This window comes from Haemaphysalis longicornis, unplaced genomic scaffold (genome assembly GCF_048455015.1).
Source record: "Haemaphysalis longicornis isolate Haplotype H1 unplaced genomic scaffold, Haemaphysalis longicornis Haplotype H1 scaffold_4, whole genome shotgun sequence".
NCBI lineage: Eukaryota > Metazoa > Arthropoda > Arachnida > Ixodida > Ixodidae > Haemaphysalis > Haemaphysalis longicornis.
In genome coordinates this window covers 158647943-158936300 of record NW_027526361.1, presented here as the reverse complement: position 1 = coordinate 158936300, position 288358 = coordinate 158647943, and the positions used below count along the sequence as shown (strand labels likewise).

At 48.0% G+C, this 288358-nt stretch overlaps 1 protein-coding gene and 4 long non-coding RNA genes across 7 annotated transcripts; 2 read left to right on the top strand and 3 right to left on the bottom strand.

Moving 5' to 3' along the window:
- Nucleotides 1-24705: 24705 nt before the first annotated feature.
- On the top strand, nucleotides 24706-26623 carry LOC144180641 (uncharacterized). Of its 2 annotated transcripts, XR_013324488.1 has the most exons (4): nucleotides 24766-24814; nucleotides 25905-26073; nucleotides 26260-26405; nucleotides 26498-26623. It is a non-coding gene; the product is annotated as an uncharacterized LOC144180641 (long non-coding RNA). The 2 variants fall into 2 exon arrangements; XR_013324487.1 differs by lacking the exon at nucleotides 25905-26073 and having other exon boundaries at nucleotides 24706-24814.
- Nucleotides 26624-92711: 66088 nt separating this feature from the next.
- On the bottom strand, nucleotides 92712-95646 carry LOC144180640 (uncharacterized). The gene is made up of 4 exons (XR_013324486.1): nucleotides 95337-95646; nucleotides 94219-94300; nucleotides 93660-93746; nucleotides 92712-93053 (listed from the first exon to the last, which is right to left on the bottom strand). It is a non-coding gene; the product is annotated as an uncharacterized LOC144180640 (long non-coding RNA).
- A 22271-nt stretch (nucleotides 95647-117917) lies between these two features.
- Nucleotides 117918-120787, top strand: LOC144180639 (uncharacterized). Its single transcript, XR_013324485.1, has 4 exons — nucleotides 117918-118180; nucleotides 119219-119300; nucleotides 119773-119859; nucleotides 120520-120787. It is a non-coding gene; the product is annotated as an uncharacterized LOC144180639 (long non-coding RNA).
- Nucleotides 120788-123071: 2284 nt separating this feature from the next.
- On the bottom strand, nucleotides 123072-283060 carry LOC144179471 (homeobox protein engrailed-2-A-like). Of its 2 annotated transcripts, XM_077707840.1 has the most exons (3): nucleotides 282630-283060; nucleotides 153981-154016; nucleotides 123072-125423 (listed from the first exon to the last, which is right to left on the bottom strand). In XM_077707840.1, exons 1-3 carry the CDS (start codon nucleotides 283024-283026, stop codon nucleotides 125095-125097), a joined length of 762 nt encoding a protein of 253 aa, XP_077563966.1. In that variant the 5' UTR covers nucleotides 283027-283060; the 3' UTR covers nucleotides 123072-125094. The 2 variants fall into 2 exon arrangements, with proteins under 2 accessions (XP_077563966.1, XP_077563967.1); XM_077707841.1 differs by lacking the exon at nucleotides 153981-154016.
- Nucleotides 227812-229798, bottom strand: LOC144179472 (uncharacterized). Its single transcript, XR_013324245.1, has 3 exons — nucleotides 229508-229798; nucleotides 228950-229036; nucleotides 227812-228286 (listed from the first exon to the last, which is right to left on the bottom strand). It is a non-coding gene; the product is annotated as an uncharacterized LOC144179472 (long non-coding RNA).
- Nucleotides 283061-288358: the final 5298 nt, after the last annotated feature.

Below are 288358 nucleotides of genomic sequence, written 5' to 3'. Positions count from 1 at the left end.
CAGTCATAAAATCCCATGAAGAAGGGCACGAAGTTGAGCCTACCAGTGCACGAGCTTAGCCTCTTTACGTTTGTCACCAACAATATAGTGCAACATTGTTTTTCGCAGTATTATTGTAAGAATAGACGCAAACGTGCGCTTTTTCGCGCCCTTGCCTTTCTTTGGTGGGGAGTCCTTGACATGGCGCCGGTTGAGCTCCTGCGTGGCGGCCGCTTGCTCGACGCCCTTTGAGGCCACTTATTTTGGTGAACTACCCGCACCTCGGGTCGAACATCTCTGCCGGGTCGATGTCTCCAATGGTCTCCATTTCTTGAGGGGACGAATAGCCTCGACCTAATGCGTCGACGAAGCCGGCGGGCGAGGCGTGTTAGCGGCTATCACTGCGAGGCTTCTCACCCGTCGGTGTAGCACAGTTTTCTTGTGGCAATAAATGGCATTCCGATGGCCTAGAAGGTTCCCTGGTAATGTCTAGTGAGTCCTTGCACCTTGCCCGTTCACCAGAACACTTATTACTATTTGAAAAATTTCGTTCATTTTAAACGTAGAAACACCGAGCGGATAAAAAACGCGTCTGCGTCATTCGGCTCCCCAACGGCTCTTTCTTCACCCAGTTAAAAACTGGCCCTACACCGGCGGGTCTCCTTGCAAACACGCCTGTGCATGAATTCTCGGCGCCCAGACCCGTGCTGTTGTTCGGCTGTACGCCGCTTACCGAAAGAATGACGTATAACCTGAGACCTTACATAGGCTGTTCTCCTCTTGAACACCGGTTGCCAAAAATTCTGCGGCCGTTCCCTTGCCGTAATTCGGCTGAGGACCGCTAACCGAATGGAAAATGTACATTCTGGGGCTGTGCGTCGGCCCGTCTCCTGTATAATATCGACTGCCCGAAGAAATCGAATATTCTGCCACCGGACGCGCGGTTCATCGTTTAAAGAGCGAATGCGAGGCAGCCGCGGTCCCGCCGATCTCCTTTCGAAGACCAACTGCCACAAGAATACGGATATTCTGTGGCCGGTCGCTTGCCGTGCTTCGGCTGAACAGCGCTTCCCGAAGGATAAACGGATGCCCTAAAGCCGTATTTCGGCCGTTCTCTTTCTCAACATCAGCAGCCGAAAGTGAACAGAATATCTGGCAGCCGGGCAGCTGCCGTTGTGTGTGTGAACACGAGCAACCGGAGAAATACCGGAGCCCTGGTTGCCGAATGTTGGCTGTTCAACGTATGATCAGTGGCTGCCCGAACCTGGATGCTGGCCGGACATGTGAGAAAGCGGCCATAGACGGGCCGGTCTTGGGAAACACTTTGTGTGCCGCCTGCAGCTGGTGTCCTTATAGGCGTTCCCTCAGTGCCACCGAGTTCTCATACCAATAGAGCTCCCTCCACGCAGCTGCAATTTCCCGACCTGTGGTTCCCGCTCGATGGAGGCAGCGGCAGCGTACTCATCACCTATAACCCATTTCTGTCGTTTCCTATTGCTTCAATATTTTTGAGATTGAACATACGAAAAGAGGACCAGGCATTTGCGAGTAAAAAAAAAGCTGTCTCATTTATCGCGCGCAAGCTACACCCGGGCTATGAGGCACGCCGTATTGGGGAGAGGCTCCGGATTAATTTCCACCACTTGGGGGTGCTAAAGTGCACCGAAATCTCGACACGCCGGCGTTTTCGCTCTTCGAGTCCACGGATTTTCAAAGCAATCACCACTATTGTGACCAAACCCCGTCCTTGAACTCAGCAGCCCAACGCCTTAGCCACTGAGAATTTTACAGTCACTGTAAGAGTTCTAGTGTCATTTGCTTCAATAACTCAAGGCAGCGCTCAATAACAGCGCCTCCATCGTCAGTAGGCACATGTGCGAGAGTCGCGTTGTAGAATTCCATATTTAACAACTCGATCCACAAGCATGTTGCTGGGTTATTGAGGGATGCATAAGCCACAAACGCCCCGAACCATAGCGAAAAAAATACTCTTAGGGCACAGACGCCGACTCATTAGTAAGAAAAGCTTGGAAATGCCGAGTGGTGTGCTGTAATATCTGTTGCCGTGCTTGCAATGGACAGCAAGGATGGCTACCAAGACGATCAACTATATGTGAAAAGTATCCCGGAGGGAACACCATACAAGTGTCGTAAACTATTCTGTTCGGCGCAAAGCTGCCCAATGGCTACCCATGCGCCGACCACGTCTCTCCTTCAGCACTCGCGTGTGCAGAGGGAGTGCGACAGACGCTCCCAAGTGTGTGTCCGCTATCAGTGCCACCGTTGTGTTAGCGCGCATCGTAAAGAAATGGGTTTAGACTTGTGGATGGTCTCCGCGGGTCCATGCGCGCGTGCGCGCTCCAGTCCTTTCTGTGCCCAGCGGTGCCGATGCGGTGGGCTTCGGCCACAATTCCCGCGGGTCCCAATTACTTCTGAGAGCCCTTGTGCCTGTAGGTATATGCAGAGTCTTTGTCAAAATTTTCTAGTCCAAGGCGGAGGCCCCAAAACTGCAATGCACAAGCTCACGTTCCGAGCGACGCTGAGACGTTTTATGCGGGAAAGCTAGAGAAAACACGTTTCTTACCTGATGTCACAAAATATTTTGTCACATTTAGAGTAAGATTATTTTTTGAATTATTTGTGGCCGAAAAGGCATAGGATTCGGTTTGACAAATGGTGTACAGGAACGGACAAGTGACATGAGAACATGAAAATATGAACCACAACGCGCAAAATCAGAGTGTGGGTGGTGGAAATAAAGTAACGGCTCGCTAGTGGTATGTTTGGAAAGAAATCTTTGTTAGTGTAATAAAGGTGCGCAATTATATACCTTGGACGGGAAGAGATGGCGATAATTGTGTGTTCCGATTGATGTTTTCGCGTTGTCCAAGACTGTACGTTGCGACACGCGGGCATCGTCTTCGCTTGCCGAAGGTGCATCCGCTCCCCGGTAACGCGAGCGTGCGGAATGACGAGATGGCATCACGGCGTTCGTCATTCTGAAAAGGCGCCCCGCGTCCCTCTTCACTGAAGCGCGAAAGGGACAAGGGAAGGAAGCGAGGCTTGACACTGACTGATGCGCGGACAGAGGGGGAAAATTGCGGTCTCTCGTGAGCTGTGCTGTGTGGTGTCGTGACACAACATCATCACGCTATTGTCTGTGGGTTTGTTTGCTTGTTTATGGATATACTTCTGTCACCCCACTCTATGTCCGTACCAATTCTCCTGAAAGAATAACTTGGCCAGATATTTTACACAGAAGCACCTAATTCCTCCCCCGCAATTTTTCGTGTCGTCTGTGTCCGTCATCTCTACCGCCCTTTGGTGTGAAAATGGACGCCCTATTTTCACATGTGGGCCTAGTGATTCTTTCCACGAAAACGATATTTATAATTTGACACACAAAACTCTGGCCAGCTAAAGCCTGGCGGCTTCATAGACCGAATGTATCTCTTTCTTCAGAGAATTGTTGTCTTTGTGATGGGCAGCAGTTACCCTCGCACCGGGCCCCGGGGTGCCCCGGCAATGCAGACGCGGATGCATGTTGCTTACGATGCCCTGTTGACGGTGAGCCAACTTTCTGCCCCTATCAGCATTGTTTGTGAACATGTGTGCCGCCGCAAGACGGACGTGCATGTGGTTGTCGGAAACCCCATAACGCCACGTTATTTCCTGCAATTCCTCGACGTTTTCATAGCTGGATTTAGTGCTTCTTCCAATTGCGCAAGTATTTTGCCTCAATTTTCATACCTTGACATCCATACCCTCAACTCCCATACATCCTTTTGATCCATACCATCAACTTCCATACTCTTTTGAGCAAACCGGATGGGCGAGAACCCGTGGAGCATACTGACCTTCTGCGTTTGTACGATCTCCTTCGAGAACTTTCAACGCTTTGGGTTTTATCGTTCTACCGCTTTCTACAGCTTTGAACGTCCACTTTGAAGTTTGTCGTGGCTTTCCTGCGCTACACTCGCCCAGCGCCCTTCACCCCCCATTACCACTCCTAGTTCTCCTTTTTTAATAGACGAGAGCGAGAGCGAGAGAGAGAGGGGGCGAGAGAGAGAGCATTTAACGGTAGAGGCGAGGGGATCCGGGCCATTTCGCTCAGCTTGCTACGCCAAATGAGAAAAAACATGAATGTGTGTGTATTACGAAAACCTAAGTGCCCTTCAATTCTGCCCAGAATTAAGGATCACCAGCCAAGCTAGGCGTAGTCCGAGGAGCGCACGAAACAAAACACGTTCGCTTGTAGTTTCCCATTGAGCATAATTCATAGCGAATTATCTGAATGAAACATGCCCGCTTTTTTTTACTTCTTCTCTTCTCTTTCTTTTTTACTCTCTTTTACTTTTTTACTCTCTTTTTTACTTTAGGGTCTTTTTTACTCTCCCCTACCCATTCCCCGCCGAGTAGCATAAGATTCCGGCCAAACTCTCGGCTTCCTTCTCTAATAAAGAGCTTTCTCTCTCTCTCTCTTTCTCTCTCTGAATGAAACTTGGAGGGCAGCGAGTCTGACGAACACACACGGGGCCGCCTTGTCGTAGGCTCTTGCTGCGCGTGCACCTCCTTCCCCCACCCCCTGCCATATCTGCGCACGCATAAACCGGCAACGGGAGATGTGCGCGTGCTTAGACATGAAAGACACTATCGAAAAACCCCCTGTACAGATGCCACGCTTAGGGGGTTCACGTTGCAGCGTTGGACAGCGGAGGAACGGCGCTGGAACGCGATGGAGCTGAGCGGCGCAGGCACCGCGTTTTATAGCGCGCAGAACGGTGAGGGGACGTGCCGGCGCCAGTGCGTCTGCCGCGGCTATGACGAAACACAATCCAACACAATCCACTTTAATCCAACCCAATCCAAATCCAATCCAAGCCAAGCCAAGCCAAGCCAAGCCAAGCCAAGCCAAGCTAAGCCAAGCCAAGCCAAGCCAATCCATTCGAATCCAATCCAATGCCCCTCGCGAGAGAGTGTTCGCTATCGGAGAGGAGAGGGGGTGAGCAGCGGAGAGAGGCGGAGAGCGCAGCTCACGCGGCGAGGAGAATGGGGGAGGGGCGGACGCCAACAACAACGCCGACAACGCAGGATGCAGGGACAAGGCGAGCGAATGAGATGCAGTCGCATCTAAAATATCGCTCCGAAAGCCCTTTTGGATGAAGAAGAATTATAGGCTCACGTCGGCGTTCCACGCGGGCAAGCTGCTTTTCACGCTGGAGGGATTCGGAGCTTTAGCTTGAAAACTCAGAGCTGAAACTTGAAACTGAAACAAGGTGGAACTTGAGGCGGCAACGGCGATGGCGGCACGTTCCGTGGCAGCGGATTTCTGGCAAGATTTTTTGACGGGCTAGTTGTTGTGACACTTAAAAAGCCATGAGAATTACGACATGAGAAGGACGGCATGTTTTCCAGGGCCATGTTTTCGAGGCGTGTTGTATTTGTATGTTCGGCGCACGCGCCAACTTTGTATGATGTTTGGGTGATTAGCCCTTGAAAAAAACAGTTGTGAGCTGCGCTCGCCCTTTCGTCTTCTTTCTGTGCGTCGTCCTTTTTTGCGCAATTCTCATGGCTTTTAAAGCGGATTTCTGTGTTGTTTCAAAAGCGGAAAAAGAAAGAAAAGTCAAACGCAACCCACCAAAGACTTCTTTGCAAGGCCTGCGTCCGAATGTTGAAAGTGCGACGGGACCGGGCAAAACGGCCCCGCACTGTCAAAGGATTTCTCATAAGTTTCAAGATTGTTCGTTTTATTACCCTTTCTTTCTTCTTATTCTATACCTGTCTTCCTTCTTGTTCTGCAATTCCGACCCGTTTTGTCCTAAAATTCACACCGTGGAAAATTCGTCTTTTAGGATATGTGTTGTAATACCTCGCATATCTCGAGAAACCGCCTAAGGCACCAAACCATTTCCTATAAGTCCCAAGTATTTGTTGCCCTTTATTTCGAAGTATTCTCGGGTTAAACTGCCGATGTCTGGAAATCTTGACTGAGAGTGGAACAAAAATTTCGCTTCCGCAGATTGTTTCACAAGATTCTCGCGATGTGCTGCCGCGCCTATCTCCCTCAATTTTTTGTCGTTTAGCGAGGCCTAACCCACAGCCGATGTTTTCCCAGAACGTGAAGTCTGAGCCTAGACGCATATCAACTACGTCAAGCAAACCTGTGGCACATCATGTGACGGTAGAGACATGCGCAGTTGTACAGTGCACTACAAGATAAAGGCGTGTCATGCAAGGAAAACCCCATGAAGAGCGAGGGTACCTTTTGCGATGAGATAAATTGTGTGGAGCGCAGGCGAAATAAGGTTGAATGCAGCCATGGTGTTCCACGCGAAGAATTTTAACTTTTTCGGGGAAGTTTCCGCTGCAATTTTTCCAAAAGGTATTTATTTATTTATTTATTTATTTATTTATTTATTGTACCCTCAGGGGTACAGCGTTATGAGAGGTGAGTGGGTTTAGGAGACAAGTAAGATACAACAAGTAAAATACAAAACCGCACATGAAAAGCAAACCACATTCAGTACATGCATACAACACTCAAAAAGAGCGTATAAACGACAATGTTTACAAAATATAGAAAATATCAAGAAAGAATCAAACAAGGGAGCACCGCGACAAAAAATACCATTATGACAATCTAATGCACAAGAAAGCACTGGTGAAAAAATTAAAAAAAAGTTGGCATAAAATTTCTGCGATACACAAGTGAACGGTAAACAAAGAACAAAAACAAAAACTAAGAAAGAAAAAAATGCGTTTGAGCAAATCAACGCATACAATTTTCGAGTTCATGGTAGTAATGGTTAGTAAAGCGTTCATGGTCAGTATGGTGACTAATGACGCAGGCAGGTTGTTCCAATCATGGCATGTTTGTGGTAAAAAATAATGCGAGCATGTTACGGTGTTTTGGCGCGGAATATGAACCTTGTAATGATGGTCGAGGTGTTCAGATAGGAAAAAGGGAGGTTTTAGCCAACGTGATTTGAAGTACCGGGTTATGGTGATACGCTTCATGCAGCACACAAAGGCGAGCCAGTTTCCGGCGAGTGGCAAGAGTTGCAAGGTCAAGGCTGGATTTCATGATAGTAACACTGGAAGTGCGCTGATAGTTAGGAAGTATGAACCCTTGCGGGGCGGTTTTGCAGAGCTTCAATTTTATTATATAGTGTTACGTAGCCAGGGTCCCAAACTGATGAAGGGCATTCAAGCCTATACGGTGAACGTAGGTTATATATAGCTGCTTTTTTAAGAAAGACGGGACAGAGAAACATTTCATTTGAGGTAACCTAGCATGCGGTGTGTATTAGATTTTACATATTCAATGTGGCGCGCCCAGGATAGGTTACTGCTTATGTGCACACCGAGATATTTGTAAGATTCAACTGAATCTAGTGAGGTATCTTTAAGAAAGTAATCAGGGCTAGGTAGTTTGTTACGCGAAATTCTCATTGATTTAGATTTAGAAACGTTAAGATCTATGTGCCAGAGGTTGCACAAGGAAATAATGTTGATAAGGTCGGATTGTAGGTACACAATATCAGTATCGTTAGTAATTTTACGGTAAAGCACACAGATATGAGCAAAAAGGAAAACTGGACAACAAATTTTATAAGGCAGGTCGTTAATGTATATTAGAAACAGTAAAGGGCCAGCACAGAACCCTGAGGTACGCCTGAATGTATACCGCTACCTCGAGAATCAGTTTCATTAACGGATACAAACTGCGCGCGGTTAGCAAGAAAGATTCGAATGAACTGTAGCACTTGTGGATCTATTTTCAATTGGACCAATTTATGTAATAGCAGCTGGTGATTTACTTTATCAAATGCTTCGGTAAAATCTAAGAATATATAGTCAGTCGCAAAACCTGAATCAAGATATACACGCAGATCGTTTGTAAACGTGACTAGTTGTGTTTCACAGGAAAATAATTTGCGGAAACCGTGCTTCGAGTAATGGAAGAAATTATGTGATTGTAAATGCTTAACAAGGTTGTAAAAAATTATGTGCTCAAGAATTTTGCTAGGTACCGAAGTAAGAAAGATTGTAAGATAATTAGATGGGTTATCTGCGGCGCCTGATTTGTGGAGGGGGTACGAACCGGCCTGTTTACCAATCTTTCGGTAAATAACCGCCATCGAAACATTTAGTGTAAAGACAATGTAATATAATCGACATATACTCCCTCAGACATATACTTCTTCAGAAATTTGGAATTAATGCCGTCAGGGCCACGTGAAGAAGACAGTTTCAGGTCGCTGGTGACGCCAGCAATTCCAGTACGATCGAAAACTATAGGGTCCATTGGGGAAAAATTTACACACTGCAGATCTGGAAAATTACCTACAACCGGATGACAGGAAGACCTAGCGAAGTCATTATTTAACAGCGAGGCGCACAAATGGCTAGAAACAGATACACCATGATTATCTACCAGGCTTATCGTGTTGTCGCTTTTAGGCTTCATTATGCTCCAGAAACGCTTAGGATTTGTCTTTAATAATAAAGGTAGAGTTGACTGAAAAAAGGTACTGAATTGGAGGCTTAGCGCAAAATAGACGAGGACGATGGCAAACGTGACAGGTGCTTGTCACGTGATCGCCTTTCACGTTTGCCATTGTCCTCTTCTTTTTTGTGCTAATCCTCCGATTCAGTATGTACCAACTAGCCCAACAGCACGTTCCGAAAAAAGGTACGTTTTGCAGTTTGGAGGGACTTAGTGTAAGATGCGGCTGCTAATTTGTAGGCTTATTAGCGCTGCTGGCCAGTAGTTTTTTTTTGCAGTACGATAGAGCCTGGCTTTTTTGTTAGACAATTGTTTCAAATAACGGGTAAACCAGGGAGCATTAGTATTACAATAAACGCGCCGTAATGGTGTATGTTCGTTGATTAATTGATAGACCTATTCTTTGAAGGAATTCCTTATCTAATCAACGCTTAGTTCTCTATAACGTGGTAGCAAACTATCAGAAACTATACAAAGCCCTGTATTAATAGCTTCGAAGTTGGCTCTATTGTAGCATCTCATGCTTTTTATGCGCTTCTGTTTTCTTGCAGCAGGAAGGGAAAGAACGAACTGGGGTACGTCATGGTCGCTCAAGGCGGGGATGTGTGTGATTGACGAAATAATATCTGGGCAGATGTTAGGACGAGATCAAGCAATGAAGATGTTTTCGGTGTTACACGGGTTGGCTGATAGACAAGCTGGGATAAGTTAAAAATGGAGTAAACTTCGAGAAAACATGACGTTTCAGCAGATGCAGGTGCTACTAAAGGAGTGGATTGCAAGTTCTACTAAAGGAGTGGTATGCAGCCATTGAATATTGGGATAATTGAAGTCACCAACCAAAAAATTTCTACTTCTAGATATCGTACCACAATTTGATATAAATTATCATGTAGACTTTCACAAAAACCGGTAGCAGAGGATGGAGACCGATAAGCGGCGCCAAGAATAACCTTCTTATAATTGAACGTTAAGCAGCACCACATACTTTCAAGGTCAGTAGTTACAGAGAAAGCAAAAGATTTTAGCTGGTCGTTGATTGCAATAATACACCACCACCTGTCCTGTCACTGCGATAACGTCGATATAACACAAAGTTTTTGTGACGCTGAAATAACTCATCCGCCGATATTTTGCTCGTGAGCCAAGTCTCCGTCAGTACGACTATATCGGCTTCAGAATCATCGATTAATAAGTCTATCCTTCTTTTGATACATGCTGATGCGCTAAGTCTATCCATCTTTTGATACAGGCTACGGATGTTAGTATACAGAACAGATACATTGCGCGTACGGCCACTACCCCTCGAATTATCCTTGCTACCGCTGGGCTGGCCATACACATGTCCCGAACGCGTCTACCTCGGTGATGTAGACGCACCATCCGGAGAGGCAACCGCGGGAAGAGAGAAAACAACTGCACTAACTTCAAGGACAGAATCTGCATCTGCACAGTACATGTAGTGTTTCCCGTTGGCAATAAGCTTGTTTTAGCGCAGTTTGTATGAAGTTTTCAAACACTTGCCGAAGTCGAGCGCCTTTTTACGTGCAATGCGCGTAGAAAGAGAGAAAGCTTCTCCTATATTAAAATCCGTGTCGGTTAGCAAAGATCTTTTTGACTGAATCAGTTCTTTAGTTTTGAAAGCAGAAACTTTAACCACAATGGGACGGTTTTTGTCCGCAGAATACTGGCCTATGCGATGCACACGCGCAATGACGGTTGCAGGGATCTGCAGCTGCAGTATCTCAGAAGCAAACGAGATAATCTTGTCTTCAGATTCCTGCAAGCTTTCTTTAGGACTGTCTTTAACTCCGAAAAACAGCAAGTTACCACGCCTCGACCGATCTTCGGAATCATCAAGCCTTGCGCGTAGCGTGGCTATTTCTTCACGGCATCAGCACCGGCCTGATGCAGCTGACAGCGCTCAAGACTGGCAGCCTGCTTTTTAACGGCTTCTAGGCGGGTGCTGATATTCGTAAAAGTGGATACCATCGATTCATGGCCACGTTTTAGTTCGTCAATTGCCCTTGGCACGCTGGATTGATTAGCCACAATCCTTATACAGCGCTCGTTGGTTTCCTTAACTAAGTTCAGTATTTCATCTTGCATCCCAGGATTTTGCTCAATGTCCCCACATATCACCAAAAACAAAGCACAAAAACGTTCGAGAACGGCTCCTGGGCATGGAACCACGACAATAAAGCCGTGGTCAGACTTGAATGATTTACAGGGTAGACAGGAAGCGTGATTGACCTGCTCAACAAACAAGAGGCGTAAGAACATCGCTCCGTCCATGCTTCCATGCCCGCAGTCTCTAATCGATGCAGGGAATTTTAGGAGTCGTGCAGTAAGAAAGAAAATAATGTAGGTAACCTGACTTCGCATCATTTATTACTTTGTTTCCTTTTAAGAACTTTCCTGAACACTTCGTCGTATTTATGTTCGAATATCCGTAGTCGTGTTGCCGCAAGCCACAAACATCCGAGTCCGCTTCCAATACAGGTCATAAAACAAAGGTGAGCATACAGGTAAGAACATTCCATGAGGAAAAGCAGCTAAAGCGTGAAGTGGCGGCGGCTGAAGTGCTGAAGCCTGTTCGCATGTATTCCTGCGCATCGTACAAACCGGGTACGCCTTAGTTCGCGTGCTTGCAGTCAACAAGAGATGGCGCCAGAGTCGCAGCGCTGAGCTAAAATTACCTCGATTACCCAACAATGTCTTTTTTTTCATACGGGCAGTTTTTACGTAGAACGTTAGCATGAAAAAGAAGCATGCTGTTTTGTGATGGTCGGGATTCTTAACGTGACCCTGAGTCACGTTTGGCATGAAGAGATGGAGGCACAGACACATGGAAGTTTTTACATGGAATTTCATAGGATCAACTGACTCGATCTCGCTTACGGCTGGGCGTCGCTGGGTTGCTTCAGAGTGATGCGGCACGGGCTTGTACGAAAGGCTTGACGTTCATCGCGGTCACGCCGCAGTGGCTCGGGCTCGAGCGAAGAGGTGGCTTCGGAGCCGAGTGTTGTGAAGTGGATTTGATGCATTTACCATTTATTCTTTCCCAGAAATACAGTTCAGCGAGGACAGCCGGAGTAGCTGCAACGAGTTTTAATCACATCGGCAGAGGGAAGGCAGAGGGGGCCATTGACGCTTTTGTGTCTTAAAATGTGGGCGTGAAAGGTTGTGGGTCTGAGTTCTTGGTGCGTTTGAGCGAGTAGGTGGCAGTGTGAGTGTTTCAAAGTGTTTATTCTCTAGCGTCGTCTCCCCACTGAACGTTTTTTTTTTTTTTCATTAAGGCACATTTTATTTCGGTTCTGGCTCTTATCTAGATTTTCCTCGGTATTAGAGAGCTTGGCTTTTGCACCCTTTTTTTACGTAGGTGACACACAATGTTAGCTAGTTCAGGCATTAGTGTCGTTAAGACAGGTTTAGTGGTGGCGTAAGTTGAGGGCACGGCTGGCAATCGTGTCTGCCGAGCATGCGACTTCCCATACGGCCTAGGACGAACTTCACTGCGCACGCGCGGCACCTACTTAAATAGCACATCTTTTCTTTCGTCTCGGCCGTAGTATCCAACTTTGCTAGTTTCTAGTAACGTTGGTAGTATCATTATTCTCTTTTCCACAGTGTAGTTGTTGCAGTTGTCTAGTCCAGATTCTGGCGGGCCTTCGTATCTGACTGCCTCAGTTGTGGTTTCCTTTTAACATCGATGACGTATACTTCCACGGACGCTTGATGAGCACGGCTGACAGCGGACGGCTTGCAGGGGCGCGAAAACCGGTAAATGAGCCAAACGCTATCGCGTTAAAAAGGACCATGGTTGCTCATTGCTCAGTGCAGTTCATTCTAACATTCTTTAAATAGCAGGAGCTTTGGAGCCATAATAATTGCCGACACAACAAAAAAGAAACTTCAATTTCACTTACTTTTAGAATCCCTTTTGACTTGATTCGTTGCCTACAAAAGCTTGAGTGAACGCGACTAACCCTCGTGAATGCTTGTGAAGGATTGCCAAGCCACAAGTACAATCGCGAGAGTAAATAAGTTAGCACCCTCACACTAATCGCCAGGAAATTCCACACAAACTGCGTTGTTCTTTTACAAATTTAGGAGTACCTCAGCTGTAACATTGCTAAGGCGACAACTCTTCTTCATTGCCTGGGACGTAATGCGTGTTCGAAAAGGAGTGCCCTCGAGACTGCCGATTCCTCGGTGGGTGTAAATTTTGTGCATTTCAAAGCACCCCACCGCTGCTTATGCATTAATAAAACAAAACCTGAATGCTCAGTAACAGCAATAAAGTTGCCGTTTCTCCCTGGTTTGCAGCGTTAAAAACAGCGCAACATATCTGTTGCACGGACCATGGTAGACGAGGCGATGATTTGTATACGACCGCGCGCAATCCATTACATCGGATCCTTCGCAATGCATTACTTATAAAAGGGAGCCAGTTTGGAACATGCAGAAAGGTGATGAAACATCGCGAACGTGTGTGCCTTACTCCGCTGCGTCCCGTTAGTTCCTGCCCTTTCCCCACGAATTCATCACGTTTCATCGCGCATTCCGTACTTGGCCGTCTGCGTGTAGTCCGGAGGCCATATAGTAGCGTGCCGCAGCCCGCTCTTCCTTGCCTTCTGCAAATGTATCCTCTTCCGAATTTAAAAACATTATAAATTCCAAAGAGTAGGACACCTTATCTAGCAACAGCAGGATTGTGGCACAATCTGGAGGCCGGAAGGTCGCATACCTGCCTTCGCGCCTACAGATCGGAGCGTATTGCTTTCCCGAGAAAGATATCTGCCAGAGAGCAGCGTTCATAGAAAACGGCACGCTGTGCTTACACAGAATGGTTCTTTCTGGGAACAGCTTTAAACGGTCCTAAAACATTACTCTCGCACTGGTGCTGTTTCCATGCACTCGACATGCAAGCTAGCAAGGACTGCTAGACCTTGCACGGCAAACAGCACAAGCAAAGAAACCGTCTGGCTTGGAAGCAGAGCAACAGCTGCTTTGTCTCCCGCGCATATATGAAGGAACAATGAAGAGCTTCCAAAGCAGCACGCCTCCCTCCGAGGCCTCGCCGCGATGCCCCGAGAGACACGGGAGAGGACGCTGCTGCTGCTCCCCGCCCCTTCAGCGCGCGCCCGTTGAAACAGCTTGCAGGCTCAAGGCTCGCTCGAAGTGGCGCACTGTACCGAGACTTTCTGTTGAGCACCACCTAGTGGTTGTTCTCATTTTGTCGCCTAATGTAAGTATGCGTGCATGGGCTGGCATGGAGGAGCATCATTGGGCATAGTGGACTTATCTCTCTGATGGCACTGCACACCCGAAGCCGTTCGCGCCGACAACTCATTTCACGCTGAGCACACTAGGGAATGCGCGCGCCGCTTGAAGCATGCCTGAATGCTTGCGTACGCCCCTGCGCTCCTCATCCCGCATGGAGAGCCGCCTTAGGATTGTCCCGTCGGTGTCACCAACCCTTATAATGCAAAAGCACCGAGTCCGAAAAAAGACAGCCATTGACTCGAGGTTTTAGGAGAGCTGGTTAGACCATTTACTTCCTACGCCGGAACGAATGTGGCGTGCCGGGAGACGCTCGCGCGGCCGGAGGTGCTTTCCATTCCCGCTCATTTTTCTCGGGGGAGCAGCGTACGCACGTTTTCGATGGGCGTCCTTCGGCCTGTCGGCGAACCCCCCTCCGACCAGCGGGCGCGGGTCGAAGCGGAGGAGCGTGCGCGTCGGTCTCCCCCGACTGCTTCCTCTCCCGGCCGGTGGTGGCGCAACGCCGGCGGAGTGGGTGGCGGCGGGAGCTCGTTTATGGCGGCCCTTGTCCGTCCTCGCGCGGGGCCAGCTGGCCGGCCAGGTAGGAGGTGGGCCCGCCGTGCTCAGGGGGGCCGGGCCGCTCGGGCTGCAGCGGCGGCGGCGGCAGCAGCGCAGGCCCGTAATTACAGAGCGCTGGGTGCCCCGGCAATCACGCGCGCCCATCGCTGCTGCCTCTCCCTGGGTGGGCCAGGTGAAAGCTGCTGGGGGCCCCGCTGCTGAGACCGGGGGGCCGCCGGGCAGGCAGGCTCCTCGTGCTCGCGCTGAAAGAGACGTCGCTGGATAAGAGGCGCGCAATCCACTCGCATTCCGCGGGAGAAAATAAAACGCGCAGGCAGAAGAGAGTGAGAGATCCTGGGGCGCTATCACATTTATTAGCACTTGAGAGCCTCTCGGCGGCGTGAACTCGAAGACATGCCGAGGAGCTGGCCGCCGCCGGATTAGAGGCGCGTGCAATCGAGGCCCCTCGGCGCTCAGCTGCAGACTCCGGCGTGTGAACGCACCCCGTTTAAGGCCTTCCAAAGCTAAATCCGCGCTCACCCTTGGACGGACTAATTACCCTGTGACAACTCCACTGGTGATCGTGGGCCGCTCACGCCGGCTGAGTCAGCCGCTGATCTAGCTATGCGCGGCGCCAGCCAGGGGCAACCGTGCGGAAGGAGAACGAATTGCCCGAGCGCGCACGTGTGGTCGGGAAGGTACAGGTGTGCATTCACGTGCTCGAAGTCGCATGTGGCCTGTACGGAAGAGCCGAAATCAAATGGAAGCGACGCGGAGAGGGTACAGAGGGAGCGAAAACTGCATGGACGCGAAAACGAAAGAAAAGGGACGGGCGGAGGCAGGCGAGCTCTTATTTCTCCGGCACTCTACAAAGGAAGCGTGCAGGCAGCGAAGTAAAAGACGCGCACAAGTAACTGAAACATGGCCTCGCTAATTTAAAGGAACAATTCTTCCTGAAACTGCCCAGCTGTAGTGGTGTGCGTTTAAAGGAGTCCACCCTAATTGAAAAAGCCTCCTTGTAACCCGCTAATGGCTGTCATGAGCCAGTAAGACAAATATTTTGTGATATTGACAAATCATCGGTCCATTTACTTATGACGGCACCTGAACAAATACGGACCTCTTCGGAACTACAATTTCGCAAAATACGGACAGAGAATTTCTGAATTTTTAGGCTTCAGCCTGCTGTGCTTTCTGTCACCGGCGACTAAAGGTGAGAGAACATGCTTTCAGAACCTGGCTTTAGGACTTCCCGCACCCTTCAAGCACTGACGAGATGCATTCAACTGCGGAGGAGAGCTACCGAAGAAACTTGTCCGCGTACCGCTTGGCGGAAAATGTGGTCCCCTGCCCGGGTGCAGCTGAGCACTTAGGGAGCTCGTCTTGCCGTCGCCCACCCGCCGCGGTGGCTCAGTGGCTAAGGCGTTGCGCTGCTCAGCACGAGGTCGCGGTGGCCGCTTTTATGATGGAGGTGAAAAGCAAAAACACCCATGTGTACGAGATTTCGGGGCACGTTAAACATCCCCAGGCGGTCAAAATTAATCCGGAGCCCTCCACTACGGCACGCCTCATCGCCTGCGTTGCGTCGATGCGTTAAACACTACAATCAATCAATCCTTGCCGTCGCCCCACGGCGTCCCGCGCAAGCTCCGAAAAACAAGTGGTTTATATAGTAACAACCGCTCGAAACTCGGCAATCGTTGGCGCTCGTCATACACCTCCCCGCTATTTAGCGCAAAGAAAGCTGCAGGTACAATTGAGGCAGAATACATGTAATTAACCGGCAGCCCCCCCCCCCCCCCCCCCCCCGTTCATTTATTTAAGAATTCTCGTTGCGTTGGTTTTTACGATAGTAAGCGGGGGAAAGTGGCAGTGCAAGAAGAAATGTCGCGTTCCGACGGGCGCAGTAAAGCCCGTTCTACATGGGGTGAATTTAGCTTGCGAATTCGCAGCTGCGGCGCCGCTCGTGCACCAACACGATCTATTCTCGTTGCTGTGGCGAATTTCCAAATGTTTGTAAGAGTCTAACTTCTCTTGTGAACGCCGCTTAGCGTTTGGCAATACGTCGCAGCAGTGAAAATAGGAAAATAAATCGTTTTGCCGCACGGGCGGCGCCGCAACAGCGAATTCCCAGGCGAAATTCGCCCCATGTAGAACGGGCTTTAAGGCGCGGCACGTGGGGAATGAAAAGCAAGCACACAAAAAAACTTCCGTTCGCGCTGTTTCATGCAAGGGGGCGCCTAAGCACTGCAAAGGCGGGAAATTTGAACTGTGCTGGAGAAACCTTCGTCCAATTCATCCGAAGAGGAGAGAGACAGGGTGGCGAAGAGCGTGATGGGTGGTAGCAGTGAGCGGATAACGGCGCCACAGAATCGCGAACAATGCTCTGCACTTCCGACAGCTTTCGCTCCCTCCCGTCTCACCCCGCGTATATACAGGGCTGCGGTTTGGCCCAACTCGATTTAATCTTGACGCACTCCACCGCTCGCGTGCCATCTACCTTCTGTTTCTGTGGGACTTTTTGCAATTCTGTCTCGAGAATGCGCCGCGAACGTTTTTGTATTTCTCTTTCAAATCATTTTTTAAAGGCGTATTGTTTATTTTTTATCGCAAAAATCTATCAGCCATGTATTTTAATTGGAAGAACACTGCAAATTTTACTTATGTATCTATGCCTTGTCTTCAATATGCCTAAAGTTTTCTTTTTTTGCGCAAATATGTACATTTTCGCCAAATTTCGTACTTTGTGAATGTTTTGGCTGTCTCTTTCGAGAATTCTTTTAGCTTTTGGTTAGCCGGATGAATCGAGGGACAGATAGACAGACAGGCAGACAGACAGACAGACAGATAGACAGACAGACAGACAGACAGACATAGACAGACAGACAGACAGGCAGACAGACAGACAGACAGACAGGCAGACGGACAGACAGACAGACAGACAGACAGACAGACAGACAGACAGACAGACAGACAGACAGACAGACAGACAGACAGACAGACAGACAGACCAAACGTTTCGCATTAAGCAGCCCAAGAAATACTATCCTCTTTAATACACGAAGTGTTGCAGAAAACACATATGTATGTGTATTTGTAGGCCGTGAAAAGTGTTCTACAACGGCCCAATAGAAGCCGACATTAGATTATTAAACAGGACGTCGTCCTACTATTAATATGATTATCCCCGAAGTCAAGAAGTTGTAATTTACGCGTTTTATGCTGCGGCTGATGCTACCCCTCCAGTGTTCAAATGTGTCCTTTCCTCCATCGAGCAAGCACCTACACTTAAAAATAATCCCAAGCTGCTTATTATGGATGTCGTCAACACAGCAGGCGTTCAATGAGATAACCTTACTTGAGATAACCATGGGATAACCTCCCTATAATTATAACACTGAGCAAAAGTGCAGCATGGCTCTTCATTTCTTAGCCTTTACTTGTTTACAGCAGTTGAATCGTATACAAAAAAACTGCTGTGCTAGCATTTTAGACTTTCATTTCACGGACATACAAAATGCGCAAGTTTTTCATTCGGACATTTATGTTGTCCACCCTGATAAGTTTCACCATTCACTTCTCATTTCCACTCCAGACCATACATGGTTGAACAGCTCCATTCTCATAATCTACTCTATGCCGTTATTGCTTTAGACAAAGTGATTACACAGGTTTGTACCAAAATCTTTTATCCGCAGATTGATCTACTGTTTTTATACACTTTGACGTTCATGCTCAAGTCAACATGCAGCAGCTGAAGAATACGTGTCCGCAATTAAAAGCGCGAAAACGAACTTCCTTACTAACACTTTACAGGACATGCTGCGTAATAACCCTAGAAAATTTTGGAGCTTAATAAACCCACACGAGAGAACAACGATAGCCCTGACAATTTCAAACAGTGAGCCGATACCGGAATGTGAGTGTGCTAGTGTACTAAAGAATGCATTTTCCAGTAGTTTTTCACGCACATAACCTTTGATACGCCAGAATTTCACTTTTATGATTATATCCCGATGTACCCTGTGCTCATAGATACCAATGGAATTCGTAAAATCATTGACAGTATAAAAAAATCGTCCGCTTTCGCTATTGACTGTATTAATCCATAGTTCCATAAAGTACTGAACAATGTTGTTCCGTTATGTTATCCAAAATTTTTCAACAATCATTAGACGTCGGTGAACTGCCATCGGGCTGGAAAATAGGGAAGGTGGTTGCAGCATTTAAATCAGGGGACAGACATTCACCTTTCAACTATAGACCCATATCAATCACCAGCGTTCCGTGCAAGATCCTTGAACACATACTTTTTTCTAACATAGCAAATTTTTTGGAATCTAATTCATTTTTTCATCCAGCACAACATGCTTTTCGTAAGACTTTTCCATGCGAGACGCCACTACTGCTATTCACTCACAAACTGCATAGTGTTCTTGACCGTAGTTGTTTTGCAGATCCATCTTTTTTAGATTTTGCGAAAGCATTTGATAAAGTTTCGCACCGATTACTCCTACTCAATTTAAGAAATTTGGGTCTTGCTACTAATACACTAAAATGGATTGAAAATTTTCTCACTAACCACCGACAATTTGTAGTGGCTAACGAGACAAGCTCTTCATTTGAGCCTGTGCTGTCCGGTGTCCCCCAAGGAACAGTATTAGGGCCACTACTTTTTCTCATCTATATTAATGATTTGCCAAACTGTATTTCTTCCCCAGTCCATTTATTCGATGACGACTGCGTCCTTTTCCGTGAAATAACCACAATTAATGATGCGCATGCGCTACAGGATGACTTTAATGCTATCTCTTCCTGATGTGGTAAGTGGCAGACGACCATAAACGTTGACAATTGCAAATACATGCGAATCTGTCGTGCCGCTACTAACCCGTTTTCATATCACTTAAACGGCACCCCTCCGCAATCTGTTTCATCTTACAAATATTTAGGCCTTCAGGATACATCGGACCTTTCATGGAAAGTTCACATCGAATTTATCGTCAACAAAGCTAACCTCATGCTTGGCTATTTAAAACGCAACTTTCATTCCGCCCCGTCATCCGTAAAACTACATTTTTACAAAAGCATCGTACGCTCGCAACTTGAATACGCATCATCCATATGGGATCCTTTCCCGGAAACTCTTACTCATTTGCTGGAAATGGTTCAGAACAACTCGGCACGTTTTATTAACTCAAACTACCACCGAACAACCAGCGTAACCACAATGAAAAACAATTTGGGCCTTCCACTACTAAGTTCACGCGTCGCAAAATCGCACGTCTCTTCCTCTTTCATAAAGTTTTTTCCACAGCAGTTTATTTGCGAGATTGTTTAATCACTTCGCCATCATATGTACACTCTTAATCGGGTTCCACATAGGTTCCAGTTAAAAGGGTGATCCACATATTTTATGTGGATCCGAACGAAAAAATAACTGGAACGAGGGATAAAGTTGGATCTTATCTGGAACCATCAACTTGTTTTCTTTAGGTTTGTGGTTTTTATCTGGAACCGAAAAAATGGGGTCATGCGATGTCGGCGGTTCCGGTTACTGTTCCTCTTATGTTCCAGTAAACGGTTGTGGAGAGTGCGTTTGTATATCTTTTGATCGTGTCTTGTTCCGCATAACTCGTGCACGGCAGTGAAGCATGCACTCTTTCATGAATCAACTGGAACAATGAACCGCATATATATATTTGGTGCTTCTTGACTGAGGATGCACTTGCGTGTTTAATATACAAAAGCACACCGCATAGTATGTCGGACTTCGCATAGTATGTGTGACACCGCATAGTATGTCGGACTTCGCCGACATCTATGAAACTGCCTTGCAGCAGTAAACTTTCATAATACGGCTAAGCTGTAGTTTTATCGATGACCTCTGACAGAAAACGAAATCGCAATTCTTTGCCAACGCTGTACAAAGCATTAAAAATGTCGAGAGAAGGCTATCTTAGGGAAAAGAAGAAATTGCAGGAACCCATTTTCAGGTGTTCTGTGGCACTCAAACCGCTTTCGTGAACATCTTATTTTTCTAATTGGAGGCGTGAAGTACAAAATTACCAGTGACTTGAATTTGAGAAGGACTAAACGCCTTCCTTTTCCTCATTTGCCCTTCGGGCGAAGCCATAACTGCTATAGTGCTGAATAATTCATGGTGCTTTTGTGAGCACCTTCATAACGAAATACTTGTTGAGGCTATTACATGTTATGCATTTGGTTTACAAAGCTTCGCAGAAACAGCAGTTTTTGTTCAACGCTCCGTCATCATATCGCTCTGGTGTAGTACGCGCTCAAAGGTACTTAGTCCACGTTACTTTGTTGTGATGGGGTGCATACATAATGGTAACCGACTGCGTCACTTTTACACCGCACACATCATGGTACGCATGAAGTTATATGCTTAGAAGTTCGTTTTTGTATTTTGTCTCGTCTCGGCTGTTAATTTTCACAAGCAAAAACAAAAGCCTCTTTGCAGAAGGAGAACGACTCAAAACCTGGAGAACTAAATCTACCCCGCGGCATCTGCCTTACATTCTATATATTTATACTTAAATGACATTCTTATTTCAAATTATTCATTGTAGTATCGGGAAATCCGCAGTGTTACCCTAATGTTGTTACTTGCCATAGTAATGCAAGTTCACCGAATGACCTGCCTTCTCCTGCTGGTCCCCCCGTTGCTGTTTTCCTGCACTATTGGTGTTCCTGAAGAAAAACTGCTGGAAAACGGGCAGATGTATTATTACTCGCTAATTAGCTCTGTCACACTGGATTCACTATACGGAAGTAGTTTTCTATAACGTGGGTACAAAGAGCGTCGCAGTATATATTATTGGTATTGGAAAGGCTTGTTGTCAGGAGAACGCAGTCAATAAAGAAGCGTCGTTTTGTTTTCCCTGCGAACAACGAAGTATAAGCTCTCATCAAAGTTTATGCACATATACCGCACGCGCTCACGGCCGGCGGCGAGAAACAACTTTAGCCCAACTAACGTGTTAAATTGGCTAATATCTGAGCTCTTTGTTCCAGCCTCAGAGCCGCGTAGACGTCCGCTTAGAGGCCTACTCTCATTTCCCGAAGCAAATAAAAGCGATCAAGGGTGCCGAGTTTGTGATCTCTTCCGCGGACTGGTCACTGGCCACGGCGTGCATCGCCCAAGCCACGGAGGAAGAAAAAGTTGGCCGAAACCATTACGAAACGACCGCCACTTCAGTGCAGCATGCCGTGCGCATGCGTCGGCAGCCGCAAGGCCACGCCGTTTGCGTTGATACATGGTATAGTGGGACGGCAACGGGTACAACGACGATGAGTGAAAAACAGGACAGCGTGAACCATTTAAACGACAGCAGCGCCCCTATCTCTCGGCGTTTACTGCGCTAGTTTTACGTTCTTCTGCATGCAGCGCCACAAGTGGCGTTCTACAGCGGTTTTCTCGATGGCTCGCGTTATGCGCCTGATGTACTAGAGGCATTGTCAATCAGAGTGGCGGGAACCGTTATGGCAGTTTGGTTGTGGCGTGAAACTGCGGATTTCTTCATATCCTCGGGCTGTATTTACTGTTCGACGAAATGTAGTTTTGCCAGGAGGCTCAAAAAAGGTCAGTGCTGCTTATTTATGTTCTGGTAACGGTTATTATTGACTCGTTCATCACTGCGTCCGATAAACAGGCCGCTCCGCTGCCTGTTGTTCGTGTTCAAGAAACGTTTGCTGCCGTTATTTACTTAAGCTTGCGTGTTTGTGGGTGCGAGTCGGCTTGACATTTCTGACTGCGTACGTTGGCTAGTGCTATTTAGAAAGTTGCTGCTGCGCGAATTTCTCGAGTCTGCATGTCCCCTTACGGTGTGGTGTCGCTTAGTTGTATATTGACGGTTGCTGTACCTGTCAGCGGTACTGAATCTTCTCGGGTTAGTCGCTCGCTATTTTCTCGCCCGCACGCACTGAAGAACTTGTAGCGTCTGTCTTTAGACTTATCGGCATTTTCAAACTTTCGTGTTAATTGCGTTGTGTTGGTCTGCTGAGAGCCATAAATTTACTGTGCTAATCACGCTATTCCGCCTAATGTTATTGTGCGTTCAAAGCGTTAGCGGCAGCACTGCTTACGTTTATCTGTGCTGTGTGTGTAGTAGTTGTTCCCGGTTTCTTCAAATGCCTTCGATGAATTCAGATGTTCTATTTACACTAGTCAACTTTAGTTGGCTCCCTGACGTGTAGTGAAATGCAAGGGAAAGTGGTTTTCTGAGCAGTAGCGTAGTGACAAAACGATCCTTTCGTGCACTCTTAATCTGGTTCCATATATGTTCCAGTTAAAAAGGGTGATCCATATATTTTATGTGAATCCAAACGAAAGAATAACTGGAACGAAGCATATAGGTGGATCTTATCTGGAACCGTCAGCTTGTTTTCTTTATGTTCGTGGTTTTTATCTGGAACCGAAGAAATGGGGTCATGCGATGTCGGCGGTTCCGGTTACTGTTCCACTTATGTCCTAGTAAACGGCTGGGGAGAGTGCGTTTGTGTATTTTTTGCTCGTGTCTTGTTCCACATAACTCGTGCATGGCAGTGAAGTATGCACTCTTTCATGCATCAACTGGAACAATGACCCGCATATATATTAGGTGCTTCTTGACCCAAGATACACGTGCGCGTGCGTTTAATATACACGCGCACACCGCACATAAAATTTAATGAACTTCGCCGACATCTATGAAACTGCCTTGCAGCAGTTAACTTTCATAATACGGCTAAGCAGTAGTTTTAGTGATGTCCTTTGACAGAAAACGAAATCCCACTTTTTAGTCAACGCCGTACAAAGCATTAAAAATGTCGAGAGGAGGATATCTTAGGCAAAAGAAGAAATTGCAGGAACCCATTTCCAGATGTTCTGCGGCACCCAAACCGCTTTCGTGAACATCGTATCTTTCTAATTTGAGGCGTCAAGTACAAAATCACCAGTGACTTCAATTTGAGAAGGACTAAACGTCTTCCCTTTCCCCGTCTGCCGTTCGGGCAAAGCCATAGCTGCTATAGCGCTGAAGAATTCGTGGTGCTTTTGTGAGCACCTTCATAACGAAATACTTGTTGAGGCTATTACATGTTATGCATCTGGTTTACAAAGCTTCGCAGAAACGGCAGTTTTTGTTCAACGCTCAGTCATCATATCGCTGTGGTGTAGTACGCGCTCAATGGTACTCAGTCCACGTTACTTATGTTGTGATGGGGTGCATACATAATGGTAACCGACTGCGTCACATTTTACACCGCACACATCATGCTACGCATGCAGTTATATGCTTAGAAGTTCGTTTTTGTATTTTTTCTCGTCTCGGCTGTTAATTTTCACAAGCAAAAACGAAAGCCTCTTTGCAGAAGGAGAACGACTCAAAACCTGGAGAACTAAATCTACCCCGCGGCATCTGCCTTACATTCTATATATTTATACTTAAATGGCACTCTTATTTCAAATTATTCATTGCAGTATCGGGAAATCCGCAGTGTTACCCTAATGTTGTTACTTGCCATAGTAATTCAAGTTCACCGAATGACCTGCCGTCTCCTGCTGGTCCCCCCGTTGCTGTTTTCCTGCACTATTGGTGTTCATGAAGAAAAACTGCTGGAAAACGGGCAGATGTATTAATACTCGCTAATTAGCTATGTCACACTGAATTCACTATACGGAAGTAGTTTTCTATAACGTGGGTACAAAGAGCGTCGCAGTATATATTATTGGTATTGGAAAGGCTTGTTGTCAGGAGAACGCAGTCAATAAAGAAGCGTCGTTTTGTTTTCACTGCAAACAACGAAGTAATGCTGTCATCAAAGTTTATGCACACATACCGCACGCACTCACGGCCCGCGGCGAGAAACAACTTCAGCCCAACTAACGTGTTAAATTGGCTAATATCTGAGCTCTTTGTTCCAGCCTCAGAGCCGCGTAGACGTCCGCTTAGAGTCCTGCTCCCATTTTCCTAAGCAAATAAAAGCGATCAAGGGTGCCGAGTTTGTGATCTCTTCCGCGGACTGGTCACTGGCCAGGGCGTGCATCGCCCAAGCCACGGAGGAAGGAAAAGTTGGCCGAAACCATTACGAAACGACCGCCACTTCAGTGCGGCATGCCGTGCGCATGCGTCGGCAGCCGCAAGGCCACGCCGCCACGCCGTTTGCGTTGATGCATGGTATAATGGGAAGGCAACGGGTACAACGACGATGAGTGAAAAACAGGACTGCGTCAACCATTTAAACGACAGCAGCGCCCCTATCGCTCAGCCTTTACTGCGCCAGTTTTACGTTCTTATGCATGCAGCGCCACAAGTGGCGTTCTACAACGGTTTTTTCGATCGCTCGCGTTATGCGCCTGATGTACTAGAGGCATTGCAATCACAGTGGCGGGAACCGTTATGGCAGTTTGGTTGTGGCGTGAAACTGCGGACTTCTTCATATTCTCGGGCTGTATTTACTGTTCGACGAAATGTAGTTTTGCCAGGAGGCTCAAAAAAGGTCAGTGCTGCTTATTTATGTTCTGGTAACGGTTGTTGTTCATTGACTTGTTCATCACTGCGTCCGATAAACATGCCGCTCCGCTGTCTGTTGTTCGTGTTCAAGAAACGTTTGCTGCGTGTTTGTGGGTCCGAGTCGGCTTGCATTTCTGACTGCGTACGTTGGCTAGTGCTATTTAGAAAGTTGCTGCTGCGCGCATTTCTCGAGTCTGCATGTCCCCTTACGGTGTGGTGTTGCTTAGTTGTATATTGACTGTTGCTCGCTATTGTCTCGCGCGCACGCACTGAACAACTTGTAGCGTCTGTCTTTAGACTTATCGGCATTTTCAAACTTTCGTGTTAATTGGGTTGTGTTGGTCTTCTGAGAGCCATAAATTTATTGTGCTAATCGCGCTACTCCGCCTAATGTTAATATGCGTTCAAGGCGTTAGCGGCAGCACTGCTTACGTTATCTGTGCTGTGTGTAGTTGTTCCCGGTTTCTTCCAATGCCTTCGATGAATTCAGATGTTCTATTTACACTAGTCAACTTTAGTTGGCTCCCTGACGTGTAGTGAAATGCAAGGGAAAGTGGTTGTCTGAGCAGTAGCGTAGTGACAAAACGTTCCTTTTGTGGAGGGGGAGGCAGGTGGGAACACGCAGAAAGTGTGGTGCCGTTTCTATGGTGTCAATGTCAGTGGTAACCTGAGACCTCAGAATAATTAGCCATAAAGCTCACGTGTGGAATATTAGAAGTATTAACGTCACAAAGTAAGTTTAAAAATAATTCATTCCTGCCATTTTATGCTATCAATGTCAGTGGCAGCTAGAGAGTTGGAATAATTTTCGAAACGCTCAGGTGCAAAGTTGTTGAATCATGATGTGCACCAAACATTAATCCATTTTTGTTCTCCTTTGAACGTAGAAATTATACTGAAAAACCAGATTGCTACATTCTGTATTCATACTCATATTCATGACCTGTTCAGAAAGAGTCTGTGGCTGACTGTGGAGACATTTGGCCCTCCACTGATAGGTTGTGACAAATGTTTTTGTTCCTCTGCAAAAAAAAATGAAAACAAATTATTTCCATTCTTTACATGCTCCTGCGAAGTCATGGCTGTGGCATTTACTGGCTGAAGACATCTTCGGCATGCTGAAGGGTTGTCGGGGAGAGAGTGGCGGATTATGAATGCCCTGTGGAGCTCATAAGCCACAAAAGAGTACATTTTGAGTCGTGCATATTGTGCAGATATTCACCAGTTCGCATGGACCAAGGACAGGTGAGCTCAAAGTATGTTCAAATATTTTTATATCTCAAATTGTTTAGCAAGAAAAGATTGCCAGGGCTTCCGCTGTAAAAAAGACATTCGACTTTCGTGGAACGAATCAGACATTGTTCAATATTATCTCGTGCTCCCTGGGTAAAGCAAATATTCTCTGATATTTTTGTACTGTTTATTTTCTAGGCAATAGGGCGAAGATAGACCTAAAACAGCTGTACAAGGAATGCATATGGCCATTTTAATTGTATTTGGACCCCTTCTTGGAAGTGTATGATCAGAAGGCAACACATTAAAGCTCTTGCACGGGATGAAATCATTGCATTCTACAAGTAAGTACGCACTCCCATTTTTTGGTATTTCATGGCGCGTTTTTAGGTAGTTTCTTTGTAACTAATGGTTTGAAACTTGAACTTCTTTTCAGTGACAGCTTGGCCTGTGGCTCAAGGTGACAGTAGGAGCTTTTCGGAACACGTTAGCGAAACTTTCCTGGAAGTGCACTTTGAGACGTCCCTGGCAGAAACACCCGGGTCCTAGTTTTGGTTGGGTAAGCTGGCATTTTGTTTTTGCGGGACTCAATTTCTGGGGCTGTTCATCCTAATAAAATCTCACTGTTAACAAGTTATCGTGAACGCCAATATTGGCCATTGTGGTCACATTCCGTTTATTACGGACGCTCCAACACTGGCAAAAAAACCACTATTTTGTATTTACGTTTTGTGAATATTCAGCTTTTACGCCTTGAGAGTTGTTGCTGTGATTTGCCAGCACCACGGACACGCCCAACGTGGTTGCTGCTACAACAATATGGTGGCAACTGACGATTTAAATTTCCCGCTTTTAATACGCCCGTAGCACCAATAATACTCCCAAATACAGCCGTAGCATGAGTAATGCTTGCATTGGATTTTGACAGGTGGTTAAATAAGGGGTAATTGTTTTTTAAGGGAATTGTTTAGAGCACAGAAAGTGTCGTCTGCAAGAAAATGTGCTATAGTTGTGATTTATAAGAAAATTGTGCAACAGCCTATTTCAGCATTAGTCAGCTCAACTTCTGCCTCATACCACTACGAACCATGGAGGTAATACATATCGAGAGGCAAATATTTTAGGTAGAATTAATTCCCCAAAAAATTTCTGCCACAGTGCGATATTTATGATTTCCTGTGACTGGCCATTTATTTCTTTGCGGTAGACACATCGTTTAGCTTTAAGTTATATTAAGCCAGCCTCACTACAGCATTCTAGGGAGCACATTATACAGTACAGAGAACATTTTTTGCAGAGAGAAGGTGTGTAAAATATAATGCCAAAAGGTGATTATAGTAATTATTATTTGATTAATAAACGAAATCTCTCAAGGATAAAAAACCTTATATTCAGAATACCGAGGCAGCAAGGTGGTATACTTTCCAGAATCAGGGCAATTTCATTGATTGTCTGTGGTGATATTGTTTAGCGCACTTTCACCTTTAGCAGCACTTCCAGAAAAAACCCAAGAAATCACTGATTTTAAATCAATTACTGTGTTATAAAAGGGCCCAAGCAACTCACGCATTTAAAGCAACCATGTAACAAAATATTCTTGTTTCCTTGAAGGTACATGGGGTGAGCAGTAAGTCTTCTCGAAGCCCGTTTATTCTGAGAGAAGGGACTGGCGCCATCAATATTGCTCGCAAGAAACACATCACGGATTCGCCGTCTGCATTGTCACTTCAGGATGTGGTCATCCTCTTCGCCGCATATGTCATCTTTTTCATCGTGTCATCATGTTCTTATGGTTGTGTGCCTTTGAAGAGTTCTTGGGACTTTTTCAGGGAGTTCTTGGAAAGCATGAGAAATTTGACAGTGGCCTGGTGTCATTTAAGTTGGAGTCTCTGTTGAAATACTTGAAGTGTTCAGCTCTACTTGGGATTTTAAATTATTGGTAGAGGTTAAAGTATCTCTTGAAAGGCATGAAGGAGGTCAGATGAAAGGCATGAAGGGGGTGAAATCAGATGAAGAGGTTTAAGTTACTGGAACATGCAAGTTTCATGTCAACTGAACACTGAAGTCGTGCCTTATTTTTCATCATTGGCACAATGCGCAGGCTGTCTTTGAATCTATAGTGGGTGTTAATGTAGTTCATGGCACCGCATTGTAACGTCCTATTATTCAAGTGTAGCTCATGAGGTTTTTTTTCGTGGCAGTGCTGCTGGTGATGCAAAAGTGACAGTGCTTATTTACGGAGATGGCTTCCGGCTTCATTGATAAATTTTAGTACTGTAAGTGAGCTGACACCCGTGCCGTAGAAGAATTTAAAATGTGCGTATTTGGCTTGAACAAGTCTTCTCCTTTGAACAAAGTTGCATTTCTTGCTTGGCAGAAGCAGGGCTTTGGTCACAATTACACTGACAGCAAGACGGGAGGGTTTTTATAGCACGCAACTGTGAATTTTACCTAAGGTAAAACGTTGGAGCTGGAACAAATGCTTTCAAGTCTGCTTTGTAAAACTGGTCCCCTGTATGATTCAACGCTGGCTTGTTTGCTTCTTAAGGATGTCTGACTTGGTCCCGCTTGAATTCATTACGTGTATCAAATTAGTCTACGTGTTAAATTTTAATATGTGTAAAATGCTCCCAGCTGCTGGTTTGCAAATTATATAAGATTCACGCTGGCTTTTATGAGATTTCTTTGGATGAATTATGTTAACTACAAATTGTTTGGGCAAGTAACGTGCCTTAAGTCAAAGGCCTTTTCAGGACGCTCATAAATTCTGTTTTGGCTACAAATAACTTGTTGTTACACTTACGTCTGGTGTCAGGAAACTGTACTATCTTTAATATTCATGTTTTAATTTGTGGCATACTGCCGCATGTGACCTCTCGTGTCGAAATGTTTTATCGTTGATGTTGGCTCGAGCGTTGTTTGTAGGTTTGTGATAATACAACCGTGTATGGCTTGTTTTTAGGCCTTTCCCTACAATTTAATAGCAAACTGCATTTTCCCAAACAGTTATGCGTAAACATACTATGACAAGCACAATGAGTAATTCCGCCTTTGAATTACCTTGGTTTATCTGATAAGAAAGCATATTTGATGCTCACTGTTGTATAATGTCTGTGTCAGTGCCGCGGTAGACGCACACGTCTATTTATTTGTGAAGCAGTTGACCTTAATACCGTCTTTATTAACCATGTTTTTGAGTACAAGTGAATATGTGAAAATGCCACTTGGAGCCTAGTGTAATCGTTATGGTATTTATTGCTTGTACGTTGGTCATTTTCTGTGCAATTTAAAATAGACAGCTATTCAAATCTGAAATGTATGAATACTAATACCCAATAAAGTTGTATAGTATGTTGAAAAGCAGTGTATGAGTCATAATAGTTTGTTTCGTGCGGATTTTAATGCAAGTATATTGTTTCTTTTACATGCAGCTGAAACCCAGAACAGGATTCTGCGGGTGAAGCCAAAGACTGTGCCGCTCTAGGTGCCTCAGACCAACTTTTATATAGAACTGTGCTTCGATAGGCAACTGTTGGGAACTGTCAGGGAGCACACTGCTGCGATGGTTTCTGCTTTCCAATTGTTGGTATCACTGCGGGTCATATATCAAGGCTGTGTTAAAATGGTGCTTGCGGTTTCCTGCTGATACCAATGCATCGGCCAGCCTGGCATATGACCTCGGTGTATACCGACAGGAAAGCAGAAATATTGGAAAAGTGGAGTCTCATAGACAGCTTCCCAATGCCTATAGGACCACCGTTTTATATAAACAGCTGGTCTGAAGGTACCTGGAACGGTGCACCGGATAAATTCCATAATTATTTTACATGGATCAATGTTTCAGTAACTTAAACTACCCTTTTATTTGGAACAGTGATCCGCATACTTTTATTTGGAACACCGATCCACATAATTTAGTTGCAAAAATATGTGGTGCACTGTTCCACTTAATTTTCAGGATATGTGGAACACGGTTCCAATTATATAACTGGAACTTTTTTGCAAAAAAGTTCCAGTTACTAAGTGGATCTTACGTGGAACCAGATTAAGAGTGGAGGGGAAGGCAGGTGGGAACACGCAGAAAGTGTGGTGCCGTTTCTATGCTGGCAATGTCAGTGGTAACCTGAGACCTCAGAATAATTACCCATAAAGCTCACGTGTGGACTGTTAAAAGATTTAACATCACCAAGTAAGTTTAAAAATAATCCATTCCTGCAATTTTATGCTATCAGTGTCAGTGGCAGCTCGAGAGTTGGAATAATTTTCAAAACGCTTAGGGTCAAAGTTGTTGCATCATGATGTGCACCAAACGTTAATCCATTTCTGTTCTCCTTTGAACGTAGAAATTATACTGCAAAAGCAGATTGCTACATTTTGCGCTGCTGAGCACGAGGTCGCGGGTTCGATTCCCGGCCGCGGCGGCCGCTTTTCTGATGGAGGCGAAAAGCAAAAACGCCCGTGTGTACGAGATTTCGGCGCACGATAAAGATCCCCAGGTGGTCAAAATTAATCCGGAGCCCTCCACTACGGCGCGCCTCATCGCCTGGGTTGCGTCGGCGCCTTAAACCCTACAATCAATCAATCAAATCAGATTGCTACATTCTGTATTCTTACTCTATGACGTGTTCAGAAACCGTCTATGGCTCACTGTGGAGACATTTGGCCTTGCACTGATAGGTTGTGACAGATGTTTTTGTTCCTCTGCAAAAGAACAATGAAAACAAATTATTTCCATTCCTTACATGCTCCTGCGAGGTCATTGCTGTGGAATTCACTATGACTGAAGACATCTTCTGCATGCTGAAGGGTCGTTGGGGAGAATGTGGCGAATTATGAATGCCCTGTGGAGCTCATAAGCCACAAAAGAGTACGTTTTGAGTCGAGCATATTGTGCAGCTATTCACCAGTTCGCATAGACGAAGGACCGGTGAGCTTAAAGTATGTTCAGATATTTTAAATCTTAAATTGTTTAGCAAGAAAAGATTACCAGGGCTTCCGCTGTAAAAAAAAAAAAAAACATTCGAGTTTCGTGGAACGACTCAGACATTGTTCAATATTTTCTCGTGCTCTCTGGGTAAATCAAGGCATAAATTTATTCTCTGATATTTTTGTTTTGTTTATTTTCTAGGCAACAGGCTGAACGTAGACCTAAAACAGCGGAAAAAGGAATGCATATGCCCATTTTAATTGTATTTGGACCCCTTCTTGGAAGTGTATGATCACAAGGCAACACATTAAAGCTCTTGCACGGGATGAAATCCTTGCATTCTACAAGTAAGTACGCACTGCCATTTCTGGGTCTTTTATGGCGCATTTTTAGGTAGTTGCTTTATAAATAATGGTTTGAAACTTCTTTTCAGTGACAGCTTGGCCTGTGGTTCAAGGTGACACTAGGAGCTTTTCGGAACACGTTAGCAAAACGTTTCTGGAAGTGCACTTTCAAGCGGCCCTGGCAGAAACACCCGGATCTTAATTTTGGTTGGGTAAGCTGGCATTTTGTTTTAGCGGGACTCAATTTCTGGGACTGTTCATCCTAATAAAATCTCACTGTTAAGAAGTTATCGTGAGCGCCACTATTATCGTGAACGCCAATTCACATTCCGCCTATTACATATTCTCCAACAGTGGCCAAAAAGTCCACTATTTTGTATTTAGTTTTGTAAATATTTAGCTTTTACACCTTGAGAGTTGTTTCGGTGATTTGCCAGCACCACGGACATGCCCAAAGTGGTTGCTGCTACAACAATACGCTTGCAACTGAAGATTTAAATTTCCCTCTTTTAATACGGCCGTAGTACCAATAATACTCCCAAATACAGGTGTAGCATGAGTAATGCTTGCATTGGATTTTGATAGGTGGCTAAATAAGGGTAATCATTTTTTGAAGGGAATTGGTTAGTGTACAGAAAGTGACGTCTGCAATAAAATGTGCTAGAGTTATGATTTATAAGAAAATTGTGCAACAGCCTAGTTCAGCATTAGTAAGCTCAACTTCTGGCTCATAGCACTCCGCATGGAGAAATATACATCGAAAGGGAAATATTTTAGGTGGAAATAATTCCCGAAAAAATTTCTGCCACAGTGCGATATTTATGATTTCCTATAACTCGCCATTTATTTCTTTGCGGTAGAAACATCGTTTATCTGTAAGTTATATTAAGCCAGCCTCGCTACAGCATTCTAGGGAGCACATTATACAGTACAGAGAACATTTTTTGCCGAGAGAAGGTGTGTAAACTATAATGCCGAAAGGTGATTATAGTAATTATTATTTTATTAAACGAAACCTCTCAAGGATAAAAAAGACAATATTCAGGATGCCGAGGCAGCAAAGTGGGATACTTTCCAGAATCAGGGCAATTTCATTGATTATCTGTGGTGATATTGTTTAGCGCACTTTCACCTTTAGCAGCACTCCCAGAAAAACCCAAGAAATCACTGATTTTAAATCAATTACTGTGTTATGAAAGGGCCTAAGCAACTCATTCAATTAAAGCAACCATGTCACAAAATTTTCTTGTCTCCTTCAAGGTACATGAGGTGAGCAGTAAGTTTTCTCGAGGCCCGGTTATTCTAGGAAGGTACTGGCGGCATCAATATTGCCCGCAAGAAACACATCGCGGGTGCGCCGCCTGCATTGTCACTTCGGGATGTGGTCATCCTCTTCGCCGCATATACTATCTTTTTCATCGTGTCATCATGTTCTTATGGTTATGTGCCTTTGGAGAGTTCTTGTGACTTTTGCAGCGAGTTCTTGGAAATCATGAGAAATATGACAGTGGCCTGGTGTCATTTAAGTTGGCGTCTCTTGAAATTCTTGATGTGTTCAGCTCTACTTGGGATTTTAAATTATTGGTAGAGGTTAAAGTATCTCTTGAAAGGCATGAAGGAGGTCACATAGAAGGCATGAAGGGGGTGAGATCATATGAAGAGGTTTAAGTTACTGGCACATGCAAGTTTCATGTCAACTGAACACTGAAGTCGTGCCTTGCTTTACGATTTTTCATCATTGGTACAATGCACAGGCTGCCTTTTAATCTATAGTGGGTGTTAATGTCGTTCATGGCACCGCATTGTAACGTCCTTATTATTCAAGTGTAGCTCGTGAGATTTTTTTTTCGTGGCAGTGCTGCTGCTGATGCAAAAGTTGCTTATTTACGCAGATGGCTTCCGCCTTCATTGACAAATTTTAGTACTGTATGTGAGCTTACACCCATGCCGTAGAAGAATTTAAAATGTGCGTATTTGGCTTGAACAAGCCTTCTCCTTTGAACAAAGTTGCATTTCTTTCTGGGCAGAAGCAGAGCTTTGGTCACAATTAGACTGACAGCAAGACGGGAGGGTTTTTATAGCACGCAACTGCGAATTTTACCTAAGCTAAAACGTTGAGGCTGTAAAAAATGCTTTCAAGTCTGCTCTGTAAAACTGGTCCCCTGTATTATTCAACGCTGGCTTGTTTGCTTCTTAAGAATGTCTGACTTGTTTCCGCTTGAATTGATGACGTATATAATTAGTCTGCTTGTTAAATTTTAATATGTGTAACATGCTTCCAGCTACCTGGTTTGCAAAATTATATAAGATTCGCGCTGGCTTTTGTGAGATTTCTTGGGATGAATTATTTGAAACTACAAATTGTTTCTTCAAGTAACGTGCCTTAAGTCAAAGGCCTTTTCAGGACGCTCATAAAGTCTATTTTGCCTACAAATAGCTTGATTTTACACTTACGTCTGTTGTCAGGAAACTACTATCTTTAATAATCATGTTTTAATTGTGGCATACTGCCGCATGTGACCTCTCGTGTCAAAATGTTTTATCGTTAATCTTGGCTCGAGCGTTGTTTTCCTAAACTCTTGCACTGCACTGTTGTAGGTTTGTGATAATACAACCGTGTATGGCTTGTTTTTAGGCCTTTCCCTACAATTTAATAGCAAACTGCATTTTCCCAAACAGTTTTGCGTAAATATATTATGGCAAGCACAATGAGTAATTCCGCCTTTGAATTATCTTGGTTTGTCTGATAAGACAGCATATTTGATGCTCACTGTTGTATAATGTCTGTGTGAGTGCCGCGTTATTTGTGAAGCAGTTGCCCGTAATACCGTCTTTATTAACCATGTTTTTGAGTAAAGGTGAATGTGTGCAAATGCCACTTGGAGCCTAGTGCAATCGTTATGGTATTTATTCCTTGTACGTTGGTCATTTTCTGTGCAATTTAAAATAGACAGCTATTCATATCTGAAATGTATGCATACTAACACCCAATAAAGTTGTATAGTATATTGAAAAGCAGTGTATGAGTCATAATAGCTGGTTTCCTGCGTATTTTAATGCAAGTATATTGTTTCTTTTACATGCAGCTAAAACCCAGCACAGGCCTCTGCGGGTGAAGCCAAAGACTGTGTGCCGCTCTAGGTGCCTCAGACCAACTATTATATAGAACTGTGCTCCGATAGGCAACTGTTGGAAACTGTCAGGGACCACACTGCTGCGGTGGTTTCTGCTTTCCAATTGTTGGTATCACTGCGGGTTATATATCAAGGCTATGTTAAAACGGTGCTTGCGGTTTCCTGCTGATACCAAAGCATCCACCAGCCTGGATTATGACCTCGGTGTATACCGACAGGAAAGCAGAAATATTGGAAAAGTGGAGTCCCATAGACAGCTTCCCAATGTCTATAGGAACACCGTTTTATATAAACAGCTGGTCTGAAGGTACCTGGAACGGCGCACCGGATAAATTCTATAATCATTTTACATGGATCACTGTCCCAGTAACTTAAACTACCCTTTTATTTGGAACAGTGATCCGCATACTTTTATTTGGAACACCGATCCACATAATTTAGTTGCAAAAATATGTGGTGCACTGTTCCACTTAATTTTCAGAGTTTGTGGAACACGGTTTCAAATATATAACTGGAACTTTTTTGCTAAAAAGTTCCAGTTACTAAGTGGATCTTACGTGGAAACAGATTAAGAGTGTATCATCGCGTCTGGGGGACACGCGCAAAGTCGGCGTCATCAATTGTATTACTAAGGCTTTTTTAATCCATTCATCCGTCGTACGTCCAATGACAAAGAACCACCTTCCACGAGACATTGTAGAAATTAACGATGTCAATTTGTTTTGCTCTCCATTGTGTAGTGTTACTTGAATAAGTCTTGTTTTGTGCACGCGCAATTTCTAACGCGTGAAATGTATTTAAATTACTCTATTACTCCCGAAATGTATGTATGTGTACAAAGCTGTGTGTCCGTAGAAATGTGTTAAGTATTTTATTCTACATTGCTCGAGCCAGCCTGGTAATTTGTTTTAAATACCTGCCTGTTTTCATGCTTTTCCCCTCTTAAAACCACTCTCCTCTGTAATGTATTACACTGAAGGTACCAATAAATAAATTAATAAACTGCTCAATCAAGGTGGTCTCGCTGTCTCTCTCTCTCTCTCTCTCTCTCTCTATCTCTCTCTCTCTCTCTCTGAAATTATAAGGACTGGTATGGCCGGTGGAGCCTGAAGTACACAATCTCGCCGAATTTACTGTTTTTGGTTTTCTAATGGTTTCGGACCAGTTCATAAGCGGAAATAGCGCGCACATAAAATGAACGTGACCCTGGCATCGACAAGTGGAGGACAGAGTTTCGAATTAACCGTTTCACGTATAAAAAGCTATGAATAAGAGGCAACGGTTCCTACCTTAAGTCACTAGAGATTAGTGTAACGCGTGAGCCATCAAACTTCATTCATTCATTCGTTCATTCGTTCCCACTCAAATAACTGAAATGATCGCATTCATGTGTTTGAGTCTTCCGGAAATGAGTTACTGATATAGCCAATTCCTTCACGCGTCACTTTGGCAGCCCTTTCGCACCTCCCAGAGACAAAGATACATCTCGATTAATCAACAGCGTGTATGGGGCAAGTACAGTTCTTGATGAGAAGCTTTGGAAAACCTCACGCCCATGAAACCCTCTTCGTCTTCTGGCCCAGATGGTATTCCTGTGGCATAAATCCTATAAAAGATATTGAAGTTGCTGTTCTAACATTTATATTTATTAACTGCTTAACTACAAATAGATTTCCTAGTATATGAAAAACATCCAGCCATCTTTGAGTCACGCATCAGAACAGAGGACAGATTGACGCAATTTACTGCGATCTTAGTAAGACTTTCGATGTCGTTGTTCACAGAGTGTTGTTTGAAAAAACTGTGGTGTCATTGGAATCGGTAAAACACGAAAGTGAAATGTGCAGCGGAATCTGCTGCTGAGCATGATTTGGAAGTCCGCGGCTGTTTTGTGGGTGTGCCTGGCGGGAGACGTCATGCTGGCGGGTCGCTTCGGCAAAGGCGTACTGGCGTCATTTCCGTGACGGATATGACCACACGGAAATCTTTGTATATCCCGGAATAAAACACTTTCGTGTTAAAACTTGCTGTGTGGCGGTGATACTCCTTTATTAGCCTTACTTGCCAGCTATGTGATTTGTGGGAGTCTAGGCTCGAGGGACAATGACCTCCATGTCGAGAGGGGCGACAGTCGATATCGCAAGCTTTAATGGCGACTATGAGAAGGGTGAAGCAGCTCGAGCGAACGGCCTCCGTGAAGATCGGCACCGATGATGATGATACTGTCATCGGTGCAGCAACGATGATTATACGAAAGTTTGTACACCTTCTCCGGCCACTAAGACGATCGGGCAGCCCTCTCCCTGTGGTAAGAGACGCTGCACTTTTCAGTCTATTATCGCTCCGCTCGGAAACCCACGGAGTGCAATAGGAACTTAAAGGTGTTGTGCCACCAAATTTGTTGCTTGTGCATTCTTTGTTGCAAACGTTTTATATTTCGTTAGAAAGCATGATACATGCTCTCACATGCACATATTCTGAGTAAAACAATTATTATCGCACGATTCATGTGAACAGGATTCGGTTTCGGTTTCTGGGCCTCGATTCAAGCAGTGACGTCACAGTGTTCGAGGGCGCTCTGCCACGCTTGTCTACCATGCGGCGCTGCGGTACGTTGCGGCTTTACTGCGGCGTATGCTCCCCCACATACGTGCTTCACCACGGAAGTAAACACGCCGACTCGTCACGTCAAGCCGCGACAGCTTCGACACGGATTCTTTGTCTGTATCCTCGGATGCAGACAAATGAAAACCATGGATATGCAAACCATGAAAACGCTAAAAAAAACCGCTAAAAAAAAAGTTGCCCCGCCGCGAATCGAACCAGCAGCGTTGACCGGGAAGCGCAACGCGCGAGACCACTGAGCCACCAAAGAAACGGTTGCATACGGCGATATAGCTGGGGTACTAGATGGAGGCCCATCCTTGGAGTCGTACGTCGGTGTTTACGAGCTAGTTTACAGAATTCCTGACTTGAAAACTCAAATTTCTTAAATAGCGCTTACGCAGCAAGGTTCCGCGAAGCCCCCGCAACAGCTTATTGCCATCAACTCTGCTCTTTTGCGAAAGCGCTCGCAAAAATAAGTGTGCCCGGCTGCGACTGCGATTTTGCACTGAAGGGATAGTGCTTGCCGTACTTTGGTTTTACGTTTTACGTTAAAAACCTTTGCCGATACTGATCTCTTATTACCCAAATTACCCTACGTAACTCTTCTGCACGAAACTGACCTTATATTTTCTACAGGCGAGCCGATCGCACACGCATTCCGGGGTAGCGGCGTCGCCGAAGAGCACGGCCGAAGCGTCGAACGCCAAAATACGGATCGCATTAGCGCTAGTGTTGAGTTGTATGGGCTTCATGGAACTTACTGAGTTTATTACACTCCAGAAACTAACAAAATAGAGCCGCGTTCATTGCGGCACAAATGTTGTCGGGGCGCAGTTTTCGCTTCTCGGTCGATTCCCGACGACGCGTCGGGCGACCAGTCAGGCGACCGGTTTCGTTGGCGTCTTTGGGCGGCGCGTCAGTCACACTACGGCGACTTTCCATCAGCCGACGTGTTTGTGTCGCCGTCGGCGTAGTGTGACAACGCGGTCTGGCAATTCGGCAGTTGGCCGATGGTTCGGCGACTCGTCGGCGTCGCGTCATCGTCGCCGTCATGTCGGCATACTGTGTCTGATACGACCAAGCGACCAAACAAACTGTGGTAACTGGAGTTCACGTTGCCGTAGCTCGAGTCGCTAACGTTGTAGACGTCACAAACTTTGTTATGCTGGCAATTCACTGACGTCATGGTTAGTGGCGCTAGCGATGGGTCCCGATTTCCAGAAAAGCATTTAGATAATTTTAGAAGCGAATTAAAATATATATTAAGCGCTTCCTGTACCGAGCACTTCGTGTTGAAGGTCGTTGCATGCAGAGGAAGCTTACAGCCGGCTTTTTACAGAGTTAAAATTTGGTGGCACAACACCTTTAATTGGTTTCCGCGGCCTATCGTCGCGATCCGGATTGCAAAACACATGTGGATTCCCATTGCTGCTGCCTAGCCCAATAGATCCTGTTTTTAGCTCGCCCGATGCCTTTTAATGATCTCTATTTGAGGAGAAGTTCATGCGAGTATTTGGTCTATAGCCTTATAGACCAAATTTCCTGTAAAGTTCCCCTTTGCGGTCTCCGCTATTTCGTCGGTCCCTTAACGTCGACCCGCTTGTATGGTCGCAAAGATGGTCGAGCCTTCCTTCAGAAACTGGAAGATTATCCGTAAGTTCTGCACCCTTTTATCCAGGGATGGGTGTCGGCCTTCTTGGTTCGATGTGGGCTCATCAAGTTCAGACATCACGGAGTCATGTCGATGAGTCGGTGTTTGGTCCTTGGTTTCAAAACTTTTCGCCTCCAAAACTTGTTCAATGGACGGCTTGACATCTGGCTGCTTGGTGCACCTATGGAGTTCAACGATGTTGGAGCAATGCACTCTCTTTGCGGGTTTCTTCTATAGTCCTTGCATGCTCCAACCAAGCCGGGTCTCGATTGCTCTGAGATTAGGTCCTAAAATTTCAATGCTTCCTGTCACCACATTATAATGAAAGTTCGATCAAATGAGAACGGTGATGCCATCCTAAACAGCACGCTGACACAGGAGGCTTTGTGGCGGAGAGCACATATCACTATCTTTTCTTGGAACAGAATCTTTTTTTGCGAGAGATTTCCCTACGGCATAAGAAGCACTGCACCAGTAACGCACAAAAATTCGAGAAGAGACCTGTGTTGGGGCCCCCATATCCAGTGCTTGAGAACTGGAAATCTCCCAGGATGAAGCCCTGTGTCTCGTAGGTGTTTCGTTCGGGCGTCTCTAAGTCCAGGACAAGTCCACAGGAACTGTTCAACACCAGCTTCTGACACAGGAAGCACACAGAAATGGCAAGTGTCCGCAAACGTCGCGTGATAACGGGCAGGCCAAGCGGGGGTAACTGGTGGGGATAACACCACACCACCCGAAGTCTCCGCAGCACGACCTCCTCCCAACGGGTGAGCCCACTAGGGAGGTCGGTTCTACGCGGTGGAAGTAAAGCACGCGTGGTGCGAAGGAAGGTTTCATTTTCCACCAGCAATTCTTCTGCGGTAGATACTGAAAGAATGGTGGTGGCCGTGGAAGGTCTCTGTGGCAGGCGCGATCCGTAGCTGTGTGGGCAGGAAGCATGTCCCTGCGAATCCACGAAACGCGGACAGGGCATGGATGAGTGTTCATAATCTCATGAATGCGGCGCGGGCGGGCTTGTACAAAGCGCGACGCAAATTCGGAATCGCTGTCGTTGAATCCGTATAAAGTTCCAGCTTGTCCCCAGTAGTGAATGTGGGTGCAAGCGCCTGCAGACCACAAATAGCAGTAAGTTCTACTAGCAGGATTAGGAGTGCATGGGGTGTCTCGTACGCGCAGCTTTGGTTTAGGGCAGGGTAAGAGCGACACGTCAAGGCCGTGGTGACGAAGCACTCGCACGACCCGGCGTCCACAAAAGCCTGGACAACCAGCGGTTGCGTCTCAGGCGCCCAGTCAGGGTCATGAAGGACGGCGTCTGGAGGCTGGTGAAGGCCCGGGGTATGAAGGCCCGACACGTGTAGCCTTGTCAGGGGCTTATTGTCCGTCAGCTGACGGTACAGCCAGGGTGCCCTCACGGTGGAAAAGGCTGATATCGTTTTGGGCGGCTGGCCCATGTACGCGGCGAGAGCTGCTGCCTCTGTAACCAGCCCACGTTTCAGCAGGCGTGCGGAACGACGCTGATGAACTAGTTCATCTAGCGTGTTTGGCTGGGCTTCTGATTGGAGCTGTGGGATTGGTCTTAGCCGGAAGAGGCCAGTAACGGTGAGCATGGCGGCCTTGTTAAGAGCCTCCAACCGGTCCCACTCCGCTCACGTCATGTGCTGGAACTGTGCCTGGTACAGGAGCCTTGGCTGTAGTACGGAATGCACTAGGAGACCGGCAATTGTCCAGCAGGTCCCACCAGACTTCTGAGAGATGCGTCAAACAAGGTGGAGCATTTGTCCGGCTTTCTATCGAGCAGATCAGAGCCACTGAGCCACTGACCCTGAATCGCGCCGTTGGAAATTGATTTTACTTCGATTGCTTCAACGAAAACAGTAGTGCTGGTTGTGAAGCGGTGAAGGTATACCTGCACTCTACTGAATGTCCCTCGTATCTCTTTTCCCACGAGAACTCCCTCTGCGAGTGTATCTTGTCTGGCCAGATCGCAACCTAGCTACGTGGAAATCTCAGTCTAGATCCATCGACCTCAGTACCATCGACCATCACCTGCTGTGGAATTTCTGTACTTGCTCCCCCCTTACGTAATACCCCACAAGGGGCCCTTAAGGGTATAATAAATGATGGTGATGATGAAGCTGCGTTGACTGCCGCCGTCGAAAAGAATACTGCAGTTCAACGCTCTTGTCGACCCGGACACGTTCGTCGTCAGCATTTGAAGGAATACCGCGGGGCATTCTCGTCTGAACAACAGTTGTACCGGAGTTGTAGTGACTTGCTGGTAGCTTCCTTCCTCAGCTGTTGGTTACCCATTGAAGAGGCATGCCGCCGCGAGCAGTGCTGACAGGCGATTTTTCTCTTACATTGTCTAGCAAGATGGCCTTCAGTCAAGAAACGAAAGCAGCATTCCTCACGAGGAAGACTCGCTTTCTTCTCATCTAAAGAGAAGCAAAATCCCGATTCATGAGTAGATGAACAAAACATGGCTTTTCTCATCCTGGACGTAGTACTGTGCAAGGATGATACGAACAACAGTTTGGGACCCGCATGCTTGTGATGCGAAATTGTATCCCGGAACTCGCGATTTAACGTAGTCGATATCATTGCTGCATTATATTCAAGTTCTTGCCTCCCAAAAGTCATATGCTACTCAAAGTTCATCTCGTGGATATGAATTCGTTGCGATATCTAAGCGCCAGATCTGGAGGTAGCCTCCGGAGCAGAATTACTCACAGAAATAGAGCAGTGCGTAGCAGGGGTCATTCCGAGGGCCCTTAGGCTTCGGCAATGAACTTGAATCTCGTCATAGAGTTTTCGCAATCTATCTACATCAGAGGATGAAGCAACCGGTTTTAATTCGATGAAGCCTTTCCCGTGATCTTGAACAAGAAGCGCCTGATCTCCGAGCCGTTCTGTCAATAACCCAGTAAAGTTTGGTTCGTCCGGCGCGCTTCACATCGGCTCCGTTTCTAATGGCAAATTAGCAATGCCCATTAGTTCTAAGCCTCCATTCGTGCTCACCAATGTGTTCGTGAAAGCACACGGCATCGATTGGTACCAGCATCATCCAAGGCAAGTCGATTTATCAGACTATTCGACTTTTCACCGGCGTGAGGCCACTCAGCTTAGGCGTGGTCGCCGAGGGTAGGCCCAGCGCTACATCAGCTGAGGCCACCTCGAACCTGCAAGATGGCAAGTTTAGACGCCGAGATGGAGCCGTCCACTCCGTCCATCAGGTATTTTGGAAAAATGAGTGTGCAAGTGGAGGGCGAGGACATTTCACCCGAAGAAATGCAAGAAGCAGGATGGAAAATGGCGAGTGTCCGTCTCGCTCGAAGTCGCCAACAAGAAACCCCGTCGCGGACGAGCAAAGACGCAGCCGCAGCTAAGCAGGCAGCGGCACGCGCCCGGAAAACAAGATCTTCGGCGATCAAGGCTGCGAGAATGCCAGCGCTGCCAAGGGATACCATCAAGATCGCCTTGAGACCTCGAGGAGGCATCAACTTGGCCAAGCTAGGCATAGTGGACTTGACTGCGGCCGTACATGCAGCGGCCGGTACCACCAAGGAAGCTGAGTACGAGGACATCCTCTGTGTAAATGCTCAGCAAAACATCGTTGTGATCTGCACCTCAGAGGAGGAACGAGCCACCCGGTACAGCCAGATCAAAGAAATCGCCATACGGGAAAAGAAGCATGAAGTGTGGGCCTACAGAACTGCGCCACACGATACGGTCAATGGAGTCATCAGAGGAATCCCGATCAGCGAGACCTCCAGAAACATTGACGAGCGCGTGGTCAACAAGCGTAATCCGCTAGCCCTAGGAGCCAAGAGAATCGGCGAAACGACAACGGTCATCGTCGTTTTCAAGGGCGCGAAGGTTCCGAATTACGTGAGGTACGGGTCGGCATTGCTAAGATGCTCTCTCTATCGCAAGCAGGTGGATGTCTGACACCAGAGCGGACGCGTTGGTCATCGAAAAGACGTGTGTCCCACCCCAAATGAAAGAAGATGCCGGGGATGTGGCAAACTCAACCCGGAGGAACAGCATCCATGCTCACCAAGGCAAGCTATGCGGCGGCGGCCACGTTACGGGTGATAAGGCCTGCAAGGCGCGCTACAAGACGCTATATGTCGTCAGGAAAAGACAATGGGAGCGGCGTTACGCTTCGGTAGAAGAGAGCCAGCTGCCATCCGAAAGCGACTTCCCAGTACTGGGCTCCGCACGCAAACCAAGATCCCATTCGAGGAACCGCTCGACTTCTAAGAGCCGGTCGCCATCCAACAGCGGCATCTTGCGCCGTCAGAGTCGGAGTCCCAGCACCTCCCGGAAAGGAAGATCCCCGTCAAAGGACCGCGTAAGCTGGGCGGATGCGGCCAAGAGCACCAGAAAGGCCAGCGGCAACGCAACCAAAAAACAGCACACTCAAAGCAAGGAGCACGAAATGATAGAGGCTCTTCGTGAGGAAAACAAGGAATTGAGAAGAATGGTAGATGAATTGAAGAAGAGCCTACAATGTCTGGCGGAGGCTAGGGGCAACGACACCGCCCTGGGCCCTTCGACCAACACGTCTGAGTCTCTGCCTAAGGGGCAGCCAATGGAAACTGTCGATGATGCCCAGGAACTCAAAGAACCGGCACTAAAGAAGAGGATCACGGAAAAACGTGGCACCAAAGAAATTAGCAGCAACGAAACTCGAATAGAGGACAGGTTGAGCAAGCTTGAAAAGAGGATGGAGCGAATGTTCGAATCGAGGACGGAAAAGAGCCGACTCGCTCAAGTCGCCCATCGCCGAAAAAAAGCAGGAAAGATCACGAACGGTTCTTGAAGATCGACGGAGCCATCCAACACACTCTAAGCTATGAGGCCTTATCCCAACACCAGGCCCCACGCACGACGGCGCAGGGCGGCATTACCGGTGCAGACTAGTCATGGCCCCAGAAACAACAATAGTCGTTTGGCAGTGGAATTGCCGCGGCCTGGACAGGAAGTGGGCAGTTCTACTGCAACACATCGAGAGCAGCGACCGGAAACCAGACATAATCCTACTCCAAGAACCTTTAACAGTGCCTCGCCCCCTACATGGCCACAGAGCGCTATGGTCTACCGACGACAACAGCCGGGGACTATGCGTCATGGCCAGGAAGGAGCACACAATGCTGGAACTTAATCTCACGAACGTTACAATTGATCACGTCTTTGCGGAAGTGGTGGTAGGCAAGAAAAGAAAGGAAAGTATTTATATCCACAACGTTTACAGCAACCCCAGTAAACGCAGGCAGCGCTTCAGGGCGATTCTACACAAGGCCAGTGCACAGGCAGGCTGCTCCAAGCTACTGGTATGCGGCGATTTCAACTCCATGGACCAGTCCTGGGGTTACGTTAAGAACAATTACGCCAAAGGCAGAAACCTGGCACAGGATGCGCTCGACAATGGGCACGTCCTCGTCACGGATCCTGCCAACCCGACGAGAACGGGCAACTCGGTGTCCAAAGACACCACCCCCGACCTCACCTTTGTCAAGAACATCGTGGCGGAGGACGTAGAGTGAACGAACACTGGACTGGACCTTGGAAGTGATCACATGATTGTGGAAACTACAGTGCGACTGAGTGGAGCCAGCGCACCTCAGGCACGAAAGCACAAATGGGTCTACTGGGAAGCCTTCAGAAGGCAAAGAAACGAGACCGCAGACGAAAACGAACACATCCAAGACATCGCCGCCTGGATGAAAAACGTTACCAGGGACGTGAAGATGGCCACGAGAGAAATCGAGACGGATGTTCAAGTCGACAGCATGGACAGCAGGCTCGTCCATCTAATCCAGGCGAAGCGATCTCTACAAGAGCCATGGAAGAAGCAAAGATCGCCAGTCTGAATCGAAAGATTTAGGAGCACTGCCACGCGCTCAACAACCAGAAATGGAACGAGCTTTGCAACGCTGCTGACGGCCAACTCCACAACGGCAGGACCTGGAACCTGTTCCGGCACCTACTGGATGAGACGAAGACCAAGTTTCATAAGAGGGATAGGCTTGCAAAGATCCTACACGCGGAAATCAAGGAAAGAGGCGAGGATGCGGTGAAGAAGAAACTTCTGGAGAAATACATCCCCTCCACGCAGAAACTCACCCACAGAGATTACTTTGGAAGCCCAAACGACAGGTTGGACAGAGACATCGACGTCGAGGAAGTGCGGACGCCTCTGCAAGAGCTTAACAGCAGATCGGCTTCGGGTTCCTACCGCGTGCCGAACGGAGCACTCAAGAACCTCGATGACCGCTCGATTGTAGCCCTCACGAAATACTTCAACGAGTGCTGGAGGTCGGAAGTCGTACCGAAGGAGTGGAAACATTCTAAGATGATTCTGATACCCAAGCCTGGAAAGCCGCTGAACACGGACAACCTCCTTCCAATATCGCTCACATCCTGCGTGGGCAAGGTACTGGAGCGCGTCCTACTAGCGCGCTTGCAAGAATATCTCGAAAACAACGACCTTTACCCCGACAGTATGATCGGATTCCGGTAGCACTTGTGTACGCAGGACGCCATGATACAACTGAAGCACCTCATTGTCGACAGGGACACCCGTGACTCAAGGGCCGCGATGGGCCTGGATCTACAGGGGGCCTTCGACAATGTCAACCACTCGGCGATCCCGAGCCAAGTCTCTAAGTTGAACATGGGCAAGCAGACCCATGAGTACATAGGGAGCTTTCTCACGGGCCGAACGGCAGAAATCGTTGCGGGGGATCTCGCAACGGACGCCAAAGAGAACGGCAGCCGAGGCACCCCTCAAGGGTCGATGATCTCGCCGCTCCTATTCAACCTAGTCATGATCGAGGTCGCCAGAAGACTAGCAGAGGTGGAGCACGTCGGGCACACCATATATGCCGACGACATCACGCTGGGGGTCGAGGGCGGCAGCGACGCTCCAGTAGAAGAGGCGCTTCAACGGGCGGTACGGCCGGTCGAGGAAAGCCTCGAGGGCACCGGCCTCAGATGCTCACCGAGTAAGTCCGAGGTGCTGCTATACAGGCCCAGGGAAGGTCCCCGCACTGAAAAGAGAAGCGACCGCGAGGAAATCTCCGTCTACACCAAAGACGCTACCGTCATACTCAGAGTCACAGATATCCGTATTCTGGGAATGCTTATTAACGAGCACGGAGGCAACGGGAAAACAGTGACACGGGTTGTTGGCAAGGCGGCCAACGCCATCAGACTAATGAGAAGAGTGTCGAACAGACGGAGGGGACTTCGCGAGGAGAACCTCACGAGCCTCGTGCACTCTTTCGTCCTCAGCCACATCACATACGTGGCCGCCTTCCACAAATGGAAGAGGGACGAAACGAACAAGCTCGACGTAGTCATCCGAAGGGCATACAAGACGGCCATCGGAGTTCGCGAATCCACCAGCACGGAGAGGTTATACACTCTGCGCATCCACAACACCCTCGATGAAACAGCCGAAGCTCATAGGATTGACCAGCTGGAGAGGCTTTCCATGACCAAGCCCGGTAGGAGAATCCTGGAGAAGCTTGGAATACGATTCGCGAACAACAAGGAGCCAAGACGCCCGTCCCGGAGGAGATCAGGAGCAAAATTCGCGTGGACACTATCTCGCGCAACGTGCACCCCGAATACAATGAAGGCAGACGCAAGGCGAGGGCCAAGGCGCTGGCGGACCTGCACGCCGGCGACGCGCGCGCCCGTTACGTGGATGCTGCCGAATATGCGAGCAGAAGAGGATTCGCCGTTGTTGTCATCGATGCTGGGGGCAGCATCAGAGTGGCGGACAGCACGGCGAGCAGTACATCCGAAGAGGCCGAAGAGGTGGCCATCGCACTGGCCATCAAAGACCCGGGCTGCCGCACTGTCCTCAGCGATTCGCGGCAGGCAATCAGGAACTTTGCCCGAGGCAGGGTCTCTGCTGCTGCGACGAAGATTTTAAACGAGATACCGAGACACCGGGAAAGGGCAAGAATAAAGTGGTTTCCGGCACACGCAGGGGAAGTGTCGGACACCAACGCCAACAATAACGAAACTGCACACGCCCGCGCGCGCGAACTAACGGACCGCGCCGGGTCAGGCGGTGATGACTTGTTCAGTACAAGAGACCGAATGACCAGCTTCAACGAGATAACCAAGGCCTATCGGCTCGCCAGACGCGCGCTCCCGCCGCCCTGTAAAGGGCTGAGCAGGGAGCAGGCAGTCATATATAGGCAGCTCCAAACACGAACGGTCATGAGCCCGGCTTTCATGCACAAGATTTTCCCGGAGGCACACCCCGACGGTACGTGCAGGGTGTGTCGCAACGCCCCCGCGACTCTTGAGCACATCGTCTGGGACTGTCTGAACTTCCCAGAAATTCTACATCAGGAAGACGCCCGCCCGCCTTTGAAGAGGCTAAGCGATCTGGCAACCAAGACCTCCAACTCGAGGCCGTCCAGCGGGTGATCGTGGCGTTGGCCAGGCAGGAGACTTCACAGCCCGGTAACGGGCGGGGGGCCTCTAACCCTGGTGGCGACAGCGAGGACGACACTGGTCAAGTCTGAAGTCTTAACTTGGACTTCAACCGCAGGCACAATAAATGTTTTTTCAATCCAATTGGTTCGTCCGTGATGTTTGTTGTGTCGTCACGTGGAGAGGTTGTGAGGCACCCGATGACAAGACGAAGGAGGTAGATGAGGAAGAAAGGTCTATACACGTATACACAAGTATTTACAGCGGACGATGAAGTACGAACACAAGACAAAATGCAAACTGGGTTAAAATTAAAAGGCGCCGCCGCGCACTAGGCATCGTGCCACCACAGCGGACAGTCGCGTTGCGCTGAACAGTGCATTACGACTGAGCGTCGCAACACGGCGGAGTCTCACTACGGCGAAAAGTGCGTTACGGCTGACCGCCACATTACGGCGGAGAGGCTCACTTCGGCAAAAAGTACGTTACGGCTGACCGTCGCAACACGGCAGAGAGGCTCACTACGGCGAAAATTACGTTACGGCTGACCGTCGCAACACGGCGGAGAGGCTCACTACGGCGAAAAGTACGTTACGGCTGACCGTCGTAACACGGCGCAGAGTCTCACTACGGCGAAAAGTGCGTTACGACTGAACGTGGCAACACGGCGGGAGAGGGACAGTCTCAACCGTTCAGCCATTCCAATGATAGACAGCAGCGAGTTTCATTTGGCATGCTCGCAGCTGGGCGTTACGTGCAAGAGCGTGCATATATATTTTGGCGCATCTTTCAAGCCTTTTCATTAGTTTCGGGCACTTGTTTTACGTTTTGCGTGTTTTGTGTGTTTATTTTTACGGATGAAGTTGGTGGTACGGCTAAATTTGCGTTATGGCTGAAAGTCGCAGTAACAAATCACCAAGAGCCGACTGCAAAAGTAAAAGAACCAAGAACAGCAAAGCGAACCTCTAAGAGAAACCCGAAACCCAAACCAAACCAAGGAGCACCACCGGGGGAATTAATCATGGGATCGATGTACAGTAACAAGGCCGAATCATGGAGGGCAACAAGAGGCAAGCAGAAAATAAATGCCGCACAGCCGCATTCCTAATCCCCATCAATCATGAAGCTGTACATCGCATCTTACTCGTGAACAAATGAGTTTATTAAAAAATACTGCAGTGTTTGGCACTTTGAAACACTACAGCATTAATGTACTGCAGTGGAAGCGACACATTTTTAACCAAGCAGAAAGTTGGTTATGCAGTTGTGTTATGTATCTGATGACATTTATAACAAAACACAAATAAGATCAGTTGATGCTAGAAAAGATAAGTGTCGGCAAATGACATCATGAAGGCTAAAAGGCACATTTTTATTTGCCAGATGAATATGGCAAACTGACCAAAAATGGAGTGTTTAATACTTACAGCTGTCTGCCGCATCATGCATTTTTGCCCTCTTGCGGCTGTCGAATGCCAGGCTCAATATGCGGCTCCCATACTTTTCAATGGCTGCTGGAAGATCTACTTCAACATTTATGCCCGGCAGCCTCTGGAACTCGCTGTACACCTGTTAGGTAAAACACCATAGTGTTAATATCTCATGTGGCCTTTCTATAATGCTTGAAATCCACAAATCAGACTTCCTGTCTTTCCAGCCGTTCTAACAGGGATGGCGAACTTTTGCCGTTCAATCAACCCTGTGCCCACTTCGAACAGCATTAGAAAATTCATGCTTACGATAGTTATGCTATGTATGATCATGATTCCCGTGGCCACTCACTAACCATAAAAATTTGACAATGATTATCATGTTTTTCGTGACAAAAGGTACAACTTTTAAGTGAATGCATGCAAGGCTGTCTCTTCATATAAGGTCGAGATATAGGTCGAGATATTTTACGGAAAAATTTGCCAAAAAGTCACCCCTCAACCTATGTAGCGGTCACTGGCGTAATTCTAGTTGTCATCTGGCAACGAAGCAGCCCATCGAGCCCATCCAAACTACAAGGCACCATCGCCCCCATCATCAATCGGATGCATCGCCACTTTTTGTTTTGTTGCTTCTATCACTGTCAGTGAATGTATGCGTGGTATTGTCTTCTTGCTAAAAAAGAGTTAAGGAACTTGGCAGCCATGCACAACAACATTTAAAAGAAAAGTTAGGGGTTTTCAAAGCCAACAACATGTCCGCCTTGCACCAGTTCGGTGTCTCCAAGAGAAGGGTACGGCACTGGCGTTCGCTGAAGGGGGAGCGAGAGAGAGAAAATTCTTCAATGAGACCGAAGAGGTCAGCCCTGCATAATGCTGGGCTTGCTACTTCAGATGGTTGGTGAACATGTAATAAGGGGTTGTGGTAATCCGGCAATAGTGGCGGGGGACAATCCCACGGGATGGACATGTGCCGGCTGAGGATGAAGAGGTGGCGCGGGACGAGCTAGGGCGGAACATGGCGGACTCGGCTGGGCGACGTGTGTGCAGCCGGATCGGCTGAGCAGTGTACCTTGGCGGAGGGGGACTCCCAGTAAAGGTGTGATCGAGGGGGCAAAGTGTCTTTCTGGGGAACCGCGGCCGGGTGCAAGAACCCCGGTACCACAGGGTATATGCTTACATGAATAATACAAATAAGAAAATGAAAAAAAAACGAAAGAAACTCCACCAGACAGACACATGAACACACATACAAAAACAAAAAAAAGTCACAGGCAGTCACAGGCTGGAGTCGAGTCCAGAGTCTCTGAGGAAACGCGCAAGAGCTTTATAACCCCGCACCGCCCTGTCTTCGCTGTTCCAGGTGCCGAAAAAGTCCTCCATGCTGACAGTTCTCGCCCGTAATAAACTTCGCGCTGTCGCCCGCGCCGGGTTAAAACGTGGACAAACGCGGAACAGGTGTTCAGTGTCTTCTCGTACACCGAAAAGCGTACACAGACGTGATGCCATCAGACCGATTTTGTTAAGAAAGGTTTTTGTATAGGCTACTTTAAGGCGCAGGCGATGTATAGCACACTCTGTTTGCCTCGATAAACCGTGAGGTATACGAAACGTACACTGCGGGTCGATAGCGTAAAGGGGTGCGTACTGCAGGTCCGGGTTCCGCCAGTGCTGCAATTGCATGCGCCCTCCAAGAGTTGTGGCCTTTCTGTTGATGTCCTTCTTGGATAAAGGGAGTTGTACTGGTGAGCTCGTGGAATGGCCCTCACGTGCGAGCCGATCCGATATAACATTGCCCGTGATGCCGCAGTGTCCTGGAAGCCACTGCAAAGAAATTGTGTGCCCGTTGCGGAGTACCTCAGTGTGTATGACGTTGATTTCTTGTATCAATTGGCCTTGCTGACTTCCACGCTTGAGAAGCGTTTGTAGCGCAGAGCGGGAGTCCAGCAAAATTACCCAAGGTTTTGGAGGGCAGTCCCTGACAATCTGCAGCGCAGCTCTTACTGCTGCCAGCTCCTGAGCTTTTGGCTCACAGAGACCCCCGAATATGGCACCCATACACCTATGGCGGAAGATTCAGAAGTCACGGACCCATCAGCATATACGTGGGTATACACGCCATAGCAGCGAGATATATGCTGAAGTGTGTAGTAGGTCAAGGCCGGTGGAGGCATCGCTGACTTTTTCCCGATTCCAGGCACTGTTGTTGTTATTGACCACGTAGAAAATTGCCAAGGTGGTAACTCGGGTCTAATAGGACGTTGATAGTAAACCGGCAGGAATTCCTGCACATGACTTCTGGAGCTATCTGCCAAAGTATGGGCAAATGAACCGCTAACATGGCGGAGGCAGACACGGAAATTTTCTTGTCTTAATAGTACCCTGGCTGAGAGGCATCTCGCTTCACAAAGTGTCCCGGACGTTGAAGTGCACTTAAGGAGTCCCAGGAAAATACGCAGAGCTTGCGCCTGTAGTGCCTCTAGCTGATTGACGTTGCTCTTGGACAGTGAACCGAGGGTAGGCAGGCTGTTGCGAAGCAGACCAATAAAGAGTGCCCTGTAGAGTCATAGCAGCGAAGCAACCGAGCAACCCCATGCAGTGCCCGCGAGCATCCGTAGGATGTGCACGAAAGACGGTAGTTTGTCTTTGAGGCACCGAATATGATAAGTCCATGACATTGACCTGTGAAATACAATGAATAAGAATAGATGACATCGCACATATGATATGGTGCAGCCTGCTACAGTCAGGGCATTACGAAACATGTCGGGTCTTGTAAATGCCATCGCAGAGCATTTTTCAGGAGAAAGAACCAGTCCATCATTTTTCAGGTATCGCGCCAATTGTCGGATCGCCAGTTGCAGCTTCGCTCGTATGCTTCGGCGGTTTCTCCCTGAGCACCACACACATATATCGTCAGCATACAATGATACATTCACGCCAGAGGGTAATACTTTTGGAAGACCAACAAGGCAGATGTTAAAGAGAGTGGGGCTAAGGACACCGCCTTGCGGAACACCTTGTCTTATAGTGTGACGGGTGGTATCTCCGCTAGTAGTGGTCATATATACAGTCCTGTCTTGAAGGTAGTCCCTTAGCCACGTAAACATCTGCCCCCTGATAGCTGCAGCCGTCATTTCTCGGCAAATACCATCATGGGCGACACTGTCAAAGGCAGCTTTGATGTCCAGAAAGACAGCTACGACAATGTTCTTTAACGCCATCTGCTGGGTTATGTCCCGTGATAACATAAAACATTATCCATGCTACTCCTTGCACGCATGAAACCCGACATTTGTGGTGGATATACTGTGCTGTTTTCAAAGTCCCAGACCAGGCGCTCCAAAATCATCGTCTCCATAACCTTGCCAACGCAGCTCAAAAGTGTTATTGGTGCGTAGGAGTTCATGTCCGCTGGTGACTTGCCCGGTTTGAGAACTGGTCTCACAAGCCCGATCTTCCAGCTGGCCACGAGGCGCCCTGTGCTCCAGGAAGAATTGTAGATGGAGAGTAACTGCTGAAGGGCCTTCTCACCAAGATGGGCTAACGTGGAATAGGTAATCTTGTCAGAGCCTGGTGCTGACGATCGGTTCACAGACGCTAAGGCATTAAGGAGCTCCCGCATGGTGAAAGGACAGTCCAAATTCACAGCATTTGACGTAGAGAGTCCGGATGTCGTGAAAAGAGACACTACAGTGGAGGTCGAAGGGAAAGTGATCTTCTTGCTGTACGCTTCCGCCACTTCAATCTCACTGAGTCCGCCACGTAGAGCCACTGATTGAAATGGGCGCATCTGACACGGCTCCGACTTCAAGCTTCTGACTACGCGCCAGATGTGCGAGAGAGGCTTGCGTGGGTCCAGCCGTGAGCAGAACAGCCTCCATTGTTCCTTGCCAAGCTTGTCGATGTGTTTTCTCACGTGCTTTTGTGCACGCCGGGCGGCACGGATATCATCTGGTGATAACGTCCTTCGCGCACGGCGTTCGGCTCGGCGCCGGATGGCTCGAAGCCGTTCGTATTCAGCGTCCGCCTCAGAGCGTGACTTCAATTGTTGAACTCGAACTGTGCTTGTGGCAGCGGTTTTTGTTACAATCTCGACGAGCTCGTCGTGAGTTGTGATTCTGTCGCTGGAAGCCTCTATGAACCCTGTAGCGGTAGCCATTCCAATCTACCCTAGCAACTTTGGATTGGAATGATCCCCCGCGCAGACCCTTGATAAGGAGAATAGGTTGGCACATGGTCACTTCCAAGGGTTTCAATGTCGGCGTGCCAGGTTACAGAGTTAATCAACGGGGAAGAGACCATTGTGACGTCCAACGCACTAGCCATCGAGCCACGAATGAATGTCGGGGTTCCTGTGTTTACCACCACCAGTCCTGCCTGACTGACCATGTCCAGCAGGTGACGACCCCTCACGGTGAGTTTGTCACTTCCCCAAGCAGGGTGATGGGCATTGAAGTCGCCTGTTAGCACATGTGGTGGCTGGGTAGCCGTGAGCAGGGAACTAAGCCGTTTTGCGTCAAACATGGCACCGGGTGGTACATATGCTGCGATTACAGTGAACGTAATATTTTATTGTTGCACCGTAGCTGCTACATACTCATTCAACGAGTCCTTGGACACAGTGTGCGATGTGAAGGTGAAGTCATTCCGAATCGCAAGTAGAACCCCGCTTTGGTCTGCGCCTGTGGCAGACTGGAAAATCGAGTATCCAGAAAGGCGAATTTGAGAAGGCAGCCGGGACTCTGAAACAGCTATAATTGGGAAGCGGAGATTTTGGATGAGTTGCCGGAGGTCTGATAGGTGGCTGCGGAGACCACGCGCGTTCCATTGAAAGACAGTAGCCTTGTTACGAATTTCATTTAGTACAGGTACTGGAGATGTAGACATTGTTGTTACCGCCATGGTGAGAATATCGGCGAGACTAAATCAATGAGAGTAAGTATGGCGTGAGCCACTGGGGAGGAAGGAGGAGTGAGGAAGTTGCGAAGGGTGCCCAGTATCATTCCCACCAAATGGAAGGCGTTTGTCGACTTAGGGTGCATGCTTTGATCGCGCGACTGTTTGGATCGAGTGCGAGGTGCAGGTTTCGGCGGTTCCGTACCGCGGCCCTGCGTAGGCATAGTCGCCACTTGCTCTGCAGGTGCTTGACCGACCAGGCTGAGGTGGTGATAGTGGAGGGAAATTTTGAATATCTTGCTTTGGATGCGTGGTGTTCACTCTAGTCAGCTTAGTTGCATTTCTAGCAGAAGCTGACCCATCCTTGCGGAGATAATGACGCGGCTTCTGCAATGCGGCTTTTGCCGCCATGTAGTCCATGTTTTCTGAGGTTTTCAGCTTGTAGATGGCCTTCTCTTTTCGCCGCACAGAGCAATGAGAATGTGTCGATTCATGCGTCCGTCCACAATTCGCGCAACGGAGGTTTTCAGTGACACAAGCAGAGCGCTCGTAATCCCTACCGCAACGAGGACATCGCTGCGAAAGCTTTCAGGCACCTCTCAGTATGCAACGCTCGGAAGACCTTGTTTCATGGGCGCTGCTCTGTGCACCTGTGCTGCTTACAAAGTGGTCACTTCTATCCACGAGCGTCATGCGACGTCTCCACGAATGGATTCCCCAACATGTTTCTGGCCACCTGCACTGACTGGCTCTCGCTATGGTGTGCACACGAGTGTCCCATGCTTTGCGCTTACTTCCCAATGACATGGTTTTGTTAGGAGGAGGAGGAGGAGGAAAAACTTTATTGTGAGCCTGGTGATGTGGGAGCGGCTTGCCTAAGAAGAGCTGCAGAAGCAATTCCCTGGACTGTACTGAGGACAACTTGCTGTGTGGGCAACAGCCAGCCAGAAGCAGTGATCTGGCGATATTTCAGACAGTTTTAAACAAATAATCTGCGACGAAACAAGTTATAGTCTCAATAAATCGACGTTTTGTACCTAATTATTTTTTCACATTTTGCGGCTAAAGGTATAAGGGGGTCGACCCATACTCCGTCTTAACCTAAAGTCCGCGTTATACGGTAATAACATCCAACGCTTAATTGGACAGCATTTGTGATGAAGAGCACCACAAGTGTAATTTTTAATGTATAAAAGAGCAAAATACTAAGTAAGGAATTACCTCACGTTCCCCCCTCAAAACAGGGTACACATGGAAAAGTTCTTCGAGTGATGGCTTCTCTCCTTCCATTAGCTTCCTCCTTGCGAAGAATGTCAACTCCATTGATTGTGCCACCTTTTCGGTGTCTCCTCCTCCTGCTTTTCTGACTTCCCTGCTCATCAAGCCAATGTGGCTACTGACACTCCTCTCATCTTCCCCTTCACCAAGACTTCCTCTTGGAAGTGGCCTAGAAAAAATATTACACTTATTATACCACTTCGTTAATAAGCAACAGTTTTAAAAGTTTCAGAACTTGAACGGTTATTCATTTGCAGTGTTGTACACGTTCCTCTAAAATAGGAACGAAAGCTCGTTCCTCGTTCCTTCCTAATTTTGAAACGAGTTCCTGTTACAAGTTTCTTTATTGCGAAAGGAACGTGTTCCAGTTCCACTTCGAAAATTGGAACGTGTCGTTACATTAACGTTACAATTAGGTTTTTAAATTAAAATATAGTGTCGGATAATCCTGGGGCGAAATTAAGTGAGAAATGTAAAACTCACATCGAACTACGTATATTATACGAATATTAACACCGCCGGCAGCAGATTATCTGTATATAAAAATAATCAAAAGAAAATCTCCTAGGCAAATTTTTTCAGGGAGCACCGGACAAACTCCAGACGGCTCTAGGACATTCGGTGCAGGATGTTTCGGTGCGCAAATTTCGGTGTACGGACATATCGGTGTATGGGCGTCTCGGTGCATGGACATTTCGGTGTACGGACATTTCGGTGCGCAAACTTTTCGGTGACCAAATTATCCGGTGCTTGCCTGCTTGCGACAGCCTTTATATTTTTATTTCCGCTTAACGGGGGTTATGGACAACAATCTGGAGCAGTGAATTTATTTTTTATTTTTTTAGAAATTCTACATTTTTATATTTTTGTTTAATACCTCTTCCTGGGGACACCTGTTATGCAGCCGATTGAATTCTTTAGCACGCGTTTGTTTTTTATTTACGACAGGTTGTGAATTTATATTCGCTCTTTTTTAGCTGCGACAATTAACCGGTGTTTACGATGGTCCGACGCCTTTATTGTATTTTTTAAAATTACACAACCTCAAATTACATGAATTACATGCACAGTCCCAATATCCAAAACGTAACAAACATTAGCTAGCGCCCCATAATGCAGAAAACCTCATGACGGGTATTACGTAGGCTAGGCTGCCTTGCTAATGGACCCTATGCGAAATTGCTTGGTGATCTAGCAACACTGATGTAAACAAGACCGTCCGCCATATTGGTACGGGCGACGATCGCGAAGTCTCGCATTGTTTACTGTGGAAGAGTAGGTGACGGTAACGCGGTATGGCTCAAACTGGACTGCGTTTTTCGGGTCCCGACCACGGATTGCGGACGAAGGACTCGTCTGCGCTGCCGACTGTGTCTGAGGACTCACACCACTCGTGGTGCCGCGCCGAAGACCCATCCGAGCCCAGCGCAGCAGGGCATGCCGCCTAGCCACCGAGCCGCATTGCTCGCCTTCATCGGTGCGGACAAACACGTGCGACTCGCAGTAAGTAAATCTTTGTTTTTTCCTTGACGCGAGTTAACCGGTATGAGCATTTGTACAGCACTTTGTTCACCGTTGTTTACCATGTAAATGCGTAGCGGGGACCCTGTTGCAGTAACCCTGAAAGAGGAAAGCGACAATCGCCAGACCGTACCGCTAGTGGGTGGATTAGGTATTTTCAAATGCTGTACATCGAATTTTCGGGACGATTTTTGGCGAAGATGTTTACGGAAAGGTTGCGGCCGTTTTCCGTGACGGTCGTCCGCCCGCGCGTTTGCCGCAAAGCATTCGTGCTTTGCGGCGAAGTCAACTACAAAAGTGATCATGCGCCTTGAATTTTCGTTTTTGTGTGTGTTTTCATTATTTATTGCGCATGTCCTGCCGCAAAAATCTGTTTGTGCGTCTGGCTTGTCCTTTTTTGGCAGTGGGGTGGTTGTGATAGCTTCTAAAGCGCATGTTTTGAGTGTGCCCGAACAGATAATACCGTAAAACCTCGTTAGCTCGAACTCACTGAACTAATTTTTTTTTTTTTAAATTCGATGGGTCATCGGTATAGCCAGAATGTTTATCTGGAAAGGTTTTGGAAGTGAGTTCCAGGTAATCATAATATTGCTTGCTTAAGTTATGACGAACACGAATGTGCGGGTACTGGTATCATTACTCACGGTGAGGTTCTCTTGAAAGTACATTAACAAATCATGCAGCGATACTTGCACGCTCGAACTTGAAAAACAATTTTGACATCATTGCTGTTTGAGGTGTAGATTATTGCCCTTGCAGCAGTGTTAAGCAAGACACAAAATCTGGTCATTTTGAGTCGAGATGTTCCTTGCGGCCACTGCTTTCTGCTCTGTCCCTTTAGCATAAACTGTAGCGGACTAGTCCTGTTCTTCCCTGAGTGCTATTTACTGTTACTCTCTCTGTTCTTGCAGGTTGGGCCTCATCCATGTGGTCAGCAGCTGCTTTCGCTCCCAGAGAAAAATTGACCGGCCCTATGTTGTGTGCCTCACCTCTGAGACGGACAGTGGGGCGATTGTGGAGGCAGCGTGCGAGTGCCCGGCGGGTTGCAGTGGAGCATGCAGTCACATCCTGGCAGCTGTACTCGTCCTCTTGCAAGCCCAAGGTTTTAAAGAGGCGCCACCGGAGCTTGCGTGCACAACTGCCACAACAGTGGGGACGTCTGAGACAGCAGGGCATCAAGCCAGCGAGTGTCCAAGACATTGACTGGAGAAGCCCGCAAGAAAATGGCCCCTCCCTTCCCTTGCCAATGCGTCTGTTCGGCGCACGTCGAGTGCAGGAGCAATGCGAGCAGCAATAAAGTGCCTTGCAAGCGCTCGGGAGAAAACTTGGTAGCCTTTGGAATGGGTTTTTTGCCTCAGTTTTGCTGGCCTCACCCCCCCCCTCCCCCCCCCCCCACACACACACACACAGTAACAGGAACGAGGACTGGCATGTCACTTGGAGGGTCACCTATGAGCTACCAGCTAGCATTCAAGCAACATCACGCCGTGATCATCTCGCGAGCACGCAGAGGCTGGGCAATGTCGTGTTTACTAGACCGCTGCATGCAGGGGTGCGCGAATGCTGTTCCATTTATATCCACAGTTTGCTATATTGCACGCGCTATAAATCAGCGAAGTATTTTAATTTACTTGGATTTTCACTGTGGATACAAAAAAAGCAAAACCACTCAAGCTGATGCGCGGTGAACTGATGCAACTCAGGCCGTTTTTTTTTTTTTTTTGATGAAAACTTGAAAATTGCCTCACCTACCTACATCAATGGCCACTATCATTACGTCGGAGGCATGCATGCAGTATGTGACAAACTAGAGGAGTGAGTGTGTATTTTAGTCGCAAAATATTCGACAGTAAATACATCGCGGCTGAAATGACAATGGGCAACAAGTTAACTTGACGTAAACAAACCTGTCAGCCCGGCAAATCGGGAACCAAGTGCAGAAACTCGAATTTTCCAACGTCAGATCATCATAAAACAGTGTACGCCACTTCCGCAACGACAGGCGGCTAAATGCACCGAAAAGAAACTAACAACATACTCCGATACCGTGCGCGCCCGCCACAGAGGAAATTTTCAACCGCGCCGTGACGGCGTAGAGCGGCAAGAAAAGTTTACAGCCCTAGGTAAGATAAAGGCTCGTGTAGGGGCTAAGCGGTACCATTTAACAATGAAATGAAGCGGGCGTAGAGCCACAGGGACGAGTGAAGAAATAAAGCCTAATTTTGACAACGTGTGGTACTGTTTCCCCGCTCGAGCGCCGCTGTCAGTCATAAATAGGTGACGCACGCTCAGGCTTCATTTATAATACAAAGGCTGAACCACGGAACTCCAACGCAGCTGTATTTTTCATCCGGACAGCGACTACGAAATCCCGCGCTTAGCGAACCAATGACAAATACTCGCTCCCAGCGCAACGCGCTCAGCGTGTCGCAAAAGTTGCTCGCGCCGGCGTAGTTCGCGTCAGAAAGTTCGTTCAAGAGCGTGGAACTTCACGTGCCTTTTCTCCATCTGGACCGGTATTTCCTCGTTGCGTGCACTGCGGCACGCAGCAATGCTACGGCATTGTAGTCCATCAACAAGTGCGGTCAATGCCCGCTTTCTATGTTTTGCTACTTGGTTTCGGTTTCAAACGACCGTACCAAAATGGCGGACCTAGTTACCGGAGTCGACGTGAGATGGCGGGGCGCATTTTGCATAGGGTCTATTGCGAACACTGGTCTAGGATATTGTCGGGCCTTTTTGAAAACAGCCGCACCTTCTAATGTCTTAAATGTTGATTAAGCGCGTACGGGTTGTGCATACAAATTGCACCCATCCTGTTCGGGAAAACCAACCTTCGTTTTATGTTTACATGCCCAGATTCACCATATTTTAATTCGTTGTCCTAGCGATCCCCGCCCTCCCCGCCTGCACGCTCGAATCTCGACCAGATTTCTTTTTCAGACATATTATTTTCGGTTTCCCCTGAAAATCCTACAGACGTGGCGGAGTTCACGGTCTCCGAAGCCTCACCGCAGTGATACAGGAAAAAGCTTTACATTCACCTGGAGCTCACGAAACCTCTATAATGTGCAACAAAAAGCCACCCAAAAAGCCGCTAAGAACACAATGGCCACTATCATTTGCTGGCTACGCCCTTCCGCGCGTCGCGGTCATACCAATGGCGCCCCCCCCCCCCCTCCAGGAATCGCTCTTTCTTCGCCTTCAGTCTCCCCACTGAGAAATAACTCTTCAAGTCGCACATATCACGGACACCCCAGGCATACATGGCTTTCTCCCATTATAAGGAGAAAAAAATTGAATAGACTAGTGTGACGAGAGCGGCAACAGTCGTCTTCAAGTTTTTGAAGTCCAGTTGACGCAAGTGACACCCCTCTCTCTCTGCCAAGGGAGCTGGTAGCCGACGGGGCTCAGCCTTCCCCTCCCCTCAGTAACGCCACCGTAACAGCGATCGTTGGTTGGTTAGTTTTAAGAAGAACCGACACCGAATGCAACGAATACGAGATTGATTGAGAAAATAATTAAAACGGAATGCACACGCGCCTAATCTACCTCGTTTCCTGTTCTTTTTTTCGCGGATGTTTTGCTGTGGGGGATGGTAGGATGGACTAAAAGCAGCAGCGTCTTGCACCGTTGGGTGAAGTGAAAGCAAAGCGCTTTGGTAACCCTTAAAGTAATAGGGTTGTTCACATGAATGTTAAAATAAAAAAAAAGGTTGAACGGATGCAAATTAACAACGTTAATTTTTACCATCTACTACAGAAATTGGGTTTTACGTGGCACTGCTCCGCCAGGGTTTACCGTTCGTTTCCACACACGGCGGCGCAAGCACAAGTCTCAAACGTTAAATCGTATCAAGTCACGAAATTACAATGTTAAAACTAAAATATTCAAAGAATTCCTGGGACATCCGTGACTCAGAATGTCTGGGCCAAGACGTCGTGCACCAAAATGTCCGGGCACAGAAATGTCCGCACGGAAACGTCCTGCACCTAAATGTCCGACACCGAAGTCTCTGGAACCCGTATTAGACAATCTTTCCCCGCCAGGGACCAATTCTATCAGCCAGACGCGCGTCCTGGCCTCCCCAGGCAAACGATGAAAGGTTAAAAGCATTCTCGCGGCCACGCTATTCACCCGTTGAACGCCGCGTAAGTTCAACCAGCATGAAAGTAAGCACAAGCTGCGGCCTGCTGCGTGGTTATTCTTCTGCCTTTGACCTTCGACGAAGCACTTACGGCTGAAGGACGGGCAAATTGACCAGCTTATAGGAAGAGAAACGCAGTAGCGACTTGTGCATTTTTGAACTCGAGCCTTGGCATCAAAAACAGCCAAATCCTAGCGATGTAACGGCAGGAACGCCGTTCCTGCCGTTCCTTCAAAAACGTAACGAGTTACCGTTACAGTTCCACCGACCCTTAATGGAACGGTGGCGTTCCTCCGTTCCTCCAAAAAGGAACTAGTTCCAGGAACGCCGTTCCTTGTAACGCCGTTCCGTACAACACTGTTTATTTTGCATATAGAGCTCTGTGTACTAATTTAGGAAACACTACAATGCCTGACATAAGAAACAGGTGACACCCTTCCACAGTACACCTTTTTCTGCTACACCGAAAAAATCAGACACATATCTGTTGCAAGCTATACTCGGTTACAACTTAAGAACGGCAACGATGATGATGATGATGATGATGATTTCTATTGGTTTCCCCTTTGTATCGGGGTGATGACACGTCATCTTACCAAGAAGGCCTAATATACATATGTTTTACACTTTTGGTTCAATACTAGCGCTGCTTAGGGCAGGCACAAAAAGCCCATTAGGCACAAAATACTTTTTTTTTTCCGTTACAGGTGGTAACTGTCCTAGGCAATATTCCCCTCTCTGCTTTTCGTCCACCAGCATTCTAATCTTCTTTTCGTCCCCTCGACAGCCTTGAAGGTAACTTCCTCTGTGATACCCTTAAATCCTAGGGCTTCTGAAAGCCGAATATTCCCTTCATGTAGATTTGGATGGATACCCTCACATTCTAACACGATGTGCCGCATAGTCTCTGTTTCTTTTCCGCAGACCACGCATACCCCATCATTTTGTGAATACTTCCCTACAAAACTCTTAGTTCGCAGGCAACCTGCTCTAGCCTCAAAAAGCAAAGCACTGCCCTGGGAATTATCGTAGAAATTTTCTATTCTGATGTTCATCTTCTCAGCCCTGTACATCTCTAACGACGTTTTAGCTTCCATTTTTTCCCTCCATTTATTCGTTTCAATCTGCCTTGCCTCTTTTTTGGTTACCTTGGCTGTTTTGGATTCCCCACTGTTATTTCCGTATTTCATCGTTAGCCTTCTAGTCTTTCTTAACCACTGCGTGTCCACGCTTTTCAAGTATAAGTACCTAAAAACCTTAGCTGCCCACCTTCGTTGATCCATTGCCCTCAACCTCATCTCAAAGAATATTTTACTCTGAGCTTCTCTAACTTCAAACGACGCCCAGCCCATATCTCCCTGAACTGTTTCATTAGTTGTTTTTCCATGCGCGCCTAAGGCCAAACGACCTACCGTTCTCTGGTTTACTTCAAGGCCTGATAAAACGTCTGATTTTAAGCAGAGTACAGCATTCACAAACGTGAGACCCGGAACCATTACCCCTTTCCACAATCCTCTTACTACTTCATATTTGTTATACCCCCACAGAGCTCTATGCTTCATTATAGCTGCGTTTCGATTTCCCTTAACCTTAAGTTGCTCCTCGTGAGTACTTAAGTAGTTATCCCCTTCGTTTATCCACACTCCCAAATATTTATATTCCTTCACTCTAGGTAATTCGCCTTGCTGGACAGACACTACGTCGGTGGTAGCGTCATTGAAAACCATTATTCCTGATTTTTCTGCACTGAAATTTAATCCGAGATCAGTGGCTTCCTCGCCACAAATATTTATTAGCCGCTGCATATCGGTTTGGTTATCAGCTAAAAGAACAATGTCGTCTGCGTATAACATTCCCGGAATATGCTGTTGTACCACTTCGCCTTGCAGCATATGGGTTAGGGTAAACCCTACTTGACTTTCTTCCATTTTCTTTTCTTTTCTAACGGAAGTTGCCCCTGTGCCTCATCACCACAGCCAGATGTTGCTCCGCGCGGCGCAAGTAGTGCGTTACAGGGAATATTTTGAGTATGGTACGAGCCGTTTCCCTGATTTGACATGCTTTTGAGCAACTGCAGTGACGACAAATAAACTACTTAACATAGCAATCTCCTTTCAAAACAAAACGCGCACGCCCGTTGATATCCAGGTCCGTCGCTTAGGCGGAGTGACACCCTACATGAGCTATAGGCCTCCTGAGCTGCCCAGGGGGCGCTGCGCAAGCGGCTTCCGGGAAGTACTTCCGGGTAGTACAAAGCTGCGCGGGTCCCATGGGATCGCGTGTTGACGGAAGCAAAATAAGATCGATGTTTTCGATTGTTTTGCGACATTGTAACCAACCCATCCCCGACGAGTCCGGTCTCTTCCGCCGATGAACTTGGCATTAGGGGAAAAAGCTTTGCAGCACTAAATACGTTTACAGCGCCGACGAAAGTGCCGGGACGGTGACGGCGCTCTCCCACTTGTAGGCTCACTGACCATTTGAAGTGAAACTTATTGTTTAAACTAATACTCTATGTAACAAGGACTTTTCAACAACAGCCGTTCAAAAAATGAGAGGGACGCAATCGGTGATGATCGCGCTTTTTAGCCAGCGAGTCCGGCGGACTGCTGGCTAGCCCGCTGCGGTGCGCCGTTCTTTTGCGTACCTGCGGACTATGCGTGCACTTTCATTAAACAGTGCTCGTTCGCGTCACCGTTACGAATACATGCTGCAGCGTTAGCTTGCCGTTTTGTTGCGTGTCTCAGTGACAAAATGCAGCGACCGTCAGAAGCGTGAAATCTGTTTTGCGATTCCGAAATTAGTAGCCGCAAAACAAAGTGGTCGCGTGAACAGAGTGGCCGTTGTGTTTCCTTGTTTGGTCTTACTATATTTGATTAAGCCCTTGCATCATCTATTCCCAGTTCGCACTTAAGAGGCTAGAATGAGGGTCAGCAGCGTTTTTAGTGTAGGGCCGAGTTGCATGCAGCCGACACGGCGGAGGGCATTGACGGCAAATCGGGTGGGAAGGGCAGGAGGGCTTTAAATGCAAAGAGAAAAAATCCAGCGAATTTCCAATAATATTTGACCTGGCAAAGTGTGAAGATGGGGGCAATTCAACTGGAAGCCACCAATTCTCTGTTCTTATCTGGCTGTCTAACTCCATTTGAGGTCAAAACTGGCGTGTCGGCGTTCAGATTGTTAGCGATGACCCCTGCAATTATAAGATAACCAACAGAGTCAGTGAGGATCGTATGTAAATATTCGGGGCCCCGCGCCGTGTATGCGGCTGTTTTATGTTCTGCAAATAAAGAAGTACACATCTCTGCAGGGACTGGGCGTGCAATTCGGTTCTTGTTTTGCGTCCTTCATAGCGCTTAATTTGTTTATTTGACGCTATTGCCTCACCTACTCGCTAGTATACTTGTACCCTGCCGTTCGTAAATCGTGCAGCGAAACAAAATACGAAACAAAATTTCCACTCGTTTTCAAGGCCGTGCCGGGCCAGCAGTGTCAGCTGAGTCGGCTGCGCAATTCTTGGGTTCGCTTGCATGCTCCCGCTGACGCAACCTTTTGCAGTTACCAGCAGCGTTCCGTGTTTATGCTACTCGTGAACTTTCCTTTGTCGACTGCACGCAAGTAGACATAACGGTAATGGCCGTCAGGAAGTTAGACCACCCGACCTGGCGATACTGTGCCGTGCACACCGCGACGCCCGCGTCAGCTCGCTCAAACAGAAGCCCATAAATCGGCTTGTTTGAGGGGTTATTATTTTGTTTTGCCTCTACAACTACTTCAAGGGCTATTTCATACAGTATGCAGTCATTTAAACGCGCCACAAAGCGACTAAACTAAGTACAACCAACTTCCACTCTGGCTTGTAATTGAAAACACATGGAGGGCGGCGAGGGTCGTCTGCTTTTGTACTACCCAGAGGCGTCGGCCACTAGGGGCGCTGCATGTCGCCAAAACTCCAGCGCAGGAGGCCTATTGCCGTGCTTAACTTGTTGCCGCGTATAGAACAGGCTGCCTCATCTTTCGTGATCAATGATACACACCCAACGAACCTCAGCCCATTACACTAGAGAGCAAAATTCTCCGAATTAATCCCATGGCCCTTGTTCCCTACCAAAGGGACAACCATATAACCACCTGTGCTGCTTATTGAATGAAGAAAACCTCTCAAAACACTCGTGTATTCTGTGAAGCAGCCTTTAAGTGCATTTTTGGTGTGCTAGCTTTTACAACTTCAGAAGGCACTTACCACTCCATAACTCAACTCTACTCACCATCACCTTTTCTACCCCTGACAACTCTGCACCTGTGCCCTCAGACAACTACGCAAACTCAAAGTCAGCATGTTATAACCTGTCAAGGTCTCACCTCTCCTTTCTGAACAACGTTAAGCAGCCTAAACATGAACAGCGGATACCTGCTGATGCCGGCATTGCAATGGGAAAAAATGAAGTGTTCTGTTGCGCTCTCAGAAAAATCCAAGGCCATCTCCACTAACATGAAACCTGGGGAGGGGCGAAGCATACTGTGTCTAAATGTATTCTTGGCGCCTTGTCGTCTTTGCCCACGTCGGTGAAACCATTGGGGGTAGAGGTACACAGCTTCTTGAAGCACAAAGCGTTATAGCGCGAGGCATTGGAAAACGAGTGTCCCGGTGAGTTATTTAGTACGCGTTATGTTCTAGCGCGAGGCGTCAACACGTGTCCCAGTGTTTTAGTAGCGTGACTACATCGATGGCAACATAAAATGCTGGCAGCCCGAGCCCCTACGGGGCATAGCCCCTATAACACGCTAATCAGCTTGCCTGCAATATGCTCCCCATCCTCCTGTTGACGCCTGTGATGTAGACCCTCCTCCTTCTCCCCTCCTCACATAGCTGACCTTGCTTCCTTCTGTACTTTTCCACCTACCCTACCCCAGCTTGCCCATTGTGAGCAAACACATTCAAGAGGCACAAACATGTCCCTACCCACTCAACCGACCATTTGTACCTCAGCCCCGACCCCTTCACGTCCCGCATGGTTTTCCCTTTCTCATGAGGAAGGGCAATAAATTGCCAGAAACAGCATGAACTCGCGATGTACTTCATCAGGGCTCCTGGCGGTTGCTCAGACTATTGATTGTAAGGTTTAACGCACCGACGCAACGTAAGCGATGAGGCGCGCCGTAGTGGAAGACTCCGGATCAATTTTGACCACCTGGGGAGCTTTAACCTGTGCCGAAATCTTGTACGTGAGGGCATTTTTGCTTCTTTTTTTTGGTTGCTCAGATTAAGCCAGCCAATTTTCAATCCGTCCCCACCATCTTTCCTTCAGTCAATAAAAGTTCTACTAGTTGTTTAATTAGTACTAAAAGAAAACTTCTGGCAAATCCTTACCTGTCGCGAGCAAAACTTCGGTTTTGCTCCAGTGTCCACAGGTCGGCCTGCTTTTTTTGCTTAGATAATTGAGCCTTTGCCCTGTTTGCATCCACTTTGGCATGGGTGCCTGGAGGAATTGTTTTTCTTGGGTTCTTTGCCTTGAATTTGAGGCTGGATTTCCACGTGAACTGCTAAAAAAATACAGGAAACATAAAGTACTTAGAGCACGTATGCCGTTACTGCAATACCTACAAAAGTTGTGCAAAGATAAAGATGGAGGAAAGGTGATAGCTTAGATGGCAAGGTTCAATTTCAGAAAACAAATAAAAAATAAGCTAATTGCTCATTTTATACATGAACCTTGTCATTGCGCAAAATACTTCAAAATTGTGCAAACGTAACACTTCAGTTTTACTCTGCTCTTGCTGTTAGCTGAGTGGTAATGTACCCAACTCTTGTTCTGAAGGTCAGCAGTTTGAAACTAGCAGGAGCATTTCTTTTTTTGTTTTGTGTGAGCATTTAACAAGTTTTCGTTTCAACCCAGAATATGCAACTTTTTCTTGCCTTTCTATCAACCCACAAGCGGCATTCCCATCAAGCCTCAGCAGAAAGGCAGTAATGAGCCTAGGTTCCCACGCAGAATTAAAGAAGCACTTCGTGCATGGATTCCAAGTAGGCCTATACTGCCCCATTAACCTAAAATAGCTTAGAGGGGCCATGCAGACAACACAAGTTCACTTCATTAGAAAGATTGCGTTGTCAGAATTGTACTGACACCACTTTTAATGCACACTTCACTTAAATAAGCTATATAATTACGAAAAAAAGCAATGCCCATGCGACCCACTACCCCATTTCCCACAACACAGCCTAAGATGTCATATGCCCAGCTGTGCTATTGGCTGACGCCGCGAAATTTAAATTACGCAGGGCTTATGAACTTGCCAAACGAGCAATTTCCACTTAAATGTAATGCATATACATCTTACAATAGTACGAATGGTGGCGTAAGCAATGAAAGTTACGAAAATACACATAAACATAGAAGTGCCAATGCGCGCTACTGTTGGTACTAAGCGCGCTACGATGGTTTAGCTGCACAGCAGTCCGCCGCTTTGGAGTTTACTTAACCAACACTGGCCGATTGGCGTAAGCGACGCTTCCTTACATGATCCCATTTGTAGAGCAAACCCCATATTTCACGAAACAAGCCAGGTGCAAATACGGTCAAAATAAAGCAGCGGCTGACAACAGTCCGCGGCTCTGTAGGTAGCGCCGTCTGGGAGGACTGACGGTAAGCAAGGCGGAACAGCCTAATGACGCACTGGTAGTTCGCTTGAATACCCACCCCTGTGCCATCATGGCAGTCGTCACGAAAAACACGATTTGGTGGGAGAATCAAAGTTTTAACCCAAACTGATTAATTTCTCAGTGAATACGGCATCGTTTGCTTCTGGACAAGTGCTGGGGGCACTACAAAACATGAAATCTTTCCAATAAAACAAACTTATATTTCACCTGCGTGGCCCCTTTGCGTGGCTCACCTGCGTGGCCATGAAGGCAAAATACAAGTAAACGATGCCGTATTACCATCAAAACACCAAAACATAAAACAATGATGCAGTACATGAAATGTCATTAAAATTACAGTACAGTGACTATCAGACCTAACAAAACACGTTTTTAAAACAATGTGTACAACTAACGTCAAGAAGCGCGTAAAAGTAAACTCGGAATATTCATTTTTATGCTCTTTTCTACACTTCACGTCGAAACTATTAACGGCCGGACCTATGAATTCAAGCCCAAGCCCGGCCCGGGCCCAAGGCGTCGAGCCCGAGCCCGGCCAAGGCCCGCTGCACTAAACCCGGGCGCGGCCCGCGCCCACCGATAATCGACTTTGGGCCCGGGCTTTCGGGCCGGCCCGGGCCCGTGCAGTGCTCTAGCTCCGATAGCAAGCGGCAGCGCCATTGCGCACGCGTGGCGCGCCTGGCCGCGAATGGCATTGGCTCCGGTTGCGCTACGCGGGCCGCCGGTACCGGAGCGCACCGTCGACGACGGTTAACTAATGGCGTATTGGGTTGGGCGTTTACGAGCGCTCTGGAGTGCTCTGAAAAGCGGCCGCACCTTCGGTTGGTAGAATTCGAACGCTCGAACTACCTTCGGTTGGTTCTTTCGGAGCGCTCCCGACCTCTCTGACTTCGAAGTGAGAGCGTGGCGTGATCTGGCCGGGAGGACGGGTCACGTGACACAAAACGCCGCGGTTTACCACGGCCGGACTGGAGGAGCTTCGAGCCCGCATGCGCGCCTGCCACTCCTCCATCCCAGCCGTGAGTTTACCCGGCGGCTTACCGTGCTGGCGCTGCAGGCGCGCTGCTCCTAAGGCCCCTAAAATTACTAAGGTAGCGCCATTCTATGATCTCGCCGTCTTTCGCCCTCACCCGCGCTCCTTTCCTCCTCCGTGCTTTGCTATTTTCTTTTTCTCCGGCCAGCGCCTCCCGCCAGTGGCCAACAGAAAGTCACGTGGTATTTTTTCCGTGTCGCCTCGCCAATGCCTCGCCGGCTATGACATTGGGCAACGCCGCCGCTGCGGCGCCATTTCTGGCTGTCGAGCCACGGAGTTTCAGCGCCGGCTTTATCGCAGGCGCCAGCTAATAGCAAAGTAAGAATTAACTGCTCGTTCCAAACAAATGTAGCGTCAGTGTCGCTTTATGCTGCTTCTCTGTGCCGATGTGTTCTGCCTTAGGCAGCGCGAATATCGTCAGGGAGGGCAAAAGACTTCGTTATTCCTTCCCGGAAACGCGACGCAGAAGGAGAAAAGTTTGGGTGCATAGATTTGAACGGGCATACTTAAGGCCGACGCTGCCATCACTTTTGGCGAGGTAAGTTTCTCAATGCTTGTTCTTGCTCTGTTAAATTTTGCGCTAGCTTGAGCGGTCACTTACGGAGAAAGGCGTATTCCCTGCGCGATCGTCTTCCACCCTTTGTTCTGAGTAGGCATTGCGCGCAGCGGCGAGTTCGTCCCGTCGTAAGCTTGCTTGGATAAGAGCCCGTGTATTTGTCATGTGCGCGCTTAACTTCCAGCATAATTATCAGCGGCGTGGCATGTTTATCGGTTGTCGTAATGTTTTTGTGACACGAGAATTGTACACTTGAATTCGCGCTTGGCTTGTTTAGGCCGACGGCAGCTTGCGTCTGACCATGTACCGTGTGCGTTCCGAGTGCGTGTAAGCTCTTTGTGGCGTGAAGTCATGTTTTGTGTGTTAGCGACCCGGGAGCTATTATAATCCCGTAGTTATGACATTGGAGTGATTTGCTGCCTAATATGTGCTTGGTCTCTGCGGCGCAAATTCAGGCTGTTACGAGAAAAAAATGCGGCTAGGTAAAACAATTTAAGGCCAACTAATCTAGTCCCCGCGCCGTTGACGTACGTTTGATTCACAATTTCTGTTATTGCTTTGTTAAATTCGTGCACGTTTTAATGGGCACTTGAAATGCATATTCGCACCGCAACAGCTGTACGCCCTTTCTTCCGTGTATGCACAGAGGAATGTTAATTACATCTTACGTTTGCATTACACGTGATGCCGTACATTTGCAGTGTGCGCGCTTACTTAATCTTAGTAGACAACGGCGCAGCGCATCCAGTCATTGCGATTTGAACCGAAACCCACTGGGCGACTATATTATTTTCAGCAGACCTATTTTTGTCCAGCAAAGCGCTTGTTGAACGGGTTTAGTGTAAGCGAGTTGAGCGTGGACCCGGCACTGAGCAGATGCGGGAACACGAATTTGACCATGCTACGGTAGAACGGTCACTAACTCTCTTCTGCAGTGCATTATTGCCTATATTTGCGGAGTGTTTGCGGCGCATTTCAAACTCGGTGGTGACATTTTTTTCCCTTCTCAGTAGGATTATTTCATGTATCAATTTGAGAAACGGATACTGGAGAAGCTTGGCAATAAAAAACTAAACCCAAATGCCAGCCACTCCCTGCATTTTTTTCTCACAGGAAGCCACGTCACAGCACAAGCCAGCTGCACGACGTCATTACGGATGTTTCTTCCAATAAAATATCTATTTGGTGACATCAATTCATTTTTGTGATATACCTTATTGTTTTCTCTTGATAATCATCGTGACATTGGTTCTCTTTCGAATTTCTTTCGGGTGTATTTCTCTGTTAGTGCAATGTACAAATATGCCAGAATATATCCCAGCACAGAACAATTCTGTCCAGGCGCCTCTATTCATAACGGCTGTAAACGACCGCGCCCGGTAAAAAAACGTATTGCATGATTAATTTACTGTAGTAATTAGTTACATAATTTGTACCTAGAGGGACTCGATCTCTGGTTCGAATGAGAAATAAGAGACACAACTCTGTAATTCCAGTTTACCCGATCGATTGATCGCAGTCTTCTCTGGCGCCTATTCCCAGAATTGGAAGCCTGCGTTTTTCACTCGGTTCGCACATGAACGTACCGCCGCAAGTGCAGTTTAGTGTATTCGGCTGCGAAGTCGGGGAAGCATAGACTTTTCACGTCGCTGTACATGCACCCCTCACAAAAAATCCTGTCGTGTTTTTGATGTATTTCTGTAGAGTTTTGCCTTCCTCTTGTATAGAAATTTTGTAGAGTTTGTGAAGAATTTTTTACGAGCTCTTGGCGTGTTTCAACAAGTATTTGGCCACGGAGTTTCTGTAGAGTTTGACGAGCAATTTTCTGTAGAACTTATGATGTATTTTTGCAGCCTTTTTAAGTAGATTTATGCGTACTTCTCATAGAGTTTCTGTAGAGAGTTTGACGAGTGATTTTCTGTAGAACTTCTGATGTATTTTTGCAGCCTTTTTAAGTAGATTTATGTGTACTTCTTGATGCACCTCTATGGCTTTCATGATGACATCTTATGTACTTTATGACGTATTCTTACGGAGCTTCTTCATTGTTTCTGCGTACTTCCTGACGTGTTCTTGCCATTTTTGTAATGCGATTCTTGAACTATGTAAATAGTTTAGGCCAGCAAATTGATGCATAATTACAAATTTTACGCTTTGCTGCAACTGTTATTGGGCAAAATAGGGACATTTTTGGCAGTGTCACAAGATGTAAATCGGCCGCAGTAATAGTCACATAAATTTAGTGAGACAGCGACAGCTAGCTGAAAGGCCTGCCAGTCAAAGCTGCTGAAATATATACCCAGGGGGCACAGAAAGTGTGGCCCAAGACCGGCCCGTCGATGGCCGCTTTCTGGCATGTCCGGCCAGCATCCAGGTTCTGGCAGCCACTGATCATGCGTTGAACGACCAACATTCGGCAACCAGCGCTTCGGTATTTTTCCGTCCGCCCGTGTCCGGCCGCATAACGGCAGCTAACCGGCTGCCAGATATTCAGTTCTCTTACGGCTGCCGATGTTGAGAAAGAGAACGGCCGAAGTACGGCCTTAGGCCATCCGTTTTTTCTTCGGGAAGCGGTAATCGGCCGAAGCACGGCAAGCGACCGGCCACAGAATATGCGTATTCTTGCGGTAGTTGGTGTTCGAAAGGAGACCGGCCGGAGCGCGGCTGCCGTGCATTCGTTGTTTCAACGCTGAACCGCGCGTCAGGCGGTAGAATATTCGTTTTCATCGGGCAACCAGTGTTATGAAGGATACCGGCCGACGTACGGCCCCAGAATATACGTTTTTCATTCGGTTAGCTGTCCTCGGCCGAATTACGGCAAGCGAATGGCCCCAGAATATTTGGCAACCGGTGTTCAAGAGGAGACCGGCCTACGTAAGGTATCTGGTTATACGTCATTTTTTCGGCACACGGCATACAGCCGAACAACGGCACTTGCCTGGGCGCCGAGAATTCATGCACAGACGTGTTTGGAAGGAGACTGACCCGTTTTTTCCTGGGGAGAGAAAAAGCCGTTAGGGAGCCGAACGACATGGACGCGTTTTTCATCCGCTCCGTGTTTCTACGTTTTAAATGAACGAACATCGTTTGTCAAACAGTAATGAGTGTTCTCGGTGAACGGGCAAGGTGCAAGGACTCACTGGACATTAGCAGAGAACCTTTTAGGCCATCGAAATGTCATTTATTGCCACAAGAAGACTGTGCCACACCGACGGGTGAGCTAAGCCTCGCCAGTCATCGCCGCTGAAAGGCCTGCCAGTCAAAGCTGCTGAAATATATACCCAGGGGGCACAGAAAGTGTGGCCCAAGACCGGCCCGTCGATGGCCGCTTTCTGGCATGTCCGGCCAGCATCCAGGTTCTGGCAGCCACTGATCATGCGTTGAACGACCAACATTCGGCAACCAGCGCTTCGGTATTTTTCCGTCCGCCCGTGTCCGGCCGCATAACGGCAGCGGCCCGGCTGCCAGATATTCAGTTGCCTTTAGGCTGCCGATGTTGAGAAAGAAATCGGCCGGAGTACGACTTTAGGGCATCCGTTTTTCCTTCGGGAAGCAGCGTTCACCCGAAGCACGGCAAGCGACCGGTCACAGGATATCCGTATTCTTCTGGCAGTTGGTCTTCGATAGGAGACCGGCCGTAGCGCGGCTGCCGTGCATCCGCTCTTTCAACGGTAAACCGCGCATCCGGTGGCAGAATATTCGTTTTCTTAGGGCAGCCGGTGTTATAAAGGAGACCGGACGACTTACGGCCTCAGAATGTACGTTTTTCATTTGGTTAGCGGTCCTCGGCCGAATTACGGCAAGCGAACGGCCGCAGAATTTTCGGCAACCGGTGTTCAAAAGGAGACCGACCTTCGTAAGGTATCAGGTTATACGTCATTATGCGAATAACGGCGCGCGTCTGGGATCCGAGAATTCATGCACAGACGTGCTTGGAAGAAGACCCGCCGATGTAGGACCGATTTTTCCCAGGTTAAAATAAGAGCCGTTAGGGAGTTGACTGGCGCAGACACGTTTTTCATCCGCTCGGTGTTTCTGCGTGTTAAATGAACGAACTACGTTTGTCAAACAGTAATGAGTGTTCTAGGTGAACGGGCAAGGTGCAAGGACTCACTGGACATTACCACGGAAACGTGTAGGCCATCGAAATGCCATTTATTGCCACAAGAAGACTGTGCCACACCGACGGGTGAGCTAAGCCAAGCCAGTCATAGCCGCTACAACGCCTCGCCCGTCGGCTTCGTCGACGCATCAGCTCGAGGCTATTCGCCCCCTCAAGAAATGGAGAGCATTGGAGACATCGACCCGGCAGAGATGTCCGATCCGAGATGGAGATGGTACACCAAAATAACTGGCCTTCAAGGGCGTCGAGCAAGCGGCCACCACGCAGGAGCTAAACCGCCACTATGTCAAGGACTCCCCACCAAAGAAAGGTAAGTGCGACCAAAAGCGCAAGTTATTCTGCTTACAATTAAACTGCGACAAGCAATGTTGCACTATGTTGTTGGTGATAAACGTAGAAGAGACTCGCTCGTGCATTGGTAGGATCAACTTCATGCCCTGCATTATGTTACTTCATGGGATTTTACGACTGTCTATTTAGAAAAAAAAATATTTTAAATTTGCGATAACAACAGAGCCTTGTCACTGACGAAGCCTAGCTGTTAATTTAGTTCCGATGTTTGAAGGTGAGCTTAGATACTCTTGGGATATGACTCATTTGGTTAAACATAATCGCCAGCATCCTAGCAAACACGGATTTTGTCAGGATTTTCTTGCTCAACGCAGATTGTTGAGTTCACGCACGATTTGGCTCTTGCAATAGATAAGCTTAAAGTGGTTGACTGTATATTCTTGGACTGCAAAAAAGCAAATGATGGTGTTCCATATCACCTTCTGCGTAGTAAATTTCATCCTATGAACTGAATGAATCGGTTTTTGCATTGTTATTACTATTGGCCCTATAGATTTGTTCAAAAGTACTGTGTAGTTTACCGGACTATAGCGAATGAATGTGATTCCGTATACCTGCAGCTTTATTCGAATTTAATAACATCCTGGTGTGCTGATTCAGAAAAGTTTTTGGATGTTAAACAGTGTGTTAACGACACCTTTACAAGAAAACCTTCATTCCAATTGAATACGTATACCGTAAACTATGCTGCTGTGACAACGGCCGAGGAATATAAATACCTAGGAGTTTATTTAGGGAGTGGTTAGAGGTTAAATAGGCAGGTTCACACCATAAAAGTTACGGCTGCATATGTTTTTGGCTTTCTGAGACGAAATTTCAGTGAACATCCATTTAACTGAAAAGAACAACCGCATTTCATTCATGTGCGCTCAATCTTGGAGTACGCATGTGTTTTCGTGGATCCCTACACCAAAGAGCTGGTTGATACGCTCGAAAACATACAGAATATGTCAGTGCGATTCGTATTAGGTAATTGGCACGCAACTTAGCATGAGAGAAAGTAAAAGTGAACTGAAATGGCAGGACGTGAAAGATCACAGACGAAACCACAGGTTGAACTTTTTTCGTAATATCTATCATTCGAAAACTGGAGTAGAAGGGAAGTATGTCCAAGCGCCATTCTACATATCGCAAAGTGGGACCGCTAGCTTAAAGCAAATTATTAACTTTCCTTTAAAGGTGACGCCTTGCGCGATTCATTTTATTTTACATCAATACTGCAGTGTAATTATCTTCCACGTATGATTGCAGTAACTGTTTATATTGACGATTTTCAGCGCGCTTTGTAGAATTATTTTGTTATTTTGTCTCATATTTAATGCTTAGTGTTATGTATCTCCCTTCAGTAATGCATCCAAGGCAAGCAGGCATCAAATAAATAAATAAATAAATAAACTTCCAGAGGCGCAAGTTTGCCTCCGACGGGTTGAGAACCCTACGCATTCAACCTTGACCAATAAAATATTTATTGCCCTATTCGTTGCAGTATGCAAGGTTTCCTGTATGCATGCTACCATTGCTATGGAATTGGTTTAAAACAAATTATGTAACTCTAATTTTACGCCTTTCCTTGCGTGAACATAGAGGGATACAACTCACCTGAAGCAGGGCGTCATTCGCAACGCGTCTAGAATTTTTTGAACGTAGAATGATATTAGCAGAAAATTTATTCTTTTGGACTATTACGTGGTGTGGACGTATACTCATGAAAACAACATTAAAATAGATTGAAAATGAAAGTACTGTTCGCTCCTTCTTAGGATCAGCCCTGAGCAAGGTCATCAGAAAAGTTGATCGAGTAGAAAATGTCTTTGCAAGAAAAATGGGCAAAAACTGGACATACTTTTTTGTGAAGGAGTTATATTAAATGCTCCTGAGTGTTTTGTTGAGAACCAAAACGCTTCGTAAAGGCATTCACGCCAGTTTTATATACATCAAAATTGGTCAAGCAACTGTTATAAAAATATTTTATGTAGTCTTAGCATGAAAGTGTTCCAGAATATTGCCCTAAAAAAATTGGTTAAAAGCGGCGCAATCTATCTCTCTGAAATGAAATTCAACCCACTAAAGTATGCGCGCTCCGCCCCCCCCCCCCTCCTCTTTCGCCGTTTATAACAGGTAAGCCGCCCCACAGAGGATATCAGGACCTGGACAATACATCTATTCAAACTCTACAAAGAACTGAATATTTTCTGTGTTCGGCAGTAAAAGAGGCACAGCAATTAAAGGAACGACAATTTGTGAGTACTGTTTAATAAATGAATTTTGCTGTCAACTGAGGCTGGTAATTAAGCAAGGCTGCGCTGAAAGCTTGACGGCTGGTGGTTTCGCGCGAGCTCACTTTGATGTGGCTGCATTGGACCCAAAATGCTGGGTTTGTGCTGCTTCTGCACTGCGCGAATGAGTCATCTGCTTGCGCGACATGCAGTGACCGGCCTCAGTACAGTTAACGTACTGTGGCTGAACTCCAATGCCCGTAGCACGGCCGTATTTCCGGTAGCTGTAGTCCGGCTGGAGTCCGACGACCGCATCTCGGCTGTCCTCCGGCTGCCGTACTTCGGCCGTACACGGGTGGCTTTAGAATGGCCGGAGCCCTACGGCTGGAATCTGGCCGCATGACCGTAAGCCGGTCGACTGGCCGACGGACACTGGCCGTTGGACAGCCATGGGAGTACGGCCGTATACGGCCAAAAGGCCCACATTTGGACATGGGCCGAACATGGCTGCCGGAAAACGGCCGGACAGAAAATCACCGGCCAAAGTACACCGGCCTGTTTTAGGCCGAACAGTCCTGTGCTGCCTGGGTAAGCAGACAAAACTCAGCGACTCACGACTGGTTTAATTTTGAGACAGAACTATGCGGCTGACTGATTGAGCCTTGATTTCCCATGACACTACAGACAAGAGGGTAGCCTTGATTAGCTGCTGTGGCCCAGCAAACTTGGCACATGTGCAGGCTGGAAAGAAAGAAAAAGCAAGCTGATATCAGGACACAACATATCAAATGTAACATTTTAAAAAAAGTATCATTTTTTTGCTTATGTTCTGTTTTTCGTTCGACTCTCCTCGATGCTGATGTTTAGCCCATTTTTTATTTTCTTAAATGCTAATCTTATGATAAATTCTTAGTAAGAATACACTAATTCTCATTTGAATACTTGTGTCATTGCTTGAATTTTTTAAGCCTGCATGTGTGCTAAATTATTTTTGCATGAACCGTACCAGCAGTGGCAGTGATTCAAAAGATTTTGCTCACATATATATGATATTCTCTCAGTATAAAAAGCCACCTCATGTCACTAGACGTTCTGCACCAGCAAAAATGACTGAAGGCTAAGAAAGTTTCATCTGAATCCCCAGAAGGCCAGGTTACCAGCCAAAAAAGCTGTACAATAAAAGCACCAATGACGTAAGTTCACTTACGAATAATGTTTGGACACCTAAATAGCTTGTGTGCCTGTATACACAGGACACCTATGCAGTTGTTTTTCTCATTCTCTGCCTATGTCCGTTGTCATGTTATGTGCAGTTGTAAGTAGCTGGCACACATGAGAAGCCCAACAATGTCTTAGGCAATATAGATGTCCACAGGACCACTGCTGTACGAGGGAGGCTCACTAACTCTAAAAAGTACTGATTATTATTTTGTTGTGAGCACCTATTATGCAGCTTCGATTTCTGCTCTCTATCAATTACCATCAGCTATTTTGGAATGCCTTTTCAATGCCTCGAAGTTTTTTTAGCCTTCAAATTCATTCATTGCCGAGACGTGCGAAGGAAAGTTTGATCCCCCGCTTAAGCGGGGGAACATGTGAATCCCCCGCTTATTCCGTTGATAGACGAGAAAAATAAAAAATTCTATCCACATTAAAAAACACTGTTCTGAACGATGTGCAGGAAACAAGTTGAAGTAATTGATGGACAATTTAGGCTCAGATGTCAGCTATTTTGAACGCATAGTATTCTACGGCTAGCAACACTACGGCTTCGAACAAATCTTCGTTCATAGTTTTTTACCCCAGCAGCTTTTTCCAGTACAAAAAACCACTAATGCCATTATGGACATTCCATAATAGTTAGCCCGAAGACGAAATACATATCAGCAAAACTTCTACTCTACTACCATTGGTTGCGTGGTTCATGTCAACACTGCTTAGTATGCTGGCAAGGCGGCCTTGGGCAGACATATGGAAAAACAAAAATGCACAAGGAAAAGTTACAGAGCTTCCTTAATTATGTTTGGGTCGTTTCAAGGAAAAAAAATAATGCAGGTTAAAAAACTGTTGAAAGGAGGAGAGACTAAGCGGCACAGAAAAAGACCCTGCCTTGTGCTGCCGTAAAGGGTGCCAAATACAACGAAAATAAAACAGAAAGGATGCTGTCCGTGTGGGGAGACGTGAGCCAAAGCAGAGGAAAAATAAGCCATGGGGTCATGAACAGCGCCAACATGTTTTGTCATAAACAGCGCCAACAAACCAAAATGTACTAGTAATGTTCGTAGATAATCAGCTCCACAGTGCAAAACATACAGCACAAAGGGACAAGAAAACACAGGACAGGCTCTGAAGTTACACAAAAATATGCAGCCAACAGATGCACAAAAACAAAATTTAATCCGATGAAAGCCTCGGGCATTATTGGCTTAAGTTTATCCTGTTTTTTGTATGCATGCTGGGTATACATTTTTGCGCAACTCCAATAAGTTTATTTTAGTTGGCATTAAGAGCTTGTCCCATGTTTTCTTTTGCCTCTGTCCTGTCGGTTTTGTGCTGGGGATATAGACATGCACAACTGAAAAAAGCGCAATCAATGCGAGTAAACTATGATTGCTACACACTACGTGAAAGTCCCTAACAAGAAGTTCTGTCCAAAAATTTTTAAATAAGCATTGAACCAAATATTTTAAAGCTGGAGCTATAATAACAGCTTACTGCGTAAGCTGAAAGGAAGTTTGAACAGCAACAGGTATGGATAATGCACGTTGTCATATTTACAGCTTTAATAGCAGCAAAAAAGACAAAAATTTTTTAGCAATTTTTTAGGTTTCAAATGCCCCTATCAACGTGCACAACTACGGATAAGTCGTCATCTGACAATTACAACCAACCAAACTTCGCACCCCCACAGAACAGTCATCAGCCACAAATATGTATGTAAAATATTTCCTTTTCCTTACTGTTCATGCTCTTATTGGAGCAGCCAAACGTACACTGGCACAAAAGATTGAGTAGAAAGTGTTCACAATTGACAGTAAATACAGTAGACAAATCCCGTCAACCCTAATAAACAGAGCAATAAATCCTTCAAGTAAATTTTAGAAAAAGCCACAACTTGCTTGAAAAAGTTTTCCAGCAAAAGAATGTGTTACCAGGCAAATTGCCGCTTGTAAAACATGAAAAAAACAGCATGAAAATTGGACCTAAGCTCGCAATTGCAAAAACACAGGACAAGAACAAGTGCTAATTCTCAGCTGTTCATCAACACAAAGAATGTATATATGCACCGAAATATCGCACTGGTGCCCAAATCCTTCAATAATGCCAGGCATTTCGAACAGGCAACGCCTCTTCCCGACATCCCTATGTGCATACAAAAGAAAAAATTGTGTTTAAGGTGTTGAACCAAGGTTTATTTTTCTTTCTTTGCGTCACACAATGCACTATTGATATAGCCATCGAAATGGGCACTGACCACTTGCGACCGTTAAAATTGTGATTTGGCCCACTTGCCCCCCCTTTCCTCCCCTTTACGGGGCGTGCAATCGTGACCAGCAATTCAGTGGGGCTAGCATTTTAGGGCAAAGCAGATACCAACCAGCCCACAAGGTCATTAAAGCTTTTATGAAGGGATGCGCAGCAGGGCACTACTGTTTAGTTGAAGCGGTCTGAAGTTTTTTCATGCATATTTAAGTTCTTTTATCATTACGCACACTGCTTCGGTTGACGAGAGGGATGGTCTGCCTTTATAAATTTAACTTGGGGGTTCTACACGCTGAAGCTATAGCTGGTCTTGAGGGGTGCAGTAGTGAAGTACTGGCACTTTGGCTTTTTTTTCTTTCATTCCAAAATTGGCTGCCGTGGCCGAAAGAACCTCTCGAAATGGTTGGCATCATTCGAGGTTCAGCACCACATCTGCGTCTCCACAAAAGTTCAGTATATAAAAACGATTAGTGTGCAATAAACAAACGAGAGTCAGCTCGTACCTTGTGTTGTTTAGATTGTAAATCTACATCAAGCATTCGCAGTGCTACGTTGTGTCGGAAAAAATCTAATATGCACAAATAGTCACCAAAAACGGCACTGGTGTAAGTCTGCTTAAGCACCTTCTAAAGAGTCCCTAGCGAAAAAATTATGACTTCAGATTACTGAAATTCCGTTGTGCATGTACTAGCAAGACGAGGTCCGTAAAAACCATAAAACAAACGCGTTCACCCACTTTTGCATAGACTGCCAAACAGTCGGCGATGCCCGATGAGGAAACAGCCTCGGTCCTTGAAATAGGCCGCACCAATAAGTCATTTTGAATGCAAGTTGCACCAGTCAGCAGACTGCAACATGTAAGTTATTAACAAACGACAGACCAGACACCAGAATCATACTCTGCCTTAAACCTGCGAAATCCCAAATGCTGCGTTACTCTGATCACCAAGGTGTGTTGCACACTAAAATTTATTAAGCTGCAAATTCCGTAAGTGAAAGAAATTTAACAGCCATTCTTGAATATTTTTACTTGGTTCTGAATGGTTAATTTACGTTTGCGATGCTGCCGTAAGAGTACGAAGCGAAAGCATCGCTACTCATACTACTGTACCAGTTACGACATGCGTGTAGTTCTGACGCTACAAATAAATTCGGGTTCCAGACCCCTTTGTTCATTCCAACATGTCACGACCAAACTGAGCGTTCAAAAAGATTAATCGTTCAATCGAAACGCGAAAAATGATGGCATTTTAATCTAATGCTGTACGCTGGGAAATCACTCGATTTATTATTTTATTCTAATGCTACACGCACGGCAATCATTCAATTTATTGTGCACGTTTTTTAACCGAAAACTATTATGACGGGAAAAAACAGCATCTGCAAAACGAAACAAAAACCCAAGAGCAGATAATATCACCCTAAAAGTACACGATGTGCGTGTAATGCACACACGCACTTATATTCGCACACACACATATAGTCGCACTCTCCAGCTTTCCTTATTTCATTTCATATCAAAACTTTCGGCTAGCAAAACAGGACAGGACACACACACTTCACCAAACACAGGGCTAGAAATTGCGCGAGAATTGGTTCTGTTTAAGGCCGATCCACACGACGGACCAAAACGATTATTTGGACCGTGGTCCGCGCATCACTGCATTGGACCGCGGCGGGCCGTGACGTGGCATCACATCACCGATCGGACCGCGGACTCGGTCCGTCGTGTGGATCGGCCTTAAGGAACCAGCCGACCTTGAGCAGGTTCCCCTAGGCAGCCCCCTAGGCAGCCCCCCCCCCCCCCCCCAAAAAAAAAAAAAAAAGATTCCACATGAGCACCCCGCCCCCATGCCGTCTGTCTAGACAGAGGAAAGGGGAGGGCAGAGTTCGCTTTTTTGAAAATGTGAAGGAGACCTAGTTTAACTATGCGATGGCTCTTCGCGTTTTATTTCGACACCCTATATTTCCCTAGTTTTGTACTAGCCATATGAATGAAGAAGGTTAAAGGCAAAACACGACAGTTTTATGCATTTCTCCTTGGACTGCATGTGAGAGTGCTTGGCAGCTAAACGCCTACATCCTTTAGTGGTGACTAGCCTTTTAAAGGCTGCAAATTAAGGTCAAAAAATGGCTGCGGCTTTGCTCGGCTAGGCCCGGTTATGCTGACATAACAAGCTCGGTAGAGTCGGCACAGATGGACCAGCGCCCTCACTCCTTCCTTCCATCGCACAACGGCTGAACTGAAGCACGGGCCCTGCTACAGTGAGAAACTGCGAGGTGGCACAAAGAGTGGCGCCGTCTCTTATAACGCACGTTCTTGCAACGTTATAGAGGACCGTGAAGGACAGCTCCACACAAGAGATTGCGCCTTCAGAATGACACTCGTGCCGGCGCGAACAAAAGTCAAATAATTGATTTAGACTACTGATGCAAGCCTTCTTTGCGTGATTAAGTAGTGCTGAGAAATAAGCAAATAAAAATACAGATAACTGTGTTTTTGTGGGCTTGCAACTCAAGCTCGTTGTGCGCAAAATAAAAAATGCGTTGTTTTGGAGGTGATAGTAGAAATAAGATATCACCACAGGGCAAAAATGCAGGAAAAACAGCATGGGTCGGCGACAACCACTATAAGGGGTGAGGGTACTGCACTATCTCTTAATGGCTCCTATAACGGCGACGCAGCTGCTGAAATGGCCACATTGGGCCTTTTCCTTTTCTCCGAATTCGCTCAAGTGAGCTCGAGTCATTTGAATAGGTCGTTTAACAGGTGAGCTCAAGTCATTCAACATTATCCAGTTTCACTGTCTGAAGCCAGACAAACCCCATAATTACGCCATTTTGTTGCATAAATGTTATTACATGGTAAAATGCCCTGCGGCCGGTTTTATGAAGCTTAATGGGGATTTCAAAGTTCCTGTTCTTTCTTGACAGCGCTGAGCCAGTGTACTTGCTGACAGTTCTTCTGGAGGAGCCGATAATACCCACTCAATTTTCAAGCATGGTGGCTGATAGCCTAACAGGTCACATAGCTGGTTGTAGCAGCTAATCTCAGCTAATCGACAACTCATAGTGTCGCTAGGGCTGGGTCAGCGGGTGTCAATTAAAAACTTTATTTCGATTAGTCGGCTTCCTTTTATTGATGAGTTACCCATTAATTGGGTGTGTTCATTTCGAGGCATAGGGCCTGAAAAGATTAAGGGTTAAGTTTTTCTTTGATTTTTCTTTTCATTGTCATGCTGTCGATGCTTCTGAATACAGATCATTTTAGACTATCAATAATAATTCATCCAGTTGCCGAGGCAAACAAGCTTGTTGACATTTTCTGGCCGCAAAGAGGTTCTTTGCTTGTTATAGCTACCCTTGGAAGTACTTTCACTTCTGAGTCAGCGCTGTATTTGTGTCCTTCTTACTCTCAGTGTGTTTGCGTCTTTTCGCGCTGTTTTCCCGCCCAACTTCGCCCAAGCTTCTGACCATCGACAGACAATTAATTAGGTGCAAAAACACGCGACACGGAAAGCTCCAAAGAAGCTCACAGTGACGCTTAAACATATGTGCATCCCCACTGTCCAGCGCTGTTATCGGAAAGCGTATCTCAGCTTTTCGGTTGGAGCCGAGATTCGACGCAGGATGTCTTTTTTGAGAAACATCTTGGGGGCGAGGGTTCGGTCAGCACACAATGGGGCCGAACAATCTGCTTACGGACCTTGAGAGTGCGCAAACAGCCGCCGGCAAAAACCGCTTTTTCGGGTGTGGGCTGTGCAATGCGGGAGAATGTGGTTTCTCTATGGAGGACGAACCCCCGAAAAGCAAAGAATGGCATATTTCTATTCAGTCTACTGTGTTCTGTGATCTACCGGAACATGCCCACTTGCGTTCGCACTTTGGTGACTCGTCTGTCAGCTGCGGTAGAGATTGTCATGGTTTGCCGTTTCCTAATTAGATCTTTCGTCTCCTGTGAAAGTTTGCCAGTATCCTGTCTAGCCATAGTTCCCCCGACTTCTACTGCACACTCCGTGATAATACGTGTAAGGTTGTCGCTGACTTCCTGTACCGTAAGCTCGGCTTCCTCGTTAAGAGCTGAATATCGGTTCTGCAGCGCGATCCAGAATTCTTCTACTTTACGTCTTACTGTTAGCTCATTTATCGGCTTCTTTCGTACTAGCTTGTTGCGGTCCCTCCTCAGATGTAGCCTAATTCGAGATCTTACCACACACTAAACTTTTTAACATCCTTTAAGGTGCTAAAATGGTGCACTCAACATTTTGCACCCTTTTTGCACCTTTTAGGGACCAAAACATTGCTCCGGCACCCAATCATGAGGGTGCCACAAATTAAGGGGTGTAACTCTTAACATTTTTACACCCTTTAAGGTGCTAAGAGGGTGTACTGAACATTTTGCACCCTTTTTGCACCTTTCAAGCGCCCACATATTGCTCGGGCACCCCATCTCGAGGGTGCCAAAATTCAGGGGTTTAATCAGCAGTTTCAAAGGGTGCTACGATCGTTAAAGGCGTAATAAAAAGTATTCTCGATTGGGGTGTGGAGGCACGGGCCGTTCCAGAGCGGAGTGGTCGATCCTCACATCGGCTCTGTGTTTTCAAGAACAAGCGTCGGATCCGTACAAAACATCGTTTGCCAGATTATCGTATGACCTTCCTGATGGCTTCGTGCACCCAGGGAGGCCAAACAGCACCAAGTAGGACCCTTTGAAGCCTTTACAGCACCACCGAAAGCACGGCTTTTACACTGCAGCTTCGCTAAGCCTCGGCGAGGCGGCAGGGAGGCCGCACGTGCTATGGCAGAAAAACTGGCGGTGGCGCGAGCAGGCCAAGCGGCTGCAAGCGTGGTTGCAGCTAGCGCTCCTTCTACGTCGCAACAAATAGTCGATGGAGCTTTACGGATGGTGACTACAGTGGACGGCGAAGTCATCACCACCGAGGAGTATGAAGACTCCACTGGCTGGCTTCAATGCCACCGGCGCACGCGTGGTCTAGACCTACACCACCTGCAGCAAAATACTACCGGACCAGCTAATTCCACACCAGCAAGGAACAACACTACAGCGCAAGCTACCACGCAGAGAGTCCACCCCACCAAATCCCGACGCCCTCGGTGCCCCAAACTACCCAGGGATCACATCAAAGTCGTCATCCGTCCACGGGACGGCTTGAACGTGGCACGAGTTAGTGACGCCACGCTAAGAGACAGCATCTTGCTAGCTGCCGGTCTGGAGCCAGAAACAGCCACTGAAGATCTCCTCCGGGCTAATCCCGAGCAGAACATGTGGTGAGCACCCCACTCCTTGCCAGAGCCGAGCGATATGCGCGCATAGAGAAACTCAAGATAGGCGAAGCCTCATACTCTACGCGGGCTTACGTCACGACACCCGATGACTCGGTCAAAGGAGTAATCCATAACAACCCCGAATATGACTCGGCGGAGGACATCGTCAAGAGCGTCGTTTACTCGAGAAACCCTACCGCCCTGCATGCACGGCGCATGGGCCGCACCAACTCTGCCATTATTGCATTTTCCGGTAACAGAGTTCCTTATTTTCTGTACTACCGGGGAGCGGAATATCGCTGCTATATTCACAAGAGGAAGCACGAAGTCTGCTCGTCATACGGAAGGCTTGGGCATCGAATGGACGTTTGCCCCTGGCCCGATCGAGCCTTTTGCAGTTCCTGCGGACTTGCGAACCCCATGGACGAGCATGTGTGCACAGTCAAGTGCGCCCTATGTGGAAAGGACCATGTTACCGGGGACAAACAGTGCAAGAAACGTCACCGCCCTGCGTTCATTGTAAAACAACACCACTGGCAAAGAGAACGAGAGCACAGCCGCGATGCGGGGGACGCCAGGCTGCAACGAGATCGCTCCGCCTCCTTCCCAAGACTGTCCCGCGCTGAGACACCTTCAAACACAGTACCAAGGTGAGACGACAACCGTGCTCAAGCCCAACGACAGTCTCGCTCCCAGTCAAAGAAACGAAGCTACGACAAGGGCCGGGCGGCTCAACTAAGAGACCAGAGCAGCACCAGGACCCCAACGGCAACCTCACAGGTGAGCTGGGCAGCTAAGACCTCCCACATAAGAAATTCAGGAGCACATACATTCGCACTTCCCTCACAAACACCCCCCGACACCACCTCTGCTGAACTAAATACCATACGAGCCACATTAGAGCAGGTTATGGCGGAGAACAGGCAGCTTCGAGCTGAACTCGCACAACTTAAAAGTAGCTGCACCCCCACGACGACTACCGTAAGGCTGCCCACAACACAGCATTCACAATCCTCGGAATCCAACCCTTCCCCCCCGAAAAGACGTGCACAGGAAACCGCTGACCAGCAGCCAACAGGACAACAGGCCTTATATGCTCTTAAATCTAAATTAGAAAAGAAACGCAACCAGCGTTTCGACAAGCTGAATCACTGCATTACCACCCTGGCGGGAGCCCTCGCTAATTTCAGAGAAATGATCAGCGGAAAGGTTACCGCCCTGGAATATACCTTGGCGCAAGCGCAGAACAACCCAACTGGGCTCGTACATCCGTCCATCTTTACCAGCACCGAAGGGCCATATACTAGTGCCACCATCCAAGAAGTTGTTTCAGGTCAAAACATTGGATAATATGCACCTGAACAGAGATAAGCATCCATACTACATATGGCAATAGAACTGTCGGGGGTACAGATCTAAGCGGGGAGCATTTCAACAACAGATTAACCACTTGGTTCAAAACTCCCAATCGGCACCCGATGTCATAGCGTTGCAAGAGACAGCAATACCGGCCAAGTTATCGGGATACAAAGCGTACCATGCATCCGTATCCAACATGAATGCTCCACAAGCTAGAGGAGTAACCACCTTGTTGCATAGGAATATTCCGGCTAATCAATTGCATGTTTCCAGCACAGGACCAGAATATGTTTTCTTGGAAATCCTTCCCACATCAGCAAGGCAAAAGCGGAGGCTATACACACTGAATGTATACAGTGCGCCCCGACATTCTCGTAACCTTACACAGCTCCTCCAACAAGCCCTCCACACATCCCATGGTCATCCATTAGCCATAGTGGGGGATTTCAATGCACCACATCCCGCCTGGGGATATGCAAGGCCCACAAAAAAGGGCCAGACATTATGGGACACCATACAGCAACTCAACCTGACAATTCTGACGGACCCCGCCCATCCCACGAGAAGATGTAACAGTGTCCAACGCGACACCACCCCTGACCTTACCATCGTGAAAAATGTCTCAGATGCGTGGTGGACAAATACTCTTCAAGACTTAGGCAGTGACCACTATATAGTGGAAACCGCACTCATTGCGGGGCCGCCAAAGTACAGCGGCCGGGAACAAAAAATTATCGACTGGGTTGTTTTCCGTAATATACGGAGGGCCGAGATTTCAAAAGTAGAAAACTCCGGCATTGAAGATCTGTAAAAATGGGTCGAATGCTTACAGGAACACGCCACGATGGCTACTCGAATCGTACCAGAGGAAGCGAACCTAGACAAGGTCGACTCTCGCCTCCTTCACATGTGGGAAGCGAAGAGCAGCCTTCAGAAACGGCTGCATGGGCAGCGGCACAACCGGTCCTTACGCCGCCGGATAGCGCGCCTAAACAAGGAGATCGAGAAGCACGCGGCATATCTTACTAAACAACAGTGGAATGCACTGTGCGAAAGAATGGACGTACAAATGAATATGTCTAAAACATGGCACACCATCCGCAGCCTTCTGAACCCGGACGGAAGGCGGGTAACCCAGCGTAGCAACCTTCTGACCATCCTACATGCACATCAAGGACAGGGATCTACTTTACTGAAGAAACTGCAGGAGCTTTACATACAAGAAGCCCCTCAGGAGTCAGCAGACCCATATGCTGGAAACCCCAATCCCGAAATGGACAGGCCTATTACCAAAGCTGAAATCTGTGAAGCCATTACTAAACTGAACACTCGCTCTGCGCCAGGGCCTGATGGCATCACTAACAAGATACTTACCAATCTGGACGACTCATCCATAGAAGACCTGACAGCTTACATGAACAAAGTATGGGACAACGGCCGTCTTCCTCCTACGTGGAAAAGCGCCCTCATTACGTTTATTCCCAAACCCGGAAAGCAACTGAAGCTTGAGAACCTTAGGCCCATTTCTTTGACCTCGTGTTTGGGAAAACTGCTCGAACACGTAGTGTTGAACCGCCTGCATCGGTACATGGAAGAACACCAACTCTTCCCCCATTCCATGGTGGGCTTCCGGCCATCACTATCAACGCAAGACGTCATGCTCCAGTTACAGCATCAAATCATCGATAACTCCGCTGTATCCCCACTAGACACTCGAGCAATCTTGGCCTTAGATCTGACCAAAGCTTTTGACTGCGTGCAACATAGCGCTATGCTCCACAACCTGAGCGACCTCCACGTGGGCAAGAAGGCCTATAACTATATCGCGGATTTCTTAGCGCAACGAACCGCACAACTAACCGTACCAGGCCTCCAGTCGGACCCCATACGCTTGGGCAGCCGCGGAACACCACAGGGCTCGGTCTTATCGCCCTTTCTTTTCAATGTGGCAATGATTAAGCTACCTGTTTTACTACGACAAATTCCGGATGTAAGTCACATCATTTATGCTCATGACATCACGATTTGGACCGTAGGAGGAAGCGATGGGGGCATACAAGAACGCCTGCAAGCAGCCGCTGACGCGGTTCAAGAATACGTAACCCAAAGAGGCCTCGAATGTTCACCACAAAAATCGGAAGTCCTCTTCTACAACCCAGCTAGGACCAGCCGGAGACAAAGACATGACCCCAACATAGAAATCCTGCTGCAGGGCAGCCCAATACCCAGAACTGAATGCATACAAATTCTAGGGCTTAGAATACATGGGAAAGGAACCAACACGGTTACCATACAGGCCCTCCACAATGCAGCCGTACAAATTGGCAGACTCATCGCCCGGATAGCCAATAAACACCATGGCCTCAACGAACATAATCTCCTTCGGTTAGTTCAAGCCTTTATCATCAGCAAAATAACTTACGTTACTCCGTACCTGAAACTCAAGAAAGCAGAAAAAGAGAAAAAAGACCGAATAATTCGCAAAGCCACCAAGGCGGCTGTAGGCATTCCAATGGCTGCCTCCACAGAAAAATTACTGGAGATGGGCATTCACAACACGTTGGATGAACTTATAGAAGCACAACGCATTGCCCAATACAACAGGCTGGCGGGGACCCCAACTGGGCGGGCCATTCTGGAGTCGCTGCATATACCTTTCGCCGACCAGAATGGAACCAAAGGCGTCATTGAAGCGGACCTACGAGACAAAATAAGTGTGGCCCCACTGCCTAGAAATATGCATCCGGAGTACCATCAAGACCGACGGCTTGCCCGTGCGAAGGCGCTCCACAAGCAGTACAGTGCCAACCCAGCGGTATGCTATGTCGACACGGCGGGCTACCCTGGCCAACGTGCGGTAGTGGCCGTGGTGGTAGATCAGCAGGGAAATGCAACCTCATCTTGTTCAATCCCTACGTCCAACCCAGAAACGGGTGAAGAGGTGGCCATAGCTCTTGCAATTACGGGCACGCAGGCTACTACCATCATCTCGGACTCGAAGGCCGCCCTGCGGAACTATGCGCGCGGTAGGATCTCCACCACAGCCCCCAAAATCCTTACGAACAGCGCGACCCCAGTTTCAAGGCACATCCGCCTGGTATGGACGCCAGCTCACTCGTCTCTTTCGGGGAACGAGATGGCACATGAAGCAGCCCGAGGATACACGAACCAGGCTGACTTCGAATCCGGCAACGTGCCGTGTGTGACGGGGGTGAGGGAGAGACTGGCAACTTACCGAGAGATTACTCAACACTATAGGCTGAGCCGACTGAAATTTCCGGCTGCCCACACTGCTCTAAACAAATGGCAGACAGTTGCTTGGTCAGGTTACAATCAAATACGTTCCCTCACCCCGCCCTGTGCCACCGCAGCTATCCGGATAGGTACACGGACAGATGCAAGTGGTGCAACATTGCAGCAGCCACACTACAACATATGGTCTGGCAATGTCCCAATAAACCACGGGCCTTTGAACAAGTAATACATATAAGAATTAGTGAGCAGTGGGAGGCCGCACTGCTCAGCTCTCTTCCCGGGATACAAGCTGCTGTCATCCAACTGGCAGAGGACGCCGCCAGGGACCACGGGTTCCTGACCGCCGTCTAATGGGACGAAGATACCGGACTTTTCCGCACGGTACATTCGTCTTAAAAGGGATGACAATAAAGTCTGTTCTCACTCTCTCTCTCTCTCTCTCTCTCTCTCGATTGGGGTGTTACCACGGCACCCTATCATTAGGGTGCCTAAAAGAACGGTGTGTGAATGCAAGCATGCAAAATTGCACAAAAAAACGGTGCATCGCGGCGAAGAAAACATGGAGGAAGAAATGACTGACTGCAACGGCTTACTTGCACGAATGCTTTGCTCTGTGGACAGCCAATGCACTCGTCATTTGTACAAGTGCGGCACGCACACACACAGCTGGCTGGCGCCGCACCTTTTCAAAGTGCTACGAGTTGTGCCGCGCCTCCGCCAGATGGCGCCACGGGTCCCGCGACCGAGAGAAGACGCAGTGAAACATCCCTCTCGCGAGGGGCATGATCAAATTCAGAGCATTTCCGGGGGCGCACGACGTTAAGTAGTTTGCGTTACGTTAATGTTGTTGCACTTGTGGCAACTGCTGACGAGAGAGCGCTCGTCAGCAGTAATTTGAATGAGTCAACGATATAAGGCGCGTTCGTAGCGTCCCATTCTGTGTCGGCTTTGTGGCGCAGTGGGTAGAGCACCATGTACATTGCGTTCCGCCCGCAGGGTCGAGGGATCGAAACCGGGCGCCAGATAGTATTTTTTTTACATATATAGTAGGGAGGGGTGCGGACAACGACGGTGCGGACTACGGACGTCAACGCGGGTGACATCGCGAGTTACTGAAATTCTCTGCGTTTAAAACAGGCTGAATGTTTTAACCGCACATTGCACTATTTCACCTCCCGTTGAGAGGTTTAAATATGAACTCTCCCCATAGACCAGGCGAAATGCTCTAAAATTGCTGTTCGTAAATTGCACAAAACGTGCTGAATGTTTAAATACCACGCTGCACTAATCTACTTCTTCGAGTGTATCACAAGGTTCGTTTCGATGTCTGGTTGCACAGGAAGGGAAGGCTACAAAATGCCTCTTGTAGTCCTATAAATAAAACTTTTATGCGAGGCATCGGTGTCCTCAAAGAAATCGAATTTACCTAAGAATTTGTTCCCGTATTATTATGCGATAACACTGATGACGCGAATCTGCGGAGCGTTCGAATGAGGGTTTCGCATTTTATGAGAAACAAACAAGCGTCGAATTGTTTTTTTACTGTTGATCAAAATCTTGTCGCACGAATGGAAAATAAAAAATAAATGAAACAGTTTAAAACCGAAAATGAAGACGCTTACGATGGTATCTCTCTTCGCCAAATCCAATATAATGCAGCAGGGTTAAACAGGAAACGTTAAACAGGGAAAAAAATCAGCCCTTGCTTATTACGAACTTCGACACAATAGCCCTCCTCTTCCCACTCTTTTTCTACAGCATTTCACCGACCACAGGCACAACCTTGAACTGTGAACATTTGAAAATTCCGTCGCTCTCTGTTCTTCTTCTGTCCCAACAGCGCAATCATGCCCCCCCCCCCCTTCTGACAACAGTCATTCTCTTCGCTCAGTGGAGTTATAAGTTCGTACTAGCAATCACAATTTTAATACAGTATTATTGTTAGCGACCGTCAATAATTTGCACAAATGCAAGAAACAGACCACCTCGGTCTCTCCTGCACAAACAACGCTGGAGAACAAGTCAGAGAACAAGTCAGAGAACAAGTCAGATGCCCAAATACTGCCGTGTAACTTGCTTTCCACAAAGATGATACGATGACGACCACGTAAATAGCCTAAACGTATTTTTTTTTATTTCTCAACGGAAGCATGACTCGAGCCTTGCGTGAAGTCGCTTTCAGGTGTCGACTTCCCTTCGCGCAGTAATATTATAGCTAGATCGCATGCATAGCCACGAAACGAATAATATGTTCAGGACTACAAAGGTCCCAAAGTGAACTATTTTCTAGCCCTGTATTTGCCGCGGAGCAGTCTTCCCTGCTGGTAGTTAAGGCGCACTGAATCGGTCAGCTCGTACTTTATCGTGCGGGTAGAGTTTTGAGTCGGCCATTCGTGCTTTGCGAGCCCGCGTTCTCTTTTTATTCTGGACATTCGGTAGGCTTTGGTGGAAGTACTACGCATACTTTCGTTTGCCAAACGTTACAGGAAATAAAGGATCCGCGAGAGTCGCAACCTTCACGTAGCGCCATGAGTAGCGCAAGTAACGTATACACTCTAAGCTGGGTAACCCTTAATAGAGGTATACATTTTCGAATTTTTGTAACCTATAATTTATAAGGTACAAATGTGACCTATATCTTCGTAACCTTTATATACGTATACACGTAAGGGTTACGCAGTTATGGGTTACTTTGCAGCTTTCAGCATGTATACCTTTATATAAGTTACATCTACCGCCGTCCAAGGCCACACAAATTGGAAGGTGTGATGTTGCGCGCCAGGCGCGCTTTCGCCGGCGCCGCTGTGGCGACACCCCCAAGGTGCCTTTCCCGCGTGGTAAACAAACATTGCGTTAGTGGAAGATATGTGCGACCATGCTGTCCATTGCGCCGTCTAAACTTTTGTGTCGGGTGTCTTTTCTTTGCCCCTTGAATAAACTGCCGGCCACACGGCTGGGGCTAAAAGAGAAATTACTTTTATAATTCCTAAAACAGCAGTGCCAAAAAGCTTGAAAATGTTCTCTTAATATATATGCATTGCATTACCTGTTCGATAATCGTTACCCAGGTTGTCACTAAATTTGATGTTTGCATGAGCTTTGTGCCGTTTAAGAAACCGGTATCAAACATGCATGATAGGTCTTTTGCTAAATTGAGCTTTAGTTAAACAACATTAGGCTTTAGTGAAACAAAGCTTGAGTGGAAAGATGCACTTGATAGCATACTTCAAAAGGACGCCAAAGTTATGATAACATAGCCTTAAGCCAAAAATTCTTGTCTGACAACCTAGGCCATGATTATCAAAAGAGAATTGCAGTACATGCACACATATTTGCGCATTTAACAGGAGCACATTTCCAGAAGTTTCGCATCGGTAGTTTTGAACATTCACATTTATTATTACGAAACACCTGTGGGCTATTTATTAAAAAGCAAAGCTGCGAACCACCCCAACGTTATTATCGTTCCTTAATGAGTATTGGACGAGTGCGGATTCCTGGGCGAATTGGTGTTTCCTATATTGCTTTAGACTTCCAGGTAAAATTTGGTTTATTCATATATCCTTATTAAACCTATTTAATAAATGTTGCGTGAACAGCTTCACAAACATGGCCAAATATACAAATTCTTTACCTCAATATTTGCACGGATGTATGCAAAGCATTCCGAATTGTTTGGATACTGCCATTGAACAATTTCAGACGAATTTGAGTTTGAGCTACATTTATAAGATGGTTCTCAGGGGTGCACTTTCCCAGTACAGTGTTGTTGTCATGGTTCCCCACAGAAAAAACGCAGAATGTGGGAAAGTACAAAGAACATTTATTACAAATTCACTTTTTCATAGAAAGCAGTGTTTATGGCTATGTTCCCTAGATTATCCGTTTCACTCAGTCTAATATTACACTTGGAATTCACTCGCCTTTACGAATCCATCTTTACACTTCCCTTTTAGGTTCCTCTTTACAGTTCCACCTGAGTTGTGATTCCCACGCCAAGTTATCGTTTTTTATGCAGCACTAACAAGTTTCTAGGCCGATTGCAATCTGTCTTTTGGACAAACTTTAAATGGTATCTATAATTTCCTGCACGAAAAAAGGCGCTTGGAAAAATTGAGAGATAAGCTTCGCAATTTACGTAGTACACAAGCAGGCACGAAATCAGGGCACGCTGAAGATTTCCCGCGGTCATCTTGTTCCCTGCTGCCGCAGATGGGGGTATATATGTGAGGGGCCGTCACTTGGATTTCCCCACCTTGAAGAGCCATCTACAGAAAATTTCAGAAAAAGAACAAAATCCAGTGCAACCATAAGCCCCTCACACCAAACCACAGGCATGTGAAGTACGAAAAATATATTGCACGAAAATGAAGACGGAGATCAGAGAACGAAATGAAAGGCCACACCAGAGGAGTGATTTACGGCCTTTCGTAATAATTTCACATCATTTCAGTAATCGTTACACAGAGCAATTTGGCCGCATTGTTCAGAACAACGCGAAGCCACTATAGTCATACCGGCCAACATTCCCGAATTTTAATCATGCCGTGTTCCAGTTTATCTCGCGAAATGTTTCTGCATGCTCACCCAGAACAGGAAGAAACTTTGGGCTACGAGATAAACTGACATACATTTGCAAAAGAGAAAACAAAAACGTTTCCGCGCCTTCATGTGGAATCACTAGTACACGCAACAGAGCGAACGTCGCACTAAACCCAGGAAACGTGCTTAAACATCCCCCCCCCCTCCGTGTACTGGCAGTTTCATTTTGAACAAGGATCCCACGTGGAAGCCGAAACGTTTTTCATTTAAGTAAAGTGTTCTTATCGGTGGTTTCTTCCTCGGCTATCAGTAAAAAGGAATCGCCAACTTACATTTTTTCTTCGTCCAGATGTGTTGTGGGAGAGGATACATCTAGAACTTGCACCGATCTTCAAGTGGCATTCCCAGGAGGTCTGTACCTGTAATGACTCGAAGGGTTATTTGGGTTAAAATGTAATAGGCTTTAGAGCTGGCCAGTTGGTATACATTCATAATGAAAGAACACTTCAAACTTGACAAGTCGAAAAAAAGAACACAGCACAAGCACTCACTAACAACTGGAGATTTCTTACAGAGCTATTTTAGAAAAAGAGTTGTTCTTGTTGGCTCTGCAAAACCATGCATCTTATAGAATAGCAATAGTTGCTGAAAAACTACAAAGCTCAATGCTGGGGAAATCGTTATGTGAATTCATAACGTTCATGTAGTAACAAACTGATAGAAAGAGTCACTAAACATGAGGCAAAATAAGATACGAAATATAACATCATAACACTTGAAGAAAGGCCTCGCATTTTTACAAGTGAATCATACTTTTGTCTGTGCAGGCCTGGGTGCCATCTTTACAAAGAATATTTGAATGAATGTGTTTTAGTTATTGCATTTTCATACCGTTGTTTCCGCTGAAATCAGCCATCATTTCAACTTGTGTCATACGCAGGGGAGTACTGGTTGTCAGCTCAAGGAACACTGCCTGCAAGAAAAAACAGTAGTGCTGATAAGTCATAGCATAGGTAGCCAGATGTAACCACACTTTTTGAACAGCCAGGATCCGATGGGGGTGCAGAACCCATTTTTACACCTGCACCTGTCTCTGTGTAATTCGTCACAATTTCTGTATCAAAAAACAACAATCAAGCAGCCTGCATGCTGGCTCATACATACCACCATTCTGTAAAGTCGCTTTACTGCACTACACTAGGATCACGCGAGACAATCATTTGCCCTGCAATACCACGCGAATAAATAAACGACTGATTTGTGCGAATGAGAATAATAAACCACTTAACATGGTGGAAATGGCCCGCTGTCTCAAAATGTCTAACACCAAATTTACCCACTCAAGGAAAAGAATGAAAAAAATGAGGAGTGTTGTATATACGAAAACGTTTTATTGTGCCGTAAGGCAAACTTTCACAAAAACGAGGCTTGTGCTGGACAAAAGTGAGTTTAGAAATTTTGGGCAGCATTAAGTGGACTACTTTTCTGTAGCACACACCTTGTGTTTATCCGGATATATTACTACAAGACCAATAAACTAGACACCATTCCGAATATATGCAGCGAGAAAAATGAGCATTTCCCGACGGCTGAAACAAAATGATAATACCCAGAGAATAGCGCGATAATATGACTTTAATGTGAAAAAATTCAATTATTCAAACAGAGCTACCTGACAATTACATGGGCCAATAATTCGTCAAGTGCACCCGATGCAGCGAACAGCGTAAACAAAACGCTCAACACATGACGAAGGCGCGCAAACAGAGCAGAAAGCAGGTCACGGGCGCCGTTATCTGTGATTTCCCGATCGTCCGCTCTAGTCTGACGCAACGAACGCAAGCCTGTGAGTTCATTCAATTGCCGTCGCGGACAACAAAAAACGTCCAGCGAAGCAAACAGTCAGGTAACGAAAATCCCTCTCGAATGCTGCAATTTCAAATTGAAAAGTCCCCAGCGAAAAGATACATCCAATGAAAGCACGGCAACCGTTAAGGTAATACACTCACCGAGTTCGCTTTCACTGGCGCCGGGGCATTGGTCCAACATGCGAACTTGATGCTGGTCGTAGAAGAACGGGCCGTGAAGCGCTGCCAGTCACAAATGGGCTCGCCGCAGCCTCCGCGACTCACGCCGACAAATGAGTCTTGTAACAGCAATCCTGGCTTCATCGTAGGGGTATCACAGCGGTTAAAAGGCTCGAGTGGCGCGAAAACGCGGCCACCGGGCCTGCCGGCGCCGCCATTTCTCTATATCCCGTCATGCAACGGAGAAATCAACGGCCGCCGGGAGAGAAGGCGCGACGAGCATCTCTTAGAGGTTACAGGGCGTTTTATAGGTTACAACGTAGAGGTTACATGTCAGATTTTGTTGGTGTAACCTATAAATCATTATTGTAACCTATAAATCGCTTTTAACCCCACGCTTGTAACCCTTAGAACTGACTGGGATAAAGAAAACATCAAAATGAATCCATTGTAGCCTTTATTTTATAGGTTACTTCCGTTTAGAAGTTACATTATGGGTTACCAGGATTAGAGTGTACGTAGTAATTCCGTGTATCGGTCATTTACTGCTCGTCGCCTGCTTCTCGACCGTAGCCTATTTTCCCAAGATCAAATTTTTCGCGCGGAATTTTCTAAGCGGTAGTGTACAGCCAGTTTTGTTGTCCACGGCGTGAGCAAAGGACTCTCAGCGGTCGCCGCGAGGAGCGCACTCACGAGCGCTCGGCATTTTCTCGCTTTTTAAGTTTTCACAGTTTTTTTTTTTTCTAGAACCTTGGCGTGTGCTGGGAACGCTCGGTGGTCGCCGCGAGGCACGCGCTCACCAGCGCTCGGCAATTTAGTGGTACTTTAATTATTCATTGCTAATTTATTGGTAATTTATTGACAATGTTTAACGCGTTACACGCCCCACACGTTACGCGCTACACATTACGGCCAGCTGCAGCAGCTCTGCTGTTAAAAAATGCCAGGTATGCAATTTATTTTGTGAAGTGTTTTTTTTTACAGGTTTCCTCTGCGTCCCAAAGGATCATTAGCGTATAGCTATATCGCGAGTGCCCCCCCCCCTCTCCCCCATTCCAACCTGAGGGCAGCCCGGAAGTTTCGAAGCGTTTCAGGAATGACCTCCTGAGAAACCCGCAAGATGCGAACCAACACGGATGTACTTTTGTACTTTCAATGTTTGCGTTCTCAAAGCCAAAAAAAAAAGGAGAAGAAACGCGACAGCCTCCAACAGCTTCCCTGCCGGTGCCTCCTGGCTGCTTTTTCGATGTATAACGCGTAATTACGAAGTCGCCCGCAAATGTGGGCAACACAGAAAGGTCCACAGATCACTCGTCGCTCATTTTGCTGCGCTTAAATCTGAATATAAAAGGATCGCCGAAAGCCCCTCACACGGAGCGCTCCGTACCAAGCAATCCGGCGACCGCCATTCCCCAACATGGCGTCGCGGGCTCGTTTCGTTTTTCTTCCGGTAGATGGCGGCACTTTTGCATAAGGTCTATAGGACTCGCCCGCAGCACTCGACCAAGATAGATTGGAAAAATTGTAAAAAAATTGGCTCTAATCCACGCTGTGAAGGAGGTTGGAAAGTAAAGCTTTAAACGACGTCACTTGAATTCACACACGAGGATCTACAAAGAGTGAAACCAGACATTCTGCCAGCCTTAGCTGGAATTCGTGAGGATGGCGTTCCGAACACAGCAGCAGTGTCGGCCACGGCGGGGCTAGAGCGGCGGACGCTGCCGCTGTAGCCCGGCCGTGAGTCGGGAGAACGAAAACGGAGAGTAGCGTCTTTCGATAGGTGAGACGGCGGAACAGTGCCGGATTAAGGTGGGGGCTATGGGGGCTGCAGCCCCGGGCCCACAGCTTCCAGGGTCCCCTTGCATCCGGGCCTCGCTCAACCATTTGTAAAAAAGGAATGTCGATGAGAATGCTTTCGTTGAGGGGATTGGTAGAGATCCCGGCCATCAAATAAAAATCCGACGGCCAGGGCCTGAACCTCAACTTCATAGAAAATTCTGACTAATCCGTGAAATGTAGGGAAGAGCCGGCGCAGCCCCGAACATTATGGTTGACAGCACGGACGTTTATTTCAATGCATTTTCTTTATTTTGCTCAGACGTTTCTGAGAAAGCTTCCCGGAATAAAACAAAATGAAGGGAGCTCACACTAATGCGTAAGACTTGAAGGTAGCGAAGCTGTACGCAACCTTCACGACCATCACGATGGTTTAAGTTCAGGATTGCAGCCAATTTGGTTGTTCTTCACTTCCACAACAACCTTTACTATATCTTAGTTGCTATAATGGCGGAGAAGAAGCAAATGGAAGAAGCACAAGGAACTAACGGAACGCGCTCCCTTAAACTAGGCGCCCGCAGGTGCAACGTGTACCCTATCACGTTTTCTCTATCAAATCAGGTGGCGTGATTCCTCTCCCAACAGTTGCAGCCGAGTGAGTAAGGCATTTGACCCTCCGGTACTAATTCGCCTTCATAGCCGAGTGAATATGACGACGACTGAAATTCCGTTGGCTTTTTGTCACACGAACGTTTCTGTGCACGGATGTTTGGGCCAAGAAGGGGTTTGGCTGTGAGCATTTTTGAGCTATTTTCGTAGAACATTCGGGGCTCTTTAAACCCAAGGCACATTCAATATAATACTTGACAGCTTGAGCACAGGCTTACTGGCTCCGAATTCTGAGAACACTAGTATTTGGAAGAAATTTCAGGGTATAGTACTTGACAAGGACGTTCATAGTGATGCCGACCTTGTCAATCAAGGTAACCTGTTTGTGAAAGCCCATAAGTGCGACCTCGACGAGGTTTTTCACTACGTGGACAATTGCACTTTCCATGACAGGAGCGCGGACGGACTGCTCAAATTTTTACAGCAACCAAAATGGGTTTATCGTAATGTGTCTACTCATCTAACGTGATTGTGTAACTTTTTATAAAGAACTGCGAGATGGCACACTAATTTTTAATACTGTTTTAATTAAAAACTAGTTACGCTATATACTATCTACACGAAGAATCGAAGTTTTTAGCCATTATGTCAATTGTAAGGGAACTGCTCAAAGATATTTCTTTTGATAAACCGATGTTTGAATTTGCGAGTGTGAAAAGGTATAACGTGCCGTTTTCAATTTTCAACTTTTTGTGTTTTATCTTTGTGCTAGTTTGTCCCGTTTGCTTTTTTTTTTTCCAGTGTACAGATTGAAGGAAATCGTTCTTTGTTCCCCTTTTGTCACCAGTGATTGAGTCAGACGTAACTGGTATTCCTAATGTAATGAATGTATTTGTTTAGATGCGAAGTCATTGTACATAATTCGGATGGCTATTTCGATGTTCAAAGACAGCGACTCATGCGTTTTGTTAAATTATTTGCATTTATAAGAATGCTTAAAATGCTTATTCCGAAGAAAATGCTCCCGCGTTCTTTGGCCTGTCATGTGTGCCAATGCGGCATTTCGAATATTGTGAATTTGTGATCGACTGGCGAATAAACCATACTGACATGCATATCAGGTAATAACCTTTAAGCAATATTACGAAGGAAACCAATGAATCAGTTTCCGGAAACCATTAAAATTATGTATTTTTTTTTTCAATGATCAGTGAACGTAACATTTGCAATTCGAGGGTTTCAGGATCTTAATCCAGTCATCATTATCGTCATCATCGTCATTAGGCCCCCACGATTATCTGAATGGGCCCCAAGAAAATAGGTAGCCCCGGGCCCCAAAATTTCCTAACCCGGCACCGCAGCGGAACCTAGCCATTCTTATGTGCCCGCTTGGGGATACAGCACCACGCGATACAAGCGCAGACACCGAAACAATTCGGCGTGCGAGCTTAGCGACTCCCATTTGCACTGATTAAAACTAGTTAGTTTAGAAAGTCTGGGAACTGCGAGAAAGGTGAGAGAACTTGTATAATCGCTATCTGTCAGAACCAGTAGCACCTTTCGGCCTTTTTCTAATACCTGTTCAACACAACCGCATTGGTATTCACCAATTTAGAAAACGGAGTCCCATTCGTGGCAGGCAGGGCGTTTCCCTTGCGTTTCTCCAGCGGCCACGTATCTGTATGGGGTCTCTATATTTCGTTTTCCCGCCCTGGAAACTTATCCTTAAAGTATCTTTGCCGAACTACCACTTAAATCCGTCCGGTCCGGGTTACCCAGGAGGTGCTGTCGAACTAGTTAATCAATCCGTGCAAAGGAAGTGCGCAATGGACACGAAGCTGCGCCAAAACAGGCCCATAACAATCGTCGCTAAAGCAGACGACCAACCTGATGGAATGGTTCCTTCGACGCGGCCGCCGACGTGAGCAGTTCCGGCGCGCGGGGAACGTTGAGTAAATTCCCCGCGCCATCTACAGTGTGCTCCATGAGTGAGTGAAACCCTCCGCCCCCTTCTCCTTCTCCCCCCCTCTCGCCGCCGCTGACTCCGCCGCGTTGAGTTTGTTGTCCCGCACGCCACGAAAGAACCGTTGGCTGGTAGAGGTAGAAAGCTGTGCTTTAAATATTCGCGCAGCTCGCACTAGTGGTGCAGGCTGGAGAAACAGCAGAGCCCCCTCTCCCTTCGTCGGAGACCCAGGTAGCACAGGACTGTTCGGCCTAAAACAGACCGGTTTACTTTGGCCGGTGATTTTCTGTCCGGCCGTTTTCCGGCAGCCATGTTCGGCCCATGTCCAAATGTGGGCCTTTTGGCCGTATACGGCCGTACTCCCATGGCTGTCCAACGGCCAGTGTCCGTCGGCCAGTCGACCGGCTTACGGTCATACGGCCAGATTCCAGCCGTAGGGCTCCGGCCATTCCAAAGCCACCCGTGTACGGCCGAAGTACGGCCGCCGGATTACAGCCGAGATGCGGTCGTCGGACTCCAGCCGGACTACAGCTACCGGAAATACGGCCGTGCTACGGGCATTGGAGTTCAGCCACAGGACGTTAGCTGTACTCAGGCCGGTCACTGTATGTCGCGCAAGCAGATGACTCATTCGCGCAGTGCAGAAGCAGCACAAACACAGCATTTTGGGTCCAATGCAGCCACATCAAAGTGAGCTCGCGCGCAACCACCAGTAGTCAAGCTTTCATCGCAGCCTTGCTTAATTACCAGCCTCAGTTGACAGCAAAATTCATTTATTAAACAGTGCTCACAAATTGTCGTTCCTTTAATTGCTGTGCCTCATTCACTGCCGAACACAGAAAATATTCAGTTCTTTGTAGAGCTTGAATAGATGTATTATCCAGGTCCTGATATCCTCTGTGGGGCGGCTTACCTGTAATAAACGGGGAAAGAGGAGGGGGGGGGGCGACGGAGGAGGGCGCATACTTTAGTGGGTTGAATTTCAGAGAGATAAATTGCGCCGCTTTTAGCCAATTTCTTTTAGGGCAATATTCCGGAACACTTTCATGCTATGACTACATAAACTATTTTTATAACAGTTGCTTGACCAATTTTGATGTATATAAAACCGGTGTGAATGCCTTTACGAAGCGTTTTGGTTCTCAACAAAACACTCAGGAGCATTTAATATAACTCCTTCAGAAAAAAGTATGTCCAGTTTTTGCCCATTTTTCTTGCAAAGACATTTTCTACTCGATCAACTTTTCTGATGATCTTGCGCAGGGCTGAGCCTAAGAAGGAGCGAACAGGTACTTTCATTTTCAATCTATTTTAATGTTGTTTTCATGAGTATACGTCCACACCACTTAGTCGAAAAGATATTAATTTTCTTCTAATGTCATACTACGTTCAAAAACTTCTAGACGCGTCGCGAATGACGCCCTGCTTCAGGTGGCTGCAGTTGTATCCCTTTGTGTTCACGCAAGGAAAGGCGTAAAATTAGAGTTACATAATTTGTTTCAAACCAATAACATAGCAATGGTAGCATACATACAGGAAACCTTGCATACTGCAACGAATAGGGCAATAAATATTTTATTGGTCAAGGTTGAATGCGTAGGGTTCTCAACCCGTCGGAGGCAAACTTGCGCCTCTGGAAGTTTATTTATTTATTTATTTATTTATTTATTTATTTATTTATTTTCATTTATTTATTCATTGTTTTATTTATTTATTTATTTATTTATGTATTTATTTTTTATTTATTTATTTATTTATTTATTTATTTATTTATTTATTTATTTATTTATTTATTTATTTATTTATTTATTTATTTATTTATGTGATGCCTGCTTGCCTTTGCATGCCTTACAGAAGGGAGATACATAACACTAAGCATTAAATATGAGACAGAATAATAAAATAATTCTACAAAGCGCGCTGAAAAGCGTCAATATAAACAGTTAACGCAATCATGCGTCGAAGATAATTACACTGCAGTATTGATGTGAAATAAAATGAATCACCCAAGGCGTCACCTTTAAAGGAAAGTTAATAATTTGCTTTAAGCTAGCGGTCCCACTTTGCGATATGTAGAATGGCGCTTGGACATACCTCTCCCCTTCTACAACAGTTTTCTAATGATAGATATTACGAAAAAAGTTCAACCTGTGGTTTCGTCTGTGATCTTTCACGTCCTGCCATTTCAGTTCACTTTTACTTTCTCTCATGCTAAGTTGCGTGCCAATTACCTAATACGAATCGCACTGACATATTCTGTATGTTTTCGAGCGTATCAACCAGCTCTTTGGTGTAGGGATCCACGAAAACACATGCGTACTCCAAGATTGAGCGCACATGAATGAAATGCGGTTGTTCTTTTCAGTTAAATGGATGTTCACTGAAATTTCGTCTCAGAAAGCCAAAAACATATGCAGCCGTAACTTTTATGGTGTGAACCTGCCTATTTAACCTCTAACCACTCCCTAAATAAACTCCTAGGTATTTATATTCCTCGGCCGTTGTCACAGCAGCATAATTTACGGTATACGTATCCAATTGGAATGAAGGTTTTCTTCTGAAGGTGGCGTTAACACACTGTTTAACATCCAAAAACGTTTTTGAATCAGCACACCAGGATGTTATTAAATTCGAATAAAGCTGCAGGTATACGGAATCACGTTCATTCGCTATAGTCCGGTTAACTACACAGTACTTTTGAACAAAGCTATAGGGCCAATAGTAATAACAATGCAAAAACCGATTCATTCAGTACATAGGATGAAATGTACTACGCAGAAGGTGATATGCAAACTATCATTTGCGTTTTTGCAGTCCAAGAATATACAGTCAACCACTTTAAGATTATCTATTGCAAGAGCCAAATCGTGCGTGAACTCAACAATCTGCGTTGAGCAAGAAAATCCTGACAAAATCCGTGTTTGCTAGGATGCTGGCGATTATGTTTACCCAAATGAGTCATATCCCAAGAGTAGCTAAGCTCACCTTCAAACATCGGAACTAAATTAACAGCTAGGCTTCGTCAGTGACAAGGCTCTGTTATTATCGCAAATTTAAAATAGTTTGTTTTCTAAATAGGCAGTCGTAAAATCCCATGAAGTAACATAGTGCAGGGCATGAAGTTGATCCTACCAATGCACGAGCGAGTCTCTTCTAAGTTTATCAACAACAACATAGTGCAACATTGCTTGTCGCAGTTTAATTGTAAGCAGAATAACTTGCGCTTTTGCTCGCACTTGCCTTTTTATGGTGGGGAGTCCTTGACATGGTGGCGGTTTAGCTCCTGCGTGGTGGCCGCTTGCTCGACACCCTTGAAGGCCAGTTATTTTGGTGAACCATCTCCATCTCAGATCGGACATCTCTGGCGGGTCGATGTCTCCAATGCTCTCCATTTCTTGAGCGGGCGAATAGCCTCGAGCTGATACGTCGACGAAGCCGGCGGGAGAGGCGTGGTAGCGGCGATGACTGGCGAGGCTTAGCTCACCCGTCGGTGTGACACAATCTTCTTGTGGCAATAAATGACATTTCGATGGCCTAAAAGGTTCCCTGCTAATGTTCAGTGAGTCCTTGCACCTTGCCCGTTCACCGAGAACACTCATTATTGTTTGACAAACGATGTTCGTTCATTTAAAACGTAGAAACACGGAGCGGATGAAAAACGCGTCCCCGTCGTTCGGCTCCGTAACGGCTTTTTCTCCCCCCAGGAAAAAACCGGTCGGTCTCCTTCCAAACACGTCTGTGCATGAATTCTCGGCGCCCAGGCGCGAGCCGTTGTTCGGCTGTATGCCGTTTGCCGAAAAAATGACGTATAACCAGATACCTTACGTAGGCCGGTCTCCTCTTGAACACCGGTTGCCAAATATTCTGTGGCCATTCGCTTGCCGTAATTCGGCCGAGGACAGCTAACCGAACGAAAAACGTATATTCTGGGGCCGTACGTCCGCCGGACGTGCGGTTCACCGTTGAAACAACGAATGCACGGCAGCCGCGCTCCGGCCGGTCTCCTTTCGAACACCAACTGCCGCAAGAATACGCATATTCTGTGGCCGGTCGCTTGCCGTGCTTCGGCCGATTACCGCTTCCCGAAGAAAAAACGTATGCCCTAAGGCCGTAGTTCGGCCGTTCTCTTTCTCAACATTGGCAGCCGTAAGAGAACTGAATATCTGGCAGCCGGTTAGCTGCCGTTGTGCGTCCGGACACGGGCGGACGGAAAAATGCCGAAGCGCTGGTTGCCGAATGTTGGCCGTTCCACGCATGATCAGTGGCTGCCAGAACCTGGATTCTGGCCGTACATGCCAGAAAGCGGCCATAGACGGGCTGGTCTTGGGGCACACTTTCTGTGCCGCCTGGGGACCTAGCTGTTGCCCCCTAACATCATGGTTTTCCGAACTTGCCCCTGGCAGGCCCGGATTCTTTTGCCCGCAGCCATTCACATCTCTCCCAAAGCCTGGGAAACATGTCCTGGGAAACATTGTTAGCAGTCACAACTTCAGCATGGCGCTCTGCAAGCAAAGTTTGAAATTCCTGAAATGGAAACAGTTGGTGACACGGCGAGCTAAGCAGCGCCTGAACCTCTTCCATGATATTTACTTATCTTGAACCTGTATTCCTCGTCACACTCACGTTTGTCCACTACACTACGCATCTGGACGGGTCGATGGCATTCACAAAGTGCCAATGTAACACCGCATCGTTCCGAAATTCATTCTCTACCAAAACAGTTTCCACAATCGTTCGCCTTCAACAATTGTTGCTGTTGTTGGTAGTGCTTCGTTGTTTTCCTGTGTGAGAGTCAGCTGAATTGATAACGAATCTTATTTTTGTTTAAGTCGTGCATAAAAGACTAAGGCTTGATTTTTTTAAACCTGTTAGCCTAACCTTCTTGCTGTCAACCTGAGTTTCTGTGACCAGCGTTCTGTCGACTTTGGTTTCTATGATCAACTTGTATTGTCAATTTGAGTTCCTTGCTGTATTGAGTATACATGATACTGTTGGCTTCGGCTGCATTGCACTTGCAGCAATTTCCGTTTCTATTGCATTACAGGGGGGGGGGGGTGTGACGCCTCGAGTTAGCCGAAAAGACTTCGGCAGGTGGCTGGCACTCAAGAAACTTTGCATGGCGCCATAGTGGTACGGTGTCATCCGGCGGCACCACCAATCCCGCGAAACGGCGCTAAAAGAGACTACCGCTGGTTCTAATCTTGTACAGGACCAGTTTCTGCATCGGCGACGCGACCCTTCCGAAAAACCTTCGCGCGATCTACACGGGGACGGCCTCATCAGCCTAGCGATGGGAATTTCGAGAATGTGAGTGTATTGGGAAGTGCCAATGACTCACAGTGCAAAGGGCACCTTGGTGCCGTCTTGAAGACGTCGCCCCGATAAGAACTCCTTTTGTGAACCCTAAGTGGCTCATTATGCCCACGCAGGACACGAGGGGACAGCGGTCATTGAGGGCGTGGGAGGTGGAGTGGTAGAACGACGAATGATATTAAAAGAGGAGGCCGACCGGAGGGCGAGAGCAGGCAGAGCCGGACCGTCAAATCCATGCAGTCAGATCCGAAGAGATCGAGGGACAGCGATCCGGGGCAGACTCGACGATTCGCGAGATTCGTTAAGCCGAAGATAGGGGGGAGCAGCCTCATCACGGCGGACCCTTCATTCTCGCCACCGCGGCGAACGTCAGGCCCTTCGTACAAGCCCGTGCCGCATCACGCCGAAGCAGCACAGCGACGCCGAGCCGTGAGCGAGATCGAGCCAGTTCATCCTATTAAATATTATGTAAAATCTCCATGTGTCTCTGCCTTCATCTCCTTATGCCGAACATCGTCCTCGTCGATGCAGTAGGCAGCAGCGGCAGCACATCGGCGTGACCTAATCAACACACTAAACTTTTTTACACCCTTTTAGCCAAAAAGGGCGTAGCATAGGTGGAAAAAGGGTGTTGGGAGGCCTTTACACCCTTTTTCTTGAGTCTCAACACCCTTTTTCTAGCTCTACGCCTTTTTTGTTTGAAAATAAGGGTGTTGATCAACTTCAACACCCTTGGTTTTTCTTAGGGTGTTGAAAGGGTGTGGAAAAGGTGTTCAGCTGTTCATTGAATAAGGCCATGTTCGGATGCATAATAGCACTGTAAAGAAGAAGACATCCCCTCATATACTCCTCTACTCGCAAGAAATTTCCAAACGCAACAAAAAAAAATAATTGCTCTTATGCAATGATCGCTCGTTTCCTTATTGGGTGCACCTCATGCCCCAAGTTTAGCTTTGGCACGTGAAACACCAATTTGAACCTTCAAAATTAAGAAGACTGTAGTCGTGTGGCGAAAAAGATGTTTACGAACTGCAACACGCTTGGCTTTCTGTAGGTTGTTGAAACGGTGTGAAATAGGTGTTCAGTTGCAAAAAAAGAACAGCGGAGCTGGGGGTCGACCTAGTTTCTTCCGGTGTTGCTAGGTTTTGTTATGTTTGCTAAGGTTTACAATGTTCTTGCTAAGCCAGGATGACCGCTCAGGGATGGGGCCAAATTTAACCAGATTTTACAAGGCTGTTCCAGTGTGCCCGCCTCCCGCCCCCCCTCCCCATTTCCAGGAGATCCAAGAGGGAAACAAGGTAGGTCGGCCCCCAGCGTTGCTGTTTCTCCAGTCTTGCACCACTATTGCAAGCTGCCCGAATTTTTTTACCTTTTAGAATCCAAAAAAGACTAGTACCTTTGAAATGGTACAGTAAGAGGTGCGGATACGCATACGCCCCTTGTGCTCACACTCTAACAAGCTCGAAAGCCGACTTCACTGTCATAATACCCTATCTGCGGTGGTGCACCCTTTACAGGCGCCCCAGTTTTTTCTTTGTATGTTTTTGCTAATGTTGCCGAAACTACCTCCTGAAGCTTAAAGAGCTTCACTGGTAATAAATTATGCCAATTCATATTGCTGTAAACATCGTGAGGCACAACCCCCCCCCACCCCGCCCGCTTGTAGAGAATGTTCAGTCCACCCGTGTAAACAGGTACAAAATGCCTCCAAAATTGGAGGTCTCTCCACCTTTTTTCTTCGTTGGCGGTCTTTTCTCACACCCTTTTTTTCTTTACGCCCTGTTTCTTAGTTTCGAACACCCTAATTTGTAGCTTTACACCCTTCTGGGAAAAAGGGTGTTGAAATAATGAACACCCTTTTTGAAGGGTGTTGAGGTGGCAGGGAAGATTTGTATGATATTTAATAAAATTCTTTAAGTTACGGATCAGAAAAACTACCGCGTAATTAAAAAGTTTTTGCAGATCCACGTGTTGATTTGTATATTCTCGTAGTAAAATTCATACTTCCAAAATTAGCGCTAAAATATCAGTTTTTTGCGACAAGCCCACCGACTCCATCTGGGGGCTTTCCTCTGCTGGGTATAAAAGCAAGAACAGCACATGTATTGCTAAGTAAGTATGCACTCCCTGTACCGCTTGCATCCCGTGTTCCAACTGTAACTTGTACGTATTGGCTGTTTGTGTTGAATGCTGCGCGCTCCGTCGTTTGACATTGCCTCTGCGCATGCCATCACCTCAAAAAAAGGGTGTGAGACTCCACACCCTATTTTTAGGGTGTTGAGCATCCTCAACACCCTTTTTTAAAGGTGTTGAGCTCATCACCCTTTTTTCATCCATACACCCTTTTTTTGCCAAAACACCTTTTAAGGGTGTTAGCCATGGGACAAGATTTTTACACCCTTTTCGGCCCAAAAGGGTGTAAAAAAGTTTAGTGTGAACGACACTGCACTGTTGCAGGCATGGATCCAGCCGCCCATACTTCCAGGATGGAGGCACGCTGAATTTCTTCGAAAGATCATCGGACTCTTCTGCGCATACTTGGTCAACAGCAACAGCCGCACATCGACTGTGGCGGTACCTATTCCTGTGAAACCACTACAAAAAGCCGAACATCGTCCTCATCGATGCAGTAGGCAGCAGCGGCAGCACATCGGCGTGACCTAATCAACGACACTGCACTGTTGCAGGTTTATTTTTGAAGACTTGTTTGGCCTGCACTTTGCAATATACTAGCCGCTGCTGCTGATGCTGCCATTACTGTTGCACCTGTTCTGTTGTTCATGTGCACATTGATCGTTTTTTGTTTTTTGTATAATTTACTGCAGCCATGTTGTCCGAAGAGGGGGATAATTGCCCGTGCTGTAGTGAAATGGGCGCCAAAGATGAGGGCTTGAGGTGCGGGGGTTGTTGCGATTGGTACCCCTTCGGCAGCTGCTCTGGCGTTTCCAAAAAAGCGTTTAGATCCAAAGTAGAGTCGTGGCGCAAAGCATGGCGCTGCCCTTCTTCCAAGCGCGTGAACTCTAACGGTAGGAAAAACGAAGAGCCCATTGATTTTGCTGCCTCATTTGCGGCCTTGCACTTGAAGCTGGACGGCCTTATGACGCTCAAATTTACAGTGTAAAAAATCGAGCAGTCGGTGCAAGTGATGTCAGACAAGCATGACCAAATTCTCGAACAGCTGAGCAATCAGGATAAAGAAATAGCTCCACTCAAAAAGAGGGTGTCAGGAATTGAAATGCGAGAGCACGCATGTGAGGCTGAACAGATTGCGCAAGACGTTGATGACCTGGAATGGCAAAGTAGGAAGTTAAACTTGGAATTTCATGGAATTCCTGTTGCAGAGGATGAGGACTTGTTGGCAAAAGTGAATGAAGTCGCTACAAAAATCAACGTTCCTCATCTTACTTCTAGTGACGTTGTATCTGTGCATAGGCTACCGGCAAGTACAGATAAGATTCCAGGCGTTATCGTTCGATTTTCAAATCACGCTGTGAAGGACTCATTTCTGAAAAAAAAAACTGAACTGAATCGATCAAAATTCAATTTCTTCATTTTAGAAAACTTGACAAAGAGAAGCCGGCATTTGCTTGCAGTGGCAAAGGCCTGGGCTCAGAACAACGGCTACCGATATGCCTGGCACAGGAACAACAAAATACTTGTGAAACGTGGTGACGGTGATAATGCTTTCATTGTACGCAATGAACGGAATCTAGATTCGCTAGCCTACGACTTCGCGCATGCGTCTTTGGCAGTGATTTCCAGTAAAATGGACAGTGAATACATACTGCCAAGGGATTTTCAAAATGCTTGTCGCAAGGAACTAGCAAATTCATTAACTTTCTTTCACTTGAACACCCGATCGGCCGAAAATAAAACCGCAGAACTTCAAGTGCTCTTCAATGAATTTCAAGTAGTATTTGATATAATCTTGTTAACTGAAACTTGGTACGTTGACAGTACCAATGTGTTTAGTTTGCCAACGCACGACAATTTCATACAGAATGGGGGGGAGGTGTATCATTGATGGTGCCGCGGGGGAGGTGTATCATTGATGGTGCGGAAACATATCTCGTGCGAAATACTATATATCGCAATACTGTTGTCAGAATCAAGACTATGAAGTACTAACCCTAGTATCAAATCACATTATCATTTCCGTCGTGTATCGGGTTCCTGATGGCAACCTGCGTAATTTTTACATTTTTGTCGAATCCTTGCTAGCATATGCAAACAAAATGATATGTGATGTTGTTTTAGGGGGTGATTTTAATATCAATATGCTTGCTGATACTCCAATGAAAAATGAGTTCGAACAACTTATACAGTCGCTTGGATGCAGAAACGTAATTGTGGCTCCTACACATGTAACCGGCACAACCGCTACCTTACTTGACTTGTTCGTTACAAATGTGAATACAACAAAACTAAAATCGGGTGTGATTATCAGCGACATAAGTGATCACAATGGCATCTACTTATACTTTTATAAAACCAGTTTAAAAAAGAAACAGTTTGTGCCACCAATATTGTATCAAGCAGTAACGGATACTAATCTGTGCGCTTTTCGAGATAAGGTGCGCACTTGTGACTGGCGACAAGTGTTTAATATAGGGGACGCGGAACGCGCCTACACTTCCTTCTTTGATACTTTTTTAGCTCTGTACAAGGAGTGTTTTCCATTCAAAACAATTCGGCAATCTGGTAAGATCCGCAAACTCTGGATCACTCCTGAGCTGCTTAATAAAATTAAAACGAAAGATAAACTGTATAAAAAGTTTATTAAATCTCGCAATCCCAAAGAGTTTAAGATGTACAAGTCTTTCCGTAACAAAGTCACGAAAGAACTGAAAACCGCAGAAACTATTACTTTTGCTAATACTTTAACGCTACTTCAAAAAGGACGGATGTTAGTTGGAAAAAACTTAACGCAGTTTTAAACCGTGCTCCAAATTTCAATTCGGTAACAAAGATTAATAAAGATGGAAACGAACTGTCAGGTGGTTGTCTGGCCAACGCTTTCAATGAATATTTTGTTAATTTAGTAAAAGGAGGTATTAGTAGCAATGCACTGAATACTTTTAAATTCAGGAGTGATGAAACATTTTTTTTGCGCCCGGTAGCCGATAACGAGGTGAAACCAGTTTTTCTAGAATTGAACAACAGCGGAAGCTGCGATGCCTATGGAATTAAAGTAAAACCCGTAAAGTTTGTGTTAGATCTTATACTACCGATCCTAACACATATATTTAACCTTTGCCTATCCCAAGGTGTTTTCCCGCAACATATTCAACTCGCCAGGGTCAGTGTTTTCTTCAACAAAGGCGACAGGAATGATATCGGAAACTACAGGCCAGCGTCAATACTGCCTGTATTTTCAAAAGGACTGGAAAAGGTAATTTTATCTAGAATGTCTCACTTCTGCGATAAGCTGAAGTTGCTGGCCGACGCTCAATTCGGTTTCAGGAAGCACCGCTCAACAGAGCTTGCGCTCTTAAAGCAAATAGAATTTATTTTGAACGCTTTTGAAGAAAGAAAGTTGGCTGTTGGTATATACGCGGATTTTACCAAAGCTTTCGACTATCTGGATCACTCACTCTTACTGAAAAAGCTAGAATACTACGGCTTCCGGGGAACGCCTTTGATGCTTCTACAATCCTATTTAAGCAGCCGAATGCAGTTCGTTCAGATAAATGAGCACACGTCCGCAGTGAAACCTATCCTATCAGGTGTGCCACAAGGCAGCATATTAGGCCCATTTTTATTTAATATTTTTGTTAATGATATCCCACAGATTGATAACCAAGCGAAATTTGTCATTTATGCAGATGACACCACTTTGCTATTTTCCGCTTCATCGCAAATGAACTAGAATTGAAAGCAAATAAAAGTCTTGTAGACCTAGGAAAATGGGCAGATTTCAATGGACTGAAAATAAATACTAATAAAACTAAAGCTATTGTGTTTCGCACTAAGAATACGCAACTTAACCGCGTTATGAATTTTGAGCTATGTGGCGCGAACATAGAAATAGTCAGAGCATTTAAAACACTGGGTGTAATTTTCTCAGAGAGCATGAAATGGAACGAGCACGTAGAGTATGTCGCATCGAAGTTATCTCGCATTACTGGCCTTACTTTCGCTAACAAACAGATCCTCCCTACTCGAGTGAAGCTTCTTATTTATAACTCCCTGTTTGCTTCGCACCTAAATTACTGCTGCTTAATTTGGGGACATACGGGAGCTGTCAATCTACACAAATTACATGTCTTACAGAAAAAAAATGCAAAGAAACGTAACAAACGTCTCGTATGATTATCCTTGGCATTTGTTATTTCGAAAATACGAAATAATGACTGTCTATAATATTTATGCCTACCGTATGTGCATGGGCTATAAAATGGCAATAAAAATCCCAAGTAATTTCTTTCACAGTTTAGCCGCTTTACAGAAACGACCCGCGATACCCGCAACACGCAGCCGTGGTGTTTGGAACATTCCCTCGTTTAGAACTAACTACGGACAAGAAATGTTGAGGCATAAAATTCCGGAGATGTTAACCTTTTACATAAATTCAAATATAAATTTGAATACTGTGAAGAAAAGGGATTTACGAGTGTTTATTTGCAGCCGTAACGAAAGCCAATCATGGCTGTTCTCTATTTCTGTTTTTGTTGTATTGAGTGCAATCGATGGTTTGTTCCTTTTCGCTATCTCACTGCCAAAAGTGGTTTTCTGTGTAAGAAGCGTTTTAAATGTTGCAAATGTTGTTTGTATATTTCTGAACCGTGCTCTGGTCTACTATCAACGCTGCGTTGCCAAGCAAAAAGTGTTTTCTTGTTTATGTTTAGTTCTAGTTTTGAACTGTTCGTGTCAGCCCTACGTTGCGGTGTGAAATGGAGAAGTTTTTTTTCTGAAGGTGTTTTTTGTTGTTTGTTTCTTTTTATATTTTGCTTTGCTGTTTTACTAGCCTGCTAGTTCTCCAGTGTTAAAGAAAGCGTTTGTGAATTTTGCGGCCGATTTCCATTTTCCTTTTCTTTTCTGTTTCTTTTTTTTTTCGGAACACCTGTAAATACAGCGACATTGCTTTTTTTTTGTTACTTCTTTTTTTTTGAGCTTTGTGCTGCGGTGCGTGCCTCTTGAATTATCTATGTATTATTCGAGGACGAGGGAGCGCCGTCAAGCTAACCAGATTAGCTTTTTTTTCCTCTCTTCCTACATCACTGTGGATGGAAAATAAAGGCATTATTACGCCCAGTGTGGACCAAGGGTCACGTTGAGAATCCCGACCATCACAGTTGAGTTTATTGGGTGTATTGTTGAGTTGAGTGTATTGTTATTATTCAGCAGTCCGCTACCCTGTTCGCCATGGTGCAAGTTTTGTGTAGTACTCCTGTGCTTTACGGCAAAGCCCGCCATCCTCGAGCATGTTGTTACGTGCGCCAGCCACGCAGAGACCGCTGGTGATGACTCAAGCCGTTGCAGTTACAAAATACAAAAACAAACTTTTCATGCAAAGACATGCGCCTGCGAAGCGAACGCCGCTCACCGAGATCTCCTCTACCGCTCCCTCAGGCTCACGTACGCCGCTACTGCCAGCCCTCATGAACTCTGAAAAGAGTGTTTACGTTTTTCCGTGCTATTTTCGTGCCGCGTGCAAAAACACTGAGCGTTAGCGCCTCGGGGATAAGTACGCGGTTCCTCCGAGCGCCGAACGACATTCGATGGACAGCGACCGATCCCGCGGTCACTCTGTTCGAGTCCCGCAGTGAGCTCGCCCGAAATCGTCGCAGTATCGTCGCCGATCATCTCTGGCCACGCCATAGACCAGCAGATTTGCCTTCGGCTTCATGTCGTCATCATCAAGGCTGCAACTTTTGCTGGCTCCTCGACCACCACGCTACCACACATGACGGAAGCGACGGAGCCCGGTTCGGGGACGCCTTCCCGAATGTAACAATAGCTGTTGAAAAAGATCGCCTCCCTCGTGGCCATTATCATCATCATCATAAGCATTTTCCATTGTAGCCTGCCCAAGAAACCCGGGACCAAGGGACCTCCAGCAGAAAGCCACAGCAAGCGGATTTTTGCGTACCTTTGACGCCTTCGCACCTCTGGGGAACAAGAACGAAGCCGCCGTTTAAGCCAACCCATGGAGAAAGTTTGCGAACATCCCGATGCCTATGAGACACTCCTTCACGGCTGCGTACCTCCTGGATTGATCCCGCCGAACTTTGCCCTGTGAGTCCTATCCTTAACCGGAAGAACCTGTGATCGGCAAGCATCAAGACATTTTCCGCATGGAGCAACCACCTATACGGGAGTTGACTCATCTGTTGAAACAGTGAGTGACCAAAACGATTGTCTGATTCAGATTAACAGAGATGCAGAAAATACCGTGGCAATTGAGAACCTGGAATCAGATTTGACTCCGAAGGCACAATGATATCGGCAAAGGAAGAATTACAAATGAAGATAGCCATTGCCAGAACTGATCGGCCAGCTCTCATTACATCCATTAAGACTCTAATTAGATCAGATCTCACACAGTGACTACACAGGAAACAAAGTACAGTCGAGCCCACTTATAACGATACAATTTATAACAACATATCGGATATAACGATGAACAGGTATGGCGCTGTCGGCTTTTGTATGCTTTTCATGGGAAAATAAACCGCTTATTACAATGCTCAAGTGCCGTGATATCGGATATAACGATTGAATCCGGTTACAGCAAGCACCAAAAATGCGAGCTGCCGCCGGCTCTCCGCGCCAACCACGCCGACACCATGCACCGCGATACACCTCGCATCCCGTCCACCCCTCAGAAAACGAGTCAACTGCGCCACTTACGAGGAAGCGAGACGGGGAAGGGAACAGTTCTTCCAAACACTCCTCCCGATGTCACCGCTTTGGTCCCGCCCCCATGCCTGCTGCTGGGCCGATGTTTTGTAAACGTCTGAGTGCCTCACTGAAGAGGTGATCGTTGCGCGGATACGTGCTGCGGACAGCGGTGGTAGTGACACCTCTGACCACGTGGTTGTACAGCCTAGTCCGGTAGCATCTTCGCAGGAGGCCCAACGCATGATAGCCTCTCAGGGAATTCGTTTCCACCAAGAAGCCTTCGCTCAGCTAGGTGAAGCACCTATAGATGCTCTTGAAAAAGATGTGCGCTGAGCTTCATGTGCAGCAAACAAAGTTGACCGAGTATGGCTTCTTTTCCACAAATAGGTATACTCGGTGACAACTTAAGAACGGCACCGGAAGTTGCCGCTGTGCCTTATCACCGTAGCCGGATGTTTCTCCACGCGGCGCAAGTAGGGCGTTACTGGGAATATTTTGAACATGGCGTGAGCCGTTCCCGTGATTTTTTGGACTTAATATGCTTATAAACGATTGATTGATTGATTGATTGATTGATTGATTGATTGATTGATTGATTGATTGATTGATTGATTGATTGATTGATTGATTGATTGATTGATTGATTGATTGATTGATTGTAGGGTTTAACGCGCCGACGCAACGCAGGCGATCGATGAGGCGCGCCGTAGTAGAGGGCTCCGGATTAATTTTGACCACCTGGGGATCTTCAACGTGCGCCGATATCTCGTACACACGGGCATTTTTGCTTTTAGCCTCCATCAGAAAAGCGACCGCCGCAGCCGGGAATCGAGCCCGCGACCTCGTGCTCAGCAGCGCAACGCCTTAGCCACTGTGCCACCGCGGCGGGTGTTATAAACGACTCCAGTGACGACAAACAAACTGCGTGAGACAAGGCAGACGATATCACGCATTCATAGCAAACCCCTTTCAAAACGCGCGCGCACTGACGTTACGGGTCCGGCGCTTTGGCGGAGTGATACACTACACGAGGTGGTACCGTTCTTCAGTTGTAACCGAGTATAGCAGTACACCCTCGCTTGCCTGCAAATAAAATGTTTTGGTCTCTGCTCCGTCTTATTTAGCAACCCGCATATAACACTCATCGGTTATAGCGATGGGATTTCCTTGGCACTTGGATATTGTTATAAGTAATACAGCAAATACGAAAACTCTGGACGGCAAGAATATTTTCGTAGCCGAGCAACCCAAACACCATAGACAAGAAATGAATTGACAAGATATACCACCAATCGACAACAGCTGTCTTGGTTTCTGTGCGGAAGACACCTCGTGCCATCCGACGTGCAGTGACATCTAAGAAAAAACAGAAATGATCGTGACTGAAATGAGACATGCGCGACCATAAATCAACGTTGACCGTTGTTCACCGGACATCCAAATCAACGAACGCTACGTGTACTTTTAAGAAAACCATGCGGGAAAAAAGTCAATGGAAGACTGTTTTGCAGTGCAATGGAATAGCTTCAAGACGCAAGCGGCACCAGATCGTGCGGATTATCTTGATAAAGCGGAAACAGTAAGTGGCAGACAGCTCAAGTGCGATAGCGAGGGTGAAGCGAACGAAAAGACAAAGAGTAGTCCATTTAACTGCAAGGAGATCTACGAGGCGTTTCAAGGGGATGCGAAGAAGACGAAAGTCTGGGATGGACAAAACGACTGCCGGCTGCGGAACGCGGAGGTTTCCACGCAAGAGCGGCAACGAACGAATTCGTTCGTGGACTTCTTTCATTAAAATAAGTTCAACGGTGATTCACCAGATCAGAAGGTGTACGCTTCGGCACGCTAAGAAGTACCGTTATCATCGGTGGAAGCAGAAACGGCGAGGTTCTCGACACTGGTTGTCTCTACGTGGACATGAATTATTGTTGCATGCCGACTGGACCTTTTTTTTGGTCATAAGCTCGAGCGCGTCGTATGCGCTTTTAGTCATTTTCGCGCGGGGGAGGATGTTGCAAAAGAAGACGCTTGGCCACCCTCGTGCCCAGCATCAGCATCATTAGCATGTCCTGTTAAAGCACTCATCAGAACGGGTCTTCGCGGCTCGTCCCTTTTTCCATATGTCTCGGGCTCACGCAAGAGCGAGAGACAGCACCCCTGCCCTGCTGACCGAGGCCGCGCGCCCGGCTCCTCTTCCGTCCAGTGCCGGATTAGAAAACTCTGGGGCCCGGGGCTACTGCGTCGTTGGGGCCCTGATGATGATGATGATGACGATGATCATGATAATGATTACGCTTTATTATGCGAAAATTTCCGAAGCCCATGTTATGCTTTCTGATCAGTGGTAAATTAGAGATAATTTTATGCTTTCCGGAAACTGATTTCTTGGCTTCACGTCTAGTATTATAGAACCGATTTTATAAGGCGTAAAAGTTAGCATGGTTTGATTGCCGGTGCATCACAGATTCACATTTAATCGAAGCGCCGTGTCGGCCTGCACACGCCATGGTACAGAAGAGTATTTTCTTACAAGAAGCATATTTTATTAAGCCTGTAAGGTCTTAGTTCTATTGTAGAGTTCTCCACGTGCATATACGGGAGGGCTCAAAGTCCGCGCAGGCACGTGTCACTCACAGACATGTGCCAAACGGCTTACGGCTGCCACGGCTTACGGGTCAAAATCCTGTAGGTTACCCACGCAGACGAGAAAGCACGCGGCGCTTCGAATAGAACACGCCGCCTTTGAAGGAGGTTGGAGGGGACGGAGGGGAGGGGGGGGGGGGTTCAAACGTGTCGCGCAATCGCAGCACGATTAGCACAAAGACGATAAGCAGAAAAATGTCGCTTTATGGTCTTGGGAGCGCTCCGCTTCGTGCGTGGGTTTGCGCATGGCAGTCGAACTTTCAGCGGCGATGAACTCCTGTTTCGCAGCTGTGATGGCCTTGCTTGTCGCAAGCCGTTATACATTAACGGGTCGTCTTTGGGTTGGAGAGCGACAGGTGAGCACGAAAGATGACATCAGACAAGAGTTTAACAGAGATAGAATGTCTCTGCTCACTCCCACGCTTCTGCTCCCGTCGGTGCCTCGCAACAGTTCCAGCAGTCAGTAGTTCGTTGTCGATCGGTCGAGACGTTGTTCGGTCGTAACTGGCAGTGGAACCACGCTGAAGCTTCTCGTCTAGATTCGGGGTCTACGACGGAGGACCTCTCGTTTTCCAGTCCTCAACACGTCTGCCGCATCCACTGTTTTCCCGCGCTCCTTCGGGAGTTTCTCTCCTCCTGCCGCCGCGCCCAAGCGGTACCAGATGTGCGGGCCGCCCTTTATTCCGCGCCGTCCGTCGGCTCATTCCAAAGCGAAAAGCGCCCGCGGGGACAAACAGCTTACCGTCCCCTAGTCGCGGTGGAGGCCCGTTTTCAAGACGGGATCGAAGGGGCCGCACGCAGGATACGTTTTTAAGTGGACACAGCTTCCGTCATCCCGAAAGGAAACATACGGTGTTGTTGTTGCTTTGTTTGGTGTCCACGCCTGAGCTCTTCACACCGCCTAGGCCTGCTGATTCTTCAGCTCGAAGGGAGCCGCTAGGGTCGGGCTGGCCCGGCGGCGTCTGCGTCCACACGGAGTGGCGCCTAGAGACTTACGCTACGAATGGAGTCGTGCCGACATTTAGCTTCCGCAACGCTTAATGCTCAGACAGCCTGCAGAGGCTACAGCACAGAGGCGCAGGCTGAAGCCGAACGACCCCGCGAGTGGCCTACAAAAACTTTGAACATTTAAATAACCATATATACACTCTAATCCGGGTAACCCATAATGTAACTTTTAAACGGAAGTAACCTATAAAATAAAGGTTACAATGGATTCATTTTGATGTTTTCTTTATCCCAGTCCGTTCTAAGGGTTACAAGCGTGAGGTTAAAAGCGATTTATAGGTTACAATAATGATTTATAGGTTACATCAACAAAATCTGACATGTAACCTCTACGTTGTAACCTATAAAACGCCCTGTAACATCTAAGAGATGCTCGTCGCGCCTTCTCTCCCGGCGGCCGTTGATTTCTCCGTTGCATGACGGGATATAGAGAAATGGCGGCGCCGGCAGGCCCGGTGGCCGCGTTTTCGCGCCACTCGAGCCTTTTAAAAGCTGTGATACCCCTACGATGAAGCGAGGATTGCTGTAACAAGACTTATTTGTCGGCGTGAGTCGCGGAGGCTGCGGCGAGCCCATTTGTGACTGGCAGCGCTTCACGGCCCGTTCTTCTACGACCAGCATGAAGTTCGCATGTTGGACCAATGCCCCGGCGCCAGTGAAAGCGAACTCGGTGAGTATATTCCGGTGAGGGTTTGGGTGTTTTCATTGGATGTATCTTTTCGCTGGGGGCTTTTCAATTTGAAATTGCAGCATTCGAGAGGGATTTTCGTTACCTGACTGGTTGCTTCGCTGGACGTTTTCTGTTGTCCGCGACGGCAATTGAATAAAATCACGGGCTTGCGTTTGTTGCGTCAGACTAGAGCGGACGATCGGGAAAGCACAGATAACGGCGCCCGTGACCTGCTTTCTGCTCTGCGTGCCTTCGTCATGTGTTGAGCGTTTTGTTTACGCTGTTCGCTGCATCGGGCGCACTTGACGAGTCATTGGACCATGTAATTGCCAGGTAGCTCTGTTTGAATAATTGAATTTTTTTTCCCATTAAAGTCTTATATTATCGCGCTATTCTCTGGGTATTATCATTTTGTTTCAGTCGTCGGAAAATGTTCATTTTTCTCGCTACATATATTCGGAATGGTGTTCATTTTATTGGTCTTGTAGTAATTATCCGAATAAACACAAGGTGTGTGCTGCAGAAAAGTAGTCCACTAAATGCTGCCCGAAATTTCTAAACTCACTTTTGTCCAGCACAAGCCTCTTTTTTGTGAAAGTTTGCCTTACGGCACAATAAAATGTTTTCGTATGTACAACACTCCTAATTTTTTTCATTCTTTTCCTTGAGTGGGTAAATTTGGTGTTAGTCATTTTGAGACAGCGGGCCATTTCCACCATGTTAAGTGGTTTATTATTCTCATTCGCACAAATCAGTCGTTTATTTATTCGCGTGGTATTGCAGGGCAAATGATTGTCTCGCGCGATCCTAGTGTAGTGCAGTAAAGCGACTTTACAGAATGGTGGTATATATGAGCCAGCATGCAGGCTGCTTGATTGATGTTTTTTGATGATACAGAAATTGTGACGAATTACACAGAGACAGGTGCAGGTGTAAAAATGGGTTCTGCACCCTCATCGGATCCTGGCTGTTCAAAAAGTGTGGTTGCATCTGGCTACCTATGCTATGACTTATCAGCACTACTGTTTTTTCTTGCAGGCAGTGTTCCTTGAGCTGACAACCAGGACTCCCCTGCGTATGACACAAGTTGAAATGAAGTCTGATTTCAGCGGAAACAACGGTATGAAAATGCGATAACTAAAACACATTCATTCAAATATTCTTTGTAAAGATGGCACCCAGGCCTGCACAGACAAAAGTATGATTCACTTGTAAAAATGCGAGGCCTTTCTTCAAGTGTTATGATGTTATATTTCGTATCTTATTTTGCCTCATGTTTAGTGACTCTTTCTATCAGTTAGTTACTACATGGACGTTGTGAATTCACATAACGATTTCCTCAGCATGGAGCTTTGTAGTTTTTCAGCAACTCTAGCTATTCTATAGGATGCGTGGTTTTGCAGAGCCAACAAGAAGAACTCTTTTTCGAAAAGAGCTCTGTAAGAAATCTCCAATTGTAAGTGAGTGCTTTTGCTGTGTTCTTTTCTTCGTCTTGTCAAGTTTGAGGTGTTCTTTCATTATGAATGTATACCAACTGCCCAGCTCTAAAGCCTATTACATTTTAACCCAAATAACCCTTCGAGTCATTGCAGGTACAGACCTCCTGGGAATGCCACTTGAAGATCGGTGCAAGTTCTAGATGTATCCTCTCCCACAACACATCTGGACGAAGAAAAAATGTAAGTTGGCGATTCCTTTTTACTGATAGCCGAGGAAGAAACCACCGATAAGAACACTTTACTTAAATGAAAAACGTTTCGGCTTCCACGTGGGATCCTTGTTCAAAATGAAACTGCCAGTACAAGGGGGGGGGTGGAGGGGGAGGAGGATGTTTAAGTACAGCCAAAAATGTGACGCAGGTGGAGTCAGCATCGTGAAAGCACGTTTCCTGGGTTTAGTGCGACGTTCGCTCTGTTGCGTGTACGAGTGATTCCCCATGAAGGCGCGGAAACGTTTTTGTTTTCTCTTTTGCAAATGTATGTCAGTTTATCTCGTAGCCCAAAGTTTCTGCCTGTTCTGGGTGAGCATGCAGAAACATTTCGCGAGATAAACGGGAACACGGCACGATTAAAATTCGGGAAGGTTGGCCGGTATGACTATAGTGGCTTCGCGTTGTTCTGAACAATGCGGCCAAATTACTCTGTGTAATGATTACTGAAAGGATGTGAAATTATTAGGAAAGGTCGTAAATCACTCCTCTGGTGTGGCCTTTCATTTCATTCTCTGGTCTCCGTCTTCATTTCCGTGCAATATATTTTTCGTACTTCACATGCCTGTGGTTTGGTGTGAGGGGCTTATGGTTGCACTGGATTTTGTTCTTTTTCTGAAATTTTCTGTAGATGGCTCTTCAAGGTGGGGAAATCCAAGTGACGGCCCCTCACATATATACCTCCATCTGCGGCAGCAGGAAACAAGCAGGGAAATCTTCAACGTGCCCTGATTTTGTGCCTGCTTGTATACTACGTAAATTGCGAAGCTTATCTCTGAATTTTTCCAAGCGCCTTTTTTCATGCAGGAAACTATACATACCATTTAAAGTTTGTCCAAAAGACAGATTGCAATCGGCCTAGAAACTTGTTAGTGCTGCATAAAAAACGATAACTTGGCGTGGGAATCACAACTCATGTGGAACTGTAAAGAGGAACCTAAGAGGGAAGTGTAAAGATGGATTCTAAAGACGAGTGAATTCCAAGTGTCATATTAGACTGAGTAGGGAACATAGCCATAAACACTGCTTTGTATGAAAAAGTGAATTTGTAATAAATGTTCTTTCTACTTTCCCACATTCTGCGTTTTTTCTGTGGGGAACCACGACAACAACGCTGTACCGGGAAAGTGCACCCCTGAGAACCATCTTATAAATGTAGCTCAAACTCTAATTCGTCTGAAATTGTTCAATGGCAGTATCCAAACAATTCGGAATGCTTTGCATACATCCGTGCAAATATTGAGGTAAAGAATTTGTATATTTGGCCATGTTTGTGAAGCTGTTCACGCAACATTAATAAAATTGGTTTAATAAGGATATATGAATAAACCGATTTTTACCTGGAAGTCTAAAGCAATATAGGAAACACCAATTCGCCCAGGAATCCGCACTCGTCTAATACTCATTAAGGAACGATAATAACGTTGGGGTGGTTCGCAGCTTTGCTTTTTAATAAATAGCCCACAGGTGTTTCATAATAATAAATGTGAATGTTCAAAACTACCGATGCCAAACTTCTGGAAATGTGCTCCTGGTAAATGCGCAAATATCTGTGCATGTACTGCAATTCTCTTTTGATAATCATGGCCTTGGTTGTCAGACAATAATTTTTGGCTTAAGGCTATGTTATCATAACTTTGGCGTCCTTTTGAAGTATGCTATCAAGTGCATGTTTCCACTCAAGCTTGGTTTCACTAAAGCCTAATGCTGTTTAACTAAAGCTCAATTTAGCAAAAGACCTATGATGCATGTTTGATACTGGTTTCTTAAACGGCACAAAGCTGATGCAAACATCAAATTTAGTTATGCCTGTTTATAAGACTTAAGCGTTGCCAATACTCACGAAGATTTTTGGGTGACAACCTGGGTAACAATTATCGAACAGGTAATGCAATGCATATATATTAAGAGAACATTTTCAAGCTTTTTGGCACTGCTGTTTTAGGAATTATAAAAGTAACTTCTCTTTTAGCCCCAACCGTGTGGCCGGCAGTTTATTCAAGGGACGAAGAAAAGACACCCGACGCAAAAGTTTAGACGGCGCAATGGACAGCATGGTCGCACATATCTTCCACTAACGCTATGTTAGTTCACCACGCGGGAAAGGCGCCTTCGGGGTGTCGCCACAGCGGCGCCGGCGAAAGCGCGCCTGGCGCGCAACATCACACCTTCCAATTTATGTGGCCTTGGACGGCGGTAGATGTAACTTATATAAAGGTATACATGCTGAAAGCTGCAAAGTAACCCATAACTGCGTAACCCTTACGTGTATCCGTATATAAAGGTTACGAAGATATAGGTTACATTTGTACCTTATAAATTATAGGTTACAAAAATTCGAAAATGTATACCTCTATTAAGGGTTACCCAGCTTAGAGTGTACGCTGATTATTCAGCGAGAAATATCGAGTCGGTATCAATCACGCTTATGCGATTCAACTAATCCACTAGCTTTATTAAACGGGTCGTCATCGCAATGAACTTCCTTCTCAAGCGCTATACATTGAAATTTGTGGCAGAAACTGTGTATGAGCCCGTAGGGCATTGCTTAAGTTGTCAATAATTACATATACCGTCCCTCAGGCTTAAACAATTTACAATGTTCTTCGGACATTATTTCGTCATTCGCATGCCTGACCCTTTCTAATACCGAAACGTGCGCGCGCCGAAACGTCCGCGTACTTAGAAGTCCATGTACCGAAAAGGCTACCGAAACGACCTGTGCCGAAAAAGACCGGAGCCGAGCTCGGGGCCTTTTTTATGTGGCTTTTTAGGCCCGGTCAAGCTCTGTACCCCCGTATTTTGGTCCAAGACGACTTCTCATAAACCTCTGGAAAACAAGGAAGAGGAGTAGGAATAACTAAATTAAATTGAAATGGACTCGAAGGTTGTCAACCATAACGTGTGCCCCCCCCCCCCTGTTTAGTCAGCTTCGGTGTGACGGTGAGGTTGAAGCTCCTACCTTCAACTTTCAATGCAGGCAGCGAGCACACTCAAGATATCTTTTTTTCTTATGATCGAGCGGGGCCGCCGAGAGCTGGGGGCCCGGGGCTGCAGCCCCCGTTAATCCGGCCCTGCTTCCGTCTGTCGTGTGCGAGGCGCCGGCTGTGCGCGACACGCCACTGAGAATGGCCCGCAGGCCGCGAAGCAGACACACCAGGCAGGGGTTGAGAACTGTGGGTAGTGTATTTTCTCCAATAGCGTTCGCGGTATTTTCTTTTTCTTTCGTGAGCTAGGACAGAGTCCTTGCCACCAGTGCGAGGACCAGACGACAGTGAGGGACAGCGGACAACTATGTACACAAGATGAGGGAGAATAGAGCCCGTAGCCGCCGGCACAGGTATCCGGCGGTTACCTTTCGCGAGTGAGTCTTGAGTATCTGTACAGGTGACTATTTAACACACACACACACACACGCGCGCGCGCACGCACTACACGCACGCCGGCACGCGTGCGCCGCAATCCTCGGGGCGCGCACAGTTCGTCGCCACACATGTCCCAAGGGCTGGTAGTCTTCGAAACGTCCTCCTCCAGAGCTGAAGACAGCGCACACTGCACGCACAGATCGATCGCCACGCGGATCAGGCAGCTCCAGTGCTCCTCATGAGCTACGTGCACTTCACAAACACGGGAATAGGGGCCATTCACTCGCAAACATCTCAGTGCTGTGCTGGGTCTCGTTCGGGGCAGGTGCAGGTGTTCCCATCGCCGTCGTGATCCCCTGTGGCGCGGGAGACTCGGGATCCTTCTTCTTCTCTTCATAATTGCACTGCAACGTCGCATCATCATTCAGAACATCAGGAAGAACCACCAGGGATGCAGATTGTGGGTGAATGCAAGCGAACTTATCCGCTCCTCGGAAGCGCAGGAACTGGTGGTAGGCTATTGCTGCGTGTGCTTTGAGGGGGGCTCAGAGATCCTGTCGCTGACTTTCTGGACAGTAATTGGTGCTCGGATAACGAAGCACCTGTTGTTGACAACGTCATATTTCTCGCTAGCGCTGGAGCTCAAAGCCAAAGTTTAAACACTGCTTTCAAGGGCTCGAGACACTTGCAGAATGTGCTCAAATTTCTTCTGGTGCGTTCATGCGGTTGGGAGGTCTCGTATTCAGCCACGTCGCGCTCGCGTGCAGCTGCCTGTGGACACAGAGGGCGTACTGAGACGGGAACACCAGCTGTGTCCGCTCTGGCAGGGTCCTCTGCGCACCGGTGCAGCTTTGCTTATGGCCATGCAGCTTATATCTCTTCTGGCGCTGCAGATTCATGGCCAAATCTCCTAAGCGGAGAATTCGCAAAACCACAGTAACCTTGACAGACATTTCTTGAACGCAATTCGGGGCTACAATGACACACAAAAGATAATCTACGGCCGAAGACATCGTAGCCTGTTACGCTTCCCAGCATTCCAGAAAAATTGCTATGTAAACTGCGAAAGCCTGCTTTCTGCCCTGCAGGAAAAGCTGTGGCATCTACACGGCGCATTAGGTGCCTCCAGTCTGTGCGGCAGATGCGTGAGAACTCTTCGCGAGCACCGCGGGATATTCTTTCCAGAAAGGTATTCGTTCTGTAGGCCTTCTTTCCCTTATACTGGCAACTATACGCTATCATGTCGATCCCTGTAATTACGCGGCTGGCGAGACGCTTAGTCCCATACTGAAAATATTAGAAGCTGCCGAAACCCATTTAACAAATCAAAACTGTGATCACAGATAGGGCTCTTCAGCTTTCACTGTTTCTCTCTCTCTCTCTCTCTCTCTCACCACGAATAGGGTATTTCACAGCTTTATACAATCCAAGACGACAAAGCGGTTACACCTTCGTATCATAGACGTTTGCCATACTTTGCTCTTTCGTCCCAGCCATACAATGGTTTCACCTTTTGGTGCCTTACTTCCTATTTATACTGAACTGCCTTCTGTCATAACTTGTAGCCTCCAAATCCTTCACGAATGGTCCGACATGACTACTCGGCTTCCACTCTACTTTCTCCGCCGTGGTTTCCTTTGGCGACCCTGAGAAACGGTCCTGACACGAGGCACCTCTGCACCGACGGCACAGGGCGCGGCCAGAGCGGGCGTGGTTCGTGAGCGGCCCGAGCGGAGCAGGCTGTGCGCGAAGCGGCCTGGCCTCCCTTCGGCCAGCTGCGCTGCCGGCCCTTGGTCCCGGCGGTGGCGGCGGCGGCGGCGGCGACGTCCTCGTCATGGGGGTCACGAGGACGAGTTGTCGTCGTCGTCGCCGCCCTGCTGGGACGAGGTGGCGTGGTTGTAGAGCCCCTGCGCCATGAGCTGCAGCGCGAGCGGGTTCCGCTGACCCGTGGCCTTCTTGATCTTGGCGCGCTTGTTCTGGAACCAGATCTTGATCTGGGACTCGTTGAGGCGCAGCTCGCGGGCCAGGTCTTGTCGCCGCTTCTCGGTCAGGTAGCGGTTCTCCTGGAACTCCTGCTTCAGCCGCGCCAGCTGGTCGGCCGTGAAGGCGGTGCGCGGTCGCTTCTCGTCCGCCTTCTTCTCGCGCTTCTTCATGCGCCGCGACCTGGGACCTGCGCAGGGACAGAAGAGCAGGTGTGTCAGACAGGCTGCAAATGCACTGCCACTCCTCCGGGAGCGAGGAGATGCGACCCCTGCCTCCCTTCTCAAGAAACATTGGGGCACGTCACAGTGAGAAGTGGCAGGACAAAGTGGCAGCGTGCGTGCTCAGCTCACGAGCCAACGGGCGGCTGTGAGAGAGCACGATCACGAGCCTTCCTGGTGAGTTGTGCCCGAGCACCGGGCAGCGGGAACTCCCACTGTGGAGCCAGCACGTATGCATCCACGTGGGGCTCAGGGTGGGCAGTCGAGGACGCCGATGAAGGCAAGGTGGAAAATGCGGTAGGTCATTTATTATTCTGGAAACGGATATACTTTTTTGAAATGTTTGAAAAATAGAAAGGAAATGGAGAAAAATACGCCCGCCAGGTGGCCTTTGGCCCTTTTCACCCTTTTAAAGACATTCCTAGAGTTTAACAACAGCGAATTCGATGGCGTTCATTACCTCGAAATTAATAACATTTTGATGCCCTTAATTTGGAGGTCCCTACTTACGCTAATATCTTCATGTGCTTACTTGAAAATGAATTTCTGGCAGCCATTCCCCAAAACCGCTCTACTAAAACCGCAGTACGTGAAGATATCTTTACGTTTTGGCAGTAAATTATCGTTTATTGATAATTTTGATAACGCTCATCCACAAGTCTATTTATATTTTTTCCATATCTACTCGGAACAAACTATGAACTTCGTAATATTGACGACGTATGATGGTCAACCAACCACAAAATTTTATAGAAAACCTACTGACAAGCAGAAATGCCTTCATTTCAATAGTCATCATGTAAATCGCAGCAAAGCTAGTATACCCCATGGTCAGGCCCTTCGATTTAAAATAATTCATTCCGAACAAGGTGATTTCAATTTCAATTGTGCTCAGCTTCGAAGTACTTCAGTTAAGTAGAAATACCCACCTCAGATAATGGACCGCGCCTTTAGGCGTTATGACAGCCATGACCATAAAGCACTTTTATTTTGCAAAATGAGGCAGCCGGCTTACTGGCATTCGAACCTAATTCGTACCTTTTCCGTGCATGTACAAAATGTAAATGTCATTCTAAAAAAGCACCACAACATGCTGTTACAGAGCGAGCGATTGAAACCAATATTCCGAGAATCATGGCGTGTAACCTATAAGAACCCACAATTTACGTGGCGTGCTTATACCACCCAAAAGAAATCTGAAGTGCCTACTGGCTGCCCCCCTTGCAACACATTAAACTGCGTTGCAATGTCTGCAACCAAGTGATTGATTGATTGTAGGGTTTAACGCGCCGACGCCACGCAGGCAATGAGGCACGCCGTAGTGGAGGCCTACGGATTAATTTCGACCACCTGGGGATCTTTAACGTGCGCCGAAATCTCGTACACACGGGCGTTTTTGCTTCTGCAGCCAAATGACCACTACAATAAGCGCATGCTGCGCCGCATCAAATTTCAGCGGAAATATAACTGGGAACTATACTTGCGACGCGAGAAAACGGTTTATCTCCTTGAGTGCGATATTTATAAAAATACAGGGAGAAACCAAAGCAGCTTTCAGGAAAATGTTCAACCATGTGCACAAAACCCGCATCAGTACGAGCTCCCTCGCCTTCCAATGTCAAAGCATGCCAATTGATGGGCCACTCATTTGACCATATCAAAGCCACGATACTTGAGTCGTGCTTTGCCAGCGAAATTCAACGCACCATGATATGGAAGTTCGCGAATCGTTTCTTATATTGAAATTCAACACTATCAACAGTTTTCCTGCACTTTCGCTTAGGAAGTGCAGGAAATCTGAGTGGCCGTCAGTAACCGTAGTCAATGCTACTGCGCGTTTCCCCCTCCTGTTGTTCTTGTGCATGTACGTGCTTGGCATTGCTGACTCTGTACTGCACGGGTCGGACCCATCGTCATGTTGAATTTTAGTGAGCAGATTGCCGCACGGCGGATTTACTGTAGTTTGATTGTTTTACTTGAATTTCATCGTTTCTGCCCTCACGTTATCTTGCAACGAACCCCTTTTTATGATTTATCACAACCGCCATATACTATTACTCTGACGAAGGCCGGTCCTTCGGCCGAAACGTTAAAACCATTCCTCTCCCGACTTTCGACGAGTGTCTTTTGTTTCTTCATATTTGCCGGTGTCCAAGAAACATTTATGCTTACAGCTTTGAATATGGTAGAGAACACAAGAAAAGCAAACTTCGAACAAGGCAACAATCGTGGTTTCTACGTTGTTCGAAGTTCTTTCCTTGTGTATATATATATATATATATATATAAAGAGAGAGAGAGAGACAGAATAAGGGTTGGCAGTCAAGAAAACCTCGGAAAGCAAAGGGGGGAATGCGGTAGGTCATAGAAACAGATGAAGAATTGTTTGAGTCAGAAAGAAAGTGGTGAAAAAATGCCCGCCGGCTGGGATCCGAACCCACAACCTCCAGAATACGCGTCTGGTGTGATGATCACTACGTTCCCAGCGGGGCTCTTTCCCCACCACTTTGTCGGGTATTTATTGTTAAGGTAGTTTTTGTTTCCGGTACTTGGGGGTTATAGCCAGGTGGTATATATTGTAACGGAGTATTTTGGTCGCATACTGCCGCTACTGTTGCATGCCGATCGGAATGAAGTGGTCGAGGCGTCGAAGAAGTTTTAAAGGTTAACTTGTTTACTTTACTTGTAACATTGATGCAATTAGCACATACAAACTTGAAACAATTACACTTATTACATAGATGAAAAAGACAGTCAAAAGATTAAGGGTACTTAGCGGGACATAGCTGGCGGGCGAAGGGCTCCCGGCGGGAGGGCACGACGACGGGCGGCAGAGTTTCTGAAGTGAGCTGGTGCAGGCCGCCCTCTCGCCCTCAATCGCCAGAGGGGCCGCTTTATATTTGCTTTGGGGGGACGCATTGGGGGACAAAGCGCATCCTAGCGTGTGCGGACTGCGTGGAAAAAGGCTAAGGCACACCCGCAGCCAATCAGGAAGACGCTTCTTAGCTCCAATCAGACATGTCCCCGCCAAAGTAAAAAGGACCAAAAACACAGACACAAGGTTTCGACTCGAAAACGCGCGCTTGGAGAATTACGGGCGTAGAGCAAGTAGTTAGAAAAAACGCACTAAAGTAAACAGGGGAAAAGGGAAGGTCGTCGGAAGAACACTGAAGACACGGAGCCCGAACGCGTCCAGCGCGCACGCCACGGGGGGGAAGGGGGCGCCGCGGCCGCGCTAACAGAAGCCGAGACGGCGGCTCGCTCTCCTCAACAGCCGTCGACTCTCGGTCTCTCTCTTTCTCTCTCTCGGTCAGTCGCAGAGACACACTTCGCATGCGCTTCTTAGAAAAAACGGGGCAGGGCCCAGCCGCGTCCGAAGCGCTTTCACACAAACACTTGGGAGGAAGAGCCCCGGCGGCGGCACAGAACTAAAAAACAACCAGAAAACATCAAGAGATCTCCGCTTCGCGACAATATATATCTATCTATCTATATATATATATATATATATATATATATATATATATATACAGAAAGATAGGTCGGCAGTCTACAACGCCAAAGGAGGCATAGGGGTGTAAAAAAAAAGAGCCTAACCACACCCCTATGCCTCCTTTGGCGTTGTAGACTGCCGACCTACCTTTCTGTATTTCCTCAACGAGCCCCTCATTTCCTTACTATATTATTCTGCGAAAGCCTAGCGGGGGTCTCGGTTCTGGCAGCGTTGATGCCTAGGTAGCATAAGAGGGCTTCCCACCAATTACCCGCTCATGACAGGCTGTAGACGTTCGAGTCACGCCCCGGGGTTTGAAAAGAAGGTCCCCTTCCCCCAGTGCAGTCAGAGTGGCGCTGGCTACCACCCTCAAGCGTCAGATACACTTCTAGTAAATATAAATAGCCCAGAAAGTGAAGGAGAACACAGTCATCCAGATAGCCGAATTGGTAAGGCATTCGAGACCTAATCGAAAGGTGTGGGTTCGGTCCCCACTCTGGGCGCGTGTTTTTCTTTCTTTCTTTCTTCCGTATATTATAAAAAAATGTTAACTTCATTAACCGTAGTAAAAAAAAAGATCCTAACCACACCCCTATGCCTCCTTTGGCGTTGTAGACTGCCGACCTATCTTTCTGTATTTCCTCAACAAGCCCCTCATTTCCTTACTATATATGTCACATGTTAGTTCGTTACTACCCTTCAGTCTTCTCTTTTACCGTACATTTTTACGGCCCCATCGTACTTTATTCATACGCTATATATATATATATATATATATATATATATATATATATATATATATATATATATATATATATATATATATATATATATATATATATAGGACAGAAATAAGAGTTGGGAGTCAAGAAAACCTCGGAAAGCAAAGGGGAGGATGTGGTAAGTCATTGAAACAAATAAAGAATTTGGAAAGAAAGAAAGAAAGTGGAGAAAAAATGCCATATATATATCACACAACACTCTCTTCAAAGATTTAACGCCTTCATCATGTCGATGATAATTGTTATGCCTGCAAAGGCATAACTGCGGGCACACGCGCTGTGCAATAAAACGATTGGGTTAGGAATCACGTAACGTTTACGGCGTGGTTCTTTATGCACTAAAACACACTGTTTGGCAAGATTGCGCATTCCTGCTGTAAAAATTGTTCCGTCCACGCGAGCAGTTCTCCCTCGTTGCTTCTTATGTGGCGTCTTTCTTATCGCGCTCTAATATCCAGATCTGTTTGGAGTAGCATGTTCTTCGAACCTTCATAGAGGCTGCGTATTCCTCAGCGACGAAGAAAGCCGTCAAAGTAGGCGTAAAAATGCTTCGCACTTCGGAAAGCTGCTCGCATGCCTCTCTGCACGTAGCACGGTGAAACAGGCTCCGGTTTTCCCGCCACTTTTGCTCAGCGCCATCTCGTGGCCCTGCGTGCAGCCTGGCTCTCCGTGTTTCGGTGAAGAAGCACCGCTTCGGAACGCGCTCGTGTTGGCCGCTTAAAGAAAACCATAAGGCTCACGGGGCACTTCCTGCCCTTGTGTTCTTCTCACGGCAGTGTGGTCCAGTCTACGTCAACTTGAAAATATGATAAATGAAAGAAAGGAAGACGAATATTGCTGAGGGCTCCCAGGTGCTCATCCCTGCTGTCGCTGTGCCGAGAGCATATTATATATACACAAGCAACGACTGCAGACTCCGTCCTCGCACTGCCCCCGACGAGGCCACTTTAGGCCTCATTCCGCGACGGCCTGCAGCTCGGCCTCCGAGTGCGCGAGCGGCCATCGCGGGACACGCGGCCCCAGCCCGGACTTGCCACCCGGAGCGGCCATTACCGGGCCATTTGCTGCAGCGCTGGGCGCGAGCCGATAAGCGCCACCCGGCCGCTTCTTTCCCACGGGGAGCCTCCGCTTCTTCGCCAGGGTGGAGCTCGCCCGACAGCCCCGATGCATGCGGCGGCGGCAGCCGCGCTTCAGGTAAACGGAATAGCGCTCTTGTAGCGCCCTTCTGTAACAGGAGGACACTAACCGAAGACTTCCGGTGAGTGGCGCGTTCTAGGATGCTTTGCGGTGGTGAATATACGGAAAATATGACGGGGTTTTGCGCTCCCTAGGCCACGAGAAGGCGCGGATCAATGTAGACCACCTGGGGATCTGTATACGCAAAGAAAGCCGAACTATAGTTTGTAGGTTGCATACTTCGAACAGCGCTAAAACGACGGGCACGCCTGCTTCGTCATTCTTTCTTTGCCCACGCGTCCTCTGTTCGGAGTCAGACGAGCCTCGGCTGCCCTATTGCCGGCGAAAGACTTTGCTGTGTTGTCGGCCGCACAAATGAAGCGCATACAAAGGGGCGTTGTTCTTGCTTTCGAACAGTAAGCAGTGGGCGACATGCCTCCACAGCCTGAAAAGGGAATTTATGCACCGCGAACGAGGGAATCACTTCAGGGCATATCAGAAGTGCGCCTAAAAACTCCCTTTGACAAGGTCTGATGTAGTGTTCGCTCGAATATTCGGCATTCAAGCCTCGCAGCAAAGTGAAGTCAATGCACTGCAGTAAAAGGCACGCACCGGTGAAACCATCACCGGAAACTTAACAACGTAAAAGATCCCTAGCACAAAACAATTTGGATTCACTCAACACTTCGGCTTCTGTCGCTTTAACCGAGTTAAAAAAAACTAGCGTGGCTTAGCTCGGCTACGCCAGAATACACGGAGCGTGAGCTAAGGTTCAGCTGGTTATTGTTAGCATTCCTGGTTGTCTAGTTTTTTCTGCTTTTAAGAGTGACACCCTCTCCCCGAAATGCAATGCCAAGTACCCGCCTTGCCACCCTTTCCATTGGCGCACAATCTTTCGCAAGTGGCGGGCAGTTGTGCCCCGGTGCTTCTCGAAGGGCGGCAGCCGACCCTGCAGGGGGATGGGGCCAATTGAGGCGTCCTCAAATGCAGGCAGGGGGCTTCGCCGCATAATTTTGCGGGCAATTTCTCGGCGTTAAAGGCATGCTTAACCGCTTGTAAAACCGGGTAAAACTCTACATTACATTCGTCAGGTTATGCCTGTAAACGTTTTTTCGGCAATTTTAGCTTGGGGACAGCGGTATTGGTCGATAAAGTTGACCCTACGCCCCGCCCACTTCTCCCTCCCGCATCGCCGGAAAAGCGAGAAACCCAGCGGCTCCGACCGGAAGTAGCGTCATATTCGGAAGACGGACAGCGACGTGCGCCGCCGCTTCGCTGTGTCCTAGTTTTCTGGGCAAAGTTCCGAATTAAGCAAGCGTGTAATCTGCAATTTCTTAATCATCATTGTCTAGAGTTGCTTACCGTCGATCTTTAACCGCAATGTTACCACGTTTTTTTAGAGATTCCCTAAAGCGACTCCTGGATACCAGAGATTTCCTACCCGAGCCCACGTACACTGCCTTCACCAATAGCCGGTGCCGGCCGTGTGGTCGGGTGCTCTGAGCTTCATACGCGGAGCGACTGGCTCAAAAAAATGCGAGGTACCTCCAGTTCCTGATCCCTTATTATAAACGGATTAGAAAAATTTGTCGGACCGCAGCGCTCTTGGTTTCCCAATCAACATTTTGGCTATGACGACAGATTTTAACAAGAACTACAGCAAGCTGAAAAGCATGAAGCGTTTTCTGCTCGTGGAAGCGCTCCGCACACTCGCCGGTCGTGCATGCCCGTACGGCCTACGAAACGGCTCGAACCACGCATGCCCCGGCAGCAATTGCTCTTCGCTGCCGTACAGAATCAAGGCCGTCGCGAAAAGCAAGGTAGGCATGCAAGAGAGTGGATGATAGTCTGGTGAAAAATTCTGCTAGGAATTGTCATCCAATGTGATTTTGAAAGAGGCGACGGAGTCTGCATCGCGATGCAGAGCGCCGACCGGATCATCGACGGCAGCAAATGAACGTGCTCGAGCACGCGTGATGCGGCGAGGGGCCGATGGATGGCGTTACCTGCGCGCAAGAATGAACACCGCACCGATCGCTAGAATGACCTATCAACGTGAAAATAAGGTTCCACCAGCGAGGAAGGGGATGATAGTGTGGTGAAATATTGTGTTAACGACTGTAGAATTGTAGAAATAGCAGCGACCAAAAAATTAGCAGAGGCTTAGGTCGGCTGTGCCAGGATATACGTAGCGTGAGCTAAGGTTCAGCTGGTTATTCTTAGCTTTCCTGATACTGCTGCTTCACACAGTATACGCGTTATGTGACGCATGCATATTTATCAAGCGGCTTCCGCGCAGCGTCACCAATCGCCCCAGAGCTAAGCTGGTTCCACAGGCGCACGCCGGTGTTGCTGGGCCCACGAGCCATCGGTTCCACACCCGGCCACCCGTCGCACGGTCATCAAGTGGACCATGCCGCCACGTGCGAAACGGAGGTCGGCGAAGACGCTGGGCGCGTGAGGTGTGTGAAAGACGCCCGGCACCGAGCAACGTTCTGTGCGCCGTGTGACGTCACTGCTCCTCGCGCATGCGCAGCACGACTCTCCAGGAGCCACGCGAAACTGCTCAACCTCGGCCAGTGTAGCTCACGCTACAAAAGAAAATCGCTCAAGCGAGATCAGATAAAGCGGTATGTATTGTCATTTCTTTAGATATAAACAATGCATTTACCTGTATCAAAACATCTGTCGTCGTAAACTTTCTCAACACATCAGGCTGCCCAAGTAATCTGATCAATAATGCTCATGATTTTTAACAATCATAAAATTCCTATAACATGAAGATTTTAATTAGATGTTAAGTCAGGTTCTCCGCAGGGTCACCTTCAAGTCCATTATTTTGGAACATCACCACTTTAGAGCTCCTAAACATCAAATTTGCGATGTATATATCCAGACTTTTGCTGACGACATAACCTTAGTAAGAAAATGGAACTCAAGAGATAACATTGAGCAAAAGGCAACCCAAGCGCTCAAATTAGTAGAAGACTGCGTAATAGACAAACAACTTACGTTTAATACAACAAAATAAAACTGTAATAGCTGACAAGACCCCCCCTCATCAAACTCGGAAATAGAAATCATAAATGCTGTAAATCAAGCAAAATATCAGGCATCTGTCGGGCTCTTCGACGCACTAACTGGCGCGGGCCCTGGGAAGAGCAGCGCGGAAATGGAAAGAACGTGTCGCGCGGCGCCTGCTCGCACCGGATGTCCTAACGGCCACCACAGGGGCACTCGCCCTGGCCCTGAGCGGCAAGATGAACGGAAGATGAAGACAGACAGACGCGGTCCGGGCGCCGGAGCTCTCGGCCCGTCGTCTTCGGGCTGCGCCCGAGCGCTGCTTCTTAGCCGCCCGCGGGGCTGTAAATAAATGTGCAGTTTTTGCATCGGAGGCTGAGTTGGTCGGTTGAGGATGCCCGGGGTCAGATCCTCAGCGCTGCTGCGGCTTGGAGGAGAAGCTCAGGGGAAAAGAACATCGCAAATATAGCGGCATCCGTATCGACAACAAGCACAGTTTTCGTATTAAATATATAAAGAAAAGAGTAAACCAAACAATAAACTGCCTCTAGGAAAATTCACAGCCTCCAACTGGGAGCTAACCAGCAAACATCTACAAAAAATATATCAGAGTTATAGAAAGGATTACCGTTTACGCCACTCAAATTTGGTATCGGAAACAGTTCGTAAAGAGATCGAAACAAAGAGAAATTTTCAAAGAACAAGCCTGAAGCATTTAACAGACTGTTCCACTCGCCCTTGTACATCGCACCAAATGTCCCACCAATTCACTTAACGATCGAAAAAGAAATTGAAATATTTAACGAACTCATCGCCGGGAAAATGTTCCCCTTGAAAGACCGCGTTTTCACACGAGACCAAATAAGCAATGAGGTGGATACACGGCAGCCGAATTCAGCTGGTAAGAAACCTTTCACATATCTTACTCAGCCGATTTCGCAGACAGGCTTGACAGTTATAGGAGCAGCTTTCATAATTTTAGATTAAGCCGGCAAAATAATCGGAACAAAGCAATACAAACTTCCGGAGTAACTTCGAGCCAGACGGAATCGTTATTTTAAAAGCAACCCTTCAAATCTTCAAACCTTCAAACGAGATACAGAGAAAGGAACGTACAGTGATTTGCTGATGTCATATATCCATCCTAAAAGCAATTAGCAATCCAAGTAATCGAGAACCGCATACATTTAAAAATAAATAAATAATAAACAAAATAAAATCTAAACCATGACAAAATAACAGTAACTTACATTAACCCTTTCGGCCCTGGCGTCGTCATTTGACGACACAACACATAATATCCTCTAGCGCCTTAACCACAAAACCAAAACTGCTAGTTTTCAGGCTGAGGGTTGTTCAAGGACGCGTCTTGCGATAGACACCACCATTGTTGCGATTTCGCGAGGCTGGACGATATGAAAAAGACGAAGCTTGAGTGGACACAGGATATGACGACCGCGCGGGTAAGGAAACGGAAATTCCGGTTCGTCAAAATGTCTATAAATCTGTAAATACTTGGATTACCAGCTTGATATTTTTTCTGTAAGATCAGGGTATCATAGGCTTTCTGAAAAAAAGGAAAAAGACACTTTTTTTACAAAAAAAAATTTTAATTGCTTAATGACATAATTAATTAACGTGCCTGTAAATTAATAAATACTTGCACTATTAGCGTAATTTTTCATTTCTGTGCTTCTGATGTCCAAAGCTGTACGAGAAAATGCATAAAAACAATTAGCGCTTGAAATAAAAAATCCAGGGCTGAAAGGGTTAAAGGTCCCAGTGGCCATGTTGGCCTCGATAGCGGTGTTGCTACGACGCACGAGCGATGGCGAAAACATGGACTGGCGAAAACATGGACAATTTATCAAAAACAGCTATCAATATTAACGCAACAAAACACTGGAACGTTGAGTGGCATCAAGAAGGAAATAAAAGTTACACATACCAATCGATCAAAAAATGGTCACAAAATTCCGGCCCACTTTCCCACACATCCAATGTTATTGCTGGACACGATATATTTCCGTTTTACTTTCACAGGTTTGTTATTACAAACAACAACAATATAACCCTCCACCAGACAGTTTCGACAACTATACCTACAGGACCAGGAACGTACCCAGGGGGGTGGCCCGGGGGCCCCGGAATTTTTCGCGCCATAGCCCCCCCCTTCCCCACGCCACCTCTCCTCTTGTCGCACACATTCCACAGCGCCGCCATCCTGGGCTTGATAGCTATTTGAGGCGTCTTTTTTTTTTTTTAATGAGTTAAATCCACCCTAGGTGTATTTAAGAAAAAAAAAACGAAAGTTGGCTAGCGGACCTAAATGCAATGCTGTCAACGCTATTAAATGACGTGTTTTACATGTCATCTATAGGAGAACTTTATGGCGACAAGAAATTAACAATGGACCTTTTTCCAGTACCGGTCCCTCTAGCGGCCACCACGGCGAACTAAAAATGGCAGTAAGGCACGCCCCCAACAAAGTTAAAGGGACAGACAACCGATTTTTGTCGAGTATATATTCTCTATCCCAAATGAAAGGGCATCACTTAAAGCACCTTGACGAGAAACGGTTTTGCTGATAATGCCCTAGAACTTTTTAAATCGAAATTTTTTGATCTGCGATCCGTATGTATGCCTCTCAAAAATGATGCTGGCAACCATGACATAGAGCAGCTGGGCAACATACTTTTGTCTGTATGCGAAATGAAAATCTATATTTAAAAACTTGTCCAAAGAAAAAAAAGTTTGAAGTGCAGGCTTTCCTGTTCCGTTATGTGTTTATTAACGTTAACGGTCTATTGGGCACGAATGCGCCATCTGTTGGGATAGACGATATAGGTAGAATCTGGCTTCACGTTGTGGAGGCGGGAAGTTCAATTCTCCCCGAGCGCAACGTTTTTTTTTTTTTTTTTTTTTAAGCTGCCGTTGGCGTATTTGGAGACTGAAATCAAATATTTTGGCAGAACAAACGCCCCTGACTCAGACAAGATCGTCAAAGCTCCTTCGCTGGGTCTGTTTATTGAACGCTGCCGTTGATTCTGGGCATGGTGGCTCAGTTAGCCACACTGAGAGCAACCCAGCGGCGGCGTTGAGCGGAGGCGGGCGGCGTGTCTTTAGAATTTTCAAAATAATGTTTAGAAATACATATACAATTTAACCTTGCATAAATACTTGTGTCAAAAGGTTTTCAATACGTAAATAAACATTTTAGCAGTTCCAGAGCTGCTAGGTTTGCAGGTCACGTGACAGGGACACATTGTAGTGCCAAGTTTCGACACGACGAACCGCCACCCTTCCGATTTCAGAAAGTTTGCTGCCAAATTAAAACTATTTCCGCCGATCTGTTTAGAAATTGCTTGTGGTTACCGGGCTATATAACACGCTGGCTTTCGTATGAGCTAGAGAACGTATACGCGACAAAAATCGGTTGTCTGTCCCTTTAAGCTTTCGGAGAACTCGTCCACAAAATATCCTGGCCCTGCAGTCTCTCCCGCACTCACCCGTCACCCCTACCTTTCACATGAATGTCATGAAAGCAGGGGCACGTTCTCGTAACTAATCTTCAGTGTTCGAAGCGCCCCTTTTCTGGTTTTTTTTTTCATTATCGTTACCCCCTCAATGGAAGCCATGTGCTCAGCCTCAAACGTCTTTGCCCCTTTTTTTAGAAAGCCATTATTGTGTGCACGTACGAACCCACCACGAGGTGTCGAAAGAGAGAGAAAAAAAGAAAACCTGCAGCCGCTCCCTAGGCAGAGAACTGAGGGGCGCCCTTTTGTTTATTTTACCCGAGGCGCCTGCCAAGAATGGCGGAGCAGCAGTCCGCGCATGCGCAGATCGCTACTGGAAAAAGGGCCATTATGCGGAGAATTTGAGCAATATTAGGATAAGTTCGGATTTGGCTCAAGTTGGTGCGGCATTCTTATGAAAACTATTGCAACAGACTTTCAACAATGGCACGATGGAGTTTTAAGCATAAGAGGCGATAAACAAGGCTTCAAGAAGAGTAAAACAAACTGGCGAGTCGTCTTGGCAGCATGTTACGACTTGTTCTGTAGGACACTTTATTGGGAACGCCTGAAGACACTCATCAAGCACTTCGTTGCCTTGCCATAAATTTCCAAAACGTTTCACAAGAAGAAGCCTTCACCTTAATGAAATGGCTCGTACTCACAGAAAGGCGGATTCGCCATGGCTTGTAAGCGGCGCCAATTTGTTAGGTACCTAAATGGTAATTATGGGAGTAATAACAATTATAATAACCAGATTTACTCCGTAAGGACGAGGCAGACGAGAGGAAATGGTAGAGTCACAACCTCGCAGTTTTATTTCGTTCACTTCGGTTCACTTTGTCGTGGACGTCTGGCGCCAGAGCTTTCGCCGATCTCTTAAGTGCTGCCTGAACTCATAATAAGATAGCTCGCAAAAGCGGAAAACAGAAAAATCATATGGAAACACTCACAGAACAGCCCGAACAGTCACGCCAAAAGCGAAATCTCATTGGTCAAATGAATGTGGCTCACTTTGATGCGTGGCACAGCAAGATATAAATCATTTGAAATACGGACTGCGATCTGCGTACACGTTTGATGGGCCTTGTCTCAACTATATTTTCTTGCCATGTTTTTAATAGGGGCAAGTTGCCGGGATGTTTTTGGCAGTGCAGTTTGATCTGACTTAGTTTTGGTTTGCGGATTTTAGCCCATTTAGAAAGAATCAAACGTGCCATTTGGTGGTCAGCGTGGGATTTTAAAAAAAATAATACGTGAAGTCTTTTTACAGAGTAGAATACCGGCCATACCGAAACTGCACTTCACATGTTTGAGCGTGCGATTGTTAATTACGTACAACTTCGTGAAAATCATCAGTTTCGATTGCTATTGCCCAGAAGCAAACCGAAGCAAGCCGTATGACCGAAGCAAGCCGTGTCTCCACGGTTTCGAGCGGGCGTCAAAACACTGCCTAGGTTGCCGCTGATTCTGAGCGGCTGAGCTGTGTGCAGCCTGAAGGCGTCACGTGCCTACCATTGCGGTGAGTGGCCGTTGTCAATAGAAGTTCGGCTGGCGACTTCCATGCTATCAGCTCCTTTCCCGCATGTGTTTTTGACAAACGTGTCATTCTGGCAAGCGCTTACACATGCAGCCATGGCTACGCGCATCAGTTCGTGAATGCGCCAGCGCGCAGTCGCCGGCCCGTGCGTGTGAAGTGACTTCACGAGTATGCGCCAAACGACTGAGATACCTCGGGTGTGTTTCCACTGACCCTCTAGACGGCTTCTTCGCTACACAATAAACTGTCGTGCACCCTTCTTGCACACTTCTTGCTTTTATATCCAGCAGAGGAAAGCCCCGCGATCGAGTCGGTGGGCTTGTCGCAAAAAACAGACATTTTAGCGCTAATTTTGGAACTATGGATTTTACTGTGAGAATATACAAATCAACACGCGGATTTGCAAAAACTTTTTAATCACGAGGTAGTTTTTATGTTCACTAACTGATTGAATTTTATTATATACCAAACAAATCTTCCCCGCCAGCTCAACACCCTTCAAAAAGGGTGTTCATAATTTCAACACCCAACACCAGAAGGGTGTAAAGTACGAATCAGGGTGTTCGTAACTAAGAAAAAGGGTGTAAGAAAAGACCGCCAAGAAAAAAGGTGAAGAGACCTCCAACCTTGGAGGCATTTTGTACATGTGGACTGAACATTTTCTACAAGCGGGGGGTATTTTGCACCTCACGATGTTTATAGCAATATGAATTGGCATAATTTATTTCCAGTGAAGCTGTTTAAAGGAGCCATGAAGAGAAAACACAAGTTTGGTTCATTCAAAAGATTGTCTCGTTAGAATCATACTGACACCACTTTTAACGTAAACTTCGCTCAAATAAGCTACATAATTAGGAAAAACGGGTACGGTCATGCGACCCACCAGCTCATTTCCCGCAACAGAACCTATGTCGTCACATGAGCTAAGCTCTGCGATTGGCGGAGGCTGGCAGAAGCAGACGCAAATTAGGTAGAACTTACAAACTAGACGAACGAGCGATTTGCGCTTAAATTTAGGGCACATTCTTTACAAAGCAATAAGAATGATGGGACAAACAGTGGAAGTTACGAATGCACATGTAAACATAGAAGTGCTGATGCGTTCTGCTGTTCGTACTGCGCACAGCATGCTTGTTTAGCTGCACAGCACTACGGGGCTTGGGGTTGTCTCAGACGACACTGGCCGATTGACGCAAGCAACGGTGTCTTACGTGACCCCATTTGTCGAGCGAGCATTGTTTCAGGGAACGAATATTTTCTCCCAGAACAAAAACAAGCCAGGTTTAAATGCGGGCAAAAACAAACCAAACGCTTGCCACGGTATGGTGGCGCCATCTAGGTTACGGAACGTAAAGAAACGCGGGAACAAACCAACACCGCTGTACAGGGTGGAGACAACCTTTGAACGGTCCCGTGCCGCCGCAATTGGGCCAACGGGCTCAACGCGTTATTCTTTCCGTTTCCCACGAGACCTAGCAACGCGAAACAGACAATATGATTCAAACTTCTTCAGTAAACCGCGTTGCGGCGATAATTTTAGCGCGGTTTTGACACATTGACTTGCTTCGGCGGCGAGCGAGCAACCGAAAATGGCGGCGCCAGCGTATACGTGTCTCTACCCTGTACGGCGGATGCGTGAATGAAGGTACTCTAGGCTGCAGAGCGGTCGGTTCCAGTGATGTCACTTGGGACCACGATAACGCACGATTGAGCGGGAAAATCAAAATTTTAACCTAAATTGTTTAATTTCTCAGTGAATAAAGCACCGTTTGTATCCGGACAAGCGCTGGGGGCACTATAAAACACGAAATCTTTCGAATAAAACCAACTTGCATTTTCTCTTCATGGCTCCTTTAAGCTTGCACTAGTTTCTGCGGCGTTAACAAAAAAAAATACAAAAAAAAAGAACTGCGGCACCTGTAAAGGGCACAATGAGAAACAAACAGGCATTGATGTGCATAAAAATTTACTGCGGTAGATATAGGCTGTTTACATTTGTTCAGATTTGTTTTGGGCAGATTGAAAACATCGCCTGAACTGCTTGCTCCGTCCACGACGCGTTCTTCGACGATTGCGTCCATTACAAAGAAATATATTCTTTGTGGTGGACCGTGCCCTGTTTATACTTCTGTGTTGAGTGTCTGGTTTGAGGTGTAAGATTTTTATTTACCTCAGATCCTTCTTGACTCGTGAGGAGTGCTCTTCTGAAGGCCCAATCAGGCTTGCAAGCCCAGCGCAGCGCAGGCGCGTGGTCCCACTCGGCCAGCGTGCCCACGAAATGCGGCGTACGCCCCGCGGGGCAGTAACACGCTTAACCGTCTCGTGAGTGCCTCGCAAACAAGGGAGAGCCGAATTCAATCGAACGAGCGCCTGATGCGCGAAGCCGATGGAATTACAAATGCGCCCTCGGCACGCTTTTATTTTGCGCTCCCCGGCCGCGGCTCGGGTGTCGTCTTCCGACTCCCTCTCCCGCATCGCGTCCACAGGTGGGGCGCTGTGCTCCGCCCACGGCGCGGCGGCAGCCAATGGGGCGACCGAGGTGGTGCCGCTCCCAGGCGTGACCGGCGTGTGTGGCCCTCTCGGCAGGTCTTTGACAGCGCTCTTCCGAACGATCGCTTCCGGCGCCCTCGTAAATATTGCCGAACAAGTAGGAAAAATCGGACGCCCTGTCCCGTCCGCTTGCCGAACGGCTCCGGCGTGAGTGCTCTTCCTTCTTTTGCCACCTGCGCGTCTATCGGCGACATCTTGCGGTCGCTTGTTTGCACAGCCGAGCTCTCCTCCGTCGATGAAACTGCGAGTGCGAATTCGGCGGCGTGACTTCTTGCGCGCTGAAGGACTGTCGACGCAAGCCGTCTGCAGCAGGCGTTTCGAGTCGAAATGGTCGTTTGTTTCCCTTGGTGCACCGCTTCGACGACACTTTTCCGTACGAGCGTGGTCCGGTTTGTACAGCGTTATCACAGCCTCCGCTAATGTGATATCAGTTGACGTAACACGTGCTGGCCAGCGCTGCAGCGGACGAAAGGCGGCGCTCGGAAATTGGTCGTGTCCCTACGTCCATACAGTTACATACTAATATATACTAGAGGGAAATATGTCGCTGCAGTCGCGGGCCGCCGTGGGCGGCGCCATTGCTGCTAGCGACGTTGCTCGCCTGCTTGGCTTAGCTAGGCGTACGGCTTCTTTTTGCCTCGAAGCCAAAGTCCACAATAAAAGTTATATTTTTTCTGGTTCATCGTACATTAAGTATCTAAAAAACTACTGACATTTTGGAGGTTCAACTTTATAATAACAAAACAAATTTTATGAGCCATCTACGGTAATATTGTTGCTTTTTTTGCAGCCAGAGCGAACATTTCAGCCTGTTCATGAGCCATGCCAAGGACAAATGGAACGTCCCTGCCGGGTACATGACTTAACGCTCGCTGAAGCGCGGCTCCCATAGACAGTGGCGCCAGATTTCCCTCTAGTATATATTAGTATGAAACCCTATGCCTACGTCCAGAGTTCCGCCGAAGCAACGTCTTGCACAAATTGCGTGAAGTAGAAGAGGCTCCCGTTGGGCCCACATGCACCCTCACGAAACACGGCAGCATAGAATGCATTAAAACAGGCGTCAAACATCTGCATAATCTGCTTGAATAATAGGGGCTCCCGCGCTTCCCAGGGGGCGCTGCGCAGCCGGCTTCCCGGCAGTACTTCAGGGTACACTCTAAAATCTTTCACACATAGTAGGCGTGAAACACGCTCCTTGGCGCCGTAAACTTCGTTTTGAGCACCACGTGACTCAAAATACGCGTGCATGGTTTTCTTCCATATACGTGTGAAGCGGGTCGGGAAAACGCCCGTTCGCTCTCTTTTACGCGTGATGCGAAATTGCATGCATGCGTGTAAACCGGAAAAATCACGCTAGGGCAGATCTCGCGCCTCTCCTAATCACACAGATACACATCCACAATGGAGTCGTCAGGTGCACTGCTGCATGTTGCCGCGACTCGCGCTTCTTTTGTTTATTTTTTCATGGCGCTCGCTTGAGCAATTTGGCGGTAAAACGTAGTTAGAGCCGTTGGAGGCATCGGCAGAAGCAGGCGCTTTGTACGTCGTTTCTTCCTGCCATTCAAGTGTGTACTGTGCGGAGTGCTAGCTTTCTTGTGCTAAGCAGTGATTAGGAAGCTGATATCGACAGGGCCGTGCCCTTACAAAAATGGTTTCTGAATTTCTGTTGACGTTTCATTGAGTTCTCATTGATTCAACGGAAAATCATCAGAAACTTAACGTTCATTGAGTTTACACATTGAGAACTCAATGGAATTTTCGTTGTGGTTGGTTGGGTGAGCTGGCATTTTGTTTTTGTGGGACTCCATTTCTGGTAGTGTTCCTTCTAATAAAATCTCACTGTCAAGAAGTTATTGTGAACGCCAATATTGGCCATTGTGTTCACATTCCGCCTATTACGGATGCTCCAACAGTGGTCAAAAAGACCACTAATTTGTATTTAAGTTTTGTAAATATTTAGCTTTTACACCTTGAGAGTTATTGCGGTGATAGGACAACACCGCGCACACGCCCACCGTGGTTGCTGCTGCAACAATACGGTGGCAACTGAAGATTTAAATTTCCCGCTTTTAATACTCCCGTTGTACCAATAATACTCCCAAATACAGGTGTAGCATGAGTAATGCTTACATTGGATTCCGATAGGTGGCTAAATAAGTGGAAATTCTTTCTTGAAGGGAATTGTTTAGAACACTGAAATTGACGTCTGCAATAAAATGTGCTACAGTTGTGATTTATATGAAAATTGTGCAACAGCCTAGTTCATTATTAGTCAGCTCAACTTCTGGCTCATACCACTACGTCACCATAGAGGTAATACATATCGAGAGGGAAATATTTTAGGTGGAAATAACCCCGTAAAAATTTCTGCCACAGTGCGATATTTATGATTTCCTATGACTGGTCATTTATTTCTTTAAGCTATAAGTTATATAAAAGGAGCCACGAAGAGAAAATACAACTTCGTTTAATTTGAAAAAACTAGGATTCAGTATCTCACTCAGCTCCATTACAGCCACAAAAGATGTTTTTTAACGAAAAAAAAGCCAGAAGTATTTAAAAACTTTCAAATTTTGCGCCACAGGGACGTGTTATGAGCAAGAATGACGTCGTACGGGCCAACAATAAAACATAATTTTCAGTGCTTTAACTGCACGTTAGCATTCAAGTGATGCGGTCAAATGGAACTAGAGGCCCCATTACAGACGTCCAGTCATGTGTCTTCGCGATAGGTCAGTTATGCGGCCGCCAATCGCACAAACAAGGTTCCGTGACGTGTCGCGACTGCTGCACACGTTTTCTTTAATATCTCCGTTATTTGTTCGGGGATTGCGATGATATTGGTATCATTGTTGTCGGGACTAAGCAGTCTTTCTAATAAACCCAACTTATATTTTGTCTTCATGGCTCCTTTAAGGCAGCCTCACTATAGCATTCTATAGAGCACGTTTACAGTACAGAGAACATTTTTTGCAGTGAGGTGTGTAAAATATAATGCTGAAAGCTGATTATATGAATATTATTTGATTAATAAACGAAACCTCTCAAGGATAAAAAACCTTTTATTCAGGATACCGAGGCATCAAAGGAGGATACTTTCCAGAATCAGGGCAATTTCATTTATTGTCTGTGCTGATATTATTTCCCGCACTTTCACTTTTAGCAGCACTCCCAGTAAAAAACCCAAGAAATAACTGATTTTAAATCAATTACTGTGTTATAAAAGGGCCTAAGCAACTCACTCATTTAAACCAACGATGTAAAAAATTACGTGTTTCCTTAAAGGAACATGAGGTGAGCAGTAAGACTTCTCGAGGCCTGGTTATTCTGAGAAAAGGGAATGCCGGCATCAATATTGTCTGCAAGAAACACATCACGGATTTGTCGTCTGCATTGTCACTTCAGGATGTGGTCATCCTCTTCGCCGCATATGTCATCTTTTTCTTCGTGTCATCATGTTCTTATGGTTATGTGCCTTTGGAGAGTTCTTGGGACTTTTGCAGGGAGTTCTTGTTAAGAATGAGAAATTTGACAGTGGCCTGGTGTCACTTAAGTTGGAGTCTCTGTTGAAATACTTGAAGTGGGAAGCTCTACCAGTGTTGTACAGAACGAAGGAACGGCGTTCCTGGAACTAGTTCCTTTTTGGAGGAACTATAATAAAGGAACTATTTGGATAGTTCCTTTTTGGAGGAACTATTTACGTATAATACGCGTTGTTCAATAAGAGTTTTAAATTTGTCTCTTTATTTCGCCTCACGGATCCGACACCATATTTTAATTTAAAAAGTGAAATGTAACGTTATAGTAACGACACGTTCCAATGTTCGAAATTTAACTGCAACGCGTTCCTTTCGCAATAAAGGAACTTGTAACGGGAACTCATTTCAAAATTGGGAAGGAGCGAGGAACGAGCTTTCGTTACTGTTTTAGAGGAACGTGTACAACACCGAGCTCTACTTGGGGTTTTAAATGATTGGTAGAGGTTAAAGTATCTCTTGAAAGGCATGGAGGAGGTGAGGTAAAAGGCATGAAGGGAGTCAGGTCTGATGAAGAGGATTACGTTACAGCCACATGCAAGTTGTATGTCAACTGAACGCTGAAGTCGTGCTGTGCTTTACGATTTTTCATCATTGACACAATTAGCAGGCTGCCTTTGAATCTGCAGTGAGTGTGGATGTAGTTAATTGCACCGCAATGTAACGTCCTTATTACTCAAATGTAGCCCATGAGATTTTTTTTCATGGCAGTGCTGCTGCAGATGCAAAAGTGGCAGTGCTTATTTACGCAGACGGCTTCCGCCTTCATTGATAAATTTTCGTAGTGTGTGTGCTTGGCCGAACCAGGGCTTTGTTCACAATTACACTGACAGCGAGACAGGAGGGTTTTTATAGCACGCAACTGTGAATTTTACTTCAGGTAAAATGTGGAGGCTGGAAAGAATGCTTTCAAGTCTGCTTTGTAAAACTGGTCACCTGTGCCTTTCAACGCTGGTTTGTTTGGTTCTTAAGGATGTCTGACTTGTTCCCGCTTTAATTGATGACGTGTATATAAGTAGTCTGCTTGTTAAATTTTAATATGTGTAACAAGCTCCCCGCTACCTGGTTTGCAATGTTATATAAGATTCACGCTGGCTTTTATGGGATTTCTTGGGCTGAATTATTGCCAAAACTACAAATTGTTTGGCCAAGTAACGTGCCTTAGGTCGAAGGCCTTTTCAGGACGCTCATAAAGTCTGTTTTGGCTACAAATAGCTTGTTGTTACTCACGTCTGGTGTCAGGAAACTGTACTATCTTTAATATTCATGTTTTAATTGTGGAATACTGCCACATGTGACTTCTCGTGTCGAAATGTTTTATCGTTAATCTTGGCTCGAGCGTTCTTTTCCAAACTCTTGCACTGCACTGTTGTAGGTTTGTGGTAATACAGCCGTGTATGGCTTGTATTTAGGCCTTTCCCTACAATTTAATAGCACACTTCATTTTCCCAAACAATTATGCGTAAACATGGTAAGGCAAGTGCAATGGGTACTTCCGCCTTTAAATTACCTTGTTTTATTGATAAGACAGCATACTTGAAGCTCACTGTTGTGGAATGTCTGTGTCAGTGCCGCGGTAGACACACAAGTCTATTTATTTGTGACGCAGTTGCCAGTAAAACCGTCTTTATTACCCATGTTTTTGAGTAAAGGAGAATATGTGAAAATGCCACTTGAAGCCTAGTGTTATCGTTATGGTATTTATTACTTGTACGTTGGTTATTTCTTGTGCACTTTAAAATAGACAGCCATCCATATCTGAAATGCTTACTAACACCCAATAAAGTGGTATAGTATATTGAAAATCAGTGTATGAGTCATAATAGTTTGTTTCGTGCGTATTTTAATGCAAGTATATTGTTTCTTTTATATGCAGCTGAAACCCAGCACAGGATTCTGCGGGTGAAGCCAAAGAGGGTGTGCCGCTCTAGGTGCCTCAGACCAACTTTTATATAGAACTGTGCTCTTATAGGCAGCTGTTGGGAACTGTCAGGGACCGCACTGCTGCGGTGGTTTTTGCTTTCCAATTGTTGGTATCACTGCGGGTCATATATCAAGGCTGTGTTAAAATGGTGCTGGCATATGACCTCGGTGTATACCGACAGGAAAGCAGGAATATTAGAAAAGAGGAGTCCCATAGACAGCTTCCCAATGTCTACAGGAACACCGTTTTATATAAACAGCCGGTCTGAAGGTACCTGGAACGGCGCACCGGATAAATCCATAATCATTTTACATGGATCAATATTCGAGTAACTTAAAGTACCCTGTGTGTAGTATTGGACTAGTTGGTGATTCATCTTAACAATACAGCGCAACAGAAACAAAGACTTAAGCTGAGGCAGCGATCGTCCTGTGTGCCTTAGCTTAAGTCTTTGTTTCTGTTGCGCTGTCTTGTTAAGATTAAACTACCCTTTTATTTGGAACAGTGATCCGCGTACTTTTATTTGGAACACCGATCCACATAATTTAGTTGCAAAAATATGTGGTGCACTGTTCCACTTAATTATCAGGGTATGTGGAACACGGTTCCAAATATATAAATGTAACTTTTTTGCAAAAAGTTCCAGTTACTAAGTGAATATTATGTGGAAGAGTGTACCTATTACATTGCCTTCACGAGTAGTCGGTGCCGGCCGTGTGGTCGGGTGCTCTGAGCTTCATACGCGAAGCGACGGGCTCAAAAAAATGTGAGGTACCCCAAGTTCCTGATCCCTTATTAAAGCGGATTAGAAAATTTGTGGGACTGCAGCGCTGTTGGTTTCCCAATCAACATTTTGGCTATGACGACAGATTTTGACAAGAACTACAGCAAGCTGAAAAGCATGAAGCGTGTTCTGCTCGCGGAAGCGCTCCGCACACTCGCCGGTCGTGCATGCCCGTACGGCCTACGAAACGGCTCGAACCACGCATGCCCCGGCAGCAATTGCTCTTCGCTGCCGTACAGAATCAAGGCCGTCGCGAAAAGCAAGGTAGGCATGCAAGAGAGTGGATGATAGTCTGGTGAAAAATTCTGCTAGGAATTGTCATCCAAGGTGATTTTGAAAGAGGCGACGGAGTCTGCATCGCGATGCGGAGCGCCGACCGGCTGCGGATGCTCATCGACGGCAGCAAATGAACCTGCTCGAGCACGCGTGATGCGGCGAGGGGCCGATGGATGGCGTTACCTGCGCTCAAGAATGAACACAGCACCGATCGCTAGAATGACCTATCAACGTGAAAATAAGGTTCCACCAGCGAGGAAGGGTATGATACTGTGGTGAAATATTGTGTTAACGATAGTCATTCGCAATTGTAGAAATAGCAGCGACCAAAAAATTAGAAGAGGCTGAGGTCGGCTGTGTCAGGATATACGTAGCGTGAGCTAAGGTTCAGCTGGTTATTCTTAACTTTCCTGGTTGTCTATGATAGCTTGATTATCATACTGCTGCTTCACACAGTATACGCGTTATGTGACGCATGCATATTTATCAAGCGGCTTCCGCGCAGCGTCACCAATCGCCCCAGAGCTAAGCTGGTTCCACAGGCGCACGCTGGTGTTGCTGCGGCCCACGAGCCATCGGTTCCACACCCGGCCACCCGTCGCACGGTCATCAAGTGGACCATGCCGCCACGTGCGAAACGGAGGTCGGCGAAGACGCTGGGCGCGTGAGGTGTGTGAAAGACGCCCGGCACCGAGCAACGTTCTGTGCGCCGTGTGACGTCACTGCTCCTCGCGCATGCGCAGCACGACTCTCCAGGAGCCACGCGAAACTGCTCGACCTCGGCCAGTGTATCTCACGCTACAACATCGGCCTCAGTACTAAGCCTAAAGTTTCCAACATCCGAGACGGTCCGTGCAACACAAGCCAGCGGGAGCTGTTGGGGAAGGCGTTCTTCCAAAGCTCGTCGGGTAGGAGAGTGCTGCGTTTTGATTCCTCTACCTATTGGGGGGCCACCAGCAATGGGGGGTTTCCCTATTTTGAAACTGCGTATGTGCAGAAATTGCACGTTGCGCTGACCCGCCGAGCACCGACCTGGCACCAGCACCTCCGCGGCGACCGGCGGCGGCCGCAGCTGCTGCCTGCTTGCATCGCAGGCCGCTGCACAGAGCTTGTTGCCGCCTGTCCGAATGTAAAAACAAAGTCCTCCATTCGAGGAACGGGATGATGGTGTGTTGAAAAATTGTGCTAGGAGTTGTGACTAGCGTAGGTAGTGAAAGTGGCGACCATTATCTGCACAAGTTCCCTGCACCCGAGAAACAGAAGTCGGCCATGAGGCGTCGGGGGGAACCCCTTTCTAAAGCTCGCCGAGAGCAAGCTTGTTGCTTTTATACTTCCCCCAGGTTCTCCCATTCTAAGGAAAGATTCTGTGAGCCTTCCATTCACCAGGGGACCTTCTGGCCCGTAGCTGAAGCGCAACAGAATGAGATATTCAGGCCGAGCGGTCACCGCAGCGCCGACACTTCCGAATATGACGTCATCTGCCGCAGGCCAATCACGAAAGGCAGCCAGGGCTCTGACCGCGCCCCCGGGCAGGGGTCGTTTATTCTGACGAAAACAGGTGGTTCTGGTGTATTTACACATAAAATAAACATGTTTTTCGAATTCCGCGTCAAGACAACCATAATTAAATGACCCCAGTGAGTGAGTGAACAGCTTTTTATTTGCCTAGATTTGTCGCTTAACCGTCGGTCAGGATTCCTTGGTCCCTGGCGGTGGTCGTGGCCATCTGGACGAGCCGCGTCTGGACACCCGGGTCGGAGCTGAGTAGCGCGGTCTCCCACTGCTCCTTCGAACTTATGTTGAGTGCAGGCTGTCCTGCCTTACTGCTTTGCGGGTCATTTCTCCGGAGAGGGCAAGACCATACCATGTGATGTAGGTCAGCCCTGTCACCGCACGCCTTGCATTTATCTGAGTAGAGCCCTGGGTAACATCGGCTGTAAGCCACTGGATTGGGGAAACAATCTGTCTGCAGCCGTCGCCACGCTGATTGCCATTTGCTCAGTGTCTTGTCTGGGGCTGGGTATTGTGCCCTTTCTAGTCTATAGTGGTCAACTATATCTCTGTAGTACACTAGCCTGTCCCTGCCTGACCGTCGTATCGAGTGAGCGTCTGTGTCAGGAGTTTCGACATCGGCTCGGTTAACGAAACCTCGAGCCGCGTCGTGCGCACACTCATTCCCGGCCAGGCCAGAGTGGGCCGGCGCCCAGATCTGTTGTATTTTTCCCCCTCACTCCATCGTCGAGCCGGATTTTAGAATTTGGAACGCCTTAGATGAGATGGATCCCCTCGCGTAGTTTAGAATGGCTGATTTGGAGTCGCTTACTATAACTTGGTTCTTGGAGGACGCGACCATTGCCAGGGCAATGGCCACCTCCTCGCCAACCTCCGGGTTCGTCGTTCGGACCGAGCCGGAGGTGATGCAATCGCCCTGTCGATTCACTACCGCTAAGGCCATAGCGTCACGGCTGGTATAAGGCCCCCAACAATTTTCTTTTCTGAAAAGCTCTTCCCTTTAACACATATTTTAGCGTTTGCTTTTTGCATAACACTCCGGCTGTGCGGAAAAGCCAGAGGCACAAAAGTAGCACCTCTAGCTGGAAGAGCAAATTGTTTGACAATATGGCACGCGCCAGCATAAAAGGCTGCCTCAAAAGGCGAACAGTGAATTGCGTGGGCAACTTTAGCTGCATGTGCAGATTATTTGACATGATGTCACGAATGGTTCGTGGTGGGTTCCGCGTAACTTTTGCAGGTGTCGCCCCTTATGCGCGGGCATGATGTACAGAAGCGCGTACCGCTGCAGCGACGGGATCGCCTGCACCACCCCACAGCGGGCGCGATGCCGGCCGGGAGGAGCTTCCTTCCCACGTGAGCTCCCCCAGTGTTGTCGCTCCCCGGCACGCCCGCTTCCTCCAATAGTGAGCTCGACGGCCTGGGCTGCTGTCGACTGGAATGATATACCACCTCCTGCCCCATGGGAATGAATTTCTCACAATGTCGGAAATTATGTGTCATCGTTCCGCAATTCGTTTCCAAGTGCAACTGTATCTTTATTCCCCATTTTTTTCGCGAGTGGCGACCTCAACGAGCAGCGGGCGCATTAGTAATGCGAAAAGGTCGGCCTTTTCGTGTTTCTTTTTTCTTTTCTGTGGCCAATCTCAATGACAGCTTTAAAGACAGCGCTTGGATTTTTAAGGCGAAAGAATGCCCACAAATCGAGTATGCCCTGTCTGAGGGAAGAAAACAAATAATGTTTGGGCACATTGCGTTCGAATGTAGATGCATATATATATAAAATCAATCGCCTTCCAGAAGCCCTAGCCTTCAAACATGATGCGTAGCAAGTAAATTAAAAGGCCGCAAAAGAGAACGCTGCAGAAAAAAAGAATACAGCGTGGGACGGACACAATTCAACTTCAGCCTGCCGCTAACAGCATGCAAATTAGTACAACTCGCATGGTGACAGACGTCATCGCACCTACGCAAAGGGGATGCCACTATATAATAGCCACCCGATGAAATCACGCGGCAGCGTCATGGAACGCAAAGGGAACGCAGGCGAACGGCAATGCACACAAAAGGGAGGAAACGGATTATGCTGAGAGCACTCACATTTTAAGACCGTTTCTATGCATGAAACGCTAGATTCACTGAGCACAAAACTTCACCAACCTCTTAGTGTTGCTGTAGGCGTATACTAACTTGCTTATACCGCTACTTGCACGCCTCACTTGTACTCCTGTAACGGCTCTATGTCTCGTTCAGCGTGGATTGCTGTTGCTGGCTGTTTTCGCGACAACTCAAATCTCCGCCAACACTCGAAAAAGCTGCGACAGACAGTCAAAGCCACAAAATTTGCCTCCCCCTCTTCGAGAAGGTATTCCGCGCCTAGGACCCGATCCACTGTTCGCTCGTGTATACCAAAAGACCAAAGTTATGCGCCAACCGTCTCAAACTTCAACTCTTCTGAAAAGATCAGGCTTAGCCGCGACACGTGTTACTTTGACCGGCTGGTCACACTCCAAAGGTAACTACGATCGCTGTAAGCTGTAGATAGCAGTAAAAAGTGCTTTTCGCAAAATCCGCCACATTTAAAACGATCCCTCGAGGCACTTAACGTTAGCTTACAATACGTGTGCTCGTTCAAAATGCCGCTGAATTGTGTGGGATCCCCATTATGAGAAGGATGTTATGCAGCTTGAAAGAGTTCAAAGAAAGGCAATGAGATTTGTTTTTTGGTAGATATACAAGGCGCGATTCACCATCCTTATTGATGCAGAAGCTCGCGGTGTGCCGACTCTCGAGGCTCGCCGGAAAATGAGTCGTCTTGGGTTTCTTTGCAACTTCTTGCAGGGAAAATTGAATTAATACTTCCTAATTGCGTAAAACCCTCGACTACAAGGCCAACTAGACATGGCCATTTTCGCCAATTTTCGCTAGAACCGACGCACACTTTCTTCCCCGAAAGATTTTTCAATCCGGTGATTTTATGAAGGAACTCGACTCTCACGTTGTGAACATCGATGGTTGCTATGGTTTTCGTGATCTCTTGATTATCGTTGTTGTTGATCTTTATTATGTTGTATGTACGTCGTGTAGCCCCTCCTGCCATGGTCAAAAAACTGGCCCGCAGTATATTTAAATAAATAAATAATGCATAAATAAAATAAGTAAACCGGAAAGCATATCCAAGCATAGCCACGGCTGCCGCACGCCTTAATGCAACCATGGTGTGGTTGAAGCGCGCTCTTGGGAACAGTGCAAACTGCGACTCCACATCAGCGCTGTGGGCATTGCATGCACTGCAAAGCTGCACTGCAGGCTGTCCAAATGGTCTCTGCAGGGGTGAAGGGGAATTCGCATTACGAACTTGGCAGACGAAGCACCGCACTTATTTAAATTGGGCGTCTAAGGTTTCCAAGTTTTTATTCGGGCCATAGTATGCGCCGTGGCAGAGAGATAAGCGATATTTACGTAATGTTGACGTCTTATCGAAAACTAAAAAAACGCAGGGACATTGTTCTGCCCCCGCCTTCGTTACCTGGAACCGCAGCGGCCACATCGCGCGTATACATCCGATGAGGAACGCCTCCCAAGCACGCCACCATGGCAGGTTCACGAGTTTTGGTGAATCCGGGTCATAGGATTTTCTTCTCTCCTTATATAGATGATGGTGAGATCGCTTAGTTCGTAATCGAAGCAAGACTGGCCTGCCATAGCCACGTAGGGCTTCATATGGCAGGAAAGCAATTGAGGGTCACCAAGTTGAACTGTGTGCGAATTATCCTTTAAATCTTTGGACGCATGCAGGGCCTCCGCTCTTGTTACGTTCATAATCGTCTTCGTAATGGACAATTCTGCATGCACCAGCAATGTGTACTTTCCAGTCATGAGATTACGAAGCGTCAACAGCCAAACATCAGAAATTAACAATTACGCACAATAGCAAAGTTGTCATAATTCCCGGGTAACACATTCGAGTCTTTATGGAGCAAACTAAAGAAGATTAAAGGCTGGCGTTTTGCTGTCATGTGACGTCAAAATTGCCCGCGCTTGCTTGCAGATGTTCCTATATATGGTTCATTGTGCCTCACCCCTAGACATCCCTAACAATGGTAGCCGAGCGGTGTGACAGATAAGCTCTGGGAGGCTAGGTGCATGGGTGATGGGTTGGCTTAGGGCGCACGTTTTGTTTTCGGTGCAGTTATTGCTATGGGGCCCCCAAAAACTAGCTCGGCACGTGAGCAGCCCTCCCACGTGCTCGTCTCTGTATACTCGACAACGGGACCAGTTGTGCGGTGTACAGGGAGTTCCACATAAGCCCGCTTTACATGCGACAGTGGCGTCGTGGGTACGTGCAAAGGCGGCACTCGCGAGTGGGCTGCGACTACGACGTACGTGTTAGGGCCAATTGTAGTCCTCCATACCTTTGTGGTGCGAACCGGAGGCGTCTGTGCGGACCGCTAGAACAGAGCGAAGGGCACGTCTCAGCACAACTGCAGGCATCACTGGTCTGCAGGCATTGCGTGCACTCCTCGCTGCGCCGTACGCTCGAATGTCTACAGCGGGTAACGCCATCCTCTGCTTCGCGCGAATGCAGTGCAACATGCATAGGACGCGCGGCCCGAAACTCATTGGCTTTTCCTTTTCCATGGACACCGAATGCGCTGGTAGCCTGTCGGTTTTGCAAGCAATCCATGATGTCGGATCATAGAGCAGGTTTAGTGAGGCCTATTTCATAAAACCTCGTTTGTAAAGCGTCCCGTTTTTCTCAGTTTATGACCCGCTTGCGCAGGGGTTGATGCGCACTATAGGATATGCCCACCAACACACCCTCATAAAAATGGTTACCAGGATTTAATAAACTTGTTATAGAGACTGCTAAAAGAATTTTATAAACTTTTTATCAACATTCTATAGAATATTTCTATTGAGTTTCCATTACAAATTGGCCACCGCGTTTCAATTAAAAGTCTGTAGAGCCAAGTCAGTAGACCTTATCGGTTCTGAATGTAGTTCCTTATGAGTTTCGTATGGGGTTTTTATAAAGGCTGTGTCTAGCGTTCCGTCCAGACGGAACGATATACAAGTGCTAAAGTTCCGTCCAGACGGAACGGAGCTCTGCGGGTTATCCTTCCGTCCAGACGGAATACAACTGAGAGCTTAGCGTTCCGTCCAGACGGAGCCGGCGTGAAATTTGTACAGTTCTGTCCAGACGAAAGCAAAACCGGCTGATTAGACGCCATCTTCACTCTTCAGATTTGGTTTTTTTTTTTTGTGAAACAATAACTTTATTTACACATAAATATACACGTTATGCCGAGTGTTACACATGGTTCAGGAGCAGCTCTGACAGCGGATGTGTCCGTTACATGTTTGAGTGGTAAGATATGACAACAAACGTAAATCCAGGAGAAGAAAAAAAAACACAAAGGCAAAGAGTAACCAAACAAAAAAGAAGGACAAAGAGAACAGCAACACAGACTATACAAAAAACAAGGGCTGAAGGAATTGTGAGTGTCCTATTAGCTGGCGCTAATCTCTCTTGTACCTCTAAAGAGGGGCTGGTCAACGTAGATGCGCTGGCTCGTTAAACGGTCCAATCACATTTTTTATTTTATTAATGGCTTAGACGTGTCCCTTCCTGCGTCTTTCCTCATTTGTTTTGTAGCGCTTCAGCGCATGGCTGCCTCGGGCGAGCTTCCTTCGCAGTTCCAGGTCACAGTCGGATGTGCCCAATGCACTAACCGTCCATTGGACCTCCCGCAGAAAGTGTCGCCATGGAGCGCCTCCGACAATGGCTCATCTGTACCTGGTTCGATTTCCCCCCCAAACATGCTTTATTTTTCTTTTTTTCTTTTGCGCGGTTGTGCCAGCGTGTAGTAACAGCTAACTTCGCGCCCACTTTACAATTGACTCGGTGAGAGCAGTCGGTCTTGATTTTGCACTCAAACGGCCGCTCCGCTACCGCTCACTAGAGCCAAGGCCGACGTATCCATCGCCAGAGTTCCGATCATCTGTAGTTCGTAATGGTGATTACTAATTACGGTTATTCTTGCTAGTCAATGAACGGAAGCGGTTCATTCGGCTGGGTAAATATCAAGAAAGACTGCTCTCGCTGCTCGTTGTGAAGGATTAAATAGTAAAATAAGCAGCAACGAAACAAAAATATGAAGAGCAACAGGCAAAAATGATTCCAATAAAAATATCGCGATGATGTCGTTCTCTACAAGATTGACCGATTGTTTTCTTACCTTTACCCCAGTGAAATCTTGAAGTGGTTCATCGTCATTGTGAGAATAACCGCCGCGTGACGTACCCCGGGAGAGGTCTATTGTAAAGTGGGCGCAAAGTTAGCTGTTACTACACGCTGGCAACCCCGCGCAAAAAAAAAAAGAAAAGAAAAATAAAGCAGGTTCGGGGGGAATCGAACCAGGTACAGATGAGCCATTGTCGGAGGCGCTCCCTCTACACCAAATTTGAAGAGTGAGCATGGCGTCTAATCAGCCGGTTTTGCTTTCGTCTGGACGGAACTGTACAAATTTCACGCCGGCTCCGTCTGGACGGAGCGCTAAGCTCTCAGTTGTATTCCGTCTGGACGGAAGGATAACCCGCAGAGCTCCGTTCCGTCTGGATGGAACTTTAGCACTTGTATATCGTTCCGTCTGGACGGAACGCTAGACACAGCCTTTTATAAAATAGATTCAATAAGTTTTCTATGCAATTCTTACTGAGTACAGTCGCAACAGCCTGTTGGGTGGGAGGCAGGTTTGAATACAATTTCTGGCAGATTTTTATTAAATTTAGGGCAATTAATTTTTTATAAAATTCTTATTGAGCATAGTTGCAAATCCTGTTGCGTGTACATAAAGTTTGAATAGACTTTTTGATGAGTTTTTATTAAATTTGCCTGCATTAGCTTTCTTAAAATTATGTTTGAGTATGGTCGTGACAACCTGTTGCGTGTGAGTCAGCTTTGAATAAAGTTTCTGACGGGTTTCTTTTAAATTTACATCAATTAGATTTCTATAAAATTCTTATAGTTCCCAGTCATCACAACCTGTTGCATATGAGCTAAGTCTGAACAGAATGTCTGATGAGTTTTTATTAAATATATCTCTATTACCTTTATATAAAATTCTTATTGAGTATTGTCGTAATATCCTGTTGCCTGTGAGTTAGGTTTTCTGGCAAGTTTTAACAGACGAGCTTTGCAGGGGCTCGAACTGTCCGGCGGTGATGTCCGCCATCCCAGGCGCCACCGCTATACCAAGCGCTCCCAAGACGTAATGATGGGACGTCCATCGCGCGATCGTGGTTGATGGGGCAGGGCATGCGGCGCAATAGCACCCCACATATATGCACCGATAAGCTACCAGACCTCCGTGGGTGGGCTATAGAAACCCAGAGTCTATTGGAACTCAACATAATGAAGGCAATAAGATGGTTGCTGCGTCTTCGTTATAAAAAGTTTATTGCCTGTCTAACGACCACAGTCAACACATTAGGACTTCGATCGACCCTATAGAAAGGCAATACAGAGTTTGTTAAAACTCAATATAGTGAAAGCAATAAAATTTATGTTGCATTTTTGCAATAAACAGTTAATTGATTTTATATCGGCCGCAGTTTTTAAGATGGGAAATTTGGTTCACTCTATAGAAACGCAATATGAAGTGCATTAAAGCTCAATGTCTTGAAGGCAATAGACACCAACACGCAGTGCTCAGAGAGGATGAATGATGAAACAGGCCCTGCTGCTTAGTCGCATCACCTACAGGATGACTTATACTCCAGTCGAACACCCTGAATTTAAAAAATTTGATATGTTGAAGGGGCACATGGGTCTTTGGGAGCAAAAAATTGCCCAAAAAAACATTTTTTAGGTATCACTTTTCTCTTGATTTGCAGTTTTTCCTCCACAAATGCCGTATGTGGAACAGTGCCACATAGTTATAAAAGCCACAGAGGCCAGATTTTAATAAAGAAATAATTATTTTTTCATTATTCCCCACTTTTTCGCCTCGAGTGGTATAGCAGTGATACAAAATTCTCGAGAGGTACATCCCAGCTTGCAGCGCAGCTAGAAATGATAATGTCTTTTGCACTGTGAAGCTGAAGGTGTAAACCATGTCATATTGGAAGCAGATTTTGCATTTTGTGTTTCAGTAGTTGTTTAATTATCATTATTTTTAATTGGTTAGCAGAAGTAGTTCATACCTAGAAGTTAGAATTGGTGTAAACTTATATGTGATTGCAAAACAAAAAAACTCCTTCCATGTTTCATTCTCCACAACTTGTGGTATCTATTCAGGTCTTGCTGGTAATCTTTTGTTGAATAGTTTTTTTTCTGCTGTTCTCAAAAACAATCGAGCAACATTGCTGCTTTTGGAGTCTAACATATGACACATCGCAGTTAGTTCTGGGAGGAACTACTGCACCCGAGCGTTGTTAAACGTAGGTGTCATGCTGGGGCTACTTCGAGTCTGCACCTTATCGTATTGAAACGTCCTGAAAAGCGTGCTTTACTGCAAGCAGTATGCGTAATAAAAAAGAGAATTTCCGGGGAGACGAGTGGGACTGGGTGTAAGCGAAAATAAAATTCTGCAGCAGCGTTTTTACCCCAACAAACGTTGCCAGTAAACGAAAATAACGGCGCATACACTCCCAGCCAAAAGGAAGCAACTGGGGAGTGTCATTGCTCCGTTTGGGGACTAACTGCGTTGCCGCAACCACCAGTTCCCTACGGGAGTAAATGCGACGGAGCGAACGGTTACTCCCCCAACCGTTAGCGGGATTCACACGACGGAGAAACCCTCTCACGGAGGCGGACGGATATGTGACGTCAACACCACGTGACACAATTTTCCATCTTGGTGGCGCATCCACACGTGCGGAGCTGCCCGGAGTGACTAGCAGACGACAGCGCGGAGGAAGCGAGGCGAGGCTCGCTTCCTCCGCGCGAGCCTCGCCCTGTGTGCCAAAAACTGGTTCCATTCCCTACGGAGGACCGCCGCCGCCGAGCGAAAACATGCGGTGGCATTTTCTTTCCCGGAGCATCCGCGGGCGATCCCCACCGAGGGGCGGAGCCTAAAACCGGTCACGTGAGCGGCTCCCGCGGGCCAAAAAGAGAGGGGTTCTCCGTCGTGTGAATCCCGCTTAACGGACGAACGGCTGCTCCGTTCTGTTTCCCCCACGGAAACGAGCGAGGAGCGGCGAAAAAAACACCGCTGGCGAGGAATCGAACCACCGCGCCCCAGAACGCTAACTCGACGCGATACCGACTGGACCCCGAGACCAGATGTAGAACCGGGCAGAAAATGGCTGTACTCGAGTGCAAAACGTTTGACACTGTGAACTTGCTGTCGTTGCGTTTATTGTTGGCGTCGGAATTCCTAGCCATGCAACTGCTTGCACTTTACGCGCGGCTAACTCTAGACATTATTGCTGAGCTTCGACGGTAATTAGACGCTCACAAGCTAAAAGAACCGTCCTCGTCGCGGAGGGAGGCTGAGTGTTCTGAAGATGCACCCGCTTCGGCAAAAAAACAACAAGTTCCTAATGGTCGCAACTTACCCCAGATTTCTTTGATCTCATATGGGCGAGTTCATGGTTGTCTGTGCGAGAGAAATAATAGGGGGACAAGGCTCGCGTTCCTGCGTAGACGAAGCACATTGCGGCGCTGCTGACTTCTTCAACCAGAGTTGGTTGACGGGACTGGAAAATGCTGTCGGGTCTTAGGGCTGTTGAGGGATTGTCATGGCTTTTCTGCGATAGGCATTTATTGGCAAGCATTTATAGCTAATGAAATCTATCAGCAAAGCGCTTACCTGTAGTGTGCGCCTACACTCTAAGAAATCGGGGGAGTAGTTGGAGTCCAACAGTCATTGTACTGTCGCGGAGCCACCGTTCAGATTGTTTTTCCTAATTCTTGTAGCATCCCTCTTCGGTCGCCTAGCGCCGTTTTTCCTAAGAAACGCATGCGCAGTGTGTCCCTGCGCACTGACCGACCGGAGGGCGCGGCTGTCGAGGGGGACCATCGGCGCAGCTTGGGTTTCGGCGTGGCCGCGGCATTTCATACCCCCTCCCTGGAGTGTGCGCTGGTCGCTTTCGGGCTCCGGGTCCTTAGTGTACTTCAGACGACCTTTCTGCCTTTTCCACTTTTTACACTAGTGTGTTTTGTCTGAACTACTTTCTTTACACCCATAATTATCCAAGCGCACGTTTTCGGGTTCAAACCTTGTGTCTGTGTTTTATTGGTCCTTTTCACTTAGGCGGGAACATGGCTGTTGGTGTTTACGAGCGTCTCCCCGATTGGCTGCAGAAAGCCTTACTCCCCACGGTCTGAAAGCTCCAGAATGCACTTTTTCCGGGGGACGTCATAACTCCCCTACATTTACAATCTTCAATCCCTCTCTTCTACAATTCACCATAAATACACTCATTCTCTTCCTTCTCCACTTGCGACTGTCCCCCTCCCCGCATCCGTTCGGCTGGTTGAGGTGTCGGCGATAGGGGCCAGACAGTTATCGGCCCCTATCTCCCCTTCCCCCCACCCCCAACAACCACTTGCTCGTCCTCCCCCAATACGTTCCCCACCGGACCGCTTGACGCGGATATAACGCGGCTCCGCCGGCTATTGCGGGCGGCCTGAACCAGGACTCACTTCAGAAACTCTGCCGTCCGTTGTCGGGCCCTTTCGCCGGGAGACCGCGATCCAGACAGCCATGTCCCGCTAAGTACCCTTAATCCTTTGACCGTCTTTCTCATTTGATGTAACAAGTGTATTCGTTTTTTCATTTTTTATTAGTTTTCATTTTTTCCATTAATTTTCCAATGCAACTGAGTAGGGCAACCGGTCGAAAGGAGTCATAGCGTGTCGGTGGCTTTGCAGGCTTCAGAACGTAAGTAATCTTCGATGCTGCAAAAGCATTCAGGAGGAACGATTCCATGCAGCCACGTAGTGTTATTACTCCAAGAAACGCAAGCGGGAGTGGTGCGATAAATGCGAAATAGCCTCGTAAGTAATTTCATCGTAACCAGGGAGAAGAGCATTTCTTAACATCAGAAATAGCCGCATTAAGTTCTTGTATCGAGAACGGGTGATCTAACGCAGGCACAGCAGCTGGAGGTGAAATGAAATAATTTAACTGTGGGCCCGTCCTCACGGATGTGCTGGCGGACAGCAGCTTGCAATATTCTTCAGCGGCTTGTCTCTGAGACAATATTTTCATGCAATGACAGCGCGCTGAATGGGCGTAGTTGCGAGATGTAACGCATGCCCTTTACTACAGGCCAGATGTGCGACAAAGGCTTGCGAGCATCCAATTTCGCGCAGAACTATTGCCATCGCTGCCTGCTTAACTTCTCTAAATGGCGCCTCATGTGCCTCTGCGCCGTATACGTGCGTGCTGCATATATTCCAAAGTTTTCGTACGTCGAGCCTTGCGCTCTGCACTCCTGCGAATGGCTTGTTGCCTCTCATACTCCTCATCACTTCTGACATTTGTAGGCCTTTTCATAACACGCGATGATTCGCGCGGGCAGCGAGCAATGATAGGAATTATGTCGTCGTCGCTAGTTGATGCAGTAATACTATGACCCACGCTCTCTTCATAGGTCTGCCAGTTAGTGCACTTGATCGCTCCTTCTCGGAGCGCCTCTTTGTCAAGGTAACAAAGCAAAACTGGATAGTGGTCGCTTGCCCTTGTTTCCAGGCCTGTGCACCAGAAAAACTTTGCAGCTCATCTGCTTGAAATAAAAGAGACGTCGATGCAGCTGCTCCCTTTCACGTTTTTCATATAAGTGATGCTGCCGTAGTTCAGAGACTAAACAGAGTACTTGATCAGCAGCTCGGCTAGTCGCGTTCCCCGGGAATTTGTATGTGCGCTGCCCCAGATCTTATGGTGCGCATTAAAGTCACCGCAAATTAGGTAAGGCGGGGATGTTCCAATAATAATATTTTCTAGCACTGAGGCGTCAAAGCGGTTGCTTGGCTCTATGTAAGCAGCAATTAAAGCGAAGCCCTGGCTGCCAATTCTGGTTTTCGCGCAGACGTATTCTTTGGATTCGTGAGCAGGCACGGCAATGCTTGCTACCGGCACATCATGACGGACGACGATAAAAAGTCGACTTGGGCCGTTTAAGCGCTGCGAATGAAGCAATTGATAATTCTTTAACTTAACATGTTCTTCAACTCGAGATTCAGATGTAACTATAAACGGAAATTGATATGTCCGCACAAGCTGCCGAAAATCAAGCGTAGGCCACGTGCATTCCATTGAAAAATTGTAGAGCTTTTGAGACTTGCGTTAATACGCGGTTTCAGGCAGTGGGTATCCGATGCCATCAACTTTGTTGGGCTCCAAAACGATGCCAAGAAGCTGATGATGTGGGGGCCACGAAAGGTTCCAAAGACAGTACCGCTTCTACCTCGCGGATATGGCCATAGGAGGGGTTGGCGCGCAGCAGTGCCCTGGTTGCCGCGAAGAGCATGGGGATGAGTATGCCAGTAATGACGGGATGTACGGACTGAGCTGCCGTCTGTCCACGTTCCCTGCGGGGACGTCGAGTTGAGGGGGAGTATGCGTCCGGTGAGCGGACATCAGGTGCGGTATGATTAATTGTGGATGTTGGATGATCCCGTGTGGCCTGCGCGTAGGACTTGCTTGTGGAAGCTTCGCCCTGAAGCGGAGCGTCATTTGAAGACACAATCACAGGTGAAAACACAACTTCTGGCTTTGATGGTGGCTCATGCCGGGAAGGAGGTTTCCCGTGTACTTGCTCGACACTGCGTGCAAGAGTAGCTGCCTTTTTCTTCGGGCAAGCTCCATACGACGCGGGATGCGGGCCGCCACAGTTTGCGCATCGGGGTTGATTGCGCGAGGTACAGTCCTTGTGTGGGTGGTCACCAGAGCATATTTTGCAGCGAAGTTTTCCTCTGCAGTTCCTGGCGATACGGCCGTGTTTCTGGCACTTGAAGCACTGCGTAGCAGATCCAGTGTACTCTTCTGCTGGGAAGCTATTCAAGCCAAGAAACACCCGAGCTGGCAGAGGTGAACGTGGCTTGAACTCCAAGACGACTGAGCGTCGGCGGGTCTCAGCAATGACCTGATTTTCATCCTGTATGTAGGTGACTTGCAGACGGGCAGAGATAACACCTTGGTCTCTAAGGTAGTTCCCTAGTGCCTCGTCAGTGTACTCAAGGGGCACACCTATAGGATTTTCCCATACGTTGCCATGTACGATCGTGGCACGCGCACCTCGACTTGTACACCAGCAAGGGTGGAGACATGTATAAGTCTGTTCGCTGCCGCTAGGGACGACACAGTCCCAATAAGCCCACCATCCTCGGTCAGGCGATGTGTTAAAGCTTTTTCTTGTTCCGTCGCCGCGACTTCTGACGCCAATACGTTGGGGTTGGCTTTCCACAAACTATAACCTTCCGCTGGTTCAAAGACAACGGGAATCCCGGTGGCTCAATTCTTCTTGTAAGTGATAAGGGTAAAGTCGCCTAGTTTTACTTCCATGTCAGTAGCGGCAGAGCAAACGTTCCGATCTGGGGTATCCTGGTCAGTAGCCCGCTTTTTAGGAGCTGGCGGGCTTTCCAGGTTATCATCGGGAGTGGATTCGTGCGAAACTGCAGGAGTACCTTGGTAGGGTCCGCTTGGAGCGGCCAGGCCCTGGTTGGTTCCATCCATTAGGGCAGCATGAAGCGCAGGCGATGACGGCGCATTGCTGAGCTGCAGGGTCCGCACGCAGCTTCGCTGAAGCCGTTGACACGGGGCGTCCGCCCTTGTGAAGTCGCTGGTTGCTTGTAAGAAGGCAGCGTGAAGGATTTTAGTCACAGCAAATGCGTACAAGTACAAAACGAAGAATAACTCCAGAGCAGCAAGAACAACCCGCCGGTTGAGCCGATCTTCGCCTTCCTTTTTTTCAGGGGATCGTTGTAAGCTAGATCTTCGTAAGATGGCTTTCCCGCATCGAGTGTTGCACAGTGAATCACGTCAATGTCCTCGTTATTCAATGGCGTGGAATGCATGCAGGCAACCAAGTGTGCACCGCCATATCTGTGGCCAAGCGTCTGTTGCTAGGCGACGTTGTCCGCACGGGCCGCAGATCAGGCACCCCTCTTTTACTCCGTGCAAACGTGCGAGTGCGCCGTCATTCGTTACGTGGGGCTCCGCGGGATGGCGCCACTTGTCCGTGCTAAGCATGACTGTGAAACACATGACTGTGTTTCACGTTACTAACTCTTCGCCGAACACATAGTATTGCGTCGAGTTCACTGTGAGTGCGATTAATAAAATCTCTTTTGGCGCCACAGTTTAGAATCGGATTGGAGCGGAGCAGATGACGCACGTCGGTGTCTTTTTTTTTTCTTCGGCGTGCGGCCGCAGTGGCCCAGGCTGCGCCGTGTCCGTGGCGCATCGTCCTTGTCTGTGGCCGTTTCCAGTGTTGTCCAGCGAAGAAATTGACCGCTAAACTTTTCAACGAATACCGTCTATTCGTACGGGCATTACCATTACAGAAAGTGGCTCCAACGCGTGTTTTATTGGAACTATACCGAAACAAATTATATGACAATTAGCCGCTAAGACAACTCTAACACAACGCCGAGTTTTATATAGTTTTCACAATTACCTGGTTGGCAGTGAGCTGTAAATACTATGTAATTCTCGTCCGCTGTCAATACATATGGGATTCTACGGGAGGGAAACAGACAGCCCCCTGCTTGTCCTCCGGAACAAAGCTGTAGTTCGTAATAAGTTCATTCAGTTAACCGACCAGGAACTATGCTCAGTCGCATGTTCCAAACAAACGTGTTTTGCTTCGTGCACCTTTTGGACTACGACCCAGTCAAAGCTCACGTTGAGGCTCGGCACCGCAGCTTTGCTGGTCATTCTTTACAGAGTGGAAAGGCACTAAATTTTGTTACTATTTTTTGTTACTATTGAGCGACACGTTATCTTACAATGCGCACTCGTCATAATGCTCACTTGTCAAGTGAGCTTTCATTAGAATTTACATCCCATACGTTTTTTTGCAGTAAAAGGGCCTGTAAACTTCTTAATACATGTTTACTTTTGCGGAAATTACGGGGCTGCAATATCAGCGGTAATTTCTTGGAAACACCTCTGCATAACCTCGAAATACGGGAAGAAGCTGCCTGTAACATAATTCTTGACTCGAATAATATAATTCTGTCTCTGTGTGAGCACGTGTGACAATGCGCAAGCAAATAATTACAAATGGTTAGTGAACCGGCTCATCCATGCGTGTAAAGCATTTTGAAAAGTACGAAGGTCACGTGGGTCACCCAAGAATTGGCCGTAGGTCTGGCCCACACGCCATCTCCTAACACAGATTTCTAGGCTTCCTTTCTTGCCTTCTTGACGTGTATAGATGCGGCTCCGACAATTCTGCAGCTGTTCCACCACCACCATCATCATCATCATCATCGACAACACCTTGCTGCCGCAACTCCCTCCAATTCATCACTGACAGGCAAAAACTACCCTTAGCAACAAGCCTGTGCCTTGTGTTCCCAAAGAAGCAGTAGCCACTACACAGTAAATAAAATCAAGCCAGATGGGCAGTGTCATTATAGGTTTATGCTCCGGTAAATCGTCTAGCAGTACAACGCTAACTCCGTACTGCGGAGTGTACAAAGCACTATACGCCTAAACACTCCATCAACCAAGTGATGGTGTAAATACGAAGCGATAACATACCATTGCTTCGACCGAGGACGGAGTTAAGCACGTAACCTCCAAGAAAACTCCGGCTGGGGAGATTCATACCGGAAAAAGCTCCGTCTACGAGCAGAGCTAAAGGACGAGCCTCTGGCGAGATCTCGGCGCAAGCGAGAGGGCAGTCGTCAAGATGGCCGCTGCTCCCTGTGGAAGTGCAGCGAAAAAGCGAGCTCCGATCTAGAAAGCGTGGGTTGTCGCGTGCAGTTTCCAAAAGGTGACGACCTTGCCGCTTAAACGGCACACAAGAAAGGAATGTATCAGCAAGATCAACCAAGGCTGTTCCCGACGCATTGTGTGGTGTGCGCATTTGATTCGCGCTGGTGAAATGTGGCGGTGGGTGCGTGCGGTAGCAGGAAGAGGATACAAGTGGCGATCGGATCAACAACAGGACTCGTCGACGCATAAAAGTGTTGCGCTGTGAAAGCAACCAATCTTCTCACACAGCAGGATGTATGTCCAAAACGGTAATCTTCTGCGTGTGCTTGTCCACCAGCGCCAGCTACTCCTTTTTCCAGTTCTCGTACGGCCGGCCCTCGACCTCCTCCTCTGAACGGTCTTCCTGCTCTTTTCTTACCTTGCCCAGACTCCATGCATCGACGCACGACTGGCGCACCTGTGGGAAGCCAAACGCTGCAGCCTCACTAAGCGCTGGAAGCGGCAGCGACATAATAGGAAATTGGGGAAGAAGATTAATGAAATTAGCAGGAAAGCCGCTGAGTATGCCGCCGAGCTGTGTAAAGAGAGTTGGCTGAGCCTCTGTGATGATCTGCGCGGGACACTCTCTACCCGTAAGACTTGGCAATTGCTCCGCCATCTGATAGACCCACTGGCCAGCAAAAGCGCTACCAACCGCAGCATGGCGCGCACATTAAGCAACTGCGCAGGAGGTGCGAAGAAAGTAATGGAAGACTTCAAAGACAGGTACCTGAATACGGAGAAGAGTGTGGAGTAACCTGGGCCGTACAGAGGCACCTCTAATGAGGTCTTGGACAGGCCTTTCATCGACTCTGAATTACGAACGGCCATTTGTGAAAGTAATAGATGCAGACCCGAGGGCCGTGCACTATTACTTGCAGACTCCTCAACAACCTGAGCGACAAATCCAGACAAGAGCTCCTTGGACACATGAACAGTGCCTGGGAAAGCGGCGTGTTGCCAGGCAGCTGGAAGGAGGCGGAAGTCCGGTTCATCCCCAACGCTCGGACAAAAGTGTCCCAGACAACTGCGACATATTCAAGTTTTGAACGTATACATGTATTATATTAAAAGAGCTTTGTACTTACTAGACCGTTTTTAATCTTCTCTTTAGGAACCAAAAATTTCGTATGGCGGATTTTGAGATGTCAGATATGTGTTCAGACTAGGTGAGCTTAGTTGTAAATGTGACTCCTAGGTATTTATATTTACTGACTTCTAAAACGGGTTTATCATGCAGTAAGTAGGTATAAATACTAGGGTATTTCTTTCTTGTAATTCGAACAAGCACTGTTTTGTCACCATTTAGAACAATGCCCAGCGGGAACACCAGTCATTAATACCAGCGAGCGATTTCTGTAGTGAAATATGGCTATCTTCCGAAACTATTTCTTTCAAAACAATACAATCATCCGCGAACAACTTTATGATTACATCTTCAGGCACCACATCAACCAAGTCATTCACGTAAATTGAAAACAGTAAAAGCCCCAGCACACTTCCCTGAGGTACCCCGGAGGTTACAGGAAGCACTTTTGATGCACGGTTCTTTATTACTACAAACTGTTTCCTGTTTCTCAGATAAGCACTTATCCATCGAATAACAGGAAAAAAACAAGTTCAGGCGTTCAAGCTTGTAGATTAGTTCCGCGTGAGGCACCTTATCGAAGGCCTTGCTAAAATCGAGACATAACATGTCAACCTGGCCAGACATATCAAGAACCCGAGCAATTTCATGTACCGTCAAGACAAGTTGCGTGGTCGTTGACATTCCTTTCCAAACGCCGTGTTGGCTGGGGGTCAACAAATTTCTGTCAGCTAAGAAGTCTTTTATAAAGTTTGCAACAGCATGCTCCACCAGTTTGCAACATGCGCTAGTAATCGACACGGGCGGTAGTTGGCATAATCAAGTCGGTCGCCTTTTTTGTGCACTGGTACTATGCGGGCTATCCTCCAGTCATCCGGTATAACACCGGAGTTGATAACATAAATAACCTAGTCAAAAAGGGTGCAATTTGCTCAGCGTAGCGTCGCAAAAAGTTGTTCGGAATGTTATCAGGTCCAGTCGATTTCATGATATTTAATTTACGTAGCATGTCTCTGAGCACATCTCTCTGAGCACATCAGAACACATGTTTTGAAAGTCATACTCCTCTTCACTCGAAAAAACCTGGTGGAAGTAGGTGTTAAAACAGTCTGCAATTTCCTCTGGGGCGAGAGTCCCTGAATCACTGAGAGTCTTGAATCCCTGACAATCCAGACCACGGAGCACGCACTGAATCGCAATGACGGCAACTTCCCCCACGTGTACGCACGTTGCCTACGTCACATCTTGAAGCAAACATAACCGGATCACTTTCGCCCACACTTTTCATTGTGAACAAGGCAGCCGTACAGGAGCCGAAACGTCTTTTTTTGGATTTTAAACATTCTTAGTCGGTGCCAGCTTTTATTGTCATGTGTTTTCCTTACCAGACGGGTTTCCGTCCAACCCTCGATTTAATCTTTTTGATCATCATGACCTAAGTGTCACACAAGAATCTTTGGCTTAAGGCTATGTTATCACAGCTTTGGCATCCTTTTGAAGTAAGCTATCAAGTGCATCTCACCTGGCTTATTTAATGAAATGTGGTTTCACTAAAGCTTAACTTCATTCCTGCAATTTACTATAAGAGCTTTCATGTATGTGGGATGCTCGTTTTTTAAACGGCACAAAGCTGATGCCAACATCAAATTTAGCCATGACTGTTCATATGCCTCAAGCGTTGCCAATATTCTCAAACATTTCTGAGTGACAACGTGGGTAATGACTATCGAACAGGTCATCCTATGCATATAGATATGGATGCATATAGGTATATTAAGATAATATTTTCAAGCTTTATGGCGCTGCAATTTTAGTAATTTTAAAAGTAACTTTTATTTTAGTATATCTCTATTGTAATGTTTGCACAGCCGCAATAGTGGCCGGCAGTTTATTGAAGGGACGTACAAAATACACTCGAGGCTCTCCGAGTTCAGACTGCGCAATGGAGAGCGTTGTTGCACATATCGTCTTCCACTGACGCACTGCGCGTTTACCGCGCCCGAAAGGCACCATCGGAGGTTCGCCACAGCGACGTCGGCGGAAACGCGCTGATATGCAACGTAACACCTTCCAGGTATGTGGCCTTGCACGGCGGTAGATGATGATGATGATGGTTGGTGTTTAATGGCGCAAGGCCAACGAGGGCAAAGAGCGCCAGAGAAGTTATTTAATGAAAACAAGTGATTACCACAAAAGGTAGGTATAAAATGTCCAAACTGGACATAGTAAGATCAATAAAGATAATGGTGATGGCTGGTGTATAGGGCCAGATGTGATTACGCATGATAGGAAATGAGGTTTAAAAACTTAACATCTGACAAATATTTAAAAACGCGTTTCACAGAAACCATGGCATCGTCACCTAGAAACAGAGATGGGTGTAGGGGAATATGTTGTCTGTAGAGTTCTCTGAAGTGTTTGTGTCGTGTTGTGTCAAGTGCCTTGCATTGTATGAGTATGTGGACTACGGATAGGCCCTCCCCACACCTGCTACACAGGGGTCTTGGAGATCCCGTGAGCAGGTGGGAGTGCGTTACATGCGTATGGCCTATCCGTAACCTAGCTAGGGTAACTTCAATGTGCCTGTTGTGTGAGTCAGTAGTGTATTGTCCCAGGTGTGGTTTTATTACATGTAGTTTGTTGTCTGTCTGTTCGCTCCAGTCTGCTTGCCAAGTTTTACGGACTTGTTGTCTAATGTGTGGCTTGAGGTCTGTGTAAGGTAGTGTTGACATGTCGACTGTGTTTCGGAGTGCAGCATTGGCGGCCATTTCATCCGCCACTTCATTACCGCCAATGCCAGAGTGGCCTGGCACCCAACACACAGTCACCCCAAGGTTTGAAGAATAAGCTACCATAATCGTTCTGAAGACAAGATTAATGACATGGTTTTTTGATGACTTTCCGGATGATAATGCACGGACGACGCTCAACGAATCTGTATAAATGACGGATGTAGGAATGTGATGTTCAACTATGTGACTTACAACTAGAAATATGCCATATGCCTCTGCCGTAAAAATACTTGTATTAACATTCATTGTTCTACATGCTTCAAAATTGGGCCCATGCGCAGCACAAGACACCGCAGTGGACGTTTTAGATGCATCGGTGAAAAACTCTGCAGCCCTGTATTTATTCTGCAGATGCATGAAATGCTGCAAAATCCCACTTCTTGGTGTCCTGTTCTTATTGTATTGTACGAAAGACAAGTCACATGCTACAGGACGAAGATGCCATGGTGCTACAAGATCAGTGTGAGATGATTTGAATGTGTCTAAGAGGGAGACCTCATGAATAGTCACCTCGTCCCTCACTCTCTGCGAGAAGGGAACGGAAATTGATGGGCGGTTTAAAAAGAGTTTAGTTGTGGATGTATCATTAAAAACTGGTTTAAAGGGATGGTTATTCATTGATGAGATTTTGGAGGCATATAGCAGGTCAACATAAGTTCGCTGGTACGCTAAGCACCATTTGTCACACTCTGCATAAAGACTGTGGACAGGACTGGTACGGAATGCCCCACAAGAAAGGCGAAGCCCCAAGTGAAGCACTGGGTCGAGCATTTTAAGTGCTGTTTTTGTGGCTGACCCATACACAACGCTTCCGTAGTCCAACCGTGACCCCACCAACGCGGCATAAAGTCGAAGCAGGAGTTGTTTGTCTGCACCGTACGATTGGTGAGACAGGACTTTTAGAATATTCATTGTTTTTAGGCATTTTTGTTTGAGTCGTTTTATGTGGGGTATGAAAGAGAGTTTCTCGTCAAACACCACACCCAAAAACTTGTGCTCTCTTTTTACTGGAATCGAGTCACCAAAGAGTTTTAAGTCGGGATCGGGCAGGATGCCCCGCCTTTTTGAGAATACAACGCAGGTACTTTTAGAAGGATTAAGTTTAAACCCATTTTCATCTGCCCAGCGAGAAAGTTTATTTACCCCAAGCTGGACCTGACGTTCACAAATGGATATGTTACATGATTTGAAAGATATTTGAACGTCATCTACATACAGCAAGCAGGATATGGTTGGCGGCAGTGCCTTTCGGAGAGAGTTCATCTTAACTATAAACAAGGTGCAGCTCAATACGCCACCTTGAGGCACGCCATTCTCCTGCACGTGAACGTTTGAAAGTGCCGAACCGACCCTGACACGAAATGTTCGTTCGGACAGGTAACTTGAAAGAGTATTAAGCATATTACCTGTCACACCATAGGATTTTAGGTCTGCAAGAATGCCATAACGCCATGCCGTATCATAAGCTTTCTCGATATCAAAAAATACGGTCATGCAGTACTGTCTGTGTATAAAGGCATCCTTTATGTAAGATTCCAGTGCAACTAATTGATCATTTGTGGATCGCCCTGCCCGGAAGCCTGCCTGGCAGCTCTCGAGAAGACCGTTGTACTCAAGGAAGTACACGAGCCTACGGTTTATCATCTTCTCGAGGAGCTTGCACAGGCAACTTGTCAAGGCAATGGGCCGGTAACTAGAAGGAGAGGAAGAGTCCTTCCCTTCTTTTAGGAAAGCCACTACTATGGCCTCCCTCCAAGAGCGAGGAATGTGCCCCGAAAGCCAAATCTTGTTATATAGGTGGAGGAGTGTTTGAAGAGTGTCTGAGTGTAGGTGCTGTATCATTGTATATGTGATGTTGTCTGGGCCTGGAGCTGAGGGTTTACAAGTGCTCAGAGCGGTCCTCAGCTCATGAAGTGAAAACTCCGAGTTATAAGAGGAGGTTGACTTATCATTATCACGTAAAGACTTCTTTTCGGCCAATTGTTTGTGTTTCATGAAAGTGTTAGTGTAGTGTGCTGAACTGGACACGTGTTGGAAGTGTTGTGCGAGTGTGTTAGCCTGGTCTTCCAGTTTGTCCCCTGTTGTACTGACCAGGGGCAGGCTGTGTGTCTGTTGTCCTTTTAGTTTGCGTATTCGTGTCCAGACTTTGCGAGAGTCAGTGTAGGAGTTTATTGATGTTATGAATGTACGCCAACTCTCTCGTTTTGCCTCACGGCGCACACGTTTTCCTAATGCCTTGGCCCGTTTGAACAAGAGGAGGTTTCCCGACGTGGGGTACCGACGAAGGATACCCCACGCCTTGTTCTGGGCCTCTCGCGCCCGCCTACAGTCCTCATTCCACCACGGCCTCCGCTGGTTGCGCGGGGCACCAGAGACGTGGGGAATGGACTTTTCGGCGGCGTCGAGGATGTGCGCCGTGAGGAGTTGGGTAGCTTCTTCAACGTGTAGGTGTCCTATGGATGTGTGGTGTAGTTTGGATGTCTCTGTGAATGTATTCCAGTTAGCTCGTGCTTCATTGAACCTATTATGGGAAGATGAACTGCTTGGGCCTTTATCTATATATGTAAGTGAGGTGGGGAAGTGGTCACTGCCATATGGGTCAGTTCCCACACCCCACTCGAGAAGAGGAAAGAGAACTGCGGAGCCAATCGCCAAGTCAAGACATGAGTGTGTGTTGTGTCCTATGTTATGATATGTAGGCTGTTTACTGTTGAAAAGGCATGCTCCTGAAGATGTAAGGAATTTCTCTATGAGGCGACCTCGGGCATCCGTGCGAGAAGAGCCCCAAAGAGTGTTGTGAGCATTAAGGTCGCCTGTCAGGATGTATGGTTCGGGCAGCTGGTCAACCAGCGCCTCGAAGTCAGAGCTTAAAAGTGAAACATCAGGAGGAATGTATATGGAGCATACCGTTATCAACCTATTAAATATTATCGTTCGAATTGCCACAGCCTCCAGGATAGTGTTCAAGGTGACAGGGTGGCATGCTAAGGATTTGCGGGCGATTATTGCCACACCGCCAGAAGAGTGTGTGCAGCCAACCCTGTCCTTTCTGTGTACCAGGTAACTATTCAAGAAATTTGTGTTCTTGGAATTCAGGTGTGTTTCCTGAACACACATTACACTTGGCTGATTAGCATGCAGAATCTCATACACGTCGTCAAGATTATTTAGAAGGCCTCTGCAGTTCCATTGAACGATATTTTCTCTTCCCATTATTATGTATTAGAGCTACTGGAGTGTGACTATTTATGTAGGGTCTTTCGGGGCTTGGATTCTTGGACGGGGTTTCTTTACCTCCTCTGGAGGTTTAGATGGGGGGACCCGTTCCTTCCGCTGCGAAGCAGACAGGAAGGGTCCCACATCCATGTCATCATCTGATTTGGAAGGGGTACCCGGCGTACCGGACCCCCCGGACCTGGCACCCTTTGCGGTGCCCTTCGTTTTGGCCGCGACCGCCGAGGGCGTCAGGAGCGCCCCGGGTGGCACAGGCGGTGCGGCGGAGGTGGGAACTGCTGCGGTTTCCTCCAGCTCCATCTCCTCCGGGCCCTCGCATGTGCTTCGGGCCGGTGGAGAGGAGGAAACAGAGGGTGCAGCAGCATCCCCAACGGACGTGGATGCCACCACAACCACTGCTGACTTAGCAGGCGGTGCGGTGGCGGGTTGGGCTGCCAGAGGCAACCCAGGGGGGGGCGGGGGCGGGACCAAGTCCGACTCGCGGTACTGGGTCCCCGCCGAAACAAGACGCCGCTCCGCCCCCCGGCGAGCTGCGTCGGCGTACCTCCCCAGGGGGAAAGAGGCGAACCTCTTCCGCGCCTCTGGGAAGGTGATGTTTTCTGTGACCTTGAGATTGATTATTTTCTTTTCTATTTGGAACTTTTCGCATTTCCTGGAGTAGGCCGCATGTGGGCCCCTGCAGTTTGCACAAGTGAGGATGTCAGAATTACAGTTGTCGGTGGGGTGGTCCTGCGCGGCGCATTTCGCACACGTTGTTTTGCCGCGGCAAGAGGTTGTACTGTGCCCGAACCGCTGGCACTTGAAGCAACGGCGCGGGTTCGGAATGTAAGGACGAATGGAGCATCGAATGAAGCCTGCATTTATATATTGTGGAAGTGCCGAGCGGTCAAAGGTCAGGATAATGTGTTTGGTGGGGATTATCTTGTCATCCCTGCGCATCGTGATGCGCCGCACGGCTGTGACGCCCTGATCCTTTAGACCTGCGAGAAGGTCTGCATCTGTTTCCGTCAGGAGATCTGTCTCAGAAATCACACCCTGGGAGCTGTTTAGGCTCCTGTGGGGCGTGACCCTGATGTCCAGATCATGGATGCGGGTTTGTGCAAGAAGAGTGTGGGCTTGTTGTTCAGCATTGACTTCTACCAGGATTTCTCCGGTCCTGAGCTTTTTAGCTTGATATTTGCCACCTATGGTGCTTTGCAGAAATTTAGATATCAAGAATACAGACATGGAAGCGACAGGTCGTGCTGAGTCAGCTGACTCAATCACAAGAAAACGAGCATAATTATTCGAGGTTGTTGACAAGACAGATGTTGAAAGAGGTGGGTACGAAACTTCGGTGCGGCCCCTTTTCGGGGGCCGATCACGTTTGGGGGGGGGTTTGGAAAATGCCATATGACACATTGGAAAGCAGGGAGACGGGGGTACTTTCTTCTTTGACCTTACCCTGGTAGCCAAAGAGGTCCCGGAGCTCCCTGCCTGGTGAACAGACAGGGAGCCCATCCGCCGGAGCTTGACCTGGGCTCCGACGGCCACCGTTCATGGTTTCTAACCCTTCACCTATAAACACATTGCCACGGTTGGATCCAGCGTATGTTTGGGGGCTCGGGGTCCGCGGTATCGCCAGTACCGTCACCAAGATTGCTCAAGGTGCCCCGTGCGGGGTGCACGGCGGTAGATGTCACCTATACAAAGGTATACATGCTGAGAGCTGCAAAGTAACTATAACTCAGTAACCCTTACGTGTATACTTATATAAAGGTTACTAAGATATAGGTTACTTTTGTACCTTATAAATTATAGTTTACAAAAATTCGAAAATGTGCATTTCTATTAAGGGTTACCCAGCTTAGAGTCTATAGCGCGCAGAACTTGGTATTCCTGTGGAGGCAAAGGAAACGCTAAATGTGCTTATAGACCCTCGAGGCTGATATATCATCGTGCCAACGCCGCACGGTCAAACCCTTGTGCCTGCCTTGATTCCGTGTTTCGTCGGTTACAGGGTAGCGCTATACTGCTAAATGCGACGTGGACGTCAGCAGCAGAAGTGGATAAGGTTCCAAGTGTCATCACTAACGAGACGATCTGTCCGCTGCAGCACCGAGGCCGGATTGTCCCGGTGCGTCCTCGCGCCCTGTGAAGCGTTCTATGGCCGGTTGCAAAGTAAGAGAGCTAGTACATTGTGGTAACCGGAAGCATTTTCCTGATACACCTGCCCATATTCTTCGCTTTTCTAAATCCAGCCTCGCGAAAGGCCTCATCTCGCACCGCTACTTTAGCGGATAAGATCGTACCCTTCTGGTCCGTGTCTGTCGTCGTAACCGACAGAAGAAATAGAGCCGGCTTCTGCCGGGGGGCCGATGATTCAGTGTTGTGCTGCCAGCTCGATTTACCGCGATTGGTCACGTCTCAGCTGGGCAGCCGCCGTGAAGGCAACGCGACGAGGACCAGAATTTCAATCACGTCGCGCGTGAGTGCGCCTTCGATCTTTATCTCCTCCAAAGGAAACCGAAAAATGTAGAATTGGCGATTAATCACGCGGTGCTGACACTTTTGGGCATCGAGACACCTGTCGGTGCACACGTGGTCTTCATACAAGACTTCGCTTAGTGCGCGCTATTAATGCGACGAGGAACTTTTTGGCGGGAGAGAGAAAAGCCCGATGGCTCGTAAGGCGCAGTTTCACTTTATGGCTGCTGTCTTTGCACACTGTCTCGATTGCCTCCTCAGCCTTGGTCGGCTTGCTGCTGCTACCCGGTCGCAAACTGCACTGCCAACCAGTCACGCCGTGCGAAGTATAAGCTGCGCCAACCGACAGGGACCGGCCACCTTGCTCCCAAGTGGCCCTGCTTTGGTCCTAACGAGGGAAATACGTGGCAGCGCACCTGTATACAGGATATTTTCCATTACCATGCAAAGGCAGCGGGCCGTGTTTTGCCCTGCCCATTATTCTTCGGGTTAACGAAGTGCGCGCCTCAGTATTGCGGCCAAGAATGGCCTTCGAGGGCCGAGTCGCGTCCACATAACTTAAACCCGGGACCCAGGGTTTAATGTCGAGCGAACCAGCTCGGTCTAAATCATTCCGGGCCCCTAATCCAGCCGAAGCCCCGGCCCGTAGGAAAAACACTGATGCGAAAAACTAACCGAAAGAAGGGGGAACGAAGATGCTTGGCGAAGTTCTTGTGAACGACACGACTGCCGGCTGCCTCCGTGGTAACGTGCGTGCGCGAATGTGCGCGCACAGACGTCCCCGCAGGCGGAAGCCCCGCGTTCCGGTTGCCCAAATTGCGTGCGGCGGCGCTTGTCCGCGACGCTTTGTTCTTGCGCGGGCCCTCTACAAAGAGGCAGCAGCGACATTGGTCGTCGTCGCGGATGAGTTATGCCGGCGCGGCTGAGCGATGCGGCTGCGCGCGCCTCCCCGCGGCGGAAATCTCGTTCCAATTCCGGAGGCGCATTACAAGCACGATAAATAGCTGTCTCTTTTTTACGGCCTTCACCGAGACGCGACGTCGGTACGGCCGGACCACCCAGGTCGCCGCGGCGGTCGCAGCGGCGGCGGCGCAGGCCGGTTTCCGCGCCAGCGCTCTCGCCGACGACGACCGCGCGCTGTTGCTGCTGCTCGGGCTGTTGCTCGGGCTGCCCAGCCCGTGCCGTGGGCAATTAAGTCGCTCGCGTGCCACCACACAACGGAACACCTCGAATTACGGCGCTTCGTCAATGAACGCTGCCGGGACGCACAAGTAGTACTGACCCGTCAAAACTGCGACGCCCTCCTCTTCCTCCCCCTCCCGACGGCGTCGGGCGCAACTGGGCTGCACAGTTCCGCCCGGTCGGCACAGGCTGCGAAGTTCGGACCTCGCTCCCGCGAAGAGCACGTGGCTCACCGCAGACTGTGACAGCGGGCGGGCGGAGGAGGCGTGCGTTCGTTTAAAGGGGCCCTTAAAGGCGTTTTGAGCACACTAAATGAAGTAGCGCAGTCGTTAGATTGGGGCGTCAACGTCATCTCTGCCAAGTATTACTCTTTTACGCGCTGCGGAAAGCTCACACTTTTGCTGCAAAGTTTGTCGCTTTTTTCTCACCCTTTCCTTCGTGTTTTTGGACGCCGCCATCTTCACATGTCTACATCATCAATTCCCAGATGTTCGCCATGAGCTAGACATCCTGCTATTGGGCGGGTTTTTCACGCACTTCCGGCAAAGAGATGAGTCGTCTGCTCAGCGTCGGCTCGCCGGCTGATCTGCCAGCGGACTGCCGGAGTGCTTGGACATTTTACGACAAACGAAACAAGTGTAAACTAACGCTTAACCGTTTGTATTGAATGCAACACGGCCATAACACAACATGGATATTCCCTTTTACCTGAGTACGTTCCATAAAGAAAGCGTTGAAGCCCCGTGGCACTTCTTTCGTGCAATCGCAGAGAACGCCCTGAGCCGAATGCCCGGGTTTGACGGATACAGTTTAAAAAATCCAGAGATGCGTTTCGAACGAACACAACGTCACAACATGCGTTGCAAGTCTGAACCGCGATTGACAGACGATGGGTTGCCTCCTCCTGCCCGTCGTAAATTCGGCACTCACCTCGCGCGCGGTCTGCGGGGACGAACAGCAAGTCACTTAACTCTGGCGCACAAGTCGAGATGGCTTTTAGCCACGCACACTGCACATACCCCATGCGAGGTTGAGTCGTACGTCGCTCGAGAAAGATAATCCAGACCATGGGAAGCACTATCCACCCGCCGAAGCAGAACATCGCATTTCATCGCGAAACAAAGGCGTCCGCAACACACACACCATCGCCTCCTGTAATGCCAAACGCATCTCGCACTTTCCAATGGGAGTGAGTGGTACGCCTGCAGTGCCCACATGTCGCGAGGTGGGGTGCCGAGCTGAACCGGGATCACGCAACCGTAACTGACTTCTGGGGCGGTTTGTGCCTTGTTGCCAAGGCAACCGATGTTTGAGATTGTCAAAGAAATGGCGCTCACTCCACCGCTAGAAAGCTCAGAGCCGCGCCGGAACATGTTTTGCCAACGTTGCCGCTCTCCGCGACGCGTCGCCCCAAGCTGAACTGGTCACATGATTGAAGCGTTTTGTGCACGGGTTCTGTATCGGTTTAAAATGTCTTTTTCACATGCCGCCGGCAGGAATTACCACCACCGCAAAATAAGACCCGGCACCAGCGGGGCCACATCTGATACGGCGCTTTTTGGATAAACAGTGCACGGTGCATTTCTCCGAACTTCAGGACAGAGCCGCACACGGTTACGTTGTCACTAACTCGAGCGTACGACGTCTAAAGGTACCGTATATTTTTTTCGTTTTTCAACGTGACCTGAGCCACTTATCTTCTCATTGCCGCGCATGCAGACCTGATTGTGTCCCTGTGTTTGAGCGCACAGCCATCCTTTTCCGACATAAGAACCAGCAAACGCGAGAAATTGTAGAAGCCAGCCACATCAGAAAAGCTGGTTCCGAATGTATCAGTCATCCCTCTATCGCCCTGCTTAATCGAGAAGTCGCATATTTAGACGCACATTGAGCGCTATTTCGGTGCCTCTTCTGGGCATGCATGTTGGGGGTGGGAGGGGGGTTTTAATCCATGTATGATGCGATTATCTTTGCTGATTTTTCGCCTTTCATGCGCCTCAAAGTTGGTTTTGTGGTTTTGTTGTTACGGTTTTTTAGCATTTTCGGCTGAGTGCACCGAGAACTGTGACGCATTGGGGGCACGGCAATTGGGCGCTTGGGTATTTAAAGCTTTGAATTGTGCAATAATAAACTAGTTGCGAGTGTGCGCTTGTGCCGTCTTCATGTGTTCTTGTCCTCGTTCATTTGCGCGCAGTTTGTTTTTCGAAATGCATCATTACCAACTCGCCCAACTCGCAACCCTTTTACAGATCCTATACTCCGTAAAAATGAGTTGCCTGTCCTTTTAGGTGCGGCAAAATCTCGCGCAGCGCATCATTCTGCCAGGGGCCATATCCTAATGTCAATGCACACACTATGAAAGCAGCTTGCACTTAATGCGTCACATTGTCTGCTGATAAGCATTTTAGATTCGCCCCTCTCATCATCATTCACTTCGTGGAGATGGCGGGATTTTCTTTCATAGCTTGTTGTCACTGCAGTAATTAATAGCAGAATCAGTCCGACAAATTACAGAAACGGTTCGTTTCACGTTGAAAATACTCACAGTAACACACTTTGCACCACACGGAGGAACAATCGGTTGCAGTGATGAGGCGGTAACTTGTTGTTAAAGGGTCATTGAAGGCAACCAGCTAGTTGGTTTCAAACGAAAGTCGGACCTTCGCATAGCCATTTCAGCATTGATTTAGTGCCAAGATGCCTTAAGTGCTGAGAAATCGCTGTTCAAATGCTCATTAAACGTGACGCAAACACGACTGCAGTCGCTGTTTGCATCAGGATAAAGCGGAAGCAAGTGAAGCAGCGGTCATTAATAGCAGTATACAAGCAACTGAATACAACATTACCACGTACCAAACAGTTTGGTCAGTTCCGGTCAAATCGCTCATGCTTCCCCAAACTCCCCTGTCATTTGCCGTTCGAGACCACTAAGCAAAATGTTTCTCAATTGGACCCGTTATCAGTATTTACGCTTCACTGAAGAAAAACATTGGCCTTTTGAGCCCCGCAAGTGTTGGCGTCGAACGATTTTCTCATGCGTGGCTCGCATGCTCCCTTGGAAAGCGGTACTGCCACCCCAAGTATGGACGAGTAGCACCATCCAGCGGCAGCCAAGAAAGAAGTTGCGCGCGTCAGGCCACTTAAGCCCTTCCGGTGAAACCGTGTTTTTGCTAGTTTCAACCTTATTTAAAAAAAATTCCAGGTGTAAGAGGGGTATAATAGTGTTCTCCGTGAGCTAATCTATCAACAGGCTTGCATTTTAACTTCACTGTCATTTAAAGTTGTGCTCGAGTATATTGTATGGAAGTAATATCTTTTTTATTGCTGCAAAAGCCACGATGGTTAATGTACTGGCACTTGGTTTTATGAAGCCTTTGCATTCTTAATTTAGGTACTGGAATTCGAAGGGAACCTGGCCTTACAATTTTATTACTGTGCCGAATTATTAAGTTCATTTAACCATAGTGTCTGTTTTGAATTTTACGTGTGGGGCATTTTTTTTTCTTTTTTGCTTTTTCAGGCAGCTGCTCCTTTGACTCCCTGCCTGCATTCCACCAACGGGGAAATTAGCCTCCGCATCGATGGCCAGAGTGTCTTGACTGCATCATCTTTACTGGGAGGACTGTGTAGTCTGTTTGCATCGTTCTGGGTTTTGAACATTCATAATCCCAAGAAGGCACACAGAGCTCTAACGTTTGTGGAACATGCCTTTTTGGACCTTGCCAGCACCAAACCACCAGCACCAAACGCTTCAAGCCACAGAGCCCTGCGCGTCGGGCTCTGTGGCTTGAAGCGTACGGTCGGCGGGTACCCCGCTCTCTGCCCCAGGGCTAGGAGTGTAATACCAGGGCTGGTTGCTGTACCGTGGATTACCCGGAATAAAACCAGTTCTGAAGAGCTACTTCGTCTCCGCGGAGTGACTGCGCACGCGTGGCGAGGGCCGCCGCGGCCGTCTACGGCTTGGCTCGCTCGAACCCATGGTGGGCACCTTGGCAGGCTGCACTGCATTACAGAGGTGAGGCCCACAATATATATATATATATATATATATATATATATAGTTTGGAAATGAGGGGCTCGTTAGGCAATACAGAAAGAAATGCTGGCAGACTACAACGCCAAAGAAGGCATAGGGGAATGGTTAGACTATTTTTTTTACCGTTAGTGACGTTAAATTATTTTTTTATTAATTACGAGAGAAAGAAAGAAAGGAAAACACGCGCCCGGAGTGGGGACCGAACCCACGCCTTTCGATTAGATCTCGAATGCCTTACCAATTCGGCTATCTGGGCGACTGTGTTCCTTCACTTTCTGGGGTATTTATATTTACGACAACTGTATCTGACGCTTGAGGGTAGTAGCCAGCGCCACTCAGACTACACGGGGAGAAGGGGACCTTCTTTTCAACCGCCGGGGCGTGACTCGAACGTCTACCGCCTGTCATAAGCGGGTAACTGGCGGGAAACCCTCTTATGCCACCTTGGCATTAAGGCTGCCAGAACCGAGGCCCTCGCTAAACTTTCGCACGATAATATGGTTTGTAAATGAGGGGCTCGTTAGGATATACAGAAAGAAATGCTGGCAGACTACAACGCCAAAGAAGGCATAGGGGAATGGTTAGACTATTTTTTTTACCGTTAGTGACGTTAAATTATTTTTTTATTAATTACGAGAGAAAGAAAGAAAGGAAAACACGCGCCCGGAGTGGGGACCGAACCCACGCCTTTCGATTAGATCTCGAATGCCTTACCAATTCGGCTATCTGGGCGACTGTGTTCCTTCACTTTCTGGGGTATTTATATTTACTACAACTGTATCTGACGCTTGAGGGTAGTAGCCAGCGCCACTCAGACTACACGGGGAGAAGGGGACCTTCTTTTCAACCGCCGGGGCGTGACTCGAACGTCTACCGCCTGTCATAAGCGGGTAACTGGCGGGAAACCCTCTTATGCCACCTTGGCATGAAGGCTGCCAGAACCGAGGCCCTCGCTAAACTTTCGCATGATAATATGGTTTGTAAATGAGGGGCTCGTTAGGATATACAGAAAGAAATGCTGGCAGACTACAACGCCAAATAAGGCATAGGTGAATGGTTAGACTATTTTTTTTTTACCGTTAGTGACGTTAAATTATTTTTTATTAATTACGAGAGAAAGAAAGAAAGGAAAACACGCGCCCGGAGTGGGGACCGAACCCACGCCTTTCGATTAGATCTCGAATGCCTTACCAATTCGGCTATCTGGGCGACTGTGTTCCTTCACTTTCTGGGGTATTTATATTTACGACAACTGTATCTGACGCTTGAGGGTAGTAGCCAGCGCCACTCAGACTACACGGGGAGAAGGGGACCTTCTTTTCAACCGCCGGGGCGTGACTCGAACGTCTACCGCCTGTCATAAGCGGGTAACTGGCGGGAAACCCTCTTATGCCACCTTGGCATGAAGGCTGCCAGAACCGAGGCCCTCGCTAAACTTTCGCATGATAATATGGTTTGTAAATGAGGGGCTCGTTAGGATATACAGAAAGAAATGCTGGCAGACTACAACGCCAAATAAGGCATAGGGGAATGGTTAGACTATTTTTTTTACCGTTAGTGACGTTAAATTATTTTTTATTAATTACGAGAGAAAGAAAGAAAGGAAAACACGCGCCCGGAGTGGGGACCGAACCCACGCCTTTCGATTAGATCTCGAATGCCTTACCAATTCGGCTATCTGGGCGACTGTGTTCCTTCACTTTCTGGGGTATTTATATTTACGACAACTGTATCTGACGCTTGAGGGTAGTAGCCAGCGCCACTCAGACTACACGGGGAGAAGGGGACCTTCTTTTCAACCGCCGGGGCGTGACTCGAACGTCTACCGCCTGTCATAAGCGGGTAACTGGCGGGAAACCCTCTTATGCCACCTTGGCATTAAGGCTGCCAGAACCGAGGCCCTCGCTAAACTTTCGCATGATAATATGGTTTGTAAATGAGGGGCTCGTTAGGATATACAGAAAGAAATGCTGGCAGACTACAACGCCAAATAAGGCATAGGGGAATGGTTAGACTATTTTTTTTACCGTTAGTGACGTTAAATTATTTTTTTATTAATTACGAGAGAAAGAAAGAAAGGAAAACACGCGCCCGGAGTGGGGACCGAACCCACGCCTTTCGATTAGATCTCGAATGCCTTACCAATTCGGCTATCTGGGCGACTGTGTTCCTTCACTTTCTGGGGTATTTATATTTACTACAACTGTATCTGACGCTTGAGGGTAGTAGCCAGCGCCACTCAGACTACACGGGGAGAAGGGGACCTTCTTTTCAACCGCCGGGGCGTGACTCGAACGTCTACCGCCTGTCATAAGCGGGTAACTGGCGGGAAACCCTCTTATGCCACCTTGGCATGAAGGCTGCCAGAACCGAGGCCCTCGCTAAACTTTCGCATGATAATATGGTTTGTAAATGAGGGGCTCGTTAGGATATACAGAAAGAAATGCTGGCAGACTACAACGCCAAATAAGGCATAGGGGAATGGTTAGACTATTTTTTTTACCGTTAGTGACGTTAAATTATTTTTTATTAATTACGAGAGAAAGAAAGAAAGGAAAACACGCGCCCGGAGTGGGGACCGAACCCACGCCTTTCGATTAGATCTCGAATGCCTTACCAATTCGGCTATCTGGGCGACTGTGTTCCTTCACTTTCTGGGGTATTTATATTTACGACAACTGTATCTGACGTTTGAGGGTAGTAGCCAGCGCCACTCAGACTACACGGGGAGAAGGGGACCTTCTTTTCAACCGCCGGGGCGTGACTCGAACGTCTACCGCCTGTCATAAGCGGGTAACTGGCGGGAAACCCTCTTATGCCACCTTGGCATTAAGGCTGCCAGAACCGAGGCCCTCGCTAAACTTTCGCACGATAATATGGTTTGTAAATGAGGGGCTCGTTAGGATATACAGAAAGAAATGCTGGCAGACTACAACGCCAAAGAAGGCATAGGGAAATGGTTAGACTATTTTTTTACCTTTAGTCACGTTAAATCATTTTTTATTAATTACGTAATTAATAAAAAATGATTTAACTTCACTAACGGTAAAAAAATAGTCTAACCATTCCCTATGCCTTCTTTGGCGTTGTAGTCTGCCAGCATTTCTTTCTGTATATATATATATGTGTGTGTGTGTGTGTGTGTGTGTGTGTGTGTGTGTGTGTGTGTGTGTGTGTGTGTGTGTGTGTGTGTGTGTGTGTGTGTGTGTGTGTGATTTTTTTTTACATGTGTATGTAGAAGGCGTGCTGGTGACGGAGAGAGAAAAAGGGGATCCCTCAGTGATCACACGAAATAAAGAGAGATCTAAAGACTTCGTCGACAGAGCCCGGAAGTATTGCGCGCACATATAAACAGAAAGCCTAAGACCACCGCAATAATATAATGTCGCAAACATCAACATCATCGCAGCAGAACGTAATGTCAATGCAATGTAATTCATCATCATCATCGTCATCAGCCTATCTACGCCCACTGCAGGGCAAAGGCCTCTCCCATTATTCTCCAATTACCTCGGTCCTGTGCCAACTGTGACCAATTTATCCCCGCAAACTTATTGATCTCATCTGCCCATCTAACTTTCTGCCGCCCCTGCAATGCTCGCCTTCTCTAGGGATCCACTCTGTTACCCTTAATGACCAGCGGTTATCTTGCCTTCGCATTACATGCCCTGCCCACGTCCATTTCTTTTTCTTAATCTCTACTAATATGTCCTTAACACGTGTTTGTTCCCTGACCCACTCCGCTCTCTTCTTGTCCCTTATTGTTACACCTATCATTTTCCGCTCCATTGCACGCTGAGTCGTTCTCAATTTAAGTTGAACCCTCTTAGTGAGCCTCCAGGTTTCTGCCCCGTAGGTGAGTACCGGTAAGATGCAGCTGTCATACACTTTCTTCTTCAGCGACAATGGTAGGCTGCTATTCATTATCTGAGAATGTCTGCCATATTCACCCCACCCCATTCTTATCCTTCTAATTATCTCTGCCTCATGGTTGGGATTGTAATTATCCCGAAGATATTCGTTAAAATATTCAGCGTGTGTCCATGCATGGAGTACCTCTTTAGTCGCAGCCAACAGATGCAGACAGTATTGCTATCTGCAAAATCCCCTTTGGAGCTGGCAAAAGACGAAATTAATGGAAAGGTGGGAGAAAGTTTTGGAAAACCTAAAGTAAAAGAAAAACAAACCGATTCACGATGCAAATGAAAAATTGGGGTGCAATGTGAACGCGCTACATAACACTCCCATTTTTTGTTGTTGTTCATTCGTGGTTTTCGTCACGGGTATCGCAACCGTCGTTGTGAGGGCGGACATGCAGGTCCATGGAAGCTTGGAGCATACTCTTCCGGCATCAAAATGGCTATTTGGTGACAGCCACGGTAGGACCCCCAGAAGCAACAATTTCGGAGACGGCCGCATCTACCCTCTCCCCAGTTCCTATTGCACACCAGTGTTGCTGACCGAGGGATGCGTTCGGACCCCGCCACACGTTTCACCGCAGCGGACGCTGTCCGCATTACCCTCCGAATCGACGTGTCTGCTGAAAGAGCCCGGATGCCGAAAAATAAAAGCACCTGGGAAAATCTCCCGGGATGTGGAGGAGGTATCCAGGGGAAAAAATGTCCCCAACAGGAAGGAAAAAATGGCTGACGCAATTAGAACGTAATTGTTCCGCGTCGCAGTGGTTCCTTCTTTGCATGCGTAAGCTGGAGCGCACCATTTGGTTTCGTGAATGCGGCCGTGAGACTGCACAGCCGCAAAGCGTCGGGCCACCCGTACACGTCGAGAAGGGCGACAGCCACAGTAGGACCGCGCCGTTTCCTCCTCCGCTTATTTATACAAGTAGTACATTCTCGCAGGGCGTACATAGAGACATGTAAAAATGCGAGCATCCTTCCTGCGATGAGACAGAAAAACGAGTTAAGAAGCACGGCACCCAGCAACATTGTGTACAGAGCCGGGGAAAAGAAGCGTCGTATAAAATCCGCTACGAAAGTCATAAAAGCTTTGCACGGAGCAGTGAGGCAGCTTGTGCCATCTGCAAGGAGAAATGTGGCGGGCTTATCTCTGTCACGGTCATTATTCTCTTACACCCACGAGACCTGCAGGCAAATTCATTGCGGTCTGCATCTTCGCGACTGACCCATTGCCACCTACGGCGCCTCGCTCCTAAGTCATGCCTCTGTGTCTCGCTCCTCCAATGAGCGCCCATCGACAGCCCCGCTCACTTCGCCTTTTAGTTCTGGAAAAAAGAAAGGAACGGGGGCCAACAACTAAATCGACAACGGACGGGCCTGCCCCCCCCCCCCCCTCTGTAATTTTTTGCGCCATAGCCCCCCCCTTCCGAGCCCGCGCCACCTCTCCTCTCGTCGCACACATTCCAAAGCGCCGCCATATAAATCCTGGCCTTGATAGCTATTTGAGGCGTTTTTTTTTTTTGGAAATGAGCCAAATCCACCTAAGGTGAATTTAAGAAAAAAAAACGAACGTCTGGTACCGGACCTAAATGCAATGCTGTCAAAGCTATTAAATGACGTGTTTTACATGTCATCTATAGGATAACTTTATGGCGACAAGAAATTAACAATTATAAGGAGAATTTGAGCAATATTACGATAAGTTCGGATTTGGCTCAAGTTGGTGCGGCATTCTTATGAAAACTACTGCAACAGACTTTCAACAATGGCACGATGGAGTTTTAAGCATAAGAGGCGACAAACAAGGCTTCAAGAAGAGTAAAACAAACTGGCGAGTCGTCTTGGCAGCATGTTACGACTTGTTCTGTAGGACACTTTATTGGGAACGCCTGAAGACACTCATCAAGCACTTCATTGCCTTGCCATAAATTTCCAAAACGTTTCACAAGAAGAAGCCTTCACCTTAATGAAATGGCTCGTACTCACAGAAAGGGGGATTCGCCATGGCTTTTAAGCGGCGCCAATTTGTTAGGTACCTAAATGGTAATTATGGGAGTAATAATAATTATAATAACCAGATTTACTCCGTAAGGACGAGGCAGACGAGAGGAAATGGTAGAGTCACAACCTCGCAGTCTTATTTCGTTCACTTCGGTTCACTTTGTCCTGGACGTCTGGCGCCAGAGCTTTCGCCGATCTCTTAATTGCTGCCTGAACTCATAATAAAATAGCTCGCAAAAGCGGAAAACAGAAAAATCATATGGAAGCACTCGCAGAACAGCCCGAACAGACACGCCAAAAGCGAAATCCCATTGGTCAAATGAATGTGGCTCACTTTGATGCGTGGCACAGCAGGATTAAATCATTTGCAATACGGACGGCGATCTGCGTACACATTTGAAGGGCATTGTCTCAACTATTTTCTTGCCATGTTTTTCATGGGGGAGAGTTGCCGGAATGTTTTTGGCAGTGCAGTTTGATCTGACTTAGTTTTGGTTTGCGGATTTTAGCCCATTTAGAAAAAATAAAATGCGTCATTTGGTGGTCAACGTTGGCCTCGTTGGCAACTGCCAGAAGCGGCTACCGCTCACGGGAACTTGCGCTCGTATGGCGGTTCCCTTGCGCAGTGCCGCATCATTCAGGCTCGTGGTTTTTTCACACACTTCCTCATATCTCTCCAACGCACTGGAAGGGGTACACTCTTCAGTGATCCATACTTCCCCTACCCGTCCAGCCTGCGAGGCACTCGACACTCCCTACCATACCAGTCGGTCCAAGTCCTGACCACCTCCCGGCCACTGGTGGTCGCGCGGCCCCCTGGGCCTCCTCCATCCCCAAACCTGATCTCCCGCCGGACGAACTGACGTCTCCCTCCCTCCTTCCTCTCTCTCTCTCTCTCTCTCTGTCTCCCAGCATGTCGTGCGCGGTCAAGTTGAAGGCGAGGGTCAGGAGAGGGGCGCGAAGCGTTGTTGCCCAGGGGAGGGGTACTAGCGAGACACTCCCTTGCTGCATCGTGTGCAGCCTGGTTGCCCCCATCCAAGTGTGTGTGACCCAGAACCCATGCCAATCGGACAGTGGTCCCATTGCGAGCCAGAATCGTTCGCCAATGTCTTTCGCACATTTATTGGAAAACTATTCGAACCGCCGTCAGTATCGCTCAGAATGCAACCCTACCGCAGTTCCGATGCTGCCATACACTCTGCGAAAGCACACGCTACAGAGGAAATCTGATGCGACTCTTCAACCCCCGCACTGGACGCTCATCTTACCAAGCGCGTCGTGCAAACCCTTGCCACTCGCTATCTAACCAACGGCAAACGTCACCAAGACCTGATCCGGATTCGTCGCCAGTACTAAATCATTCCCTTTCCAACAAGCATTGACATAGTCTCGGTGCTAAGCTCGGTAAAGAAAGAGCACTTTCCAAGCTGTGGAGCACGTTTCAGAGCTTTCCTACGCTATTCGCATCCCTCACTCTCCGGGACCCACCAGCGGACGTAGAACATCGACTGGTAACGACTTTTTTCCCTCATTTCTCTCTCAGCCGCCACCCTCCATTGCCGGTCATCACTGCTCCGGACGTGGATACGGATCTCGACGTCCCATTCACCACGGGCGAGTTTACGGCAGCTCTTCACCAGTGCAAACCTGCCCCCGGCGATGATGGCGTGACATGGCAGCAGCTGCGTAACTTGGATGAGTCTCCACACTCAGTACTGCTAAACATGATTAACACTTACTCGGCCTCTGGTGACGTTCCGGACGAACTCAAACTGACAATGGTTCACCCAATACCGAAACCGAACAAAGACTCTTCTGTGCTGACTGACCTCCGACCTATTTCTCTTACACCCTTATTGAGCTTATTGAACGCCTGACCAACAAGCGCCTTCAGTATTATTTGGAATATGTACGCCCGTGGTTCCACCCGTCCCAGACTGGATTCCGTCCCCACCTCAGTACTCGCGATTGCCCTTGGCTACTGCGACGCGTTCTGAACCGTACGTCACGAGCTGGTAATCCAGATTATGTCCTCGCTTTCGACGTGCGACAAGCCTTTTACAATGCTAGGCAGGCAGCGATCCTTGAAGAGCTCGCCTTTCCAAGCCAAAGGACCCAAAACTGGATTCGCAGTTTTTTTAGGAAATCGACCGATTCGGCTCCACAGCACGCATCCAGGATGGAGCCCCAGGACCTTTTATCTATATAGGGCTTTCAACAGGGTTCTGTCCTTGGACCCGTACTTTTCAATTTGGCCATGGCACGCATCGCCCGCAACCTAGAATGGGACACTGCGGCTCGTTTTGCTATCTATGCTGACGACCTCACAGTATGGGTTGAGGCCGTCGGCTACGACTGCACGGAGGACATGGCAACAGAATTGTAAGCGGTAGTGAACAGCCTTTTCACTGCCCTTCCAACTCTCGGCCTTGAGTTAGCAGCCGATAAGACCGAATTTCTCCCGGTCCACGGTCAGCACCAGCCACCCACTAGTACGCATCATACCATCTACATCGGCGACACACCCCTTTCCTCCCACTGTGGTCATAATTCGCTTGCTCGGCGTCGCCCTCGCCAGCCAAAACAGCGCTCGACAGTGGATAAGTCAACTGCGGAAAAATTGGAAGACAATGCTCCACTTCATCTCTCGCCTCTCAAACAAAGTTGGCGGTGCTCACTAATCAGCATCTCACTTATGGCGCTCCGGCCTACAACCTATCCTCGACTCATCGCAAGAAACATTCAGAGTTCCTTTATCGGACCATGCCCCGCACCATCACTGGACTTCCCAGGCATGCCCTCATCGACGCATTCTAACGAGCTTCTCCTACGCCTCCCATGGAAGAGCTCCTCGGATATGACCTTCGGCGGACATTAACACCACAGGGGGCTTTACTGTCCGCCTGAACTTGCGCATTCTTCCGACACTTCCGTCGGCCTCACCCCCGCCACCCCCTTGGTCACTTCCGCCGGTCACAGTGGCCCATCAGCGAACTGGTATCCCCAGTAGCCGGCCAGCTGCCCGTGAGAAAGCCCTTCAGCGCGTCCTTGAGACAAAATTGCCAGATGGAGTGGACATTTACACGGACGCCAGCCTCTCACCTTCCCGTATTGCCTGTCGCTGCCCAGCGCGGCCGGACCTCGACGGCTCTGTCATTCGGCCAGGACACCCCTCGTCTCCCTTGGAAGGAGAACTTCAGAGCATCCTCAGCGCAACGGATCATCTGACCTACAGTGTTGCAAGGCCGCCCCCTCCACGTTTTCGCATCCCCACGGACTCCCATCAGGCGCTTCAAGAACTCCGCAAGCCCTTTAGTGATCACCCAACTGTGCCCGAAATACAACACGCCATCGCCATTCTGGCTCGCAAAGGGTAGGCAATAGAAGAACGATACGCAAGGGAACAGGGGCCACACGTGCACAATGACATCATCACAACCCTTTCTCGCGACCAACTTCCAGCTTCCTCAGACAAGCGTGCAGCCTTTGGCCGTGCTTGTGGGTCGCAAACATGGCAGTTACGCTGACGTCAGTAAAAGCCATCTACAAAAGACCCCGATTAGAATTTTCCTAATCTGTGCAAAGTTTTCCGATTACGGCAACTTACAGCGTGAATTTTGTTAATGTGCACGGCATTTCTGCAACTAAGTGGCTCGAAGCTTCTCTAGTGCCGTTTCGCCGCGGTGCCCGGTGGGTCGCGAGGCTTGATAAACATCCGCCCGGAAAGCGCAACTCGCCGATTGCCATTCCATAAAGAGCGATTTTTATTGCCGGAACTAGCGACAAGAAAGCGACCGCGCCAGAGCGCGTATGCGAAACGGCATACTTCCTTCGCCCGACTCGGCGGCGCTGCAGCGCACGCAAGCGACGCCAGCGCGTGCAGCCAACGTTCGCGGTGTATCGTTAGGCCACCGTAATGGGCGGCTAAGTGAAAGCGGAGGCACGCCAGTTTATTCCGGGGGGCGGAAGGAGTGCGCTACGCAAAGGTCGCGCGGCCGCCGCCAATTGTTTGATCACGCCATGCGCCTCCGCCGGGTCGATCGCGGCTCGACGTCGTCGCGTGCCGGTCGGGTAGCCCGGGCGGCATGAACGGCGGGTCGGCGCATGCGCAGGGCGGGGCCCGGGCCACGTGTGCGGCTCATCCGATGACAATAAGCCGCGTGCTGACAATGTGAGTGTGAGGACGCTGCCTCCTTGTCAGGCAGGAGAAGGAACGGAAGCAACGCTGCGGTGAGCAGAGCGGAAGCAGCGTTGCGCAGTTTCTCTCCCGGCTCTTCAAAAACAAAGCACTTCTTCCACCAAGTTTTGCTTGTAGAGGGCAAGAATGCGGACTTTCCTTTCTAGATTCATTCAGCACGTACGCCATGCCCAGTGATACATGTTTGTACGTGTGTGTGTATCTCATCTGTTTTTTATTTACTTGTTTTACGTCTGTGCTTGTTCCGGTTGCCTTTGAGACTGAGAACGTAAGGACGCGTCCAAGATGCAGCCATGGGCGGGCATTGTGTGTGCCCGCTGACGGAAGCATGGGAGAGAGACCAGGAATTGGGGGCGGAAGACCCCAACAAGCTCCGACGATTCGAAGAATTCTCTCCGCAGAGAAACGAAAACGGCCGGCCATGGGGCGCTTAGCCACTCGACACCACCGAAACTGCGGCCCGAATACGCGCAGAAAAACGCTATTCACTGCCACGGCCGCGCCGCGTAGACCCGAGCTCCTCAAGAGAACGAACGCGCCCCTGACTCGGGTGTGTGATGCCCGAGAACATGAGGCGACGCCAGACGCAACGCGAGTGTTCGACTTTTCACTCTCTCGTGTGTGCGTGCCTTCGCCCCGGAGAGTCGCCCCACGCCTGCGCACCGCGTCAGACGTTGCCTTCATCGACACGACGCACACCTTGGTCCGGAGACGTGCAGCACGCACAACGGCACGACGCATGCAAAACAGCTCACCCTTCCAGCTAGGTGATCGCCACGATTACGGAAACGCAAGCGAAGATCAGTGGCGAGCCTAGTTTCTCCCATTCGATCTACATTCGAGCCACGACCTAGCAAACATCCCCGGGTCTCCCAGAGGTAAGGGCAGGGAACGGGGGCTATGGGAGACATGGTAGCGAGTGTCGAGTTCCCCGCAGAGGAATGAGGCAAAATGCTGGAACAATGGATGCACGCAATTTCAGCGCCGCGGTATACATCCCTGTATTGTGAAGTGCATCTTCGTATGCATTCGCCCCTTTTTGGCACGGGGCCGTTGGCGCAAGTCGGGCAGGGCGCTGCTTCGTGTGAACGTGTCGTGCGCGCCTTCCTCCGGGCGCAGGCGGGGAACTACGGCCGGCGAGCGCTTAACACCCGCTCCTAAAAGGCCGCGCCCTGGCATCGCACTTGAGCCGTCGGATCTCGTCCCCGTGTACGGCCCGATAGCGGCGCTCTCGGATCGAAGCACGCTGCAGCGACGTGTATCGATCCCCGTGTGAGCTGACGGCTGGCTTCGATTTTTCGCCCACAGAGAAAAGAGGCCGCTTCGCGCGCGCCAAGGTGCGCGCTCTTAGCGGCCCACATGATGGAGGGGCTGCAGGCGTTACCACTCAAAAGACGGCCCCGTAATTAATACTCCGCCTGGCACACCGTATACTTACCGGCCTAGATTTGGGTAAAAAGCGTCCTGAGTAACGAGGCCGCCAAGGGATGCGACGAGACGGTGTCTCGTAGTGGATATATGCTCACTCCCGCTCGGGCCTCAGGGAGGACGGTACTCCTCAGCGTGGTTTCAAAAGCGGAGCCCCAGTAAAGCGCTCTTTTTCCGCGGGCGACCGTATCAAAGTTCAGCTTGTTGGTTTCAGTTCTTCTGTGCCGTGGATCGGCATCGGTCGGCCTCTACCGATGCTTAACGCCCGCCTACCTGTTGGACTCCTGCAGGCATAATGTCAATAGGGTCGTTCGTTCTCGTGTTTTATATTTGTTTTTAAATCAGGGGGAGGGGGTAAAAATCTGGCGCTATTTTTCAGAGAGACAATCGCGGAGAAATCGGGTTTCTTTGTGGGCTAGGTCGTGGCTCGAATGAAGATCGAATAGGAGAAACTAGGCTTTGAGAATTTAAAAGGTTTAATAATAGAGAAAACTGAGGTTACACTGGATCAGGACAGAGGATCACGGGGAGAAAACGTCTGACGCGGTGCAGAGGCGTTGGGCGACTCTCGTGGGGAACAGCACACACACGCACCACGCAAGAGTCCAAAGCTCGCACCATACACGCTCGTTGGTATGAACATCCGGCCGCGGTCGCTGCGGCGGCGGTGGTTTCAAGTGTTTCGTGCTTCGAGCTTGGTCCCCTCGGCAGGCCGTCGATGTCTGTTTTCGTTTTCGCCTCTCGGCGCGAGAATTCTCCACGCAAGAATTATTCGAAGCTTCGGAGATGGCTGATATCTTTTTGTAACAGCATTCCCTAATTCAGGTTGTTTCAGGTTGAATCTATACAGATGTTTTGAATAGTACACTCGTTTTACTTTATCACTAGGTATCACGAGCTTAACTCTTAAGCGTTGAAATTGGTGTTTGTTTCTAGTTGGCAATCAAGGGGATATCAGGGTTTGGCGTTTGTTCGGAAATGGATGAGTAATGATTACAGTAAGGAGCAGGAAACATTTTATCCGCAAAAAGCCGGTCAAAGATTTTTACACATCCTTGTCTACGAATACATTACCACCTGCATTCGCCACATGTCGGTCTGCATTCGAGACCTGTCCGATCGTTGAACAGCCGGGAGAAAGTTCTCTCAACGCAGCTTCTCTTAGATTCGCACAACGTCAGTGCCGCATTTGCCAGCCCGGGGTAGAGCGAGCGGTGGAGTCATTCCAATGCTCAATGAGTTCGAAAGCTGTTTATGAAAAGCCCCAACAGCGCGAACGAAACAGGACCGAGGAATAGAAACACCTAGAACACAAACGGGCGCTGACTGCCAACTGTTCATTTTTCGAGCGTACAAGGAAATTTACACCAAAGAACGGAACACGTTTCTAAGATAATAAGATAGCGGATAGCAAAAGAAAAAAAGTGAATGATGATGAGAGGGGCGAATCTAAAATGCTTATCGGTAAAACCGTGAAACATTCGCCCGCACATCATAAAAGACTCGACACGTCAATCTTACCACCGCTCCGTTGACAAGCCCGTCAACGACGTCGGTGTTTGTGGTGATTATGTAGGGCTTGTTTGGGACGATGAGAATCTCCATGGGTGTTGGCGAATGCGGTGTGTGACATTTTAGCCACCTTGGCCGTCGCCTTCTGCAGACCGTCTTGTGTCGCGTACCCCCGGTACGTGTCTTGAGCTCGCAGGCGACGAACAACAGTTCTTCCTCTTCTTTCTTCCTCTCCTCCTTGTTGGGAAGCAACGAACGCGTCGAACGTTGTGACCTCTTCGGCCAATCTTTGGTTGGCCAATCCTGCCACATCCTCCTGCCACAATCATCATTAATGTACCGTATACATCAGCAAAGAGGGACGGGACAGGTCCCGAGCAAGAGGAGCTTCGCCCCTAAAACATGCTCAACGAGTTTTTGATTACAAGAACCCGTCTAAGAATTGGATCTCTTTATCGAACAATGACAAGGATGGTGTGCTTATCCATTTGCCATTCGCTTCTTGATGTAAGAGGCTTCTATTATCTCCCTCTCGGTTTTATCTTAAGCTCTTTTAAGGCACCTTGTTTCTTCGAGTAGTGGCTGACATCCGGATCTTTTACAATGGTCGCTCATGTTACCGCCTCAATTGCTGCGTATACTGCAAGTCTGTGTTCTCTTGTACGCCCATTAAAGCATGTGCCCGTCTTTCCGATATTGGCATCACCGCAGCTCAGTGGTACCTCGTAAACCACGTTACTTATGCAATCGGTGAAACGGGTTGCATGTTTCTTTTTGCATTCTCCCCTGGCTTATTCTACGCCAACATAGGGGGTGTTTTGGACAACTTGCATGGGGCAGAAAACAGAACGTTCACCTTGTAACGTTCACCTTGTAACCTTCTTGACATTGTGGGAGATGCGGTGTAAGTGTAAAATAACTTACGTTTGTTTTGCGTTCCTTCTGGGTTTTCGCTCGTGTGTCCTGTCCCTTAACGTTTTGCAGAAGAGTTTCACAAACATTCGTGACAAAGCTGCAGGGAACCCAGCATCATTTAAGCGCGTGGTCTAGTTTCTAAAACTTTCGTCTACTTTATGCTGACACAACTTGACAAGAGCGGCTTGAAGGCAACTTTGTAGCTGTGCCCCTTTTAACCAACTTCGAATGGGCGCTATGAAAAGGGAGGAGGTTTTTTCTTGTTCTCGGTTTGTACATGTAACAGACCTGCTACAGATCTTTTAATTCATACCTGTTACAGACCTGTACATGTAACAGACCTGTTCATTGCCGTTCGTGAAAGGATTGAAGTTAGTGGAGAAGTGAAGTTCTAAAATTCTTCAGGTGTCAGTACGGAGCAGTTCTTAGAACTGCTACAAATTTATCTCAACTCGACTGTTATTCTTTTTGACAATGGCTTTCATGTACAAAAGAAAGGTTTATGCATGGGCTCTTCCATTGCACCGCTCTAAGTGACATCTTTTATCTTCCTTAGACAGACGTGTAGCTGATGAAATCAGTGACCTACCGGTAGTCAAGATTTACATTTGTAGACGAATATTTGGTGTTTATTAATGCTTCTGGTAATAACGGCGTAAACAAGGAAATCGCGACCGTCATGAGTAAGTTCACCGCTTTCTCAAAGGGAATAACATTGACTCTCGAAAAAGCTGCGAGGAACGATAATTCAGTTTTTAGACTTGGAGCTCCATTTTACATCCTACCGTGTGTGTTACATGTACAAACCGAGAACAAAAAGTGCCTTCTGCCTTTTCATAGCGCCAATGTTGGTTAAAAGGGGCACAGCTACAAAGTTGCCTTCAAGCCGCTCTTGTCAAGTCGTGTCAGTATAAAGTAGACGAAAGTTTTAGAAACTGGTCCACGCGCCTAAATGATGCTGGGTTCCCTGCAGCTTTGTCACGAATGTTTGTGAAACTCTTCTGCAAAACGTTAAGGGACAGGACAAACGAGCGAAAACCCAGAAGGAACGCAAAACAAACGTAAGTTATTTTACACTTACACCGCATCTCCCACAATGTCAAGAAGGTTACAAGGTGAACGTTACAAGGTGAACGTTCTGTTTTCTGCCCCATGCAAGTTGTCCAAAACACCCCCTATGTATGCGTAGAATAAGCCAGGGGAGAATGCAAAAAGAAACATGCAACCCGTTTCACCGATTGCATAAGTAACGTGGTTTACGAGGTACCACTGAGCTGCGGTGATGCCAATATCGGAAAGACGGGCACATGCTTTAATGGGCGTACAAGAGAACACAGACTTGCAGTATACGCAGCAATTGAGGCGGTAACATGAGTGACAATTGTAAAAGGTCCGCATGTCAGCCACTACTCGAAGAAACAAGGTTCCTTAAAAGAGCTTCAGATAAAACCGAGAGGGAGATAATAGAAGCCTCTTACATCAAGAAGCGAATGACAAATGGATAAGCACACCATCCTTGTCACTGTTCGATAAAGAGATCCAATTCTTAGACGGGTTCTTGTAATCAAAAACTCGTTGAGCACGTTTTTCTTTTGCTATCCACTATCTTATTATCTTGGAACCGTGATCCGTTTTTTGGCGTAAATTTGCTTGTACGCTCGAGAAATGAACAGTTGGTAGTCAGCGCCCGTTTGTGTTCTAGGTGTTTCAATTCCTCGGTCCTGCTTCGTTCGCGCTGATGGGTTTTTTCCTGAACATGACCAACTAACTCGCACCAGAGTCCTGCTTGAAAGCTGTGTTTGCGCGGCTTGCTGTCAGCTGGTTGAAAGCGGCCGACACCGTGAGCCGACGATTATGCATATGGCTACTTTGAAAAGGTCCATTCGGGGAGAAATCGGGTTGAACCCAATTTTCCTCAAAAATGTTCAGTGCTTAAAAATAGTCTAAAGTCGGGTTTTACCCGAAAACGAGCAACCCTAAATATATACCGGGCCGCATTGCTGCCCGATGGAACCCACGAATACTGCGCCTGTTTTTTTATACGCCTAGTTTGGCGGTACGTCTAAGCCAGCAGCCTCAATTGAAGTTAATCGTAGAAACTGCTGCATCGCCGGTTAAAAATATACAGCAAAAACTCACATGTATTAAGCAGTGGCCCTTCTCGCGAAGACGAATGCTTCGTATTTTCCCCTAAAATTGCGTATTTCTCGGAGACTAGGAAGAAAAGTCTTAGCTTCGTAGCTACGTACACATGATTTGTATTTGTCCCTTGTGTAGTCACAGCGCCTGGTACTATCTCGCGTAACGAATGCACGCGGACAGGACCACTCATTCAAATGCACCTACGAAATCCACGCTGAAAGCCAAATCTCTTGCGTTCTTATCGGCCCCAAGACCTGTCCTGTTTTATTCTACCCTGAGCACCTTTTACGCGCTGGCGATTTGTGGCGAGCCTCTTTCGCGCAGCAGCGGAAGCAGTCGCAGCAGAGGGCCATTAAAGCGACGCCCGTGTTCGGTGCTCAGTCTCCGGCGGCGCGTATCTCCCTCGCCCTCGTCGATCTCGGCTGTTTGCTCTCGGTCTTCGCTCGCGCCTCGGGGCCCCAGCGACCGGTCTCCTCCGGCGGGACACAAAGACTGCATGGCCCTCTGCCGCCAAGAGCGCGCTCTCGGCCCCATTTTCCGCACGTCTTCGCCGTTTCGCGCCCCGGTCTCGCGTAACGCCCGGGAAGCTCCGCACCGACCACTTGGACTGAGCACGCTGGTTGACCCACGACACCAAACCCTCGCGCAGTTCCGCCGACCGACGGTGCCGAGGCACAGTCGGCAAAGTATTAATCGATCGACGCACTCTTAGGCAAAGTGGAGCAAAATAGGGATCAAATAGAGCCACTAGTCTTGGCGGGAAACCGTTCATCTTCAAGCGGAGTAACTGTGGCACACACAGTTGTGCACAAGTGCGGATCGTCCCCGCCGATCTGTCGGGGGCAACGGGAAGCCGGTCCCCCGCAGGGGCGTCGTCGTCACCACTTGGCGTCTGCGGATATTTCCAAAACGCGAGTCACTGCAGTAAGCGGGTCTTTTACACAGTGCCACAAGAGAAAATATCAATGTTAATGGTAAGCACAGCGCCTAGGGTTAACCGAGAGGCGGGTAATAGCAAGGAACGGCGATGGACAAACGCTTGTCGGTGAGGTTATGTTAATACGCTGTGCTTCATAGGAATCGCGCGACGTAATAACGCCCAACAAACGATTTCAAGCGCGTCAACAATAATACAAATATTGGTGAAAACAGCAAATGTTGATTCCTGAGCGTAATGAATGTGTCTAACTGACGAGAAAAACGCATTATACAGTTGCTAAGGACATCAAACTACAAAGTAAAAATGCTCGCTATAGCTAAGCGTCTCGAAGTCCGCTTTTTACGCTCGCTACATAATTGCCTTGTGCACCAAAGCTATGATAATTGCTTGCAACTGCTGTAAGGCCGGGCTGCATTTCCCAGTCGCGATCGTCTACCAACGCTAACTTGAAGAGTTCGGGCTAAGCAACATCGAATTTTTTATGGAGTAAAATACGGTCTGTTTCCCTATTCTGACACTCACGCAGACGTCGTACGCTTTCACATACCATACCTAGAGCCCTTAACATATGTAGCGAATACTAAGAATATACTTAGTTTGGGCTAATTTGTGTGGAAACAAATGAGCCGCCCGGACACCCAGCCACTCGTCTCAACTAGGCAACGAGTTGGTTCTTCTTTACGAGAAAAAAAATATCGTTCCAGGCTGTAATTAGAATGGAACTGAGCGTATACGCGAAGCGCCAAGCGCAAATCGCGGTCACGATCGTTTGCACAGATTCCTACGCCAGTTGCAAGGAATCACCGCGTTGTGCACGGTGCTGCACGCTATGCACTTCAGTGCACATTTTCGGCCAAAAAGTGCTGTGCGGCTGCGTGGCCTAGCGGTGGCGGGCCGCATTCCTTGGGTGCTGTTCGGGAGTCGGTGGTTCGATCCCTGCTGGGTTTTTTTTCTGCGACTCCCTTCCAGCAAGTAGTCCTTAGGGAGTATCGGAACGGACCAACCGGGTGGCGTTCGTCCGCTAGTCCGTTAGTCCCCCGCTAGTCCGTTAGTACCCCGGAAGACGAACTTTTGTTGATTTTCTTCCCAAGTGTAGAGCGGGCAGTCATTCGCTGTCGCTGGCAGCACCGAAAACGCCAAGTAGCCGGCTGTCAGTATAGGCAAGCACGTGAAAAGTCAAGTCGCTTGGGGAGGAGTTCCGAGACGGCGAAGTTCACTACGCTGCTGCTGTGTGGGCAAACATTCGGGTTATCTCGAAGAAATGGCTCGCACCATTAATGGCGCTTATTCGTTCGCTCCGCATCCCGAACATAAAAATATCATTCTGCACGTTTCAGGGAAAAATAACTGAACACCGAGTGACGGCGTCCATGTCTGAAGCGAGATTTTCCGGCAGAGATTTTCCGGCCAGCTTTACGTGAGCACCAAAGGTCGTCTAGTCGGTCCTCGGACGTCCTTGTCAAAGGCGTCGCCCTCCTGCAGTAGGTGATTCCTCGGATGGAAGCTGAACGTATTGGCTGGCACGTAAGCCTGCTTCGAGCGCTGAACGAAAAGTGTGCAACCCTCGTGAACAGTTCGCTGTGTTCGAGGAGGAATGAAATTGTTGAGAAAAAAATGTGCATAAATTCCCATAGAATTGTCTGCTCTGAGATGTGCGTGTGCCGCGTCTGTCAGCGTCTCGTGCTTATCTGCGTCGTTGTGTGCGCCTTCATGTCTTTGCCTCTGTCGCCCGTTTCCCATGTTCATGTGAAATAGCAGCAAGCCAAACTCGCTGCCAGGCGACTCCTCTCCTTCTGTCTTCATATTCAGATCTTTTTTTATAGCAAGAGTCGGCGACGAGTAACCGCACTGCCGGCGTTCCTTTAGCCGTTCTAGCTCGTGTTGGTCAGCGATGGGCTACGTTGGACTACTTTTCATCTCGCTTGGTTATATTTTTTTCACTTTAACCAAAGATCTACATGTGCACTAACCTAACAATAAAGTTCGTCAATTGTTCAGTTTTGCGCAGACACAAGGCGTTATACAGTTGGTGTTCTTGTTGCGGACTTTGTGTGTTTTGTTTGTTGTTCGGGTTTGTTTTTGCCTCAATCACGTGACGTCAGCCAATAGGAACGACCTTTGTGACTTCGTCAGTTGATCTTAATTCTTGTATTGTTGTTTCAGATTCTTTAGAAATAACCTAAACTTACTTAACTATACACGATTATAAATTATACACAACTGTAACTGGTGAAGTATGTAAACTTCACCAGTTGCGCATTATTGTGCAGATACCGACACTTCATGGTTGGTGCTCTAAGGCGCTCGACAATAAATGCACATGCGTCAACGGGGTCCTTAAGACAAAATGCAAGTTTCGTTCAATAAGAATACCCCTGTGTACCGAGTGCAATGATAGCTGTTTTGTTGAAAGCTTCAAGCAAATAAGGGAGATATCAAGGAAAACCGACGAAGCAGTGTCCCCCAGCCACTTTCGGGCAACGTATTCATGACGCCACAGAATCTTGTTCGTGCGAGTGGCGACCCCAGACCAACGCCACCGCCAAGACAAACGACTGGGACGGGGCCTCAGACTAGTTCCATTTGACCGCACAAACAGTTAACAAACTGATAACTATATACGTTTTAAGTGCTGGCCTTCATTGTGTCACTTCCGCCCGGTTGCCTCACTGTAACTCCAAATTCGAAAGTTTCCAAAATGTCTTGCACTTTTCCGGTTGAAAAAACGCATTTCGTGACTGGATTGTTCCAAACAGCGAAAAATTTGCATTTCATGGGCCCTTTAAATCTGCAGAATACACGACCAGAGTCGTAACCTTCCATGGCGCCTTGTTTTGAATTCTGAGCAGAGCGCATACCGGGCAGAATGAAAGCCTATACAGTTATGAAGAGCAGAAAAAAGTCTGCCACTCAAAGCCTGTCACTGGCGAACGAGTAAAGAAAATCGGCCATGTTACGCCCCCGAAGAAACTTACTTGTGAGGGGGGGGGGGGGGGGGGGAACATTGCCAGCGTTTAGAGGGAACTGGGTGGAACATAGAATGCAATGCTCCGCGGGCTGCCTCATCGCTGGAGGCAGTTCGCACCCTGCGCAGTCATTCTCAGGATTTCCAGGCGTCCATATGCATGCGCGCCTTCTTCCGGGACGAGGACAGAACTCAAATCGCTCCTCACCATCCCTGTAGGTTCGTATGCGGCATCGTTTCCGTTTGGAAAGCTGGACTTGATTCCGCTGAAGGTGAACGACGACGGCGATGGTGACGATGATGAGCGTGCACCAATGTCGCTCGTGAGTGGCTTCGCGAACCCGTGCATGAAGAGTGGCATTGCTCCACCGTACTCCGTGCTCGTCCGCCGAACTCGAGCTTTTCTTTGTTTTTTACCTACACTGGCTACGCACTGGTTCGACCAGTGTACTCGACATGCTGTGGCCACGCTGCACCAAGCATGCACTCAGTGTAACCTGCAGTGCCGGGGAAAACGAAAGGGCCCCGGAGTCGCTCACAAGCAGCGAGATGCTCCCTCAGCGAGGATTATCACCACGAAGATCAGCCTTTGGGGATCTACGCGCAAGTGGCAGGGGAAGCAGGCCCATCTCAAATTATGTCTTTGAGATTAAAAGCACGGCTCGCTTTCTTTTTGCGGGCAGGCATTTGATGGTCTCTGAGGTCATCGGCCGGCCGGCATTTCCTGTCTCAGCGGGCGCCCCGAGGAATGCGCAGGGCTCACAGGGAGCGTCGTTAATTGCGCAGCTTCAAAGTTCAAATGCAACTCAATGTCGTTTCTTCAAGTCACGGGGCCTTAAAAACGCAATCGGAAGGGCAACACAAGTACGTCACATCGGGAGTTACCTTTAACGAGAACCCGTTTCACGGATGCTTTTTCTTACGCAATAAAATCACCCGATATTGTTCTCGCGTTTAGGCCCCAGTCTTTAGACCCCGCCCTTCCTGTTTCACAGGACAGAATACGGGGAACGGGAAACAAAGGTTTCAAAGGCGAATGCTTGTAACGCGTGTAAAAACGACGCACCGCACGCAATAAATTCCGCCAGAAACCCGTCCCGGCCCGAGGAAAAAAAAAAAAAAAACAACGCCAGCGATTTCGCCCTAGTATAAATGGAGAAAATGTGAGTCCTGTAGCGTATACACAGCTGAGTCGTAGTGATTGTGATGAGTTGGGCGAACGAAGGCTGGGGGCGAGGCGAGTGCGAAAGTGACTTCGTCGGCGCGGAGGTATTTCGGTGCGCGCGCATCGCAGGGCGAATTCCCCCGGCCAGCGAACAGCGGCGTGTTTGGTCATAGTTGCAACGCAGCAAGAAGGGAGACGTATACGAGCAGAGCCTTCCGTCTCCACGGATCAGTGCCTGCGACGCATTCGTAAACAGCGCGGAATTCCACAGTTCTCGGGAAACGAAAGAGCTCCTGGCTATTTAGTCGCTCGGGAGCGTTAAACCCGACGCTTCGATTTTATGCTGCCGCCGTTCGGCGAGTCACCACCGCGATAAGAGGAAGCCGTCCATGGTGGCGCACCGCCGACTCGAAGAACGTAACGCCGCAGCTGTGGCGTACGAGTGGTCCGAGTGGCCGCTGGTGTCCGGGGTTCAAAAAGCGGCCCCTGCTAAGCCTTCCCCGTCGCTCTTCGGCGGTGTCGTCCTGAGGCGGCGGCGGCGGCGGCGAACCCTTGCCGCCGCGGATGAAGCCATCGCGCTTTGTTCGTCGCGCGCTTGGGCGGACCACCCAGGCTGCCGGGCCGGTTCGGCGACTCGGCGGCCGACGCCTCGTTAGCGCCAGCGCCCTGGGAGACGTGGCACGCCGCCGCTCGCCCCTCGGCACGACGAAGAGGCGAGGCCGCCGCCGCCGCCGCCGCCGCCGCGAGAGAGCCGCTTTTCAGCACCCCTGATTTTGGAAGCACAATCGGCGGCCCGACGGGCCCGAAGCGGCCTCCGAGGCTGCGCATTTCAACCCGGCCGGTCGGCTCTAAATCTGCCGCTTCGCGTGGGCTTTCTGGGCGTGAAGGAGACCCGACGCAGTCCACCAGCTTTCAGGCCGCGCTGTACGCGCTGGGAACGCGTTCGTTTGAGCTTGTCCCGGCGAAGAGTGCTGGTGCTTGCGCTAACGAGCAGTCAGCACATGGAGCCCAAATCAGCAGCCGCCTCGCGAACACTGACGGACGGAGTGCCACTGCACGGCGTCGAGGTGTCCCAGGAAGCGCCGTCCAGTCTGGCCTCGCGGACGGGGCACACTTGCGTCATTAATAAAAGGGAGCAGTTCCAAAGACGAGCAAACAGGGTGAACTCGCATTTAGCAAATGCGTCGGAGGAGGTGAGGGTGCCAAAAAGCCGCGCATCCGCTCCGGCCTATCGTGACGGCACACGTCGTCAGTGCACGCTGACGACCTGCGGGCGCACACTTTACGTTCGTGAAACTTCTTGATTAGAGAGGGCTCACCACGCGGGTGTCGCGCACGTTTCACTCGCGCGGCCTTGCACCGCGTCGGGGTTTCTGCGCCCCGAAGCTAAAGTGTCGACTGTGAGGACAACGGATTAATTTGTACTGCCTGGGAGCCCTTACCGGGTGCCGAAACAACGGAGCCACGGGGTGTTCCATCCGCCGTCATACAAGCGGCTTCCGTTGTCGCACCCGAATCCCTGTCCTTCCAGTGCTCTCGGGTGCATAGTACTCACGAAACCCCCTCCACGCGGCTGTCAAGGCCCAACCACACGCACGCGTAAAATCGGCGTGCGCCTGCGGCGACACCTTCACGCCAACCGATGACGCCGCAGAGTGGGACCAACCAGACACCGCCGCAACGCGCGCGTAAACCATGGTGGCTCGACTACCCCGGACTCAGCTTTGCGGCCACCAGTTCAACTACATTTTAACTCAAATAAAACAAATAATGCCTATTCTCACAAAAATAGGTATATTTAATACAGAAAGAACTAAAACAGTCCTTGGGACATTAAAGAACGTTAAGGATTAGTATGCATACTTGGCAGGCACAAAACCCTCCGCTATACGTTTGTCGTAACCTGCGTTGCTCCCATAGTTGCTCGTTGCTTCGCGTGTTTTGTCCGGTTGCTTGCTGTCCGTATTTTACAAATTACTTCGTTTTATCAAGTACTACATAGTAAAGTTGGCTTATTTATCAATTTGCTGTCTTGGTTGCGACCTGGCCGCCAGAGAACATCACCGCCAGAGGTCTATGTCACCACCGTGCGCCAGAAAGTTGGCGTCGATGTCTGGCGGGCTCTGACTTGGGCGTAACAAGCGCGTAGCAATGCATTCGGCGTACGCCGGAGTACGCCGGTTCCTTACGCGCTTACGCCGGTTTACGTCGTTGCGCGAGTAAACCGGAACAGCCGGAACACTGGAACAGCCTTGTAAAATCCGATTAAAATTAGCCTCACCCCTCAGCGGTTATCCTAGCTTAGCAAGAACGTTGCAAAGCAAACGTAAGAGAACATAGCAACACCGGAAGAGACTAGGTCGACCCGCTGTTTTTTTTTTTTTTTTTTTTGCAACTGAACACCTATTTCACACCGTTTCAACACCCTACAGAAAGCCAAGCGTGTTGCAGTCAGTAAACACCCTTTTCGCCACACGACTAAAGTCTTTTTAATTTTGAAGGTTCAAATTGGTGCTTCACGGGCCAAAGCTTGGGGCATGAGGTGCACCGTATATGGAAGCGATCATTACAAACGAAATTACTTTTTTTGCGTTTGAAAATTTCTTGCGTGTACAGAAGTATTTGAGGGGATGTCTTGTTCTTTTTAGTGCTAATATGCATCCGAGCATGCATGGCCTTATTCAATAAACAGCTGAACACCTTTTCCACACCCTTTCAACATCTCCATAAAAACCAAGGGTGTTGAAGTCGATCAACACTCTTTTTTTCGCACAAAAAGGATGTAGAGCAAGAATAAGAGGGTAAACGCCTCCCAACACCTTTTTTCCACTTATGCTACACCCTTTTTGGCTAGAGATCACATTTAGAGCTCCGTAAAATATTTTCACTGAAGTTGACTCCCTGGTCACGAAATGTGAGTTCTTTTTTTTTTCTCTCAGTGGTCCTGTTAGGTTCCTGAACGGTATGCCCCTTTGGGCGAAAAAGCAGACGAGGATTGAAGAAATTTCTCTTATAAGTTTGACAAACAAAACCTTGCAACCACACCAAAGCATCAGGATAGCGCGGAAGCTGGGAATAACAACAACGGCGGTTACTACATAACTAACGCGAAAAAGCATTTTCACGCGCAATAAAGCATCAGTTCACCTGTTTAAGGATCGCGTATATGCTACGAGCGTGGGAGCATGGATGGGGCCAACGTTGGATGCTCTCCTCCGGCGAGGACAACGCGGAATGCGGTGCATGTCCGATTGAACCGTTCTGAGCCCCGACAGGGCGGAGCCAGACTATTTCGCGTCCCTTTTTAATCACGTGATCGGCACTTTTGGGGGCGCCTTCGTACACTCTTAGCCAAAATGGGAGAAAATAAGACTAACTGCAGCAATTACGCCTCGCGAGGAACATTTAGTCCCCAAAAGACCAAACGCGCCAAGATTAGGGCCGTGTGCAAAATGAAGGGACCAAACGTTGGTCCCTCGACGCGAATGGGACCAACGGAAAGACTAACAGCGCCCTTTGCTCCCGCAACGTTGCTGTTGCTCCCCCTGGCGGGGGCCCTCCGACATGTTTCTCCTTGTTCGGCGGCCAGCGAGGACGGACGTGCGAAAGGTGAGCTGCGGCGGCGACGGCTTTTCCCCATTCGCCCTTTTTTTGAAGTTCGTGAGCTTGCATCTTAGCGTCAGAGTGCCACCTATTTTTTAACACAAACGTCAGTCGATTCGCTGTGCGTTACTGGCGACGGCGACCTAATTTTTATTTGTTTCGGTCAATATTTACCCAATTTTTTGCTTAACCCTAAAATAGTAAAAATGCAATTTCTCTTTAAACAACTGTCCCAACCGCATAAATAACCGTCCCAGCAGGAGCAGCGCACAAAAAGGAAGCTAACCGCTAACTTCTTTTCTTTTGAAATTGCAGTTTTAATACATTTATAGCCAGAAATGTCAAAGCGTGGTTAACACGTGGCGGAGAATCTTGAAGGGCTCTAACTTTTTAGGCAAACATATGAACACTAAAATAACAACATGGTGCTGTTACGACACAAGAATTACTCGCAGACATATTAAATTTTAAATGAAAACGTGATATTTTAAGCAGGAAAATTACAAGAAGTCTGGCAGAACGCCGGAACTGCAACGGACGCGTACACTCTGAGGCTGAGTAGGGCAAAAATAGTTGCACCCCCGTAACCGCAACTACGTCCAGAATAAAACTAGACAAAAACGGTTAAAATCTGATGTAAATTGGCTGAGTAAGGCATTTTTTTCCATATTTTGCGGAACCCGAACTTGTAATGTGCCGGACCACAGCAGAACGGCAAAATATAGTCTTCCTCGCAGGCGCGGTCTGACCGCCGTAATAAAAATCCTCTAACAAAATCGTAGAATCTTTATGAATCTCACGGCAAGTTTTTTTTTTTTTTTTTTTTTTTTTGAGAATACAGTGTCATCTAATGGCCCCTTTTCCAGTACCGGCCCTCCTTGTGGCCGCCACGGCGAACCTAACTGGCAGTAACGCGCCCCCCCCCCCCCCCAAAATTGTTTGGCTTTCGGAGAACTCGTCCACAAAACATTCTCGTCCATAGTCCTTACCGCACCCACCCGTCACCCGCGCCTTTCACATGAATTTCACAGTAGCAGGCTCACGCTCGCGTGACTCATCTAACGTGGCCGAAAGCTTCCTTCACTTTTTTTCATTTTCGTTGCTCCCTCACTTGTAGCCAAGCGCTCGCAGCGTGGTCGGCCTCAAACATTTTTGCCCCTTTTCCTTGAAAGCCTTTTTTTGTGTGCACGTATGAACTCACTGTGAACTGTCCGCAAAGAGGAAATAAAAACGTGCAGCCATAGCCACTCCCCATGCAGAAAGCTGAGAGGACGCCGTTTTGTTTGTTTCGCCCGAGGCTATTTCTTAAACCTTGTTAAATGCGTTGAGTGAGGGAGCATGAGTCCCCAGGTTCTATTGCTGGTTTGAGTGGCGTCTTTTCTGCGTCTGAGTTTCGCTTGTTAACTACCGTGGCCATGGTCTTAATTAATCCGTAGTCTTATACTCAGTGCAATTCACAGGCCACATTTGGCTGCACTGCATAAAGCGTTGATTTTGCTTTTTGAGGTATTTTTTACGGGTGCTTATTAGGGCTGCTGGAAACTGCGTTTTTCTCAATTTTGCGTCCTACCATGAATAACACTTGTTTTGTTGCCCTATTTATTTCCTGCAGGAGCGTGACGACATACGCCCATTGCCGACAGCATCACGGAGGATGGCTGTCTCCTCTCAACGGACAAGTACCTCAAGACAAGTGGAGCACGCTTGAGCCAAGGACAGCAGCCATGTATACCCGGAATAGCCCAATACTGGGCGCATCGCCTCAACAAGGTGTGCCGTACAGGCCTTCGAAATAGAAACTCCAACGTCAACAGTAGAGTACGGTTTACTTTTGTTGTGTATGTTGCTCACACAGTGTTGCAATAAAAAGCTTGAAAGTAACATTTTCTTTGTCGTGAGTACTTTGTTGTGAACAAGTGGCCAAGAAATACTGCTTCTGGTCTCTTGTGTTTACTCCTGTCTTCTGAATTGTCGGTCTAATGGAACGACAGTCACTCATGGAGTACTTGCACGAGCCAGCACATCGTCTTTTAGTATGCACGCTTAATCCAGAGGGGAGCATTTGCAGGGGTGAACATTTAGTCTTGAAAGCATCAATTGGTCTAGGGGGAGTAATGGGAAAGATTAACGATTGATACTCAGAGGACCAACGGTTGGTCTCCAGTCGACTAACAGGGGTGACTAACAGTTGATCTGCAAGGGGCTAACAGTTAGTCTTTATGGAGGACCAACAGTTGAACCATCAAGGGACTAAGTGTAGAGGGACTAACAGTTGGTACCCTTGTCGTTAGTCCCAAAAAGGACTAATTCTAGTGGCAACGCAGTTAGTCCCCAAAAGGACTAACGCCGATGCCCCGTTAGTCCTTTTTGGCTAAGAGTGTATACGGTGCTGCATTTGTGAGGACTAAAGGTCCCACGATGCCATGCACGCGCCAATACGCGCGAAGAGCAAGAATGCACATCACTGCGTTCCTGGCACGGCACAAAAGTACGAGGAACCCGAGACAGTGCAAATTAATCCGTAAGCCTCCACCCTGTGCGCCGCCGCGCCTCGCGGGCTGCTGCAGGCGTTCCTCCAGCGGACGTAGTAAGCCGGCAGCGTGCTGCTCTTTTGTTGCGCGCATGCGCCATAAACTGCGAGAGCCGCAGCCTCGGCCGCAAACCTGGGCTCGGAACTGAGCGCGGGTGATAAGCGCGGCTGCAGTTCGGGCCAACGTCGAGAGAGCGGGGCCTCCGCGTCCAAAACAAGAGATCCGGCCGTCTCCGTTCCGTTCGCGTGGTCGAGTGGTCGTCGCTCGCTGCCGTGGAGGGGGCGTGGGCCCAGGTCCTGCTCGTCGGCGGGCCCCGATAAGGCCGGCGGCGGAATTAATGGCGCGTGCCCTGAGCGAGTCCGTATCACCGCAGCCAGGCGCGATGCCCTGTCAGACGAACGGCGTGATGTATGGCCGGCCGGGCCGGCCGTCAGCCCGACCCCTCGCCGCCGCCATGTGACGGAGCCTTCGCGGGGGGAAAGAGAGCGCCCACGACACGGCCATGGGCGCATGCGCGCATGACTCGATGAAGTTGCGCTTGACCGCGTCTATTTTTCCGGGGTCCTTTTTCTCGTCCTACACGCGAGTGATCGGCCCGCCCGGCTTTGAGCCCGCGTACTGCGAACGACTTAATTTTCATCATCGACCGCCACTATTAGCATTTCGTGAGTCGCCGAAGCTCCGGATGTTCACCCGTTCACTTCCCTTGGGCTTCGGATAAAAGTCGCAAACTAGGAATCCTGGGAAAATGAATTGCTGGCAGACGTATACTTTTGCAAATGCCAACAATGTTGTGATTGAAATGAAGCGTCTGCATGGACTCGTGCAATTAAATAACCGAGACATTCAACTTGGTGCTACAAGGCTTCTGCTTGATATGCCCGGTCATTATTATCGAGGCCGTTGACCCTAATTAACACAAGCGTGCACGGACGTCAAGCTTAATGAGGCAAGCTCGCGAGTCTGTAACTCATCGCGGATTAACCTCCTCTACCGTAGCAGCTGAGTTTAAAGGGGCCGAGAAGTGCCTCGGTCGAAGCCTTCTTCTTCGTGTGTGCAGTGCGCGGCGTGTGACTACATGCACTCATAGGGTTGCCCCTAAACAGCCAAGAAAAAGAGAGTCCCGGTCGCGTGGGAAAATCACCGCAAAATGCCGTCACACTAGCCTGCCGTGTGTCTGTTTCTGCCTCCGAAATTCCAAGACTAGCATGGGCCTCTGGTTTTGGTTTTACGCACACCGTTCCGCCGCGTTCAGCCCGGACCGCTTGGCATGCAGTGCGCGGTCATAGGCGACGTCAGGAGGGCGAGAGGGCCTCGTCAGTGTGTGGGAAATATGCGAGCCGCTTGAGATTTGCCCGTATGCGTGGTGGGGCTCGTTCGAGCTGGACAAGACCGGAGAGAAACGCGTGTAATACTCGCGGTCATTCAAGCTCGTAGGGACCGTAGCATTTTGTTTCAATTATCAGTAAGCGTCACTCGGGGAGACACGTGTGTTGTAATGAAACATTGACATACATTTGGCACTGCAACATTCACACAATACTGAAGTGCCGTTCCCAACTCGAAAAACAGGCCACGTGCTTCGGCGCGTGCGGAGTTGGCGGAGGGTCATTTTCGTACATCTTGTTTTGTTTTCTTTCTTTTTTAATACATGTCCGGGTTTTGCGCCCGATGTCGCCTTGACACGTGTATGCCGGTAATCGGCTTTCTCTCAGACTATTCGGGATATAAAGATGCAAATGTGCAGCTAGAAGCGGCAAATCCAGCAGATGTTTCCCGGCAAGGAGAAGAGAAAAGTACGAATTAACCGAATTTGTGCAGTGGAGCAGTTTGAATAACGCGGCTTTGAAAAGATTGCAAACATAGCGGGCCTACCAAAATATTTAAATTTGTTTGAATTATCGCGAGTCTACTGTATAATATAATCAATCAATCAATCAATCAATCAATCAATCAATCAATCAATCAATCAATCAATCAATCAATCAATCAATCGTTTATTAACGTGCCCAGGAACAGCCGGAGGGCCTTTGTGCTGGTGCACGAAGAAAAAAAAGAAAAACAGGCAATGTAAGATGCCCACACCTCACAGGTAATGCAATTACAGGACAGCGATACTGACACATGCACACAAAAATTACACACTGTCGTACATGCAGCCACAGAAAACACAAGCACACACATACACACAAAACAATACAGTGCCTTGCAGTAAGGCATTGGACATAACGCCAGTGGTCGTCATACACAAATAATTTCAACAATATTCATAAATGTTAACAAAGTTTAGTTGCACGGAAACGGAGTGAATCAAGATAGCTTATATGTAAGAAAAGGAGCATGGAAGGAATGCACATGTAAAGAAAACCAGACATCGAATAAGGGGAATAAATAAAAAACAGAAAGTCTTGTGTTGGCATCACTTCATGCTCAAGTGACCGCGTTTGAACAGGGGATAAAAAAGGTCACTTACATGACAAGCTCACATACATGTTTGCGGAACTGTGTCGGGGAATTATTAATATGTCTAAATATTCGTTGTAATGATTGTGCGGACACTGGAGGCGAAACAAGGGGCACAAGCCACGCAGATAGCTCGGATTAAAAAATGTGTCGTGTCTTCTGGTGGATTTTTGCGGCACATGGAGTGCAACATGTTGCTGCAATTCACCACAAGACACTGTGCCGTGAGTGATTTTGAACAGGAAAAGAAGATACGTCTGGAGTTTAAGCACTCTAGCATCGGTACAGAGAATGACCGAAAATTGATATGGCTAGCAAAGCGATGATTAAAGATAGAGATAAACTTTTTCTGGACACTTTCAATAAGAATACAGAGTGTTTTGCATGCGCTATTCCATACCAGAGAAGCATACTCGAGCTGCGGACGACAAAAAGTCGTGTACAGCTTGAAAAAAGAGCCCGGCTCCTTGAACTCCTTTGATAGGCGACATATACCGCAAAGAGATCGGAGGGCCCACCAAGTGCGGGGAGAAACTCAATATACTGTCGAAATTAACACCAAGATACTTAACCTCCCCAACACGTGGTAGTGCTTCACCGTTGATGTTATAGGAGAACAATATGTTGTCGGTTTTTCTAGTGTAGGTCATTACTTTAGTTTTTTATGTATTAATAAGGAGTTTGTTGCGTGAGCACCAGTCTGAAAAAGACGTGGTCGCTCGCTGGAGAGCGGAACAGCTTGCGGTGTTTGAAACATCCTTAAATATTTTGACATCATCAGCATATAAGAGAAAGTGACAATCATGAATTTCTGAGGAAACACCATTTATAAAAATTGAAAAAGAAGTGGCCCCAGAACAGATCCCTGAGGGACACCGCTTGTGGCCTCGTAGGAGAGGGAAGACTACCCGTTTGCATGCACGAAGCATGACCTATCCGATAAATAATTACATAAAAGGGATGTGATGGATGGTGGTAAATCGAGTTTACACAGCTTTCTAAATAATATATCATGGCAGACGACATCAAAAGCCTTGCTCAAATCGAAGCCTTGCTCAAATTTTAATATAACATAATGTAATATAATATAAATAATATAATACAATATAGAGGGATCGAAATTACGTCGACATCTAGCTTGTTTTAAATTAGGCGCTTAGATCTGCGTGAAGACCACCTATACAGTGAGGTTGCGTGCAAAGGAGGACACAGAACCAGGTGCTAACTAGTGATGTCGGTGGCTTAATTAACTAAAATTGAACAATTAAAATTTTAGTGGCTGCAGTATAAGCTGGCGTGCTTGTATTCAAAAGCTAGACACAATCGTGTTCATACGATTTGGCAGAATTCTAGCGCATGCGCACTCGAGATATCGAACTGCGAAGTTTAATTGCCGTTCGCATGATTACGCGAGCAAGGTCCGGCGCAAAGCTCCTCCCCTTCGTTCTGTGTTTCCATGATAGCGGTACCCTGCAGTGGTGCAGGTTCCGATAACGCCAGCCACGGCCGGCCGGGCTCCTCCGCTCCAGCCCGGCCATGCGCCAGCCAAGACTGAAAGGGTGCAAGTTGTCAGTTTTGCCTACGCCTGCACCCCGTTGTCCAACTAAACACCGCACGCAGCAGGCAGGTCACGAAAGGGAGGGGCTCTGCGCCGGACCTCACCGTCTTGATTGCGTAAGATGGGACTGGAAGAAGAAGGTAAGGAAATTTGGTGGTAAGACGGACAACGCAGGATTTTGTGCGCGGGAGGCCTTCTTCCCATATTTGCTGACAACATAAAAAACGAGGACGATCATGGACGTGGAGCCAGGCGCACTGTCTTGGGGGGCACTGTTACCCGCCTTTTGCTGCGACTGGAGCGTGTATCCAAAGATATGACTCGGGAGGTGTCGGCATGCGATTGAGACGCGGTGCATTCTGCGTGCACTTCGTCGTGATTCATGAGGAAGCGACTCTGTTCTTAAACGCTCGACCATGTACGCGTCGCGCTGTTCGTTTTCAAGCATGCCGCTCCTCTTCGCTCGCACTCCTCGGCGGCCTTCGAGGGCGGCTGCCTGAGGGATTCAGTGGCTTCGGCAAAGCAGTGGGCTGCCAACAGGTCTCGCGAGACACCAATCGAGCGTGCACACATCGCACGAGGTGCTGAGCTGTTGAGCCTCCATCCACGCGGTAAACCAGGGTGACGGAACATGAGAGCCGGTGAAGAAGGGACGAATGGTGGCCCATCACGGGCTGCAACTTCCGAGGTCAAGAAGCGTTGCTTCCATGCTCTGACTCCTGATCGGCCATCTACGTATGTACCGGCAGCCAGACAACACGAGGGCGAGAGATTCACAAAACGCACAACTCTCGTGGGGCCGAGGGGCCCGCTGGATCCATCGAATGGTGCACTCTATGTTCGGGCGCCTTCCCGAAACGCGCATCGAGCGGGAAAATGTGCACGCAAAACGACGAGTGGCGGTCGTTGTGCGCATCGGCGACCGCATCTGATCCCCTGTGCACCCTTGTTCTCTCGAGCGAGTGACCGCGCTGAAAGTACTCCTTCATCGCGAATGCCTCGAAATTACTGCGAAAGTTGCACCTGTAACCCGAAGGAACGGCGTGTACGAAAATCGGCACGCTGGATGCATAGCAGAGCTGAACGCAAACTACTTTCTGTGTGTCCTCCGGGATGGAAGAGCAGCATGGATGCGCGCATTCCACCTGGGTGTGCTCATCGACTGGAGTGCAGGCGAGGCAGAGCCCGAGTGCATTCTGTCTTTGGTTTGACGGCCAAGCCAAAGTCGAGTGAAGTTCCCTTCCGCCCTTTCCGCGTGTCGCAACATGTCGGGGCGCTCGCCTTGCACGGAGAGGGTGGCTCGCCTACCGCCGCTGCGGGCCCGGCGTTCTAACCGCGCGCGCGTGCCACTTGGAGCCGGGATTAATTATTCGCCCGGCGCATTCCGCGGGACGGTGGCAGGGGATAATTATCGCGGCGGCAACATTCCGCGAAAGTGTCTGCCATTTGTTATCCATCAAGGAGACGGCGGACAATGGCGCTTCCGGCGACGGTATTCGGAGCAATTATAAGCGTCTCGCGCACCGCACTGGTTCGCCGCCGCTCTCGGGAAGGAGGGCGCTCCGCGGCGGACTTGCCGCTGCCGCACTCGCATCGCCGGGGCGCCCAGGGTAAGGGGCTCGACGCCCACCGAGGAGAGTTCGCACTGAACGAACGTACGCGCGCACGCACACATACACGCATACACGCATACACTACATACATACATACATACATATATCCATCCATCCATTCATACATACATACATACATATATCCATCCATCCATCCACCCATACATACATACATACATACATACATACATACATACATACATACACACACATACACGCATACACGCATACACTACATACATACATACATATATCCATCCATCCATCCACCCATACATACATACATACATACATACACACACACACACACACATACATACATACGTACATACATACATACATACATACATGCACACATACATACATACTCACACATACATAAATACAGGCATACATACACGCACACATACATACATACGTGCATACACACATACACGCACACACGCATGCATACACGCGTACCATCATGGGCAAATGGAATGCGAATCCTCAGATATGAACGGGAACACACAAGCATAGCGCAATTATTTTTCTCTGCAAGTGAGATTTTCGTGTCACTCCAAGCAGGAAAGCTTTAATTAACTTGACCTCTTAAAGAATACAATGCAACTGCGCCGTTTTGTGATCTTAACGAAGCAAATTTTTTGATTTTGCACGTTGTGGTTCATACTTTCGCGTCTTGTTTTTCTTTCGTCCATGACTGTAAAAAAATACATACATACACACACATACATACACACCTGGTACGGGCATACATACAGTGGTTCGAACGTTAGTTCAACCCGTACAGTGGCCCTCGTTCAGAAGTGCTGCTTGCTAAGATACGCACCTTTAGAATCCGTAGAGCTAGAGTAAAGCGTGTACCGCCCTGCAGAGGACACGTGCGGGCAGCTATATACTACGGCCTAACACGAGTAGCGAAACGCGGCCTGGGCCGACCACAGCGGGAGGCACCAACAAGCGTCGCGGATGACGGCGCGTGAGCAGGACCCTGCACACCGAGCTCCGCGAAAGTGTCGCCAGTTTGCCCAGAGACACAAACACGGCACGTCTTCGGTAAGTGCCGCCAGCGAAAGCCACAATGCTCGCGTTGGCATTTCCGAAAAGCCCTTGAGAACAGCGAGTGCACGCTCCCGTGGATGGGACAGGAGTGGTTCGGATGAAAAGAAGTGGCCGAGCGGAGCAGGAGTTTCCGTGGCGCGTAAGCCTTCTTCAAATGTCGGCGTCACGAGCCCAACTGGAGTAAGTGGCGACGCCGCAAAGAGCCCACCAGATTAGAGGAACTAAACTGTGTAAATTTCGCCAGGTACGTGCAAAACGCTCACACATAAAGGAATACGAGCAATAAATATTCTGGGAGCGAAGTTGGTCGCCCGGAATATATTCCGATCGTTCTCAAGGTTGACGTGCTAAAGAAAATTTCCAGTGAAATGCAAAACAAGGGTTGCATCAATGGGTTGCAAGGTCTTGCATCACTGTTGGACTGCAGGTCTTGGTTGAGGCAACTCCGGCGGCGAGCGAGCAGCTATTTCTGCGCGATACATAGCTCGAGCTGCGTGGCTTTCCGAAGTGCGCCGCTAACTACTCCAGCGTGCAGTAGTTAAGATGGCCGCGTTCCTGAAACATTGCCGAACTGTGCTGCGTGTGCAGGAAGTTTCGCCGGGGCGAGCAATAATGCGCGAGCCCTTGGCGCAGCATTCCGGGCTAGATTGTCTTGGCGCAATGCAAAGCCGCCTGCAGCAAGGGAAGGGGGGGGGGGGGAAGTGAAAGGAGGGGGCGCCGCTCTCTCGCCGGCGGCCGCGGCGCCGCAGCGGAGGGCATTCCGGCCGCGCGGCGGCTGTAATTAATCTGGCCCGGCAGCCACCGCCAGGAATGCCGCCATTGTTCCGCGCCGACGCGCCTCGCGAGAGCCGGGGTCTCGGCTCCGGGCTCTCTCTTTTTGGCACCCACCGGCGTATGAGTGCTGGGATGGGTCACGTTATGACCGCTGTATACACGGGCACTCTCTAGGGATGCCGCTGTTCGGCCCAATGACGCACAATTTTTCGAGGCCCGCCGAGCTTGCCGTGTACTTGCCGCCGGATTTATGGAATCGGGAGTGGCCTACGCGGGTACGCAAGCCTGAAATCTGGCGCCGTGCACAAAGTACGCCAGTTTCGAGCTCGTTTCGGGGAGAAAAAAAGGGGAGGCTATCGGCTGAAACTTGTCACACATGATCTCACACCACCCCCGTCCCCGTGAAGGTTACCTGCTATGCGCCTTCATTGCCTTCATGGCTTACGTATATACGCCTCGAGCTTTGCGATGGCTGCGCCGCCTGCCGCCACTTCTACGCAACGTTGCGGGATAAGCGCTGGCTGGCTGATAGGGGCTCATGCCATGTTTTGCTTCTTTTTCGCTTCTTTTTGCCTTTCCGCTCCCTAAACAACTTGTTATGGCATTATCTGTAAGCAAATAGTAAGTTTAGGGCACAAAAAAAAAAAAAAAACAGCTGCAGCTTCGTAGGGTGCTCTAACGCCACCAAAAGCTACCCGGGGACGCTGTTCTGCTCGCTTTTTGGCCGCTCTTTCGGGCGTCAGCGACGGCCGCAGCATGTCACTACTGTCGCCTCCGAACGCGCCAGGTACGAATGAATTCTATTGTCGCCACATTTAAACGCGGTACTTGCACAGAGAGAGCTTGGCTTCGCCTTGCAGCCCGTACAACAGAGGCGGCCTCGTTTGAATATAAAAATCTGTCTCGCGGTAATGGGATTACCCCAATGCCTGACAAGCACTTGAGCCTCTTTAGGGCAAATAAGCCACGCGAAAATACTAAGCATAGCGCAAGGGTCTATGAGTGTGTGCTCACTCCCGCTTTGTCGCGAGGATCACGGCACATTAATGAAAGCATGGAGTAATGAATTTTCTGCGAGTCGGGAAGACACAGAATAGCTTCTATTGCGATCTCGGAAACAAGCCCGTGGGGATTAGGAAATGCTAAAGACGGTTGTCGTTAGCATTTCAGGTAGGGCTTACCGTGCGAAATGCTCTGCTTGTTGGTCGTAAGGGTCGGGGGCGAGGGGGACGCTTAGTTATCGTTGTGTCCGAAAGAGGAACAAATTCAAGGAATAAAAGTTTTAGTAATCGCACACACAACCTCCGCATGCATACAACATAATCCCTCTACATGTGGACGCATTTTTCGAAGTGCAGGGCAGGCCATCTGGGGCGGTATTCTCGTAACTGTCCCTTATGAATACGTCCCTTTTGCGTCCCTTTCATCGTGACGTATTTCTGGTTAAGCAGTGGGCCTTTGATTCAAATACCGTAACTGTTCTTGCAAACGCATTTTAAAGAACTAAAACCGTATCAGAGTATATATTAGGTGTTTATTAGAACGTATTTTGAAAAACTTAACGCGATGATTTTTTTTTTTTTTTGTTACGATGTTGAAATTTTCACCGCAAGGGAGGAACGTCCAAAAGATGGCAGCTGCAGTAAGCTGTTTCCTTGTCACAGTGACGTGTAAAAAATGCTGCGGTTACTCCGTTTTCCCCGGTTGCACTTCGTTTTGAGGTCGGTGACAATGGCCGTGCATCAAGATGACCGTCCAGTTACGTTTTTTGGCATCGACGCACTTGTGGCACGCCGACGCGGGCTTTTCCAGGGACCCGGAATGGTGCTTTACGTCGTTGACATTTTTGTGGTGCTCTACGAGTGTAAAAATGTGTAACAGGGGGGGGGGGGGGGGGGGGTTGTTTCTTAACGACGCACCTGTTGCGGGAGAAGTCTACGAGCGTTAGGCTGGTATGCGTATGCGTAAAGTACCAATAAAAGGTTATAAATGTCATGCGGAGTGCTTGTGTAATTTTGGTCGTCTGCTCGACAGCTATCAAGCTCGCAGATGACTGTTTATTCCATTGCACCTGCTGACCGTTAGCTAGCTGGCAGGCGATCCTTTATTTCACTGCGTGATGGCGCCGTATCATGCACAGGCTCACGGAGGGCTGCGAGAGCGATATCGTTCCTGCGTTACCGGCCGCTGGCTGAACGCCACCGGTAGCGAAGAAACGAAGGGCGCGTAACGACGCTTGCTCCTCGACGCTGAGCCCGCGCGTCCGCCGACCAAGTTGGTCCCGGAGCTCGTCGCACAGCCATCGCACGGAGCTCTTTGAGAGGCGGAAATGCTGGCAGAATGCTTCTCGGGGCATATCGAACGCGTCTATACATTGCTTCTCGGCCGCTTGTTCCGCCGGAGAGCCAACAACAAGGCGATAATCGGCGCAATTCCAAAAACCGACTGTCTGAAATTCAAATCGCCTGTTCGAAGAAGCCGGAGTCAAACGCAGTAAGTCAGCCGCGCTTGCGTTACGTCACATCCGGTTGTTTGCTTTTAGCCAATCAGGGCTCGCTCAAAAGGGATACTTTCGAAAGGGACACAAAACAGACAAAACGCGGGAATACCGCCCCTGATTTAACTTTGTGCTGGTTTCTGCAGGCTCCCTGCGTCATACGGCAGTGTTTCGAAGGCGCGTTTAGTCGCGGACGCGACGTGCTTTATGAGCCCGTCGCCGTGCTGGTCGCGGAGGATGTAGTATGTAGCAGATGACGAATGTTTGCGAGCGCTCACCTCATGTCAAGACGACCCAGCATTAAATTCTTGGTCGGGTGCGGACTCCCAGGTATACTTTCGTCTTATTTACCGTATTGATTTATTTTGTGTTAATTAGTGCCCTTGGCCTTGAGGGTAAAATAAATAAATAAATAAATATTTTTTTGTAGAATGTTCTTGAAATTTATGCCATATTGCTTGCCCAAGGTAGTGATCAATATACGAACTATTATACCGGGAATCGCAACAGTCGTGCTGTCAGGTGTGCTCCTCTGGGATATATAAGCGCACAAGACGGGTTTACATCATGGTATATAGGCATATCATGACCATCGAGGAAACGCTGCTTACACTGTTAGTAAATTTCAGGGCAGTGGAGATACAATCAAATCCATGCATATGCCAGTTTCGCGACATTGGTCTGTGGCACACGCCTGGCGCTCATACAGACCGAATGTACCGCACTAAGATCGCGCACTAAGATCGCCAGAAACGTTTACCCACCACATTTGCGAACAGAGCAATTCATCCACATTAATATGTGTTTCGAACGCATACAAACGGTAATCCTCAGTCGTTAACGTGCCACAAAAGCAGCGGTGACAGTGGGGAGCGGGCCGGCGACTCCTGCGGCTGCTTTGGAAACGGACCACTAGGGGGATTTCAGTGGCGCCCCTAAAGGCAGCGCTCGAGGCGTATACTCTCAGGCGAGCTGGGGAACTTTCATGAAACACTGCCGCTCTAGAATACATGAATGGAAGCAGTTGTATAGTCTTGCGAACTTTCCGCGAATGGCATTACTGCAAGCAGATTTGAGAACGGGCCCGATATTACTGGACCCTCAGGCTCCGTTGCCGCGTAGCTTACGGGAAGCAAGACTGAGCAACAAGGCGCGTCCTTGCTCCGAGTGTCCGACGTGAGAGATGTTTACCTATACGTACCCGAACAACATATATGTTGCTGAAGTGGCTCTGCAGCTATGTACGGGCAGCCATCGCCGAGGGACACCGCTCCCCGATCAGCCCCCGCCGCCAACGTTTTATTCGCTAAGCACTTTTCGGGGACTGCGTCCTCACTTTCTGACGACACGGTCTGGCGCCTACGGACAGCGCTGGAGGCACAGACCAGTTTGCTTTTCATTCTTTCCCGTGTCACCCTCTTTTAGTGATCCCTTTTTGCTCTGTATTAAAAGGTACCGTTCCTCTTGCACAAGCTGATGTTTTGTGCGGTCCTCCAGCGGAAACGAGAAACGAGATTTAAAACCAGGAAACGTTTCAGCAGAGAACCGGAGGGCAGGGAAAGGAGCGGGGTGAGGGGAGGGGTGGCGAAAATCCGCCGTGCGTCTTTCGGCGTCACTGGCAGCGAAGCGAGCGCACAAATACACGCAGCCAATCAATTTCCCATCTCTTTGGGTGTCCTCTAGCTTCTTTCGCTCGCGTAGAATACGTCATCTGTCCACACTGGGCAACCTTTTATTGTCCAGCCTCTATTTCTACAGATGCATTATCGCTCGTTTCACGCTTACCTGGTTTTGCCTGGAGACTTGCATTCATACCGCATTGGGATTTCTCTGCCATTTTAAAGTGAACGCCACGCAAACGAGACTGTGACACCCTTTGTGCAAACGTCTCCTGCAAACGACGTGAGCTCTCGACCATGGTCATCTCGAATACCGAGAGCCGCCTCGCCTCAAGGACAAACCCTCGACTGCTTAGCGTTTAGTTGTTAGAGGGTCTTGTTTGACGTATGCGGGGATTTTAGACTCATTAATAAGGAGTGCCTTGTGTATTTTCCCGCATGCCGCCGCTTTCTTTTACAAGACAAAGCGCCTCTGCCAAAAAACCACTTGGTAGCATTGCGGATGAGGAGAAGAACGAACAATTTCCTCGTTTCGACGACCGGTTCCGCGGTGCCGTCGCGAACACGCAGGGAGGAAGACCAAGTCGGCCGCTCGGGGAGAGGTCTCTGAAGCCACTGGCTGGGACAAAACTGGGCTCCCTGCAGTCACCTTTCACCGCCTGCGCTGCGGTTTCCCTCGACGAAGAATACGAGGAGCAACAACTCCAGCGGAGCTCCAAAGGCGGCCTTCTCAGCTGCTGGGGGCGCTGCGGTCGTCTGCGCGGGGGGCGTCGTCGACGAGCGAAAGTCAAGTGCCGTGGGAAAAAGTTCCGTCCGCTCGGGGAATGCGCGACTTGGAAGCGCTGTTCAACGGGCCCGGTTCGGCTGCGTGCTCCTCAACAGAGGGCTCAACAGTGAAGTGACGCGGCTGGGATCTCTCTGCAAGCCCGCGGGCCTTCGGCACTCTCCTCGATCAAGCCAGCGCGCAGTCTCAGTTTCAAGGCACGGCGAGCGTCCCGATGCGGGCAATATAAATATCAGACACTTTCGATGGCTCAGCGGCTTATGGCACGCGCAGGTTGGGTAGATCCGTTCAAATATTCTACGCATGTTGGTCCTGAGCACAAAAACGCTACCCGATGCATTCACTTAAACTGTCAGTCGGCGAAAAATAAGTTCGATGTACTGGATTCATTTTTTGGTTCCTTTGATTTTCAATATGACTTCATTATGTTGTCAGAAACTTGGTATGATGCCTGCACAATTCCGTGGAAACTACCTAGCTATAACTGTTTCACAGAGTCTAGAACTGCCTCGCGTGGGGGTGGTGTCAGTCTTCTTGTAAAAGATAATATTCATGTAAACCTCCTTGAAGACTTTTGCCATATAACTGACAACTATGAAGTATTATCTGCCCTTTATGGTCGCATTGTCTTTTCTGTTTTTTATCGCCCACGGAATGGAAATGTTCAGGCATTTTTCTCGTTCCTTGAGCAGTTTCTGTTGCAAATGTCTGATTTAAAGTATAGTATAGTCTGGGGAGGTGACTTTAACATAGATACGCTAGCTGATAGTCAAATGAAGCGTGAGTTCAACATTCTACTGAGTACATACGGTTGTTTGAATACAATAGCAGTGCCTACCAGAATTACCTGTACTACAGAAACTTGCCTTGACCTGTTCATCACAAACGTTGACCCTTCCACTGTCAAGGCAGGTGTATTTTCCTGTAGCATCAGTGACCACATGCCAATTTTTCTCAGTTTAAATCGAAGCTTCCAAAAGCACGTGCCACATGAAATCCCCATGACTCAACTTATCACACCTTCTTGTCTTGAGAGCTTTCGGGATGAACTGGGCCTTCTTGACTGGCGAGATGTTTACACAACGCAAGAACCAGACATTGCCTATGAAACTTTCCTTCTTCGTTTTAGTACTTGCTACAAGAAGCATTTTCCCCTTGGCTCTCACCAAAAGCGCTCTGCTAAAATTCGTAAACCGTGGATTACTGAGTTACTATACAGAAAAATTAGAATTAAGAAAGATCTGTACAAAGAGTTTATCAAATCGCGTGAAATAGCCGACTTAAAAACGTTTAAGAGCTTCCGCAATAATTTAAATAACGAGCTACGCCGTGCCAAAGCTCGCTACAACGAAAAGCAATTTTCAACTTGCGGTAACGACGGCAGGAAGCTATGGAAAAAAATTAATTTACTGCTAAACCGAACGCAAAACAACCACACCATCGAACGAATCGTCCAGAACGGCACAGAAGTTCGGGGTGAATCGTTACCCAATGCATTTAATGATTACTTCACGAAAATCGTAACTTTAACGGTAAATCTTAATGCATGTCTTTCCATAACTAGCTGCCCGGAAACGATGTACTTGCGCCCCACAAATGAAGCCGAAGTTATCTGTCTTTTCTCTGAGCTGAGCAATAGCAGCGCGTGTGACGTGGATGGCCTGCAGATTAAACCTGCAAAATATTGCATAGATATTATCGCTCCGGTACTAGCACATATTTATAATCTCTGTCTTTCCACCGGTGTTTTCCCACAAAAAATGGAGGTAGCAAAAGTTATTGCCATTTTCAAAAAAGGAGATAAAACTAAAATGACAAATTATAGACCTATATCAATACTGCCAGTCTTTTCCAGATGTCTTGAAAAAATTATATTTGATCGTCTCTCCGGATTTTTTGAAAGTAAAGGTTTACTTACTGAATGCCAATACGCCTTTCGAAAGAACTCATCCACACAACACGCCCTTCTTGAACAAAAAGAATTTATCCTAAAAAAATTAGAAACACGCCTGCTCACGCTTGGTGTTTTCATAGACTTCAGCAAGGCTTTTGTTCACATTAATCATGCTCTCCTACTCCAAAAATTAGGTCGTTATGGAATCCGTGGTGTCGCCTTAGACCTGATTACATCCTATCTGGAACATCGAAGCCAATTAGTTGTGATAAAAACTGCTTCCCAAAGTTTACCAGTGAAAGCTGGTGTTCCACAGGGAAGCATACTGGGTCCTCTTCTTTTTTAATATCTATATCAATAATATAGTGCTTGTTGATCACCACACCAAATATGTGATTTATGCCGACGATACAACTCTGTTATTTACCTCGAACTGTGCTGCCAGCCTTGCAACTACGGCAAATGTTGTTTTAGAAAAACTTTACCGCTGGACCACTGATAATGGACTTAAAATAAATGTCGATAAAACGAAAGCCCTTCTGTTTCAGGCAAAAAACAAGAATATTACCTTGGAAAATGACATTATGCTAGCTGGTTCCAAAATTGAAATTGTAAGCTCAGTCAAAACACTGGGTGTGATTTTTGATGAGTGCCTGTCATGGACTAACCACATAAACTTTCTTGCGGGCAAACTTTCTAAAGTTGTAGGAATGCTGTTCTGTGTGAAATACCTCCCTTTAAAGGTAAAAATGATAATCTACGATGCCTTATTTTTCAGTCATTTAAACTACTGCTGTCTCGTTTGGGGCACGACATAAGCTTCAAATTTAAATCAGTTGTTTCTTTTACAGAAGAAAATAATTCGTTTAATCTGTAACGCACCATTCGCATGCCCCACAGAACCGTTATTTCGACAACTACATGTTCTAAAAATTCATCACTTATTCCACTATCGATTAGCTTTAGCATATAGAAAGGATCAAACATCTGGCCAAAACCGTTTATGTAACATAGCCTTCCTAAATCGACGCGTTCAATTGTATAGCACTAGGTCACCAGAATACTGGCAAGTACCTCGCTCACGAACGAATTACGGTATGCAAATGCTTCGCCACACATTGCCTACTCTTCTGAACAACCTTGCTGCCAAGCAGGTTGATATCACCTCTTTATCTAGCTTATACGATTGCTTTATTTCCTAGAATGGTCTGAGCGCTGTGAATCTTGCCCTCTACATTTTTCTTATCTCGTTTTCGGCTTTTTGTTCCTGTGCCTTGTAGTACTGCCATTGCCAATTAGTATTGCCAGTACGTTGGTTTGAATATTTTTACTTGCTCTACCATTCACTACAGTGATGTCGGTGACTGTATTGCCGTTGTGTCTGTCGCGTTTTTTTTTTTTGTGGCTGACCTGCAGTTTGAAGGTATTCTCGTATCTTTATTTTTTACCCCGTGCATGATACCGGTTGCTGTCTCTATGCCTTTCAATTTTGCAATGTTTCTTTTTTTTTAATTCTTTTTTTTATTCTTCTTATTCTGGAAGGGTTTTTGGGCCCGTCAAGTTGCAATTGAGCAACTTTTTCCCGATTTCCCTTGATAAAGATTTGTATGGGCTTTACTGGAAATAAACTTTCAAACTTTTCAACTTTCACATGAGCGCGGCCACTGGTTCAGGTGCCTGGTGCCTCTACGGCCACGCCTCCTTGGGGCCCAAGTGAGGCGGTGCAGGGCGTTAATCGCGGCGCGACGTGCGGCGGCCGCGGTGGAGTGAGCAAGGCGCCTCCGCTGTCAGCCCACGAGCCGGCCCGAATCCTGGCGGCGCTCGTTTTGCGGGCCGCCGACACGCGCCGCCGGCTAATTGCCGCCATTAGGCGGACAGCCGCGCGGTTGCCATGGCGACGGCACCCGCCGCCGCTCTTCTTCACCGGCGAAGCCCTTTCGCCGCCGCGGGTGGTGTCGATACGAATCCGGAGTAGCGGTTCGCCGGGGACGTCGTCAACGCTTCCCTGGGCAACTGTGCCCTGTGGCGGGCAGCCAGCCAATACGCCTTAGAAAAACAGCGCCAAAAACGATACGATGTGAAGTAAAGACAACTGCGCTGAACTGTCAACCGAGATGAACAACGGATATATGCTAGAATAAAAAAACAAGGAGAAGACAAGCAAATCCATAACAAAAACACACAAAAAGGAAGTTGATTGTGGAAATGAAAGTAGCCACGTGTAATGCGTCGATCATGATCCTAGGTATTTTATCGCCCTGTCGTACAACTCGATAGACGGTGTGTCCACGCACCCATCTCTCATCGCGTGGATGACGAATGCCTCGTGTATGTCCCTCGTGCGCTGCTCACGACACCGCTCCAAGATGACGGCGCTATCAAATGCTGGTGGGGAGAGCTGGCACTTTGCACAGTGTGCAGCTAAACTGCTACCAGTGCCTGTCCGTAACTAGCCCGCCTCAGTTCACTTGTTCAGCTAATACTCTTCGCGGAGGGTGGGTGTACGAAGGGAACTCGTATACCAAATGCGATACCGCCGACACGGGCAACGCAGATATGTCGTTGTCGGCATCAACTGTTCGCTAGTATGCGCACCAATTGTGATCACTAATTAAGAGCAAGAAAGAGACCGAGAGATAACGTGCGCCCGTGACGAGCAGTTACGCCCACACAGAGAGACAACATTGAGGGGGATTCGTTTATGCGTGAGTTGCCTCCCAGGCATAAAGCGAGGTACTTCTGCTACAAATGCGCCATATTGCGCTGATTGAAAGAATGGTTTGGCATTTTATTTGTTCTCAATTTTACAGGTAAAGAGCACCCCTGTGAGCTACGTCGTGACCCGACCGAATATCGAATTGGAGCAACTATAGGTTAAATGGTCGGAGCTAGCTGACACTCCGTTGTTGCAGCCGCGCTCAGAAAAAGGCACGCGCTGATCAGCAAAATTACTCTGATCGGTTTCACACTTAACGCTCGCGCCAAGCAGGAAACGCAGAACCAGATGACCGTCCCAATTTCTCCGTACAAACCTCGAAACAACGGGTTAAGCTGCGCAAATAAAGAAGAATCGCCGTGGTTGACCTGTCTCGTACAGTGTCAAGTGCATTAAAACGAAAAATTCTCTTCCGAATGATCAGGCGTGCTAGCGCCAGCAAGCCGGCAATGCAGCGCCCAGCCTTTTTGGCCGATCTCCGCGCAGGGAGTCGCTGCGTAAGTGGATGAGCTGTGCTCTCGGCTTAGCACACCGGGTGTCCTACAGATTCCTGATCCAGTGCCCCGTGGGTGCGTTCACATGTGGCTGTGTGCCTGGGAGAGCTTTGACGATTCGCAAGCTTGCCGGCCTCCTCCTGCACTTGTACTTGGAAAGTTTTAGCTTTTCTTCTTTGCGTACATTCTGCCAGCTGCGATGAACTCTTCTCCTCGAGAAGGCGAGAACAGTTGGACGAAATCCTGCTTTTGTCGTCAGCGAACGACTTGTGGACGAGGCATCCATGAACCCCGTAGTAGTAGTAGTAAGTATTGTTGAATAAGGTGGACTTAGCCTTGCATAGCTGCCGGCAATTGCTCCGCCTAATCGTCCCCAATACCATATCAAATCTCTCAAAGTCATAACACCTCACTTAGTCCTAAAATAACAGACACGCAATGTCACCACACCTCACTTAGTCCTGTGGACTGCAAGAATCCGAGTAGGAGATGAGACACACATCTCTTCGCACAATCCAGTGGTCCCTAGGAAAAATAATGTTTTCCGATGTAGCATGGGGCACTCCTAACTTCTGGAGAATCTCGGTTGATGCGATGACTTAAAACTTGTTCCTTAGCAACTGCGACGACTTCTCTAGCCACCACGTTCGGGTTCACTTTCCAAAAAGACGCCTCAGCCGCAACTGGCTTGAACAGAATTGGAATGCCCGACGGCCTGCCGATCATCGGTACACTCCTCTGAATTCTGGGCCAAATGCGCAAGAAAATGCGATGATAGTAAAAACAATACACGCATTGCTCAGGGTTTGACTTGCAGGTTGCTTTTTCTGCAGGAGGCGGAAAAGGAAAATGGCTACGCGTGGGTGCGCGCCACTTGACATACAGTGCGGACACACGACGACAGAAACCGCGGCCTAATGCACGCACACGGTTCTCGCTACTACGACGGCGGGTTGTGCACTCGTCGTTTCCGAGGGACGCAGTTCACGTTGCTTGTACCAGGGGCCCCAAACATGCTCCACCATTCGGTAACGCCGTGACCCAGTTCCCTCACTGCTTTGCGTCTTTCAAAATAGAAGCAGGGCAGCCTATGGAAAAAAAAAAAAAGAAATATCGTACGGTGCAAATTTCACCGCGCGGTTAAATTTCCCACGGATTTCTGGCATCGTGCAAGCTCTCCGAGGGACCACACGTCGGCTGCAGTGGCCGTGCGAGAAGTCTTTTCTTGAGGCCATTGGGGTTCCTCAAAAACTTGGCTCCTCCGAGACCGAGGGCAGGAATTCCTCCGTGCAACGTTTCGAATTCGCTTCTCCCCTCGTGCGCGAGAACCCCGGGCTGAGGCAGTTGAAAGAGGCGCGCCTGTCGCGGTGGAAGTGGCAGCAGCGCGGATCGAGGTCGCTGAGAAGGCGCAGTCCCTCCGGACCACACTCTAAGCTGGGTAACCCTTAATAGAGGTATACATTTTCGAATTTTTGTAACCTATAATTTATAAGGTACAAATGTAACCTATATCTTCGTAACCTTTATATACGTATACACGTAAGGGTTACGCAGTTATTGGTTACTTTGCAGCTTTCAGCATGTATACCTTTATATAAGTTACATCTACCGCCGTCCAAGGCCACACAAATTGGATGGTGTGATGTTGCGCGCCAGGCGCGCTTTTGCCGGCGCCGCTGTGGCGACACCCCGAAGGCGCCTTTCCCGCGTGGTAAACAAACATCGCGTTAGTGGAAGATATGTGCGACCATGCTGTCCATTTCGTCGTCTAAACTTTTGCGTCGGGTGTCTTTTCTTCGTTCTTTGAATAAACTGCCGGCCACACGGCTGGGGCTAAAAGAGAAGTTACTTTTATAATTCCTAAAACAGCAGTGCCAAAAAGCTTGAAAATGTTCTCTTAATATATATGCATTGCATTACCTGTTCGATAATAGTTACCCAGGTTGTCACCCAAAAATCTTCGTGAGTATTGGCAACGCTTTAGTCTTATAAACAGGCATAACTAAATTTGATGTTTGCATCAGCTTTGTGCCGTTTAAGAAACCAGTATCAATATCAAACATGCATGATAGATCCTTTGGTAAATTGAGCTTTAGCTAAACAACATTAGGCTTTAGTGAAACCAAGCTTGAGTGGAAACATGCACTTGATAGCATACTTCAAAAGGACGCCAAAGTTATGATAACATAGCCTTAAGCCAAAAATTCTTGTCTGACAACCTAGGCCATGATTATCAAAAGAGAATGGCAGTACATGCACACATATTTGCGCATTTAACAGGAGCACATTTCCAGAAGCTTGGCATCAGTAGTTTTGAACATGGACATTTATTATTATGAAACACCTGTGGGCTATTTATTAAAAAGCAAAGCTGCGAACCACGCCAATGTTATTATCATTGCTTAATGAGTATTAGACGAGTGCACATTCCTGGGCGAATTGGTGTTTCCTATGTTGCTTTAGACTTCCAGGTAAAATTCGGTTTCTTCATATATCCTTATTAAACATATTTATTAAATTTTGGGTGAACAGCTTCCCAAACAGGGCCAAATATACAAATTCTTTACCTCAATATTTGCACGGATGTATGCAAAGCATTTCAAATTGTTTGGATACTGCCATTGAACAATTTCAGACGAATTCGAGCTTGAGCTACATTTATAAGATGGTTCTCAGGGGTGCACTTTCCCTGTACAGCGTTGTTGTCGTGGTTCCCCACAGAAAAAACGCAGAATGTGGGAAAGTAGAAAGAACATTTATTACAAATTCACTTTTTCATACAAAGCAGTGTTTATGGCTATGTTCCCTACATTCTCCGTTTCACTCAGTCTAATATTACACTTGGAATTCACTCGTCTTTACGAATTCATCTTTACACTTCCCTCTTAGGTTCCTCTTTACAGTTCCACCTGAGTTGTGATTCCCACGCCAAGTTATCGTTTTTTATGCAGCACTAACAAGTTTCTAGGCCGATTGCAATCTGTCTTTTGGACAAACTTTAAATGGTATCTATAGTTTCCTGCATGAAAAAAGGCGCTTGGAAAAATTCAGAGATAAGCTTCGCAATTTACGTAGTACACAAGCAGACACAAAATCAGGGCACGTTGAAGATTTCCCTGCTTGTTCCCTGCTGCCGCAGATGGAGGTATATATGTGAGGGGCCGTTACTTGGATTTCCCCACCTTGAAGAGCCATCTACAGAAAATTTCAGAAAAAGAACAAAATCCAGTGCAACCATAAGCCCCTCACACCAAACCAAAGGTATGTGAAGTACGAAAAATATATTGCACGGAAATGAAGACGGAGACCAGAGAATGAAATGAAAGGCCACACCAGAGGAGTGATTTACGGCCTTTCCTAATAATTTCACATCATTTCAGTAATCGTTACACAGAGTAATTTGGCCGCATTGTTCAGAACAACGCGAAGCCACTCTAGTCATACCGGCCAACCTTCCCGAATTTTAATCGTGCCGTGTTCCAGTTTATCTCGCGAAATGTTTCTGCATGCTCACCCAGAACAGGCAGAAAGTTTGGGCTACGAGATAAACTGACATACATTTGCAAAAGAGAAAACAAAAACGTTTCCGCGCCTTCATGTGGAATCACTCGTACACGCAACAGAGCGAACGTCGCACTAAACCCAGGAAACGTGCTTTCCGAATGCTGACGCCACCTGCGGCACATTTTTGGCAGTACTGAAACATCCTCCCCCCCCCCCCCCCCCTTCCCCTTGTACTTGGCAGTTTCATTTTGAACAAGGATCCCACGTGGAAGCCGAAACGTTTTTCATTTAAGTAAAGTGTTCTTATCGGTGGTTTCTTCCTCGGCTATCAGTAAAAAGGAATCGCCAACTTACATTTTTGCTTCGTCCAGATGTGTTGTGGGAGAGGATACATCTAGAACTTGCACCGATCTTCAAGTGGCATTCCCAGGAGGTCTGTACCTGTAATGACTCGAAGGGTTATTGGGTTAAAATGTAATAGGCTCTGGAGCTGGGCAGTTGGTATACATTCATAATGAAAGAACACCTCAAACTTGACAAGACGAAGAAAAGAACACAGCACAAGCACTCACCAACAACTGGAGATTTCTTACAGAGCTATTTTAGAAAAAGAGTTCTTCTTGTTGGCTCTGCAAAACCACGCATCCTATAGAATAGCTAGAGTTGCTGAAAAACTACAAAGCTCCATGCTGAGGAAATCGTTATGTGAATTCATAACGTTCATGTAGTAACGAACTGATAGAAAGAGTCACTAAACATCAGGCAAAATAAGATACGAAATATAACATCATAACACTTGAAGAAAGGCCTCGCATTTTTACAAGTGAATCATACTTTTGTCTGTGCAGGCCTGGGTGCCATCTTTACAAAGAATATTTGAATGAATGTGTTTTAGTTACTGCATTTTCATACCGTTGTTTCCGCTGAAATCACACTTCATTTCAACTTGTGTCATACGCAGGGGAGTCCTGGTTGTCATCTCAAGGAACACTGCCTGCAAGAAAAAAACAGTAGTGCTGATAAGTCATAGCATAGGTAGCCAGATGCAACCACACTTTTTGAACAGCCAGGATCCGATGAGGGTGCAGAACCCATTTTTACACCTGCACCTGTCTCTGTGTAATTCGTCACAATTTCTGTATCATCAAAAAACAACAAACAAGCAGCCTGCATGCTGGCTCATACATACCACCATTCTGTAAAGTCGCTTTACTGCACTACACTAGGATCACGCGAGACAATCATTTGCCCTGCAATACCACGCCAATAAATAAACGACTGATTTGTGCGAATGAGAATAATAAACCACTTAACATGGTGGAAATGGCCCGCAGTCTCAAAATGACTAACACCAAATTTACCCACTCAAGGAAAAGAATGAAAAAAATGAGGAGTGTTGTACATACGAAAACTTTTTATTGTGCCGTAAGGCAAACTTTCACAAAAAAGAGGCTTGTGCTGGACAAAAGTGAGTTCAGAAATTTCGGGCAGCATTTAGTGGACTACTTTTCTGCATCACACACCTTGTGTTTATCCGGATATATTACTACAAGACCAATAAAATGAACACCATTCCGAATACATGCGGCGAGGAAAATGAACATTTTCCGACGACTGAAACAAAATGATAATACCCAGAGAATAGCGCGATAATATAAGACTTTAATTGGAAAAAATTCGATTATTCAAACAGAGCTACCTGGCAATTACATGGTTCAATAACTCGTCAAGTGCGCCCGATGCAGCGAACAGCGTAAACAAAACGCTCAACACATGACGAAGGCGCGCAAAGAGAGCAGAAAGCCGGTCACGGGCGCCGTTATCTGTGCTTTCCCGATCGTCCGCTCTAGTCTGACGCAACGAACGCAAGCCCGTGATTTCATTCAATTGCCGTCGCGGACAACAGAAAACGTCCAGCGAAGCAACCAGTCAGGTAACGAAAATCACTCTCGAATGCTGCAATTTCAAACTGAAAAGCCTCCAGCGAAAAGATACATCCGATGAAAACACCGAAACCGTCACGGGAATATACTCACCGAGTTCGCTTTCACTGGCGCCGGGGCATTGGTCCAACATGCGAACTTGATGCTGATCGTAGAAGAACGGGCTGTGAAGCGCTGCCAGTCACAAATGGGCTCGCCGCAGCCTCCGCGACTCACGCCGACAAATAAGTCTTGTTACAGCAATCCTCGCTTCATCGTAGGGGTATCACAGCGGTTAAAAGGCTCGAGTGGCGCGAAAACGCGGCCACCGGGCCTGCCGGCGCCGCCATTTCTCTATATCCCGTCATGCAACAGAGAAATGAACGGCCGCCGGGAGAGAAGGCGCGACGAGCATCTCTTAGAGGTTACAGGGCGTTTTATAGGTTACAACGTAGAGGTTACATGTCAGATTTTGTTGATGTAACCTATAAATCATTATTGTAACCTATAAATCGCTTTTAACCTCACGCTTGTAACCCTTAGAACGGACTGGGATAAAGAAAACATCAAAATGAATCCATCATAACCTTTATTTTATAGGTTACTTCCGTTTAGAAGTTACATTATGGGTTACCCGGATTAGAGTGCAGCCCGGGAAACAAGGCGCGACACCGGGCGGTGCGTGGGAAAGCGGCGTACACGTACGTGGACGGCAGCGACGGATATCGCTGCGGCGGTCGTAAACGGCGGTTACGTGGCCACCGCGACAGGCCGCTCGTCACCCGTGCCGTCGATGGGTGGTCCGAGCGCTGCGGTAGGCCGGACGTCTCAATCGAGGATCCGCGGGGACAAGCGGGCGCGCTTGTTTGTCCTGCAGGCCTCTCCTTCTGCAGGCGCTGCTGTTTGCGCCGTCCAAACACGGCACGCACCAGCGGAGCGCCGCCGCAGGTAAAGTTTAACGCCCAGCCATCATGGCACTCGGTCGCTCGCTGCGGAACGCGTCGTCGTGGGCCGCCTGCCGGGCGTGCAAACATCACCAGTTGTTGGCCCTGCTCGCCGAGTGCGGGAACAATGTTGCCCACGGTTCCTCCATTCTCTCTCGCCAGGGTCCATTTCACTTGGAGGTGAACACCGAGAGAAGAAGGTTCGTGGAACGTCGTCTCGGCGAGCACTGGCGGGTCTCCCCCGGCGTTGGCTTTGCGGGGGCGCGTTTTTAGACCCGCCTCCAGCCCACGTAGGTCGTGGGGCCGCAAAGAGCGACCGGAGAGCCTGTGGAAACGACGAAAAAGCCTGGCACACCAGATTGTCTTGCGGGCATGTCGCGGGCGTGGACAGCTGAGCGGAAGCTTGAAATGTGTTTGGCGAAATCAAGGCGTTGCTGCTCAACGTAGGCGCCCAAAAGAACGTCAAAGGTCCCCACACGGCCAGTACCTTCGGCGGTGTCACTCGTTCTTGCAGCCCTCCTTGCGGTCTTGAAGTCATGAAGACACGGCCCGCATGGTTGGGGGAAATAGCACCAACTGCCGTCCCGTGAGCATCGTACGTTCCCGTATAAATGTCGGATATGCGTGCAAATTTCTGTTTATAGTGTCCGCTAATGAATTCCTTTAGTGCGGTTTTGACGGAGGCGGCGTTGGACGCGGTGTGGCGCTGAGGGCCGGCAGCTGGCTCACCCAATGCAGTCGCGCTCTCGGAAATACAACGACGCCAGTCATGTGCCACACAGGCTTGCTTTGTCAGGAGCGATGTCCCCCGGCTCCTTCAGCGACCCTCGTGCCATCTCCTCGGAGTGGGCTGTCGGTACGAGCTCGCACGTGCTTATGTCTGCTTGAGTGCACGCCTACGCCTCAAGAAATAAATGTAAAAAAAATCAAATGAGAAAATCAAGACGTCAGAACCTCGCCACTTTGTTAAAAACAAAAACAAAGACAAGATATACACAGCCAGGGTCAACCACGGAGGAGCGTATACGAATCGGGTCTCTAGCCCTGGCCACCTTCTCTGTTGGGGTGTTTCTAAAGCGCGCTTCAGCGTGCACGGAAACATGGGGGCAGTGGTGTTCTTGCTCTTCCACTGACGAATATCAGCCAGGAATGCAACTTGCCACTCATCTGTATAACACCGCCGTCCAACGCCTATGCACCTCTACCGCTATGCCGCTATAGAAGCATACAACGCCTCTGTCAGCCTACACAGATGTGCATCCTTGTCGTCTCCAGATGCAATCGTTTCGTTGTCTTGAGAGAAAACAGGGCGTGCGCCCGGCACAGGTCCTGTCCTTCGAGACCTGTTTTCACGTGGTTTGGACGAAGTGAGATGCGGGACATAACGCGCTGTTGTTGACCTGACACGACGGTCACGGTCCCTCCAACGTCACGGCTATACAGAGCGAATTGCGCAGCATATATTGCGCAGCACTGCCACATCGATCAAAATCACTGCCATTAACTAAGACCAGTGACTCGCAGCAAGAAGAGAAAAAAAAAAAAAACGGTGAGTTTTTGTTGTTCATATTTGAGCCCGCTGGCAGTGCTCGGAGGAACAAAAAAGCTACTCGATGAACAGAAGGATCGGTTTGGTCCACTTTGATCTTGACGCCAGCGGCAGGCAACGAGCGCCTTCGCGACTTGTTCCTGTCGGCCGCATTAAGCAGCAGCGCCCGAAGGACCGGGAGGAGGCGTCGGGCGGCCAATCAGCTAATTGGCGATGTTCCCCTCCCCAACGCGAGGTGATCGACAAGGCGCATCCCTCGTGGCTCTCCCACTGCCTCTGCACACGGCCCCGAGCTTCGGCGGGCCTTGGCTGGGAACGAGCAGGGGGCCTTCCCGGCGTCCCCCGCGCGCATCGATCGGCGGCGCCAGATTGCCGGGCGAGATTGTCCCCGGCTGCTCTCGTGACAGCGAAGAATTTAATAAAGCGCCTCGCTCTTTATGAAGGGGCAAATCGCGAGCCCCACTCCGAGGCCCCCTCGGGCGCACCGGGGCGCGATTAGCCGCGCCGCCTAGGGGGCCCAGGGAGAGAGAGAGAGGGCGCCGCGGGGCCAAGCCGGAACATCGGCTGTGAGTGCGCGAAGCGGGCACTGGGGCGAAATTTTGCTGCGCGAACCTTGCTTGTGCACTAGTTCAAAACCGGCCAAAGAACACCCGATCGGTGGCATACGCTCCGTTCGCGTATGTGTCGAGCGAGCGCGGTGACTTCGTACGGTGGGCGGCGAGTAAGCGGCGACCATGCGGAGGGTTTTTTCCGGAAGGTGAGCCCGTGGTCTTCTCGAAGGCTTCGCAACCGAGCTGGGAGAGAGCGGCACGAGATGTAAATTAAGAGTACGCGTGCACTGGAAAAAGAATGCAGTTTTTTAGTCTCTCTCTTTCTCTCTCAAACGCACACCCGAAGAGAGAGATGGAAGGAGGGAGGCCGAGAGCCCCTCGATCCTCTTCGTGGTAGAGGCGGTGGAGGCACTGAAGCCCCTATTGCAGAGATGGGCCTCCAGCAGATTAAAACAACGGCGTCATTCGTTTCCACATTCCTGTTGATCCAGTGCTCCTGGTGAACGGATGATGACGATGCGTTTTTGCATACATAAGTACATATACGCACGGGGAGGTATTACTTCTTGGACCATATCATACATGATATACCCGAGCGCTAGTGGCTAAAGCCAGACTCTTGAAGCGCCTTTGCGCACACTCAGTGACTGCCTATTGCTCTTTGGCGTCAGGCGGCCCGCCACCACTACAGTACGCGGGTAATTAGGAGGACTGTCGGTATCGCGGCCCTCGAATGAAGGACAGACGGCATAGCCCCTCCCAGCATAGCGCTCACTAAAAGATGCCTCGGAAGGAGGCGGTGCTCGCTGATGCAGCAGCGCTGAAGACGGACGGACGCCTTTCACTCGGCGACCGCGCAGCAAGGCGAGCACAGCGTACGCGATCACGCTGGTCATATACAGGTGAGGAGCATTGCCTAAAGGAACGACAAGTGACGATGATTAGGGGAAAATAAGGCGAAGCGGACAACCGCAGTGCTCGCAATAAATATTTCCAGCGGGTTTACTGATGGCGAGGCGGCATGGATACATGTCTTGTCCGCGTGCAGGCGATGGTTCGTGACGGCGGTTGGTGACAATAATTGATGAGAGGGCACGCGGACTGCTGCTGTAGAGTTGTGTCGCCGTACCTTGTTTACCTCAGACAGCGTAGCGCTCGTTCCCACAGGCGCCGGCGAGGCACGCGCAGTGCACAGCGCCGCCCACAACTGCACCACCGGCTGCGTCCTTTCGGTATCGGCACCCGCCATGCAAATCGCTGCTGCTGCCGTCAAGTGGCGTTTATGGCAGCAATTACAGGAGCCTCCGGGTCCCCCAGCGGTTCCCGCGCCCGGAGGTGCGGGACCCGCGCCCATTGTATCCCGCGCGGGGAGAACGCGTGTCCGACACTGCGGGGCCGCCCTTTGACGCCATGATTCAGCGCCTGCTCGCCCGCAGTTCATCGAGCCGCGATCCCCCGAGGACTGCTGCTGCTGCTGCCAAAGATGGAGAGCAGAAGAAAAAAAAAACGGAATTCCCAGCGGCGTGGAATTCGTTTTGACTCAACTCGCGCGCGCCGGAGCGAAATTGTCGCATTCTTGCGCCGCTCTTGTTCTCGCCCGGGTGTTCCTTCTCTTTTTTCCGGCCCTCTTTTTTCCTTTCCCTCCCGGCGTTCTGGCCGCAGCTCTGCTGCCGCCGGGGAGGGGGCGGCCGGCCGCTGTTTGCTCGTGACGCCGGCGAGGAACGCGCGAACCTTCACACATGGACGCTCCTTGCGCGCGGAAATTTATTCGCTCGGCCGCGCTCGCTCTTTTTCAGCTGCCCTTTCTTCCCCGCACCGGAGCGTTTTATTTCGCGCTGATGGAACACCCGAGCACCCGCGATGAAAAGGCGCCTCTCTCTCGGCCTACGAGTCTACACACGCGCGCTCCGAGGCGCGCCGACTGCGCACACAAAAGAAGACAAAAATGCTTTGCTGCTCTCGCTCACTTTTTGGACACTCGCATGGAGACTTACAAAAATCTTGCACCTGCGAGCTATGCGCAACGGGGTTAGTGTTACGGGACATTTCCTTGTTTTGCAAAATTACTGCCCCTGTCTCTTCTGCACGAAGGCTTTCATGTCCCTGCGAACATGCGTGTGGTGCCTCGAATAATTTGGGTACACCGCGCGCAGTGCGCACGTGAAGATGTAACGGCTTTAAAAGTATGCTTGCGGATTGAAGATCGGCTGCGCAATTGAATAACCCTTTTTTTTTTACGCGCTGTCGTATGCGTGTACAAGCTCGCCAGTTGACAGAGAGGCCTGCTTCTTCGTCCCGTACGCCGGCGATGCATGCTGGCATACGGGAACTGGCCCGCCCTCTGAGAATGAAGCTGCTGCCAAAGGGACGTCCGTGAATCACGGGAGCCCGCGTGCTTGTGTTGGCTCCTCCGTCTCGTGGAATGAGCCTGTCACGCAATGTCACAAAAAAAAAAATAAAAAAACAGTTCGAGTCGAGTTGAACGTGGCTCACACATTGCTTGACCCGCACAAAATCCAGCAAGCAATCTTCGCCTCTTCACTCCACGTGTGTTGTGTGTGTTCTCGAAGTACATGGTTCGCAGGCAGACATTCATTACCTTTCTGCGTGCGTTTAGGCCCCTCGATGCTGTGTTTGGGCTGAGCGATGTTCTCGGCTTTTGGGAGGGCCTCAGTCGGGCCTCGCGTGCAACCGCCGTTTCTCAGGGGCACAGGACTGGACGGAGTCGCGTGAAAAAAATCCTGCTCTATACCGGTGGAAAGTTGGGCTTCTTTGACGCTAGTCATCACGGAAACAAACAGCGCATAAACTGGGCAGGACGAGAACACAACAGCGCTTATTGCGTTTTTTTAGTGTTCTCGTGCTATCCAACTTACGCGCTGTTCAAGTTCGTGGCGATCTTCATTCTGTATTTTACTAGGAATGTTAGCGCATCATCCGACATTTTTCCATTTCTATATCCAGTTTTTTCTCTTTCCTTTGCTTTTTCTCATCACCTGGCGTAGCAAGGCACGGCAAACGTCGTCGCTCTCATTAAATGTATTCTCTCTCGCCAACTGACGGCTGCCAGTACATTTTTTATTTCACTATCAATAAAGTGTCGGGGACTTCTACATAGAATGTTGCAGGACAACTATCGAACCAAGAGAAGCATGCATCTATCAGAAATAAAAGAAAACAGCACATCGCCAGTCCTCCCTCTTCCAGGAGCTACAATTCGAGCAAATTCTCAAATAACTGCAGCCAAATAACACTAAACTTTTCACACCCCTTTTCGCGAAAAAGAGTGCTGGGAAGCCATTACAGCCTTTTCCTGTAATATCAACATCCTTGTTCGTAGCTCACCCATTTCGTGTGGAAAAAAGGGTGTTTACCAACCTCAGCGCTCTTGTTTTTGTTAGGGTGTTGAAAGGGTGTAGAAAAGGTGTTTAGCTGTTCATTAAGGCCATGCATACATGTATAATTGCACTGCGAAGCACGAGACATCCCCTCATACCCTCCTTCCAGCCTCGTAAGAAATGTGCAAAAGCAAAAAAAAAAAAAAACTGTTCGTCCGCAATGATCCCTCGTTTCCATATACTTCGGCCTCATGGCTCAAGGAGCTTTGGCACGTGAAACGTAAGTTTGAACCCTTAAAATTTAAAAAAAAGCTATATATACACACTAAACTTCCTGCGCCCTTATTGCCTAAAATGGGTGTTATAATAAGGAATAAGGGTGTTGGAATAAGGGTGTTGGAAAGCCATTACGCCCTTTTTCTTAGGTTCCAATGCCCCAATTTGTGGCTTTACACTCTTCTTGAGTGGCGAAATTGGTGTTGGCCGACAGAAACAACCTTGATTTTCCGTAGGGTGTTAAAAGTTTGCGAAATAGAGTTCAGTTGCAAAAAAAAAGGAAACAGCGGAGGGGGAGGGGGTCGATCTAGCTTCTTCCGGGGTTACTACGTTTAGCTGGGCTTTCCTAAGTTTTATTAGGTTTTGCGATGTTCTTGCTATGATATCTAGGCTGAGTGCTGCGGGGTGAGGCCAAGTTTAGCCGGATTTTGCAGGGCTGTTCCTGTGTGCCTCCCACACTGACAACAGATCCGAAGAAAAACAAGCAAGCTAGGTCGACCCCCAGCTCCGCTCCACTACAGCCATGCACCACCCGTGCAAGCTGCGCCAATTCTGCTCTCTTTTTTGCGTTTCGGCATCCCAAAAACACTAGCACTTTTAAAACGGCAGAGCAAGAGGGGCGCATACGCATGCCGGACATGCACCCGTTGTGCTCACACTCGAACAGGCTCCAAAGCCGGCTTCGCTGCTATAATGTTCTGCCCACACGCTAAAACAAAGGGTGCGGGCAGCGCAGCTACGCCTGACATCGGCTGAACGCGGAGCATGGCATACAGACACATTCAGTACGCACAAGTCACACTTGGACCACAAATGCATTGAGCAAGAAAGCCAACGGCACGCGTGGAGAGAGCGGCTACATGTACTTACTGAAAGAAAAAAACACCGGCTCTTCTTGCTTTTATAGCCAGCAGAAGAAATTCTTCCGACATAGTCGCTGGGCACGTCATAAAAATAAGATATTTTAGCGCTAATTTTCGGAATTATACGTTTTAACGTGATCATATAAAAGTCAGCAAACGGATTTGCAAAACGTTTCTAATCGTGAGGTAGTTATTATGGTTAATAAGTCGTAGAATCTTATTAATACCAAACACATACCCCACCCCATTTCATCACCCACCAAGAAGAGTGCTAATTATTTCAATACCCTTTTTCCCACAAGGGTGTAAAGCTAAAAATTAAAGCGTAGGAAAAAGGGTGTAAAAGACCTCCAACTATGTAGGTATTTCATTTCATTTCATTTCATTTCATTTCATTTCTTTGCTCCTTAAAGGCCCGAAGGCATTACATAAGGGGGGGCTTGCGCAAAGGTATAAGAATGCATACACGGAAAATAACAACAACAACAACAACAAGACTACAATAAAAAGCAACATCAGTTAGCCAGCGAAACTATTGTAAACATAATTACTCGAGAGAGAGAGAGAAAAAAAAAAGAGAGAACGTGACAACGGAATTTTCACAATCGACTCGGCAGGGGTATCAAGTGAAGGCTGAAAGGTTCGCCGTTTCAAGTTTTTTGCGAAATAATTTTCGGTTAGGGCATGAAGCTATGTCATTGGGTTTACACCCGTTTACACGCGTGGCCCGAACATTTTCTGCAAGCGCAGCAATGTTTTGTACCACAGGATGTTTACGACCACAGGAATTGGCTTAATTTTTTGCCAGCGGAGCTCTGATTGATGATTGATTGTAGGGTTTAACGCGCCGACGCAACGCACGCGATGAGGCGCGCCGTAGTGGAGGGCTCCGGATTAATTTTGACCACCTGGGGATCTTTATTGTGCGCCGAAATCTCGTACACACGGGCGTTTTTGCTTTTCGCCTCCATCAGAAAAGCGACCGCCGCGGCCGGGAAACGAACCCGCGACCTCGTGCTCAGCAGCGCAACGCCTTCGCCACTGAGCAGCGGAGCTCTTTGAGCTTGAGCTAGATTCGGTGGCGTTAGCAACCAAATACCAAGAAAAAGAACTGCGCCGCCTGTAAAGGGTGCACCACGGCAGTAAGGGTATTATGGCAGTGAAGCCGGCTTTCGAGCCTCTTCGAGTGTGAGCACAAGGGTCGCATGTGTATGCGCACCTGTTGCTGTACCGTTTTAAAAGTACTTGACTTTTTGGGACACTAGAACGCAAAAAAAAACAAACAACGGCAGCTTGCACCAGTGGCTGGAGAAACAGCGGAGCGGGGTTGCATGCCCCAGCTTGTTTCCCCCTTGAATCGCTGTCAGTCCGGCTAAACTTGGCTTCTTCCCTCGCCCCTCAGCACTTAGCCTAGCCTAACAAAACTTAGAAAAGCCTAGCAATACCTGAAAAAACTTAGCAGCATCGGAGGAAGTTGTTGTTGTTGTTTTACAGCTGCCCACATATTTCACACCTTGTCAACACCCCAGAGAAAACCAAGTGAAATTATACATACATGCATGGCCTTAATAAACAGCTAAACACCTTTTCTACACCCTTTCAACACCCTAACAAAAACAAGAGCACTGAAGTTGGTAAACACCCTTTTTTCCACACGAAATGGGTGTGGAGCTACGAACAAGGATGTTGAGATTCAAGAGAATGTCCTCCCACTACCTTTTTTCCACTTGTGCTACGCCCGTTTTGGCCAAAAAGGGTGTGAAATAAGTTCAGTGTCCAGCTTGTTCAGAGCTATGCAGTGCTAGTGATAAGGCCACGTAACACCTGCCCACTCCGAACCCCCGGACAGGGCCGCCTATGATCCTCCGCCTCGGAACAAAAGACAAAGGGCTCCTCCCCCTTTACCATGCCGGATGCATGCGCTGCAGAGATGCCCGCGTGCATCGGTGAGCTGAATTTCGCGCGAAGCCACACGACGGCCGCGCTCACAGGGAATTGTGCTCCAGATATTCTCAGGAACGCTCGTGCGTTACAAAATTCGCCCCGAAATCATGCCGGGCGAGGCCCTGGGACCTCGGTGCAAAAATGCAAAAAAAGGAGATCAGCGAAATTGCGCTCTGTACGTAGGAAATTACGAGTACATCCGAAACTGCACGTCGTGCTGCAGCACGACGACGGCAAGCGCCATTTCTTAATTTGTTCAACACAGGCGAGGCCCCTCGGCCATCAACGCCGCCGGTCAGAGGGTCGCTGATACGAACTACTTTTTGGCAGCAACCGCGAAGTCACAATACAAATTGAAACGCGTGAGTAACGATCACGCCGGTTTTAGTGCGAACAATTTCTAGTGCGGGCAACAGCGGGGATTTGCCAGCAGCCGCTTGCTTTCACTGCCCTAGCTGCATGCGACTCACGGGCCGATTGGCCGTTGTCGACGAAAGCTTCCGCCAGTAAACATGATTGTGGCTCTCGTTGTGTTTGATGTCGCCACTTGAATGCGCAGAGTTAGCGCACTGACAACTGTCGCGGTTCTCAGCACCTGACGTCAAGTCGATGGGAATTCCGAAGTTCGTCAATTTTCTCCATCTTTTTGGTTAAAAGAATGTGCTTCAAGGCCGGAACGGACATGATGGAGCAATCAAATGCTATTTCGTTTCATTTAAAAAAACTTAGGACGTCCTCGTTGGCGCCTCGGTGTGCCGTGCCCCGCTGCATACACGGAGGCCCCACTTTTGCAAGGCAGCAGTTCGAAAATGCAAGCAAAAGCGGCCGCCGTGAAACAGGCCGTGGCCTTCGCCAAATGTGGAAATATAACATTGGCAATATACATGACAGCGAGCCTTCTACTCGTAACATAGCCCTTTGCGGGAAACTGCGCACGACTTGCGTATACAGAAATGCGCTTTGAGAGTTGCTTCCCGTCTCAAGTTTAACAGAACCACCTCTTAAACGCCGTATTGCACCTAAGATGAGGCTTGACGCTCCAGTCAAACTGGGCGAAAAATTCCGTGGAGCACCCTGGAACGGTTATTATGCATGTAGTTACGAAAGTAATGAAACCCCGGAAACGATGGACAAGCGCAATGAGAAATGCCCTCTCATTTCACAGCAGAAAGGAGGCATTAAGGAGAACGTGTGGTCGCCACTGCAGCTTCGACCGTCAAATATTTGGCCTCCCTCGTCGGGCACCCCCAAGGAAAATTCGCGCCCAGCCCACGCGGCGGCGGACTCGTGCGCGCTATTCTTCGCGGGGCGTGAGTGCGGCCGCGGCGAGCCCCGCTGGGCGTGATGCTCGTAGCAGCTGTCACGGCCGGCCGGCGGCTGCAGTGCATTAGCCGAGCGGGCCAATGAGAGCGGCGTGCGCCGGCTCACGGCTCGGGGCGTCGTAATCGTTTTCAGGTGGGGCATCGATCGGCCGTTGCCTACGGTTACGCGGACGGCACCAGGCAGGAGAGCGCAATCCGGCTGAAAGCATTGTTTGGGCGTCCTCCTCGCACCGGAGCTCTGCAATTAGGGGAGCACCCTGTGACGTCGCTGGCCGTCGCGCTCGACTGCCCGACGGTGGCCAGGACGACGGCCGCGGCGCGATTGGCGGCCCGCCGTTGAGGGGCCCTCAACCCGAGGGGCTGTTGTCAGCCGAAGGAGAGAAACTGGGATTTGCGAATTCAAAGCGTTTGATTACTGAGAACACTGAGGTCACAGTGCACCTGGACAGGGGAGAGATCGCCCGACGTGGTGCACAGGCGGCGTGGGGCGACTCTCGGCAGCGATGGTGCCTACACGTGAGAGGGTGAAAACCCGCGTCTGGCGTCGCCCCATGTTCTCGGGCATAGCACACCCGACTCAGGGGCTCTCGAGGAGCTGCTCGGTTCCTCGGCGCGGCCGTGGCCATAAATGCGGTTTTTCTGCGTGCCTTCGGGCGGCAGCTTCGGTGGTGTCGAGTGACCAAGTCGGCCGTTTTCGCTTCTCGGCGGAGAGAATTCTTCGAATCGTCGTAGCTAGCTGACACTGTCACTATCGCTCTTTCCTATGACTAAATTAGGGATGCGCACACTGCGGGCCTATAAAAGGGCTGGCTTTGCCACGCATTGAAGATATAGGGAACCTGCGCTGGAGCTTAGACTGACAGGTAGCGCCGCCCTAGTGGGAGCGCCATTTCATTTTTGGTAGCACTGCAGCAGACGCTCAAAACTAAAGTGGCTGCGAACGCTAGCGGCGGCGGCGGTTGTCGCGACGTTCCCCGCAGAAAGCCATGTAAAGTAAGGTATTCCTGTGTCTACCAGGGCCACAATCAGGAACGATTCGATGCGAATTTTGCGTTCTAGTCCTCTCCGTCGAAACCGCGCGAGGTCGAACGGCGATAGCGCTGGATTCAGGTGGTCCGACGGGCGAGGCAAGCAATCAGGACTTCTCGTTGCAGCGAATCTTGACGTTGCGAACTTTTGCGCGGCTGAGCGCGGAGAACAACGAGTTTACGAATATTTATTAAATCCACAGCCCAGACTGCCCACCATGGCAGCTTACATTGAAATGCAGTGCGCTTTTGGAGGACAACGCGAGGGGTAAAGGGGTGACCGCATGATGCGGCGAGCGACGTAAAAACCCTAACTCATCGGGTACAGCTAACAGATAGTGCACGACAGTGACAGGCTAAAAAATTATACACGGGCCCCCGCGGTCGACGACAGCGGCAGGCGACGGGCCGTCGCTGTCGCTCGTTTTTTGCCGGTCAGCAGCGGCCCACAAGCGAGCGGCCGTGACGACCGATGACGACGGAGAGCATTGGCGGCAGTGTATTAACTTTTTTTCGTTTGTCACTTTCGCCCACGCTATCTGTTTGTTGTACACATAGAGTTACGCCCGTTTTTCACGTCGCTTGTCACCGTAGCTGCATGTGGTTACCCGTCAAAAACATACACCGTCCGGCATACGTTCCATTGTTTTCCTCATCGGCGTACCACTGTGTAAAGCCTTGTGATGCGTGATGGTCGGTGGAGCGATTCGAGAGGTCAGCCCTTAGTGCGCTAATTAAAGTCGTTGTGCTAGTAATCTGCACGCCCTTTTTAGTGTACCACTGCTGTGCGAAACCCCCTCCTTTTTTTTTCGGATCGTCCGTCGTGACTACAAAGTGTGGCGTGTGGCCGAACGATGGCGCTACCTGCGCGGAAAAATTAGAGTTCCTGTATATAGCTCCCGCAGGGAGCTATATACAGGAACTCTAGCAAGAATCTAAACAGGTCACGGCAGCTGCCTTAGTCACCGATCGCCTCAAAAAGCAGTTATTGCGAAAGTAAAGCTCCACATGCGGGAAAGGGGATGATAGTGTGGTAAAAAGTTGTGTTAGGGTTTGTCATTTGCAAATGTACAGACAGCGGCGATCAAATATCCGCCACGACGCTAAGCCTAAAGTTCCCAACAACCGAGCCGACCCGAGCAACGCAGGCTGGTTGCGGGTTGTTGGGGAAGCCCCTTTAAAACTCGCCGTGCGCAAGCCCGTTGCGTTTGGGTTTTTTTTTTTTTTGCATTTGAAGGAGCTTATTTCTGTCTTCTTGCAGAGGTGGGCAACACGAACTCGGAGCTGCGCAAGCCCAGCGGAGCTCCACGTCGTACACGTAGCTTGCTGTACACAACTCCCGCCCTTCATCCGTCAAACGTTCTCGTAGAAAGTCTTATGTAACAATTCGCAGATTCATACCGCGAAACGACCGGCGGCATTCTCCCCTGGCAAACACGACACAAAATATGTTAAAACAGCACATGCGTAACCCGCGCGCATGCCGATACACGCACGGACACGGGCGGATCGTCTGCTTCCGTACTACTGAAAGTTTCTGCGCCGCTCCCCTAGGCGGCGCTCGGTGTACGATGTTCGGAGCGCCTCCTACCCAGCGCAGGTTCCCTATAGTTGCTGCAAAGGGCCTAGAATCTCTCTGCTAGCACTGCGGCTCACACGAAGACGAAATTGGCATCGTCTTCGTTTTGTGAGGAATAAAAGGTCTGCAGGAAAAACTGGTCTTCACGATTGAGGCGAGATGAGCACCCGCAGAGAAAGCGGTGCGGCACAAAGGCCACGCTCCACGCCAGAGAGACGGCAATTTGAACCACGTACGTATAAAAATCTGCGGGGCCTCGGGCTTCAAGACATCCCGGCGGGCATCAGGATGCCAGGTGGCGGTTGTTTACTTGCACGCAATCGTTTTCTGGTTGACCGCAGTTGTGGTGTCGAGTTCTTCGGGTCGTCTTCTCCGCGATAGGCCACTCCGAACTGCCTCACATCCCCTGCTTCCCAGCTGACACCGGGCAAAAGCTCACTGCAGGGAAATAGTCCATGCCCGGGGGAATGGGGACGCGAAAAGTGAAACGTGAGGTGCATTGTTCGTGAATGAGTTTCCGATTTGAACGTGAAGAATTATACGCCTAAAAGTGATCATGGATAACCGCCTGTCCTTAAAGTTTAAGACAAGACAGGTTTATGATGGTCCGCTAAATCGAGCCTTATACGGAACCCGGCTACGGCGAGGCGCTGAGAGTCGGTCACCCGCAGCAGAATCAGAAAGAAACGCGCGCGCTCAGGGGCAGAGAGAGGACAAAGGGAGAGGGGAAAACATTCTTCGGGGAGAATCCATTCCGGCGGCGCAACACAGCGAACCCCTGTATAGTCGGACAAGACCCCTGCATACAGCAAAGCCACCTGTCGAAATACTGGGCACCGTGTTCAAGGATTCGATGACAACTTCGGTCGTTCACGCGAAAGCTCCAAACGTCCTCCGAGTTCTAATATGGCGTAAATTTGTTCACGCTGCGATGCTTGCGGCTTTCGCGTAGGGCACGTCTTTCCGACTCGTTTCCTGTGGAGCCGCCGTGTATCCGCGAAGAATAGGTCCACCGAAGCCTTTGTAGCCGATGCGAGATGGCCATCGGGCACCGGCGAAAGTTCGCTGGCCGACCCGATAGCATCGGCCGGAACAGCAGCGAGACACGACCGGCCGGGCATCGCGGGAGAGAAATGCCCGCTGCCACTTGCAATCAACTGCAAGGGCGCTGAACATGTCACGAGGGGCGCTTCCGCGCACCGCAGCGAGGCGACGTTCGGCCGCACGAAGCAGCCTGCTGCTGCTCGCCGGCGTCGCGCGCAGGTGTCGTGGCGGCGGCGGCTGCCTGTCGTCGCCGCTCTTTGTGCGGCGGCTGACATGCGGGACCACCCGGTCGGCCCCCCTCCTCGGAACTAGCTCATAACGGCAGCGTCGCCTTCTTCGTGGCCCTCTAGCCACTTCATTCCTGCGAAACCCTTGCAGCGCCCTCGGAATGCGCTGGAGGCCCTTCGGCCACAAGAGAGATCTCGCTCAACGCGGCGGTGATAAAGTGCCACATTTTATCGCCTCCCCGTGCTTGGCCATGTTCCTCCTCCAGAATGAAATTAAGACGGGCCAGTCGGTGCTTGCGTCGGTTCACGCGCGTGTGCCACGGGGCGGTAGCTGCCATTGTGATGCGTCGGCCAAACGCACACACACTGTGCAGTGGTCGGCATTCAACTGCTGTATGAGACCGCCTCATGCCAAATATATCCTGCGTGTAACCGTGTTGAGCAACTAGCGCTCATTCCATTCAGAAATATCGAAAGGAATCGAGCTACATAGACGCTGCTTTGTTTCGCTTCGCCAACTTACCCAGGGGGTATCTGGCGCTTCGTTGAACAGTATGGATCTCAACATCAGCACGCTCTAGCAGCAGTTCCCGAACAAGAATCAAATTACTTGGCATACACCACTTCAGTTGCGGTTCTAATTAAAGTCTTCAGCTAAAACATACGAGCAAATTATGTTGCACCAGGCTAAAATGGAGCCCGATTCTTCTTGGTGCAATAATTGGCTGATGCAACTTAACGTTAACAAATGTAAAATAATGAGAGTTTCTTCTGGCGTCACGAACTTAAAAATGTACATTTATCTTCTGTCTCTTCGTATAAGTACCTTGGCGTCCACATTAGCACTAATCTGCAATGGCATGAACATATTAATTATGTTACTAATAATGCTAATCGCATGCTTGGCTTCTTACGCCGTAATTTTGCTCTTGCTCCAGTGTCTTTAAAGCTCTTACTATATAAAACCCTTGTGAGATCAAAATTAGAGTATGCATAATCGGTTTGGGACCCTCATATGGTGGTGTTGTCTTCATCCCTGGAAGCCATTCAGAACCGGGCTGCTCGATTCATTGTCACAAACTACTCACGAACCGCTAGCATCACGTCAATTAATTCTTTTCTTAAACTCAGTGACCTTGCTGCTAGAAGGAAAACTGTGCGTTTGTGCCTTTTTCATAAGATTTACTTTACTGACCCCATTCTAAAACAGGCTCTCATTTCTGTTCCATCGTACAACTCCGCACGTAACGATTACAGGCTCAAGGTAGGGGTTCCCACCTGTCGCGCAAACCCTTACTTTCACTCGTTCATTCCCAAGACCTGCGATGGCTGGAACCACCTCCCCGCCTCCATCACCAGCATTCCGGATCCTACATCATTCAAAACGGCTGTAACTGATATTGTATGATATGTTAACCACTCCTCACTGTAACGCCTTCGGGCTTTGAGAGTATTTTAATTAATAAATAAATAAATTCATATGCATGGTGAGCGTCCGTAACACAACTGAAACAAGGAAAGATTGGCACGTATCCAAGGACGACGCAGGTTTCGTCAAGGAACAAAAGTTTATCGGAGCGAACTTGTGCGCCACTAAGACCTCAAAGAATACACAAGTGGCGATGTCAACAATGCGACGCGCACAAACAAGTGTCGGCGAATCCACTACTCAGCGAGCATTTACCTTTCTTAGTGCTTGTTTCTGGAACCGTCTAATTTCATGGAGAACACTGGAGTCTGAGAATATTATTCTAGTCTAGTGACGACAGGGCGAAACACTCTCCCCATCGAATAAGACAGCCTGGGTCGCGTAGAAACGAAAGAGAAGGGAACGCGCGCTTCGTTTCGAAAGCAGATAAGACAGCGGCGGCGGCCAGAAGCTAAAAAAAAAAACAGAAGGAGCGGTTCACGGCAATGTGGCAATGAGGCCATAAGCATCGCACTTCAAGTCAGTCCACACGCGGGGTCCCCGGGGTCACAGCAACGCGAGTGCAGCGTATAGTTTGCGCGATCCGGTGCTATTACATGTACTGCGACTGCGAGAATGCACAGTTTACCTCTTCATTGGTTGATTTCAGTGAAACTGCTTATATTGCAAGAATTGCACAAATATTATAATCGAAGCTTCCCCACTTTGCAAAAAGCATGGTAGCGTTTTGTGGCTCGACTGCCGGTACCCCACTGCACTAGCTGACGTCATACAGCTGGGTAACCAAACTGGAGACATCATACAGGAGACATCAGACGGGAGAAGAAGCTGCCACTGCCATGGCATCAGCATCAAGTTCAACCCAAGCGAGACATATACAGTATAATCAGTGACAGCACTTGGCGAGAAAACGCGCACCCGTTGAAGCGCTGAAAATTATGAATGGGTGTAGCGGAGCAAGGCTCAGAAGAGCACAAATAAAAATGGCCCGAATCTGCTCCTTTCGTTGCAAATGCCGAAGACGATAGTCGACGGGCGCCCTGCCATGCAAACGCATCCCCTCTCTTTCCCAAACACTTCTCATGCCGTTCCTCCCCCGTCTAGTTCCTCCTAAGATAACACGCTAGACGTTTGCTCAAGTCAATTTAAATTTACCACGTACTACTGCTCCAGGCCGGTGATGATGATGATGATGATGATGATGATTAGTGGCTTTCCCTTTAAATCGGGGCATCGGTTGTCAGCAACCGACTTGCCTGTTTTATTACGTTTACTTGCCCTACTCCCAGCTAACATATAAATTTGCTTCCTCCCTCCCATCTCTCCCTCTTTTCTGTTTTAAACTCATCGCCCCCACCCCCTTATTTTCTCCCCTCGCTGTTCTAAATTCTCGTCCGCATGATTACTCCGCCTGCGTACCCATCCCTTCCCTACTTTTCCTCCACCACCACTCCAGTCGCCTCTTCGTCACCTCTATGGCCTCAAAGTTGAGGTTCCCCCTCGCCCCAAATCCCAAAGCCTCCGCCAGCGTCGTTTCCCCCTCACCCCGCGGTGGCCGTATCTCGGTGCAGCTCCTGACAATATGGTCTATAGTTTCCCGATCACTGCCGCAGCATGCACACGTTTCATCCTGCTGCCTGTAGCTACCCGTGTATACCCGGGTTCTTAGGCACCCTGCCCGTGCCTCGAAGAGCAACGCACTGCCTCTCGTATTGTCATAGAATCCCTCCTTCTTAATTTCCCGTTTCTCTGCCCTATAAGTCTCCAGGGTTTTTTCGCTTCCATTCTCTGTGCCCACTTCGTCGTCTCAGCTGCCTTTACCTGCTTTTTAACTGTTGTGTAAACCCCGCTTTCCCCTACCGACTTTACGTACCGCTTGGTCAGCTGTCTGGTCCTCCCTCTCGACCGCGTGTCCACGCTCCTCATATACAGGTACTTAAACACCCTTGCGGCCCATTTTTCGGCTCGTCACGAAGTCGCTCCTCAAACTTTATCTTGCTCTGCGCCTCCCTCGCCTCGAAAGACGACCAGCCCATATCCCTTTGTACCGTTTCATTTGTAGTTTTGCTGTGGGCCCCTAGGGCCAATCTGCCTACCGCCCTCTGATTTACTTCCAGGCCCGCTTGGGTCTCTGGCTTCATGCACAGAACCGAATTAGCGAAAGTTAATACTGGTACCATGACCCCTTTCCAGACTCCCCTTACCACCTCGTATTTGCTGTATCCCCAGAGGGTTCTATGCTTCATTATAGCCGCGTTCCGTCTTCCTTTCGTCTTAAGGTGAGCCTCATGCGCCTGCGTGTAATCTTCGCTGTTGTTCAGCGAAGATTTATACTCTTTCACCAATGGTATTTGTAGACCTTCTCGTATGCTTCACTTGTATGTATCACACGTATGGTTCTTTTTTTTAAAAGGCAAATGCGCCTACATTTGTCGCATTTTCTGAAACTATATTTTGTTCAAGCATTTCACGTTTAGTTTCATCACCCATGTACAGTGATGATTATTCTTGTAGTAGACCTGTTTATTTCACGCGTATGATTCGGAATATGATTATGAAAGTGTGACGGCTGCTGTCATGTGTTCGGGGAGGGGGGAGGGGGCCTGCGGCCTTGTCAAGCTGGCATCACGCCAGCTTTTTCTGCAGGTCTCCTCCATCATGTATCCTTGATGCCAAATAAAGTCATTATCACTTGCTGCACTGATACTATGTTGTGCTCCTCGCAGTCATTAAAAGACCATGATTCCCGATTTTTCTCTGCTAAGGGATAGTCCTAGGTGCGTCGCTTCTTCACCGCATATATCCATCATGGGTGCTTCGATGCCAGCACTGCCGTGCGGCGGAGACGCGCTTGAATTGAGGTGCCCTACTTCAATGTTTCTAGAACCACGTTGCCCTGCTCCACGTGCATTTAAAGTGGAACGTGAAACCAGCCTAGTGGCACCTTTCGTTACTGTTGCCGTTTGATTACTGAAAATTCCACCAGGAGCTATAGCGGCGCGGGCAACAGCAGGCGATGATTTTCTGCAGTTGAAGTAGTATTTCATTTGAAATCGCAAGAAACAAGCATCCATGTTTTATTATTACTGGAACACTGCAAATATCACTTATGAATTGACTTTCGGCCTCACATTTGCGTAATATTTTGTTCTTGTTCCACAATGTTGACAAGTATGAAGATTGCCACCGGGCTTAGGCATTTAGGTTTGGCTTTGGGTATAAATACTATTACGCAGATTCAGTTTTACTTTGGCGGGGTGGCCGAATCGAGTCCCAGAAAGACATACAGACGGACAAACAGGCATACAGACAGACCACAACTTCTGCGTTTAAGTATCTCAAGGAAGACTATAGTTTCAAATATGGGCACCAGTGCATACAGCCAATGCGGACGCTCACAACCGAGCCCGAGGACTAAACGACCGAGGCGCCAGAGACGCCCTCGCCAAGTGAACCTTTAGGGAACATGCAGAGAAATCGAGGACCATTACCCACTGGAGAGGCTAAGATAACCGGAGGCGCCCTAAACATCATGGACAGTTCCTTGCGTGGAGACTACTATACACAGACAGGGATGGTGCCCCAACCCGGTGCTGCACGGTCATTAGACAGTGACAGGTGTAAAAACTGCTCAGGAAGAGCTCGCCTGAACCACATGCTCTGGGCCAGCCCTGCTATCGCCACCAAAGAAAAAACACGCAATAACTAATGATAACTACACCGAGGCAGTGAGACACGGTACTGCTCAACTGGGCACCGAGTCTCAGTGATGGGCTGTTCGGAGGTCCGAGGCTGCCGCCATGGAGCCGATGGCTGAAGAGGAGGCCGGGAAGCGACTGCGAGCCCACCCCAGATCGTGGGCAAGCAATAAAGTTATTTCTCTCTCAGGAGAGCCAGCACGCTATGCACTCACGCTAGACTTCGAAGGCAGTTACGCCAGCTGTGAAAATGTCGTTGTCTTCAGGCTGCTATTTTGTATACGCGCCTATTGCAGTTGCTTTATGCGCCTACCAATCCGAAAAAACAGTAGTTTCTTACTGGCACAGGTTTTTCTTGAATTTGTTCCCTGTGACCACCATGCTTGTCATTCCAGTGCAGACTACATAGTTTTGATCCAAAGGATGCCCGTGGAACTAATGCTCGCAAAACTGTGCTTTCGAGTATTACAGTTTAAACAGCGAGCAAAGCGATTACGTTAAAGGAGCGCTGACACTAAATTTCTTGCTTTCTCTTTTTATGCTGTAAAGAATACCTATTTGTCCAATAATTACAAAAGGCGGACCAAAAGCGGTTAGCCGCCAGCATAGAATTATAATAACGCATTTATTCCAGTCAGCTTCAAATTCGGTTGTCGCGCGCCGAATGGCAGTTCAAATGCAGGACGGACGGCGTTACGTCAAGGTTTTGTGGCCCCAAGAACTTCTATAGTACTAACGTCAGGGACGTTTGCCGCGTCGTCTGCTACGATTGCACATGGTCCGCACTCGCCCACGCAGTCAACATGTCGTCTGAGTCGTCAGACTCGTATGAGTCGCTGCCACCCGACTGACAGACTGACAGAACAACTCATTCGGCCCCAGCTGCGGCGATTAGGCCAGGGACGTCGTCCCTTCTTTTAATATCGCTTCGGCTCGAACCGGCGCAGATAATGGTAGCAACAGCTTGTCGCCGCTCTTCCGAATCAATCTGATCGCTGAAAAGAAGTTCCACATGCAGGAAAGTAGATGTTAGTGTGGTGAAAAATTGTCGCTGGGGGTGGTTATCAGAGCTGATTTTAAAAGCGGCGATCAGATATCTGCTGCAATGCAAAACCTACACTGGCCGGCCGCGGAGGTATCGTAAGCGAAGGGATGTTTCGCCAGATTCGATTCTTCAAGGATTGCATCGAGGTCGTCAGCCATAGAGGGTTCCTCAGTGAGACGGCAAGATTCTTCGGGAGCAACGCTTGGCTGCAGACCAGTCTGCCGAATTCATGTGGCGCCAGCGGCTGCCCTGGCTACCAAAGAAGCCACGACCTCGTCAAGGTACTGTCCAGAACGTCGCGGTGCTCGGGGACGCTGCCGTGCCATCCGGAGCACAAGCTTGTATGCTCGGGCTTGGAGCCAAGTTTTGCGTACCGCCCAAGCTTGACAGGACTGAGCTACTAAGCCTTGTCAGAAGCACAGCTGCTAGAGCGGAGGAAGAAGAATCGGAGCGTGTAATACACGGCAGAGTCGACTGTTTAATCGAAGCAGACAGAAAAGGCGTGCCTTGCTGCCACCAACTGAACCACGTCGTATCATCCCCCAGAGAAGCAGACCTAAAATTGCTTCACTCCGACAAGGAGGGGGGATTCGTGATAGCCCCAAAGAGCGTCTCAGCGGGCATTTCAAGGAAGTGCCAGGTGTCAAGCCCGCAAAGGAAAAGACCAGGGTGGCGAACCTCTGTCAAGGGGCGGGTTTGTAGAAGCTGGCACCATCGATGAAGAAGCCCAAGATGAACACCCTGTCAGTCTTCTTCTCCGCGAAAACGGACAAGCAAGAATGCCCGTTTCGCGTCATTGCGTCCGAGCGCGGAACATGGCAACGCCTTCTCGAAGATTATCTTCAAAAATCCTTGGCTGTTCAGCAAATAGACGAGCCCTACCTCATCAGGAGACCGCTTGGAGTCTCATCGTTCTTCCAGAGTGAGTGCCCAAGCAATGTAAGCGCTTTTTCCGTGGATGTCAAGGACTTGTACTACTCGCTACCAAAGAACCTCCTTTGTGATGAAGTGTCTCAGTGCATTGACCGTCATGGCGCCGTCAAATTTCAAAACTCGCGTAGTGTTAACGCGAGCCAGTTTTTAGAATTGTTCAGCTTTTACCCGCAGTGTACCTTCATCTCTCACGACAACCGTTTAATGGTTCAGAAAGATGGGATTTGCATAGGTTCGTGTCTTGCACCAGTTCCTAGCGATCTTTTAACGATTTGACAGAGGTCTAATGGCTACCCTGGATCAGACGATAAAATCAAGGTGCTCCGCTACGTTAACAATTGTTGACAATTGTCGACAACCGTCAGCCGCGCCAAACGTCTGAGCTAATCTTTGACGTTTTTAAATCTCAGCTACAGCTTGACGAACATCCGCTTGATTGCAGAATATGATTTTCAGGCATGCGATTTTCTTTTAACCCAGGTCATGTTTGCTGGTCCCATGAGCCGCGGTCGAAGAAGGCACTTTTACCCTACTCATTTGCGCATTTTAAATTCGTCAAACCGGGTATAGCGAAAGCCTGTTTAAAAGCGGCTCTCGCGCGTTCGTGCGAGCATGCGGTAGAATCTAGTTTTTCCAGGCAAGTCAACCGACTAAAAGAAGCTGGGTTTTCTACCACCGTCATCACTAGTGCTTCAGAGCGCTTGATCTGTGAACTGAAGAAGAAGCCAAATTTAGATCAGGTCCAGCCTCAAGGGAAGTAGAGAAAAAAAAAACAAAATTCGCCGTTATCCCGTACATTCACCAAGTCTCGCGAAATATAAAAAGGGTGTGGCGCAAAAAGCGGGCGTGAGGGTAGTTTTTTCAGCCTCTAACAAGCTTGCTGGTCTATGTAAGCGGGTTAATGAAGAAGGCAATAAGAAACCCTCATGTACAAAGAAACATGCTAAAAATTTGTTAAAGGCTGTAAAAATGCTGTTTACAAAATTCCTTTTTCCTGTATATACAGGACAAACAGGGCGACGTATTAATTACCGTTTGCGCGAACATGCGAACACACTAAAGGGCGTTCCTAACAGTCACCTTTCCGCTCAATGTAAAAAAATGCGGATGCAAACCTCTGTTCAAGAAGTGTCAAATATTCAAAAAAAAAAATTACACATGCATCTTCCCGTAGGGGAACCCTGAGTAGTATGTTAAGCAGGCATGGGGTCGACTGAAGTGCCCATTAGTGTCCAGTTCTTCGTTTCCGTGAGGTTGAGGTACGTAGCTACCGTTACATTTACCGTTTGGATTCCATGGTAACTACCACACATTTCACTTACCGGAGCTACGAAATGGAAAATTGCGTTGACCCCATGGCTGTTTCGCATACTACTCAGGGTTCCCCAACGGAGAAGATGGTGTAATTTTATTGGAAGGGGGGGGGGGTGTTAGAGTGGAGAGGCATTAAAGAGAGAGAGACGTTGTACGTGGTATGAGTTTGTCTTTATTCAAGCATTATGATCATCATGTTCAACGTAGGTGACGTCGAGCTGTAGCAGGCGTTCCGCTTTGATTATGACCGCCTTATGGTCTGTGAAATGTAAACTCAAGGGCTCTTGTAGTGGATGAACCCTGAAGTTGCTGAAGATGAGGTCCATGCAGGTTCCCCGGATGGTTGTGGGCTGCTTGTAATCACGGCCCGCCGAGACTCGCCGACGCACGCCGCTGCCGACGACGATGAAACGTCGAAGGCGCGTGATGCGTGCTTGTCTCGTGCCGGCCCATACACCGGCCACACTGTCGCTCCAGGAGCCATTGAAGGGTAAGACACCACCGGCCGTTCAACAAGCCGAGCATGCGCAGTGGGAGTGTGGACGGCGCAACAACAACGACAAGGGAGGGGCATAGCCCCGACCATGAGATGCTTCGCATCTAAAATACAGGGACCACCGTACTCGCGGAATTCGCTAGGCGCACCGCATTCATGAACGCGGTGACACGCGTGTGAGCGCGCCGTTATTGGCCCTACTGTCAGAAGAAATGAGATATCTGTCCGATACCGTCGCCTTGTAAAATTTGCGCGCTTTTGTTTGTTTGTGTGTCTTGATGCCTTTACAAAGCGTTCACAGAAATGAAGCATTTCAGCTCTTCGTCCTGTTCTCCCTCCTTGGCCAGGCGTCCTTTGCGCTGTTCTCGCCACTCTTGAATATATATGTACCACCAACCGGCCCAAATTTTCACCTCGTTGAAGTATCCTGCGCCAACTGCGGGCTCCACAGGTAGCAGTCGTCCGAGAAGGGCAGCGAGCAAATTCTGCCCGCCGGTTTCGGCGACCAGTTGTTGCGGCCGCCGCTGCCGCGCACTATAACTCAGCCCACGTTTGGCGCTGTGCGTCGTAACGTGGAGAGTAATGCACCCCGGCGTCCTCCGTGGATTTACTCGCACAGGCTTCCGCTGAGCATTCCGTGAGCCTGCCATAGCGGAACTTTGGCAAGCTGGGCGACGCGCACAGGCCGCTCAGATAAGATGCCGCACAGTTTTCGGCACCAGTGCAAGGGAACACCTTGCGCCGGCCAACTGAAGAGCAAAGACGTCGAACACGCAAAGTGCGCAAAGCTTACAAGCATTGCTCACAGAGGTATACCCACGTCTCCTGCCCAAACGAAGACCACCGACAATAGCAGCGCAAACAATCGTTTCCGGTTCCGAAAACGACTATATGACGTCACCCTTAACTGGACAGACGATTTCGTCACGCCGATAGCGATTTCGCTACTGCTGCCGATTTGTGGGACAATTAAAATTGTTGCACAAAATTTGTGGGACAATTAAAATCTATTTTTGATGTGTATCCAGCCTCGGATCGCTGCTAAAATTCCTGTGAGGCATATGTACAAAGTACTGAAGCCAATTATATAATTTTTTAGGTGTCAAAATGTGGTGTCAGTACTCTTTAAGGTTCGTTACAAGCGCGAAAATTGGCACGTCATGGTTAACTGAAGTGCCTGACACTGAAACATCGTGAAGTAGCGCTTGAAACAGGAGGACAGCAGAGATGATACACACGACGGCGCCAACTATAGCCCAACTGTCGATTTTACTGAAGTGCCTGAAGCTTGCATATACACCAACAAAATAACACCGTGGTTTCACAAATCAAGAAAAATTATCCGCACCCAAACATCCTCAAAATAAGCAGATTATCGAAGTTTGAAGAAGCGAATCTAAGTAACGCATGGTAGCTGTATATTAGTAAATTCTGAGAAGATATATGCCCCGTATGCAAACATTTCCACTCGGATACAACCAAACAGGCACCACAACCACGTATGTAATTGGGGACTAGAGGCTCGAAGACTGCAGAGCATAGAAATCGAGCCCAATAGTCACGGACGGCGACAAAAGAAAAGTAGCACCAATTCGTCTCTATTCCTTGAGCCGCCGCCGCGGTGGCTCAGTGGTTAGAAGGCGTTGTGCTGTTGAGCACCAAGACGCGAGTTCGATTCCCGGCCGCGGCGGCCGCTTTTCTGGTGGAGGCGAAACGCAAAAACGTCCGTGTGCACGAGATTTCGGCGCGCGTGAAAGAGTTGATTTTGATTTGACTGTTGGGCTTAATGCGCCGACGCAACGCAGCCTGCGATGAGGCACGCCGGATTGGATTAATTTTGAACCACCAGGGGGTATTTAACGTGCGCCGAAGTCTTGTACACACGGGCGTTTTTGCTTTTCGCCTCCACCAGAAAAGTTGCCGCCGCGGCCGGGAATCGAACCCGCGACCTCGTGCTCAACAGCACAAAGTCTTAGCAGGTGGTCAAAATTAATCCGGACCTCCTCCACTGCGGCCCACCTCATCGTCTGCGTTGCGTCGGCGCGTTAAACATTACAATCAATCAATCAATCTCTATTCTTTTTCTCAAAATGGGTAGTCCGGAAAAGTAAAAAAAGAATAGCACAAATATTTTGTAAGCGCAAAAAGAAAATCAGCTGGGCATACTAAGGTACAAATGACTTTGGTCGCCGTTTGAAAACGGCGCTTACTTCGGCAGTGGATAGCTTCATATTGTCGCTCCCTTTTTCTGTCCCTTCCCCCTCAAAGATGGTAGGGCGCTACTGTTCCCGCGTCCACACCATTACACCCCGGAAAGATACGAAGGCCGACTCGGCACCTATCCATCAGCACTATACTTGGTCGACTGCGGCCAGACAGCGATTGTGGTGGCGTAGAAATTGCCGGATCATCGGCCCAGGCGCCATGAACAGCTAGAGATCCCGGATAAACATGGCCCTGACATCCCAAACAGCTGGTGTTGCGGGCGTTGTCTCATCGTTCGACAGCCGCTTAATCGGCGTCTCGTTTATCTTCCCAAGCCCGACCAGTGTGTCGTATACGTAAGCGGGCTGATGTTAAGAAAATGGCCGCGCCATCGAGAAATGCAAGGGGACTCCCATTCCTGCGGTAGCGCCTTCGCTTCCAAGGCATGGCGTTTACAGCAGCAGCAGCCTGCCAAGCTGAGCTCTGGCACGCGACACAGAACAGAAAAGATGAGGACGGAATCACTGCATGCGAGCTGAGAAAAATTGGCGGCTCACTTCGCTGCAAACGCCCCTCCTCAGCCTCCCGCTGCACGAAAAACACGCTGGAGGTTCGCCCAAGTCGACTCAATTTTAGCGCGTGCCACTGCTCGCGCGCCATCTGCTGGAATCCTTCGTTACTTTAGAAGCAATGCAAGGTTCAGGTTTGTGGGTTTCTTGGTTCAAGTGTGTGCTGGCTGGTTGGTTCAGACTTTAAACAAAAACAGCGCTCACGACGGGACGCAAAGACAGGACGGGCAGCGCCTCCTTCTCTGTGTTCCGTCTTGAGCGCTGTTGCTGTTTGAATTACTTTAGAACTTGTTGAAGTCTCGTGAGAGTGGCTGTTGTATTTGCGAGCCAAACTTTTTTTTTTCAAATCGTATTTATATTATCCTATGGCAAAAATCAAGCATCTCTGTATTTATATGTTGAAGAACACTGCAAATAGCCCCTATGTATTGATGTTTTGCCTCAAATATGTCTAATGTTTCCTTTTTTTTCTCCATAATGCTGACAAGTTGGAACACTGCCACCAGATTTTGTAGTTTGGGAATGTTTTCCACGTCTCGTTCAAGCATTCCTTCAACTTTTGGTCGGAGGGCTGAATCGAGGACACACTGCAGACGAAAATTTTCTCGTTGAAGTATAGCCCATGAAAGACTATCGTCCTAAAATTCCTAGTCCGATTATGCGAAGGCAACGCGACGTTTAGCGTTAGTACAATTATTACTGCCTTTGCAGCACGTGATGCGTGCCAAGGAAGGTTCGCGGAGAAACAGCGACTGAAGAACGGAGAACGACAGAGCACGCGAGGAGAGGGGCCGAGCTGGCAGCTCTGCTTTCGTGCAGCTGCGATTGCCCCGCGCCAAATGCAGTGCCTTTCGCGAGCGGGGGTCCGGCGCGAAAGTGAGGGGCAGTGGCTGCTGAGGCTAGCGAACGCTGCAAGGCAAACGACGAACATCTGCCGGTTCATCGCTGTGTGCATGCTTTGGTCGGGCACTTCAGGAGCCAAGTGTCAACAGCGAGTCGTGAACGGGTAAAAAAAAAAAAAAAAACTTACGCGACAGTCGAAGTTGGACGTGGCTTCGCAAACTCCAGTCGTGCTCCAAATGAAGATGTCGACGGGGGGCGGAATTCGGCGCAACGAAATGGAGCTTAGTCCCGTGATCATATAGGCATTACAGTTATGCGTGAGACGGTCATTACAGTGCAAATGAGGCATTTTAGGAAACAGTGCTAAGTTGAGTTATCAGTGTACAGCTCGTGCTAATTTCAGTAGCCATTGTACCAGTTCCTGTGGGCGCCCAACTGAAGATATATGAACTACAGAACACCGGAAGAACTGCGAGCTGGGCGTGTTGGTACATGTTCATGGTGGGAAAAGCGCTACAGCAACAAGGACAAGTGAGTACACGGGACAAAGCGCTACTAGCAACTGAAGAATTTATTACTGGAAAAACATACATCTCAGAGACTGCAAATGCCGCCCAAAACTGCGAGATACGTTAGTTGTTGATAAACACAAAAAACGACTAACAAGAGAAATAATAGAAGCTTTCCGTATAAAGAAAGAAGGCAATGAATGTGTCAGCCATCCATCGGTCTTGCTGTCTGACACTGAGTATGCCTTTTTAAATCAGGGTTGATAAAGTGTGTGGCGCCTTTCTTGTCAGCACACGTGCGGTTTGAATATGTATAAAATGTTTGGTTGTTGGTGCGCCTTGATCTTTTCAAATGGTAGATTGTGAAATTTGAAGTGATGACTGTGGCGTTCATTCCTTGTATATATGTATGTTTTTCCAGTAATAAATTCTTCAGTTGCTAGTAGCGCTTTGTCCCGTGTACTCACTCGTCCTTGTTGCTGTAGCGCTTTTCCAACCATGTACAGAACACCGCCTTTCTGCGAAATGCCCGAAGCGGGCTACAAGGCTAAGTTCATGCGGTGCCGCTTCTCTGTTTCTCAAACAACCCTCTCGTGATGGCAGAAGCGCAGACAAAACTAGCACAGCTTCTCAAACAACCCACGCAGCCAACGGGCCGTTCTGTTCGCCCTGCGGGATTTCCCCCAGGAATCATTACGAACGCGATTTTTCTTTAATCAAAACTACTTTCAAATTTGCGGATGGGGCGCAGCCATAGAAAGCGCGCATAGTCCAGACTGCCAGAGTCCTTCAATGCTATAGGACTGCCTACCACTAGTTGGATGTATTGTTAGCGCTGCAGGGGGCGTTGGCAGCTCAGCTACCAAATAAAATTTACCAATGAAAGGCTCAAGTTACCAGAGAAAGGCCTATACCACCGAGAATGCGGAACAGCGGCCAGTGTCGAGGTGAAACCGCCAACCAAGGTCGCGATTTTGTGCACAAAACACGGCCCATTTCTGCGGATTAATTTCCCCCCGTAAAGCAGCGGACAGTATTTTCATGACCCGGTCGCCCTACACGTATGCAGTTGCTCCCGCGAGCCCACAGCTTTTGTAAGAATGGCTTTGTGGTTCCGGAAACCGCGTGCCCGCCTTTGGCACCACCACGGGGGACGGGAGAAGAAGGAGGAGGCCGTGTCCCCGAGGTCGTAAACAGGCCGTTAGCGCGGCTTGTCCGCCCGACGTGACCGGTAAACGGCGCCGACTTCCCGACCGCGAGATGGGCCGATTGTCGCCTCTGCAGTCGTCGGGATTTCGCGCCGATATCCCGCGGCGCAGCCGCAACGAGTGGCCGGGGGAGGCCTCCCCAGGAGAGGGGGCACCCGGCCGTCTAATCGCGGCCGCGCAGCCCGTCGCGCAGCCCCGTATCGCTGCTGCCAGGGGGGCGGCGGTGCGAATGAGCGTGAGAAGCGACCGCCGCCCCGGAACTCGAATTGAACGGGAGTATGTTGAGCAGAGAAAAATGACCCGCCAGGCGATGTGCTGTTTTTGTGCTTGTCCCGAATGCCTGCACTCCCCAAATGAGGAAATGAGGGGCTCGTTCAATGAGCCCTTCACTTCCAATACCGATTCGCTACATGCATAGCAGGGGTCTCTGTTTTGGCAGTCTTGTTACAATAGGTAGCTAACGCTGGCCGACCGCTCTCGACATGTCGAGGACGCTAGAGTCACGGCCCGGGGGTTCAAAAGAAGGTCGATCCCCTTCCCGCCGAGTGGTGGGAGGGGCGCTGGCCACGAATCCCAAGCGCAGGAAACAGTCACCTTAACCCGGGAAAGTGGAGGGGAGCACAGCCCCGCCGGTAGCGTAGTGGTTATCGCACCAGACCGGTATTCTGGAGGTCATGGGTTCGGATTCTTTCGGAGTTCATGGGTTCTTTCTATCTTCCAATAAGGCTGTATGTTTCAAAAAATATAATGACCTACCCATTTTCCCCTTCGCTTTCCTTGGCTTTCTTGACCGCCTCTCTTAAGTTCTCCCTCTCCCTCTCTCTCTCGCTCTCTCTCTCTCTCTATATGTGTATATATATCCCTCCCTCCCTCCCTTCCCCCCTCTCTATATATATATATATATAAATATATATATATATATATATATATATATATATATATATATATATATATATATATATATATATATATATATATATATATATATACAAGAGAAGAAAAACTTCTAACAAGAGAACTTGCTTTCCCTTTTCCCTTTGCTGAAACGTAGGCCACAATCGTACCTTTACCTTGTTCGAAGTTTTTCTTCTCTTGTGTTCTCTACCATCTTCAAAGTTCTACTACTCCCTATATATATATATATATATATATATATATATATATATATATTTATATATATATATATATATATATATATATATATATATATATATATATTATCTTCTTTGGAACGTCTTTGTTCCGCGTGACTAATCTTTTTGCCCATGTTAAACACGTGAATGGGCATATCTTGTTTTGACCCCTCTTTTACCCCCGTTGCCACGGGGGAGGAAAATTACCTTGTTATTTTTATTTTATTTTTTAATTATTTTTTTCTCTGTGTTTGGTTCTTCTCTCTCTTTTTTTTTTCCAAGTTCGTACCGCATGACTGTGTGTTCTTATTATCCTTTTTATAATTTATTTTCCCGCTCTCTCTTCATTCTTTTGCTACCCACCAACCATGATACATTTGTACAAACTCTCCCTCCTCTTACCTCGCCCTCGCTCTTGCTACATTTTCTGTATATATATAGCTCTGAAACGAACTTATTTTGTACTCTGAAGAAAGGGAGTCCTCTCACTGAAACGTCAGTAAACTTATTTCTATTTTCTACATCTTTTTCGTTTGTCTCTGTCTGTACTAACCTTATTTTTTCGCGCTCTGTGTGAGTTTTTATCTTTTCAGACTATATCTATATATATATGTATGTATATATATATATATATATATATATATATATATATATATATATATATATATATATATATATATACATATATATATATATATATATATATATATCAGAAATGGGAAATGAGGGGCTCGGTGAATTAAGACAGAATAAGGGTTGGCAGTCAAGAAAACCTCGGAAAGCAAAGGGGATAATGCGGTAGGTCATAGAAAGAGATGAAGAATTTTTTAAGTAAGAAAGAAAATGGTGAAAAAATGGATCCCACCCGGCGGGCATTTTTTCACCACTTTCTTCCTGACTCAAAAAAATTGTTCATCTGTTTCTATGACCTACCGCATATCCCCTTTGCTTTCCGAGGTTTTCTTGACTGCCAACCCTTATTCTATATATATATTTATATATAGTAAAAAATGGGTACAGCTTCTAACCAATCTGTTTATTCGTCAACGTTTCGGTCGGATGCCGACCTTTATCAAGACAACATTCCGTATTTCTCTTCACGTATTTATAAGCTCGTCGTCCAACGACGCCGAAAAAAGAGAGAGGGGGGATTTGGGGAAAAAAGCAAGACACTCTCGGCGCGGTGAGGTAAAGGCTTACAAAATAAAGAGACAAAGAGAGAGAGAGAGGAAAGCGAGAGGGGGTATCTGGGGAGAAAAGCAAAAACAAACACACACCCTCGGCGAGGTGAGGTAAAGGTTTACAATGAGAGAGAGAGAGAGAGAGAGAGAAAACAAGAAGAAACTTTAAACCTATGCCGAGGGGAGAGAAGGGCGCAAAACTCTCTCAACACGCTGTCCTCTATCGTTCGCCGGCTTGTAGAAAGAGTGACAGGGACCGCCCGCTTCAGAAAGGCGCCGCTATGCTCAAGGAAGGTGTAGAAGAGCGACAGGGACCGCCCGCTTCAGCAAGGCTTTTCTCCCCAAATACCCCCCGCTCTCCTCTCACTCTCTTCTCTCTCTCTCTCTCTCTCTCTCTCTGTCTCTCTTTATTTTGTAAACCTTTACCTCACACCGCAGAGAGTGTGCCTTTTGCTTTTTTCCCCAAATCCCCCGTCTCTTTTTTTTTCGGCGTCGTTGGACGACGAGCTTACAAATACGGGCAGAGAAATTGTTGCTTTACAATACTCTTTTTTATTCCCATCTTAATTACTGCCATTTAGTGTGGGGCACAACTACAAGTTCTTGTCTGAATCGCCTTTTCCTTTTACAAAAAAAGTTCTTGCGCCATGTTTATAATGTTCCCTATATATCACCAAGTTCTGCTCTTTTTCTCCAGGCTCGCGTGATCAAAATTTGGAAACTATACGAATATCGTCTCAGCGCTCAATTTAAAGTAGAAACATCTAGGAATATTAATTACATCCGAAATCTTGCTGACCTAAAAACTGGTTATACCCCACTAGGCAAAGAGAACAATGGATAGTGCCTACGGCGCGAACAAACTCCGGAAAGGCACTTGTACGACACACACTTCCATCCCTTTTAAATAAATACGTTGTTGAGAGTTTCAATTTATCTACATGCTCATTTCGTGAATTACGTAGTATATATGCGAAAATGTGATATTGTTCATTGCTCTTTGTGGTACTGTACACGTGACGTAATTATACTCCAGATGTAACTATGTAAACGTTCTTTGTATCTTTTTGTATCTTTTGTATGTTTGTATCTTTTTTCAATGAGGGAATTTGGGCCCCTTTTACAAATGTATCCTGATGCAACTGCGTTTCTTTTGTTGCGCTGCCCAACTGCTGCTAATTAAGAGAGCTGCGACTTCGTCAAGCTGCTTTAGACAGCTTTTTTCTGCAGTTCCCCCTGTCTGTCTCTACAAGGCAGAAATAAACATTCTTATTATTATAATACGGAATGTTGTCTTGATAAAGGTCGGCATCCTACCGAAACGTCGACGAACAAACAGTTTTGTTAGAAGCTATACCCATTCTTTACTACTTTTTACGGCAACCTAAGATAGCCCTACTCGCAGTCAATATATATATATATATATATATATATATATATATATATATATATATATGTAAGGAAGGGCATGTCCCACCCTGACCGAAGACAATAGGCAATGAATGGCCTACCTGCGTGAATTCGGATTGATTGTTTTTCCTTTTTAACCGAGGTGTGTGCTTAGGGGGTTCTTTGCACATGGCGTCCCATTATGCCTCGCCCTTAATTGCTCAGCACACGCGTGCAGCGAAGCTCCGTCAAGTCTGATTGCTTCTGTGCGTGTCCGTACGAACAATGGGTGCTTTTGTATACAGGGGCAGCTGCGCAGCGCCAGCGGAATGATAGCTTTACTTTGGGAGAGAGGGTCCCGGATAGAGCCCTGCAATCAGTTTGATCGGATGCGATATCTTCGCTTTAATGTTGTGCGCATAACGTGGAGAGTTATTTGCGCACCGTTCCGGCCAGGCCGCTCGCTCATTCGGGATCACATCGCCCAGAGCGCGTTTCCTTAACTGGACTGAGTACGTGACAGTGCGCTCGCTCTCGTCTTACGCGCGTGTGTGCCCCGACTGCACGTGGAGCGCATGCGCGCGCCTTATCAGCAAAACATACGCGCACAATGCGTGTGAACTGTTTGTTGCCACGTTGCGAGTGTTCACCCGTACTTGTCCACTGTCTGTGCAGGGAGTGCTGACAATCTGCCTTTCCGCCAAGGGTTGCACTGAAAGCCTAAAAAATTATAGAAGTGTGGAGGAAATTATGCTAGACGATTTATGGCGTTAGAAAATAGGGCCGGTCAGCTTTTTTTTTTTCAAATTGTAAAGCTAAAAATGGGGAGGTGGGCACAGTAGCCGGACAGCCGAGGGTCGACGTATATACGCAGGGGAACTCCCTAAATTCAGAACTATTTCACTCTTTTTTTTCTCTGCCGCCAAATGTACCGCCATACCGTACTTGGATACTTCCCTGTAGGCCACGGCTGCTGCTCCGCCGCGAGTCATGGGTCGAGCTGGCCGAGTGGTGCGCCCCTGTATAACCCACTGCACAGTGCCGCATGCCGGAGAAAAAAAAGTATATATATATATATATATATATATATATATATATATATATATATATTGCGCTGCTGAGCACGAGGTCGCGGGTTTGATTACCGGCCGCGGCGGCCGCTTTTCTGACGGAGGCGAAAAGCAAAAACGCCCGTGTGTGCGAGATTTCGGAGCACGTTAAAGATCCCCAGGTGGTGAAAATTAATCCGGAGCCCTCCACTACGGCGCGACTCATCGCCTGCGTTGCGTCGGCGCGTTAAACCCCAACAATCAATCAATATATATACATATATATATATATATATATGACAAACACACGTCATTCGGCCCTAGTAAATATTTCGGAAAAAAGCCGAATAGCACTGGCAAGGACGACTGCAACCTTGATACGTATATATATATATATATATATATATATAGCGAATCAGGATAGGAAATGAGGGGCTCGTTGATAATAAGACAGAAATAAGAATTGGCAGTCAAGAAGACCTCGGAAAGCAAAGGGGAGGATGTAGTAGCTCAAGATAAAGAATGTGGAAAATAAGAAAGTCGAGAAAAAATGCCCGCCAGGTGGGATCCGAACCCACGACCTATATATATATATATATATATATATATATATATATATATATATATACATTATTAATTTAAGTAGAAAGAAAGACAGAAAGAAAGAAAAACACGCGCCCAGAGTGGGGACCGAACCCACACCTTTCGATTCGATCTCGAATGCCTTACCAATTCGAGAACTAATCGAAAGGTGTGGGTTCGGTCCCCACTTTGGGCGCGTGTTTTTTGAATATCCTGTCCAAAACGCTTCAGTTAGCAACAGCGATTGAGTATAAAGTCTACAGAAAACTTTCTGTAGACAGCTTACAGAAACGTTTGAGTTCAAACACGGTGGCCAATGGTTGACAAAAAGTTGGTAGGCTGTTGCTAGGAGGTCTGTAGACAGTAAGTAGACAGTCTACTCAATGTTGGTAGCTTTTGTCGACTTTTGTCAACAAACATTGAATTCAAAGTTGGTAACAATTTTTATGAGGGAAAAGGGGAGTTCCATTGTTCCTTTAGGGGACTAACTGCAAGCGTTGCCACAACCATTAGTCCCCTACGGGAGTAAGTGCGAGGGGACGAACGGTTACCCTCCAAAACCTTTCGTCCTCAGCGGACGAACGGTTGCTCCTTTCCGTTACCCCCCCGGGAGGCGAGCTAGGAGCAGCGAAAAAATAAAATACGCTGGCGGGGAATCGAATCACTGCCCCTCGCAACACTAACCCGATGCGCTACCGACTAGGCCACGAGACCTATTTTTTGTATTTATTGCCTGTCTTTGACAATCCACAACACATTACATCTCAACATTGGAAATATGTACACATACAAGAGCTGGACTTGCCAGCCACTACAGGGCTCATTTTGTCCATTTAAAATGCCCTCATATTGATTAGTTGCTCTATTTGCGGCAGCCAATCAGGTAGTTCCTGGTGGAACTTAATAACTTCAACAAATCGCCCAATGCTCTCTTTGAAATACTCCCTTGCACATCAGCGCATCAACATCATTGTACAACCTTGCTGGACGAGAGCCTCATATACTACGGAGGCCGAGTGCCATGACTAAATCGTAAGGCACTCCATCCTCATTGTCTATTGCAAGGACGTTTACCGTGAGGATCTAGTGGAAAATATTTGTGTAATGTCCTCTGTAGCCTCTGTAGCACATCCCAAAAATATACTTCCTCCCAACAATGCAAAAATACATGATCTATTGTCTCGGGAGATTTACAACTAAAACAATCTGTCCCACATGGTACGAATAACCCCCTTTCTTCCATAAACGTTCGTACTAATAATGTTCCTGCATGTAACCTAAACATAAAGGATTTGACCCCTGGTTGAATCGGCATTCTTTTAACCCTCTTCAGCACATCGCTACCGGGCCTTCCACAGTACATAGCCCTGTACATGGGAACAGGGTATACAACATCGACAATATCATGGTACAATTTCTTACGCGCAACTGTGCTTTTGAATACTCTTTTGAAAATCTTGCGTTTAAAAACTTAACGCTGGCCAAGACCTCCTTAAAATATCCAAAGATACCTCCCGTCATGTATTCAGTCGTAATCACAAAATCGGGGAGAACTCGGCCTACTCTAATCCTTGTAACCTATATTGTAACTTATCAATGGAAGAAACCTCTAGAATAAAGGTTACAATGGAACCATTTTGATGTTTGCTTTATCCTAGTCCGTTCTACCAGACTCCGTCGAGTATGACACAAGTGGAAATGAAGTCGGATTTTAGTGGAAACAACGGTATGAAGATGCGAAAACTGGAACATATCTATTCAAACATTCTATGTAAAGATGGCAACCAGGCCTGCACAGACAAAAAGTAGCTTCCAATGATTCACCTTTAAAAATGCCACGTCTTTCTTCAAGTAGTGTTATAGTGTTTTATACTTCCTACCGTATGTTGCCTCATGCTTAGCGACTCTTTCTATCAGTTTGTTACTGCATGTAGATTATAAATTAACGTAACGATGTCCTAAGCATAAAGCTGTGTACTCTTTCATCAACTGCATCTAGTCTATTACGTGGGTTGTTTTGCTGACTACAACAGAATATTACAAAAAAGAGCTCTTTAATAAATATCCACTTGTTAGTGACTGCTCGTGTTGTGTTCTTCTCTTCGTCTTATCAAGTTTGTGGTGTTCTGTCATTATAAATGTATACGAACTGGCCCAGCAGTCAACCCTTTTGCATTTTAACCTAAATAACTGTTTCGGCCATTACAGGCACAGAGAGTCTGTTTTGGACCTCCTGGAAATGACACTTGAAGATCGGTGCGAACTCTACGTGGATCTACTTAAACAACACATCTCGATGGAAAAACTTGTAAGTCTGCGGTGCGTTGTTACTAATAACAGAAAATTAAAACACGGACAAAAACACTTTACTTTATAGTTTAGAATACATGCCCATGTTAGTACGTATCATTTGGTGTCTTTTTCTTCTCGTATTCACCGTTTATACATGTACGGGTTTTTGTTTTTATTTGTTGTTATGCTCTACAAATTGTAAGTGTTGCACTTTAAATCATGCTGTGCCAGAATGGGACTGACACAGGACGCTCAGTGGAAAGACAAGTGTGTCCACGGCCGTTTCTTTATTTTTTTATATAAGTGACCTCTATTATCAACACACCCTGTCAAGCCAGCTCTTGCGAATATTTTTGTACCCCCCTTTTCTTTTCTTTTTTTTCTTTTTCATTTTTTCGGCCTGCAATGTACTTCGGCGATGTCACGTAAACTATATCATTTTGTATGTGTGTGTAGCAAGGCTGCTACAGTTGCCTGCAACTACGTTTCTATATAATTGCCCGTTGCTGCCATGTGGCTGGTGGGCCCGTCAAGCTGCTTTGGCAGCTTTTTTCATAAGCCCTTTTCATGTTATCAATGTATAAATGGGCAAATAAACTTTATCTTTATCTTTATCTATCTTCATCTTTACTGAAATGAAAGACTTTTCGGCTTTTACAGGGGAGCCTTGTTCAAAATAAAATTGTTATTACCGGAGGGGGGAGGGGCGGAGGGTATGACGTTCGCTGTGTTTCCTGCTGCACTATCAATGATTCCACATGAAGGTGCGGAAGTGGTTGTTTTTTTTCTGTTCCAAATGTACGTGCAGCACCCAAGTTTGATCTCGTGGCCCAAAATTTCTGCCTGCTCTGGGTGAGTATGCAGGAACATCGGGCGACATAAACTGAACACGGCACGATGAAATTCGGGTGGGTTGGCCGGTATGACTACCGTAGCTTCGCTTGTTCTTAACTATGTCGCAAAAGTACTCTGTGTAATGATGAACAAACTGCTGTGAAATTACTCGAAATTACGTAAATTACTGTACCTCTGGTGTGACCCGGCCTTTCATTCAATTCTCTAGTTTGCATCTTTATTTCCATGCAATGTAATGATAGTGCTTCACATGCCTGTGGTTTGGTATTGGGGCTTATGGTGGCACTAAATTTTGTTCTTTTTCCACTATTTTCTGTAGATGGCTTTGCAAGGTGGGGAAATCTAACTGACGGCCGCTCAAATATATACCTGCATCTACGGCAGCAGGCAACAAGTTATTCAGATGGCCTCTGGAAATCTTCAGTGTGCCCTGATTTCATGCCTGCTTGCGTACTACATAAAATGCCAAGCGTATGTGTTCGCATTTTCCCAAGGGCTTGTTTTCGTGCAGAAAATTTATATGCCAGGAGAACTATCGTCAAAAAGACAGATTGCAATTCGCCAAAAAGCTTGTTAGTGCTGCAGAAAAACGATAACTTAGTGTGGGAATCTACAATTCAGATGTAATTGAAATAAAAAAACTAAGAACGAAGTGTAAAATGAATTCGTAAAGACGAATAAATTCCGAGTGTGAAGTTAGACTCTGGGTGACACGGAGAATGCAGCGCTAGCGAATACAGCCCTAAATACTGCTTTGTATGAAACAGTGATTTTATAATAAATATTCTTTCTACTTCCTTGTCTCGTCCACAATTTGTTCAATGGCAGTATCCACACAATCCAAAATTTTGGACTACTTTACATACATCCGCGCAAGTATTAGAGTGAAAAATCTGTATATTAGGCCGTGTTTGTAAAGTGGATCCCGCAGCGTTTATTTAACAGGTACAATAAGGATATATGACTAAAACGTATTCTACCTTATATAGAAGTATAGGAAAAGCCTAATACTCGTTAAGGGACAATAATAAGATTAGAGTGGTTCGCAGCTTTGGTGCTTTTTAAGTAATAGTCCTCATGTGTTATTCCCTAAATATGGGTACTATGTATGTTCTCTAATACTCATTCCAAACTTATGAAAATGCACTCCGGTAGTGTGTGCAAACACAAGTTTATGTTATCACAGCTTTGGCGTCATTTTGAAGTATGTTATCAAGTGCGTCTCATCTGGCTTATTTAATGAAATGTGGTTTCACTAAAGCTTAACTTCATTCCTGCTATATAATATAAGAGGTTTCATGCATGCGTGATGCTCGTTTCTTAAACGGCACAAAGCTGATGCCAACATCAAATTTAGTCATGCCTGTTCATATGCCTCAAGCGTTGCCAATATTCTCAAAGATTTTTGAGTGATAACTTGGGCAATGACTATCGAACGGGTCATCTTATGCATATACATATGGATGTATATAGGTATATTAAGAGAATATTTTCGAGCTTTGTGGTGCCGCAATTTTACTAATTATAAAAGTAACGTTTATTTTAGTATATCTTTATTGTAATGTTTGCACAGCCGCAATAGTGGCCGGCAGTTTATTGAAGGGACGTACAAAATACACTCGAGGCTCTCCGAGTTGAGACTGCGCAATGGAGAGCGTTGTTGCACATATCGTCTTCCACTGACGCACTGTGCGTTTACCGCGCCCGAAAGGCACCATCGGAGGTTCGCCACAGTGACGTCGGCGGAAACGCGCTGATATGCAGCATAACACCTTCCAGGTATGTGGCCTTGCACGGCGGTAGATGTCACCTATACAAAGGTATACATGCTGAAAGCCAGAAAGTAACCTATAACTCAGTAACCCTTACGTGTATACTTATATAGGTAAAGGTTACTGAGATATAGGTTACTTTCGTACCTTATAAATTATAGTTTACAAAAATTCGAAAATGTATACTTCTATTAAGGGTTACCCAGCTTAGAGTGTAGCCTTAATTGACACACTGTACGAATAAAAGGTCCCTTACCTCTCTCAAAAAATGAAATCTATTTACTAGTTGACGCACAAATAAATGCGCTAGCCCCACTCCTCCATCTTTCACACGCCTAAAAAGGTTATTACGACTGCACGTCTCCCAATCCGAGGCCCAGACAAAAAAAGCGAACACTCGATGCAACTTTTGCACGTTCGTGCGTGAGCAGTGCACCACCTGCATCACATACCACAGTTTGCATACTAGGAACAAATTACACACGGTCGCCCTAGCAAACGTGAACAAATAAGCCCCTTTCCATTTGTCCGCTTTCGCGCGAGTTTCTTTCGTCTGTTCTCGCCAATATGGTTCGCTATCCCTATAAAACTGTAGGGGGGCTCCCAGATACCCAGGCTACGTTGGCAAAAACGCTTTGGGTGGATTGCCATTCGCCATGCCCGAAACCAAGACATTTTCTCCAATTTACTAGGCTTACGGTTGTGGTACTGAACCGTTTGGTGACCTGCCCCACTCTATAAATGCTCTCTTTGTTTTCACAGAATACAGCAATGTCATCCGCATACGTCAGCAGTTTCACTGCGGTCTCCAGGAGGCGGAATCCACGAATCTCGACGCCTTTTTGGATACGCAAACACAAAGTTTCAATGTAAATACAAAACAATAGTGGGCTGCGTGTGGCATCCTTGGCGCACCGAGCGTTGCACGTCAATGGGCGCTCCCAATGTCTTATTCACCACTAACCGCGTAGTGCAATTTCGGTACGCCAGAGCCCATCTTTGATAACAGAACCTAGATTGATATCAACCGGTATTCAAAGCAACACTTCATGTGACACTCAATCAAAAGCCTTCTCGAGATCCAGCTGAAGAACCGCGACACCTACTTTTGCGGCATGGCTACACTCCAGCACGCACCTGGCCTTGCGAATGTTAGTACATATAGATCTTCCTCGTATACCGCAGGTTTGATGAGAGCCTACTATGTTATGGATCACTCCCTGGAGTCTACTTGCTCATATTTTTATAAAAACTTTATAATCAACATTCGTGAGTGAAATGGTCCTGTATGAAGTCGCATGTTTAAGTTTTTCCCCATCCTCTGTTTTTGGGATTAATATCATGTGAGCGGATCCATAAGAAGCCGGCAGGACATTCAAATTACGTGCAGAAAATGGGCAGTCGAGTGCAAAACGCTTGAACTATGAATTGCCGCCGCTGTGTTTATTGCTGGCGTCGGAATTCCTAGCGATGAAACTGCCTGCAATTCATGCGCTGCTAACTGTAGACATTATTGCTGACCTTCGACTGCAATTAGACGCTCACAAGCATAGTTTTTCTTCATCAAAGAAAAGAAAACCGACCACCCTCGACGAGGCATGAGGCTGAATGTTCTAAGGACGCACCCGCTTCGGCAAAAAAGAAACAAGTTCCCAATGTTCGCAAGTTTCCCCAGATTTCTTTGGTATCGTATGTGGGAGTTGATGGTTGTCTGTGCGAGAGGAATAATAGGAGGACAGGGCTGATGTTCCTGCGTAGCCGAAACAAATTGCGGCGCTGCGGACTTCTTCAACTAGCGTTGGTTGACGGGACTGGAAAATGCCGTCGGGTCTTACACACAAAACACAAGTTAGCCTGAATGGGCGTTTCTTGGTTGGAATACGTCTTTTAAACTCCTCACGACAGGCGGCCTGCTCCCACGTGTGGTAGTATGATGGTGGAAAAACTGCCAGTTTACACCGGGGGCCACAAGCCGTCGTAAATAAGCGCATTTACCACGGTTGTACCTCTTCACAAAACGCAGTATCTGGCTGTGATTACTGCGTTTGTCCTAATGGGAGTATTAAAAACTCCCACGCCTCCTCCATTTCCTTCTCCTCCTCCTTCACCCCTTCCTCCTCTACGCCTCCTTACAAAATGGCTGCCAGTTGGTGTCGTGTGTCGTGTGAGCTCCAGCGTCCCCGAAAATTTATTGCCGGTGTGAACTTGCGACCGCACGAACGGATGTGAAGTGCTTCCCAACGACCGAAGCTCGTTGCGAACATTGTGGAACCAGCCTGGACTGACGTGCGGCGGACTGCAACGTCGCCTCCGTGTCACCGACCTTCGAGCCGACGGAATACGCCAGCGAGCCGACGCGAGGCCTAAATGCAGTGATCGCTGAGAGTGGCTTGTTAAAAACAACGCGGTTGTGCCTCTGCGAGGTGGTTGAAGGTAAGACTTTCACGTTTTATATTGTACGCAACATTTTGGGAGACTTGTGCCCCTTCTAGCGTCGAATAAACTAAACGTGTTTCCCGCGCCACTGCACGGGCGATTCTCCGCCACTGGAGGTGAGCGTTGTGCGTGAAAGACGGCACCATGCCCGGAACGTCATTGGGGAGGCCGAACAGTGTGAAAGCAATGCGTATTTGCGCGGGTCTCGAGCAGAACACTCACTCATTCACACTCGCAAGCAGAATGAAAACTGTCCGAACTCTGGACGGCTGTTGTTAGGCTGTGTCTGTGGCTTACTGGCAGGCGAGGGTGAAGTTGGCCGGTCAAACGTCGCAGGGCGGCCGCGGCCGCTTTTCTTGAGAAGTAGGTGTGGTGCCAGCCGCGCCTGCTACGAGGAGGGTGACTGCCGCGTGCCGCCGGCGATTAATTGCCTTCACTGTAAAGGGAGAAGGTCGGGGCCCCGTGGGAGCTCTCCGTACGCTAGGCGCGTGTAACTATAACCAGTACACGCCATTCGAGGGAGCATTCTGTAGAGTCGACAGACGACTGCTTATTTTATTTAATTTTTTTTTGAAGGGGGACAGGCGCAGGCGTCACACCGACCGAAATTTTTCCTTAACTTTCGGTGAGGGGAGAGAGGGGCAGTGCGGGTGGTAAAACCTGAAGCTCGTTCCCAGAACACTACACGCAAGGAAAAGAGGGAAAGGAAGCATTTTGAGAAGTTGGTCGCCACAAGGGTCGCGCACTTTTTTGAACAGCAGAACACTTCGTTTTGACGAACTAGTGAGCGCAGGTGTCTCGGACAGAAGTGCAATTTTGCGTAGCTTTAAACAAACATTCAGCCATTACTGAAAGTTGGACACAAGAGTGACAAGTTCAGCGCCTTTACAGTGCCGTTTCTTTTTTTTTCAGGTCAGATGCCCAATATGCTTATGTATTTGTTACCGCAGATTTAAAGCGTTTTGCTATCCCTCTAATGAATGTGCTGTTGTGGCTTCCAGGGGAACGTGCCAGGGGGTGCGGCAACGTCAGCGTTTGGGAGGCAGGTGCAAGCAAACAGCGCACCGACACCATGCTGACCTCATTGTTTGCAAATGGCTTAAATTTTTTTCGTTGAGGAGTGTTGTAGTAGATAAAGTTCTTACCAAGATACCTTGTGTTCTCGATGTAGGTGTTTTGTTGATTCAGTGTCTTTGTTGTCTTATTAACGTGTTCACACGTATATTGTATTCATGTAATTTTTATGCAATAAATTGACTGTGCAGAAAACAAACTTTTCATGTTTCGCCATTCAACGTTTGAAGCGGAAAAAGACTAGAAATTACGTGATCCCCAACGAAAAATAAAAATGCGGCCTGTGCCCTTATTAAGAACTCCCAAATACAGTAATAAATTCCACTGCAGCGCATATATATGAAGCGCACAAAAACACAAAAAAAAACCACGAATGCAGGTCAACACTGCTCCCAATGCGCCCCCTGAAAACTCCCAGTTGGAGGAAACAATACACTCCCAATGGTACCCCTGGAAACTCCCATTGTAGTGGCAGTAAAATGAAACTCCCATATGCTACTGAAAAAACTGCCGAAATAATGGGAGTAAGGCAAAACTCCCATTGGAAGGAGTTTTGAAAACTCCGAATTGGTACTGAGTTATGACACAAGCCATTTACTCCCATTCCGGCTTATTTGTGTTCTGTGTGTACGGCTCTTGCGGCATTGTCATTGCTTTTGTACAGAAGGCATTTATGTCCCGCTAATGAAATCTAAGAGCAAAGCGCTTACGTGTAGTCTGCGCTTACGATTTGCCGTTGTTGTCGTCGTTGTTGACATATGTGGGCCGGTATAAACACGTGTATTCACTGCCTGCCTCACTGTGTCATATGCGCGGAGTCTTTCATTTGCCCGTATTATCGCTAGCGAGCTGTAGGTGCGGGACACTTTGTAGTAACGTGAACAATTGAGGCGTTGGTGATATCGCACATCGCCGCTCCACGCCGGGAGCCGCCTCTTCAGTTAGACAATTAAGGAGCGTTTTTGTTATTTTAAAACCTGAATTTTGTTCCTAAGACACTATATGAAAGATTCTATGTTGGCAGATACGGTTGTTTGCAAATTATGAAACTGAAGAGACATATGCGGCAGGTCGTATAGCAGCGACGCCATTACAGGGGGGAGTAACTGCTCGGCGTTTCGTCCTCCCGTTGCTCTCTAGATCGGCGGGGACGAAGATTCACTCCGCGAATTATGCACACGGCACGCACGCTCCCACAGTTACTCCTTTTGAGGAGCAACGGTCACTCGACTAACAGCTGTGGTTAGTCCTTTTTGGCTAAGAGTGTACATGTTTATATATCCCCGCCTCTGCATGTATAGAAGGCCTCAAAAGGAGCCACACGTGCCCTTTGCGACATCGGCCAAGCAGCGCTGCTGCCCGGGGCATGCTAGTGAGGAGGGTGGACGTGTCCGGTGGAATTATCGCTGCGTGTAAGCGTGGCAAACGTAAAGTCAAGCTGCCGAGCACATGCGAGACGCGTGCCCCGCATCGCGGACTTGCAAGTAAAACACGCCTCCGCGAGCGTGTACCCCGGAGTGACGCTTTGGAGACGTCCCCCGAGGGCACGCATTGCAAGTTGCCGTCCTCGGAGCCGGAATAGAGCCGCAATTCTCCGCCAGATAAGATAAGACGCCTGCCGCACATGTCGCCCCGCAGGTGCCGGCGCTGTATATACACCACTCGACTAGGGCCTCGCTATATTACTTTCGTGGCCATTAACCGTCACGTTTTTCGAGGCGCCTATTTTTTTCACAGGTCACTTTGAAAAGAGAGAGGGAGAGAGAGGAGTCGTTGAGAGCACCAACTTGTGATACATGTTTGAGTAGACTATGTGTTATGAAATAAAAAAAAGAAAATGCCAAGTGGAGCTACGCCTGCGCTATAAGCGAGACGAGGGCTGCGAATTAATTTCGACCATCTCCTCAATGGGAAAAGCAGCCACCCCGGCAGGGACCGAACCCGCATCCTCAGCAGCACGTCTAGCTTAGCCACTGCGTGGCGGGTTGGTTTACGAAAATATACGATTATTAACCCCGGCAAAGAAAACACGTGGTGCTGAGCACGAGGTGGCGGGTGCGATGTTCAACCACAGCTTTAGTGGTCACTGGGCGCAGTTAAAGCTGTCACCCAGAGCGGCAAGGGTCCCAGCTGGAGCTTTTGGGCGTACAGCGCGAGGCTCACGTGCACAAATATATGCACGCCTGGTTGCAAATATGGCTGCCATGACCGTGAATATCTGCCATATTTGCAACCAGGCGTGCATATATTCGTGCACGTGGGCCTCGCGCTGTACGCCCAAAAGCTCCAGCTGGGGCCCTTGCCGCTCTGGGTGACAGCTTTAACTGCGCCCAGTGACCACTAAAGCTGTGGTTGGCTGCCTCCCTGTTTAGGCGCATTCCAGCCGATTTAGGTGCGCGCAAGAGAGATCCGAGCGGGAAAAGAAAACATTTACCAACTTGCAGTAAAAATTGCAGGCGCTATTACATTATACATGGGATTTTATATGCTGAGCAAAGCAGTGTGGAGACGTTTAGCACCGACGATTCCGCTCGTTCATGCCGCTGGCAACATGTATGATGTGGTGAAATTCTTTTTCTTTGCCCTACTTACTTGACTTGTTGATGTCTGTATATGATATGACTAGTTATTGTGTAACTTTTGTTCGTTATTTTGGTGTGATTTCCTCTACAGCCCCCTTTACTGAATGCCCTGCTGGGCCTGTAAAGGTAGTCTGAATAAATAAATATATCTACCAGGTTCTGTACTGTGGGCGGAGAGCTCGCTCCCTACAAAACGCTCGAAACTGCCACTAGCGCCTCCTGGAAGCTTTGAAAGAAACTTTCACGCTGACCTCATCATGAGGACACCTTGGGGCTCTAAATGGCTGCGGCCGCACGTCGGTCGTGACGACCGCACGATGCATCTGGCTCGCCTGCAGTCGCACGTCGTGAGCCAAAGGCGCTCCTATTGATGAGTCGCGCGCCAACGCGGTGGCGCATGGTGCATATGGGAGCACGTGTTCGCCGCCAGGGGGGCATACCAGTAACATGGCGGCGGCGTCTGGGTGCGAAACGAAATCGTCATTTTCTACGCGGCACGATGAACCGCGGATGCGTTTCGTGAGCGTCGTGTATGCGTATACGCCGAGGTGCGAGGATCGGAGCTGCCGGACGTGCAATGTGGGACGCAGTCAAAACATAGAGAACGGTTATCGTTAGCGCATGCAGTGCGTGGCACGGAATGCAATTATTTCCTTCAAATGACTGTAAGAACAGGGCATTTTGACGTTTCGGCTGGGGACCGGGAACGTCAGAATAAATGTTGTGTCAGCGATTCAACCGCCAGGCAGTGTTAACTCTGTTCATTCACATTGAAGATGCTGTTTCACAGTTCGAGACATTCAGGACAGTAGCGGTCCCAGAGATCGGTTTTGGGGGGGCGATTTTTTTTTTGGGGGGGGGGGGGAGGGGGGGGGGGGGGCAGGCGAATTAAGAATTGCTCCCCTCCTTGCGCCGATTCTGCGGAGGTGGTGATAACCATGGAGGCGTGTGCGCGTATGCGGTGCAACCCGCTGTGATTTAACTTCGCGCAAGTGGAATGCTTAAAATTAAAAAAACTAAAAATAAGAAACTGAGGACCTCTTTGGGGGGGGGGGGCGACCGCCCCCTTCGCCCCCCCCCCCCCTTGGGACCGCCACTGATTCAGGAGCGGGTACAGCAACAGCGAAATACAGGCAACCTTTGCAACAAGGTGCATCTAAGCGGTTCCGTATGAACGGAAAGAACGAAAACGAAAGCAGCCTAAATTTGGCACGAAGGGCGAGATTTCAGGGGGTTATACCTGCGAGAGCTGGAGTTAGCAAAGGAATGGGCGCGTCAATGCAGATAACCTTATTCGCTATTTTGTGTGAAGTTGCGACATTTTCACAAGTACATCCTTGTTCGAGTGAGACGCGATAGACGGATCCCTGTGTCGAAGACGAAAATGCTGATCATATCGATTATTTATCGATTTTTAAAACTGATTCCAGTTGGGCTATCTCGCATGCGCAAAGAGGTGAGCAGACCACTGAGGCGCGTATTCGAGGATAGAATTTGTAGCACTTGACATTCACGAGTTGCGTCGTTTAGTGTTCGTTCCAGTTGTAGCCCAGTTTCCAAAGTGCTTTCGGGCAGAGTATGTTTGTGCCATTTAGGTTAAATGAAACGTGAAGCCAAGGGACTTGTTTTGGACCAAGAAAAAAACTAGAACAGTACCTTTTTACACAGCCAGTCGGTTCTACCTTTCTTACCCCGTTGACTGAACTTTTAAATCATTGAACAAAAATTGTGCAGCTGGAGATGATGACATAAAAGCTGTACCAGTTATAGCTGTTGCTGATCTCTTATGTGCTCCCTTACAGCATATCTATAATAATGCATTAACTACAGGTATTTTTCCAGACAAAATGAAAATTGCGAGAGTTGTCGTTTTACATAAGGGTGGTTCTCTTGCTAACATAAATAATTTTAGACCAATATCTGTACTTCCTCTACTTTCTAAAGTTCTGGAATATGCCCTTAAAACACGACTTACAAAGTTTCTGGACGGCCAACAATTACTTGTAAAAGAACAATTCGGATTCAGGGAAAAAAGGTCGACGGAAATGGCACTATTGCGAATAAAAGATAAGATATGCTCAAATATTGACTCAAAGCAGTCTTTTCCTCGATTTCAGGAAAGCTTTAGATTCTATTAAACATGATGTATTGTTTCTCAAGCTTTCCTACTACAAAATCCGAGGTTTAACCCTAGACTTGATACGTAGCTACCTAACTGACATATTACAATACTGTTGTCTAGATGGGCACAAGTCTCAACTACAACAGATAACATATGGGGTACGACAGGGTTCAATCTTGGGACCGTTTTTTTTATCGTGTATATAAATAATCTTGTTTTCATACCGGAAACTCCTGAGGCAATACTATATGCTGATGATACCAGCTTATTTTTTTCAGGTGATAATCTCGGTACTCTTGAAGCGGCCGCTAATAAATGGTTGGTGCAGTAATCAAGGTGGTTGGATTTAAATGAGCTCCAATTAAATGTAGGGAAAACTAAGTATGTTGTTTTCAAGAGCAGAAGCAAACCAGACAATTATCATGTCAACATTAAATTTCAGAATAATGCGATTGAGCAAGTATGTACATACAAGTTTCTTGGCGTCCTCTTTAATGAAAACTTAATCTGGACACCCCATGTGATCAAGATCCACGCAAGCATATCGAGATCAATCGCAGTTCTGTACAGAATAAGAAATTTAGTGCCAAACTGGCTGAAAGTACAACTGTACTACGCTTTAGTTCAGTCCCATCTCCATTACTGTTTATTAATATGGGGTACTACAACTAAGTACAATTTAGAAAGACTAGTGGTTTTGCAAAAGCGAGCGGTACGCTCCATAGAAAACCTACAACGAATGGATCACACAGCGCCATTTTTCTACAAACATAACCTGCTTACAGTTGGTCAGCCTTTTCACCTTAAACTTGCCATGCACATACGAAAGGAAGCTATATTGAGTCAAGCTACGAGTTTTGAATCTATAATTGAAGCAAACACCCAGTATGATTTACGACACAGCCGTTTTAGGACACCAGCCATTCGAACGAACTATGGAACACAGACACTAGCCTACTTGATACCCGATTTTCTGAACAAACATCCTGGTATATTCGATTGGATTAAAAATTGCTGTTCTGATTACAAATGTAAAAATAACGTTAAAATGTACTTGTAGATACTTGCACTCGCTCATAATTATTTTAAAAAAGCATACCGTGCAGCGTCTTCCGGTAACAAATATATGGTTCTCTTATGTGCTCTTGTAACTTTTCTTTTTGTTCTAATAAATGCGTGTGTGTGTTGTTTAACTTGTATGCCTAATGTGTAAAACATTATTCGAAATGTTATAATTACCTGCTAAACATTATGTAAAACACATCTGCATGCGTCATTGTTTTACTGCCTCGTTATTTGTCGCTCTTTATTGTATAATGAACTGCTAGCTTGCCTCGTAACACTTGAATTATCGTGCTTGTGTTGCTTTTCTTGCCAATGTACTGGTTATTTCGCTGCTGATTGCTCCAGTGCAATGTACTTTGGGTGTCAGGGCCCTAGTCAGGCAGCTTGTTGCCTTTAGCCCTCTCATCCTGGACAATGTACGTCTGAACGAAATCGGACTGGACTGGAAAAGACTTTATTTACAAAGATCCTGCAGTAGGCGGGGGCCGATTTACGGCTCCGCCTCAACGCGGCCTAACGTTGCATCCCCTTTCGCAGCCCTACTGAGCACTAGCTCCTTTCCGGAGCCCATGCCTTTCAAGCGCGGTGAAGATCTGCTGGATGGCCCATTTTAAATGCATAGCATTTTAGTAACTCACAATGTCACGCGGCGTTGGCGTGCGCTGTCGTAGTCCGCAAGCGCGCCTTGTCGTAGTCCGCGTCCGCAGCCAGGAAGAAATAACAGTTTCCGGCGCCCGGTTTCGAACCCATGACGCCGCGGGCGGAACGCAAGGTGCCCGGCGCACAACCGACCGAGCCACGAAACCGACACAGATTTCGATGCACCGAACGCGCCTTATATCCTTCACTCATTTCTCGTTTGTTTCGAAAGCGCCACAAGTTGTCCCGCGCTTCCAAAAGATGGCGACACGGGTCCCGCGATCAAGAGATACGACTTGCCGGCGCACCCCCTCGGAAATGCTGTGCATTTGATCGTGCCCCTCGCGAGGGGGATGTCTTTTTGATGTATATTGCTGGCTGACTCGATGGCTCCTTGAAGTTTCGCTGGATACTTCTCGAAACGGGCACTGTCCGGTTCGGTGGCACAGTCCCACATAACGTGCCACCGGTTGGCCGGTCCCTTCTTGCACACACACTGCACAGGGCCTCGGGGTATTCGTCCGGGAACATCTGATGTAACGCTGCCGGTGATGTGACCGACGCTGTCTGCAGTCTTCTTAGCCACACTGCTTCCTCGCGACCCAGGGACCGATGTGGCGGCGGGTACGCCCGTCTCGAAAGCCGCATGTTCTTGAGTGTTTCGCCATAGCCTCTCGCTCGGTCCTTGGTCTCCGACCACCATTCGCACTCGGGACGACTCTCCACATTGGGAGCGCGGTGAGTAATAGCGCGCGCCTCCCTGTGGTTGGGTGTATTCGGAGAGCATTCACCCGCGTGCGCAGGGATCCACCTTACTTCTACTCTTCTTTCTTCCTGCGCAACCACTCGTTCGATTATCTTGGCTGCCTTGTCACTGATCCGGCCGTTGGCTAGGTTTCGTGCGGCTTCTAGCGAATCGCTTAGGACGGTGTCACACCCCGGCTCGGCCATTGCTAGGGCGATCTCCTCTGCTTCGGTTGCATTAACACACCGCATACTAGCTGACGTGGACACTTCCCCCGTTCTCGCATTGATGGTAACCGCTGCGTATCTGCCCTTTCCGTAGTATGCTGCATCCACGTATCTCGTTCTCGGGTCACCGCTGTACTGCTCGAAAATAATAAATAATAATAGTAATTTTCGTTAAGGTGTCCCATGTTGTGCCCGAACGGAAAGCGTATAGTAGTTGCATCTTGTTTGCAAATTCCATGAATAAAGTTTTCTCGAGGATAATTGCCATTTGTCACGTTGGTACAAAATGATAAAGTACCTCTGCAGGAACACCGGTGTTATCGAGGCGTATACAAACGGAGGTTCACATAATTAGGAATAGGAGCGGCAGAAGGACCCAGCCGTGCGGAACGCCAGACGTGAACTTAAGTCATGGCGACTGCGAACTGTTAAACGCGACAAGCGGAATCCTCAATGGGGCATGCTATTTCATCGCCCACGGGTTAAAAAAGCATTGTACCGATAAGAAAAGTTTCACAAATTCGTAGAAATGTCCCTAACACCCTAGCCAATCGCCTCTTTTAGATATACATCCCTTCTTTACTGAGATAAAAGATAAACAAGTGACGCATTTTGGTTTATCTGCTTTTTATTAGATGGCGTTGACTGTCTAGCAAGCAAGAGGTTTATTTTTTTATTTCAGTACAGTAGTGACACGCGTGTAAAATAAGCGAACTAGGCCACTGTGAACACTTGCATGTATTTGTAAGGTTTTTCACGTTGGCGCACGATGTTCTTTAAGCCCGTGGGTGATGAAGTTGTAAGTGCCATAGAAATGCCAACCGGTGAGTGCCCCCTAAATTTAGACAATCTGGCAACACCTGATTTCCGCGAAAAAAAGGCTTCCAACTTGAAGGTAAGCTTACTATGGAGTAGTGAATAAAAATGGAATCCAGCTTACCACGGTCGTTTAACCTCGAATTAATGTCACGTGTAGACCGTAATAACTGTGTGACTATCAAAAGCCGGCGTGAAAACAATTTTGATTTTTGGAGAGAAGGTCGTTAGTTAAACATGAGACTACGTGTTTGTGAGTAATGTGCCGTAGACGCTTAGAACATCTACAGGTTAACGACATAGACCAACAGGTCGAATCACTTACTTGCCGTCACATTTAAATACCGGAGCACCTTTGCACTTTTTCAAAATGTGAGGCACAATTTTTCTTTCAAATGATTTCTGAAAAACGACTTTATATCTTGCATATCTTTCACCATTGCGTTTCAAAAAGCGTGTGAGGGTTGTTATCAGGCCAGCACTATTAATTCTGTTTTCAGGTTAACAATTGCATGCGGCTAAACTCATCCTTCTGGCCCAAAGCTGGGAAGGAAATGTTATAGGAAGGCTACACCGACACGCAGTTCGTGAGAACAAAAACCTCCGCTCCCTGCGGGCCCGAATGTTCGGCCCCGCATACACACGCAGGCGTGCGCGACGTTCATCGCTCTGTGCACCCGTATCGAAGTTGACGGCAACGTTGGTGCGGTTTTCCAAGGGAACATATCACCGCTGCGATGAGCGCTTTGCTAAGACCACAGTGTTTTGTTGTCAACACCCGATGCTTAATATTGCCAGACGGCGGCCACAAAATCATCAACGCGAGCTGTCCATGGGCGGGCTTGCCCCTCCACGTCCTTTGTACGCTTCCTTTCCATCAGAACGCGCTTGGGTGGCCGCACCAGCTGTTCGAGTGCGCATCTGGGCTACAAGGAAAACGACGCACATTGGCAGCCGGCGTGTCGTCCATCTCTCACCATTTCGAATAGCTTGCGAAGGCACAGCCCGCGTGTACGGCCGCGGAGCGAGCTTTTGCGCGACTCTCGCTTACGGCATCGCACGAAAGCTTGGGAAATGAGACGGACGCGGTTGAAAGCAGAGCGGACACCAGCGGTCGCGAGATGCGCCCAAAGGCGAGCGTTTCGGCCTCCGGGTCGGCCGGAGGCGTGAAAACAGCCCCGCAGAGCGAGGATTACAGCGGCATCCGCGCATGGCGTGCACGGCGAGAGACAGGCTCACCCGAGGACGGTCGGTCCGAGTAGCGCGTGCAGTAGACCCAGGCGGGCCACAGCAGGCCCTGCTGGTTCGGCCCGGGAGACGTCGGAGGCGGCTTGCTGGCCTGCCGGTCATCCTTGCGCGGCTCCTTGGCGGCCGTCACTGCGCCCGCAATGCCGGTGCGGCCGGCGGCCGCGGGCCCGAACTCGGACGACAGGATCCTCTCGATGGAGAACTTGAGCGGCGGCGCCGACCCGGCCGACGCACCGGTGGGCGCCGCCTGCGCCGCCTGCTGCTGCTCGCGGGGCTGAGCGCCGTCGGCGGTCACCTTGAGGCGCCGCTCGGAGGAGGCCGGCGAGCCAGGGCGGCCGGGGCTCGGCGCCCGCTGCTTCTCCAGGTCCAGCGCCATGGGCGCGCGCATCCAGGCACCACGCAGCACGCACAGCAGCCCTGCTCGGCCGCCACTGCGCTCCAACAGCCGGCCGCTCGCCCAACGCCCGCCCCGGCCGCGCCCCCCTCCCACTTGAGCCCCTCCCCTCGATTTTTGACTTCGCCTTGCCCGTCTCCGGAGCTTCCTCCTCCCCGCCGTTTCCCCCGGCCTCTGGGCGTTGTCCTCTTCCTGCAGCCTCCCTTCCCCGCGACGAGGCCACGCCCGGCGGGTTGGTGGCCCCGCCTCCCGGCGGGCGGGCAGGCTGGGGAGAGCGCGCCCTCGCCGGCGAGCAGTGATTCGCGGTTCCCGAGGGGTTCCCCTTGGAACCGCTGCTGCCTCCGCGGTCGGCGGCCCGGCGGCGTCGCTGCTCTTGCCGGAAGGCGGGGTAATAATAGAGACCTTGCGGATTGATCACGCCGTTGACACACACCGCGCGGCCCGACATTCTTGGCTCGCTCCCTGGCGCCACCGAGAGCGTCACCCGCTTCCCCTGCCTCCGCACCAAGGGCGCCGCCGCCACCCGCGTCGTCGTCACCCTGGGCGGCGGATTCGGGGGACGCTGAGCACGTTAGCCCCGGCCAAGGCGAAGACAGACGAGAAAAGCGTTAGCCGGATAGGCGAGGAAAACGAGCATGTAGTTTTTTTTTTTTGCAAAACAAAGACACATAAAAGAGACGACATCAATCAATAAGTTAGCTAGCTCTAATAAAAAAATGCTGCAAATTTTCCATGAAAAGTTACACACAATTTCTGCAGCAGGAAGATTTGCCTAGTGCACAACAGTATCTGCGTAGCGTTTGATCGTGTGCATAGGACCCTCAGAATGCACTCTACAAAACTCTCAGGAAGCGCGAGGAAAAAAAGCTTAACATCCACAGGGTGTCCACAGTCCGCGCGCGTTGCGCTTTGCGGTACACTATGCAGGAGCTCTAATCCTGGTGTGGTTCGTGCACACGAACGGTCGACGCCCAAATTCGCGCGACCGCAAACGATGTTTTGGTTAAGGTCAATTTGGAAACATTTTTCGGTTGGTGCGGGAAAATATGCGCTCTAGAGGTTTTCGGCAGTATTACAAGCGTCCTGCTCCATGGAGACAATTGAAATGAAATTCTAAGCTGGCATTGTTCTGGTTGGGTGGTGCAATAAAGAGCGCAGAGAGCAAAGACGAGAAGTTGTGTGAGCGACGTAAAGAATAGAGTCTGTCCAAGAACAATTATGCTGATATTATACCCTCGTCTGTATACCCGTATGTGCACAAACTTGACAGTTTATGGTTTTAATACACGTATTACCTATGATAAAGATTACGTCACCAAAATTCGTTTGCAAGGTTCGACTGAAAAGGGACCGAAGTATCTCAATACGTGTGTTGCCTGCGGTAGTGTGTTTGCATAAAACATACACATTAAACTTTTTGACACCCTTTAAGGTGCTAAAAGGGTGCACTCGACATTTTTCACCCTTTTTGCACCAAAACATTGCTCCGGCACTAAGGGTGCCACGAATTAAGCGGTGTAACTCTTGACTTTTTTGCATTCTTGAAGGTGCTAAAAAGATGTATTGAACATTTTGCACCCTTTTTGCACCTTTTAAGCACCGAAATATTGCTCCGGCATCCTATCTTGAGGGTGCCACAATTTAGGGGTGTAACCAACAGTTTCACAAGGTGCTACGACCGTTAAAAGGGTGCTAAAAAGTATTTCTTCCCGATTGGGGTGTTACCACGGCACCCTAGTTAGGGTGGCTAAAAGAACGGTTTGTTAATTGGAAGCGTGCAAAATTGCACAAAAACAGGCTGAATGTTTAAACCGCACATTGCACTATTTCACCTCCCGTCGAGGGGTTTAAATATGAACTCTCCATATAGACCAGGGGGAATGCTCTACAATGGCTGTTCGTATACCCCCAAAAATACGCGAGCAGTGCATGAATTAATGTCATCATGTTTAGCATGCAGTGGCACTCCTAAATCGAAGCTGTGAAGTCTTCGGGCAGCGTTTCACATTTAATTATAAACAAACACCGAGTGATTTCAAACAAAAATTTTTATCACAAATATAAAAAAAATATTATTCCATCATTCAAAAAATATAGAAAAGACGACCATATACAGTCGAAAGTGAAGGCACTTAGTAAGTAAAATGGTTGCAATATCATGAGTTACTAAGTAAACATTCAGCTTATGGGTTCCGCAATGCGTATTTTAGCCTGAAGCTTGATTAGAAGACATGGGCTGCAAAACAAAGCAGGGAAAGAAAATACAGATTATATTATGCAAAAAGCTCGTCATAATATTTTACAGAAGAAATTTACAACTATTGCCTTGGGAAATCAAGAAAACTGCGCAAATCAATCTGAGACAATAAACCTAACAAAACAAACTTGATACATTTGCTCCGTCTTGTTCATTTACCCTTTTTGCACTAGCCCGTGCACTTCCGAATACATGTATATATATATATGCATATATATACACATTCATCGCAAGAAAGTGAAAACACCACACCACATCTTCAAGTTATGAAGCGGCGTTAAGTCTGGTCCATTGCTGCGCAGGAGACCTCATCGTAAGCAGGAAATCTCATAAAAATCAGGATTCATCACGAGTGCCGTAATTTCAGCCTAAATTTGTCTCCAAAAACTTCAAAATAATGAATGGCGGCTGTGTATGACAAATCGACGTGGTTCGGAGGCTGGAACAAAGAGCTCGGATATTAGCCAATTTAACACATTAGTTGGGCTAATGTGTTAAATACACATTAGTTGCTTCTCGCCGCGGGCCGTGAGCGCGTGCGACATGTGTGCATAAACTTTATTGACAGCTTTTCTGCGTTGTTTGCAGTGAACGCAAAACGAGGCTCCTTTATTCACTACGTTCTCTTGTCAACAAACCTTTCCAAAGCCAATAAAATATACTGCGACGCTCTTTTATACCCACGTTATACAAAACTACTTCCTTATAGTGAAGCCAGTGTGAAAAAGCTAATGAGTGAGTAAAAATACGTCTGCCGTTTCTCAGCACTTTTTCTTGCTGAACACCAATGCTGCAGGAAAACAGCAACCGGGGGAGCAGCAGCTGGAGAAGGCCGGCCATTGGGGGAACTTGAATTAATATGACAATGCACAACATAAAGGAAGGCTGCACTGCGGATTTTCCCGATACTGCAATGCATGATTTGAAATAAGAATTCCATTGAAGTATTAATACATAGAAGGTAAGGCAGAAGCCGCGTGGTAGATTTAGTTCTACAATTTTTGTCTCGCTCTCCTTCGGAATGGCACCCGCTCAACAATTCCCTGCAATGAGGCTTTTGCTTTTGGTTGTGGAAAGTAATAGCCGGCACGAGACGAAACGCACAAACGAGCTTCTACGCATATAACTGCATGCGTAGCATTATGTGTGCGGTGTAAAATGGGACGCAGTTGGTTAACCTTATGTACCGCATCACCGCATAAGTAACATGGACTAAGTACCTATTTAACCGCAGGCTGTAGCCATTTATACCTTCCTATGAAGCACTGAAAATTGTGCGCGTACTACACCGCTGCGAGGTGATGTCTGAGCTTTGAACAAAAACTGCCGCTTCTGCGACTCTTTGTAAACAAAATGCAGAACATGTAATAACCTTAACAAGTATTTCGTAATTCCCTAAAGCACCTCAAATTCTTCAGCACTATAGCAGTTATGACTTCGCCCGAACGGCAGAGGAGGAAACGGAAGACGTTTATTCCTTCTCAAAGTCAAGTAACTGCAGGTGATTCTGTAGTGCGCCGCCTCAAGTAAGCAAAATACCGTGGTGTTCGCGAACGCGGTTCGGGCGCCGCAGAACACCTGGAAATGGGTTCCTGAATTTTCTTCTTTTCCCTAAAGTACCCTTCTCTCGACATTTTTTAATGCTCTGTACGGCGTTGGAAAAGAAGCGGGATTTCGTTTTCTTCAAAGGACATCACTAATAATACGTCTTAGCTGCCTTATAAAAGCTCACTGCTGTAAGGCAGTTTTATAGATCTCGGCGAAGTTTATTAAATTTTATATGCGGTGTGCGCGTGTGTTTTAAACACCTAGAGCATCTTCGGTCAAGAAGCACCAAGTATATTGTTAAACAAAATGATTGCGCTAAAAAGGGACACGGACGGAGTGAGGACAGACACACACGGCTTCGTCCTCACTCCGTCCTCACACCTCACTCCGCGCGTGTCCATTTTTAACGCAATCATTTTATTTAACAATGGAGTACCAACGTGCCCAGGACGCTACCCTTACCCACGGAGCAAGAATTATTCAGGAGGCGCAACAGGGCTTGCTCCGGCGCCGCGCTAAAGTCACTGCGCTAGGCACGGCACCGACGCGCCCTCTGTCGCGAGGCGCCAAAGGGAAAATCCGCGCAGCGCGCTTTCCGAAGAGCTTCGCCGGTTCAAGGTCAGTCGGCGCATAGGCGGCTGCCGCAATGGGCAGACGCCCGCCAGAGGCGAGAGCGGCGAGAGTGAACATCTCGTGGCGAGGAGGCGGTGTCGGCAGTCGTCGTCTGCTCCGGGATTCCTTCTAGTACTTCGTTTCGAGCGCGGTACGGCATGTAAATAGGGCAGTATTTGTTAATAACTGCTGCTAAAATGTCCAGCACTTGTAATTGTTTATTTTACAGAAAAAAATCTGGCAATCTTTACAATATATTCTGTGACACTACAATTTTTGTTCGTAGCGTCCATAGAAGAGCGTGCAAAATATGGCAACGCGGTTGACGCGCCATCTGTTGCGCTGCTCCGCAAGCTGCATTTGCTCCTCGCCGCACAGTGACATTAAGGCACCGCCCGCCCGCGCTGTCCCAGCGCAGCAGTTTCTCCTCCTGAAATACTTCTTTCTCCGTGCCCTTACCAAATGTATATATGTGGTTCATCGTTCCAGTTGACGCACGAAATAGTGTATACTTCACTGGCGGGCACGAGGTATGTGGAACCAAACACGAGCAAAAAATATATCCGAAATGGTTTACTGGAACATAAGTGGAACAGTAAGGCGAACCACCGACAGCGCCTTTAGTCGGTTCCAGATAAAAACCACAAATATAAAGAAAACAAGTTGGCGGTTCCAGACATCTGTTAATTTCACGTATATATTAGCATGTATATGCTTTTTACCGTTGCCAGACAGCTGCTGTGTTTACGGGCTGCCAGGCACCCTTCAAGTGGTCACTGACCGCTTTTTCGCCTGGTGGACCCCCAACACTGTAATGCTGGAAAAATAAACTTGAATTCCTTGAAAAATTCCTTGAATAAGATCCACCTATATGTCGCGTTCCGGTTATTTTTTCTTGGGATCCACATA

What these genes read in the sequence shown, in the direction of transcription:
- LOC144179471 (XM_077707840.1), bottom strand. Translation starts at nt 283,026, where the DNA reads ATGCGCGCGCCCATGGCGCTGGACCTGGAGAAGCAGCGGGCGCCGAGC. An exon ending in CTCGGACCGACCGTCCTCGG is followed by an intron (nt 154,017 to 282,629) that starts GTGAGCCTGTCT and finishes GCTCTGTTCTAG; the next exon opens with CGGTCCGCACAGACGCCTCC. An exon ending in CTCCGGTTCGCACCACAAAG is followed by an intron (nt 125,424 to 153,980) that starts GTATGGAGGACT and finishes GTCCCTGCGCAG; the next exon opens with GTCCCAGGTCGCGGCGCATG.